A 236,578-nucleotide genomic window follows, 5' to 3' on the forward strand; every position below is an offset into this window, starting at 1 on the left:
ATGGAAACAGGGCTCAAGTTCATCTGCTATCTTACTTCCCATGGAAAGAACCACTTCAGAGCTCAAGCCCTTACAAGCTGGTCCAGTCTGAAAAGCTTAAAAGCCAGCACCGGGGAGGTTGCAACCAGCTGCCAGGGAGCACTATCTTACATGGAATAATGAAAACATACAAATGAAACCACTAACTCACTGAGCCTCTCAGAATGTGACAAGTGAAAGACAAAATTTTACGTCATGTAAACTTTGGGAAAAAAACAAAACAACACAAAGAACCAAAAGCCTCTGATTTCCCGTGACAGAGAACCTATTCATACAAAGTCAGGGCTGGGGTTGGACTCAGTGGTAAACATGTGTGCACAGCACGCACAAGACCACTGAGTCCCTAGTACTGAAGGAGTGAGGACCAATAATAATAATGATAAAATCGGTCATGTTTTACTAACTTAACATGACTTGCACTCAAAGGAAGAGGAGCATTTTGACTCACCTATAGCTTTCATTACTCCCTCATCTTACTTCCCATCTCCAGGTAAGAATGAAAGCCCTGAGGCACTTTGAGAAGCACAGCACTCGCCAGTGTCTGCCTCCATTCTCAAAGGTTCTGTCTGGACCCAACAGAACAAGGTGGTGCAGTTCGTGCTCTGAAGTTCAGCATGATGTCACTTTTGGCAACCCTCCTCATGATGAGGAATCCACATAGAAAGCAGGCCAGCTCAGCATGTGGAGCACATGCCATCAGCGCATATTCATACAAGCATGAAAAACACAAAAACTAAGGCTGGAGGTATAGCTCCATGGTAAATCATTGACCTGGAATGGCCAAAGCACTGGCTTCGGTCCCTAGCAACATCCCCAATAAGAGGAAGAAAGGCAGTTCAAGTAACAGCTTTATTGGCTACATTCAGTTAGCTTGAACAGTTATTGCTTTTAATCTTCAAAAATTATCCACTGTATCATTTCAATGAAGGAGCAGATCTGCTAAAATGATCACTGCCAGGAAAATGAAAAGTTCAGTGGTTGCAGTATTGGTGGGGTGGTGCAGGGCCAGGGAGGCAATGAACAAATAGCACAAAGGAGCTGTCTGAGGCATGACACTGCTAAAGGAAACACACAACAAATTCCAATCCACCATCACATGAAGAATGCTAACAGTGAAACTTAGTGTTAAATGCAGACTTTGGATGGGAACCAAGGACCAGTGTAAGTCATCGTCTATAACAAGTGTACTACTCTAGAGGACAGCACTGGCCATGGAGGGAGGCAACTCGTGTGAGAGGCACACAGTCTACTGGAAATCTCTGGAGCTTTCTTTCAATTTTGCTGTGAACTTAAGCCTGATATTTTAAAATGTTCATAGTGCAAAGGGTACAGTTCAGTGGAGGGGCACTTGCCTTGCATGAATGGAGTCCGAGGTCTACCAATCACTGCAAAAAAGAACGCATAGAAAATAAAAGAGAAGAAACAAAGCTATTCATTAAAGATAGTTACTAAACCCAGTACTGCAGAAGAAACGGAAAGTCAGTATACCGCTGGAGATAATTACAAGATCAAAGTAGCACAGACTAGATATCATCTCCTAAACTAAAGAATAGGAAAATACGGAGAACAACATAAGTTACAAACTTGGGTGGGAAAATAATGTATAAGTGACTTAAAATTTTATTTTTAGTCACAAAAATCACTTCTCAGTGATAAGGTCATGTAGTAATATGTTATTTACTAAGTCTAATGCATTTATTGACATATTAAAACTTTATTATATGTTATTACACAGACAGTAAACATAGTGCTTTAAAACTCTTTTCATGTATAGGATTTCAGAAGTAAAAATTAATAAATGGAGTATTTTGAAATAAAAATTTTCCTATACTTAATTTCTTAAATACTTCTGAATTCAGCAGTATTAAGAAAAAAACAAGAACAAATATAAATGCAGCAGTAAATATACTACACATTTGAATAGACCCATCAGATGGAGAACGCCAACAGTTTGCCCTAATGTTAACTGCCAACGTTAGATGATAACGTAACAAAGGACCACTGTAAGTCATCATCTGTAACAAGGGTACTCCTCTAGGGGCGGGCACTGGCCATGGAGGGAAGCAAAACACTTTGTGTGAGAGGGACATGATCAATCAAAGCCCTCTGGATCCTCCTTTCAACTTTGCTGTGAACCTAAGCCAGACATAAAAAACAAAGTTCTTAGTGAAAAGGGTGCAGCTCTGTGGTAGAGCACTTGCCTGACTTGAGTGGAGTCTCGGGTTGAGTGGCAACCACTGCAAAAAGGAAGACAATGAAACAGAAAAAAAAGAGAATAAACAAAGAAACAAAGAAAAAGGTATTATTTAAAGAAAGTTAATGAATCTACTAATACCATGATACAGAAATTTAGTATACAATTGGAGATAATTCAAAAACTCAGTAACAGTGTATAGATATCACCTCCTAAACCAGAGTAGGACATTATACAGAACAATACAAATTACATACTTTAGTGGGAAGATAATAATTGTTAAGTGACTTCAAATTTTATTTTTAGTCACAAAAATCACTTTTCAGTAATACAACCATGTAGTAATATTCTTTTACTAAGTCTAACACATTTACTTAAAAAATTAAAAGTTTACTCTAATGTTAGTACACACAAAGTAACCATACTAATTTAAAACTATTTTTCATGTATAGGATTTCAGAAGTAGAAATTAAAGAAGTGTAACATTTGGATTAAAAATTTCCTATAATCATCTCCTAAATTCTTCTGAATATGGAGTATTAACAAACAATTAAGAACAAACATAAATGCAACAGTAAATACCCTACACATTTGTTAGACCCATCAGATGGAGAACACTAACAGTGAACCCTAACATTAACCGCAGATTCAGATTTTAAGGATAAGGGTAGACTCATGGTAAGTCATCATCTATCACAAGTGTACTACTCTAGGGGAGAGCACTGGCCATGGAAGGAGGCAACTTATGTGTGAGAGGCACATGATCAACTGCAAATCTCTGGAGCTTCCTTTCAATTTTGCAGTGAACTTAAACCTGATATAAAAAAGCAAACTTCGTAGTGTAAAGGATACACCTCAGTGATAGCGCACTTGCCTGGCCTGAATGGAGCCACAAGAAAAGGTTGAGGCTCTGCAAAAGGGAAGACAAAAGAAAACAACACAGGAAAAAGCTGTTAATTAAATGTAGTTACCGAAACTACTACTACCATGTTACAGAAACTCAGTATATACCTGGAGATAATTACAAGATCAAAGTAGCACAGAATAGGTATCATCTCCTAATCCAAAGAATAGGAAAATATATAGAACAATATAAGTCACATACCTAGGCAAGAAAATAATTGATAGGTGACTTAACATTTTATTTTTATTTACAACAATCACTTCTTAGTGATACAATCATGTAGTAAAATGGTTTTACTAGGTCTAATGCATTTATTAAAATATTAAAACTTCACTATAATGTTAGTGCACAGATACTGGACATACTGATTTAAAATACTTTATCATGTACAAGATTACAAAATTGAAAATTAAATAAAAGGAATATTTTAAATCATAATTTCCTATACTTCATGTCTTAAATATTTATGAATTCTGGAATTTAACACAAAATTAAGAACAAATATAAATGCAACAGCAAATACACTACACATTTGAATAGACCCATCAGATGGAGAACACTAACAGTGAAACTAATATTAACTGCAGATTTGGATTATAATAATGGACCGGTTTAAGTCACTCTCCATAACAAGTGTTCTAGTCTAAGGGAGGGCACTGGCCATAGAGGGAGGCAACTTATGTGTGAGAGGTACATGATCAACTGCAAATCTCTGGATCTTCCTTTCAATTTTGCTGTGAACTTAAGCCTGAAATTTAAAAAAACAGTTTATAGTGCAAAGGGTACAACTCCATGGTACAGCACTTGCCGGATACGAATGGAATCTCAGGTTTTTTGGCAACCACTGCAAAAAAGAAAAGAATGGAACCGAAAAGAAAACAGAAGAGAAGAAACAAAGAAGAAAAGCTATTAATTAAAGACAGGTACTGAAACTATTACCATGTTATAGAAACTCAATGTACAATAGGAGGTAATTCCAAGATCAAAGTAGCACACTATTACTATCATCTCCTAAACCAAAGAGTGGAATATTATACAAAGCCATATAAATTAAATACTTAAGTGGGAAAATAATTCATAAGAGGGGCAACATTTTAAGTCAAACACATTTGTTTAAAATGTTAAAAGTTTAATCTTAATTCACACAAAGTAGCCATAGTGATTTAAAACATTTTCATGTACAGGAATTCAAGGAAAATTAAATGAATGAAGTATTTTAGGTTATAAATTTCCTATAATTCATTTCCTAAATTCTTCTAAATATGGAGTATTAACAAAAAATTAAACACAAATATAAATTGAACTGTAAATACACTTCACATTACAATAGAACCATGAGAAGGGGAACACAAACAGTGAATCCTAACACTGACTGCAGACTTCGCTTGGTAATGATGGGCCAGTGTAAGTCATTGTCTACACTAAGTGTACTACTTTAGAGGAGGGCACTGCCTGTGGAGGGAGGCAACTCATGTGTGAGAGGCACACAGTCTACTGGAAATCTCTGGATCTTCCTTTCAATTTTGCCGTGAACTTAATCCTGATGTTTATAAATGTTCATAGTGCAAAGGGTACAGTTCAGTGGAGGGGCACTTGCCTTGCGTGAGTGGAGTGCCAGGTCTACCAATCCCTGGAAAAGAGAACACATAAAAAATAAAAGAGAAGAAACACAGCTGTTAATTAAAGATAGTTACTGAACCCACTACTGCAGAAGATACAGAAACTCAGTATACCCCTGGAGATAATTACAAGATCAAAGTAGCACAGACTAGATATCATCTCCTAAACTGAAGAATAGGAAAATATGGAGAACAACGTAAGTTAAAATCTTGGGAGGGAAAATAATGTATAAGTGACTTAACATTTTATTTTTAGTCACAAAAAACTCTTCTCAGTGATACAATCATACAGTAATATGGTTTTTACTAAGTCTAATGCATTTATTAACATATTAAACCTTCACTATATGTTATTACACAGACACTAAACATAGTGATTTAAAACTCTTTTCATGTATAGGATTTCAGAAGTAAAAATTAATAAATGGAGTGTTTTGGAATAAAATTTTCCTACAGTTAATTTCTTAAATACTTCTGAATCCTGCGGTATTAAGAAAAAAACAAGAACAAATATAAATGCAGCAGTAAATATACTACACATTTGAGTAGACCCATCAGATCTAGAACACCAACAGTTTGCCCTAATGTTAACTGCCAACGTTAGATGATAACGTAACAAAGGACCACTGTAAGTCATCATCTGTAACAAGGGTACTCCTCTAGGGGCGGGCACTGGCCATGGAGGGAAGCAAAACACTTTGTGTGAGAGGGACATGATCAATCAAAGCCCTCTGGATCTTTCTTTCAACTTTGCTGTGAACCTAAGCCAGACATAAAAAACAAAGTTCTTAGTGAAAAGGGTGCAGCTCTGTGGTAGAGCACTTGCCTGACTTGAGTGGAGTCTCGGGTTGAGTGGCAACCACTGCAAAAAGGAAGACAATGAAACAGAAAAAAAAAAGAGAATAAACAAAGAAACAAAGAAAAAGGTATTATTTAAAGAAAGTTAATGAATCTACTAATACCATGATACAGAAATTTAGTATACAATTGGAGATAATTGAAAAACACAGTAACATTGTATAGATATCACCTCCTAAACCAGAGTAGGACATTATACAGAACAATACAAATTACATACTTTAGTGGGAAGATAATAATTTTTAAGTGACTTCAAATTTTATTTTTAGTCACAAAAATCACTTTTCAGTAATACAACCATGTAGTAATATTCTTTTACTAAGTCTAACACATTTACTTAAAAAATTAAAAGTTTACTCTAATGTTAGTACACACAAAGTAACCATACTAATTTAAAACTATTTTTCATGTATAGGATTTCAGAAGTAGAAATTAAAGAAGTGTAACATTTGGATTATAAATTTCCTATAATTCATCTCCTAAATACTTCTGAATATGGAGTATTAACAAAAAATTAAGAACTAACAAAAACGCAACAGTAAATACCCTACACATTTGAATAGACCCATCAGATGGAGAACACTAACAGTGAACCCTAACATTAACTGCAGATTCAGATTTTAAGGATAAGGGTAGACTCGTGGTAACTCATCGTCTATCACAAGTGTACTACTCTAGGGGAGAGCACTGGCCATGGAAGGAGGCAACTTATGTGTGAGAGACACATGATCAACTGCAAATCTCTGGAGCTTCCTTTCAATTTTGCAGTGAACTTAAACCTGATATAAAAAAGCAAACTTCTTAGTGTAAAGGATACACCTCAGTGATAGCGCACTTGCCTGGCCTGAATGGAGCCACAGGAAAAGGTTGAGGCTCTGCAAAAGGGAAGACAAAAGAAAACAACACAGGAAAAAGCTGTTAATTAAATGTAGTTACCGAAACTACTACTACCATGTTACAGAAACTCAGTATATACCTGGAGATAATTACAAGATCAAAGTAGCACAGAATAGGTATCATCTCCTAAACCAAAGAATAGGAAAATATATAGAACAATATAAGTCACATACTTAGGCAAGAAAATAATTGATAGGTGACTTAACATTTTATTTTTATTCACAACAATCACTTCTTAGTGATACAATCATGTAGTAAAATGGTTTTACTAGGTCTAATGCATTTATTAAAATATTAAAACTTCACTATAATGTTAGTGCACAGATACTAGACCGACTGATTTAAAACACCTTTTCATGTACAGGATTACAGAAGTTAAAATTCAATAAAAGGCATATTTTGAATTATAATTTCCTACACTTCATGTCTTAAATACTTATGAATTGTGGAATTTAACACAAAATTAAGAACAAATATAAATGCAACAGCAAATACACTACACATTTGAATAGATCCATCAGATGGAGAACACTAACAGTGAACCTTAGTGTTAATTGCAGACTTTGGATGGCAACGATGGACCAGGGTAAGTCATTATCAATAAGGAGTGTACTACTCGAAGGGAGCACACTGCCTGTGAAGGGAGGGAACCCATCTTTGAGAGGCACATGATCACCCGAAATGTCTGGATCTTCCTCTCAACTTTTCTTTGAACTTAATCCTAATTTAAAAAACAAAGTTCTTAGTGCAAAGGACACAGCTAAGTTGTAGAGAACTTGCCTGGCAAGGATGGAGTCCCAGGTAAGGTTATATCTGCAAAAATGAAAAGTAAAAACATTAAGAAAGAAAGAAAGAAAATAAGAAAGAAAGAAAGAAAGAAAGAAAGACAGAAAGAAAGAAAGATAGAAAGAAAGAAAGACAGAGAGAGAAAAAGAGAGAAAGAAAGACAAAAAACTATTAATTACAGGTAGTTACTGAATCCACTACTACCATGTTACAGAAACTCAGTATACAATTAGAGATGATTCCAAAATCAAACTAGCACAGTATAGGTAACGTCTCATAAATGAGTAGGAAAATATGGAGAACAATATAAGTTATAAACTTGGGTGAAAAAATAACTGAGAAGTGACTTAACACTTTTTTTAGTAACAAAAATCACTTCTGATACAACTGTGTAATAATACGCTTTCACAAAGATTAATGCATTTATTAATATATTAACACTTTGCTAAAATATTAGTACATAGAAAGTAGCCATACGAATTTGTAACTCTTTTTCATGTTTAGGATTTCAGAAGTAAAACTTAAATAAATGGAGTATTTCAGATAAAAATTTTCTATACTGCATTTCTTAAATACTTCTGAATTTTGCAGTATTAAAAAATTAAGAACAAACATAAGTTCAACACTAAATGCACTACACAGCTGAGTAGACCCATCAGATGGAGAACACTAACAGTGAAACTAATATTACCTGCAGATTTGGATTATAATAATGGACCGGTTTAAGTCACTGTCTATAACAAGTGTTCTAGTCTAAGAGATGGCACTGGCCATAGAGGGAGGCAACTTATGCGTGAGAGGTACATGATCAACTGCAAATCTCTGGATCTTCCTTTCAATTTTGCTGTGAACTTAAGCCTAAAATTAAAAAAAAAAACAGTTTATAGTGCAAAGGGTACAACTCCATGGTACAGCACTTGCCTGGTACGAATGGAATCTCGGGTTTTTTGGCAACCACTGCAAAAAAGAAAAGAATGGAACCGAAAAGAAAACAGAAGAGAAGAAACAAAGAAGAAAAGCTATTAATTAAAGACAGGTACTGAAACTATTACCATGTTATAGAAACTCAATGTACAATAGGAGGTAATTCCAAGATCAAAGTAGCACACTATTAGTATCAGAAAATATCCAGTATCCAGAAAATATCCAGGAATATTATACAAAGCCATATAAATTAAATACTTAAGTGGGAAAATAATTCATAAGAGTGACAACATTTTAATTTTAGTCACAAAAATCACTTTTCAGTAATACACTCTTGTAGTAATATTCTTTTACTAAGTCAAACATATTTATTCAAAATATTAGAAGTTTAATCGTAATTCACACAAAGTAGCCATAGTGATTTAAAACTTTTTCATGTATACGAATTCAAGCAAAATTAAATGAATGAAGTATTTTAGGTTATAAATTTCCTATAATTCATTTCCTAAATTCTTCTAAATATGGAATATTAACAAAAAATTAAACACAAATATAAATTGAACTGCAAATATACACTTCACCTTACAGTACACCCATGAGATGGGGAACACTAACAGTGAATCCTAACACTGACTGCCGACTTTGCTTGGTAATGATGGGCCAGTGTAAGTCATTGTCTACACCAAGTGTACTACTTTAGCGGAGGGCACTGGCCGTGGAGGGAGGCAACCCATGTGCAAGTGGCACGTGATCTAACAAAAATCTCTGGATCTTGCTTTCAATTTTGCTGCAAAATTAAACCTGATTTAAAAAAAAATCTTAGTGCAAAGGGTACAGCTCACTGATAGAGCACTTACCTGGCATGGATGGAGCCTCAATTTTAATTGCAACCACTGCAAAAAAGAAGACAAAAGAAAAGAAAAGCATACAGGAGAAAAGAAAGAAACATAGGTTAAAAGCTATTAAATGAAAATAGTTACTAAATCTACTAGTATCATGTTACAGAAGCTCAGTATACAAATTCACATAATTCCAAGATCAAAGCACCACAGTATAGGTACAATCTCCTAAAGCAAAGAACGGGAAAATATCCAGAAAAATATAAATTATACAACTAAGTGAAAATAATTGAGAAAAGTGACTTAACATATTAGTTCTAGTCAAAAATTCACTTTTTAGTGATATAACCATATTATAATTTTCTTTCACTAAGTCTAACACATTTACTTAAAAAATTAAAACTTTAATGTTAGTGTGTATAAATCAGCCATACTGATTTAGAACTCTTTTTCATGTATGGGATTTCTGAAGTAAAAATTAAATAAATGGAGTATTTAGATCATTAATTTCCTATACTGAATTTCTTAAATACTTCTGAATTCTGCAGTGTTAAGAAAAAAATGAAGAGTAAACATAGATGCAACAATAAATATGTTACACATTTCAAAACAGCCATCTGATAGAGAACACTAAAAGTGATACTTTGAATGGTAACGATGGACCCCTGTAAATCATAGTCTATAACAAGCATTCTAATGTAGTGGAGGCCTCTGGCCCCTGAGGAAAGCAACCCATGTGTGAGAGGCACATAATAAACCAGAAATTTTTGGATATCCTCTTAATTTTGCTGTGAACTAAAACCTGATATAAAAAACAAACTTCTTGGAGCAAAAGATACACCTGAGTGGAGGGGTACTTGCCTGGTGTTAAAAAAGTCTCAGATTCACTTGCAACCACTACAAATAAGAGAACAGAAGAGATAAAGAAAAGAAACAAAGAGAAAACACTATTAATTGAACATAGTTACTGAATCTACCATTACCATGTTACAGAAACTCGGTATACAATTGGAGATAATTCCAAGATCAAAGTAGCAGTGATAGATATTATCTCCTGAACTGAGGAGTAACAAATTATACAGATCCATATAAATGACATACTTAGGATGGAAAATAACTGATAAAAGTGACTTAGCATGCTATTTTTAGTCACAAAAATCACTTTTCAGTAATAAAATCATGGAGTAATATTCCTTTACTAAGTCTAATCCATTACTTAAAATATTAAAAGTTTACTCTAATGTTAGTGCACAGAAAGTAGCCACACTGGTTTAAAATTCTTTTTTGTGTTTAGAATTTTAGAAGTAAAAATTAAATAAATGGAATGTTTTAGATTAGGTCTTTCTTGTAATTCATTTCTTAAATAATTCTGAGTTCTGAATTATTAAAAAAATTAAGGAAATATAAATTTAATTGACACAGTGAATGTTTTAACTCCTCTGTGTTCAAAGTTTTTTCTTACTCTTTTCCTTTTTTGTTGTTTTTGTCTTTTGTTTTTTGTTCTTTGAGACAGGGTCTCACTATGTAGTGCAGGATTGCCTTCAACACAAGAAGGTACTCCTGCCTCAGCCTCGCCAGTGCTGGGGTTACAGGTTTGTGCCTTCACACTCATCCTTTTGTCTTTGAAAATCAAGACAGGGCCACCAAGTGTAATTCACTATGAGAAGTCTTACCTGCAGGGCTATTGTCAGAATTTGAAGATTCCTTTTTTTCACATTGAGAATTTTTTCTATGCAAAAAAAGTGATTTAAAATTGATATAAAACATATTAAATTACTAAGCGTATTTCAGACAATGTCAGATCTAATATGAAAACTTTACTCCAATACTTTAAATCTGTCATGTCTACAAAACTTTATTACACCTGTAATTAAGGAAGAAAAAACAGTAAGTAAAGTGAGGCAGGCATCAATCAAGAAAGGCAAGACAGCTCCAAGCATTAGCTGGATTAGCACAATTTAAGAGAAACTGTCTTGAAATCACAAGCTCCGGCTCGAAAACCAACAGCTGTTTCTTTTTGCATAAGTCATTTCCCTTAGACTCAAAGTCTTATAAACTGTAAGGACTTGGCTAATTTAGTTTACCAGAATCCCATGAAGGTTTGATGAGGTAACATAGAAACCTGCTCTCAGAAATAATAAAGTAAGGGGTGAGTAGTTCCTAAATGCTCACCTAATTTGGAATTCCAACTACAACCCAACGTGTGTATTTTCAGATTGTAGTATTCAAGTGCTGTAGTTACCAGAAAATAATGGGTCTTAATTTGGACTATGAGCTCTTCTCTTCTCTGTGGTTTGTAATTCATGGCATATCAACTTTTAAATAATTTATAACTAAGTCTATTTATAAATATCTCATTAAATTGGACAATACATTTGTCTTCTACTACTGAACTAGTTATGCCAATGGCAGAAAAGTAACAGATATCAAGACCTGGAATAAAACTTCAAGCAGAACACATAAACTGTATCAGACAAACATGACCGGACAGGGAAAATCAAATAAGAATTAATACAATTGTGATGGAGCTGTTTAATTCCCCATTGTCACAAAGACATAAACCAAGTAGACAAAAATCAGCAAACAAATATCAGAACTGAATAAAACCTGTGAACAAGTGGACTTGGTAAGTGTTTACAACATTCCACCGAACAACATTAGGATACATGTTCTTCTCAGCTGCAAATGGGACATTCTCTAGACCATATACTGGCCCACAGAATATGCTTAAGTAAGTACTAAGGAACTGAACTTATCCCAGGCATATTTCCTGATGACATCCCAGTGAAACTGGAAATTAACACCAAAAGAAACCGCAAAAATTCCATAAACACATGGAAATAAATAACATACTCTTGAACAACCAATGGGTCACAGATGAAATTAAAAAAGAAATTAAACAATGTCTACAATTAAATGAAAATGCAGATACAACTTCCTGAAACCTTTGGAATGCAATGAAAGTAGTCCTATGGGAAATTTGTAATAGTGAAGTCTCACACCAGAAAAACAGAAAGAGCAAAAACTGGGACTTCCAGGAGAACATAGCGGACAGATAACAGCAGCTATGGAGGCTGCTTCTAAGACTTGGCTCAGAAGTCAGGAATGGTGTGGAGTAAGGAGAAATAAACCAGTGGAGATATGCTCTACTGACCCAGGAACGAACTGGGCTGAGAGAAACCAACTTGGAATGCAGTCCTGGTGCTAGAACAGGAACAGAAAAGCCTCAGCCTGGAGGCTGGACCCCGCGCCATTGGAAGCCGCGATTTGGGTTTTCCACCATGCAGTGACTGCATCTGCATCGGCTCGGCAGGGAGAGAGATGTGCAGAAGTTCTGAGAACGGGAATTGGTGAACGGAGTTGAAAACAGGATGGACGGGAGCCATGCACTGACTTGTGGTGAGGTGAGTAAGAGAAACTGACACTCTACCACAGTTTGACTCCAGTGGAAAGCATTCTGGGACTGGGCAGATTTGCGGGAGCAGGGCGCTGTGGCGACTTCAGCCACATATGCCCCTCTCAGGCGGGATTGGTGAGAAGTGCCTAGCCTATGTGACGCTGCTGGCCGAGACCCAGTAGGCTAGCACAACCCAGATCCCAGAGCCTGAGGGTGGCCTGGAGGGGTGGGCCCCGTGTAGGCTGCCTGGTCTGCAACTTCCTGGTGTGCTGTGGCGGGTGGGAACACCTAGCCGGCGCAATTCGATCAGGTTGTGGCTGATAGGGGGGGAAGCTGGGCCTCCTATATAAGCTTGCATATATAAGGAACAAAGAATATGGGAAGAGGGAGCCCCTAATCCTGAGAAACAGGCAAGAGCGGACACCGCACCAATAGACATAAAGCGCCATCTAGAGAGCCTCATAGATCAGTTCAGGAATGAAGTTATTAATGACCTGAAGCTAGAAGTAAGCAGAATAGTTAGAGAAATGCTAAGCACCACCCAAGAAAAAACGGATGGTGGAATGCAAGAACAGAAAAAGAGGGGAGAATTGTTTGATGGAGAAAATAGAGAAAGCATAGAATACGTGAAGCAGGTTCAAAGGGACTACCAGGAAACTAAAAAGTCTATCGAAAACTGGCATAACAGCTTGAAAGAAACTAAGGACAGACTATCTGAACTGGAGGGCAGATTTGTAATATGGGAGAATGAAATGAAAAACTTCTTAAAAGTAACAAAGAAACAAACAGCAATAATACAAAGACTAGAAGATGATAAGATGATCCATAACTTAAGAATTAAGAACATAAAAGAAGAAGTAGGGACACAAACAAATGAACTACAAAAGCTACTCACAGAAATAATCCAGGAGAATTTTCCTAATTTAGCAAAAGGTAAAGATACTCAGATGTACAGGACCCCAGCCACCTACAACCCAAACAGAACAACACCCAGGCATATAATAATAAAAATTCCAGAAATTCAATACAAGAACAGAATATTAAAAACTGTCAGAGACAAGAAACAGACCACTTACAAGGGAACACCCATCAGAATTACAGCAGATTTCTCTGTATAAACCATCAAGTCACGAAGAGCGTGGGGGGAAATAATTGAAGCTTTGAAAGATAATAATCTTCAGCCAAGATTGAGATATCCTGCACAACTGTCCCTGGAAATTGATGGAAAAACAAGGTGCTTCCAGGATAAAGAGGAACTGGGGGAAATTGCAACCACCAATTCAACTCTACAGAGAATACTGCAAGATATTCTAAAAAAGAAAAATACAAAAAATCCAGAAGTAGCGGCAGAGAGGCCACAATGAATGGAGCAGAAAACAAAATGAAGAAGACAAACTGACAACTAATGACAGAAAAAGAACTCAACAGAAATGAGGCAGAGAAGATTGGATGATAGGAACAGCTATTTTGGAGAAAATGATGTCTTAATAGGTAATACTGATTTAGTATCATCTTGTTTTGAAGTCTCATCAAGCTTTTGTTCTTCTGTCTCCATTGGTCTAAACAGGTTGGATCTTGTTGGATTTTATTATGTACGATAGTATAAGTAAAAACTTTTAAAGACAAGGAGATTATACAGAAACCATTGTTCATTTTCTGTTAGTTGATTCTAAATACCCTGTAATGCTGTCATTCTCTTAAATGGTTTTACATTGTTTTGATATATTTAATGCTACAGTATACGAAGTTGTACTCAAGGATTTCAAGGAAAGAGACAATATGGTAACTACTTTTATGTCAGGATTATCTGGTGGTGAAACAATATTCTGCTTAAATGGTTATGTTTTGATCTGTGCTGTTTTGCTGTTATGCCCTCTTTTATCTCAATCTCCACTCCATTATTTACTTTTTAATTTTTATCCTTTTAATTAAGGAAAACATAAATAAAAATAGCAGGATATATTATAGTAACCCACTTTGACTTTCCATTATCTTGATTTAAAGCCCTGTATTACTCTCACCATCTTGTTTTTGACTGATGTCCCCCTATTGTGTTTTGCTGGATAGTACCAGGTTCGAAAGTTTAGGCAACAGCTGTGAAGATAGTGAGATTCATTATGACGCCCATTCTCGATGATTTTTATCTACTTTTGAAGACCTACAATGTCTCCAATGTTTTGGTTTTGTCGGTTTTATTCCTTACTGTTTTGTTCAATTTTATTATAACTGATGATATAGGCAATTCTATTAGAGATAGCGGGAGGCATTATGGTAACCATTGTTGATCACCTTGTATTATGTTTTTACATTATCTATTATGTCCACCCTTTTGATTTGACCGACTCTGCTCTGTTATGTCACATTTGGTTTCACTCTCTTCCAAAAAAGTAATGAGATCCATGGGAGCAATAAAACCCAAAATGTGTAATAGTCATTGTACAAAAGAGAGGAAAAGAAAGTGCTCTGAATAATATAACTGCATGTATATTTAAGTGTATAAGATAGAAAATGATATCACTGAGTTTTATTGGATCATTGAACAGAACTGTTTGCAGTATCATTGTTGGAATGTCCACTTTACAAGCTTTAATTTTGTCACTTGAACAATTATCTCTAAGATGACAATATGTAATCCATTAACTAGTGATGTCCTACTGTTTATTTTTTTTCTGTAAATCTGTATAACTTATACCCTTTCTCTTTTTTTTTCTCCTTAAATAAAATTTAAAAGAAAAAAAAAGAAAGAGCAAAAACTGTATGTTGCATCTCAAGTTTATAGGTAAAGAGGCGGAAGGCAAGACTAAAACCCATATAAAGGAGGAAGTTATAAAGATCAGAGCAGAAATTAATGCAACTGACACTAAGAAGATAATACGGAGAACTAATGAAGTGAAGAGTTAGTTCTTTTAAAGACCTGGAATGGACTAATATTCTTCCTCTACACAACAAAACTCTGAGTGTGATTCTAACAAAGATTGGCTGGTTCAATTTCTGTCTGTCTCCAACTGACATGGAAGGCAAAACCCTCTTGTGTGCAGGACATATTGCATCATGCTGGGGCTTAGTTTTCTTTACTATGAATTCAGAGAGTTTCATTTAATTGCTTCTGTATGAGACAAAAATCTGTAAATATTCTAGAGTCCTGATTCCAAGACAAAAATAGATTTTCAGTAGTAAACAATTTCAGAGGCCAAACAGAAGTTGCTGCCAATTTAAGGCTTAATTCGGGACCTTTTACAACTTATGTAATGGTGCTACTTGGTATAAAGAGACTTCTCGGTAAAGACCTGGTGACAAAGAAAAAACAAACATTGATCTCTTTTGGAAACATTATTTGGGTCTTTTCAGTACTTTACAATGATCCTTGCTCTTATTTTCTGGCAGAAGACTAATGAAGGTCTCAGAGCATGAGCCACCGTGAAGGTCTCCACCAATGTGTAGGATCCGTGTAGGATTCTGAGGAGGTGGGAAGAGTCATTTTGTTTACCATGCATGGGGCGAATCTACGAGGTTCAGCCACCAAAGTAAAGTGCTTCCAGTTCAGGGACAAAAACTGAGCAAAAAAGCACACATACTAAAAAAAAAAAAAAAAAAAAAAAAAAAAAAAAACAATAAAACAAGCTGCAATTTAAGTGTAAGTGTGTATTACCATGAAGGCTCAGGGATCTGGGTCAGTAATGACAACCTGGGACTAAAAGTTAATCACCACTACACTGAGAGATACTTAATAATAACACAAACCACAAAAGTACACTTGACTCATGAAAGAGGACTGAATTCTTCAGTCTTAAGCAATGTCTTGGATTTTTGGAAAATTCAGGGACGAGGGTGTAGGAGAGAGCTCCCACAGCAAAGTAACAAAGATTTTATGCTAAACTAGACATGTCAAGACCCAAGTGGTTAATTAGAAAAATCAAAACTGTGACACTACTTGTACACCATAGAGAACTGTACTAGCAATTACATGGGATCCCTATGGGTAATGATTCTCAAGTCCCAAGATAGGGTCTGGGGTTGTATTTCAGTGCTATGACAGATGCTTCACATCTGTGAAGCTCTCAATTCAGTCCCAACTTCTGTGCTTTATGAAAAGATGTCAAACTTCTCTAGTTAACGGATGGTCAAATGACCAGCAAAATCAGAGCACACACAGCAAACCTCAGGCTGAGTGCCCCACCCTCAGATAAAGCCAATGCCCCCTGTCCCAAAGCAGAGTTGGAGGACAACCCAGTAAGTAAGCATTGCATTCCGAGCTGACATAGATGCCTGCCTGACATCTAAAGAGGGTAAGGAGTACCCAGACCTGAACACACTATCCTCCAGCACTGGGTTCCCCTCAGCACAGGGCCACAAAGGTAAAAACCAACAGAACGACCTGTGCCAGGAAGTGACCAATGCCCAGAGAGAGTTTCAGTACAACACTGAACTGATAGCCTTCCTCAGAGAATAAGTGAGAACTTTGGGAGATAGGCTACACATGGTGAGAGCTAAATATGGATCTCCTGTGGTCACCTGGGAAGTATGGGCTGTGAACAGGAAGATCATGGGGCCCGTATTCTCTTCTGGAAGGCCAAGTTTGGTGGAAGTAATAGTTAGAGGGCCACTTCTAAAGAAGGCATATACTGTAGCTGTATGTTTGCACTGTACCACTTACATCCAGCAGAATTTAGTGGCCTGAACTACTACAGGGTAGTATAACTCACTTAAGTGATAGTCCTCCTTGTTTTGGTTAAGGGCTGTTCATGACTCGTGTCTAGGATTTGTGAATATTCACTTGCAATGTGATTCCATTGTTGTTGAATTTATTACAACAGCCAGTGTAACATATCAGAGTTACATTAGATTTCTCTCTATGCCACCAGGTACACACCTTGGGGTGGGGATGTCAAAAACAATACTGATTCACTCCCCCCAAAACAGGACGCCAGTCCATAAAATTTGTAAACTCAATCATGAAAAACAAACAGAGAAAGTGAAACATGAAAAGATAAGGCAACAAAATGCCTTCACAACCTCCCAATACCGCCCCACCCCCCTGCAACCAGTTTGGAGGGCCCTAGGGAGGAAATCATAAACCACACAGCAGACATTTCTGAAAGGGTATCCAGATAAAACACTTCCACAGGCAACTGGCAAATTTCACAACATACAACTAATCAAATATTGACCCTCCTGAAACAGATGATCAACAAGATTAAAGAAAATATAAGAAATAGCTTTTAGAACTATATAAAGAATTACAAAATATGAATATCTAGAATAGAAAACAATTGGAATTCAAAAAATATTTAATGTAAACACTGAAAATCTAGAAGACAGGCTGAGGTCAATGATCACTTACTGAGAGGTACCTTAGAGGTACAGAGGGATAAGAAAAATGGACCTGACATCTCCTAGAAAATTCAAAGAGCACTAATACAAGAAGAATGGTAATTAGTGGAAAATCAGAAGACAGCAGAATGGACATAGAAAGCCTGTTGAGGCAAGTAGCAGAAATCATACAAGCAGGTAAAGTATGATCACAGTAGCCTTGATCAGAAAAAACTACTCCTTGCCACATACTTAAAAATGACATGTAGCACAAGTACAAAATCTTAAAAGTTACTGATGCAAAGCAATGAATTGCCTATTAAGGAAAAGCCAGCAGAATTATAATGGATGTCTCAGCACAAAACTTAAAGATAAGGGCAGCATGGAAGTCAGTGTTTCAAGCTCTTAAGGAAAGCAACTTCCAACCTTGACTAAAATTATCTCTCAAAATTGATGAATAAGATACTTCCATAATAAATCCTAAAGATACTTATGTCCACCTAACAAATATTCCAAAAACTTTTCAAGTATATCTTAGGACAAAATGAAGCTAAAAATGTCAAAGATGTAATCAAACAAATACATCATGTAGGGTAACAAGTAGAATGAAAAGAAAACAACATGAAATTACTATACAGGAACAGATCAGTACTTACCAGTCATAACTGCCATGTAAATGGACTCATTAATCAAAAGGCCTGCGTTAGTAGAATGGACCAAGAAACATAATCCAAAAGTATGCTCTATGCAAGAAATACACATGCCTGTAAAGCCACACTGAGATAAGGAGATCACTGTGAGTTCAAGGCCTTCCTGAGCTATATAAACAAGTTCAAGGACAGCCTGTAATACATAGTGAGACCCTGCAGCAACAAACAAACAAAGATATTCATACAATAAAAATTCCATGGATTAAAAAATCAAAGTTTGCAAAACCATATTCAACACGAAGAGAACCCAAAACAAGCAGGAGGGGTAATCCTGTTTTCAAGGCAAAACTATTCAAAGGAGACATGCACACACAAAAAAAACAGAAAGAAAGAGAGAGAGAGAGAGAGAGAGAGAGAGAGAGAGAGAGAGAGAGAAAGAAAAGAAAGCAAAACAAATGTTACATTAATGTGTTTATTCAATAGAAAGAGATAATACTTATAAACATGCCAAGCAACAGTGACTAACCTTGACCCAAAAAACCTAATGAAAATTATATAATAAATATCAATACAATTTTAGTAAAAGATCTACACACACCATTATCAAAAATTCTTCAACTAAACAAAATTACATTAACAAAGAAATGTAAAAGTTGAACCAAACATTAAACAAATGGACTTACTATATATACAGTAATTTCCCTGACTTATTAATGAGTTCTATTCAGGGAGAATTTTGGAAGTCAGATTTCTCTGTAAGTCCAGCAAAATGGCTTCATTGGCACAGTGGACCACACACATTTCAATATATTGTTCCTTTTCTTCATAACTGTGGACATGGTTGCATGATTCATGTTATAAAAACCAGCCATGTGTACTATTTTTTTTTACCTCTATCTGTTGTGGTTGATACACTGTGTCAACTTGAGAACTTTACACCTTTTACGAGAGACTCAACAGGGATCCAGGATCCTTCTTTGTAAATTTTCTCATACTGTGAAAGAGGAGGACAGACATTTGGGGAGTGTTACACCTGCTCTGGATTGGGCTGTGTAGAGTATAAGGGTGGGAAAGAGGCTTTCTCTTCCTCCTTATTGCTCTGGATGCTTTTGCAAGCTGCTGCTGTCAATGTGTTGCCCTGGTGCCATGCCATCCTGCCCTGGAGCCACCTGATTATGGAAAGAAACTTCCACAAACTGTAAGCTAAAGAAATCTTTCCTTCCTTAATTTTCAGTGTTGGGTATTTTGTGTCAGCAAAGAAAGAAAAGTAACTAAGACACAATGCAATTAATTATTTTCACTTTTGTTTCCATGGTTATTGCTTTGCACTTCTTAGCAGCAACATCCATATCACTGCTGCTTTTCTGCTTGCTTCCAGACATCCCAGGTTCTGATGTAGCTCTGTAAAGCTGTACATACTGTAAGCACACAATAGCACAACTGTAGCAGTGTCTGGTAGACACACAAGCAACCTTTCTGATTTCTTTGCATCTACAATTTTTTGTAATGTGAGGTCCCATTTGCATCTCTGAAACTTTGCAACTTGAATGTTTGTCACTTGGAGATGTACTGTATACAGTGTTCCAAAAGACAACAGAAGATACATTCTTTAGTCTCATATAGTACTTTCTTGGAGACAGACCATATTCTGGTTAATAAAGCACAACTAAGTAAATGCAAAAGAATAAAAATTTTACTATGCATACTATCAGATTACAGTGCGATGCAAGTAGATATCAATAGCAAAAGAAACTACAGAAATTGTGCAAACAGATGGATATTAAAGACAATCACTGAGTCATAGAGAAAATTAAGGAAGAAATAAGACAGTTCCTAGAGTTAGTTGTGCACCAATATTTATGAGATACAATGAAACTAGTTCAATATAGGAAGTATAGAGAAGTGAATATTTTCATTTTTACAAAATAGGATGAGCTCAAAAACATAATGATGCATCGCAAGGTCACTGAAAAATAAGAACAATTCAAGCACACAGCTAGTAAAAATAAAAACACTATCAACCTCATTACAGAAATCAATGAATAGAAACTAGAGGGAAAAAAAGAACCACTGAATTGAAGAGCTTTTGAAAAAATAAACAAAGTAAATCAAACATAAGCCAATTTTATCGAAAGCCAAAACATATAAAATACTACAATTAGAAATAAAAAAGTGGAATCACAATAGACATTGTCAAACTTCAAGAAGTTATTAGCAACTATTTCATGAAAGTATATGCTAAGCCTTTGTTCAGAAAAGATGGAGAGATTCTTAGATATATATGGATTACCAAAAAAGAACAAAAAGATATGAAAATCCTGAATCTTCTAGCATCAGGCAAGGAAATTTGAGAACTTAAAAAAAAAAAAATACCAGCTAAGAAAGCCCAGAACCTGATGGGTTCACAATGAAACTCTATAACAACTTCTGTGAATATCTAACACAAAAAACTCTGCAGTAAAAATAAAAGTAGGACTTCAAAAGTCATTCTTGGAAGCTATCATTATCCTCATCACAAAACTAGAAAATAATACAACCACGAAAGGCAATTAGAGAACAATTTGTTTAATGAACATGGATGTAAAAATCCTTAATAAGATACTGGTAAACCAAAAGCAATAAATTATCAAAACCATCATGCACTGTACCAAACAGGTTTCAGGCCCCTGAATACAAAGAGGCTCAATAAACACAAATGATAATTCTAATTCCTCATCTACAAAGAAGCAAGACCCAAAACCACACGATCATCTAAACAGGCTGAGAAAACGGCTATGATAAAATGCAAAATGGCTGTGATAAAATGCAACACTCATTCTCAAAATCCTGAAGAAAATAAGTACCGAATGTTTTCATCTCAACATGATAAAAGTCATTTATGACCATCCTCGTGCTTACATCACATGCAACGGGGAAACACTAAAAGCCTTCTCTCTAAAAACAGGAACAAGACAAGGAGGCTTCTTATCACCATTCCTGATCAATATAGTCATTCAAGGCCTTTATTTGCACATGACATGACCCTCTGCTTACAAAATGCTAAACTGTCCATCACACAATTCTAGAACTGTTAGCCAAGGTTAATAAGATACAAGGATAAAACACACACACACACATACAGAGATGAAAATCAATAGCAATGTTTTACAATATTGAAGAACTCACTGAAAAAGCAATTAGGAAAACAGTATCATTCACGATTGCATCAAAAAAACTTAAATGGGTAGATGTTAACCTAAGAAAGCAAAGAGTTGTACAGTGGAAATTACACAAATCAGAAAAAGGCAACTAAAATATCAGAAAATGAAAAGATATTCCTCATTTCTGGATAGGCAAAACTGATACTGTCAAAATGGCCTGACTTTCAATATTGGTAAACAGACTTCATGCAACCCCAAGTTAAATACCAAAGTCAATTCTCACAGAGCTAAAGAAACATTATCCTAAAATTTGGTGGAATTAGAAGAGACTCAAAAGTGACAAAAGCAACGCAGGTGGCATCAGAATCATAATCCCAAGCTCAGAGCTACACTATAAAGTTACAGTGATGAAACCCACATGGTACTGACATAGAAACAGGCATGTGCATCAGTTGAAGAGAGCACAACAAACAGAGACAACTCAAAGCACACAGAGCCAGAGCGCTGTGTGATCTTTGACAAAGGAGTCAAAAACATACACCGGAGTAAAGATATTCTTTCAAGGGATGGTGCTGGGAAAATTGGATACCTACGTGCAACAGATTGAGTCTAGATCCACATATCTCACCATGTACTAAACTATAACCAAAATGGGCCAAAGAACTAAATGTTAAAACAGAAGCAATCTTCTGGAAGACAAAATAGGCAGTACTCAAAGACACAGGCATAGGCAAGGACTTTCTGAACAAAACCCTAATGGCACAAAATACAATATAGAGAATCAACAAATGGAGTCTCGTGAAATTAAAAAGATTCTCTATTGCAAAGGAAACAACCAACAGAAAGAGACAACCTTCAGAATACAAAAAAAAAAAAAAAAAAAAAAAAAAACCCTTATTAGTCACTCCACAGGCAGAGGACAAGCATCAAAGTATAGACCTAGTAAAGAAAGCTCAAAGAACAGAAAAATAAAATGAAATGATACTTGTTATAAGTACAAATGGCCAATAAAAACATGGAAAACTCATCATTGCTTCTGGAAATTACATAAATGCAAATTAAATATACACCAAGATAGCATTTTATCTTACAAAGATTTCCATGAAAAAAAGTCTAATGATAAATGCTGATGAGTTTTTCTACACCAGTGGTGCAAATGTAAACCAGTATGAACACTACAGCAAACAGTGTGGTGATTCCACAAAAAACTAAAAATAGAAATCCACTTGACACAGCTATGTCCCCTTGCAGAAATCTTCCAAAATAGTTAAAATCATACATACAGGGATATATAGATATCTATGTTTACAGCAGCACAATTTCTAACAGCTACATCTCTAAGATAGTGTGTACATCCATTAAGAGAATAATGTACAAGGAAAATGGCAACTATACACAATGGAATACTGCACTATGAAAAAGAAAGATAACCTTGAGGAACTCATAGATAAATGAATGCAACTTGAGGATATAAAGTTCTTTTAAATAAGTCTGACACAGAAATTCAAATATTTTCTGGTTTCTCTTATATGAGCATACTTTTCCAAATTGCATATTTTGCTTCTCCAAATATTTTTATATGCCAACTTGTTTATATTACTAGCTCATTTTCAATCACTGAAAAGAAACATTTACACTTTTTCCTTTTTCTATGAAGCATTTAGGTTTATGTTTTGTACTCTGAGGAAGTTCCATGAACATAGCAATACAGTGTTCTTCCTTATTGTTTTACTACAAAAGTTATTCTTCTCATTAAAAAGCAGACATCAGTCAAAATTACTCAATAATAGAGCATGACTTGTACTGCACAGTATTCCTTATGTTGCCCAATCCAAATAATTTTTCTATCTGATGGTTTGTGTTGATCTTTTTCATTATACACCAATCACTAAGGTAGTCTTTCAGCTACTGACTTATTTGACTTATTACCACTCCACAACACTACTGAACTCTTGTTTAAAAAAAGAACAACCATACCTTTCTGGCTCATTCACCACATACTTTGTTTCTGTCTTAAATTTTAACAATGCTGCTGCCGCGTCCATTCTGTTTTCCCTTAGAGCAAGCATAAGTGGTGTGAGGCCTTCCTGTGGAGAAGCAGAAACAATTTAAAACCCACACAACTGCCTGCTTCTCAGCTGAACTGAACAGCTTGTGAAGGACCCTGACTGTTAACCTGATATAGATAACAACACACAGCAGTCTCTTCCTTCTCACTCCCAGTGCTTCCACACGTGCTGCCCTGCCATACCCTCTGCAGTGCATGCTCTCTGCCCACAGTGGCTACAGAAACCCCAGGGTCACAACTCGCTCCAGTCACTGGTTCCAAGGGTCTTTCTTTTTTTTTTTTTTTTTTTTTTAATTTTTTATTTAAAGAAAAGGAAACAAAAGAATACATGGAGATTTTAAAAAAGGGTAGAAATGATACAAACTTACAGAAAAACGGTAAGAAATTGCTGGTTGATAAGTTACACATTGTCATCTTAGAAGTAGCTGTTCATGTTATGGAATTAAAGCATTTAGAATGACATTCATAAAGTGACACTACAAACCCTTCTGCTCTATGATCGAACAAGAGCTCAGTAACGTGGTTATCACTCCTACACATTTGTTTTACTTCTCAAAGAGGGTAAGATTAAACATATCAAAACAGAACATAGCAGTTTAAAAAACAATTTAAAGAAATACAGATTTCATAGGAAGCCCACTGGAGATCTTGATTGTCTATCTAACTGTCTCTAGTTTTTTACAAATAGTTGTCCCCTTCTTCATCCACCTTGTATACTTAGTGTATATTATAGAACAATCAAATCATTGAAGACTTTTTAGGTCCTCAAGTACCAAATTAGGGAAGACAATAGTAACTACCAACTCATCTCTCCTTCTCTTTGTGATAGCTGTCCCCATCTCTACATATGCTGAAATTGAACTCAAGAAACCAGTCCAATGTCATTCTAATCAGCAAACATTAGTATTGCTAGAATTTCTATCATAATGCTACTAAATTAGCCTCGAGTTTCCTAGTGTCTCTTCCTCAGAGTATCTGTTCATTACATCTTACATTATATAATCTGTTCCCATAAATAATTAAAAAGAAAAAAAGAACCCATGTGTGAATTTCTACATATATATCTATCCTCTCTGTGTTATAGGGAATACCAAGTCATAGCAAGCCAGCAAAACAATTTCCTAGAAAAACATGCAATGGATAAATTTCCATCACAACCTTTATCATGGTACTCAGAGTTATGTAACATCTCCCGCTTCAATCAAATGCACCTTCAGGGCAGGGGCTGTATCTTTTTTCTCAGTAGCTCCAACCATAATGCACAGTCAAAAATGATTGAAGGATTTGGATTAAATTAATGAGTTAAATCATCATCCCTAGGGCAGGAATTCTCAGCCTATCTTCCAAAGAATAATTTTCCATGACTTCTATGTCTCAACAGATTTGATAATCATGTTTGAGAAATTATAAAACTGCATTATTTCCTCAGTATTAAAATCTCTTTACCTTTGCTTTACTCATATTCAACACTACTTGTCTTCTGCCAAATATCAACACCTGAGGAATTAACAGTTTCAGGGAATTAACAGTTTCGGTACCATGCAAAGCAGTTAGGCAGGAAACTTGCTGAATTCTCCACCTGGTGACAGGATCCAACTACAATTCTTAACCATTCCAGCTTTTAAGGAGTACCCCCATTACATGGTCACTCAATTGTGAGATCAGCCCCAAGTGAACTTGGATCACTTCTTATTAAACCAGTTATGGCTCTTTATGTCCTATTATTAGATGAAAATATTATCTCAGCTGTTAGAAAGATGAGTACAAAACTTCACTTCTCATATATAACAGCAATCCTGGGATCCCCATGCATAACTATTGCTTTTAATAAGTTTTATTCTGGTTCCATTTCAATTACCAATGTTATACAAATCAAATGTAAAATATGGTTCATCAATAAAGATTCTAATACTGCTCAATTTGGATTTTAACATAATAAATAAATTATAACACTGCTCAGGATGGATTTTCTCATAATGAACAAATTCTAATACTGCATAATATGAAAATTTTCATACCACTAAATATGAAAATTGTATCACAATGAAACTCAGTAAGACACATATTTTTAAGGGGCAAGGCTGAAATGAAAGATACAAAATTCTTGGTAACAAGCATAAATTATTCAGTTGTGATTATAATTATTAATGTCTACAGGCATTCTGATAGGAACATGATTATTTATAGCATATGGGAACAATTTTAAACAATTTCTAAATTCCATTCCATTTCTAAATATTTATTCTTAAATCTAGATGACATTTTATTTTATTTTTTTTGTCTTTTTCCTTTTTTATCAGTACCAGGGATCAACCTCATGAGCACACACTTGCAAGGCAGGCGCTTATGCTGCTGAGATAAAACCCCAGCACTTAGATTACATTCTTATAAATGAATAAAAGATATTCTGAAATTCCAGAATCTTTATTAAAATATACCATCTTTTAAGAGCTGCAAACTCTCACAGAGGCACAATCAGTAGTGTGCACAGGGAAACACAGAGGTGGGTCTGTAAAAGGGCACTTGCATGGTCACACAGGCTCTGAAGACAGGACAGTCCCTTCTCTCTGAGCATCTTCAACTTCAAATTTGGAGCAGGGTTCTGAAACCTCCTTGTGAGTTCAATTGATGCAGGAAAACTGCATAGAGCTAAGAGCCACGTTTAAGTCACAGAGTTTTGCTTTTACCTTTGGTATGCATGGGCTGCCAAATGGTTGTGTACAAAGCAAGCATTTCTGTGTAAAACTCTTCCCTTAACATCATGTTTTACCAAAAAAGTGAGGTCCTACCATGAAATGAAAAGCATTATAACTATTTCAATAATTTTTCAACACTTATACTTATCCTCCATTTGTATGCAGGTCTCCCTGCTGTTAAACGGTTTCAAAAGGAGCGCTGAAAAGAAATTACCACAACAATTCCCAGCTGCATAGGGTGGTACAACCCTGTAAGCTTATCACTCTGTGAGGCTAGGAAGAGGGATCCAAGTTCATGTCTGATTTCTGCCTCTGAAACTTAGTGAAACACTGTCTCAAATTTAACAGGGGGTGAGCAGTGATGAATGGTGGGGATGCAGCTCAGTGAGAAGGTCCTAGGTGCAATCCTCCATTACCCCCCCAACACACACACACACTAAGAAATAAGCAATACGAATTTAAAAAGCATTCCCATCTCTGTTCTTACAATTTCATTGATTTCTGCCAGGGCTTTCTTAACTGAATACAGTGACATAGTCTGTCACATGCCTCAACTAAATACAGATTCAAGGTGGACATTGTTCAAATTCCTGAAAATCTACATTTGTCAGCTTTGTGCCACTAGTGATTATAATGAGAGCCAGTAATGATAACAAAGAGATGTGGAATTCATCAAGATTAAGCCTTAACCATTAGTGAATTAATACAGAGCTTACCAGTGGCACTGAATGACCACAGGGGGGAAGGAAAGTGGTGGATTCTGCACAACAATAGGTTACACTGATGATACTCCTTTTCACTTCCTATTGACAGTTGTAGAGAAAGACAAATGGAACTTGGCCTGATTTTGTTGGAAAGGAGAGATTAGAAGGAAGTGGTATTTAATCCAACTCATCTAGAGATTTCTTCAGTTTCTGAGAATTAGGAATTCACCATTAAACATGCCTGTCCATTAAATGCTTCTGAGCTACGTCAGAATCTTGAGGAAATGTTTTGAAATATCCATGTCAGGGCTTAAGACATTTACTGAACCCAAATCTCCAGGGCAGAGCCTCAACTGTTTCAAACCTTTCTCCTGACCACAGAAACGCACAAGTCTAGATGAGGACTAGAGAACCTAGAAGATGACATCAGTCTCATCTCTCATCTACACAGCCACTACTTTTTACTAGTTGAGAATTTAGACAAAAGGAGGGAAGGTGAGAGACAGGTACTCCATGGAAGCTCCATTTAATCCTCTTGGCTCAGGGCAGAACAGGGACTAGTACATTCAAAATACAACTGATCTCATCATACAAGCTCCTTAACTCCCAGCTCCCAGCAAGACATCATATGTTTGAAAGGACAATTCAGATTCTTATCTTAGTTGCGGTTTCTGACTGAAAAGGAGAGGATCTTTCTTAATTATTCTTTCATTTCCCTTGTTTCTTAATTAATTACCATTCATGCATGCCAAACTGGATTGCTGGAGTTCTCCTAAAATTTCAGGTTTACAATATATGATTCTCAATAAATGGGCGCAGCTTGAGACCATACTCATAAGTGAAATAAATCTATCTCGCATGTGTGAATACCGAATAGTTTCCCTAATGTAAGTAACGATTCAAATATATAAAAGTATGTGGTAATCATGATTTCCCCATTATGTGGCCTTGAAGCCTTATAAAGTTTTCACTTATTAACTTGGAAAGGCTTTATTCTGGGCTTCTTGATATGGAAATATTTGAAGCTATAGTATATGAAGTTATATTCAAATATTTCAAGGAAAAAGACAGACACTATGTTAACTGCAAGTAAGTCGGGTTATTTGGTGGTGAAGCACTAGGTTGCTGAAATTGTCATGCTTTGACCTGTATTGTTATGTTGTTATGTCCTCTTTTATCTCAATCTCTCCCTTATTCATTAAAAAGATTATTTAGTTATTTTTTATGGTTTTTTTAATTAAGGGGAAAAATTTTAAAAATTAGCAGGATATATTATAGTAACTTTTTTTGATTTCCTGTTAACTTGTTTTGAAGCCCTGTAATACTCCCACGATCTTGTTTTAACTGATTAGACTCTGTTCCATTCTGTATGATAGTATCAAGAGTATAGGCAACTACTTTGAAGGCAATAAGATTCACTAAGATGCCCATTCTGGTTTGACTATTATCTCCTTTGGAAGTGCTGTAATGTTTACAATGTTTAGGTTTTATTGGTCTTGTTCTCTACTGTTTTGTTCAACTTTATAATACCTAATGAGATAGACAATTCTTTTTAAGGAAGCAAGAGGCATTATGGTAACCATTGTTGATAACCTTGTACTCTGTTATTACATCATGTACTGTGTCTATCCTTGGTTTTGACTGACAGCTTTGTTTTCCCATATTTGACTTTATTCTCTTCCCAAAAAAACAGTAATAAGAACTAAGGAGTAATAAAACCCAAAATATATAATTTTGTTGTAAAAAAGAGAGGGAAAAAAAGTGCTCTACAGGATATAACTGCAAGTGTGTTTAGGGGTGTTAAATAGCTGACCATATTAATGTTTTTGGTTGGATCATTGAACACAACTGTGTGCAGTCTCTCTGTTTGAATGTTCACTTTGTATGCTTTGATACTCTGACTTGAGCAACTATCTCTAGGATGATAATGTGTAATCTATTAACTGGTGATTTCTTAGTGTTTTTTTTTTTTTTTTTTTTTTGTAGTTCTTTATTACTTGTACTCTTAAACTGCTTTGTTTTGTTTTGGTTTTTCTCTTTTTCCTTTTAAATAAAATTTAAAAAAAACAATTATATGGTTTTCTTTTCTACTAAGAATTTTTAAGAGGATGGAAATGTAGCTCAGCATCACACAGTGCCTGGCTGGTAGGTGCAAGATTCAGAGTTTGAGTGCCACTATTGAAAAAAGCATGTAAAAAGAAAAATAAAAAAAAAACAGAATAAAGAGTTTTTATTCTCAAGCTAGGTACAGCCAGTAATCACTGCACTATGGGAATATGAGGCAGGCATATCACATGTTCAATCTCAAATAAGACAACTTCATATCCTACCAAAAATAAAACATAGCACAGTTGAACAGGAGACACAGCTCTGTGTGAAGGGTCTGTGTTCAATTTCCAGTAATAAGTAGAAAAAAACAAATTTTATTCCTAAAATTGAAGAGCATCTTATCTATGCACATGAACCAGAAACTATATTCCTTCAGTAGCAACTAATCAACAACCAAACACTATTGGCTTGCATTATTTCTAATCATTTTTCCTTGTCATTTTTCCCATTTAAGTCAAGTCACCAAAAATGGATCATTTTTATGAACTGTCAACAGCAACAACATTTCCACTTATTCTAAAATACTGTTGTTCTACAACAGAAAAAAAAACCACCTGGTAGGACAAGCAGAAATCAAAGAACTGGAACACAACATGGCAAAGTCAAGCCAGTACATACCACTGATATGCATAAATGTAAACGGTCTCAATTCACATATCAAAAGAAATAGGTTGAAAGAATGGATCAAGAAACATGATCCCACAGTATGCTGTATACAAGAAACACATCTGACCACACTGAAATTAGAAATTAATGGCAGAATAATTGTGAAACCTGTATAATTACATGGAAATTAAATCACAACCCTTTGAAGAACCAGTGGGCCACAGATAAAGAAGAAATAAAGCAATAGCTACAAATCAATGAAATGCAGACACAACATACTGTAATCTATGGGACGCAATGAAAGCAGACTTAAGAAGGAAATATATATCAATAAATTGTTATATCAAAAAAAAAGAACGACAACAAATAAACAACCTAATGCTTCATCACAAGCTTCTAGAAAAAGAAGAGTAAGTTAAACCCAAAGCTCATACAAGAGAGGAAACTGTAAAGATTAGAGCAGAAATCAATGCAATGGAAATTTAAAAAACAGTACAAAGAATTAATGGAACAAAAAACTGGTTTTTTGAGAGACTAAACAAAATTGACAAGCTTCTAGCTAACCTTATTAAGAAAAAGCCTAAATTCAGGCAATAAAGACCAAAAAGGGGGAAATTACTACAGATCCCATGCAAATTCAAAACATCATGAATACCTACTTTGAAAATCTCTACTCACATAGCATGGGAAATACAGAGGAAATGGACAGATTTCCAGAACCATATGAACTATCAAAGCTCAACCAAGAAGATACAGCAAATTTAAATAATCCGGTATCAACTATTGCAATTAAAATTATAATTAAAAACTTACCAACAAAGAAAAGCCCACATCCTGTGGATTCATGGCTAAATTCTACAAAAAATTTAGAGAACTTCTCCTTAAACTGCTTAAACACTTCAATGAAAATGAAAAGGAAGCAATCCTCCCTAAATCATTCCTGGAGGCAAGTATAACTCTCATACCAAAACCAGAGAAAGACCCAACCAAAAAGGAGAACTATAGGCCAATCTCACTAATCAACAGTCATGCAAAGATTCCCAATAAAATACTGGCAAGAATAGAATGCAGCAAAGAATCAAGAGATTATACATAATGACCAAGTGGGGTTCACTCCAGGAAGGCAGGAATACTTTAACATATGCAAATCAATAAATGTAATACAATCCATCAACAGAGCCAAAAACAAAAACCGCATGGTCGTCTTCACAGATGCACAAAAAGCTTTTGATAAAGCCCAACACATGTTCATGATAAAAACCTTTCAGATACTCAGAACACATGGTGTCTACCTCAATCTTATGAAGCCAATCTATGACAAATCAATAGCCAACATTATACTAAATGGACAAAAGCTGAAAGCTTTTACTTTAAAATCAGAAACAAGACAAGGATGTCCACTTTCACCATTCCTATTCAAATACGTTCTGGAAACACCAGCCAGGGTAATCACACAAGAGAGAGAAATAAAATGAATAAATATAGGAAAGGAAGAAGTTAAATTATCACTATTTACAAGTGACATGATACTCTATGTAGAAGACCCAAAAATTTCCATTAGAAGACTGTTAGAAATAATAAAAAAATTGAGTAGTGTAACTGGATCCAAAGTCAAAACTCAAAAACAAATAGCATTCCTGTACTCAACCAAAAAAAACTCACCGAGAGAGAATTTATGGAAATATCACCTTTCACAATAGCATCTAAAATAATGAAATACTTAGGAACCAAGCTAACTAAGAATGTAAAAGACCTATTTGCTGAAAATTATGCTACACTACAGAGGGAGATTGAAGAGGATATTACAAAATGGAAGAGTATTCCTTGTTCTTGGCTAGGAAGACTCAATATTGTGAAAATGGCCATACTCCCAAAACTGTTCTACAGATTTCATGCAATTGCAATCAGAATACCATTAACGTGCCTCACAGAGCTAGAGAAGACACTCCTGAAATTCATTTGGAAACAGAAGAAACCTAGAATAGCAAAGGCAATTCTGAGAAACCAAGGTAAGGGAGGAAGCATCTCAATTCCTGACCTGAAACTCTATTACAAAGGCACAATGATAAAATGAGCAGGGTATTGGCAAAGAAATACACCTGGGGGAACAATGGAACAGATTAGAAGATGCAAGCACAACTACAAAAACAATCAACCACCTGATATTTGACAATGGGGCTAACCATGTTCACTCTTTAATAAATGGGGCTGGAAAAACTGGCTCTCTGCATGCTGAAGACTGAACATAGACCCATGCCTATCACCAAGCACAAAACTATAAGTCTAAATGAACCAAAGACCTAAACATTAATACAGAAACCTTAAATCTACTGGAAGACCAGGTAGGCAGAAGACTTGGAGACAGAGGTAGGCAGAGATTTCATGAACAAAATGTAAACTGCATGGGAAACACGTCAAAGAATCAACACCTGGGATCTCATATTATTCAAAAGTTTCTGCACTTCAAGAGAAATCACTAACAGAGTGAAAAGAAAACCCACAGAATGGGAAACAATTTTAGCCAACAACTCCTCAGACAAAGGACTTATATCCAGAACGTGTAAAGTATTGAAAAACATCAAGCCCAAATTCAGAGACCCTCTCCAAAAATGAACATCTGAGATGAACACACATTTCTCAGATGAAGATATACAAATGGCAAATAATTACAATGATGGTGAAAGAAATGTTCACCATCATTGGTCATTCGAGAAATGCAAATTTAAACATCATCGAGATTCTCACTCCGAAAAGAATAGCTGCAATCAAGAAATCAACTGATAACAAATGCTGGCGAGGCTGTCGGGGGGGGGGGGGGGCGGGGGGGGGGAGGAACAATGCTCCACGATTGCTGGCGGGGTAGACTGACACAGGCACTATGGAAATCAGTATGGAAAATTTGCAGAAGACTAGGATTGGAAGTTCCATTCGGTCCAGTGAGTTCCCTCATTGGTATTTTCCTAGAAAAATGGAAAATGTCATATACCTGTGAGATATGTGCAGCCATGTTCATAGCAGCACAATTTGTAATAGCTAAAACTTGAAAAAAACCAAGATGCCCATGAACTGCAGAGTGGATGAAAAAGATGTGATATTTTTATACAATAGAATATTACTCAGCTATAAAAAGGTTGCTGTTGAGGCTTTCATAGACAAATGGAGACAATTTGAGGCTCTTCTCACTAATGAAATAAATAAATAATCATATTTATAAATATCACAGTGTGTCTCTAGTGTGAAATGTAATAAGAAATGTAGGAGTAGTCAAACACAAAATGTGTAATTGCTGTTGTGAAAAAGAGAGGACAAAAAACTGATCTAAAGGCTACAACTGCACGTATGTGTGACAGTACATTTGATAACCCTATTAGTAAATTTTTCTTGGAGAGCTGAAAAGAACAGTTTGCAGTATTGCTGTTTGACCAGCCACTTTGTGTGCTTTACTTTTGTAACTTGAACTATATCTAAAAGAACAGTATGTGATTTATCAACTAGTGATTTCTTACTGTTAATTATTTTTGAAATTATGTGCTATTTCTACCATTTTCCTGTTGTTTCTTTTAAATAAAAAAACACTATTGCTCTGCTTAAGTTTTAAAATAAAACCAAATTCTGAGGTTAATTTTGCTATCTTGTGCTGTTTTACACTACTGCAAAAAAGAAAGAAAGAAACCTTTTGAAACAAAAATTTTACATTTTAAAATTCAGTGTGTTCACAAATACTGTAAGTGCATAAAAGAAACTCACATCCTCTAGCATTTCATTAAAACTATCAACATTGAAAGTGAAAACATTAACTATTAAGTTATTTCAAACAGTGTATTCATGAAACACTTGAGTTTCTACATGTGGAAAACTGACCAACCAATATGTCACTGTGAACAGGAAAGTATTTCAGAAACTTTGGAAAGAAAATTCAGTGCTCTATACCTTGTTTTTTGCCTCAGCATCGGCACCATGCGAAAGCAGTTTTGCTGTTAGTGAAGACCTTGGATGAAATACCGAAAGATGCAGAGCAGTGTCGCCCTTGGCATTGGCAATATTTAGATTTGCACCATGCTCCAAGAGAATCCTAGCACAGCCTTCCTCGTAGCATTTTACAGCCTGTGGGTATTGTAATAAAGGAGACACCATCAGCTCAAGAAACTCCAAACACACTTTCCACATGCCTGGCCAAGGAGTTATATTCAAATTACACTGACTGACTTTGATTTTCAGCATTTAAATACAATCCCTCCCATGCTGAAATTGTTGGCTGCTATTTACCTTAATCAGAGCGGTGTCATAGTCACTGTCACAGGCATTAATATCACACTTGCTCTTTACCAAGAGAGTCACCACTTCTGGATGGCCATAGGCACTGGCATAATGCAGAGCAGTCCTGGGACAGTCAAGAAGATTATTAGGAAATTACAGCGCTCCCTTTCAAAATGCAAAATTATTTATGGAATTATTATGAAAATTAAATATCTTTAACAAGAAGTATTTAATTGTCTTTGAAAACATAGAATGCTTCACAGCTCTTACTGCTCACCTGTGAATGGAAGTGCAAGTGGGTAACGCTTAGTGTGGGGGATGGAAGCTGCTGTCTTGCACATAACTAAACAAGGTCCCTGCACTGCGCTACCTCCCAGCCTAGTGCAACCCACTGGAATTAGTAAGAACAGGCCTCAGATTCAGCTCAATTGGAATTTAATTTCTACCCTAAGTTCTTACTTTCTAGCCATCCTTTGGCCCTTCTGTGCCTCGGGATTCTCACCTACTAAATGAGAACTGAAGTTCTCAGTTCTCTCAGAAGACACCACTGAGATGGTTAAATAAGAATCCACACAAAATATTTAGAACAACTTGTAGAACAAATAACAGCTCAATAATTGTCAGATACTATAATGTCTACTATTACTACTTAACAAAGACAATATTTCAATTAAGTAAAATAAAATAATTAAGATGGACATTCTTTGTGGGGTTAGGATTATTTCAATAAGCCTCCAGACACTTTTTCTCATATTTTAACACCTCTGTCATTGGAAAGGCACACAAAGCTCAGAAGACAAAAGCTCTTGTGTAACTATACCTGGCAGTGTGGAAGGTCCCCTCCTGACCTTTGGAGTATGGGGGCTTTTTACTGCGTAGGATCAAACACTGTGTATGCTACTGATGTGACTCTGTAACAAAAACCAGCCTGTAAAATGTTAAGGTATACCGACCAGACTGGAAAATCCTTGCATGTGCCCATATAAGGGTGATGAAAAGACAAAAATTGAATAAAAAGGGGCTAACATGCGATACTAGGCATGAATCTGCTGAGTTAGTCTGAGCAGCAATGAAGCTGCTTCCTGGGCAAAAGGCTTCAGTATCCTGCAGTGGCTTTAAAAAGTTTTCTTCATATGGCATCATCACATGATTCATAGTAAAATCTCTAAGTACAGATAATTTCTTTATATCTTTATTTTTGAAGAAGCAAAAAGTTGTCAGAAATACCAATACACACACAGAAAAAATGAAAACTATCTGTGCTTAACTAATGTTTGTGTTTTTCCCAAGAATTATTTTATTAATAGACAACTTTCACTAGAATTTTATATTTATTTATTGTAGAAATCAAGGATGAGAGAAAGGAAAGAAGGGCACACAGAACCATTATTGCCATTACTAATCATGAGATAGTACAAAATGAAAGGCACAAAAATGTAAAAATACAGAATATTCAACATTGTTTCTGGTGCCAATGAAACTCTGTTAAGAGTGAAAAAATTAATGAGAAACTCTTAAATATTATGAGTAGAATGACTTTCTAGATAATAAAAAAGAACAGAAAATTTCACCTCTCGTTCAAATGCCTAAAAATAACAAATTTTGCCACAACTTGTATACATTTTCTGACTAACACAAGACTGCAGCCTATTTGTGTGTAGGCAAAAGTAAACTGACTCTCGTCTCAGTGGATATATCAAAGTGCATCTTTCCCTGTTAAAAATACATTCATGTGATGCCAATTTCAGTGATTATATATCACTCCATCCTGCAATGCACTGCAACTGATACAATCTTTCTGTGGATCCATCACTATGTTAAGCAACAATGAAGAAAAGCACATTTAACGTGTCTGTATGTTCTGAAGGTATTCTAGAAAGGAACTGATGAGTGGACATACGCTTTCCTAAACTGTGGTACAGTACTTGAATCAAATTTCCTATTTGAAAAAGTCATAAGCCATCTCCAATTTTAAGCAGCAGGATAAACTGCTCTTCATCCTCACAAACTCTGTAGCTGAAAAATATTTCACTCCATTGTAAAATTAAATTCTCCTTATCAGGAACACTAAACATTTCTTTTTATGTTTACAGGTCATTTGTCAAACCAACCACCTAATTTAGAGTTTGATATAGCTCAGTGGTACAGTAGGATTTGACGCTCACAGTGTGTGCTATCTACCTTTAAAGTAAATTAGTATTCAATTTTTTGATGATTTTCAAACAATCACCTTGAAAGATAAAGATACAGTTTTCATCTGATGTATCTATGATGTATATTTCATCTGATATATGGTTTATGATATATCTGTCTCTATTTTATTTTAGTTTAGTTTAGTTTTTGGTACTAGAAATCTGACTCAGGACCTCACACTTTTCAGACAGGCACAGTGCCACTGACCTATATCCCAGGTCATTGTTGTAAATGTCTTACAAATATGTTGTATTTCATTTGGTCAATGTTTTCCTAATATAAAGGAACATTTAATTTTTCTTTTGAGAGTTAATCTTCATAATGCAGGTCAGGAAGGGGATGGCTGAGTGGTAGTGTGTTTCACATGCACCAGGACCTAGCAGCAACCCCCAACACAAAAAAACGAATGCTCATTGTGACGGTCACTTCTAGGAATATGCAAATGTGTTTGCTTTTGCTAATTTTCTCATTTTGTATGATCTAAAATTTTTATTTCTATGCCACTGGAAACTTTTGTGACATAAAATCTACATTTTTTGAAATGGTTTACATTTCATTCATGTATCATTCCAGTTTTTCAACTAAAATATGTGAGGATCAATTTCTAAATTCTGACAGATATTTGAATGTTTCCAGATTTTCTATTAAGTTACATTCATTTGTCTATCTTTTGGGCTGTTAGAAAATAATTAATTTGTGAAAATAACTTACCTTGATATCTACGAAGGTGGGTCTTCACTATATTTTCTTAGTGACCCCAATGGCAAAACAACAAAGGGAAACTCAAGTGTTGCACATTTTTTTCGTTGCATAAGCAGATACACAAAAAGCTCACATTTGGGGACTAATGGAACTTTCTAGCCAAGAACATAGAGCTGCCTTCCCAATTCAGTTTCCTTATAAAGGTCCTTAGTACAGAACATACATGCACAGATGGACACTGATAGTAAATGGACACTAGGTTTTTATAAGCTTAAGTTTCGGCCCTAAATTTGTAGATTATAAGAAACATGCCACAGTTCCCTTTTTTATAATATGTACAATTCTCTTAATGTGATACTAAGAACAAAACACTACACACACATCATACCAATGTTAAATAGCTTTTCAGTAGTCAATGAAGTGGCCTACAACAGGAAGTACAAGTCCATTATAAACCAGTGGGAGGTTTGTTTTTATGTTGCAGCTTATGAGCACTGCCTGAGGATCGACCCTCTGGCCAGCTTTGCTTCCCTGGGTGTTGGGAATCCCCCTGCACCCTCCTCACCCACTCCTCCCTCCTGAGCCTGAGACCCTCGCTCTCCTGCATCATCCCAGCCCCACTCGCCGCCCCTGGTCATGCAGCCCCATTACCTGCGTTCTCTGTCTCTGTCATGGACATGGCCTGCTGTGATGAGAAACTGCACCCGGTCCTTGTTGCCCTTACGGGCAGCCTTGTGAATCTTGGGCATTGGCTCACCAAAGATGCTTTGCAATGCAACCTTGCAGTTTTTCAGAAGGCCCACAGGCCTCGATGGTCCCGGGTCCCCACTGGACAAGTTCTTCTGGGCACAGTCTATAGAGAGTGCAAGCACCTCAGGGACCCTGGACCTCTCACTGCCTTTCAGTGAAAGCCAAGCAACCCCTCATTCAACCCCTAGGCTCTAATGGCCTCTGCACATGCACATCTCCACAGCTCTGGAGCAAGCAGCCTATCGTGCACAGGTGCTGAGCAAAAAGCCTAACTATCCCCATTAATGTGGACTCACCAGATTCTAGTAATGTTGCAAGTGATTGTTTATCATCAGATTTCAAATTCTCTGATTTCTCAGCAGTCTCATAACAGGAGGCCAAACACCAATCTGAATCAAAATAGAAAGTTTGATATTTTGGAATGTAATAGTACTACAACCATAACTAATGTACAAACCCATTCCTCAGAAGCAGTCTCCCGTGTTTCTCTGCTCCACAGTATAATAATGCCTCAGGCTTACTGTGCTACACAGCTTCTGTGCTTGCCACTCACTCAGCGGAGTTTCATTATCACCACCATTTCTCATTCTTCTGTTTTCACTTACTTGAAGTATTATGATTTACCCAGCAATCTCTTTTACATACATTAATTTCTAGGACAGTTGATTTAATTCTTTAGGGAAACAAATTTCATTTCACTGCTATGAGATGTCAAATGTGTAAATAATGAGCAAATTGCATAAAACAGAGTGTGAATTAGGAAGAAGCTGTTTCGAGGACAGTGGAACTAGGGAAGGGGGGGGGGCCAATGGAAAGAAAGAGAAAAAGGATCCATTTCTTAAAAGAAATGAATCAGACATACACATATCAATATCATATTGTTTTTCTAGAGGGAGAAACTCAAAATTGTAAATCAGCACTAAACTGTGCAAGGATACTGGAAAATATTCAAATAGGAAGGGGAACAGGGTGCTGCATGAGAGGGAGAGGAAATAAAGAAAAAGGAAAAGAACAGACAGTGCTGGGGATTTAGCTCAACAGCAAAAGTGCCTGCTCTGCAAATGTAAGGCCATGAGTTCAATCCCTGGTGCCCGCACTCCCCCAAAACAACGGACAGGAGAAAATAGAGACAAGGCTTTTGTAAATAAGCAGGTTAAGGTGATCACTTGAAGGGAGAGGGAGGGACTGGGGATAAAGCAATCAAGAAATATCTTATACAGTAGAAGCTTACTCTAATGAATGTTATCCTTATGGATATCTAAAATGCACCAGTATAATCAAATGGAAAAACAAAAATGAAAATTGTCTATTGTACTATAAACACACACAATATTGTTTCCAAGACTCAAAGACATGGATGTTAATCAATATATTACTTTAAATTCTGAAAACTACAATGACATACATACTTCCATGTGCCATTGCTGTTAGATAGAATTCACTTTATAAATTTTGATAACATCACAAATTCATAAGAAAAGTGCCGGCTCTCCGGGACCTTATTGTGCCCATGTACGAACTAGTTTAGTCCAGGTCACTCGTAGTGAACCTTTGGCACATGCTCCACAGTGGGCTCTTTGCTATCACTGAAAGCCCTAGAAGGCTCACTGTCTCCAACCAAGACACACATTAGTCCCAGCGAATGGCTGGAGACAAGAAAGGAAAGCACAATGACACAATGCCGTTTTTCTTTATAAACAAAATTGTCAGACTTATAAAATTAAAGACAACTGAAAGAAAACAGGAGATAGAGAGTTTAAATAGCAGTTCGCTGTGAAGAAGCTCTTTGTCATTTGGCGTTCATGGACAATACTTATTGTTGAAATGGTGGTTTAACAGTGAATTAGAATCCCTGAAGCTCAAGGTTCTAAGAGGACAAATAATTCCAAAGGTTAAGTGCAATTCCACACTCATTCCCTATCTTGATGGGGCCTAGCAGACTGAAGTTTTCAGAAATGTAACGTCTCATCTGTCATAGTTCCAATGATTCACGAATCACAGCTCTAATGGATATTGGCATATGTGACTGCATGCTGGTATCTTACAGCTTTTTGTTCTTGTTGTTTGTTTCTTTGTTTTAGTACTGGGGATCAAACTCATGAGCTGCATTAGCCAGGCCGACACTTCTGTTGCTGAGTTAAATCTCCCGCCCCACTATTCTCCATCTTTCAGATTTAGTCTCTACTAGAGTGTCAATAGATTCAACATACTTTAATAAGAAACCTCTGTAGATTATGTAAGATCTTTTACGACTCTAAAAGGAATTCCAGCTAAAGTTTGAGAATCTTTGTTGTGAAGAATTGTATCAAACAGTCACTAAGAATGATTACGTCTGCACACTTAATAATCAAACGTATGAGACACCATATATACACACTCACACAGTCTGCTTTCGAGAAAATCTATCTGCTTGCAATCATGAATATACCAAGGCTGAGATGAAATAAAGTGGACACACAGTGGGCATATTACTAAGGAGAGCTTTACTCTAGACAAACATCAGAATCACTGTAAGCATATTTGCTAGCGGTAGTGAACTAAATCATGGGTATCAGTGAGCCACTTGCCACTATCGCCTGAGTAACCGGGACTCTGGGATGCCCAGAGGAGCCAGCTCTCTGGGAAGCACCCACACACTTTGCAAAGATCGTGGAATTTTATAGTAAGTTTTGTGGATCCCTGTGAAGTATAAGGATCCAAGCTGAAAACATTGGATATTAAAACATACGTAAACAATTCATTAAATATTATTTTCTCTTGAGCTTATTAGCACCTTATTTGCAAATATGCACACCAATAATTACACCGGCAGTATTTATGGCAAAGCCTTGCCAACATTTGGAGACAAAATGGAGATGACTGCAGGCATATCAAACAATTTAGGGTACTGTACTTCATTACAGAGGAATCTGTATTGTGACATGTACCTGGTTGAGGTGGCAGTGCATCCTTCACTCTTACTGCTTTCTTCCCATCAGAATCTTTTGTTTCCACAGCAGGCTGAATGGGATTTAAAGTAAAGTGATTACTACACACTGCATACCTCCTAAAATAGGCAGTTCGTTCAAAATACAAATATACAGTCCTTACCTTCAAGGGAAGATGTGTGTCAGGTGATTCTAAAGAGGAAAAAGGGAAAATAAACTTTAGACAGCAATATGAGAAAACCAAGCATACATTCATGAAGACTTAGGACACAGCCGAATCTTCATGCTATGCTTGGGAAATGATTACCTCAGGTTTCAGCTCCTTTCCGACTGGTGAGAACAATATGACAGAAAAATTAGAACACAGGTCAAACATGATTTCCAATGTGCCACCATACTGCCAAAGATCATAACTAAAATAGGAAGTGAGCATATTCCAATCTGTACATGTGAACTGCTGCAAAACAGTGATCTTGGGATGTCATGATCCTGAGGGGCTGACTATCAAAGCTGACAGGAGAAGGGAACAGCATATAAACTGAACAAAGCACATCATCCATTGGTACACCGTTGCATACATGTAGGTGCTCTCGAGATGTCCACCACGGCAGAGCGCACAAATGGTGTGTTCCTAATATTGTTATTTTAAAAGGTGAGATTGTGCTCCGCTATCCATGGTGCCCTTCAATTTCTGGACATGAACGATCCCTCTGCCTCAAGTTTTCAAATAGCTTGAACTCAAAGGATATGCACAACACCTGGCAACATTTTCATGTATTTCTTTTAAATATCAGTACTCTGTACACAACCATTTTGTGTGAAAGTTGGGGACATGTCTAAGGAGAAGCTGCCCAGTAAATTCTCAGTGATTTCCACTGATCCAGTGAGAATCAATCCATACAAACTGAAAGAAATTGTAAGAAATCATTAATATGTGGTTTTGGAAGCATCTTTGGGGATATGTCCTGCACATAATGACAAACACATAATTCTTGTGAATTCAGAGCAATTAGCACTAAAAGAAAGAAGTTGCATCTGAGTAGCAATCTGTAGATCTCTCCCTAGTCTTTCTTTCCACCCAGAAGCTCTAAGTCTATTGACACTCTCTCTCAAATGTATGCTAAACACTCGCCTAAATAAAATTAGTCTTCCTTCTGATCTTCTTCATAATTTTTACCATGCTTTGGTAAGACAAAGACCATGACTGCCTTGTGGATAGACACTGTTTGGTTGGCAGCTGCATTGGAGGTGTACAACACAGAGCAGATTCTACCACCAAAAGATTTCTGAAAAAGCATAATTACTATAGTAGAAAACCACGCACAGGTGCTACAAGTTGAATTAACTCTGCTACTTTATTACTTCCCTTATGCTGTTTTCTGGTTGGCATGAATCATGCAACAAGGTGAGTACGACTGCCCAACAGAAACACAGCTCCAATACTCATCAGTATTTACCCATTGTGGTTGACTCACTAGATTCCAGGAAGAGGGATAGAATCTGCATCACTGAGGGTGTTGCAAGGGGACATATATCAACAAACTTCAAATTCTATGATCTCTCAAAAGTCTTATTAGTCTGATGCAAACTCAAGTGGGAATCTAAATATAAAGTTTGATTTATGAGGATACAACGATACTACGCAGATATCGATTGTACAAATCCATTCCTCAGAAGCAGTCTCCTGTGTTTCTCTGCCCCACAGTACAATAATGCCTCAGCCTTACTGTGCTCCATAGCATCTGTGCTGGCCACTCACTCAGCTGACTTTCATTCGCACCATCATCTCTCATTCTTCTGTTTTAACTTAATAGTATTATCCCGATTTACCTTTAATTTCCAGGACTATCGATTGTTAAGTCTTTAGGACTGTGAATTTTATTTCATTGTTATTAGATATCAAATGTGTAAATAAAGAGCAAATAGTGAAAAAGGTATTGTGAAGCAGGGCAAAATTGTTTAAAGGAGAGGGGAACTAAAGAAGGGGCAAAGCCAATGGAAAGAAAGGGGGGAAAGACTCCATTTCTTAAATAAAATGAATCTAACACACACATTTCAACATCGTACTGTTTTTCTAGTGAGAGAAACTGAAAAGTGTAAATGAGAACAAAACTGTACAAAGACACTGGAAAATATTCCAATAGGAATGGGAACAGGGTGGGAGGGTAAGAGGGAGAAGAAGTAAAGGAAAAGGAAAAGAAAAAAACAACAGAGAGAACAAAATAGAAAAAAAGCTTTTGTAAATAAACAGGGTAAGGGGAGACCTTTAAGGGAGAAGAGATTGGAGAAAAAAGAATCAAGAAGTATCATATAGAGGCAGAATCTCCCTCTAATGAAGGGGATCCTTATGGGTATCTAAAATGTACCAATACAATGAATTTGATGCAATAAATTTAAATTTTCTGTTTTACTATAAACACACACAACGTTCGCCATTGGTTAGAACAATATGACAGAAAAACTAGAATATACATCAACCATGATTTCCAATGTGACATTATACTTGCAAGGACCATAACTAAAACAGGAAGTGAGCTTTACATGCTGACTGCTGAGAAAAAGTAATCTTAGCAAGTCATGACCCTGAGAGGCTGAGTGTCAGAGCTGACAGGAGAGGGGAATAGCATATAAATCGAACATAGTACATCACCCATTTGTACACCATTGCACTCCAAGTATCTGTGGTTTTGCATTTCTCCTGCACTGCAACTGGTACATAAGTTTGGTCATCATCAAGAGGAATTTAAACTTTGTGTTCTCACAAAACAGTTAGCCATACATGTTCAGCATAATAATTAATAAACCCAGTCATGTTTTCTATGTCCTTGTGGGCCATGGCTATGCCTACATTTCTTGTATCCTCAAAACTAGTTTGGCCACATCTTGAAATTTGTTGAATCCCTCATGAATGGAACATAAACCATATCTGAGACATAATGCTACATCAGTTTTCAACATTGAAATAGTTATCAAAATGCAAAAAGCTGAATAGTCAGGGAATTGTTAGATACTAGGAAACTTTTACATTTAAAATCAGCACAATATTTACTAACAGGTAACAATTTTGGCCTTCAAGGAATGAACTGAACAATGTCTCTTGGTTCATTTTTAAAGGATTTGTGTGGAAAAGCTATTTTATCAAAACTTACTTATCTTAAAAGGAGTCAGTGCTTCTATGTGCAAGCTAATCTCACGTGAACAATGATCAATTTCACAGAAAGCTCTGATGCCTGATGACTAGGCGGGAAAGGAGGAAAGTACCTGCAGTGTAAGCCAAGGCTAGCACTCCTCCCTGCTCTGAATCATCCCTGAACAGCCACAGTCTACTCTGTCACTTGCAAACACATACTCGAAAGCTGTGGGGAGGGAGTCCTCTCAGTTTGCATCATTCATTCCAAAGTTACTGTCTAGCTTTGTTCTTTCCTATCCTCCTCCCCTAATAAGTCCCTGTTCCCTTCCAAACTGACCTAGTTCTATGGTCTTGAGTGTTTCCATTTACGGCTTTTTGCGGATTATTCCTACCACTACTTTCTTTAGTTGGCAGAAATGGCAGTAATATCTTAGAATTACAACTTCTATTTCTTCTCTGTTCATTGCTTTACTCTCTCCCCTGTGACTAGAACTATTTTCAGAAATACAAACAGGAAAACAGGCACGAAATGGTTCTCTCTTGACCTTGTTATGTCTTGAACTAGTTCTTATCCAATGACTCTCGTCCAGATTTCTCTACAGGGAACTTGATACTGGCCCATCTTCAGTGGTCTGAGGATGAGTGACATGAGCATCCCTGGAGACCTTCTTAGAAACACACCACCTTAGTCCTGCTGACTCAGATGTGTGGTGTAACATGTTCCCCCACAGGGGCTTCATTTCATAACTAAAGCTCCAGGCCACAAACCTAATCGCTTCCAAATCCACTTCCCTTCCCTTCCTTCCATTTTTGGAATCTAGCACCAACTTCCTCCTCATCCTGTCAACTAAATTGAAAATGCATAACAGGCCATCCCCGTTCTAATGGACTTTTAACTGAGACTATGGCTTTCCTGAACTCAATGACTAATCATTCCTTTCTTTCTAGTTTTTGACTGTCGCATTCTGGATGTACTACTTGCTGAAATAGCAACGTTTTTAAGTGGTAAACTTTTAAATGGAACTCTGCAACCAGCATTGCGGGAAGAAGTAAGAGCGTGAACCAAGGTACCAGTGAAACTACACGTACAGCGAACAATGCTCGTTTACTTTGATCTGTAGTAAATGAAGTAGAGCTCTGTGTAATTCACTACTTCAATCCTCAATACCTTTCCAATCGTGAGAAGACGGGGAAAGACGAAAACTTCTGCCCAACCTCTCTGCAAGTTTTGTTACTCGGTGCTCAATTGATATAATTCCTATAATTCTTCCTAATGGCTCTTCCTTTTTCTAAATGATTACGTCATTTTCCCACACCCATACTTTCTCTTGCCTTTGCCTACTCCCTGTATTGTGGCTCTCTCTTTTCCCTCACTCCCTCCTCTCCTCTTAATTTTCTAACATCCCTCAGACATTAGAATGCCTTGAAACGGAGCTAAGAAGGTAGCTCCTTCAGTGACTCTCAAATTTGCCTGTGGCTGATACGTCAGGGTACATGAAACTTATTGCTGTGTTACTTCTCTTTTTTCTTACTTTGTCATTAATAAGTAGTTTTGGGGGATTCAGAACTCAGCCATGCTCCACTGTGAAATAAACATGCTGTCAAATGACTTTCTTAAAATATCACACATTTATACATATTTCTTACCTTTTCTTTTTCTATTTCCTGCCTGTTTTCCTCCATCATCTGCTTTCCCAGAAAAAGGATCGACAGGCTTCTGTGGAAAATTCACAGAGATACTCTGAGAAAATTCATATAGCAGTAATGAGTTGCACAACCATTACCTACTCATTTCCCAAGAACTTATCTGATTTTTACCATCTTAAGGCAGGCAGGTTTAATAATGGGAATCACGTACTGAGGACCAAAATGTCTCCAATGAGAGCCTTATGAGAAGCCCAGCTTCGGTCTCCACATGGGTGCTGACTTTGTAAAGCAGGCATGGAAAGCCACAGGAGGGATTCAGAGACAAAATTCCAGCTGATAAACATATTTCATCCTAACGTCGGAGGAGACAAAGTGCTCTGCACTCTCCAATGAATGGAACATTGAAACACACAGATTTAAATGAAGAAGTTTTTATGAGAGTATGTTTGTGATATACAACAATTACATTTGTTTTGGGGAACTGCTACATTCGTTATCATTTCTTCATTGCCTTGGTTCCCTTTACACCCTAACATCACTTTCCCTTCCCTGAATAAACAAATTCTTATAAATATACTTGTTACCATTCACCACTAAGCATTTCTAATCACAAAAGCCACGTCACTGTTAAAATAATTGGCCAGCTAAGAAGCTTCAGAGAGCCATGCTGAGTACAAAGAACATCGCAGGCACTGCTCCACTTGTGTAAACAAGGGCTTAGAAGAAAAACAATTATGAGTAAAACTTTTACTGCTTGAAAAGATGTTTGAAACTTAAAATATACTAATAACTTCATGTTATATTCAAGTAAGAGCACACAAATATTGGACACTATATACAACTATTTCCCAATTAAGGGAGAACTTTTTAAAAGTATAAAAAGAGCTGCAGCATAAAACCTTTTTTAATTTATTAAGTGCCCAAAACTTGCTCATACTGATTTGCATGTTTTCTTTTCTGTCTGTCGCAAAACTGTAAATAACTGTGATGAAAGTTGATGCACTTCCTGCTTTCAGGTCACTGTAGGGTGCTACAATGATAGCCAGACATGGCTCATGGCTCCCTGCTCTCTGCCCACAGTGTCCTCGAGACTTGACTGGGCTGGCTCTTTCTCACTCTTAAATTAGCAGCACTTCACACTCATTCCCATCCTTACCTCAAACTCCCTTGGAATTCTCTAACCTATGCAGGCCTGGCAGTGCACACCTGTAATTCCAAACTTCTGGAGGTTTGAGACATCAGAAGCACTAGTTCAAGCCCAGTCTGGAGAATGTGGTGACTTAGAAAGACCCTTATCTCAAGTATTAAAAGGCCTGGCGAGCTAGTGCCAGGTGAAGGCCACAGGATGGATTCAAAGTAATGAAACAAACAGTGCTCTTGTTTGTCTGAATACTCTATCATGATAGCACAAGTCCTCATCTGATGTATTCAGTGTCCCACTACCTAGTGCACAGTGGGTACAGAATAACAGAGATTTATTCAAGTTCACATTTAAAGCCTCCTCAGGGAAACCTCAAGCACCAAGCTACTCTCTTCCTATATGCTGACTCCATCAACAGTTTACCAACAGTGTTACCATTTACAAAGTAGCAATCTATATGCCCCTCTCAACTTTCTTATTGTCTTCTTCACACTATTGTTTTGTTGTTCTCAGGTTTAGGAAAAAATCTTCAATATTTATTCAGGTACTGCAAACCAACTAGAACTTTGTATAATTTTCAAAGTATTTTTACAATTTTTATCACATTTGTCCATATATATAGCTAAAAAGCAGATCATGTGTTATCTTCATGGTATAATAAGTCACAAAATCCAAATACATTAAATGATTTTTCCAAAACCAGCAGTCACTAACTGACAAAACCAGAATACTAACTGGTTTTGTGCTTCCACCACTACCCTGGTACCACAATGCAGGAGCTGCTTGGACCGAACACATTAGGCCTTTTCCTAAGTGCTCACTCTAAAACAATTTGTCAATATTTACATCTTTATCACTACAAGCATGACTGCCATAGAGACACTCAATGCATCCACATTCAACTTTGGGTTCTGTTTTTTGAAATAATGTAAAATGGATCTGTGATTATAAAGCCCTGTATTTATATCTTGAGTCCTTTCTTCTTTTGAATTATGTCATGCAGATTGACACTAAGCAACCAAAATAGATTAACAATTGTGATTCTCACTCATTATTTTGTCAAGTTAAAACCTCTAAAAATTATATCCAAACATTTTGTCTGAATCTCAGCAGAATTTTCAGCCAGTGGCCAGAGGCTGAGCAGGGAAAATTCTTCAGTTTTTGTTCAACTTAATTCCAGAATCTAAGCCGATTGCTTATGAAATCTAGCTCCTAGTTTTTGACTGCACTGGCTTGCTTGAATGAATTTTACACAGGTAGCAAAGGTGTGCTTAGCACTCCATCCATTTATTCCTTCACCTGCAGTACAAGGGATTCAACACAAGGTATTTGTATTGAGCTAGGAACCCTGTGTTTTTAACTTTTTGAGACAGATTCTTATTAATCAGCTAAGCTGGTCACAAAATTAGGAACTGTGGTTGAAAACTAAGCAAATGATTTCTTACAGGTATATGAAGACATGAGAAAGTACAGACAAATTGTCCCATTTATATTAAAATCTCAACCAATACTTATTTCAAACATAATTACAAATGATAGGCAGTACCTCAGAATCCCAAGCCATCCGTACTCCTGGTGCAAACACCGTATCTATAAAATGTAGTCAGAGACACATTAGTGAGAATATTCACTGCTGTAAAATTTGCTTATAGATATAAATATATCTACATTCATGAAGATTTCAATGAGATATGAGTCAATGTTAAAAGAATTTCAGAAGTTTGAATCAGTTTCCAAAACCTGTTGGTAGAAGGAAATTAAGACAAGTAAAATTTTAAAAGAAATGAATATCATTTTTTAGATCTACACACATTTGAAAATAATAGCATATAATTAAAAACAACTTTCACAGTCACTAATTTACCAGTTTGATGAGTTTTCTTCTCCTCATCCACATTAGTCATATTGTTAACTGATATCTCATCCAGTGCTTTTACAACAAAAGGCTTACCCTTTTTCCACGCTGTAACTTTTGACATTTCTGCTTGTTTCTATTGAAGAAAAGAAAAAAACAGTATTACAAAGCAGGCAATTGCCCAGCCACCCACTCAGTGTAATGGAAACACAATGGAAACAATCACCGAAAAAATCTATCAAATCACACGGATTACTCTGCAAAAAGCTGAAAGCACATTCTGCTTGCATGGAAGCAGACGCAGATACATGAAAACAGTGAAATGCATTTCATTCATTCTACAAATGGGGTCCAAAGACAGGCTTCTAAAGCAAATACGATCAGTTCTATCTGGAAAGCTCAGGAAAAGCCATTTCTTGTGAACAGGTGAGAAAGCACCAAGGAAGGGTGTCAAGGGCATTCAAGAAAGGACACCAGAAACAAAAGGATGGGCATGAAACAATACAGCAAAAGAGGGCTGCCCAAGGGATGTGACACAGCTGGAATACAGTTCCTGGAAGGGCACAGACAGGTGAACAGGAGCATCACACTAATTTCAGGCTGGAATGGGAACTTCCCTTGTGAAATGCAAATCTGTACATTCTCTGATATTGTAAGATCGATGCCAGAGAATAATGGGAAGCACAGCATCAAAGAATATTGTTTTTAAATGATGAGTGAGAAAATGAGTCCAGAAATGAAAAATAGTTCTCAGAATGTAGGAAGTAAGTAAATTTGATAGTCACCAAAAGGGTAGCTGGGGCCAGGAATTCTCAGCTTCAGAGATCTGGTGCCATCCAATATCATCACAGAAAGACCACAGTCAAGGCCTGCAGGAAATACATCTAACTGGAGGCCTGGGATGGAGGAGACACATTTGGAGGAGGGGAGATGATGACCTCACTCAGGAAATGATATTGGCTCAAAAGGTAAGTAACTTTTTGTAGAATACAGAAAACGGAGGCAGTAATGCTAATCTATGCACAGTTCTGAAATTCATCAGATGAAATCATGAGGGGGGAATTACAGGAGATGCCATTTTTCAATTATATACATTAACATTTGTGTTGAAGCTATAAACAAACTTTAACTGATATATGCAAATACTAACTTCTGAGACAGTACGCAAATGTGAATTTTAAAATTTAATCATAAGATTTAATACTAAGATACCCATTGAAGATTTTGAAAAAGATTCCTGTTCAAAGAAAAATCTTCCAGGATTTAATGAAATCCAGGCCTGCTGATGTGCACCTGTGGTCTGTGCTTATAGGGCAGCTCAGGCGGGATGGTCCCTGAAGCCAGGAGTCAGAAATCCAACTGGTGAATATAACCAGGTCCATTCTCATAAAGGGAAACATATTGTAAATTGTAGAAGAGAAATGGTGATGATTTACAGAAAGTGGTATTTTTAAATGCTACTACAATGTGAGGGAGAAATGGAAGGCCTTATTTGAAAATTCCTATTCCCCCAATAAATGGTATATGCCAATACTTCTAGTTTTCTATTTATTGCCATATGCAATGACAGTTACAAATGGAAGAAAGGTTGTGGGCTATTTACCACTACCTGAGAACTGAAGCATTTCCGGTAGAGAGAAAGGAAACACAATAATTTCCACAATTTTGCATTCAGTGAAACTGCTAATCACGATTCTACAGAAAAATTACACTTTGAAAAGATGCACCTAATAAACATGGAGCTGACTAAAAGAAAAGCTTAAGAGATTTTAAGATGACATTCTAACCTATGTTCAAAGTTAAAGGATACTAGAATGTACTGTGTCTTTCATTCCTCTGATTTGTTTTCTTATTTGACATAACATTAAACATAAGTCACCTGAAAGTATATATCCTAAGCACAGTATACATTTTAGGGCAAACTGAATGCACTTATTTATTACATAAATTATGCACACATTACTTGAAAAATTCTACTAGGTAGAAATCCATTTATTGGCATTCAACTGGTATTAAAATGCTTCTTAATACCAAACACCTCACTGAAAGTCTTCAGAATTCACACAAAAATCTTTCTAATCTCCAGAATCTCATTGTACTGCGGAGTTTTAAATGAATTTTTGGAAGTACAAAAACTTGTGAAACTTGAAATGTCAGAATCAGATACAGAGACTACCACTGTATATTTTTAAAGCTATAAAGCTTACAATTACTTACATCATTACCACTTGCTTTTGTAGACCATCTAGTTCTACTACTGCTTATTATTTTGAAAACAGGTAGTCTTCTATAAGATAAAATGTTTTAAAAGTGGTATCCCCTTTATGGAGGAATCACATAGAAAACACAGTGCAGGAAGGTGTAGTATACATTCAATCCAGCACTGGAGGTGAGGCTAAACATCCCAAATTCCAGACCGGACTCAAAAACAAATTCAATTAACTAAAAAAAGAGGGCAAGGGATACAGCTTCCTGCACAGGCCCTGTGATCACCTTCCAGAAACAAAAAAACAAAACAATAACAATGAAGATCCTGTAATTCCGTAGTCATACATCCCTGATGAAACACATTTTAAATTTCTAAGTTGTCACAGTTTCCGGTATTATTCTAGTCTAACAACAGAACCAATAACAGAAGCAGAGGAGCTCTCATAAAAACTGATGATAGCAAAATAAAGATTACTTAAAGGAAAAATTGTTTTATACACGGTAAGTTGTTCAAATGAAGGCACCAAACTTCCCTGATTATTGTAGGACTAATAAGATCCATAAAAGATTTATATAGGTATGAGTGCTATGAAGGTCTTGGTAGTAAGATTTTCAAGCCATGGCAAGGTCCACTTATCCAAATGATCCTTGACCAAATTTTGTATTTCCGCCATCATGGCAAAGGTTTGACAGATACAATTTTCCTGTCACTGTGTTTTCTAACCCATTATTATTTTCAGTCTCAAATACTTCAAAATATGTACCAGTTATTTACCAAAGGGGTGGAAATTCTTTTTAACTAGGCATAGTTCTCCAAAGTGATCTTCCCTGATCAATGTTCCATATAAATTTATGGTAGCTACACCACTGTTAAATTTGAAGACTAAGGGCAATACAATGCAAAACTAAGAGGAAGAAAATTAACATTACGAAAGACACTTACCTTGTTATCCAGAAGAAAGTCAGTGTCATCTGATTTAGGCCAGAAATTAACAAGACTGTGTTTGCTGGAAGAGCTGGGGAGCAAAAACACACAATAGCAGTGGGTGAGTTTCATTCTTTAAAAACTGGTGAAAGCTTGGCTATCTGTGTATCAAATGATGGTTCGTGGTTGACACAATTAAAAGTTGACTTCCAGTTTTGAAATATTTTAGATGCTTCCTTCTGTCTTCACTTCTTCCAATCTCGGAAACACTCAGCATAGTCTCACTTTCACTCCCAAAGCATGACAGCCAAGAGACCAGCACAGTCTAAAAATCATTTCTCTTTACAAATTGCCTGCTCTGAAGGCTGAAGTGAAAAATGCAATAATAGCAAACAAAAGTTGTTACCTGGACTCAAACAAGCCTGGTAACCTCAAGGTGGAAAAATACACCGTCCCCTTTCCCTGCTCTGTCTCTGGTTCAATGACTAAGCTGGATGTGATGGTTCTAATCTAGTGTCCCCTTTCATTATCCTGTGTGTGGAAGGTGTTTGGACCATGGGAACCCTATCTTCAGCATGTCCTCATCCATCTGCAAGTTCAGTAGCTCACTGTGCTCTTAGGTGGGAGGTCTGCTCTGAGGAAGGCCACTGGGTTCTGACCTGCAAGGGTAAATTCTCACCCCTGGTTCTTCAGCCCTCTCACTGCTCCCTGCCTGTGTGTTAAGGAGCTTTCCTCCACCTTGTCTCCCTGCCAAGTGGTTTCTGCCTTGGAGCCTCTTACCTGAGTCAGAATGAATCTTTCCTCCTTTAAATTGTTAGGGTTGAGCATTTTGCCCCATTAATGCCAAAGTTACTGAAAGTCAGTAAGATGCCGAGTAAGTCAGGAATGGCAGTCTTTGTTTTCTGTATGGAAGCCCCTTACACTGAGACAACTCTGTTAGTATCATTTAGCATAAATCAACACAGAGTCCTCTGCAACTGTAAAATATTTGAAGGTTAAAAGTACAAAAATCAAAGAAAAATGTGGGTGGGTGTGTGTGGGTGTGTGTGTGTGTGTGTGTGTGTGTGTGTGTGTGTTGGTCAATTTCTTCCCTGGGAAATTAAACTATTAAAATGATAAAACCCAATTGTTTTTCTTGTATGCCTTTGCTTTTTTCACCTACACATAAAGTGGTGAAACTTTCACAGACACTCTGACATTCAAGTAGGAGCTGGCTGGAAAATCAACCCTGGTAGCTGCTCCTCTGTTATTATAAATCTAGTCTAATGTCGTTTTGTAAGTGCTCTTCCTTCTGGGTTTCTCATGGTGGGGCTCCACATCAGTGTTCACTTAAATCTTCAGCCTAAGAAGGCACAGATTCCTAAAAAAAAGGATGTGCTCAAATAACCAAGAGCAGCTGCTCCTGAAAAGAAGTATTTGTGTCACAATCACCTGCCCTCAGCAGAAGCAAGGTACCACCTATCAAGAGGACACATCTGCCTTGCAGGCCTACCTTACATAAGAGGTGGAAATGAGGGACACCTGTCCTGGGTAACAGGCCCATGAAGTTCAGCTGCTTCTGGTCCCCAGTGGAGTGAGAGGCCTAAGCCACCCTCCATGAACTGAGTAGGAAGAAGGGCATGGGATATTCCTTCATGCTCTAGAGACTTCCAGGTGGCTCAGATTACCCTAACTAATCTAATACCAATTTTTAAGTTTCGCTGTTCCTCCGACTGAACAAAAAAGCAAAAATCTCTTCAGAACTCCTTTGAATCCACACTTTTAATACATTTGTCAGGATAATTCTCAGTATTCTGGGGCTTCATTTTCTGTATTATCTTTATCAGACTTGTGACAAACCTCAATATTCTGATTTGTAAGACCTCAGTCTTGCCCCACCCAATGTTGTCCTTCCAACATGCCCTTCCCCTGTGAATTCCACTCTCATGATCTCCCACTGGACATGCTGGACTTCCTCCTCTCTTCTATTATGGAAACTCTCACAGAAGGAGACATGACAAAGAGTACCAGACACAGCAAATATAAAACCTGAATACAACCTCATTTTGTCATGAACTATATTCAGATAAGTCACTTTAATATCATTGTATGTCAAATTCTCTAGGATTCAACCATGTGGCTAGAATGTTAAACAGGTTGAGCACTAGAGGATATTTTTATTGGTCTCTTAGATTTCTTAGAACCTGAAAGTTTACTTGTTTTTGACTCTGTCTAAACAACAATAGGAAATACTAAGCAGCATAAGCACTTGCCTTGCAAGAATGCAGTCGTGAGATTTGATTTCTGGTACTAAAAAAAAACCACTAAGGCAGCAGAAATAAAAAAAAAAAATACCAAGTAGAAGAAAAATTTTTTTAAAAGTCAAGAAAATATTTTACTTAAGAGGAAAAAAATCATAGAACTAGGCAGTAGTAATAGCCTGAAAGGAAAACCAAACTGGGAAATTGGTGAATAGACACATGCATTAAAAATGTCATTGCAATAAACCCTCAACATAAATAATATAAGATGATTTACATAAAGATAGTCTTAACTACCACATCTCCCCTAAGTTCTATAGTGGTAAAAACAAGAAACTGGCTATCAATTCAATCATTATCTTTAGAATAAACTCACCAACTTCTCAGGAAAACTAAGCAGACTTGACATGTCCCTTATGGTGACTTTCTACATTGATCTTAAATGACCTGCATTTGGATCCCAGCACTGCAGAGGGCAATGGAAGGCATCTGGGAGCCAGGCAGGCTAACAGTCAACACATGGGTCAGTTACTTCTTAATTATGAGACCATGGACCATTTAAATAACCTCCATTCATAAAAGCAGCCAAATTAATAAAACTGGATTAAAACAGCACAGGTACTTTGTCTGGCCTGGAACAGAACACTAAAACAATTGGTTTCTTTTCTGCATTCACTAATTAGTCACTGTACGATATTTAAAAATCTATATATTCTTACCTGATTAGAGAGTCATCATCAGAAATATCACACACTATTCAAGAAAAAGGTAAAATACATTTTGAATTAACAAAAATATAAACTATTAAAAGTATAACTCTGATGTTTTGACACAAAATAGTCTTTTGGGCTACATCTGTAGCCCATTCTATAATCAGTATTAATTATGCTATTGATATGCAATGCATTAAGAAATCTCACTTCCTATTTTTAAGAAATGCAGGGAAGAAGAGAATTTATCTACATTTGATAGCTAAATGAGCAATAGTGCTGTGCACAATCACATCCTACCTGAAGGTATTATATTGACAGAAATGGTACCATTAGCAGTATCGCTGGCATAAGCTGACATGGCAAACAAAGAGCATGACTTTCCTAGAGTAGTGGCACTAGGAACGATCATAAAAGATACACTTATTTTCTTAAGACACAAGGCAGCTGCTGTAGCATTCAGTTGGAACTGTAGAGTTTGAAGAGGAAATACTTTAGCTCAAGGAAGCTGTAAAGGGCATTCTAATTTGCAGCATGGCAAAATATGGGAAGCACACCTGAAACAAGCACCATTGCAATGATTTCCAGCTCTCAGTGGAGAAGAGCTCAGGAGAAGTCTGTGCACTTACTCTTGCTATTCCTCTCCTAGGGAAGATGCTAAGGAGCTCCCTTAGTTCTCCCTGGTTTCTCTGACATATGTGTGATGCAAACAGGGCTCAAGTTCATCTGCTATCTTACTTCCCATGGAAAGAACCACTTCAGAGCTCAAGCCCTTACAAGCTGGTCCAGTCTGAAAAGCTTAAAAGCCAGCACCGGGGAGGTTGCAACCAGCTGCCAGGGAGCACTATCTTACATGGAATAATGAAAACATACAAATGAAACCACTAACTCACTGAGCCTCTCAGAATGTGACAAGTGAAAGACAAAATTTTACGTCATGTAAACTTTGGGAAAAAAACAAAACAACACAAAGAACCAAAAGCCTCTGATTTCCCGTGACAGAGAACCTATTCATACAAAGTCAGGGCTGGGGTTGGACTCAGTGGTAAACATGTGTGCACAGCACGCACAAGACCACTGAGTCCCTAGTACTGAAGGAGTGAGGACCAATAATAATAATGATAAAATCGGTCATGTTTTACTAACTTAACATGACTTGCACTCAAAGGAAGAGGAGCATTTTGACTCACCTATAGCTTTCATTACTCCCTCATCTTACTTCCCATCTCCAGGAAAGAATGAAAGCCCTGAGGCACTTTGAGAAGCACAGCACTCGCCAGTGTCTGCCTCCATTCTCAAAGGTTCTGTCTGGACCCAACAGAACAAGGTGGTGCAGTTCGTGCTCTGAAGTTCAGCATGATGTCACTTTTGGCAACCCTCCTCATGATGAGGAATCCACATAGAAAGCAGGCCAGCTCAGCATGTGGAGCACATGCCATCAGCGCATATTCATACAAGCATGAAAAACACAAAAACTAAGGCTGGAGGTATAGCTCCATGGTAAATCATTGACCTGGAATGGCCAAAGCACTGGCTTCGGTCCCTAGCAACATCCCCAATAAGAGGAAAAAAGGCAGTTCAAGTAACAGCTTTATTGGCTACATTCAGTTAGCTTGAACAGTTACTGCTTTTAATCTTCAAAAATTATCCACTGTATCATTTCAATGAAGGAGCAGATCTGCTAAAATGATCACTGCCAGGAAAATGAAAAGTTCAGTGGTTGCAGTATTGGTGGGGTGGTGCAGGGCCAGGGAGGCAATGAACAAATAGCACAAAGGAGCTGTCTGAGGCATGACACTGCTAAAGGAAACACACAACAAATTCCAATCCACCATCACATGAAGAATGCTAACAGTGAAACTTAGTGTTAAATGCAGACTTTGGATGGGAACCAAGGACCAGTGTAAGTCATCGTCTATAACAAGTGTACTACTCTAGAGGACAGCACTGGCCATGGAGGGAGGCAACTCGTGTGAGAGGCACACAGTCTACTGGAAATCTCTGGAGCTTTCTTTCAATTTTGCTGTGAACTTAAGCCTGATATTTTAAAATGTTCATAGTGCAAAGGGTACAGTTCAGTGGAGGGGCACTTGCCTTGCATGAATGGAGTCCGAGGTCTACCAATCACTGCAAAAAAGAACGCATAGAAAATAAAAGAGAAGAAACAAAGCTATTCATTAAAGATAGTTACTAAACCCAGTACTGCAGAAGATACGGAAAGTCAGTATACCCCTGGAGATAATTACAAGATCAAAGTAGCACAGACTAGATATCATCGCCTAAACTAAAGAATAGGAAAATACGGAGAACAACATAAGTTACAAACTTGGGTGGGAAAATAATGTATAAGTGACTTAAAATTTTATTTTTAGTCACAAAAATCACTTCTCAGTGACAAGGTCATGTAGTAATATGTTATTTACTAAGTCTAATGCATTTATTGACATATTAAAACTTTATTATATGTTATTACACAGACAGTAAACATAGTGCTTTAAAACTCTTTTCATGTATAGGATTTCAGAAGTAAAAATTAATAAATGGAGTATTTTGAAATAAAAATTTTCCTATACTTAATTTCTTAAATACTTCTGAATTCTGCAGTATTAAGAAAAAAACAAGAACAAATATAAATGCAGCAGTAAATATACTACACATTTGAGTAGACCCATCAGATCTAGAACACCAACAGTTTGCCCTAATGTTAACTGCCAACGTTAGATGACAATGTAACGATGGACCACTGTAAGTCATCATCTGTAACAAGGGTACTCCTCTAGGGGCGGGCACTGGCCATGGAGGGAAGCAAAACACTTTGTGTGAGAGGGACATGATCAATCAAAGCCCTCTGGATCCTCCTTTCAACTTTGCTGTGAACCTAAGCCAGACATAAAAAACAAAGTTCTTAGTGAAAAGGGTGCAGCTCTGTGGTAGAGCACTTGCCTGACTTGAGTGGAGTCTCGGGTTGAGTGGCAACCACTGCAAAAAGGAAGACAATGAAACAGAAAAAAAAGAGAATAAACAAAGAAACAAAGAAAAAGGTATTATTTAAAGAAAGTTAATGAATCTACTAATACCATGATACAGAAATTTAGTATACAATTGGAGATAATTCAAAAACTCAGTAACAGTGTATAGATATCACCTCCTAAACCAGAGTAGGACATTATACAGAACAATACAAATTACATACTTTAGTGGGAAGATAATAATTGTTAAGTGACTTCAAATTTTATTTTTAGTCACAAAAATCACTTTTCAGTAATACAACCATGTAGTAATATTCTTTTACTAAGTCTAACACATTTACTTAAAAAATTAAAAGTTTACTCTAATGTTAGTACACACAAAGTAACCATACTAATTTAAAACTATTTTTCATGTATAGGATTTCAGAAGTAGAAATTAAAGAAGTGTAACATTTGGATTAAAAATTTCCTATAATCATCTCCTAAATTCTTCTGAATATGGAGTATTAACAAACAATTAAGAACAAACATAAATGCAACAGTAAATACCCTACACATTTGTTAGACCCATCAGATGGAGAACACTAACAGTGAACCCTAACATTAACCGCAGATTCAGATTTTAAGGATAAGGGTAGACTCATGGTAAGTCATCATCTATCACAAGTGTACTACTCTAGGGGAGAGCACTGGCCATGGAAGGAGGCAACTTATGTGTGAGAGGCACATGATCAACTGCAAATCTCTGGAGCTTCCTTTCAATTTTGCAGTGAACTTAAACCTGATATAAAAAAGCAAACTTCGTAGTGTAAAGGATACACCTCAGTGATAGCGCACTTGCCTGGCCTGAATGGAGCCACAAGAAAAGGTTGAGGCTCTGCAAAAGGGAAGACAAAAGAAAACAACACAGGAAAAAGCTGTTAATTAAATGTAGTTACCGAAACTACTACTACCATGTTACAGAAACTCAGTATATACCTGGAGATAATTACAAGATCAAAGTAGCACAGAATAGGTATCATCTCCTAAACCAAAGAATAGGAAAATATATAGAACAATATAAGTCACATACCTAGGCAAGAAAATAATTGATAGGTGACTTAACATTTTATTTTTATTCACAACAATCACTTCTTAGTGATACAATCATGTAGTAAAATGGTTTTACTAGGTCTAATGCATTTATTAAAATATTAAAACTTCACTATAATGTTAGTGCACAGATACTAGACCTACTGATTTAAAATACTTTATCATGTACAAGATTACAAAATTGAAAATTAAATAAAAGGAATATTTTAAATCATAATTTCCTATACTTCATGTCTTAAATACTTATGAATTCTGGAATTTAACACAAAATTAAGAACAAATATAAATGCAACAGCAAATACACTACACATTTGAGTAGACCCATCAGATGGAGAACACTAACAGTGAAACTAATATTAACTGCAGATTTGGATTATAATAATGGACCGGTTTAAGTCACTCTCCATAACAAGTGTTCTAGTCTAAGGGAGGGCACTGGCCATAGAGGGAGGCAACTTATGTGTGAGAGGTACATGATCAACTGCAAATCTCTGGATCTTCCTTTCAATTTTGCTGTGAACTTAAGCCTGAAATTTAAAAAAACAGTTTATAGTGCAAAGGGTACAACTCCATGGTACAGCACTTGCCGGATACGAATGGAATCTCAGGTTTTTTGGCAACCACTGCAAAAAAGAAAAGAATGGAACTGAAAAGAAAACAGAAGAGAAGAAACAAAGAAGAAAAGCTATTAATTAAAGACAGGTACTGAAACTATTACCATGTTATAGAAACTCAATGTACAATAGGAGATAATTCCAAGATCAAAGTAGCACACTATTACTATCATCTCCTAAACCAAAGAGTGGAATATTATACAAAGCCATATAAATTAAATACTTAAGTGGGAAAATAATTCATAAGAGGGGCAACATTTTAAGTCAAACACATTTGTTTAAAATGTTAAAAGTTTAATCTTAATTCACACAAAGTAGCCATAGTGATTTAAAACATTTTCATGTACAGGAATTCAAGGAAAATTAAATGAATGAAGTATTTTAGGTTATAAATTTCCTATAATTCATTTCCTAAATTCTTCTAAATATGGAGTATTAACAAAAAATTAAACACAAATATAAATTGAACTGTAAATACACTTCACATTACAATAGAACCATGAGAAGGGGAACACAAACAGTGAATCCTAACACTGACTGCAGACTTCGCTTGGTAATGATGGGCCAGTGTAAGTCATTGTCTACACTAAGTGTACTACTTTAGAGGAGGGCACTGCCTGTGGAGGGAGGCAACTCATGTGTGAGAGGCACACAGTCTACTGGAAATCTCTGGATCTTCCTTTCAATTTTGCCGTGAACTTAATCCTGATGTTTATAAATGTTCAAAGTGCAAAGGGTACAGTTCAGTGGAGGGGCACTTGCCTTGCGTGAGTGGAGTGCCAGGTCTACCAATCCCTGGAAAAGAGAACACATAAAAAATAAAAGAGAAGAAACACAGCTGTTAATTAAAGATAGTTACTGAACCCACTACTGCAGAAGATACAGAAACTCAGTATACCCCTGGAGATAATTACAAGATCAAAGTAGCACAGACTAGATATCATCTCCTAAACTGAAGAATAGGAAAATATGGAGAACAACGTAAGTTAAAATCTTGGGGGGGAAAATAATGTATAAGTGACTTAACATTTTATTTTTAGTCACAAAAAACTCTTCTCAGTGATACAATCATACAGTAATATGGTTTTTACTAAGTCTAATGCATTTATTAACATATTAAACCTTCACTATATGTTATTACACAGACACTAAACATAGTGATTTAAAACTCTTTTCATGTATAGGATTTCAGAAGTAAAAATTAATAAATGGAGTGTTTTGGAATAAAATTTTCCTACAGTTAATTTCTTAAATACTTCTGAATCCTGCGGTATTAAGAAAAAAACAAGAACAAATATAAATGCAGCAGTAAATATACTACACATTTGAGTAGACCCATCAGATCTAGAACACCAACAGTTTGCCCTAATGTTAACTGCCAACGTTAGATGATAACGTAACAAAGGACCACTGTAAGTCATCATCTGTAACAAGGGTACTCCTCTAGGGGCGGGCACTGGCCATGGAGGGAAGCAAAACACTTTGTGTGAGAGGGACATGATCAATCAAAGCCCTCTGGATCCTCCTTTCAACTTTGCTGCGAACCTAAGCCAGACATAAAAAACAAAGTTCTTAGTGAAAAGGGTGCAGCTCTGTGGTAGAGCACTTGCCTGACTTGAGTGGAGTCTCGGGTTGAGTGGCAACCACTGCAAAAAGGAAGACAATGAAACAGAAAAAAAAAGAGAATAAACAAAGAAACAAAGAAAAAGGTATTATTTAAAGAAAGTTAATGAATCTACTAATACCATGATACAGAAATTTAGTATACAATTGGAGATAATTGAAAAACACAGTAACATTGTATAGATATCACCTCCTAAACCAGAGTAGGACATTATACAGAACAATACAAATTACATACTTTAGTGGGAAGATAATAATTGTTAAGTGACTTCAAATTTTATTTTTAGTCACAAAAATCACTTTTCAGTAATACAACCATGTAGTAATATTCTTTTACTAAGTCTAACACATTTACTTAAAAAATTAAAAGTTTACTCTAATGTTAGTACACACAAAGTAACCATACTAATTTAAAACTATTTTTCATGTATAGGATTTCAGAAGTAGAAATTAAAGAAGTGTAACATTTGGATTATAAATTTCCTATAATTCATCTCCTAAATACTTCTGAATATGGAGTATTAACAAAAAATTAAGAACTAACAAAAACGCAACAGTAAATACCCTACACATTTGAATAGACCCATCAGATGGAGAACACTAACAGTGAACCCTAACATTAACTGCAGATTCAGATTTTAAGGATAAGGGTAGACTCGTGGTAACTCATCGTCTATCACAAGTGTACTACTCTAGGGGAGAGCACTGGCCATGGAAGGAGGCAACTTATGTGTGAGAGACACATGATCAACTGCAAATCTCTGGAGCTTCCTTTCAATTTTGCAGTGAACTTAAACCTGATATAAAAAAGCAAACTTCTTAGTGTAAAGGATACACCTCAGTGATAGCGCACTTGCCTGGCCTGAATGGAGCCACAGGAAAAGGTTGAGGCTCTGCAAACGGGAAGACAAAAGAAAACAACACAGGAAAAAGCTGTTAATTAAATGTAGTTACCGAAACTACTACTACCATGTTACAGAAACTCAGTATATACCTGGAGATAATTACAAGATCAAAGTAGCACAGAATAGGTATCATCTCCTAAACCAAAGAATAGGAAAATATATAGAACAATATAAGTCACATACTTAGGCAAGAAAATAATTAATAGGTGACTTAACATTTTATTTTTATTCACAACAATCACTTCTTAGTGATACAATCATGTAGTAAAATGGTTTTACTAGGTCTAATGCATTTATTAAAATATTAAAACTTCACTATAATGTTAGTGCACAGATACTAGACCGACTGATTTAAAACACCTTTTCATGTACAGGATTACAGAAGTTAAAATTCAATAAAAGGCATATTTTGAATTATAATTTCCTACACTTCATGTCTTAAATACTTATGAATTGTGGAATTTAACACAAAATTAAGAACAAATATAAATGCAACAGCAAATACACTACACATTTGAATAGATCCATCAGATGGAGAACACTAACAGTGAACCTTAGTGTTAATTGCAGACTTTGGATGGCAACGATGGACCAGGGTAAGTCATTATCAATAAGGAGTGTACTACTCGAAGGGAGCACACTGCCTGTGAAGGGAGGGAACCCATCTTTGAGAGGCACATGATCACCCGAAATGTCTGGATCTTCCTCTCAACTTTTCTTTGAACTTAATCCTAATTTAAAAAACAAAGTTCTTAGTGCAAAGGACACAGCTAAGTTGTAGAGAACTTGCCTGGCAAGGATGGAGTCCCAGGTAAGGTTATATCTGCAAAAATGAAAAGTAAAAACATTAAGAAAGAAAGAAAGAAAATAAGAAAGAAAGAAAGAAAGACAGAAAGAAAGAAAGATAGAAAGAAAGAAAGACAGAGAGAGAAAAAGAGAGAAAGAAAGACAAAAAACTATTAATTACAGGTAGTTACTGAATCCACTACTACCATGTTACAGAAACTCAGTATACAATTAGAGATGATTCCAAAATCAAACTAGCACAGTATAGGTAACGTCTCATAAATGAGTAGGAAAATATGGAGAACAATATAAGTTATAAACTTGGGTGAAAAAATAACTGAGAAGTGACTTAACACTTTTTTTAGTAACAAAAATCACTTCTGATACAACTGTGTAATAATACGCTTTCACAAAGATTAATGCATTTATTAATATATTAACACTTTGCTAAAATATTAGTACATAGAAAGTAGCCATACGAATTTGTAACTCTTTTTCATGTTTAGGATTTCAGAAGTAAAACTTAAATAAATGGAGTATTTCAGATAAAAATTTTCTATACTGCATTTCTTAAATACTTCTGAATTTTGCAGTATTAAAAAATTAAGAACAAACATAAGTTCAACACTAAATGCACTACACAGCTGAGTAGACCCATCAGATGGAGAACACTAACAGTGAAACTAATATTACCTGCAGATTTGGATTATAATAATGGACCGGTTTAAGTCACTGTCTATAACAAGTGTTCTAGTCTAAGAGATGGCACTGGCCATAGAGGGAGGCAACTTATGCGTGAGAGGTACATGATCAACTGCAAATCTCTGGATCTTCCTTTCAATTTTGCTGTGAACTTAAGCCTAAAATTAAAAAAAAAAAACAGTTTATAGTGCAAAGGGTACAACTCCATGGTACAGCACTTGCCTGGTACGAATGGAATCTCGGGTTTTTTGGCAACCACTGCAAAAAAGAAAAGAATGGAACCGAAAAGAAAACAGAAGAGAAGAAACAAAGAAGAAAAGCTATTAATTAAAGACAGGTACTGAAACTATTACCATGTTATAGAAACTCAATGTACAATAGGAGGTAATTCCAAGATCAAAGTAGCACACTATTAGTATCAGAAAATATCCAGTATCCAGAAAATATCCAGGAATATTATACAAAGCCATATAAATTAAATACTTAAGTGGGAAAATAATTCATAAGAGTGACAACATTTTAATTTTAGTCACAAAAATCACTTTTCAGTAATACACTCTTGTAGTAATATTCTTTTACTAAGTCAAACATATTTATTCAAAATATTAGAAGTTTAATCGTAATTCACACAAAGTAGCCATAGTGATTTAAAACTTTTTCATGTATACGAATTCAAGCAAAATTAAATGAATGAAGTATTTTAGGTTATAAATTTCCTATAATTCATTTCCTAAATTCTTCTAAATATGGAATATTAACAAAAAATTAAACACAAATATAAATTGAACTGCAAATATACACTTCACCTTACAGTACACCCATGAGATGGGGAACACTAACAGTGAATCCTAACACTGACTGCCGACTTTGCTTGGTAATGATGGGCCAGTGTAAGTCATTGTCTACACCAAGTGTACTACTTTAGCGGAGGGCACTGGCCGTGGAGGGAGGCAACCCATGTGCAAGTGGCACGTGATCTAACAAAAATCTCTGGATCTTGCTTTCAATTTTGCTGCAAAATTAAACCTGATTTAAAAAAAAATCTTAGTGCAAAGGGTACAGCTCACTGATAGAGCACTTACCTGGCATGGATGGAGCCTCAATTTTAATTGCAACCACTGCAAAAAAGAAGACAAAAGAAAAGAAAAGCATACAGGAGAAAAGAAAGAAACATAGGTTAAAAGCTATTAAATGAAAATAGTTACTAAATCTACTAGTATCATGTTACAGAAGCTCAGTATACAAATTCACATAATTCCAAGATCAAAGCACCACAGTATAGGTACAATCTCCTAAAGCAAAGAACGGGAAAATATCCAGAAAAATATAAATTATACAACTAAGTGAAAATAATTGAGAAAAGTGACTTAACATATTAGTTCTAGTCAAAAATTCACTTTTTAGTGATATAACCATATTATAATTTTCTTTCACTAAGTCTAACACATTTACTTAAAAAATTAAAACTTTAATGTTAGTGTGTATAAATCAGCCATACTGATTTAGAACTCTTTTTCATGTATGGGATTTCTGAAGTAAAAATTAAATAAATGGAGTATTTAGATCATTAATTTCCTATACTGAATTTCTTAAATACTTCTGAATTCTGCAGTGTTAAGAAAAAAATGAAGAGTAAACATAGATGCAACAATAAATATGTTACACATTTCAAAACAGCCATCTGATAGAGAACACTAAAAGTGATACTTTGAATGGTAACGATGGACCCCTGTAAATCATAGTCTATAACAAGCATTCTAATGTAGTGGAGGCCTCTGGCCCCTGAGGAAAGCAACCCATGTGTGAGAGGCACATAATAAACCAGAAATTTTTGGATATCCTCTTAATTTTGCTGTGAACTAAAACCTGATATAAAAAACAAACTTCTTGGAGCAAAAGATACACCTGAGTGGAGGGGTACTTGCCTGGTGTTAAAAAAGTCTCAGATTCACTTGCAACCACTACAAATAAGAGAACAGAAGAGATAAAGAAAAGAAACAAAGAGAAAACACTATTAATTGAACATAGTTACTGAATCTACCATTACCATGTTACAGAAACTCGGTATACAATTGGAGATAATTCCAAGATCAAAGTAGCAGTGATAGATATTATCTCCTGAACTGAGGAGTAACAAATTATACAGATCCATATAAATGACATACTTAGGATGGAAAATAACTGATAAAAGTGACTTAGCATGCTATTTTTAGTCACAAAAATCACTTTTCAGTAATAAAATCATGGAGTAATATTCCTTTACTAAGTCTAATCCATTACTTAAAATATTAAAAGTTTACTCTAATGTTAGTGCACAGAAAGTAGCCACACTGGTTTAAAATTCTTTTTTGTGTTTAGAATTTTAGAAGTAAAAATTAAATAAATGGAATGTTTTAGATTAGGTCTTTCTTGTAATTCATTTCTTAAATAATTCTGAGTTCTGAATTATTAAAAAAATTAAGGAAATATAAATTTAATTGACACAGTGAATGTTTTAACTCCTCTGTGTTCAAAGTTTTTTCTTACTCTTTTCCTTTTTTGTTGTTTTTGTCTTTTGTTTTTTGTTCTTTGAGACAGGGTCTCACTATGTAGTGCAGGATTGCCTTCAACACAAGAAGGTACTCCTGCCTCAGCCTCGCCAGTGCTGGGGTTACAGGTTTGTGCCTTCACACTCATCCTTTTGTCTTTGAAAATCAAGACAGGGCCACCAAGTGTAATTCACTATGAGAAGTCTTACCTGCAGGGCTATTGTCAGAATTTGAAGATTCCTTTTTTTCACATTGAGAATTTTTTCTATGCAAAAAAAGTGATTTAAAATTGATATAAAACATATTAAATTACTAAGCGTATTTCAGACAATGTCAGATCTAATATGAAAACTTTACTCCAATACTTTAAATCTGTCATGTCTACAAAACTTTATTACACCTGTAATTAAGGAAGAAAAAACAGTAAGTAAAGTGAGGCAGGCATCAATCAAGAAAGGCAAGACAGCTCCAAGCATTAGCTGGATTAGCACAATTTAAGAGAAACTGTCTTGAAATCACAAGCTCCGGCTCGAAAACCAACAGCTGTTTCTTTTTGCATAAGTCATTTCCCTTAGACTCAAAGTCTTATAAACTGTAAGGACTTGGCTAATTTAGTTTACCAGAATCCCATGAAGGTTTGATGAGGTAACATAGAAACCTGCTCTCAGAAATAATAAAGTAAGGGGTGAGTAGTTCCTAAATGCTCACCTAATTTGGAATTCCAACTACAACCCAACGTGTGTATTTTCAGATTGTAGTATTCAAGTGCTGTAGTTACCAGAAAATAATGGGTCTTAATTTGGACTATGAGCTCTTCTCTTCTCTGTGGTTTGTAATTCATGGCATATCAACTTTTAAATAATTTATAACTAAGTCTATTTATAAATATCTCATTAAATTGGACAATACATTTGTCTTCTACTACTGAACTAGTTATGCCAATGGCAGAAAAGTAACAGATATCAAGACCTGGAATAAAACTTCAAGCAGAACACATAAACTGTATCAGACAAACATGACCGGACAGGGAAAATCAAATAAGAATTAATACAATTGTGATGGAGCTGTTTAATTCCCCATTGTCACAAAGACATAAACCAAGTAGACAAAAATCAGCAAACAAATATCAGAACTGAATAAAACCTGTGAACAAGTGGACTTGGTAAGTGTTTACAACATTCCACCGAACAACATTAGGATACATGTTCTTCTCAGCTGCAAATGGGACATTCTCTAGACCATATACTGGCCCACAGAATATGCTTAAGTAAGTACTAAGGAACTGAACTTATCCCAGGCATATTTCCTGATGACATCCCAGTGAAACTGGAAATTAACACCAAAAGAAACCGCAAAAATTCCATAAACACATGGAAATAAATAACATACTCTTGAACAACCAATGGGTCACAGATGAAATTAAAAAAGAAATTAAACAATGTCTACAATTAAATGAAAATGCAGATACAACTTCCTGAAACCTTTGGAATGCAATGAAAGTAGTCCTATGGGAAATTTGTAATAGTGAAGTCTCACACCAGAAAAACAGAAAGAGCAAAAACTGGGACTTCCAGGAGAACATAGCGGACAGATAACAGCAGCTATGGAGGCTGCTTCTAAGACTTGGCTCAGAAGTCAGGAATGGTGTGGAGTAAGGAGAAATAAACCAGTGGAGATATGCTCTACTGACCCAGGAACGAACTGGGCTGAGAGAAACCAACTTGGAATGCAGTCCTGGTGCTAGAACAGGAACAGAAAAGCCTCAGCCTGGAGGCTGGACCCCGCGCCATTGGAAGCCGCGATTTGGGTTTTCCACCATGCAGTGACTGCATCTGCATCGGCTCGGCAGGGAGAGAGATGTGCAGAAGTTCTGAGAACGGGAATTGGTGAACGGAGTTGAAAACAGGATGGACGGGAGCCATGCACTGACTTGTGGTGAGGTGAGTAAGAGAAACTGACACTCTACCACAGTTTGACTCCAGTGGAAAGCATTCTGGGACTGGGCAGATTTGTGGGAGCAGGGCGCTGTGGCGACTTCAGCCACATATGCCCCTCTCAGGCGGGATTGGTGAGAAGTGCCTAGCCTATGTGACGCTGCTGGCCGAGACCCAGTAGGCTAGCACAACCCAGATCCCAGAGCCTGAGGGTGGCCTGGAGGGGTGGGCCCCGTGTAGGCTGCCTGGTCTGCAACTTCCTGGTGTGCTGTGGCGGGTGGGAACACCTAGCCGGCGCAATTCGATCAGGTTGTGGCTGATAGGGGGGGAAGCTGGGCCTCCTATATAAGCTTGCATATATAAGGAACAAAGAATATGGGAAGAGGGAGCCCCTAATCCTGAGAAACAGGCAAGAGCGGACACCGCACCAATAGACATAAAGCGCCATCTAGAGAGCCTCATAGATCAGTTCAGGAATGAAGTTATTAATGACCTGAAGCTAGAAGTAAGCAGAATAGTTAGAGAAATGCTAAGCACCACCCAAGAAAAAACGGATGGTGGAATGCAAGAACAGAAAAAGAGGGGAGAATTGTTTGATGGAGAAAATAGAGAAAGCATAGAATACGTGAAGCAGGTTCAAAGGGACTACCAGGAAACTAAAAAGTCTATCGAAAACTGGCATAACAGCTTGAAAGAAACTAAGGACAGACTATCTGAACTGGAGGGCAGATTTGTAATATGGGAGAATGAAATGAAAAACTTCTTAAAAGTAACAAAGAAACAAACAGCAATAATACAAAGACTAGAAGATGATAAGATGATCCATAACTTAAGAATTAAGAACATAAAAGAAGAAGTAGGGACACAAACAAATGAACTACAAAAGCTACTCACAGAAATAATCCAGGAGAATTTTCCTAATTTAGCAAAAGGTAAAGATACTCAGATGTACAGGACCCCAGCCACCTACAACCCAAACAGAACAACACCCAGGCATATAATAATAAAAATTCCAGAAATTCAATACAAGAACAGAATATTAAAAACTGTCAGAGACAAGAAACAGACCACTTACAAGGGAACACCCATCAGAATTACAGCAGATTTCTCTGTATAAACCATCAAGTCACGAAGAGCGTGGGGGGAAATAATTGAAGCTTTGAAAGATAATAATCTTCAGCCAAGATTGAGATATCCTGCACAACTGTCCCTGGAAATTGATGGAAAAACAAGGTGCTTCCAGGATAAAGAGGAACTGGGGGAAATTGCAACCACCAATTCAACTCTACAGAGAATACTGCAAGATATTCTAAAAAAGAAAAATACAAAAAATCCAGAAGTAGCGGCAGAGAGGCCACAATGAATGGAGCAGAAAACAAAATGAAGAAGACAAACTGACAACTAATGACAGAAAAAGAACTCAACAGAAATGAGGCAGAGAAGATTGGATGATAGGAACAGCTATTTTGGAGAAAATGATGTCTTAATAGGTAATACTGATTTAGTATCATCTTGTTTTGAAGTCTCATCAAGCTTTTGTTCTTCTGTCTCCATTGGTCTAAACAGGTTGGATCTTGTTGGATTTTATTATGTACGATAGTATAAGTAAAAACTTTTAAAGACAAGGAGATTATACAGAAACCATTGTTCATTTTCTGTTAGTTGATTCTAAATACCCTGTAATGCTGTCATTCTCTTAAATGGTTTTACATTGTTTTGATATATTTAATGCTACAGTATACGAAGTTGTACTCAAGGATTTCAAGGAAAGAGACAATATGGTAACTACTTTTATGTCAGGATTATCTGGTGGTGAAACAATATTCTGCTTAAATGGTTATGTTTTGATCTGTGCTGTTTTGCTGTTATGCCCTCTTTTATCTCAATCTCCACTCCATTATTTACTTTTTAATTTTTATCCTTTTAATTAAGGAAAACATAAATAAAAATAGCAGGATATATTATAGTAACCCACTTTGACTTTCCATTATCTTGATTTAAAGCCCTGTATTACTCTCACCATCTTGTTTTTGACTGATGTCCCCCTATTGTGTTTTGCTGGATAGTACCAGGTTCGAAAGTTTAGGCAACAGCTGTGAAGATAGTGAGATTCATTATGACGCCCATTCTCGATGATTTTTATCTACTTTTGAAGACCTACAATGTCTCCAATGTTTTGGTTTTGTCGGTTTTATTCCTTACTGTTTTGTTCAATTTTATTATAACTGATGATATAGGCAATTCTATTAGAGATAGCGGGAGGCATTATGGTAACCATTGTTGATCACCTTGTATTATGTTTTTACATTATCTATTATGTCCACCCTTTTGATTTGACCGACTCTGCTCTGTTATGTCACATTTGGTTTCACTCTCTTCCAAAAAAGTAATGAGATCCATGGGAGCAATAAAACCCAAAATGTGTAATAGTCATTGTACAAAAGAGAGGAAAAGAAAGTGCTCTGAATAATATAACTGCATGTATATTTAAGTGTATAAGATAGAAAATGATATCACTGAGTTTTATTGGATCATTGAACAGAACTGTTTGCAGTATCATTGTTGGAATGTCCACTTTACAAGCTTTAATTTTGTCACTTGAACAATTATCTCTAAGATGACAATATGTAATCCATTAACTAGTGATGTCCTACTGTTTATTTTTTTTTCTGTAAATCTGTATAACTTATACCCTTTCTCTTTTTTTTTCTCCTTAAATAAAATTTAAAAGAAAAAAAAAGAAAGAGCAAAAACTGTATGTTGCATCTCAAGTTTATAGGTAAAGAGGCGGAAGGCAAGACTAAAACCCATATAAAGGAGGAAGTTATAAAGATCAGAGCAGAAATTAATGCAACTGACACTAAGAAGATAATACGGAGAACTAATGAAGTGAAGAGTTAGTTCTTTTAAAGACCTGGAATGGACTAATATTCTTCCTCTACACAACAAAACTCTGAGTGTGATTCTAACAAAGATTGGCTGGTTCAATTTCTGTCTGTCTCCAACTGACATGGAAGGCAAAACCCTCTTGTGTGCAGGACATATTGCATCATGCTGGGGCTTAGTTTTCTTTACTATGAATTCAGAGAGTTTCATTTAATTGCTTCTGTATGAGACAAAAATCTGTAAATATTCTAGAGTCCTGATTCCAAGACAAAAATAGATTTTCAGTAGTAAACAATTTCAGAGGCCAAACAGAAGTTGCTGCCAATTTAAGGCTTAATTCGGGACCTTTTACAACTTATGTAATGGTGCTACTTGGTATAAAGAGACTTCTCGGTAAAGACCTGGTGACAAAGAAAAAACAAACATTGATCTCTTTTGGAAACATTATTTGGGTCTTTTCAGTACTTTACAATGATCCTTGCTCTTATTTTCTGGCAGAAGACTAATGAAGGTCTCAGAGCATGAGCCACCGTGAAGGTCTCCACCAATGTGTAGGATCCGTGTAGGATTCTGAGGAGGTGGGAAGAGTCATTTTGTTTACCATGCATGGGGCGAATCTACGAGGTTCAGCCACCAAAGTAAAGTGCTTCCAGTTCAGGGACAAAAACTGAGCAAAAAAGCACACATACTAAAAAAAAAAAAAAAAAAAAAAAAAAAAAAAAAAAACAATAAAACAAGCTGCAATTTAAGTGTAAGTGTGTATTACCATGAAGGCTCAGGGATCTGGGTCAGTAATGACAACCTGGGACTAAAAGTTAATCACCACTACACTGAGAGATACTTAATAATAACACAAACCACAAAAGTACACTTGACTCATGAAAGAGGACTGAATTCATCAGTCTTAAGCAATGTCTTGGATTTTTGGAAAATTCAGGGACGAGGGTGTAGGAGAGAGCTCCCACAGCAAAGTAACAAAGATTTTATGCTAAACTAGACATGTCAAGACCCAAGTGGTTAATTAGAAAAATCAAAACTGTGACACTACTTGTACACCATAGAGAACTGTACTAGCAATTACATGGGATCCCTATGGGTAATGATTCTCAAGTCCCAAGATAGGGTCTGGGGTTGTATTTCAGTGCTATGACAGATGCTTCACATCTGTGAAGCTCTCAATTCAGTCCCAACTTCTGTGCTTTATGAAAAGATGTCAAACTTCTCTAGTTAACGGATGGTCAAATGACCAGCAAAATCAGAGCACACACAGCAAACCTCAGGCTGAGTGCCCCACCCTCAGATAAAGCCAATGCCCCCTGTCCCAAAGCAGAGTTGGAGGACAACCCAGTAAGTAAGCATTGCATTCCGAGCTGACATAGATGCCTGCCTGACATCTAAAGAGGGTAAGGAGTACCCAGACCTGAACACACTATCCTCCAGCACTGGGTTCCCCTCAGCACAGGGCCACAAAGGTAAAAACCAACAGAACGACCTGTGCCAGGAAGTGACCAATGCCCAGAGAGAGTTTCAGTACAACACTGAACTGATAGCCTTCCTCAGAGAATAAGTGAGAACTTTGGGAGATAGGCTACACATGGTGAGAGCTAAATATGGATCTCCTGTGGTCACCTGGGAAGTATGGGCTGTGAACAGGAAGATCATGGGGCCCGTATTCTCTTCTGGAAGGCCAAGTTTGGTGGAAGTAATAGTTAGAGGGCCACTTCTAAAGAAGGCATATACTGTAGCTGTATGTTTGCACTGTACCACTTACATCCAGCAGAATTTAGTGGCCTGAACTACTACAGGGTAGTATAACTCACTTAAGTGATAGTCCTCCTTGTTTTGGTTAAGGGCTGTTCATGACTCGTGTCTAGGATTTGTGAATATTCACTTGCAATGTGATTCCATTGTTGTTGAATTTATTACAACAGCCAGTGTAACATATCAGAGTTACATTAGATTTCTCTCTATGCCACCAGGTACACACCTTGGGGTGGGGATGTCAAAAACAATACTGATTCACTCCCCCCAAAACAGGACGCCAGTCCATAAAATTTGTAAACTCAATCATGAAAAACAAACAGAGAAAGTGAAACATGAAAAGATAAGGCAACAAAATGCCTTCACAACCTCCCAATACCGCCCCACCCCCCTGCAACCAGTTTGGAGGGCCCTAGGGAGGAAATCATAAACCACACAGCAGACATTTCTGAAAGGGTATCCAGATAAAACACTTCCACAGGCAACTGGCAAATTTCACAACATACAACTAATCAAATATTGACCCTCCTGAAACAGATGATCAACAAGATTAAAGAAAATATAAGAAATAGCTTTTAGAACTATATAAAGAATTACAAAATATGAATATCTAGAATAGAAAACAATTGGAATTCAAAAAATATTTAATGTAAACACTGAAAATCTAGAAGACAGGCTGAGGTCAATGATCACTTACTGAGAGGTACCTTAGAGGTACAGAGGGATAAGAAAAATGGACCTGACATCTCCTAGAAAATTCAAAGAGCACTAATACAAGAAGAATGGTAATTAGTGGAAAATCAGAAGACAGCAGAATGGACATAGAAAGCCTGTTGAGGCAAGTAGCAGAAATCATACAAGCAGGTAAAGTATGATCACAGTAGCCTTGATCAGAAAAAACTACTCCTTGCCACATACTTAAAAATGACATGTAGCACAAGTACAAAATCTTAAAAGTTACTGATGCAAAGCAATGAATTGCCTATTAAGGAAAAGCCAGCAGAATTATAATGGATGTCTCAGCACAAAACTTAAAGATAAGGGCAGCATGGAAGTCAGTGTTTCAAGCTCTTAAGGAAAGCAACTTCCAACCTTGACTAAAATTATCTCTCAAAATTGATGAATAAGATACTTCCATAATAAATCCTAAAGATACTTATGTCCACCTAACAAATATTCCAAAAACTTTTCAAGTATATCTTAGGACAAAATGAAGCTAAAAATGTCAAAGATGTAATCAAACAAATACATCATGTAGGGTAACAAGTAGAATGAAAAGAAAACAACATGAAATTACTATACAGGAACAGATCAGTACTTACCAGTCATAACTGCCATGTAAATGGACTCATTAATCAAAAGGCCTGCGTTAGTAGAATGGACCAAGAAACATAATCCAAAAGTATGCTCTATGCAAGAAATACACATGCCTGTAAAGCCACACTGAGATAAGGAGATCACTGTGAGTTCAAGGCCTTCCTGAGCTATATAAACAAGTTCAAGGACAGCCTGTAATACATAGTGAGACCCTGCAGCAACAAACAAACAAAGATATTCATACAATAAAAATTCCATGGATTAAAAAATCAAAGTTTGCAAAACCATATTCAACACGAAGAGAACCCAAAACAAGCAGGAGGGGTAATCCTGTTTTCAAGGCAAAACTATTCAAAGGAGACATGCACACACAAAAAAAACAGAAAGAAAGAGAGAGAGAGAGAGAGAGAGAGAGAGAGAGAGAGAGAGAGAAAGAAAGAAAAGAAAGCAAAACAAATGTTACATTAATGTGTTTATTCAATAGAAAGAGATAATACTTATAAACATGCCAAGCAACAGTGACTAACCTTGACCCAAAAAACCTAATGAAAATTATATAATAAATATCAATACAATTTTAGTAAAAGATCTACACACACCATTATCAAAAATTCTTCAACTAAACAAAATTACATTAACAAAGAAATGTAAAAGTTGAACCAAACATTAAACAAATGGACTTACTATATATACAGTAATTTCCCTGACTTATTAATGAGTTCTATTCAGGGAGAATTTTGGAAGTCAGATTTCTCTGTAAGTCCAGCAAAATGGCTTCATTGGCACAGTGGACCACACACATTTCAATATATTGTTCCTTTTCTTCATAACTGTGGACATGGTTGCATGATTCATGTTATAAAAACCAGCCATGTGTACTATTTTTTTTTACCTCTATCTGTTGTGGTTGATACACTGTGTCAACTTGAGAACTTTACACCTTTTACGAGAGACTCAACAGGGATCCAGGATCCTTCTTTGTAAATTTTCTCATACTGTGAAAGAGGAGGACAGACATTTGGGGAGTGTTACACCTGCTCTGGATTGGGCTGTGTAGAGTATAAGGGTGGGAAAGAGGCTTTCTCTTCCTCCTTATTGCTCTGGATGCTTTTGCAAGCTGCTGCTGTCAATGTGTTGCCCTGGTGCCATGCCATCCTGCCCTGGAGCCACCTGATTATGGAAAGAAACTTCCACAAACTGTAAGCTAAAGAAATCTTTCCTTCCTTAATTTTCAGTGTTGGGTATTTTGTGTCAGCAAAGAAAGAAAAGTAACTAAGACACAATGCAATTAATTATTTTCACTTTTGTTTCCATGGTTATTGCTTTGCACTTCTTAGCAGCAACATCCATATCACTGCTGCTTTTCTGCTTGCTTCCAGACATCCCAGGTTCTGATGTAGCTCTGTAAAGCTGTACATACTGTAAGCACACAATAGCACAACTGTAGCAGTGTCTGGTAGACACACAAGCAACCTTTCTGATTTCTTTGCATCTACAATTTTTTGTAATGTGAGGTCCCATTTGCATCTCTGAAACTTTGCAACTTGAATGTTTGTCACTTGGAGATGTACTGTATACAGTGTTCCAAAAGACAACAGAAGATACATTCTTTAGTCTCATATAGTACTTTCTTGGAGACAGACCATATTCTGGTTAATAAAGCACAACTAAGTAAATGCAAAAGAATAAAAATTTTACTATGCATACTATCAGATTACAGTGCGATGCAAGTAGATATCAATAGCAAAAGAAACTACAGAAATTGTGCAAACAGATGGATATTAAAGACAATCACTGAGTCATAGAGAAAATTAAGGAAGAAATAAGACAGTTCCTAGAGTTAGTTGTGCACCAATATTTATGAGATACAATGAAACTAGTTCAATATAGGAAGTATAGAGAAGTGAATATTTTCATTTTTACAAAATAGGATGAGCTCAAAAACATAATGATGCATCGCAAGGTCACTGAAAAATAAGAACAATTCAAGCACACAGCTAGTAAAAATAAAAACACTATCAACCTCATTACAGAAATCAATGAATAGAAACTAGAGGGAAAAAAAGAACCACTGAATTGAAGAGCTTTTGAAAAAATAAACAAAGTAAATCAAACATAAGCCAATTTTATCAAAAGCCAAAACATATAAAATACTACAATTAGAAATAAAAAAGTGGAATCACAATAGACATTGTCAAACTTCAAGAAGTTATTAGCAACTATTTCATGAAAGTATATGCTAAGCCTTTGTTCAGAAAAGATGGAGAGATTCTTAGATATATATGGATTACCAAAAAAGAACAAAAAGATATGAAAATCCTGAATCTTCTAGCATCAGGCAAGGAAATTTGAGAACTTAAAAAAAAAAAAATACCAGCTAAGAAAGCCCAGAACCTGATGGGTTCACAATGAAACTCTATAACAACTTCTGTGAATATCTAACACAAAAAACTCTGCAGTAAAAATAAAAGTAGGACTTCAAAAGTCATTCTTGGAAGCTATCATTATCCTCATCACAAAACTAGAAAATAATACAACCACGAAAGGCAATTAGAGAACAATTTGTTTAATGAACATGGATGTAAAAATCCTTAATAAGATACTGGTAAACCAAAAGCAATAAATTATCAAAACCATCATGCACTGTACCAAACAGGTTTCAGGCCCCTGAATACAAAGAGGCTCAATAAACACAAATGATAATTCTAATTCCTCATCTACAAAGAAGCAAGACCCAAAACCACACGATCATCTAAACAGGCTGAGAAAACGGCTATGATAAAATGCAAAATGGCTGTGATAAAATGCAACACTCATTCTCAAAATCCTGAAGAAAATAAGTACCGAATGTTTTCATCTCAACATGATAAAAGTCATTTATGACCATCCTCGTGCTTACATCACATGCAACGGGGAAACACTAAAAGCCTTCTCTCTAAAAACAGGAACAAGACAAGGAGGCTTCTTATCACCATTCCTGATCAATATAGTCATTCAAGGCCTTTATTTGCACATGACATGACCCTCTGCTTACAAAATGCTAAACTGTCCATCACACAATTCTAGAACTGTTAGCCAAGGTTAATAAGATACAAGGATAAAACACACACACACACATACAGAGATGAAAATCAATAGCAATGTTTTACAATATTGAAGAACTCACTGAAAAAGCAATTAGGAAAACAGTATCATTCACGATTGCATCAAAAAAACTTAAATGGGTAGATGTTAACCTAAGAAAGCAAAGAGTTGTACAGTGGAAATTACACAAATCAGAAAAAGGCAACTAAAATATCAGAAAATGAAAAGATATTCCTCATTTCTGGATAGGCAAAACTGATACTGTCAAAATGGCCTGACTTTCAATATTGGTAAACAGACTTCATGCAACCCCAAGTTAAATACCAAAGTCAATTCTCACAGAGCTAAAGAAACATTATCCTAAAATTTGGTGGAATTAGAAGAGACTCAAAAGTGACAAAAGCAACGCAGGTGGCATCAGAATCATAATCCCAAGCTCAGAGCTACACTATAAAGTTACAGTGATGAAACCCACATGGTACTGACATAGAAACAGGCATGTGCATCAGTTGAAGAGAGCACAACAAACAGAGACAACTCAAAGCACACAGAGCCAGAGCGCTGTGTGATCTTTGACAAAGGAGTCAAAAACATACACCGGAGTAAAGATATTCTTTCAAGGGATGGTGCTGGGAAAATTGGATACCTACGTGCAACAGATTGAGTCTAGATCCACATATCTCACCATGTACTAAACTATAACCAAAATGGGCCAAAGAACTAAATGTTAAAACAGAAGCAATCTTCTGGAAGACAAAATAGGCAGTACTCAAAGACACAGGCATAGGCAAGGACTTTCTGAACAAAACCCTAATGGCACAAAATACAATATAGAGAATCAACAAATGGAGTCTCGTGAAATTAAAAAGATTCTCTATTGCAAAGGAAACAACCAACAGAAAGAGACAACCTTCAGAATACAAAAAAAAAAAAAAAAAAAAAAAAAACCCTTATTAGTCACTCCACAGGCAGAGGACAAGCATCAAAGTATAGACCTAGTAAAGAAAGCTCAAAGAACAGAAAAATAAAATGAAATGATACTTGTTATAAGTACAAATGGCCAATAAAAACATGGAAAACTCATCATTGCTTCTGGAAATTACATAAATGCAAATTAAATATACACCAAGATAGCATTTTATCTTACAAAGATTTCCATGAAAAAAAGTCTAATGATAAATGCTGATGAGTTTTTCTACACCAGTGGTGCAAATGTAAACCAGTATGAACACTACAGCAAACAGTGTGGTGATTCCACAAAAAACTAAAAATAGAAATCCACTTGACACAGCTATGTCCCCTTGCAGAAATCTTCCAAAATAGTTAAAATCATACATACAGGGATATATAGATATCTATGTTTACAGCAGCACAATTTCTAACAGCTACATCTCTAAGATAGTGTGTACATCCATTAAGAGAATAATGTACAAGGAAAATGGCAACTATACACAATGGAATACTGCACTATGAAAAAGAAAGATAACCTTGAGGAACTCATAGATAAATGAATGCAACTTGAGGATATAAAGTTCTTTGAAATAAGTCTGAAACACAAGTTCAAATATTTTCTGGTTTCTCTTATATGAGCATACTTTTCCAAATTGCATATTTTGCTTCTCCAAATATTTTTATATGCCAACTTGTTTATATTACTAGCTCATTTTCAATCACTGAAAAGAAACATTTACACTTTTTCCTTTTTCTATGAAGCATTTAGGTTTATGTTTTGTACTCTGAGGAAGTTCCATGAACATAGCAATACAGTGTTCTTCCTTATTGTTTTACTACAAAAGTTATTCTTCTCATTAAAAAGCAGACATCAGTCAAAATTACTCAATAATAGAGCATGACTTGTACTGCACAGTATTCCTTATGTTGCCCAATCCAAATAATTTTTCTATCTGATGGTTTGTGTTGATCTTTTTCATTATACACCAATCACTAAGGTAGTCTTTCAGCTACTGACTTATTTGACTTATTACCACTCCACAACACTACTGAACTCTTGTTTAAAAAAAGAACAACCATACCTTTCTGGCTCATTCACCACATACTTTGTTTCTGTCTTAAATTTTAACAATGCTGCTGCCGCGTCCATTCTGTTTTCCCTTAGAGCAAGCATAAGTGGTGTGAGGCCTTCCTGTGGAGAAGCAGAAACAATTTAAAACCCACACAACTGCCTGCTTCTCAGCTGAACTGAACAGCTTGTGAAGGACCCTGACTGTTAACCTGATATAGATAACAACACACAGCAGTCTCTTCCTTCTCACTCCCAGTGCTTCCACACATGCTGCCCTGCCATACCCTCTGCAGTGCATGCTCTCTGCCCACAGTGGCTACAGAAACCCCAGGGTCACAACTCGCTCCAGTCACTGGTTCCAAGGGTCTTTCTTTTTTTTTTTTTTTTTTTTTTAATTTTTTATTTAAAGAAAAGGAAACAAAAGAATACATGGAGATTTTAAAAAAGGGTAGAAATGATACAAACTTACAGAAAAACGGTAAGAAATTGCTGGTTGATAAGTTACACATTGTCATCTTAGAAGTAGCTGTTCATGTTATGGAATTAAAGCATTTAGAATGACATTCATAAAGTGACACTACAAACCCTTCTGCTCTATGATCGAACAAGAGCTCAGTAACGTGGTTATCACTCCTACACATTTGTTTTACTTCTCAAAGAGGGTAAGATTAAACATATCAAAACAGAACATAGCAGTTTAAAAAACAATTTAAAGAAATACAGATTTCATAGGAAGCCCACTGGAGATCTTGATTGTCTATCTAACTGTCTCTAGTTTTTTACAAATAGTTGTCCCCTTCTTCATCCACCTTGTATACTTAGTGTATATTATAGAACAATCAAATCATTGAAGACTTTTTAGGTCCTCAAGTACCAAATTAGGGAAGACAATAGTAACTACCAACTCATCTCTCCTTCTCTTTGTGATAGCTGTCCCCATCTCTACATATGCTGAAATTGAACTCAAGAAACCAGTCCAATGTCATTCTAATCAGCAAACATTAGTATTGCTAGAATTTCTATCATAATGCTACTAAATTAGCCTCGAGTTTCCTAGTGTCTCTTCCTCAGAGTATCTGTTCATTACATCTTACATTATATAATCTGTTCCCATAAATAATTAAAAAGAAAAAAAGAACCCATGTGTGAATTTCTACATATATATCTATCCTCTCTGTGTTATAGGGAATACCAAGTCATAGCAAGCCAGCAAAACAATTTCCTAGAAAAACATGCAATGGATAAATTTCCATCACAACCTTTATCATGGTACTCAGAGTTATGTAACATCTCCCGCTTCAATCAAATGCACCTTCAGGGCAGGGGCTGTATCTTTTTTCTCAGTAGCTCCAACCATAATGCACAGTCAAAAATGATTGAAGGATTTGGATTAAATTAATGAGTTAAATCATCATCCCTAGGGCAGGAATTCTCAGCCTATCTTCCAAAGAATAATTTTCCATGACTTCTATGTCTCAACAGATTTGATAATCATGTTTGAGAAATTATAAAACTGCATTATTTCCTCAGTATTAAAATCTCTTTACCTTTGCTTTACTCATATTCAACACTACTTGTCTTCTGCCAAATATCAACACCTGAGGAATTAACAGTTTCATGGAATTAACAGTTTCGGTACCATGCAAAGCAGTTAGGCAGGAAACTTGCTGAATTCTCCACCTGGTGACAGGATCCAACTACAATTCTTAACCATTCCAGCTTTTAAGGAGTACCCCCATTACATGGTCACTCAATTGTGAGATCAGCCCCAAGTGAACTTGGATCACTTCTTATTAAACCAGTTATGGCTCTTTATGTCCTATTATTAGATGAAAATATTATCTCAGCTGTTAGAAAGATGAGTACAAAACTTCACTTCTCATATATAACAGCAATCCTGGGATCCCCATGCATAACTATTGCTTTTAATAAGTTTTATTCTGGTTCCATTTCAATTACCAATGTTATACAAATCAAATGTAAAATATGGTTCATCAATAAAGATTCTAATACTGCTCAATTTGGATTTTAACATAATAAATAAATTATAACACTGCTCAGGATGGATTTTCTCATAATGAACAAATTCTAATACTGCATAATATGAAAATTTTCATACCACTAAATATGAAAATTGTATCACAATGAAACTCAGTAAGACACATATTTTTAAGGGGCAAGGCTGAAATGAAAGATACAAAATTCTTGGTAACAAGCATAAATTATTCAGTTGTGATTATAATTATTAATGTCTACAGGCATTCTGATAGGAACATGATTATTTATAGCATATGGGAACAATTTTAAACAATTTCTAAATTCCATTCCATTTCTAAATATTTATTCTTAAATCTAGATGACATTTTATTTTATTTTTTTTGTCTTTTTCCTTTTTTATCAGTACCAGGGATCAACCTCATGAGCACACACTTGCAAGGCAGGCGCTTATGCTGCTGAGATAAAACCCCAGCACTTAGATTACATTCTTATAAATGAATAAAAGATATTCTGAAATTCCAGAATCTTTATTAAAATATACCATCTTTTAAGAGCTGCAAACTCTCACAGAGGCACAATCAGTAGTGTGCACAGGGAAACACAGAGGTGGGTCTGTAAAAGGGCACTTGCATGGTCACACAGGCTCTGAAGACAGGACAGTCCCTTCTCTCTGAGCATCTTCAACTTCAAATTTGGAGCAGGGTTCTGAAACCTCCTTGTGAGTTCAATTGATGCAGGAAAACTGCATAGAGCTAAGAGCCACGTTTAAGTCACAGAGTTTTGCTTTTACCTTTGGTATGCATGGGCTGCCAAATGGTTGTGTACAAAGCAAGCATTTCTGTGTAAAACTCTTCCCTTAACATCATGTTTTACCAAAAAAGTGAGGTCCTACCATGAAATGAAAAGCATTATAACTATTTCAATAATTTTTCAACACTTATACTTATCCTCCATTTGTATGCAGGTCTCCCTGCTGTTAAACGGTTTCAAAAGGAGCGCTGAAAAGAAATTACCACAACAATTCCCAGCTGCATAGGGTGGTACAACCCTGTAAGCTTATCACTCTGTGAGGCTAGGAAGAGGGATCCAAGTTCATGTCTGATTTCTGCCTCTGAAACTTAGTGAAACACTGTCTCAAATTTAACAGGGGGTGAGCAGTGATGAATGGTGGGGATGCAGCTCAGTGAGAAGGTCCTAGGTGCAATCCTCCATTACCCCCCCAACACACACACACACTAAGAAATAAGCAATACGAATTTAAAAAGCATTCCCATCTCTGTTCTTACAATTTCATTGATTTCTGCCAGGGCTTTCTTAACTGAATACAGTGACATAGTCTGTCACATGCCTCAACTAAATACAGATTCAAGGTGGACATTGTTCAAATTCCTGAAAATCTACATTTGTCAGCTTTGTGCCACTAGTGATTATAATGAGAGCCAGTAATGATAACAAAGAGATGTGGAATTCATCAAGATTAAGCCTTAACCATTAGTGAATTAATACAGAGCTTACCAGTGGCACTGAATGACCACAGGGGGGAAGGAAAGTGGTGGATTCTGCACAACAATAGGTTACACTGATGATACTCCTTTTCACTTCCTATTGACAGTTGTAGAGAAAGACAAATGGAACTTGGCCTGATTTTGTTGGAAAGGAGAGATTAGAAGGAAGTGGTATTTAATCCAACTCATCTAGAGATTTCTTCAGTTTCTGAGAATTAGGAATTCACCATTAAACATGCCTGTCCATTAAATGCTTCTGAGCTACGTCAGAATCTTGAGGAAATGTTTTGAAATATCCATGTCAGGGCTTAAGACATTTACTGAACCCAAATCTCCAGGGCAGAGCCTCAACTGTTTCAAACCTTTCTCCTGACCACAGAAACGCACAAGTCTAGATGAGGACTAGAGAACCTAGAAGATGACATCAGTCTCATCTCTCATCTACACAGCCACTACTTTTTACTAGTTGAGAATTTAGACAAAAGGAGGGAAGGTGAGAGACAGGTACTCCATGGAAGCTCCATTTAATCCTCTTGGCTCAGGGCAGAACAGGGACTAGTACATTCAAAATACAACTGATCTCATCATACAAGCTCCTTAACTCCCAGCTCCCAGCAAGACATCATATGTTTGAAAGGACAATTCAGATTCTTATCTTAGTTGCGGTTTCTGACTGAAAAGGAGAGGATCTTTCTTAATTATTCTTTCATTTCCCTTGTTTCTTAATTAATTACCATTCATGCATGCCAAACTGGATTGCTGGAGTTCTCCTAAAATTTCAGGTTTACAATATATGATTCTCAATAAATGGGCGCAGCTTGAGACCATACTCATAAGTGAAATAAATCTATCTCGCATGTGTGAATACCGAATAGTTTCCCTAATGTAAGTAACGATTCAAATATATAAAAGTATGTGGTAATCATGATTTCCCCATTATGTGGCCTTGAAGCCTTATAAAGTTTTCACTTATTAACTTGGAAAGGCTTTATTCTGGGCTTCTTGATATGGAAATATTTGAAGCTATAGTATATGAAGTTATATTCAAATATTTCAAGGAAAAAGACAGACACTATGTTAACTGCAAGTAAGTCGGGTTATTTGGTGGTGAAGCACTAGGTTGCTGAAATTGTCATGCTTTGACCTGTATTGTTATGTTGTTATGTCCTCTTTTATCTCAATCTCTCCCTTATTCATTAAAAAGATTATTTAGTTATTTTTTATGGTTTTTTTAATTAAGGGGAAAAATTTTAAAAATTAGCAGGATATATTATAGTAACTTTTTTTGATTTCCTGTTAACTTGTTTTGAAGCCCTGTAATACTCCCACGATCTTGTTTTAACTGATTAGACTCTGTTCCATTCTGTATGATAGTATCAAGAGTATAGGCAACTACTTTGAAGGCAATAAGATTCACTAAGATGCCCATTCTGGTTTGACTATTATCTCCTTTGGAAGTGCTGTAATGTTTACAATGTTTAGGTTTTATTGGTCTTGTTCTCTACTGTTTTGTTCAACTTTATAATACCTAATGAGATAGACAATTCTTTTTAAGGAAGCAAGAGGCATTATGGTAACCATTGTTGATAACCTTGTACTCTGTTATTACATCATGTACTGTGTCTATCCTTGGTTTTGACTGACAGCTTTGTTTTCCCATATTTGACTTTATTCTCTTCCCAAAAAAACAGTAATAAGAACTAAGGAGTAATAAAACCCAAAATATATAATTTTGTTGTAAAAAAGAGAGGGAAAAAAAGTGCTCTACAGGATATAACTGCAAGTGTGTTTAGGGGTGTTAAATAGCTGACCATATTAATGTTTTTGGTTGGATCATTGAACACAACTGTGTGCAGTCTCTCTGTTTGAATGTTCACTTTGTATGCTTTGATACTCTGACTTGAGCAACTATCTCTAGGATGATAATGTGTAATCTATTAACTGGTGATTTCTTAGTGTTTTTTTTTTTTTTTTTTTTGTAGTTCTTTATTACTTGTACTCTTAAACTGCTTTGTTTTGTTTTGGTTTTTCTCTTTTTCCTTTTAAATAAAATTTAAAAAAAACAATTATATGGTTTTCTTTTCTACTAAGAATTTTTAAGAGGATGGAAATGTAGCTCAGCATCACACAGTGCCTGGCTGGTAGGTGCAAGATTCAGAGTTTGAGTGCCACTATTGAAAAAAGCATGTAAAAAGAAAAATAAAAAAAAAACAGAATAAAGAGTTTTTATTCTCAAGCTAGGTACAGCCAGTAATCACTGCACTATGGGAATATGAGGCAGGCATATCACATGTTCAATCTCAAATAAGACAACTTCATATCCTACCAAAAATAAAACATAGCACAGTTGAACAGGAGACACAGCTCTGTGTGAAGGGTCTGTGTTCAATTTCCAGTAATAAGTAGAAAAAAACAAATTTTATTCCTAAAATTGAAGAGCATCTTATCTATGCACATGAACCAGAAACTATATTCCTTCAGTAGCAACTAATCAACAACCAAACACTATTGGCTTGCATTATTTCTAATCATTTTTCCTTGTCATTTTTCCCATTTAAGTCAAGTCACCAAAAATGGATCATTTTTATGAACTGTCAACAGCAACAACATTTCCACTTATTCTAAAATACTGTTGTTCTACAACAGAAAAAAAAACCACCTGGTAGGACAAGCAGAAATCAAAGAACTGGAACACAACATGGCAAAGTCAAGCCAGTACATACCACTGATATGCATAAATGTAAACGGTCTCAATTCACATATCAAAAGAAATAGGTTGAAAGAATGGATCAAGAAACATGATCCCACAGTATGCTGTATACAAGAAACACATCTGACCACACTGAAATTAGAAATTAATGGCAGAATAATTGTGAAACCTGTATAATTACATGGAAATTAAATCACAACCCTTTGAAGAACCAGTGGGCCACAGATAAAGAAGAAATAAAGCAATAGCTACAAATCAATGAAATGCAGACACAACATACTGTAATCTATGGGACGCAATGAAAGCAGACTTAAGAAGGAAATATATATCAATAAATTGTTATATCAAAAAAAAAGAACGACAACAAATAAACAACCTAATGCTTCATCACAAGCTTCTAGAAAAAGAAGAGTAAGTTAAACCCAAAGCTCATACAAGAGAGGAAACTGTAAAGATTAGAGCAGAAATCAATGCAATGGAAATTTAAAAAACAGTACAAAGAATTAATGGAACAAAAAACTGGTTTTTTGAGAGACTAAACAAAATTGACAAGCTTCTAGCTAACCTTATTAAGAAAAAGCCTAAATTCAGGCAATAAAGACCAAAAAGGGGGAAATTACTACAGATCCCATGCAAATTCAAAACATCATGAATACCTACTTTGAAAATCTCTACTCACATAGCATGGGAAATACAGAGGAAATGGACAGATTTCCAGAACCATATGAACTATCAAAGCTCAACCAAGAAGATACAGCAAATTTAAATAATCCGGTATCAACTATTGCAATTAAAATTATAATTAAAAACTTACCAACAAAGAAAAGCCCACATCCTGTGGATTCATGGCTAAATTCTACAAAAAATTTAGAGAACTTCTCCTTAAACTGCTTAAACACTTCAATGAAAATGAAAAGGAAGCAATCCTCCCTAAATCATTCCTGGAGGCAAGTATAACTCTCATACCAAAACCAGAGAAAGACCCAACCAAAAAGGAGAACTATAGGCCAATCTCACTAATCAACAGTCATGCAAAGATTCCCAATAAAATACTGGCAAGAATAGAATGCAGCAAAGAATCAAGAGATTATACATAATGACCAAGTGGGGTTCACTCCAGGAAGGCAGGAATACTTTAACATATGCAAATCAATAAATGTAATACAATCCATCAACAGAGCCAAAAACAAAAACCGCATGGTCGTCTTCACAGATGCACAAAAAGCTTTTGATAAAGCCCAACACATGTTCATGATAAAAACCTTTCAGATACTCAGAACACATGGTGTCTACCTCAATCTTATGAAGCCAATCTATGACAAATCAATAGCCAACATTATACTAAATGGACAAAAGCTGAAAGCTTTTACTTTAAAATCAGAAACAAGACAAGGATGTCCACTTTCACCATTCCTATTCAAATACGTTCTGGAAACACCAGCCAGGGTAATCACACAAGAGAGAGAAATAAAATGAATAAATATAGGAAAGGAAGAAGTTAAATTATCACTATTTACAAGTGACATGATACTCTATGTAGAAGACCCAAAAATTTCCATTAGAAGACTGTTAGAAATAATAAAAAAATTGAGTAGTGTAACTGGATCCAAAGTCAAAACTCAAAAACAAATAGCATTCCTGTACTCAACCAAAAAAAACTCACCGAGAGAGAATTTATGGAAATATCACCTTTCACAATAGCATCTAAAATAATGAAATACTTAGGAACCAAGCTAACTAAGAATGTAAAAGACCTATTTGCTGAAAATTATGCTACACTACAGAGGGAGATTGAAGAGGATATTACAAAATGGAAGAGTATTCCTTGTTCTTGGCTAGGAAGACTCAATATTGTGAAAATGGCCATACTCCCAAAACTGTTCTACAGATTTCATGCAATTGCAATCAGAATACCATTAACGTGCCTCACAGAGCTAGAGAAGACACTCCTGAAATTCATTTGGAAACAGAAGAAACCTAGAATAGCAAAGGCAATTCTGAGAAACCAAGGTAAGGGAGGAAGCATCTCAATTCCTGACCTGAAACTCTATTACAAAGGCACAATGATAAAATGAGCAGGGTATTGGCAAAGAAATACACCTGGGGGAACAATGGAACAGATTAGAAGATGCAAGCACAACTACAAAAACAATCAACCACCTGATATTTGACAATGGGGCTAACCATGTTCACTCTTTAATAAATGGGGCTGGAAAAACTGGCTCTCTGCATGCTGAAGACTGAACATAGACCCATGCCTATCACCAAGCACAAAACTATAAGTCTAAATGAACCAAAGACCTAAACATTAATACAGAAACCTTAAATCTACTGGAAGACCAGGTAGGCAGAAGACTTGGAGACAGAGGTAGGCAGAGATTTCATGAACAAAATGTAAACTGCATGGGAAACACGTCAAAGAATCAACACCTGGGATCTCATATTATTCAAAAGTTTCTGCACTTCAAGAGAAATCACTAACAGAGTGAAAAGAAAACCCACAGAATGGGAAACAATTTTAGCCAACAACTCCTCAGACAAAGGACTTATATCCAGAACGTGTAAAGTATTGAAAAACATCAAGCCCAAATTCAGAGACCCTCTCCAAAAATGAACATCTGAGATGAACACACATTTCTCAGATGAAGATATACAAATGGCAAATAATTACAATGATGGTGAAAGAAATGTTCACCATCATTGGTCATTCGAGAAATGCAAATTTAAACATCATCGAGATTCTCACTCCGAAAAGAATAGCTGCAATCAAGAAATCAACTGATAACAAATGCTGGCGAGGCTGTCGGGGGGGGGGGGGGCGGGGGGGGGGAGGAACAATGCTCCACGATTGCTGGCAGGGTAGACTGACACAGGCACTATGGAAATCAGTATGGAAAATTTGCAGAAGACTAGGATTGGAAGTTCCATTCGGTCCAGTGAGTTCCCTCATTGGTATTTTCCTAGAAAAATGGAAAATGTCATATACCTGTGAGATATGTGCAGCCATGTTCATAGCAGCACAATTTGTAATAGCTAAAACTTGAAAAAAACCAAGATGCCCATGAACTGCAGAGTGGATGAAAAAGATGTGATATTTTTATACAATAGAATATTACTCAGCTATAAAAAGGTTGCTGTTGAGGCTTTCATAGACAAATGGAGACAATTTGAGGCTCTTCTCACTAATGAAATAAATAAATAATCATATTTATAAATATCACAGTGTGTCTCTAGTGTGAAATGTAATAAGAAATGTAGGAGTAGTCAAACACAAAATGTGTAATTGCTGTTGTGAAAAAGAGAGGACAAAAAACTGATCTAAAGGCTACAACTGCACGTATGTGTGACAGTACATTTGATAACCCTATTAGTAAATTTTTCTTGGAGAGCTGAAAAGAACAGTTTGCAGTATTGCTGTTTGACCAGCCACTTTGTGTGCTTTACTTTTGTAACTTGAACTATATCTAAAAGAACAGTATGTGATTTATCAACTAGTGATTTCTTACTGTTAATTATTTTTGAAATTATGTGCTATTTCTACCATTTTCCTGTTGTTTCTTTTAAATAAAAAAACACTATTGCTCTGCTTAAGTTTTAAAATAAAACCAAATTCTGAGGTTAATTTTGCTATCTTGTGCTGTTTTACACTACTGCAAAAAAGAAAGAAAGAAACCTTTTGAAACAAAAATTTTACATTTTAAAATTCAGTGTGTTCACAAATACTGTAAGTGCATAAAAGAAACTCACATCCTCTAGCATTTCATTAAAACTATCAACATTGAAAGTGAAAACATTAACTATTAAGTTATTTCAAACAGTGTATTCATGAAACACTTGAGTTTCTACATGTGGAAAACTGACCAACCAATATGTCACTGTGAACAGGAAAGTATTTCAGAAACTTTGGAAAGAAAATTCAGTGCTCTATACCTTGTTTTTTGCCTCAGCATCGGCACCATGCGAAAGCAGTTTTGCTGTTAGTGAAGACCTTGGATGAAATACCGAAAGATGCAGAGCAGTGTCGCCCTTGGCATTGGCAATATTTAGATTTGCACCATGCTCCAAGAGAATCCTAGCACAGCCTTCCTCGTAGCATTTTACAGCCTGTGGGTATTGTAATAAAGGAGACACCATCAGCTCAAGAAACTCCAAACACACTTTCCACATGCCTGGCCAAGGAGTTATATTCAAATTACACTGACTGACTTTGATTTTCAGCATTTAAATACAATCCCTCCCATGCTGAAATTGTTGGCTGCTATTTACCTTAATCAGAGCGGTGTCATAGTCACTGTCACAGGCATTAATATCACACTTGCTCTTTACCAAGAGAGTCACCACTTCTGGATGGCCATAGGCACTGGCATAATGCAGAGCAGTCCTGGGACAGTCAAGAAGATTATTAGGAAATTACAGCGCTCCATTTCAAAATGCAAAATTATTTATGGAATTATTATGAAAATTAAATATCTTTAACAAGAAGTATTTAATTGTCTTTGAAAACATAGAATGCTTCACAGCTCTTACTGCTCACCTGTGAATGGAAGTGCAAGTGGGTAACGCTTAGTGTGGGGGATGGAAGCTGCTGTCTTGCACATAACTAAACAAGGTCCCTGCACTGCGCTACCTCCCAGCCTAGTGCAACCCACTGGAATTAGTAAGAACAGGCCTCAGATTCAGCTCAATTGGAATTTAATTTCTACCCTAAGTTCTTACTTTCTAGCCATCCTTTGGCCCTTCTGTGCCTCGGGATTCTCACCTACTAAATGAGAACTGAAGTTCTCAGTTCTCTCAGAAGACACCACTGAGATGGTTAAATAAGAATCCACACAAAATATTTAGAACAACTTGTAGAACAAATAACAGCTCAATAATTGTCAGATACTATAATGTCTACTATTACTACTTAACAAAGACAATATTTCAATTAAGTAAAATAAAATAATTAAGATGGACATTCTTTGTGGGGTTAGGATTATTTCAATAAGCCTCCAGACACTTTTTCTCATATTTTAACACCTCTGTCATTGGAAAGGCACACAAAGCTCAGAAGACAAAAGCTCTTGTGTAACTATACCTGGTAGTGTGGAAGGTCCCCTCCTGACCTTTGGAGTATGGGGGCTTTTTACTGCGTAGGATCAAACACTGTGTATGCTACTGATGTGACTCTGTAACAAAAACCAGCCTGTAAAATGTTAAGGTATACCGACCAGACTGGAAAATCCTTGCATGTGCCCATATAAGGGTGATGAAAAGACAAAAATTGAATAAAAAGGGGCTAACATGCGATACTAGGCATGAATCTGCTGAGTTAGTCTGAGCAGCAATGAAGCTGCTTCCTGGGCAAAAGGCTTCAGTATCCTGCAGTGGCTTTAAAAAGTTTTCTTCATATGGCATCATCACATGATTCATAGTAAAATCTCTAAGTACAGATAATTTCTTTATATCTTTATTTTTGAAGAAGCAAAAAGTTGTCAGAAATACCAATACACACACAGAAAAAATGAAAACTATCTGTGCTTAACTAATGTTTGTGTTTTTCCCAAGAATTATTTTATTAATAGACAACTTTCACTAGAATTTTATATTTATTTATTGTAGAAATCAAGGATGAGAGAAAGGAAAGAAGGGCACACAGAACCATTATTGCCATTACTAATCATGAGATAGTACAAAATGAAAGGCACAAAAATGTAAAAATACAGAATATTCAACATTGTTTCTGGTGCCAATGAAACTCTGTTAGAGTGAAAAAATTAATGAGAAACTCTTAAATATTATGAGTAGAATGACTTTCTAGATAATAAAAAAGAACAGAAAATTTCACCTCTCGTTCAAATGCCTAAAAATAACAAATTTTGCCACAACTTGTATACATTTTCTGACTAACACAAGACTGCAGCCTATTTGTGTGTAGGCAAAAGTAAACTGACTCTCGTCTCAGTGGATATATCAAAGTGCATCTTTCCCTGTTAAAAATACATTCATGTGATGCCAATTTCAGTGATTATATATCACTCCATCCTGCAATGCACTGCAACTGATACAATCTTTCTGTGGATCCATCACTATGTTAAGCAACAATGAAGAAAAGCACATTTAACGTGTCTGTATGTTCTGAAGGTATTCTAGAAAGGAACTGATGAGTGGACATACGCTTTCCTAAACTGTGGTACAGTACTTGAATCAAATTTCCTATTTGAAAAAGTCATAAGCCATCTCCAATTTTAAGCAGCAGGATAAACTGCTCTTCATCCTCACAAACTCTGTAGCTGAAAAATATTTCACTCCATTGTAAAATTAAATTCTCCTTATCAGGAACACTAAACATTTCTTTTTATGTTTACAGGTCATTTGTCAAACCAACCACCTAATTTAGAGTTTGATATAGCTCAGTGGTACAGTAGGATTTGACGCTCACAGTGTGTGCTATCTACCTTTAAAGTAAATTAGTATTCAATTTTTTGATGATTTTCAAACAATCACCTTGAAAGATAAAGATACAGTTTTCATCTGATGTATCTATGATGTATATTTCATCTGATATATGGTTTATGATATATCTGTCTCTATTTTATTTTAGTTTAGTTTAGTTTTTGGTACTAGAAATCTGACTCAGGACCTCACACTTTTCAGACAGGCACAGTGCCACTGACCTATATCCCAGGTCATTGTTGTAAATGTCTTACAAATATGTTGTATTTCATTTGGTCAATGTTTTCCTAATATAAAGGAACATTTAATTTTTCTTTTGAGAGTTAATCTTCATAATGCAGGTCAGGAAGGGGATGGCTGAGTGGTAGTGTGTTTCACATGCACCAGGACCTAGCAGCAACCCCCAACACAAAAAAACGAATGCTCATTGTGACGGTCACTTCTAGGAATATGCAAATGTGTTTGCTTTTGCTAATTTTCTCATTTTGTATGATCTAAAATTTTTATTTCTATGCCACTGGAAACTTTTGTGACATAAAATCTACATTTTTTGAAATGGTTTACATTTCATTCATGTATCATTCCAGTTTTTCAACTAAAATATGTGAGGATCAATTTCTAAATTCTGACAGATATTTGAATGTTTCCAGATTTTCTATTAAGTTACATTCATTTGTCTATCTTTTGGGCTGTTAGAAAATAATTAATTTGTGAAAATAACTTACCTTGATATCTACGAAGGTGGGTCTTCACTATATTTTCTTAGTGACCCCAATGGCAAAACAACAAAGGGAAACTCAAGTGTTGCACATTTTTTTCGTTGCATAAGCAGATACACAAAAAGCTCACATTTGGGGACTAATGGAACTTTCTAGCCAAGAACATAGAGCTGCCTTCCCAATTCAGTTTCCTTATAAAGGTCCTTAGTACAGAACATACATGCACAGATGGACACTGATAGTAAATGGACACTAGGTTTTTATAAGCTTAAGTTTCGGCCCTAAATTTGTAGATTATAAGAAACATGCCACAGTTCCCTTTTTTATAATATGTACAATTCTCTTAATGTGATACTAAGAACAAAACACTACACACACATCATACCAATGTTAAATAGCTTTTCAGTAGTCAATGAAGTGGCCTACAACAGGAAGTACAAGTCCATTATAAACCAGTGGGAGGTTTGTTTTTATGTTGCAGCTTATGAGCACTGCCTGAGGATCGACCCTCTGGCCAGCTTTGCTTCCCTGGGTGTTGGGAATCCCCCTGCACCCTCCTCACCCACTCCTCCCTCCTGAGCCTGAGACCCTCGCTCTCCTGCATCATCCCAGCCCCACTCGCCGCCCCTGGTCATGCAGCCCCATTACCTGCGTTCTCTGTCTCTGTCATGGACATGGCCTGCTGTGATGAGAAACTGCACCCGGTCCTTGTTGCCCTTACGGGCAGCCTTGTGAATCTTGGGCATTGGCTCACCAAAGATGCTTTGCAATGCAACCTTGCAGTTTTTCAGAAGGCCCACAGGCCTCGATGGTCCCGGGTCCCCACTGGACAAGTTCTTCTGGGCACAGTCTATAGAGAGTGCAAGCACCTCAGGGACCCTGGACCTCTCACTGCCTTTCAGTGAAAGCCAAGCAACCCCTCATTCAACCCCTAGGCTCTAATGGCCTCTGCACATGCACATCTCCACAGCTCTGGAGCAAGCAGCCTATCGTGCACAGGTGCTGAGCAAAAAGCCTAACTATCCCCATTAATGTGGACTCACCAGATTCTAGTAATGTTGCAAGTGATTGTTTATCATCAGATTTCAAATTCTCTGATTTCTCAGCAGTCTCATAACAGGAGGCCAAACACCAATCTGAATCAAAATAGAAAGTTTGATATTTTGGAATGTAATAGTACTACAACCATAACTAATGTACAAACCCATTCCTCAGAAGCAGTCTCCCGTGTTTCTCTGCTCCACAGTACAATAATGCCTCAGGCTTACTGTGCTACACAGCTTCTGTGCTTGCCACTCACTCAGCGGAGTTTCATTATCACCACCATTTCTCATTCTTCTGTTTTCACTTACTTGAAGTATTATGATTTACCCAGCAATCTCTTTTACATACATTAATTTCTAGGACAGTTGATTTAATTCTTTAGGGAAACAAATTTCATTTCACTGCTATGAGATGTCAAATGTGTAAATAATGAGCAAATTGCATAAAACAGAGTGTGAATTAGGAAGAAGCTGTTTCGAGGACAGTGGAACTAGGGAAGGGGGGGGGGCCAATGGAAAGAAAGAGAAAAAGGATCCATTTCTTAAAAGAAATGAATCAGACATACACATATCAATATCATATTGTTTTTCTAGAGGGAGAAACTCAAAATTGTAAATCAGCACTAAACTGTGCAAGGATACTGGAAAATATTCAAATAGGAAGGGGAACAGGGTGCTGCGTGAGAGGGAGAGGAAATAAAGAAAAAGGAAAAGAACAGACAGTGCTGGGGATTTAGCTCAACAGCAAAAGTGCCTGCTCTGCAAATGTAAGGCCATGAGTTCAATCCCTGGTGCCCGCACTCCCCCAAAACAACGGACAGGAGAAAATAGAGACAAGGCTTTTGTAAATAAGCAGGTTAAGGTGATCACTTGAAGGGAGAGGGAGGGACTGGGGATAAAGCAATCAAGAAATATCTTATACAGTAGAAGCTTACTCTAATGAATGTTATCCTTATGGATATCTAAAATGCACCAGTATAATCAAATGGAAAAACAAAAATGAAAATTGTCTATTGTACTATAAACACACACAATATTGTTTCCAAGACTCAAAGACATGGATGTTAATCAATATATTACTTTAAATTCTGAAAACTACAATGACATACATACTTCCATGTGCCATTGCTGTTACATAGAATTCACTTTATAAATTTTGATAACATCACAAATTCATAAGAAAAGTGCCGGCTCTCCGGGACCTTATTGTGCCCATGTACGAACTAGTTTAGTCCAGGTCACTCGTAGTGAACCTTTGGCACATGCTCCACAGTGGGCTCTTTGCTATCACTGAAAGCCTTAGAAGGCTCACTGTCTCCAACCAAGACACACATTAGTCCCAGCGAATGGCTGGAGACAAGAAAGGAAAGCACAATGACACAATGCCGTTTTTCTTTATAAACAAAATTGTCAGACTTATAAAATTAAAGACAACTGAAAGAAAACAGGAGATAGAGAGTTTAAATAGCAGTTCGCTGTGAAGAAGCTCTTTGTCATTTGGCGTTCATGGACAATACTTATTGTTGAAATGGTGGTTTAACAGTGAATTAGAATCCCTGAAGCTCAAGGTTCTAAGAGGACAAATAATTCCAAAGGTTAAGTGCAATTCCACACTCATTCCCTATCTTGATGGGGCCTAGCAGACTGAAGTTTTCAGAAATGTAACGTCTCATCTGTCATAGTTCCAATGATTCACGAATCACAGCTCTAATGGATATTGGCATATGTGACTGCATGCTGGTATCTTACAGCTTTTTGTTCTTGTTGTTTGTTTCTTTGTTTTAGTACTGGGGATCAAACTCATGAGCTGCATTAGCCAGGCCGACACTTCTGTTGCTGAGTTAAATCTCCCGCCCCACTATTCTCCATCTTTCAGATTTAGTCTCTACTAGAGTGTCAATAGATTCAACATACTTTAATAAGAAACCTCTGTAGATTATGTAAGATCTTTTACGACTCTAAAAGGAATTCCAGCTAAAGTTTGAGAATCTTTGTTGTGAAGAATTGTATCAAACAGTCACTAAGAATGATTACGTCTGCACACTTAATAATCAAACGTATGAGACACCATATATACACACTCACACAGTCTGCTTTCGAGAAAATCTATCTGCTTGCAATCATGAATATACCAAGGCTGAGATGAAATAAAGTGGACACACAGTGGGCATATTACTAAGGAGAGCTTTACTCTAGACAAACATCAGAATCACTGTAAGCATATTTGCTAGCGGTAGTGAACTAAATCATGGGTATCAGTGAGCCACTTGCCACTATCGCCTGAGTAACCGGGACTCTGGGATGCCCAGAGGAGCCAGCTCTCTGGGAAGCACCCACACACTTTGAAAAGATCGTGGAATTTTATAGTAAGTTTTGTGGATCCCTGTGAAGTATAAGGATCCAAGCTGAAAACATTGGATATTAAAACATACGTAAACAATTCATTAAATATTATTTTCTCTTGAGCTTATTAGCACCTTATTTGCAAATATGCACACCAATAATTACACCGGCAGTATTTATGGCAAAGCCTTGCCAACATTTGGAGACAAAATGGAGATGACTGCAGGCATATCAAACAATTTAGGGTACTGTACTTCATTACAGAGGAATCTGTATTGTGACATGTACCTGGTTGAGGTGGCAGTGCATCCTTCACTCTTACTGCTTTCTTCCCATCAGAATCTTTTGTTTCCACAGCAGGCTGAATGGGATTTAAAGTAAAGTGATTACTACACACTGCATACCTCCTAAAATAGGCAGTTCGTTCAAAATACAAATATACAGTCCTTACCTTCAAGGGAAGATGTGTGTCAGGTGATTCTAAAGAGGAAAAAGGGAAAATAAACTTTAGACAGCAATATGAGAAAACCAAGCATACATTCATGAAGACTTAGGACACAGCCGAATCTTCATGCTATGCTTGGGAAATGATTACCTCAGGTTTCAGCTCCTTTCCGACTGGTGAGAACAATATGACAGAAAAATTAGAACACAGGTCAAACATGATTTCCAATGTGCCACCATACTGCCAAAGATCATAACTAAAATAGGAAGTGAGCATATTCCAATCTGTACATGTGAACTGCTGCAAAACAGTGATCTTGGGATGTCATGATCCTGAGGGGCTGACTATCAAAGCTGACAGGAGAAGGGAACAGCATATAAACTGAACAAAGCACATCATCCATTGGTACACCGTTGCATACATGTAGGTGCTCTCGAGATGTCCACCACGGCAGAGCGCACAAATGGTGTGTTCCTATATTGTTATTTTAAAAGGTGAGATTGTGCTCCGCTATCCATGGTGCCCTTCAATTTCTGGACATGAACGATCCCTCTGCCTCAAGTTTTCAAATAGCTTGAACTCAAAGGATATGCACAACACCTGGCAACATTTTCATGTATTTCTTTTAAATATCAGTACTCTGTACACAACCATTTTGTGTGAAAGTTGGGGACATGTCTAAGGAGAAGCTGCCCAGTAAATTCTCAGTGATTTCCACTGATCCAGTGAGAATCAATCCATACAAACTGAAAGAAATTGTAAGAAATCATTAATATGTGGTTTTGGAAGCATCTTTGGGGATATGTCCTGCACATAATGACAAACACATAATTCTTGTGAATTCAGAGCAATTAGCACTAAAAGAAAGAAGTTGCATCTGAGTAGCAATCTGTAGATCTCTCCCTAGTCTTTCTTTCCACCCAGAAGCTCTAAGTCTATTGACACTCTCTCTCAAATGTATGCTAAACACTCGCCTAAATAAAATTAGTCTTCCTTCTGATCTTCTTCATAATTTTTACCATGCTTTGGTAAGACAAAGACCATGACTGCCTTGTGGATAGACACTGTTTGGTTGGCAGCTGCATTGGAGGTGTACAACACAGAGCAGATTCTACCACCAAAAGATTTCTGAAAAAGCATAATTACTATAGTAGAAAACCACGCACAGGTGCTACAAGTTGAATTAACTCTGCTACTTTATTACTTCCCTTATGCTGTTTTCTGGTTGGCATGAATCATGCAACAAGGTGAGTACGACTGCCCAACAGAAACACAGCTCCAATACTCATCAGTATTTACCCATTGTGGTTGACTCACTAGATTCCAGGAAGAGGGATAGAATCTGCATCACTGAGGGTGTTGCAAGGGGACATATATCAACAAACTTCAAATTCTATGATCTCTCAAAAGTCTTATTAGTCTGATGCAAACTCAAGTGGGAATCTAAATATAAAGTTTGATTTATGAGGATACAACGATACTACGCAGATATCGATTGTACAAATCCATTCCTCAGAAGCAGTCTCCTGTGTTTCTCTGCCCCACAGTACAATAATGCCTCAGCCTTACTGTGCTCCATAGCATCTGTGCTGGCCACTCACTCAGCTGACTTTCATTCGCACCATCATCTCTCATTCTTCTGTTTTAACTTAATAGTATTATCCCGATTTACCTTTAATTTCCAGGACTATCGATTGTTAAGTCTTTAGGACTGTGAATTTTATTTCATTGTTATTAGATATCAAATGTGTAAATAAAGAGCAAATAGTGAAAAAGGTATTGTGAAGCAGGGCAAAATTGTTTAAAGGAGAGGGGAACTAAAGAAGGGGCAAAGCCAATGGAAAGAAAGGGGGGAAAGACTGCATTTCTTAAATAAAATGAATCTAACACACACATTTCAACATCGTACTGTTTTTCTAGTGAGAGAAACTGAAAAGTGTAAATGAGAACAAAACTGTACAAAGACACTGGAAAATATTCCAATAGGAATGGGAACAGGGTGGGAGGGTAAGAGGGAGAAGAAGTAAAGGAAAAGGAAAAGAAAAAAACAACAGAGAGAACAAAATAGAAAAAAAGCTTTTGTAAATAAACAGGGTAAGGGGAGACCTTTAAGGGAGAAGAGATTGGAGAAAAAAGAATCAAGAAGTATCATATAGAGGCAGAATCTCCCTCTAATGAAGGGGATCCTTATGGGTATCTAAAATGTACCAATACAATGAATTTGATGCAATAAATTTAAATTTTCTGTTTTACTATAAACACACACAACGTTCGCCATTGGTTAGAACAATATGACAGAAAAACTAGAATATACATCAACCATGATTTCCAATGTGACATTATACTTGCAAGGACCATAACTAAAACAGGAAGTGAGCTTTACATGCTGACTGCTGAGAAAAAGTAATCTTAGCAAGTCATGACCCTGAGAGGCTGAGTGTCAGAGCTGACAGGAGAGGGGAATAGCATATAAATCGAACATAGTACATCACCCATTTGTACACCATTGCACTCCAAGTATCTGTGGTTTTGCATTTCTCCTGCACTGCAACTGGTACATAAGTTTGGTCATCATCAAGAGGAATTTAAACTTTGTGTTCTCACAAAACAGTTAGCCATACATGTTCAGCATAATAATTAATAAACCCAGTCATGTTTTCTATGTCCTTGTGGGCCATGGCTATGCCTACATTTCTTGTATCCTCAAAACTAGTTTGGCCACATCTTGAAATTTGTTGAATCCCTCATGAATGGAACATAAACCATATCTGAGACATAATGCTACATCAGTTTTCAACATTGAAATAGTTATCAAAATGCAAAAAGCTGAATAGTCAGGGAATTGTTAGATACTAGGAAACTTTTACATTTAAAATCAGCACAATATTTACTAACAGGTAACAATTTTGGCCTTCAAGGAATGAACTGAACAATGTCTCTTGGTTCATTTTTAAAGGATTTGTGTGGAAAAGCTATTTTATCAAAACTTACTTATCTTAAAAGGAGTCAGTGCTTCTATGTGCAAGCTAATCTCACGTGAACAATGATCAATTTCACAGAAAGCTCTGATGCCTGATGACTAGGCGGGAAAGGAGGAAACTACCTGCAGTGTAAGCCAAGGCTAGCACTCCTCCCTGCTCTGAATCATCCCTGAACAGCCACAGTCTACTCTGTCACTTGCAAACACATACTCGAAAGCTGTGGGGAGGGAGTCCTCTCAGTTTGCATCATTCATTCCAAAGTTACTGTCTAGCTTTGTTCTTCCCTATCCTCCTCCCCTAATAAGTCCCTGTTCCCTTCCAAACTGACCTAGTTCTATGGTCTTGAGTGTTTCCATTTACGGCTTTTTGCGGATTATTCCTACCACCACTTTCTTTAGTTGGCAGAAATGGCAGTAATATCTTAGAATTACAACTTCTATTTCTTCTCTGTTCATTGCTTTACTCTCTCCCCTGTGACTAGAACTATTTTCAGAAATACAAACAGGAAAACAGGCACGAAATGGTTCTCTCTTGACCTTGTTATGTCTTGAACTAGTTCTTATCCAATGACTCTCGTCCAGATTTCTCTACAGGGAACTTGATACTGGCCCATCTTCAGTGGTCTGAGGATGAGTGACATGAGCATCCCTGGAGACCTTCTTAGAAACACACCACCTTAGTCCTGCTGACTCAGATGTGTGGTGTAACATGTTCCCCCACAGGGGCTTCATTTCATAACTAAAGCTCCAGGCCACAAACCTAATCGCTTCCAAATCCACTTCCCTTCCCTTCCTTCCATTTTTGGAATCTAGCACCAACTTCCTCCTCATCCTGTCAACTAAATTGAAAATGCATAACAGGCCATCCCCGTTCTAATGGACTTTTAACTGAGACTATGGCTTTCCTGAACTCAATGACTAATCATTCCTTTCTTTCTAGTTTTTGACTGTCGCATTCTGGATGTACTACTTGCTGAAATAGCAACGTTTTTAAGTGGTAAACTTTTAAATGGAACTCTGCAACCAGCATTGCGGGAAGAAGTAAGAGCGTGAACCAAGGTACCAGTGAAACTACACGTACAGCGAACAATGCTCGTTTACTTTGATCTGTAGTAAATGAAGTAGAGCTCTGTGTAATTCACTACTTCAATCCTCAATACCTTTCCAATCGTGAGAAGACGGGGAAAGACGAAAACTTCTGCCCAACCTCTCTGCAAGTTTTGTTACTCGGTGCTCAATTGATATAATTCCTATAATTCTTCCTAATGGCTCTTCCTTTTTCTAAATGATTACGTCATTTTCCCACACCCATACTTTCTCTTGCCTTTGCCTACTCCCTGTATTGTGGCTCTCTCTTTTCCCTCACTCCCTCCTCTCCTCTTAATTTTCTAACATCCCTCAGACATTAGAATGCCTTGAAACGGAGCTAAGAAGGTAGCTCCTTCAGTGACTCTCAAATTTGCCTGTGGCTGATACGTCAGGGTACATGAAACTTATTGCTGTGTTACTTCTCTTTTTTCTTACTTTGTCATTAATAAGTAGTTTTGGGGGATTCAGAACTCAGCCATGCTCCACTGTGAAATAAACATGCTGTCAAATGACTTTCTTAAAATATCACACATTTATACATATTTCTTACCTTTTCTTTTTCTATTTCCTGCCTGTTTTCCTCCATCATCTGCTTTCCCAGAAAAAGGATCGACAGGCTTCTGTGGAAAATTCACAGAGATACTCTGAGAAAATTCATATAGCAGTAATGAGTTGCACAACCATTACCTACTCATTTCCCAAGAAGTTATCTGATTTTTACCATCTTAAGGCAGGCAGGTTTAATAATGGGAATCACGTACTGAGGACCAAAATGTCTCCAATGAGAGCCTTATGAGAAGCCCAGCTTCGGTCTCCACATGGGTGCTGACTTTGTAAAGCAGGCATGGAAAGCCACAGGAGGGATTCAGAGACAAAATTCCAGCTGATAAACATATTTCATCCTAACGTCGGAGGAGACAAAGTACTCTGCACTCTCCAATGAATGGAACATTGAAACACACAGATTTAAATGAAGAAGTTTTTATGAGAGTATGTTTGTGATATACAACAATTACATTTGTTTTGGGGAACTGCTACATTCGTTATCATTTCTTCATTGCCTTGGTTCCCTTTACACCCTAACATCACTTTCCCTTCCCTGAATAAACAAATTCTTATAAATATACTTGTTACCATTCACCACTAAGCATTTCTAATCACAAAAGCCACGTCACTGTTAAAATAATTGGCCAGCTAAGAAGCTTCAGAGAGCCATGCTGAGTACAAAGAACATCGCAGGCACTGCTCCACTTGTGTAAACAAGGGCTTAGAAGAAAAACAATTATGAGTAAAACTTTTACTGCTTGAAAAGATGTTTGAAACTTAAAATATACTAATAACTTCATGTTATATTCAAGTAAGAGCACACAAATATTGGACACTATATACAACTATTTCCCAATTAAGGGAGAACTTTTTAAAAGTATAAAAAGAGCTGCAGCATAAAACCTTTTTTAATTTATTAAGTGCCCAAAACTTGCTCATACTGATTTGCATGTTTTCTTTTCTGTCTGTCGCAAAACTGTAAATAACTGTGATGAAAGTTGATGCACTTCCTGCTTTCAGGTCACTGTAGGGTGCTACAATGATAGCCAGACATGGCTCATGGCTCCCTGCTCTCTGCCCACAGTGTCCTCGAGACTTGACTGGGCTGGCTCTTTCTCACTCTTAAATTAGCAGCACTTCACACTCATTCCCATCCTTACCTCAAACTCCCTTGGAATTCTCTAACCTATGCAGGCCTGGCAGTGCACACCTGTAATTCCAAACTTCTGGAGGTTTGAGACATCAGAAGCACTAGTTCAAGCCCAGTCTGGAGAATGTGGTGACTTAGAAAGACCCTTATCTCAAGTATTAAAAGGCCTGGCGAGCTAGTGCCAGGTGAAGGCCACAGGATGGATTCAAAGTAATGAAACAAACAGTGCTCTTGTTTGTCTGAATACTCTATCATGATAGCACAAGTCCTCATCTGATGTATTCAGTGTCCCACTACCTAGTGCACAGTGGGTACAGAATAACAGAGATTTATTCAAGTTCACATTTAAAGCCTCCTCAGGGAAACCTCAAGCACCAAGCTACTCTCTTCCTATATGCTGACTCCATCAACAGTTTACCAACAGTGTTACCATTTACAAAGTAGCAATCTATATGCCCCTCTCAACTTTCTTATTGTCTTCTTCACACTATTGTTTTGTTGTTCTCAGGTTTAGGAAAAAATCTTCAATATTTATTCAGGTACTGCAAACCAACTAGAACTTTGTATAATTTTCAAAGTATTTTTACAATTTTTATCACATTTGTCCATATATATAGCTAAAAAGCAGATCATGTGTTATCTTCATGGTATAATAAGTCACAAAATCCAAATACATTAAATGATTTTTCCAAAACCAGCAGTCACTAACTGACAAAACCAGAATACTAACTGGTTTTGTGCTTCCACCACTACCCTGGTACCACAATGCAGGAGCTGCTTGGACCGAACACATTAGGCCTTTTCCTAAGTGCTCACTCTAAAACAATTTGTCAATATTTACATCTTTATCACTACAAGCATGACTGCCATAGAGACACTCAATGCATCCACATTCAACTTTGGGTTCTGTTTTTTGAAATAATGTAAAATGGATCTGTGATTATAAAGCCCTGTATTTATATCTTGAGTCCTTTCTTCTTTTGAATTATGTCATGCAGATTGACACTAAGCAACCAAAATAGATTAACAATTGTGATTCTCACTCATTATTTTGTCAAGTTAAAACCTCTAAAAATTATATCCAAACATTTTGTCTGAATCTCAGCAGAATTTTCAGCCAGTGGCCAGAGGCTGAGCAGGGAAAATTCTTCAGTTTTTGTTCAACTTAATTCCAGAATCTAAGCCGATTGCTTATGAAATCTAGCTCCTAGTTTTTGACTGCACTGGCTTGCTTGAATGAATTTTACACAGGTAGCAAAGGTGTGCTTAGCACTCCATCCATTTATTCCTTCACCTGCAGTACAAGGGATTCAACACAAGGTATTTGTATTGAGCTAGGAACCCTGTGTTTTTAACTTTTTGAGACAGATTCTTATTAATCAGCTAAGCTGGTCACAAAATTAGGAACTGTGGTTGAAAACTAAGCAAATGATTTCTTACAGGTATATGAAGACATGAGAAAGTACAGACAAATTGTCCCATTTATATTAAAATCTCAACCAATACTTATTTCAAACATAATTACAAATGATAGGCAGTACCTCAGAATCCCAAGCCATCCGTACTCCTGGTGCAAACACCGTATCTATAAAATGTAGTCAGAGACACATTAGTGAGAATATTCACTGCTGTAAAATTTGCTTATAGATATAAATATATCTACATTCATGAAGATTTCAATGAGATATGAGTCAATGTTAAAAGAATTTCAGAAGTTTGAATCAGTTTCCAAAACCTGTTGGTAGAAGGAAATTAAGACAAGTAAAATTTTAAAAGAAATGAATATCATTTTTTAGATCTACACACATTTGAAAATAATAGCATATAATTAAAAACAACTTTCACAGTCACTAATTTACCAGTTTGATGAGTTTTCTTCTCCTCATCCACATTAGTCATATTGTTAACTGATATCTCATCCAGTGCTTTTACAACAAAAGGCTTACCCTTTTTCCACGCTGTAACTTTTGACATTTCTGCTTGTTTCTATTGAAGAAAAGAAAAAAACAGTATTACAAAGCAGGCAATTGCCCAGCCACCCACTCAGTGTAATGGAAACACAATGGAAACAATCACCGAAAAAATCTATCAAATCACACGGATTACTCTGCAAAAAGCTGAAAGCACATTCTGCTTGCATGGAAGCAGACGCAGATACATGAAAACAGTGAAATGCATTTCATTCATTCTACAAATGGGGTCCAAAGACAGGCTTCTAAAGCAAATACGATCAGTTCTATCTGGAAAGCTCAGGAAAAGCCATTTCTTGTGAACAGGTGAGAAAGCACCAAGGAAGGGTGTCAAGGGCATTCAAGAAAGGACACCAGAAACAAAAGGATGGGCATGAAACAATACAGCAAAAGAGGGCTGCCCAAGGGATGTGACACAGCTGGAATACAGTTCCTGGAAGGGCACAGACAGGTGAACAGGAGCATCACACTAATTTCAGGCTGGAATGGGAACTTCCCTTGTGAAATGCAAATCTGTACATTCTCTGATATTGTAAGATCGATGCCAGAGAATAATGGGAAGCACAGCATCAAAGAATATTGTTTTTAAATGATGAGTGAGAAAATGAGTCCAGAAATGAAAAATAGTTCTCAGAATGTAGGAAGTAAGTAAATTTGATAGTCACCAAAAGGGTAGCTGGGGCCAGGAATTCTCAGCTTCAGAGATCTGGTGCCATCCAATATCATCACAGAAAGACCACAGTCAAGGCCTGCAGGAAATACATCTAACTGGAGGCCTGGGATGGAGGAGACACATTTGGAGGAGGGGAGATGATGACCTCACTCAGGAAATGATATTGGCTCAAAAGGTAAGTAACTTTTTGTAGAATACAGAAAACGGAGGCAGTAATGCTAATCTATGCACAGTTCTGAAATTCATCAGATGAAATCATGAGGGGGGAATTACAGGAGATGCCATTTTTCAATTATATACATTAACATTTGTGTTGAAGCTATAAACAAACTTTAACTGATATATGCAAATACTAACTTCTGAGACAGTACGCAAATGTGAATTTTAAAATTTAATCATAAGATTTAATACTAAGATACCCATTGAAGATTTTGAAAAAGATTCCTGTTCAAAGAAAAATCTTCCAGGATTTAATGAAATCCAGGCCTGCTGATTTGCACCTGTGGTCTGTGCTTATAGGGCAGCTCAGGCGGGATGGTCCCTGAAGCCAGGAGTCAGAAATCCAACTGGTGAATATAACCAGGTCCATTCTCATAAAGGGAAACATATTGTAAATTGTAGAAGAGAAATGGTGATGATTTACAGAAAGTGGTATTTTTAAATGCTACTACAATGTGAGGGAGAAATGGAAGGCCTTATTTGAAAATTCCTATTCCCCCAATAAATGGTATATGCCAATACTTCTAGTTTTCTATTTATTGCCATATGCAATGACAGTTACAAATGGAAGAAAGGTTGTGGGCTATTTACCACTACCTGAGAACTGAAGCATTTCCGGTAGAGAGAAAGGAAACACAATAATTTCCACAATTTTGCATTCAGTGAAACTGCTAATCACGATTCTACAGAAAAATTACACTTTGAAAAGATGCACCTAATAAACATGGAGCTGACTAAAAGAAAAGCTTAAGAGATTTTAAGATGACATTCTAACCTATGTTCAAAGTTAAAGGATACTAGAATGTACTGTGTCTTTCATTCCTCTGATTTGTTTTCTTATTTGACATAACATTAAACATAAGTCACCTGAAAGTATATATCCTAAGCACAGTATACATTTTAGGGCAAACTGAATGCACTTATTTATTACATAAATTATGCACACATTACTTGAAAAATTCTACTAGGTAGAAATCCATTTATTGGCATTCAACTGGTATTAAAATGCTTCTTAATACCAAACACCTCACTGAAAGTCTTCAGAATTCACACAAAAATCTTTCTAATCTCCAGAATCTCATTGTACTGCGGAGTTTTAAATGAATTTTTGGAAGTACAAAAACTTGTGAAACTTGAAATGTCAGAATGTGATACAGAGAGTACCACTGTATATTTTTAAAGCTATAAAGCTTACAATTACCACTTGCTTTGTAGACCATCTAGTTCTACCACTGCTTATTATTTTGAAAACAGGTAGTCTTCTATAAGATAAAATGTTTTAAAAGTGGTATCCCCTTTATGGAGGAATCACATAGAAAACACAGTGCAGGAAGGTGTAGTATACATTCAATCCAGCACTGGAGGTGAGGCTAAACATCCCAAATTCCAGACCGGACTCAAAAACAAATTCAATTAACTAAAAAAAGAGGGCAAGGGATACAGCTTCCTGCACAGGCCCTGTGATCACCTTCCAGAAACAAAAAAACAAAACAATAACAATGAAGATCCTGTAATTCCGTAGTCATACATCCCTGATGAAACACATTTTAAATTTCTAAGTTGTCACAGTTTCCGGTATTATTCTAGTCTAACAACAGAACCAATAACAGAAGCAGAGGAGCTCTCATAAAAACTGATGATAGCAAAATAAAGATTACTTAAAGGAAAAATTGTTTTATACACGGTAAGTTGTTCAAATGAAGGCACCAAACTTCCCTGATTATTGTAGGACTAATAAGATCCATAAAAGATTTATATAGGTATGAGTGCTATGAAGGTCTTGGTAGTAAGATTTTCAAGCCATGGCAAGGTCCACTTATCCAAATGATCCTTGACCAAATTTTGTATTTCCGCCATCATGGCAAAGGTTTGACAGATACAATTTTCCTGTCACTGTGTTTTCTAACCCATTATTATTTTCAGTCTCAAATACTTCAAAATATGTACCAGTTATTTACCAAAGGGGTGGAAATTCTTTTTAACTAGGCATAGTTCTCCAAAGTGATCTTCCCTGATCAATGTTCCATATAAATTTATGGTAGCTACACCACTGTTAAATTTGAAGACTAAGGGCAATACAATGCAAAACTAAGAGGAAGAAAATTAACATTACGAAAGACACTTACCTTGTTATCCAGAAGAAAGTCAGTGTCATCTGATTTAGGCCAGAAATTAACAAGACTGTGTTTGCTGGAAGAGCTGGGGAGCAAAAACACACAATAGCAGTGGGTGAGTTTCATTCTTTAAAAACTGGTGAAAGCTTGGCTATCTGTGTATCAAATGATGGTTCGTGGTTGACACAATTAAAAGTTGACTTCCAGTTTTGAAATATTTTAGATGCTTCCTTCTGTCTTCACTTCTTCCAATCTCGGAAACACTCAGCATAGTCTCACTTTCACTCCCAAAGCATGACAGCCAAGAGACCAGCACAGTCTAAAAATCATTTCTCTTTACAAATTGCCTGCTCTGAAGGCTGAAGTGAAAAATGCAATAATAGCAAACAAAAGTTGTTACCTGGACTCAAACAAGCCTGGTAACCTCAAGGTGGAAAAATACACCGTCCCCTTTCCCTGCTCTGTCTCTGGTTCAATGACTAAGCTGGATGTGATGGTTCTAATCTAGTGTCCCCTTTCATTATCCTGTGTGTGGAAGGTGTTTGGACCATGGGAACCCTATCTTCAGCATGTCCTCATCCATCTGCAAGTTCAGTAGCTCACTGTGCTCTTAGGTGGGAGGTCTGCTCTGAGGAAGGCCACTGGGTTCTGACCTGCAAGGGTAAATTCTCACCCCTGGTTCTTCAGCCCTCTCACTGCTCCCTGCCTGTGTGTTAAGGAGCTTTCCTCCACCTTGTCTCCCTGCCAAGTGGTTTCTGCCTTGGAGCCTCTTACCTGAGTCAGAATGAATCTTTCCTCCTTTAAATTGTTAGGGTTGAGCATTTTGCCCCATTAATGCCAAAGTTACTGAAAGTCAGTAAGATGCCGAGTAAGTCAGGAATGGCAGTCTTTGTTTTCTGTATGGAAGCCCCTTACACTGAGACAACTCTGTTAGTATCATTTAGCATAAATCAACACAGAGTCCTCTGCAACTGTAAAATATTTGAAGGTTAAAAGTACAAAAATCAAAGAAAAATGTGGGTGGGTGTGTGTGGGTGTGTGTGTGTGTGTGTGTGTGTGTGTGTGTGTGTTGGTCAATTTCTTCCCTGGGAAATTAAACTATTAAAATGATAAAACCCAATTGTTTTTCTTGTATGCCTTTGCTTTTTTCACCTACACATAAAGTGGTGAAACTTTCACAGACACTCTGACATTCAAGTAGGAGCTGGCTGGAAAATCAACCCTGGTAGCTGCTCCTCTGTTATTATAAATCTAGTCTAATGTCGTTTTGTAAGTGCTCTTCCTTCTGGGTTTCTCATGGTGGGGCTCCACATCAGTGTTCACTTAAATCTTCAGCCTAAGAAGGCACAGATTCCTAAAAAAAAGGATGTGCTCAAATAACCAAGAGCAGCTGCTCCTGAAAAGAAGTATTTGTGTCACAATCACCTGCCCTCAGCAGAAGCAAGGTACCACCTATCAAGAGGACACATCTGCCTTGCAGGCCTACCTTACATAAGAGGTGGAAATGAGGGACACCTGTCCTGGGTAACAGGCCCATGAAGTTCAGCTGCTTCTGGTCCCCAGTGGAGTGAGAGGCCTAAGCCACCCTCCATGAACTGAGTAGGAAGGAGGGCATGGGATATTCCTTCATGCTCTAGAGACTTCCAGGTGGCTCAGATTACCCTAACTAATCTAATACCAATTTTTAAGTTTCGCTGTTCCTCCGACTGAACAAAAAAGCAAAAATCTCTTCAGAACTCCTTTGAATCCACACTTTTAATACATTTGTCAGGATAATTCTCAGTATTCTGGGGCTTCATTTTCTGTATTATCTTTATCAGACTTGTGACAAACCTCAATATTCTGATTTGTAAGACCTCAGTCTTGCCCCACCCAATGTTGTCCTTCCAACATGCCCTTCCCCTGTGAATTCCACTCTCATGATCTCCCACTGGACATGCTGGACTTCCTCCTCTCTTCTATTATGGAAACTCTCACAGAAGGAGACATGACAAAGAGTACCAGACACAGCAAATATAAAACCTGAATACAACCTCATTTTGTCATGAACTATATTCAGATAAGTCACTTTAATATCATTGTATGTCAAATTCTCTAGGATTCAACCATATGGCTAGAATGTTAAACAGGTTGAGCACTAGAGGATATTTTTATTGGTCTCTTAGATTTCTTAGAACCTGAAAGTTTACTTGTTTTTGACTCTGTCTAAACAACAATAAGAAATACTAAGCAGCATAAGCACTTGCCTTGCAAGAATGCAGTCGTGAGATTTGATTTCTGGTACTAAAAAAAAACCACTAAGGCAGCAGAAATAAAAAAAAAAATACCAAGTAGAAGAAAAATTTTTTTAAAAGTCAAGAAAATATTTTACTTAAGAGGAAAAAAATCATAGAACTAGGCAGTAGTAATAGCCTGAAAGGAAAACCAAACTGGGAAATTGGTGAATAGACACATGCATTAAAAATGTCATTGCAATAAACCCTCAACATAAATAATATAAGATGATTTACATAAAGATAGTCTTAACTACCACATCTCCCCTAAGTTCTATAGTGGTAAAAACAAGAAACTGGCTATCAATTCAATCATTATCTTTAGAATAAACTCACCAACTTCTCAGGAAAACTAAGCAGACTTGACATGTCCCTTATGGTGACTTTCTACATTGATCTTAAATGACCTGCATTTGGATCCCAGCACTGCAGAGGGCAATGGAAGGCATCTGGGAGCCAGGCAGGCTAACAGTCAACACATGGGTCAGTTACTTCTTAATTATGAGACCATGGACCATTTAAATAACCTCCATTCATAAAAGCAGCCAAATTAATAAAACTGGATTAAAACAGCACAGGTACTTTGTCTGGCCTGGAACAGAACACTAAAACAATTGGTTTCTTTTCTGCATTCACTAATTAGTCACTGTACGATATTTAAAAATCTATATATTCTTACCTGATTAGAGAGTCATCATCAGAAATATCACACACTATTCAAGAAAAAGGTAAAATACATTTTGAATTAACAAAAATATAAACTATTAAAAGTATAACTCTGATGTTTTGACACAAAATAGTCTTTTGGGCTACATCTGTAGCCCATTCTATAATCAGTATTAATTATGCTATTGATATGCAATGCATTAAGAAATCTCACTTCCTATTTTTAAGAAATGCAGGGAAGAAGAGAATTTATCTACATTTGATAGCTAAATGAGCAATAGTGCTGTGCACAATCACATCCTACCTGAAGGTATTATATTGACAGAAATGGTACCATTAGCAGTATCGCTGGCATAAGCTGACATGGCAAACAAAGAGCATGACTTTCCTAGAGTAGTGGCACTAGGAACGATCATAAAAGATACACTTATTTTCTTAAGACACAAGGCAGCTGCTGTAGCATTCAGTTGGAACTGTAGAGTTTGAAGAGGAAATACTTTAGCTCAAGGAAGCTGTAAAGGGCATTCTAATTTGCAGCATGGCAAAATATGGGAAGCACACCTGAAACAAGCACCATTGCAATGATTTCCAGCTCTCAGTGGAGAAGAGCTCAGGAGAAGTCTGTGCACTTACTCTTGCTATTCCTCTCCTAGGGAAGATGCTAAGGAGCTCCCTTAGTTCTCCCTGGTTTCTCTGTCATATGTGTGATGCAAACAGGGCTCAAGTTCATCTGCTATCTTACTTCCCATGGAAAGAACCACTTCAGAGCTCAAGCCCTTACAAGCTGGTCCAGTCTGAAAAGCTTAAAAGCCAGCACCGGGGAGGTTGCAACCAGCTGCCAGGGAGCACTATCTTACATGGAATAATGAAAACATACAAATGAAACCACTAACTCACTGAGCCTCTCAGAATGTGACAAGTGAAAGACAAAATTTTACGTCATGTAAACTTTGGGAAAAAAACAAAACAACACAAAGAACCAAAAGCCTCTGATTTCCCGTGACAGAGAACCTATTCATACAAAGTCAGGGCTGGGGTTGGACTCAGTGGTAAACATGTGTACACAGCACGCACAAGACCACTGAGTCCCTAGTACTGAAGGAGTGAGGACCAATAATAATAATGATAAAATCGGTCATGTTTTACTAACTTAACATGACTTGCACTCAAAGGAAGAGGAGCATTTTGACTCACCTATAGCTTTCATTACTCCCTCATCTTACTTCCCATCTCCAGGTAAGAATGAAAGCCCTGAGGCACTTTGAGAAGCACAGCACTCGCCAGTGTCTGCCTCCATTCTCAAAGGTTCTGTCTGGACCCAACAGAACAAGGTGGTGCAGTTCGTGCTCTGAAGTTCAGCATGATGTCACTTTTGGCAACCCTCCTCATGATGAGGAATCCACATAGAAAGCAGGCCAGCTCAGCATGTGGAGCACATGCCATCAGCGCATATTCATACAAGCATGAAAAACACAAAAACTAAGGCTGGAGGTATAGCTCCATGGTAAATCATTGACCTGGAATGGCCAAAGCACTGGCTTCGGTCCCTAGCAACATCCCCAATAAGAGGAAAAAAGGCAGTTCAAGTAACAGCTTTATTGGCTACATTCAGTTAGCTTGAACAGTTACTGCTTTTAATCTTCAAAAATTATCCACTGTATCATTTCAATGAAGGAGCAGATCTGCTAAAATGATCACTGCCAGGAAAATGAAAAGTTCAGTGGTTGCAGTATTGGTGGGGTGGTGCAGGGCCAGGGAGGCAATGAACAAATAGCACAAAGGAGCTGTCTGAGGCATGACACTGCTAAAGGAAACACACAACAAATTCCAATCCACCATCACATGAAGAATGCTAACAGTGAAACTTAGTGTTAAATGCAGACTTTGGATGGGAACCAAGGACCAGTGTAAGTCATCGTCTATAACAAGTGTACTACTCTAGAGGACAGCACTGGCCATGGAGGGAGGCAACTCGTGTGAGAGGCACACAGTCTACTGGAAATCTCTGGAGCTTTCTTTCAATTTTGCTGTGAACTTAAGCCTGATATTTTAAAATGTTCATAGTGCAAAGGGTACAGTTCAGTGGAGGGGCACTTGCCTTGCATGAATGGAGTCCGAGGTCTACCAATCACTGCAAAAAAGAACGCATAGAAAATAAAAGAGAAGAAACAAAGCTATTCATTAAAGATAGTTACTAAACCCAGTACTGCAGAAGATACGGAAAGTCAGTATACCCCTGGAGATAATTACAAGATCAAAGTAGCACAGACTAGATATCATCGCCTAAACTAAAGAATAGGAAAATACGGAGAACAACATAAGTTACAAACTTGGGTGGGAAAATAATGTATAAGTGACTTAAAATTTTATTTTTAGTCACAAAAATCACTTCTCAGTGACAAGGTCATGTAGTAATATGTTATTTACTAAGTCTAATGCATTTATTGACATATTAAAACTTTATTATATGTTATTACACAGACAGTAAACATAGTGCTTTAAAACTCTTTTCATGTATAGGATTTCAGAAGTAAAAATTAATAAATGGAGTATTTTGAAATAAAAATTTTCCTATACTTAATTTCTTAAATACTTCTGAATTCTGCAGTATTAAGAAAAAAACAAGAACAAATATAAATGCAGCAGTAAATATACTACACATCTGAATAGACCCATCAGATGGAGAACACCAACAGTTTGCCCTAATGTTAACTGCCAACGTTAGATGACAACGTAACGATGGACCACTGTAAGTCATCATCTGTAACAAGGGTACTCCTCTAGGGGCGGGCACTGGCCATGGAGGGAAGCAAAACACTTTGTGTGAGAGGGACATGATCAATCAAAGCCCTCTGGATCCTCCTTTCAACTTTGCTGTGAACCTAAGCCAGACATAAAAAACAAAGTTCTTAGTGAAAAGGGTGCAGCTCTGTGGTAGAGCACTTGCCTGACTTGAGTGGAGTCTCGGGTTGAGTGGCAACCACTGCAAAAAGGAAGACAATGAAACAGAAAAAAAAGAGAATAAACAAAGAAACAAAGAAAAAGGTATTATTTAAAGAAAGTTAATGAATCTACTAATACCATGATACAGAAATTTAGTATACAATTGGAGATAATTCAAAAACTCAGTAACAGTGTATAGATATCACCTCCTAAACCAGAGTAGGACATTATACAGAACAATACAAATTACATACTTTAGTGGGAAGATAATTGTTAAGTGACTTCAAATTTTATTTTTAGTCACAAAAATCACTTTTCAGTAATACAACCATGTAGTAATATTCTTTTACTAAGTCTAACACATTTACTTAAAAAATTAAAAGTTTACTCTAATGTTAGTACACACAAAGTAACCATACTAATTTAAAACTATTTTTCATGTATAGGATTTCAGAAGTAGAAATTAAAGAAGTGTAACATTTGGATTAAAAATTTCCTATAATCATCTCCTAAATTCTTCTGAATATGGAGTATTAACAAACAATTAAGAACAAACATAAATGCAACAGTAAATACCCTACACATTTGTTAGACCCATCAGATGGAGAACACTAACAGTGAACCCTAACATTAACCGCAGATTCAGATTTTAAGGATAAGGGTAGACTCATGGTAAGTCATCATCTATCACAAGTGTACTACTCTAGGGGAGAGCACTGGCCATGGAAGGAGGCAACTTATGTGTGAGAGGCACATGATCAACTGCAAATCTCTGGAGCTTCCTTTCAATTTTGCAGTGAACTTAAACCTGATATAAAAAAGCAAACTTCGTAGTGTAAAGGATACACCTCAGTGATAGCGCACTTGCCTGGCCTGAATGGAGCCACAAGAATAGGTTGAGGCTCTGCAAAAGGGAAGACAAAAGAAAACAACACAGGAAAAAGCTGTTAATTAAATGTAGTTACCGAAACTACTACTACCATGTTACAGAAACTCAGTATATACCTGGAGATAATTACAAGATCAAAGTAGTACAGAATAGGTATCATCTCCTAAACCAAAGAATAGGAAAATATATAGAACAATATAAGTCACATACTTAGGCAAGAAAATAATTGATAGGTGACTTAACATTTTATTTTTATTCACAACAATCACTTCTTAGTGATACAATCATGTAGTAAAATGGTTTTACTAGGTCTAATGCATTTATTAAAATATTAAAACTTCACTATAATGTTAGTGCACAGATACTAGACCTACTGATTTAAAATACTTTATCATGTACAAGATTACAAAATTGAAAATTAAATAAAAGGAATATTTTAAATCATAATTTCCTATACTTCATGTCTTAAATACTTATGAATTCTGGAATTTAACACAAAATTAAGAACAAATATAAATGCAACAGCAAATACACTACACATTTGAATAGACCCATCAGATGGAGAACACTAACAGTGAAACTAATATTAACTGCAGATTTGGATTATAATAATGGACCGGTTTAAGTCACTCTCCATAGCAAGTGTTCTAGTCTAAGGGAGGGCACTGGCCATAGAGGGAGGCAACTTATGTGTGAGAGGTACATGATCAACTGCAAATCTCTGGATCTTCCTTTCAATTTTGCTGTGAACTTAAGCCTGAAATTTAAAAAAACAGTTTATAGTGCAAAGGGTACAACTCCATGGTACAGCACTTGCCGGATACGAATGGAATCTCAGGTTTTTTGGCAACCACTGCAAAAAAGAAAAGAATGGAACCGAAAAGAAAACAGAAGAGAAGAAACAAAGAAGAAAAGCTATTAATTAAAGACAGGTACTGAAACTATTACCATGTTATAGAAACTCAATGTACAATAGGAGGTAATTCCAAGATCAAAGTAGCACACTATTACTATCATCTCCTAAACCAAAGAGTGGAATATTATACAAAGCCATATAAATTAAATACTTAAGTGGGAAAATAATTCATAAGAGGGGCAACATTTTAAGTCAAACACATTTGTTTAAAATGTTAAAAGTTTAATCTTAATTCACACAAAGTAGCCATAGTGATTTAAAACATTTTCATGTACAGGAATTCAAGGAAAATTAAATGAATGAAGTATTTTAGGTTATAAATTTCCTATAATTCATTTCCTAAATTCTTCTAAATATGGAGTATTAACAAAAAATTAAACACAAATATAAATTGAACTGTAAATACACTTCACATTACAATAGAACCATGAGAAGGGGAACACAAACAGTGAATCCTAACACTGACTGCAGACTTCGCTTGGTAATGATGGGCCAGTGTAAGTCATTGTCTACACTAAGTGTACTACTTTAGAGGAGGGCACTGCCTGTGGAGGGAGGCAACTCATGTGTGAGAGGCACACAGTCTACTGGAAATCTCTGGATCTTCCTTTCAATTTTGCCGTGAACTTAATCCTGATGTTTATAAATGTTCATAGTGCAAAGGGTACAGTTCAGTGGAGGGGCACTTGCCTTGCGTGAGTGGAGTGCCAGGTCTACCAATCCCTGGAAAAGAGAACACATAAAAAATAAAAGAGAAGAAACACAGCTGTTAATTAAAGATAGTTACTGAACCCACTACTGCAGAAGATACAGAAACTCAGTATACCCCTGGAGATAATTACAAGATCAAAGTAGCACAGACTAGATATCATCTCCTAAACTGAAGAATAGGAAAATATGGAGAACAACGTAAGTTAAAATCTTGGGGGGGAAAATAATGTATAAGTGACTTAACATTTTATTTTTAGTCACAAAAAACTCTTCTCAGTGATACAATCATACAGTAATATGGTTTTTACTAAGTCTAATGCATTTATTAACATATTAAACCTTCACTATATGTTATTACACAGACACTAAACATAGTGATTTAAAACTCTTTTCATGTATAGGATTTCAGAAGTAAAAATTAATAAATGGAGTGTTTTGGAATAAAATTTTCCTACAGTTAATTTCTTAAATACTTCTGAATTCTGCGGTATTAAGAAAAAAACAAGAACAAATATAAATGCAGCAGTAAATATACTACACATTTGAGTAGACCCATCAGATGGAGAACGCCAACAGTTTGCCCTAATGTTAACTGCCAACATTAGATGATAACGATGGACCACTGTAAGTCATCATCTGTAACAAGGGTACTCCTCTAGGGGCGGGCACTGGCCATGGAGGGAAGCAAAACACTTTGTGTGAGAGGGACATGATCAATCAAAGCCCTCTGGATCCTCCTTTCAACTTTGCTGTGAACCTAAGCCAGACATAAAAAACAAAGTTCTTAGTGAAAAGGGTGCAGCTCTGTGGTAGAGCACTTGCCTGACTTGAGTGGAGTCTCGGGTTGAGTGGCAACCACTGCAAAAAGGAAGACAATGAAACAGAAAAAAAAGAGAATAAACAAAGAAACAAAGAAAAAGGTATTATTTAAAGAAAGTTAATGAATCTACTAATACCATGATACAGAAATTTAGTATACAATTGGAGATAATTCAAAAACTCAGTAACAGTGTATAGATATCACCTCCTAAACCAGAGTAGGACATTATACAGAACAATACAAATTACATACTTTAGTGGGAAGATAATAATTGTTAAGTGACTTAAAATTTTATTTTTAGTCACAAAAATCACTTTTCAGTAATACAACCATGTAGTAATATTCTTTTACTAAGTCTAACACATTTACTTAAAAAATTAAAAGTTTACTCTAATGTTAGTACACACAAAGTAACCATACTAATTTAAAACTATTTTTCATGTATAGGATTTCAGAAGTAGAAATTAAAGAAGTGTAACATTTGGATTAAAAATTTCCTATAATCATCTCCTAAATTCTTCTGAATATGGAGTATTAACAAACAATTAAGAACAAACATAAATGCAACAGTAAATACCCTACACATTTGTTAGACCCATCAGATGGAGAACACTAACAGTGAACCCTAACATTAACCGCAGATTCAGATTTTAAGGATAAGGGTAGACTCATGGTAAGTCATCATCTATCACAAGTGTACTACTCTAGGGGAGAGCACTGGCCATGGAAGGAGGCAACTTATGTGTGAGAGGCACATGATCAACTGCAAATCTCTGGAGCTTCCTTTCAATTTTGCAGTGAACTTAAACCTGATATAAAAAAGCAAACTTCGTAGTGTAAAGGATACACCTCAGTGATAGCGCACTTGCCTGGCCTGAATGGAGCCACAAGAATAGGTTGAGGCTCTGCAAAAGGGAAGACAAAAGAAAACAACACAGGAAAAAGCTGTTAATTAAATGTAGTTACCGAAACTACTACTACCATGTTACAGAAACTCAGTATATACCTGGAGATAATTACAAGATCAAAGTAGTACAGAATAGGTATCATCTCCTAAACCAAAGAATAGGAAAATATATAGAACAATATAAGTCACATACTTAGGCAAGAAAATAATTGATAGGTGACTTAACATTTTATTTTTATTCACAACAATCACTTCTTAGTGATACAATCATGTAGTAAAATGGTTTTACTAGGTCTAATGCATTTATTAAAATATTAAAACTTCACTATAATGTTAGTGCACAGATACTAGACCTACTGATTTAAAATACTTTATCATGTACAAAATTACAAAATTGAAAATTAAATAAAAGGAATATTTTAAATCATAATTTCCTATACTTCATGTCTTAAATACTTATGAATTCTGGAATTTAACACAAAATTAAGAACAAATATAAATGCAACAGCAAATACACTACACATTTGAATAGACCCATCAGATGGAGAACACTAACAGTGAAACTAATATTAACTGCAGATTTGGATTATAATAATGGACCGGTTTAAGTCACTCTCCATAGCAAGTGTTCTAGTCTAAGGGAGGGCACTGGCCATAGAGGGAGGCAACTTATGTGTGAGAGGTACATGATCAACTGCAAATCTCTGGATCTTCCTTTCAATTTTGCTGTGAACTTAAGCCTGAAATTTAAAAAAACAGTTTATAGTGCAAAGGGTACAACTCCATGGTACAGCACTTGCCGGATACGAATGGAATCTCAGGTTTTTTGGCAACCACTGCAAAAAAGAAAAGAATGGAACCGAAAAGAAAACAGAAGAGAAGAAACAAAGAAGAAAAGCTATTAATTAAAGACAGGTACTGAAACTATTACCATGTTATAGAAACTCAATGTACAATAGGAGGTAATTCCAAGATCAAAGTAGCACACTATTACTATCATCTCCTAAACCAAAGAGTGGAATATTATACAAAGCCATATAAATTAAATACTTAAGTGGGAAAATAATTCATAAGAGGGGCAACATTTTAAGTCAAACACATTTGTTTAAAATGTTAAAAGTTTAATCTTAATTCACACAAAGTAGCCATAGTGATTTAAAACATTTTCATGTACAGGAATTCAAGGAAAATTAAATGAATGAAGTATTTTAGGTTATAAATTTCCTATAATTCATTTCCTAAATTCTTCTAAATATGGAGTATTAACAAAAAATTAAACACAAATATAAATTGAACTGTAAATACACTTCACATTACAATAGAACCATGAGAAGGGGAACACAAACAGTGAATCCTAACACTGACTGCAGACTTCGCTTGGTAATGATGGGCCAGTGTAAGTCATTGTCTACACTAAGTGTACTACTTTAGAGGAGGGCACTGCCTGTGGAGGGAGGCAACTCATGTGTGAGAGGCACACAGTCTACTGGAAATCTCTGGATCTTCCTTTCAATTTTGCCGTGAACTTAATCCTGATGTTTATAAATGTTCATAGTGCAAAGGGTACAGTTCAGTGGAGGGGCACTTGCCTTGCGTGAGTGGAGTGCCAGGTCTACCAATCCCTGGAAAAGAGAACACATAAAAAATAAAAGAGAAGAAACACAGCTGTTAATTAAAGATAGTTACTGAACCCACTACTGCAGAAGATACAGAAACTCAGTATACCCCTGGAGATAATTACAAGATCAAAGTAGCACAGACTAGATATCATCTCCTAAACTGAAGAATAGGAAAATATGGAGAACAACGTAAGTTAAAATCTTGGGGGGGAAAATAATGTATAAGTGACTTAACATTTTATTTTTAGTCACAAAAAACTCTTCTCAGTGATACAATCATACAGTAATATGGTTTTTACTAAGTCTAATGCATTTATTAACATATTAAACCTTCACTATATGTTATTACACAGACACTAAACATAGTGATTTAAAACTCTTTTCATGTATAGGATTTCAGAAGTAAAAATTAATAAATGGAGTGTTTTGGAATAAAATTTTCCTACAGTTAATTTCTTAAATACTTCTGAATCCTGAGGTATTAAGAAAAAAACAAGAACAAATATAAATGCAGCAGTAAATATACTACACATTTGAGTAGACCCATCAGATCTAGAACACCAACAGTTTGCCCTAATGTTAACTGCCAACGTTAGATGATAACGTAACAAAGGACCACTGTAAGTCATCATCTGTAACAAGGGTACTCCTCTAGGGGCGGGCACTGGCCATGGAGGGAAGCAAAACACTTTGTGTGAGAGGGACATGATCAATCAAAGCCCTCTGGATCCTCCTTTCAACTTTGCTGTGAACCTAAGCCAGACATAAAAAACAAAGTTCTTAGTGAAAAGGGTGCACCTCTGTGGTAGAGCACTTGCCTGACTTGAGTGGAGTCTCGGGTTGAGTGGCAACCACTGCAAAAAGGAAGACAATGAAACAGAAAAAAAAAGAGAATAAACAAAGAAACAAAGAAAAAGGTATTATTTAAAGAAAGTTAATGAATCTACTAATACCATGATACAGAAATTTAGTATACAATTGGAGATAATTCAAAAACACAGTAACAGTGTGTAGATATCACCTCCTAAACCAGAGTAGGACATTATACAGAACAATACAAATTACATACTTTAGTGGGAAGATAATAATTGTTAAGTGACTTAAAATTTTATTTTTAGTCACAAAAATCACTTTTCAGTAATACAACCATGTAGTAATATTCTTTTACTAAGTCTAACACATTTACTTAAAAAATTAAAAGTTTACTCTAATGTTAGTACACACAAAGTAACCATACTAATTTAAAACTATTTTTCATGTATAGGATTTCAGAAGTAGAAATTAAAGAAGTGTAACATTTGGATTAAAAATTTCCTATAATCATCTCCTAAATTCTTCTGAATATGGAGTATTAACAAACAATTAAGAACAAACATAAATGCAACAGTAAATACCCTACACATTTGTTAGACCCATCAGATGGAGAACACTAACAGTGAACCCTAACATTAACCGCAGATTCAGATTTTAAGGATAAGGGTAGACTCATGGTAAGTCATCATCTATCACAAGTGTACTACTCTAGGGGAGAGCACTGGCCATGGAAGGAGGCAACTTATGTGTGAGAGGCACATGATCAACTGCAAATCTCTGGAGCTTCCTTTCAATTTTGCAGTGAACTTAAACCTGATATAAAAAAGCAAACTTCGTAGTGTAAAGGATACACCTCAGTGATAGCGCACTTGCCTGGCCTGAATGGAGCCACAAGAATAGGTTGAGGCTCTGCAAAAGGGAAGACAAAAGAAAACAACACAGGAAAAAGCTGTTAATTAAATGTAGTTACCGAAACTACTACTACCATGTTACAGAAACTCAGTATATACCTGGAGATAATTACAAGATCAAAGTAGTACAGAATAGGTATCATCTCCTAAACCAAAGAATAGGAAAATATATAGAACAATATAAGTCACATACTTAGGCAAGAAAATAATTGATAGGTGACTTAACATTTTATTTTTATTCACAACAATCACTTCTTAGTGATACAATCATGTAGTAAAATGGTTTTACTAGGTCTAATGCATTTATTAAAATATTAAAACTTCACTATAATGTTAGTGCACAGATACTAGACCTACTGATTTAAAATACTTTATCATGTACAAGATTACAAAATTGAAAATTAAATAAAAGGAATATTTTAAATCATAATTTCCTATACTTCATGTCTTAAATACTTATGAATTCTGGAATTTAACACAAAATTAAGAACAAATATAAATGCAACAGCAAATACACTACACATTTGAATAGACCCATCAGATGGAGAACACTAACAGTGAAACTAATATTAACTGCAGATTTGGATTATAATAATGGACCGGTTTAAGTCACTCTCCATAACAAGTGTTCTAGTCTAAGGGAGGGCACTGGCCATAGAAGGAGGCAACTTATGTGTGAGAGGTACATGATCAACTGCAAATCTCTGGATCTTCCTTTCAATTTTGCTGTGAACTTAAGCCTGAAATTTAAAAAAACAGTTTATAGTGCAAAGGGTACAACTCCATGGTACAGCACTTGCCGGATACGAATGGAATCTCAGGTTTTTTGGCAACCACTGCAAAAAAGAAAAGAATGGAACCGAAAAGAAAACAGAAGAGAAGAAACAAAGAAGAAAAGCTATTAATTAAAGACAGGTACTGAAACTATTACCATGTTATAGAAACTCAATGTACAATAGGAGGTAATTCCAAGATCAAAGTAGCACACTATTACTATCATCTCCTAAACCAAAGAGTGGAATATTATACAAAGCCATATAAATTAAATACTTAAGTGGGAAAATAATTCATAAGAGGGGCAACATTTTAAGTCAAACACATTTGTTTAAAATGTTAAAAGTTTAATCTTAATTCACACAAAGTAGCCATAGTGATTTAAAACATTTTCATGTACAGGAATTCAAGGAAAATTAAATGAATGAAGTATTTTAGGTTATAAATTTCCTATAATTCATTTCCTAAATTCTTCTAAATATGGAGTATTAACAAAAAATTAAACACAAATATAAATTGAACTGTAAATACACTTCACATTACAATAGAACCATGAGAAGGGGAACACAAACAGTGAATCCTAACACTGACTGCAGACTTCGCTTGGTAATGATGGGCCAGTGTAAGTCATTGTCTACACTAAGTGTACTACTTTAGAGGAGGGCACTGCCTGTGGAGGGAGGCAACTCATGTGTGAGAGGCACACAGTCTACTGGAAATCTCTGGATCTTCCTTTCAATTTTGCCGTGAACTTAATCCTGATGTTTATAAATGTTCATAGTGCAAAGGGTACAGTTCAGTGGAGGGGCACTTGCCTTGCATGAGTGGAGTGCCAGGTCTACCAATCCCTGGAAAAGAGAACACATAAAAAATAAAAGAGAAGAAACACAGCTGTTAATTAAAGATAGTTACTGAACCCACTACTGCAGAAGATACAGAAACTCAGTATACCCCTGGAGATAATTACAAGATCAAAGTAGCACAGACTAGATATCATCTCCTAAACTGAAGAATAGGAAAATATGGAGAACAACGTAAGTTAAAATCTTGGGGGGGAAAATAATGTATAAGTGACTTAACATTTTATTTTTAGTCACAAAAAACTCTTCTCAGTGATACAATCATACAGTAATATGGTTTTTACTAAGTCTAATGCATTTATTAACATATTAAACCTTCACTATATGTTATTACACAGACACTAAACATAGTGATTTAAAACTCTTTTCATGTATAGGATTTCAGAAGTAAAAATTAATAAATGGAGTGTTTTGGAATAAAATTTTCCTACAGTTAATTTCTTAAATACTTCTGAATCCTGAGGTATTAAGAAAAAAACAAGAACAAATATAAATGCAGCAGTAAATATACTACACATTTGAGTAGACCCATCAGATCTAGAACACCAACAGTTTGCCCTAATGTTAACTGCCAACGTTAGATGATAACGTAACAAAGGACCACTGTAAGTCATCATCTGTAACAAGGGTACTCCTCTAGGGGCGGGCACTGGCCATGGAGGGAAGCAAAACACTTTGTGTGAGAGGGACATGATCAATCAAAGCCCTCTGGATCCTCCTTTCAACTTTGCTGTGAACCTAAGCCAGACATAAAAAACAAAGTTCTTAGTGAAAAGGGTGCACCTCTGTGGTAGAGCACTTGCCTGACTTGAGTGGAGTCTCGGGTTGAGTGGCAACCACTGCAAAAAGGAAGACAATGAAACAGAAAAAAAAAGAGAATAAACAAAGAAACAAAGAAAAAGGTATTATTTAAAGAAAGTTAATGAATCTACTAATACCATGATACAGAAATTTAGTATACAATTGGAGATAATTCAAAAACACAGTAACAGTGTGTAGATATCACCTCCTAAACCAGAGTAGGACATTATACAGAACAATACAAATTACATACTTTAGTGGGAAGATAATAATTGTTAAGTGACTTAAAATTTTATTTTTAGTCACAAAAATCACTTTTCAGTAATACAACCATGTAGTAATATTCTTTTACTAAGTCTAACACATTTACTTAAAAAATTAAAAGTTTACTCTAATGTTAGTACACACAAAGTAACCATACTAATTTAAAACTATTTTTCATGTATAGGATTTCAGAAGTAGAAATTAAAGAAGTGTAACATTTGGATTAAAAATTTCCTATAATCATCTCCTAAATTCTTCTGAATATGGAGTATTAACAAACAATTAAGAACAAACATAAATGCAACAGTAAATACCCTACACATTTGTTAGACCCATCAGATGGAGAACACTAACAGTGAACCCTAACATTAACCGCAGATTCAGATTTTAAGGATAAGGGTAGACTCATGGTAAGTCATCATCTATCACAAGTGTACTACTCTAGGGGAGAGCACTGGCCATGGAAGGAGGCAACTTATGTGTGAGAGGCACATGATCAACTGCAAATCTCTGGAGCTTCCTTTCAATTTTGCAGTGAACTTAAACCTGATATAAAAAAGCAAACTTCGTAGTGTAAAGGATACACCTCAGTGATAGCGCACTTGCCTGGCCTGAATGGAGCCACAAGAATAGGTTGAGGCTCTGCAAAAGGGAAGACAAAAGAAAACAACACAGGAAAAAGCTGTTAATTAAATGTAGTTACCGAAACTACTACTACCATGTTACAGAAACTCAGTATATACCTGGAGATAATTACAAGATCAAAGTAGCACAGAATAGGTATCATCTCCTAAACCAAACAATAGGAAAATATATAGAACAATATAAGTCACATACCTAGGCAAGAAAATAATTGATAGGTGACTTAACATTTTATTTTTATTCACAACAATCACTTCTTAGTGATACAATCATGTAGTAAAATGGTTTTACTAGGTCTAATGCATTTATTAAAATATTAAAACTTCACTATAATGTTAGTGCACAGATACTAGACCTACTGATTTAAAATACTTTATCATGTACAAGATTACAAAATTGAAAATTAAATAAAAGGAATATTTTAAATCATAATTTCCTATACTTCATGTCTTAAATACTTATGAATTCTGGAATTTAACACAAAATTAAGAACAAATATAAATGCAACAGCAAATACACTACACATTTGAATAGACCCATCAGATGGAGAACACTAACAGTGAAACTAATATTAACTGCAGATTTGGATTATAATAATGGACCGGTTTAAGTCACTCTCCATAACAAGTGTTCTAGTCTAAGGGAGGGCACTGGCCATAGAGGGAGGCAACTTATGTGTGAGAGGTACATGATCAACTGCAAATCTCTGGATCTTCCTTTCAATTTTGCTGTGAACTTAAGCCTGAAATTTAAAAAAACAGTTTATAGTGCAAAGGGTACAACTCCATGGTACAGCACTTGCCGGATACGAATGGAATCTCAGGTTTTTTGGCAACCACTGCAAAAAAGAAAAGAATGGAACCGAAAAGAAAACAGAAGAGAAGAAACAAAGAAGAAAAGCTATTAATTAAAGACAGGTACTGAAACTATTACCATGTTATAGAAACTCAATGTACAATAGGAGATAATTCCAAGATCAAAGTAGCACACTATTAGTATCAGAAAATATCCAGTATCCAGAAAATATCCAGGAATATTATACAAAGCCATATAAATTAAATACTTAAGTGGGAAAATAATTCATAAGAGTGACAACATTTTAATTTTAGTCACAAAAATCACTTTTCAGTAATACACTCTTGTAGTAATATTCTTTTACTAAGTCCAACATGTTTATTTAAAACATTAAATGTTTAATCTTAATTCATACAAGGTAGCCATAGTGATTTAAAACTTTTTCATGTATACAAATTCAAGGAAAATTAAATGAATGAAGTATTTTAGGTTATAAATTTCTTGTAATTCACTTTCTAAATTCTTCTAAATATGGAGTATTAACAAAAATTAAACACAAATATAAATTGAACTGTAAATACACTTCACATTACAATAGACCCATGAGATGGGGAACTCTAACAGTGAATCCTAACACTGACTGCCGACTTTGCTTGGTAATAATGGGCCAGTGTAAAGTCATTGTCTACACCAACTGTACTACTTTAGAGGAGGCCACTGGCTGTGGATGGAGGCAACTCATGTGCAAGAGGCATGTGATCAACCAAAAATCTCTGGATCTTGCTCTCAACTTTGCTGCAAAATTAATCCTGATTTTAAAAAAGTCTTAGTGCAAAGGGTACAGCTCACTGATAGAGCACTTACCTGGCATGGATGGAGCCTCCATTTTAATTGCAACCTCTGCAAAAAAAGAAGACAAAAGGAAAGAAAAGCATACAGGAGAAAAGAAAGAAACATAGGGTAAAAGCTATTAAATGAAAATAGTTACTAAATCTACTAGTATCATGTTACAGAAACTCAGTATACAAATTCACATAATTTCAAGATCAAAGCACCACAGTATAGGTATAATCTCTTAAGTGAAGAACAGGAAAATATCCAGAAAAATATAAACTGCACATCTAAGTGAAAATAATTGAGAAAAGTGACTTAATGTAATAGTTCTAGTCAAAAACTCACTTTTTAGTGATATAACCATATTATAATATTCTTTCACTAAGTCTAACAAATTTACTTAAATTAAAACTTTAGTGTTAGTGTGTATAAATTAGCCATACTGATTTAGAACTCTTTTTCGTGTATGGGATTTCTGAAGTAAAAATTAAATAAATGGAGTATTTTAGATTCTAAATTTCCTATACTTAATTTCTTAAATACTTCTGAATTCTGCAGTGTTAAGAAAAAATAAAGAATAAACATAGATGCAACAGTAAATATGCTACACATTTTAAAACAGCCATCTGATACAGAACACTAAAAGTGACACTTCGGATGGTAATGATGGACCCCTGTAAATCATAGTCTATAACAAGCATTCTAATGTAGTGGAGGCCTCTGGCCCCTGAGGAAAGCAACCCATGTGTGAGAGGCACATAATAAACCAGAAATTTTTGGATATCCTCTTAATTTTGCTGTGAACTAAAACCTGATATAAAAAACAAACTTCTTGGAGCAAAAGATACACCTGAGTGGAGGGGTACTTGCCTGGTGTTAAAGAAGTCTCAGATTCACTTGCAACCACTACAAATAAGAGAACAGAAGAGATAAAGAAAAGAAACAAAGAGAAAACACTATTAATTGAACATAGTTACTGAATCTACCATTACCATGTTACAGAAACTCGGTATACAATTGGAAATAATTCCAAGATCAAAGTAGCAGTGATAGATATTATCTCCTGAACTGAGGAGTAACAAATTATACAGATCCATATAAATGACATACTTAGGATGGAAAATAACGGATAAAAGTGACTTAGCATGCTATTTTTAGTCACAAAAATCACTTTTCAGTAATAAAATCATGGAGTAATATTCCTTTACTAAGTCTAATCCATTACTTAAAAATTAAAAGTTTACTCTAATGTTAGTGCACAGAAAGTAGCCACACTGGTTTAAAATTCTTTTTTGTGTTTAGAATTTTAGAAGTAAAAATTAAATAAATGGAATGTTTTAGATTAGGTCTTTCTTGTAATTCATTTCTTAAATAATTCTGAGTTCTGAATTATTAAAAAAATTAAGGAAATATAAATTTAATTGACACAGTGAATGTTTTAACTCCTCTGTGTTCAAAATTTTTTCTTACTCTTTTCCTTTTTTGTTGTTTTTGTCTTTTGTTTTTTGTTCTTTGAGACAGGGTCTCACTATGTAGTGCAGGATTGCCTTCAACACAAGAAGGTACTCCTGCCTCAGCCTCGCCAGTGCTGGGGTTACAGGTTTGTGCCTTCACACTCATCCTTTTGTCTTTGAAAATCAAGACAGGGCCACCAAGTGTAATTCACTATGAGAAGTCTTACCTGCAGGGCTATTGTCAGAATTTGAAGATTCCTTTTTTTCACATTGAGAATTTTTTCTATGCAAAAAAAGTGATTTAAAATTGATATAAAACATATTAAATTACTAAGCATATTTCAGACAATGTTAGATCTAATATGAAAACTTTACTCCAATACTTCAAATCTGTCGTGTCTACAAAACTTTATTACACCTGTAATTAAGGAAGAAAAAACAGTAAGTAAAGTGAGGCAGGCATCAATCAAGAAAGGCAAGACAGCTCCAAGCATTAGCTGGATTAGCACAATTTAAGAGAAACTGTCTTGAAATCACAAGCTCCGGCTTGAAAACCAACAGCTGTTTCTTTTTGCATAAGTCATTTCCCTTAGACTCAAAGTCTTATAAACTGTAAGGACTTGGCTAATTTAGTTTACCAGAATCCCATGAAGGTTTGATGAGGTAACATAGAAACCTGCTCTCAGAAATAATAAAGTAAGGGGTGAGTAGTTCCTAAATGCTCACCTAATTTGGAATTCCAACTACAACCCAACGTGTGTATTTTCAGATTGTAGTATTCAAGTGCTGTAGTTACCAGAAAATAATGGGTCTTAATTTGGACTATGAGCTCTTCTCTTCTCTGTGGCTTATAATTCATGGTATATCAACTTTTAAATAATTTATAACTAAGTCTATTTATAAATATCTCATTAAATTGGACAACATATTTGTCCTCTACTACTGAACTAGTTATGCCAATGGCAGAAAAGTAACAGATATCAGGACCTGGAATAAAACTTCAAGCAGAACACATAACTGTATCAGACAAACACGACCAGACAGGGAAAATCAAATAAGAATTAATACAATTGTGATGGAGCTGTTTAATTCCCCATTGTCACAAAGACATAAACCAAGTAGACAAAAATCAGCAAACAAATATCAGAACTGAATAAAACCTGTGAACAAGTGGACTTGGTAAGTGTTTACAACATTCCACCGAACAACATTAGGATACATGTTCTTCTCAGCTGCAAATGGGACATTCTCTAGACCATATACTGGCCCACAGAATATGCTTAAGTAAGTACTAAGGAACTGAACTTATCCCAGGCATATTTCCTGATGACATCCCAGTGAAACTGGAAATTAACACCAAAAGAAACCGCAAAAATTCCATAAACACATGGAAATAAATAACATACTCCTGAACAACCAATGGGTCACAGATGAAATTTAAAAAGAAATTAAACAATGTCTACAATTAAATGAAAATGCAGATACAACTTCCTGAAACCTTTGGAATGCAATGAAAGTAGTCCTATGGGAAATTTGTAATAGTGAAGTCTCACATCAGAAAAACAGAAGGAGCAACAACTTAATGTTGCATCTCAAGTTTCTAGGTAAAGAGGAGAAAGGGAAGACTAAAACCCATATAAAGGAGGAAGTTATAAAGATCAGTGTATAAGATAGACAGTGATATTACTGAGTTTTGTTGGATCATTGAACAGAACTGTTTGGTCTCACTGTTTGAATGTCCAATACATAAGCTTTAATTTTGTAATTTGAACAAATATTTCTAAGATGACAATATGTAATCCACTAACTAGTGATTTCCTACTGTTTATTTTTTTTCTGAAAAACGTGTACCCTTTTTCTGCTTTTTTTCTTTTTCCCCTTAAATAAAATTGAAAAAAAAAAAGATCAGTGCAGAAATTAATGCAACTGACACTAAGAAGATAATACAGAGAACTAATGAAGTTAAAAGTTAGTTCTTTTAATGACCTGGAATGGACTAATATTCTTCCTCTACACAACAAAACTCTGAGTGTGATTCTAATAAAGATCTTCTGGTTCAATTTCTGTCTGTCTCCAACTGAAATGAAAGGCAAAACACTCTTATATGTGGGACATATTGTGTCATGCTGGGGCTTAGTTCTCTTTAAATGCAACTAATCTACTATGAATTCAGAGAGTGTCATTTAATGGCTTCTGTATGAGACAAAATCTGTAAATATTCTAGAGTCTTGGTTCCAAAACAAAAGTAAATTTTCAGTACTAAACAGTTTCAGAAGCCAATCAGAAGTTGTTGCCAATTCAAGGCTTATTTCAGGACCTTTCAGAACTTATTTAAAGGTGCTACTCTGTATAAAGAGACTTCTGGGTAAAGATCTGGTAACAAAGAAAAAAGGAACTTTGATCTCTTTCTTAAACATTACTTGAGCCCTCCAAGACTTTACAATGATCCCAACTCTTATTTTCTGGCAGAAGACTAATGAAGGTCTCAAAGCATGAGCCACGGTGAAGGTCTCCACCAACATGCAGGATCCATGTAGGATTCTGAAGGAGTAGGTATAGTCATTTTGCTTCCTATGCTTGGGGCAAATCTATGAGGTTCAGCCACCAAAGTAAAGTGCTGCTAGTTCAGGGATAGAAACTGAATATAAAAGCACAAATACTAAATCAGTAAGTAAAATAGGCTGCAATTAAGTGTGTATTTCCATGAAGGCTCAGAGATCTGAATCAGTAATGACAACCTAGGACCAAAGCTTAATCACCACTACACTGAGAGATATTTAATAGCAACACAAATCACGAAAGCACATTTGACTTGTGAAAGAGAACTGAATTCCTCAGTTTTAAGCAATCTCTTGGATTTTTGGAAAATTCATGGAGGAGGGTTTAGGAGCTCCCACAGGAAAGTAACAAGATTTTCTGCTAACTTAGACATGTCAGGACCCAAGTGGTTAATTAGAAAAATCAAAAATGTGACACTACTTGTACACCATGGAGAATTGTATTAGCAATTACATGGGATCGCTAAGGATAATGATCCTCAATTCCCAAGAGTCTGGGGTGTATCTCAGTGCTATGACACATGCCTCACATGTGTGAAGCTCTCAGTTAAATCCCTGCTTTTGTGCTTTATGAACCTATGTTAAACTTCTTTAGCTAGTGGAAGATCAAACGACCAGCAAAACCAGAGCACAAATAGCAAACCTCAGTCTGAGAGCCCCACTCCCAGACAAAGCCAATGCCCCTGTCCCAAAGCAGAGTTTGATGATAACCCAGGAATTCAGCATTGTATCCCCAGCTGACATAGATGCCTGCCTGGGACCCACACTGGGTAAGGAGATCCCAGACCTGAGCACACCATCCCCCAGTCCTGGGTTCCCCACAGCACAGGGCCACAAAGGTGAAAACCAACAGATCCACCTGCACTAGGAAGAGAGTAATGCCCAGAAAGTTTCAGTCCAACACTGAACTGACAGTCTACCTCAGAGAACAGGCAAGATCCTTTGGAGACAGGATAGATAGGGTGAGAGCTAAATACAGATCTCCTGGGGTCAACTGGGAGGTATGGGTTTTAAACAGGAAGATCATGGAGGCAGCATTCTCTTGTGGGAGACCAGGTTTGGTGGAAGTAACAGTTAGAGGGCCACTTCTAAAGAGGGCATACATAGTGCATGTATGCACTATGCCACTTATATCCATCAAAACTTAGTGGCATGAACTACTACAGTAAGTATAACTCACTTAAAAGATAGTCTTCCTTGTTTTGGTGAAGGGCTGATCATGAGTGGTTTCTAGGATTTGTGAGTATCCACTTGAAATTTGATTCCGTTGTTGTTGTTGAATTTATTACAACAGCCAATGTAACACATCAGTGGCCGGGAATTATAATAGATTTCTCAGCACAAAACTTAAAGGCAAGGACAGCATGGAAGTCAGTGTTTCAAGCTCTAAAGGGAAACAACTTCTAACCTTGACTAAAATTATCTCTCAAAATTGATGAATAAGATACTTCCATAATAAAGAAATTCCTGACCGTTCCGCGCCATGCCGGGAGTGCACGCAGCGTGGATTCCTGACCACTCCGCACTATGCTGGGAGTGTGGGAAAGGTGGGCGGCATGGACCCTGGTGAGTACTGGGGGCCCCGCGGCTGCTGGGGTTGACCAGAGAATGTCTTGGAACTGGGCAGTGCCCGCCACCACAAGGACATCAATATCACAGAGTCTGGTGGCAGCCATCTTACAGTTGGGCAGAACCTACAGCTCGGTGGCATCACTGAGTCCCCCTGTAGGGAGGGCTGGTGGAAGGCATCTTGAAATTGGGCAGAGCCTGAGTACGTGTTGGCTTCAGTGTCATACAGAGAACTAGTGGGAGACATCTTGAATTTGGGCAGTTCTGCTGTTCTGATGCTCCTGTCACAGAGAGGTCTGGAAGAGAACAGCTGGGATTTGGGCAGGACCCTGTGCCATAGTGACATTAGTCAGCTGCTTCTGGTACAAAGAGAACCAGCAGGAGCTACTGGGGCTAAACCAAGCCTCTGCTTGGGGCTCAACAAGCAGATACAAAATAGTCACAACTCAGTGACATCCAGAAAGTACAGCCTAATTTATGGTGCAGAGGCTGGAGACTAGCCTGTACCACCCCTGCACCCCAGCCTACCCCAGATAACAGCAAATTGGGGAGGACAGCAAAAACTCAAGTCAGCACGCTTCTGAAAGGCCCTAAGCAATTCGGAGAGGGCCATAGAACCCCAGGACATTCTGAAAGAAACCAGAAACATGACAAGAGATAAAAATTTAAAAAAATCTCCAGCTGCCCAACATGAGAAAATAAGCCCAGGAGAAGTAAACACCGAAGAGAACAAGCACAGTAACCATCCATTGCTCGACACAGCATCAGCCGAAATTAAAAAGTACCTTCATGATCTCATAGAAGAATTTAAAGTGTACTCCTGATTCAAGTGAGACAAGATATAAAGAGATTAATTAAAGAAATGACAAGCCCCGCCCAAGAGAACACAGATGGAAGAACTGAGGAAATCAGAAAAGAAAGAGAAACTTCTGAAGAAGAATTTAAACATAACTTAGAATGCATGAAACAGATTCAAAGAGAATAATACCAGGAAACTAAAAACTCCATTGAACACTGGCAAAATACCTTGACAGAAACTAAAGACAGCCTTCTGAAACTTGAAGAGAGATTTATGGCATATGATTGTGAAAGAAAAAGCCTCTTAAAAATAACAAGGAACCAGAAAGAAGCAATTCAAAAACTAGAAGATGACAAAAAGATATATAACTTAAGAATAAAGAATGTGAGTGAGGAAGCAGGAGCAACCAATAATGAAATACAAAGAATATTCACAGATATATTAAAGCAAAATTTCCCATATTTAGCAAAAAGAAATGATATACAGATAAAAGAGGCATACAGAACACCAGCTACCTACAACCAAAACAGATCTACGCCTAGACATATAATAATAAAGATTCCAGAAATCCACCAAAAGAACAGAATATTAAAAGCAGCCAAAGAAAAGATGCAGATTACCTACAATGGGAAAACTATCAAAATAACAGCAGACCTATCAACACAAACTCTTAAGTCAAGAAGGGAGTGGAGAGAAATATTCCAAGTCCTGAAAGAAAATGATATGCAACCGAAGCTCATATACCCGTCAAAACTCTCTCTCAAAATTAATGGAGAAATAAGATATTTTCAAGACAAGGAGGAACTGTGGGAGTTCATGGCCACCAATCCAACCCTACAGAGGGTGCTGAAGGACATTACAGAGAAAGAGAGGAAGAGATACCAGGATTCCAGCAACAGTGGCAGAGAGGCCTCAATGAACAGGGCAGACAGTGGAATGAGGGAATAAGGTGGACAAATTATAGCAGAAAAGTGGAGTAGCAGACATGAGGCAGAGACGGTAAGCTATCGTCTTTAGTATAGACAGCTCTGAAACTCTATTTAAAAAAAGAAAAAGGCAGAGGTCATTGTTAATGGTGTATAAGGATTTAAAAGACATAGTAGTCTTATTGACATATTTAGTTTGAATTTAATATATACTGGTCTGTCCACTCATGTCAAATTTGAGGGCACAGACATCTTGACCCAAAAATAGCAGGTTATACCATGGTAACTATCCTTACTTTCCTATTAACTTAAACTGAAATCCTACAATACTTACATTGTCTTACTGTGACTGATCTTAATTGAATCTGAATCATAAGACTATGGGTTGGCCATGGCTGATTTTATTTGAAATTGGTATGCTTGTTAGTATCAACACTAAAAGTAGAGGCAACTACTCTGAGGATGACAAGATGTAAAGGATATCCATACTGGTATTAATTAGTAACAGCTCTCAAATCCTACAATGCTGTCAAAGTTAAGTTTTTATAAAAATAGGTGATACTATATTTAACTATAATAAGCCAGTGTGGTAGTCAAATCTATTGAAAATAACAAGAGAAAACATAGTAACTATGGAAGATCATCTATATTGTGGTCTTATATGTCTTATCCATTGCATGTTTTGCTGGGAAACTGTTTTGCTGTCTTGCTATGACTTGGTATTCCCTATAATACAGAGAGGATAGATATATATGTAGAAATTCACACATGGGTTTTTTTTCTTCTTTTTAATTATTTATGGGAACAGATTATATAATGCAAGATGTAATGAACAGATACTCTGAGGAAGAGACACTAAGAAACCCGAGGCTAATTTTGTAGCATTATGATAGAAATACTAGCAATACTATTGTTCACTGATTAGAATGACATTGGACTGGTTTCTTGAGTTCAATTTCAGCATATGTAGAGATGGGGACAGCTATCACAAAGAGAATGAGAGATGAGATGGTGGTTACTATTATCTTCCCTAATTTGGAACTTGAGGACCTAAAAAGCCTCCAATGATTTGATTATTTCTATAATATACAATAAGTATATAAGGTGGGTGAAGATGGGAACAACTATTTGTAAGAAACTAGAGACAATTAGATAGACAATGAAGATCTGCAGTGAGCTTGCTGTGAAATCTGTATTTCTTTAAATTGTTTTTTTAACTGCTTTGTTCTGTTTTGAGATGTTTAATCTTACCCTCTTTGAGATGTAAAACAAATGTGTAGGACTGACAACCATATTACTGAGCTCTTGTTCGATCATAGAGCAGAAGGGTTTGTAGGGTCACTTTATGAATGTCATTCTAAATACTTTAATTCTATAACATGAACAGCTATTTCTAAAATGACAATGTGTAACTTATCAACCAGCAATTTCTTACCATTTGTTTTTCTGTAAGTTTGTATTATTTCTACCCTCTTTTAATCTCCATGTATTCTTTTGTTTCCTTTTCATAAAAAAACAATATACAGGCAGAGGAGGGGCTGGGCGGATCTGGGGTGCCTGCATCGTCTTCTCCGTGTGTTTGGAGGACTGTGGATATCTCTGCGAGCAGGGAGGGATCGCAAGTTCCTGAGGCACCGCGGCCTGTGGTGAGTGCTCAGCACACTCTGCCCAAATCTCAGACTGTTCCGGACCCTCCAGGGTTCCGGGTGCAGTGAAGTGGAGTAGTGGGTTTGAGGCCTCTACATCTGCCTCCCCATCCCGGCTGCACTTGGAGAACTGCTGAGCTTCCGATGGGTGGGCGGGCCCACACTATCCCCCGAGCCCAGCCTGCCATGCCTAGCCATCAGTGTGCAGAGGAGGGGCTGGGCAGATCTGGGGCACCTGCATCAGCCTCTCCGTGTGTCTGGAGGACTGTGGATATCTCTGCAAGCAGGGAGGGATTGAAGGTTCCTGAGGCACCGTGGCCTGTGGTGAGTACCCTAACCCGGCTGCGATTGGAGAGCTGTGGAGCTTCCAAGGGGCAGGTGGGTGCACAGTGTCCCTGAGGCCCAGCTTGTCTGGAACTGCAGAGTTCTGAGCAGGCAGAGGAGGGCCATTGGTTCTGCAGGCCCAGTGGCTTGGGGTAGCGTGGTGCCAGAGTCTCAGTAGCTGCCAACATACAAGGGGATTTTCAACAGATCCTGAGGAAGCTTTCAAATAACACTTGAAACACAGAAATATAGGAAAATGACAAAATGAAAGACCAAATTACAACCTCAAACCTCCAGCCCATCTCAAGAAAACCTAGGAGCAATATATATAGAAGAAAATATATGCCATGCGCCTCAAATATTGGACACAATAGCTACTGAAATTAACAAGCAACTCCAGGAAGCTTTAAAGAAATTCAAACTCGAAATAATCTCCCAGATAAAAGAAGAAAAGATGAAAGAGATTCTAAATATATCTAAAGAAAACACAGATAAAAAATTGGAGGAACTAAACAAAAAGATAGAATCCCTAGACGAGCAATATAAGAAACAAACAGAATACATAATGCAGATGCACAGAGATATACAGGAAATAAAAAACTCCACTGCAAGTTGTAAAAACTGCCTTAATGAAAGTGAAGATAGAATTTCAGACCTTGAAGACAGGATTGCAGCTAGTGAACAGGAAAGGAAAGATCTTTTAAAAATAACAAGGAATCAGGAAACAACAATTCAACAACTGCAAGACGATGCAAAGAATAACATAAGAATGATAGGGATTAATGAAAAAGAAGGAGACAACATAAAGGATGTCAAGAGGATATTTAGAGAAGTAGTAGCTGAAAATTTCCCAAGCATGAGATCAGAAACTGACATCAGGATCAGTGAAGCATATAGAACTCCAAATAGTCATAACCAAAATAAAACTACACCCAGACATATAATAATCACCATCCCAGAAATCCAACAGAAGAATAGATTATTAAAAGCTGTCAGAGAGAAAAGACAGATCACTTATAAAGGAAAACCTATCAGAATCACAGCAGACTTCTCATCACAAACAATAAAGTCAAGAAGAGCATGGAGTGAAGTATTCCAGATCCTAAAGCAAAATGATTTCCAACCTAGACTGATATATGCTGCAAAACTATCATTCAGAATAGATGGTGAAATACGATACTTCCATGACAAAGAACAGCTGAAGAACTTCATGAACACCAAACCAACCCTGCAAAAAATATTGAAAGACAGTTTAGATACACAAAGGAAAAAACCACTAAGCAAAGCAAATAATTAAACAGAACAGAAAGATAAAGATGCAACAGCAGAGAGATAACATTCCTACAATAAACCAGCATTTGACAGTAATAACCATTAATGTAAATGGTCTCAATGCACCAATCAAAAGAAACAGACTAGCAGAATGGATCAAGAAACAAAATCCAACCATATGCTGTTTACAGGAAACCCATCTAACCCTGAAGGATACTCACAGACTGAAAGTCAAAGGATGGAAAACAATTCTTCATGCAGCAGGAATCCAAAAAGAGGCAGGAGTAGCCATTCTGTTTGCAGACAATGTGAACTTTAAACCAACAATGACATTAAAGGACAAAGAAGGTCACTACATACTCATAAGGGGAAAACTCCAAGAGGAAGAGATAACTATCTCAAATATATACGCACCAAACTCCAGAGCACCCAGTTATATAAAACAATTATTAACAGAAATGAAAACTCAAATTATCAGTAACACAATTGTAACAGGAGACCTTAATACGCCATTGACACCAAGGGACAGATCAACCAGACAGAAAATGAGCAAAGAAATAACAGAACTGAATCACACCTGTGAACAAATGGGTTTGATAGACATATACAGAATGTTCCACCCAACAACATCAGAATACACATTCTTCTCAGCAGTACATGGATCATTCTCTAAAATAGACCATATATTAGCTCACAGAACATATTTAAACAAATGCAAAAGAGTTGAAATCATCCCTTGCATGTTATCAGATCATAGCGCTCTAAAATTAGAAATTAATGATAAAAGATACTGCAAAAATCCCGCAAACACATGGAAACTGAATAACACACTCTTGAGTAATCAGGGGGTCACAGAAGAAATTAAAGAAGAAATTAAACAATACCTAAAAGAAAATGAAAATGCAGATACAACTTACCGGAATCTGTGGGATGCAATGAAAGCCGTCCTGAGAGGAAAATTTATTGCACTGAGTTCCCACATCAGGAAAACAGAACGAAGACAAATAAATAACTTGATGCTACACCTCAAACAGCTAGAAAAAGAAGAGCAAGTCAAGCCCAAAGCCAAAAGAAGAGAGGAAATTATAAAAATCAGAGCAGAAATCAATGCAATAGAGACTAAGAAAACAATCCAAAGAATAAACGAATCAAAGAGTTGGTTCTTTGAAAGAATAAATAAAATCGATAAGCCCCTAGCCAACCTTATTTTAAAAAGGAAGAAAAAGCTCAAATTCATGCAATAAGAAAAGAAAAAGGTGAAATCACTACAGACCCAATAGAAATACAAAAGATCAACACCTATTTCGAAACCTCTACTCTCAAAAGTTTGATAACACAGAAGAAATAGACAGATTCTTAGAAGCATATGAAGTACCAAAGCTAGATCAAGAGGAGGTAAAACTGTTGAATAACCCAATCTCTGTTAATGAAATGGAAAATGTAATTAAGTCCTTACCCACCAAGAAGAGCCCAGGCCCAGATGGATTCACTGCAGAATTCTACAAGAAATACAAAGAAGACCTAATGCCGACACTCCTCAAACTATTCAATGAAATTGAAAGGGAAGCAATCCTTCCTAAGTCATTCCTAGAAGCAAATATTACTCTAGTACCAAAACCTGAGAAAGACCCAACTAAAAAAGAGAACTATAGACCGATCTCCCTAATGAACACAGATGCAAAATCCTCAATAAAATATTGGCAAATAGGATTCAGCAAATCATCAAGAAGATTATACACCATGACCAAGTGGGATTCATCCCAGGAATGCAAGGATGGTTCAACATATGCAAATCAATAAATGTAATCCACCATATCAATAAAGCCAAAAATAAGAATCACATGATCATTTCTATAGATGCAGAAAAAGCCTTCAATAAGGTCCAACATTTATTCATGATAAGAACTTTACAGAAAATTGGAATAGATGGTCTTTACCTCAATATAATAAAGGCCATTTATGACAAACTAACAGCCAGCATCATACTAAGTGGCCAAAAATTGAAAGCCTTTACTTTAAAATCAGGCACAAGACAAAGATGTTCTTTATCACCACTCCTATTTAATATAGTACTGGAAGAGCAATTAGGCAAGAAAGAGAAATAAAAGGGGTAAAGATAAGAAAAGAAGAAGTTAAATTATCATTGTTTAGATGACATGATACTCTACATAGAAGACCCCCTAAACTCCATTGAAAGATTCTTAGATACAATAAATAAATTCAGTAATGTAGCTGGATACAAAATCAATACTCAGAAATCAATAGCATTCCTATACACGAACAACAAAATCACAGAGAGGGAAATAAGAGAAACTGGACTACTCACATTAGCAAGCAAAAATGAAATATTTAGGAATTACTCTTACGAAAGAAGTGAAAGACTTATACAGTGAAAATTATAATACACTGAAAAAGGAAATTGAAGATGATCTCAGAAAATGGAAAGACATCCCTTGCTCTTGGATAGGAAGAACAAGCATTGTGAAGATGGCCATTCTCCCAAAACTGTTATACAGATTCAATGCAATCCCAATAGAAATACCATCAACATACCTTATAGATCTAGAGAAATCACTCCTAAATTTCATCTGGAACCAGAAGAGACCTAGAATCACGAAAGCAATTCTAAGCAGCAAAGACAAAGCAGGAGGCATCACAATCCCTGACTTGAAGGTATACTACAAAGCAATGGTAGTAAAATCAACATGGTATTGGAATCAAAACAGAGCCGAAGATCAATGGAATAGATTAGAAGATACAACCACAACTACAAACACACTCAACCACCTTATCTTTGATAAAGGAGCCAAGCAGTTTCATTGGAAGAATGACAGTCTCTTTAATAAATGGTGCTGGAAAAACTGGCTCTCCATTTGCCGAAAACTAAAGCTAGACCCATGTCTATCACCATGTACTAAATTAAAATCTAAATAGGTCAAAGATCTGAATATTAAAACAGAAACACTAAATCTATTGGAAGACAAATTGGGTAGAAACCTTGGAGACATAGGAGTAGGTAAAGAATTCATGAACAGGACTCAAACCGCACGGGAAATACTTCCCAGAATCAATAACTGGGACCACTTCTTATTAAAAAGTTTCTGCATGTCAAAAGAAATCTCCAGCATAGTGAAAAGAAAACCCACAAACTGGGAAAAGATTTTAGTGAACTCTCTCTCAGACAAGGGACTCTTGTCTAAAACATATAAAGAATTAAAAAAACTCAGACCTCCAAAATTCAAAGATCCAATCCAAAAATGGGCATCCGAGATGAATACGCAATTCTCAGATGAAGAAATGTAAATGGCAAATAAATACATGAAAAAATATTCATCATCATTGGTCATTAGAGAAATGCAAATTAAAACCACACTGAGATACCATCTCACTCCTGAAAGAATGGCCAGGATCAAGAAAACCAACAACAACAAATGCTGGAGAGGCTGTGGGGAAAAACGAACTCTCCTGCACTGTTGGTGGGAGTGTAGACTGGTACAGCCTTTGTGGAGGTCTGTCTGGAGATTTCTCAAAAAGTTGGGATTGGAAGTCCCATTTGTTCCAGCTATTCCACTTCTAGGCATATTCCCAGAAGAACTGAAAGCAACATACCACAGTGATATATGTGCACCTTTTTTTATAGCAGCACAATTTGTAATCGCCAGATCTTGGAAACAACCCAAGTGTCCATCAACTGAGGAATGGATAAAAAAGTTGTGGTATTTCTATACAATGGAGTATTATTCAGCTATAAAGAAGGATCACATTGAGATATTTATCAATAAATGGGCGCAGCTTGAGACCATACTCATAAGTGAAATAAATCAATCTCGCATGTGTGAATACTGAATAGTTTCCCTAATGTAAGTAATGATTCAAATATATGAAAATATGTGGTTAATCATGATTCCCCATTATATGTCCTTGAGGCGTTATATAGTTTTCACTTATTAATTGGAATGGCTTTATTCTGGGCTTCTTGATATGGAAATATTTGAAGCTATAGTATATGAAGTTTTATACAAATATTTCAAGGAAAAAGACACTATGGTAACTACTATTAAGTCGGGTTATTTGGTGGTAAAGCACTAGGTTGCTGAAACAGTCATGCTTTGACCTCTATTGTTATATTGTTATGTCCTGTTTTATCTCAATCTCTCCCTTATTCTTTAAAAAAATTATTTAGTTGTTTCTTATGTTTGTTTTAATTAAGGGGAAAATTTATAAAAAATTAGCAGGATATATAATAGTAACTCTTTTTGATTTCCTATTAACTTGTTTTGAAGTCCTGTAATGATCTTGTTTTGACTGATTAGACTCTGTTCCATTCTGTATGATAGTATCAAGTTTGAGGGTATAGGCAACTACTTTGAAGGCAATAAGATTCACTAAGATGCCCATTCTGGTTTGACTATTATCTCCTTTGGAAGTCCTGTAATGTTTACAATGCCTAAGTTTTATTGGTCTTGTTCTCTACTGTTTTGTCCAACTTTATAATATCTAATGAGATAGACAATTCTTTTTAAGGAAACAAGAGACATCGTTGATAACCACTGTTGATAACCTTGTACTCTGTTTTACATCATGTGCTATGTCTATCCTTGGTTTTGACTGACAGCTTTGTTTTGCCAAATTTGACTTTATTCTCTCCCCCCCAAAAAAGTAATAAGAACTAAGGAGTAATAAAATCCAAAATGTGTAAATTTTGTTGTAAAAAAGAGAGGGGAAATTAAAGAGCTCTAACAGATATAACAGCAAGTGTGTTTAGGGGTGTTAAATAGCTGACTATATTAATGTTTTTGGATCATTGAACACAGCTGTTTGCAGTCTCTCTGTTTGAATGTCCACTTTGTATTCTTTGATACTGTGATTTGAGCAACTATTTCTAAGATGATAACATGTAATCTATTAACAGGTGATTTCTTACTTTTTTTGTTTTTTGTAGTTCTGTATTACATGTACCCTTACACTGCTTTGTTTTGTTTTCAGTTTTTCTCTTTTTCCTTTTAAATAGAATTTAAAAAAAAAAATACACCATGTAGGGTAACAATTAAGTAGAATGAAAAGGAAGCAACATGAAATTACTACAAGGACAAGAATAGATCAATACCTATCAGTCATAACTGTCATGTAACTAGACTAATCAATCAAAAGTCCTGGATTAGTAGTGTGGACTAAGAAATAAAATTCAAAAGTATGCTGTATGCAAGAAATACACGTGCCTGTAAAGCCACATTGAGACAGGAAGATCACTGTGAGTTCAAGACCTTCCTGAGCTACATAAACAAGTTTAAGGGCAGCCTGTGATACATAGTGAGACTCTGCAACAACAAATAAACAAACCAACAAACAAAGACATTCATACAACAATTCCATGGATTAAAACTCAAGGTGTGCAAAACCATATTCCATGCAAAACAAGCAGGACGGGTAATCCTATTTTCAAGGCAAAGCTACTCAAAGGAGACATGCACACACAAAAACAGAAAGAAAGAAGAAAAACAAATGTTACATTAGTTAATGTGTTTAGTCAATAGAAAGAGATAACACACCAAGCCACAGTGACTCAACTATGTAAAAAAAAACTAATGACAAAATGTAAATAAACATCAATACAATTTTTAGTTGGGAATCTCCATAAACCATTATCACAAACTCTTCAACTAAACAAAATTATATTGACAAAGAAGTGTCAAAGTTGAGCCCAAAGTAATAACAGAATATTAAAAGCTGTTAGAAAAGACATTTAAAGGAAAACCAACCAAAATCACAGGAAACTTTTCAACACAAACAATGGAGTAAAGAAGAGCGTGAGACGAAGTATTTCAGATCCTAAAGGAAATGGCTTCAAACCCAAACTGATGTACCTTGCCAAACTGTCCTTCAAAATGGATGGAGAAATAAGATCCTCCATGACAAAGAATAGCTGAAGAACATCATGATCACCAAATCAAGCCTGCAAAGAATACTGAAAGACATTATAGGAAAAAACCACTAAGCAAGGAAGACACTTAAACAGAATGGAAAGGTAAAGAGGCAACAGCAGAAAGATAATGTCAACAATAAACCAATATATAACAGTTAATTTACATTAATTTATATTAATGTAAATGGTCTCAACATACCAATTAAAAGAAACAGACTGGCAGAATGGATAAGGAAACAAATCCAACTGTATGCTGTCTACAAGAAACCCATCTAACCCAAAAGGAAATTCATAGACTGAAAGTCAATGATTGGAGAACAATATTTTATGCAACAGGTCCAAAAAAAATAGTGGAGGTAGTTATTCTGTTTGCAGACAATGTGAACTGCAAATCAAGAATGATGCAAAGATAAAGAAGGTCACTACATATTAGGGTAAAACTTCAAGAGGAAGAGATAACAATCTTAAATATATATGCACCAAATTCCAGAGCACCCTGCTATATAAACAAGTATTAACAAAAGTGAAAAATCAAATTAGCAGTAATACAATTATAATGGGAGACTTTAACACACCATTGACACCAAGGGACAGATCAACCAGACAGAAAATCAGCAATGAGATAACAGAACTGAATCAAAACTGGGAACAAATGGACTTCATAACCATATACACTGTGTTCCATCCAACAACATCATAATATACATTATTCTAAGCAGTACATGGTACACACTCTAAAAAAGACCATATAGTAGCCCACAGAAAATATTTAAGTAAATGTAAAAGAATTGAAATTATCCCACACATGTTATCGGATCTTAGAGCCTTGAAACTAGAAACTAATGATAAAAGAAACTCCAAAAACTCTACAAACATATGGAAATTGAATAATACACTCTTGAGCAATCAGTGGGTCACAGAGGAAATTAAAGAAGAAATTAAACAATACCTACAAGTAAATGAAAATACAAATGCAACTTACTAGAATCTGTGGGATGCAATGAAAGCCATCCTCAGAAGAAAATTTATTGCACTGAGTTCCCACATCAGAAAAACAGAATGAATACAAATAAATAACCTGATGTTACACCTCAAACATCTAGAAAAAGAAAAGCAAGTCAAGCCCAAAGCCAAAGGAGGGAGAAAATTATAAAATCAGAGCAGAAATCAATGCAATAGAGTAAGAAAACAATACAAAGAATAAATGAATGAAAGAGTTGGTCCTTTGAAAGAATAAATAAAACTGATAAGCCCTTAGCCAATCTTATTTTAAAAAGGAAACAAGCTGAAATTCATGCAACAAGGAGTGAAAAATGTGAAATCACTACAGACTCTGTAGAAATACAGAAGATCATCAACACCTATTTCAAAAACCTCTACTCTCATAGGTTCTATAACACAGAAGAAATGCACAGATTCCAAGAAACATATGAACTACCAAAGCTGGATCAAGAAGCTATAAATATGCTTAATAACCCAATTTCTATTAATGGAACTGAAAATATAATTAAGGCGTTACCTACAAAGAAGAGCCCAGGCCCAGATGGATTCATTTTGAAATTCTACAAGAAATACGGAGACGACTTAATGCCCATACTCCTCAAACTCTTCAATGAAATCAAAAGGGATGTAATTCTTCCTAAGTAGTTCCTGGAAGCAAATATTACTCTAGTACCAAAACCTGAGAAAGACCCAACTAAAACAGAGAACTACAGGTCAATCTCCCTAATGAATGTACATGCAAAAATTCTCAATAAAATATTGGCAAACAGGATGCAGCAAATCGTCAAGAAGAATAAACACCACAACCAATTGATCCAAGGCACGCAGGGATTGTTCAATGTACACAAATCAATAATTGTAATCCACCATATCAATAGATCCAAACCTAAGAATCACATGATGATTTATATAGATGCAAAAAGTGCTTTTGATAAAGTCCAACCCTCATTCATGATAAGAACCTTACAGAAAATTGGAATAGATGGTTTTTACTTCAATATGATAAAGGACATCTATGAAAAACCAACAGTCAACATCATACTACATGGCCAAAAACTGAAAGCCTTTCTGAAAATCAGGCACACAAGACAAGGATGACCCTTATAACTGCTCCTATTCAACTTAGTAATGGAAATAGTAGCCACAACAATTAGATAATAGAAAGAAATAAAAGGAGTAAGATAGGAAAAGAGGAAGTTAAATTATCATTATTTGCAGACGATATGATACTCTATACAGAAGACCCCCAAAACTCCATTGAAAGACTCCTAGATATAATAAATTGAGCAATGTAGCTATATACAAAGTCAATACTCAAAAATCAATAGCATTCCTATACACTAACAACAAAATCACTTAGAGAGAAATAAGAGAAGCCACGTCCTTCACACTAGCATCCAAAAAATGAAATACTTTGGAATTAATATCACAAAAGAAGTAAAACATCTATACAGGGAAAATTATAATATGCTGAAAAAAGAAATCAAAAAGGATCTAAGAAAATGGAAAGACATCTCTTTTTCATAGATAGGAGAATAAATATTGTGAAAGTCACCATTCTCCCAAAACTGTTATACAGATTCAGTGTAATCCCAATGAAAATACCATGAAAAAACCTCATAGATCTAAAGAAATCACTCCTAAAATTCATCTGGAACCAGAAGTGACCTAGAATAGCAAAAGCAATTCTAAACAGGAAAGGCAATTCTAAACAGCCAAGGCAAGGCAGGGGGCATCAAAATCCCTCACTTGAAGTTATAGTATAAAGCTACTGTAATAAAATCAACATGGTGCTAGAATAAAAACAGATCTGAAGATTAATGGAATAGATTAGAAAATACAACCACAGCTACCAACACACTCAACCACCTTACTTTAGATAAAGGGGCCAAATATGTTCACTGAAAGAACATCAGTCGCTTTAATACATGGTGCTGGAAAAAATTGGCTCTCCATGTGGCAAAAACTAAAACTAGAACCGTGCATATCACCACTTCCTAAACTAAAATCTAAATGGATCAGAGATCTGAATACTAAAACAGAAACACTAAATCTGTTGGAAGACAAATTGGTTAAAAATCTCCAAGACATAGGGGTAGGTAGAGAATTCATGAACAGGAATCAAACCTCACAGGAAATATTCCTAGAATGAATAATAATGAATATCATGTCTGATTTTAAAAGTTCCTGCATGTCAAAAGAAATCTCCAGCATAGTGAAAAGAAAACCCACAAACTTGGGGTTCTTAGTGAACTGTCCCTCAGGCAAAGGACTTCTGTCTAAAACATTTAAAGAATTTTTAAAAATCAGACGCCCAAAATTCAAACATCCAATCCAAAAATGGGCATCCAAGATGATTACACAGTTCTCAGATGAAGAAATAAAAATGGGAAATAAACACATGAAAAAATGTTTATCATCATTAGTCATTAAAGAAATGCAAATTAAAAACACACTGAGATTCCATCTCACTCCAGAAAGAATGGTCACGATCAAGAAAACTACCAACAACAAATGCTGGAGAGGCTGTGGGGAAAAAGGCACTCATCTGCACTGTTGATGGGAGTATAGATTGGGGCAACCACTGAGGAGGTCAGTCTGGAGATTTCTCAAAAGGCTGGAATTTTAACTCCCATTTGACCCAGCTGTACCACTTCTAAGCATATTCCCAGAACTAAAACATCATAACACAGTGATATGTGTGTACCCATGTGTATAGCAGCACAGTTTGTAATAGCCAGATCTTGGAAATAACCTAAGTGTCTGTCAACTAAGGAATGGATAAAAAAGATGTGGTATTTTTATACAATGGAATAGTACTCAGCTATAAAGAATGATCACATTGAGATATTTATAAATAAATGGATGCAACTTGAGACCATACTCATAAGTGAAATAAATCAAACTCACATCTATAAATCCTGTGTAGTCTCCCTAGAGTAAGAAATGGTAAGTGTATATAAGATTTTATAGTAGTCATGATTCCCCATTATATGGCTTTGAAGCCTTGTAATGTTTTCATTCATTAGTTGGTATGGTTTTATTCTGTTTTGTTAGATTTTATTATGTATGATGGGATGAACAGTTATTTTGAAGAAAACAAGACATTATGGTAGCCATTGCTGATGTAATATCTTGTTTTGAAGCCCTACGATGCTTTTGTTCTTCGGTTTCCATTGGTTCTATCATGTTGTGTTCTATTGCATTTTGATATGTGTGATAGTATAAACAAATTTTTATGGAAAATGAGATAATACAGTAGCCACTGTTCATTTTCTGTTATTTGGTTCTGAATGCCTTATAATACTTTCCTTCTCGTCAATAGTTTTAGACTATTTGGTTGTGCTTGATACTATTATATGTGAAAGTATGATTAACTATTTCAAAGTAAGAGACATTATGGTTGCTACTGCTAATATCCAGTTGTCTGCTACTGATCTGCTGTGTTGCTTACATTGTTCTGTTCTGATGTTCTTTGTACTGTACTGTTTTCTCTTAATCTCTTTAAAGTAATATAAAATAAATTTTAAGAAAACAATGAAGAGACAACCTTTAAAATGCAAGCCAAACATGCTCAGCCACTCCACAGGCAGAGGACAAGCATCAAGAGTACAGACCTACCCAAGAAAACTCACTCAATGAACTGGCAACTGAAATGAAATGATACTTCTTATAAGTACAAATGGCCAATAAAAGCATGGAACTCATCATTGCTTCTGAAAATCAGATAAATACAAATTAATACTAAACCCAGATAGCATTTTATCTTAGAAAGAATGGTTACCAAAAAAACCCTAATTATAAATGGTAATGAAAAAGGTGGAGAGATTTTTCTACACTGATAAAGGTAATGTAAACCGTTATGAACACTATGGTAATCGGAGTGGTGATTCCTAAAAAACTAAAAATACAAATCCACCTGAGCTATGACCCTTGTAGAAATCTTCCAAAATAATTAAAATCATGCTACACGAATACATAGGTACCTATGTTTACAGCAGCACAATTTGAACAGCCACATCTGTAAAATAGTGTATACATACATCAGCAGAAGAATGTATAAGGAAAATAGTATCCATACACAATGGAACACTGCACTGTGATAAAGACAGCTAACCTTGAGGAACTCATAGATAAATGAATGCAACTTGAGGATATAAAGTTCTTTGAAATAAGTCTGAAACACAAGTTCAAATATTTTCTGGTTTCTCTTATATGAGCATACTTCTCCAAATTGCATACTTTGCTTTTCCAAATATTTTATATGCCAATTTATTTCATTTATGTTACTAGCTCATTTTCAATCACTGAAAAGAAACATTTACACTTTTTCCTTTTTATATGAAGCATTTAGGCTTATGTTTTGTACTCTGAGGAAGTTCCATGAACATAGCAATACACAGTGTTTTTCCTTATTGTTTTACTACAAAAGTTATTCTTCTCATTAAAAAGCAGACATCAGTCAAAATTACTCAATAATAGCGCATGACTTGTACTGCACAGTATTCCTTATGTTGCCCAATCCAAATAATTTTTCTATCTGATGGTTTGTGTTGATCTTTTTCATTATACACCAGTCACTAAGGTAGTCTTTCAGCTACTGACTTATTTGACTTATTACCACTCCACAACACTGCTGAACTCTTGTTTAAAAAAAGAACAACCATACCTTTCCGGCTCATTCACCACATTCTTTGTTTCTGTCTTTTTTAACAATGCTGCTGCTTCCATTCTGTTTTCCCTTAGAGCAAGCATAAGTGGTGTGAGGCCTTCCTGTGGAGAAGCAGAAACAATTTAAAACCCACACAACTGCCTGCTTCTCAGCTGAACTGAACAGCTTGTGAAGGACCCTGACTGTTAACCTGATATAGATAACAACACACAGCAGTCTCTTCCTTCTCACTCCCAGTGCTTCCACACGTGCTGCCCTGCCATACCCTCTGCAGTGCATGCTCTCTGCCCACAGTGGCTACAGAAACCCCAGGGTCACAACTCGCTCCAGTCACTGGTTCCAAGGGTCTTTCCATCACAGCCTTTATCATGGTACTCAGAGTTATGTAACATCTCTCGCTTCAATCAAATGCACCTTGAGGGCAGGGGCTGTATCTTTTTTCTCAGTAACTTCAACCATAATGCACAGTCAAAAATGATTGAAGGATTTGGATTAAATTAATGAGTTAAATTATCATCCCTAGGCAGAAATTCTCAGCCTATCTTCCAAAGAATCATTTTCCATGACTTCTATGTCTCAACAGATTTGATAATCATCTGTTTGAGAAATTATAAAACTGTATTATTTCTTCAGTATTAAAATCTCTTTACCTTTGCTTTACTCGTATTCAACACTACTTGTCTTCTGCCAAATATCAACACCTGAGGAATTAACAGTTTCAGGGAATTAACAGGGACTTAACAGTTTGGGTACCATGCAAAGCAGTTAGGCAGGAAACTTGCTGAATTCTCCACCTGGTGACAGGATCCAACTATAATTCTTAACCATTCCAGCTTTCAAGGAGTACCCCCATTACATGGTCACTCAATTGTGAGATCAGCCCCAAGTGAACTTGGATCACTTCTTATTAAACCAGTTACGGCTTTCTGTCCTATTATTAGATGAAAATATTATCTCAGCTGTTAGAAAGATGAGTACAAAACTTCACTTCTCATATATAACAGCAATCCTGGGATCCCCATGCATAACTATTGCTTTTAATAAGTTTTATTCTGGTTCCATTTCAATTACCAATGTTATACAAATCAAATGTAAAATATGGTTCATCAATAAAGATTCTAATACTGCTCAATTTGGATTTTAACATAATAAATAAATTATAACACTGCTCAGGATGGATTTTCTCATAATGAATAAATTCTAATACTGCATAATATGAAAATTTTCATACCACTAAATATGAAAATTGTATCACAATGAAACTCAGTAAGACACATATTTTTAAGGGGCAAGACTGAAATGAAAGATACAAAATTCGTGGTAACAAGCATAAATTATTCAGTTGTGATTATAATTATTAATGTCTACAGGCATTCTGATAGGAACATGATTATTTATAGCATATGGGAACAATTTTAAACAATTTCTAAATTCCATTCCATTTCTAAATATTTATTCTTAAATATAGATTACATTTTTTTTTGTCTTTTTCCTTTTTTATCAGTACCAGGGATCAACCTCATGAGCACTCACTTGCAAGGCAGGCGCTTATGCCGCTGAGATAAAACCCCAGCACTTAGATTACATTCTTATAAATGAATAAAAGATATTCTGAAATTCCAGAATCTTTATTAAAATATACCATCTTTTAAGAGCTGCAAACTCTCACAGAGGCACAATCAGTAGTGTGCACAGGGAAACACAGAGGTGGGTCTGTAAAAGGGCACTTGCATGGTCACACAGGCTCTGAAGACAGGACAGTCCCTTCTCTCTGAGCATCTTCAACTTCAAATTTGGAGCAGGGTTCTGAAACCTCCTTGTGAGTTCAATTGATGAAGGAAAACTGCATAGAGCTAAGAGCCACGTTTAAGTCACAGAGTTTTGCTTTTACCTATGGTATGCATGGGCTGCCAAATGGTTGTGTACAAAGCAAGCATTTCTGTGTAAAATTCTTGCATTAACATCATGTTTTACCAAAAAAGTGAGGTCCTACCATGAAATAAAAAGCATTATAACTATTTCAATAATTTTTCAACACTTATACTTATCCTCCATTTGTATGCAGGTCTCCCTGCTGTTAAACAGTTTCAAAGGAGCGCTGAAAAGAAATTACCACAACAATTCCCAGCTGCATAGGGTGGTACAACCCCATAAGCTTATCACTCTGTGAGGCTAGGAAGAGGGATCCAAGTTCATGTCTGATTTCTGCCTCTGAAACTTAGTGAAACACTGTCTCAAATTTAACAGGGGGTGAGCAGTGATGAATGGTGGGGATGCAGCTCAGTGAGAAGGTCCTAGGTGCAATCCTCCATTACCCCCCCAACACACACACACACTAAGAAATAAGCAATACGAATTTAAAAAGCATTCCCATCTCTGTTCTTACAATTTCATTGATTTCTGCCAGGGCTTTCTTAACTGAATACAGTGACATAGTCTGTCACATGCCTCAATTAAATACAGATTCAAGGTGGACATTGTTCAAATTCCTGAAAATCTACATTTGTCAGCTTTGTGCCACTAGTGATTATAATGAGAGCCAGTAATGATAACAAAGAGATGTGGAATTCATCAAGATTAAGCCTTAACCATTAGTGAATTAATACAGAGCTTACCAGTGGCACTGAATGACCACAGGGGGGAAGGAAAGTGGTGGATTCTGCACAACAATAGGTTACACTGATGATACTCCTTTTCACTTCCCATTGACAGTTGTAGAGAAAGACAAAAGGAACTTGGCCTGATTTTGTTGGAAAGGAGAGATTAGAAGGAAGTGGTATTTAATCCAACTCATCTAGAGATTTCTTCAGTTTCTGAGAATTAGGAATTCACCATTAAACATGCCTGTCCATTAAATGCTTCTGAGCTACGTCAGAATCTTGAGGAAATATTTTGAAATATCCATGTCAGGGCTTAAGACATTTACTGAACCCAAATCTCCAGGGCAGAGCCTCAACTGTTTCAAACCTTTCTCCTGACCACAGAAACGCACAAGTCTAGATGAGGACTAGAGAACCTAGAAGATGACATCAGTCTCATCTCTCATCTACACAGCCACTACTTTTTACTAGTTGAGAATTTAGACAAAAGGAGGGAAGGTGAGAGACAGGTACTCCATGGAAGCTCCATTTAATCCTCTTGGCTCAGGGCAGAACAGGGACTAGTACATTCAAAATACAACTGATCTCATCATACAAGCTCCTTAACTCCCAGCTCCCAGCAAGACATCATATGTTTGAAAGGACAATTCAGATTCTTATCTTAGTTGCGGTTTCTGACTGAAAAGGAGAGGATCTTTCTTAATTATTCTTTCATTTCCCTTGTTTCTTAATTAATTACCATTCATGCATGCCAAACTGGATTGCTGGAGTTCTCCTAAAATTTCAGGTTTACAATATATGATTCTCAATAAATGGGCGCAGCTTGAGACCATACTCATAAGTGAAATAAATCTATCTCGCATGTGTGAATACCGAATAGTTTCCCTAATGTAAGTAACGATTCAAATATATAAAAGTATGTGGTAATCATGATTTCCCCATTATGTGGCCTTGAAGCCTTATAAAGTTTTCACTTATTAACTTGGAAAGGCTTTATTCTGGGCTTCTTGATATGGAAATATTTGAAGCTATAGTATATGAAGTTATATTCAAATATTTCAAGGAAAAAGACAGACACTATGTTAACTGCAAGTAAGTCGGGTTATTTGGTGGTGAAGCACTAGGTTGCTGAAATTGTCATGCTTTGACCTGTATTGTTATGTTGTTATGTCCTCTTTTATCTCAATCTCTCCCTTATTCATTAAAAAGATTATTTAGTTATTTTTTATGGTTTTTTTAATTAAGGGGAAAATTTTTAAAAATTAGCAGGATATATTATAGTAACTTTTTTTGATTTCCTGTTAACTTGTTTTGAAGCCCTGTAATACTCCCACGATCTTGTTTTAACTGATTAGACTCTGTTCCGTTCTGTATGATAGTATCAAGAGTATAGGCAACTACTTTGAAGGCAATAAGATTCACTAAGATGCCCATTCTGGTTTGACTATTATCTCCTTTGGAAGTGCTGTAATGTTTACAATGTTTAGGTTTTATTGGTCTTGTTCTCTACTGTTTTGTTCAACTTTATAATACCTAATGAGATAGACAATTCTTTTTAAGGAAGCAAGAGGCATTATGGTAACCATTGTTGATAACCTTGTACTCTGTTATTACATCATGTACTGTGTCTATCCTTGGTTTTGACTGACAGCTTTGTTTTCCCATATTTGACTTTATTCTCTTCCCAAAAAAACAGTAATAAGAACTAAGGAGTAATAAAACCCAAAATATATAATTTTGTTGTAAAAAAGAGAGGGAAAAAAAGTGCTCTACAGGATATAACTGCAAGTGTGTTTAGGGGTGTTAAATAGCTGACCATATTAATGTTTTTGGTTGGATCATTGAACACAACTGTTTGCAGTCTCTCTGTTTGAATGTTCACTTTGTATGCTTTGATACTCTGACTTGAGCAGATATCTCTAGGATGATAATGTGTAATCTATTAACTGGTGATTTCTTAGTGTTTTTTTTTTTTGTAGTTCTTTATTACTTGTACTCTTAAACTGCTTTGTTTTGTTTTGGTTTTTCTCTTTTTCCTTTTAAATAAAATTTAAAAAAAACAATTATATGGTTTTCTTTTCTACTAAGAATTTTTAAGAGGATGGAAATGTAGCTCAGCATCACACAGTGCCTGGCTGGTAGGTGCAAGATTCAGAGTTTGACTGCCACTATTGAAAAAAGCATGTAAAAAGAAAAATAAAAAAAAAAAAAACAGAATAAAGAGTTTTTATTCTCAAGCTAGGTACAGCCAGTAATCACTGCACTATGGGAATATGAGGCAGGCACATCGCATGTTCAATCTCAAATAAGACAACTTCATATCCTACCAAAAATAAAACATAGCACAGTTGAACAAGAGACACAGCTCTGTGTGAAGGGTCTGTGTTCAATTTCCAGTAATAAGTAGAAAAAAACAAATTTTATTCCTAAAATTGAAGAGCATCTTATCTATGCACATGAACCAGAAACTATATTCCTTCAGTAGCAACTAATCAACAACCAAACACTATTGGCTTGCATTATTTCTAATCATTTTTCCTTGTCATTTTTCCCATTTAAGTCAAGTCACCAAAAATGGATCATTTTTATGAACTGTCAACAGCAACAACATTTCCACTTATTCTAAAATACTGTTGTTCTACAACAGAAAAAAAAACCACCTGGTAGGACAAGCAGAAATCAAAGAACTGGAACACAACATGGCAAAGTCAAGCCAGTACATACCACTGATATGCATAAATGTAAACGGTCTCAATTCACATATCAAAAGAAATAGGTTGAAAGAATGGATCAAGAAACATGATCCCACAGTATGCTGTATACAAGAAACACATCTGACCACACTGAAATTAGAAATTAATGGCAGAATAATTGTGAAACCTGTATAATTACATGGAAATTAAATCACAACCCTTTGAAGAACCAGTGGGCCACAGATAAAGAAGAAATAAAGCAATAGCTACAAATCAATGAAATGCAGACACAACATACTGTAATCTATGGGACGCAATGAAAGCAGACTTAAGAAGGAAATATATATCAATAAATTGTTATATCAAAAAAAAAGAACGACAACAAATAAACAACCTAATGCTTCATCACAAGCTTCTAGAAAAAGAAGAGTAAGTTAAACCCAAAGCTCATACAAGAGAGGAAACTGTAAAGATTAGAGCAGAAATCAATGCAATGGAAATTTAAAAAACAGTACAAAGAATTAATGGAACAAAAAACTGGTTTTTTGAGAGACTAAACAAAATTGACAAGCTTCTAGCTAACCTTATTAAGAAAAAGCCTAAATTCAGGCAATAAAGACCAAAAAGGGGGAAATTACTACAGATCCCATGCAAATTCAAAACATCATGAATACCTACTTTGAAAATCTCTACTCACATAGCGTGGGAAATACAGAGGAAATGGACAGATTTCCAGAACCATATGAACTATCAAAGCTCAACCAAGAAGATACAGCAAATTTAAATAATCCGGTATCAACTATTGCAATTAAAATTATAATTAAAAACTTACCAACAAAGAAAAGCCCACATCCTGCGGATTCATGGCTAAATTCTACAAAAAATTTAGAGAACTTCTCCTTAAACTGCTTAAACACTTCAATGAAAATGAAAAGGAAGCAATCCTCCCTAAATCATTCCTGGAGGCAAGTATAACTCTCATACCAAAACCAGAGAAAGACCCAACCAAAAAGGAGAACTATAGGCCAATCTCACTAATCAACAGTCATGCAAAGATTCCCAATAAAATACTGGCAAGAATAGAATGCAGCAAAGAATCAAGAGATTATACATAATGACCAAGTGGGGTTCACTCCAGGAAGGCAGGAATACTTTAACATATGCAAATCAATAAATGTAATACAATCCATCAACAGAGCCAAAAACAAAAACCGCATGGTCGTCTTCACAGATGCACAAAAAGCTTTTGATAAAGCCCAACACATGTTCATGATAAAAACCTTTCAGATACTCAGAACACGTGGTGTCTACCTCAATCTTATGAAGCCAATCTATGACAAATCAATAGCCAACATTATACTAAATGGACAAAAGCTGAAAGCTTTTACTTTAAAATCAGAAACAAGACAAGGATGTCCACTTTCACCATTCCTATTCAAATACGTTCTGGAAACACCAGCCAGGGTAATCACACAAGAGAGAGAAATAAAATGAATAAATATAGGAAAGGAAGAAGTTAAATTATCACTATTTACAAGTGACATGATACTCTATGTAGAAGACCCAAAAATTTCCATTAGAAGACTGTTAGAAATAATTAAAAAATTGAGTAGTGTAACTGGATCCAAAGTCAAAACTCAAAAACAAATAGCATTCCTGTACTCAACCAAAAAAAACTCACCGAGAGAGAATTTATGGAAATATCACCTTTCACAATAGCATCTAAAATAATGAAATACTTAGGAACCAAGCTAACTAAGAATGTAAAAGACCTATTTGCTGAAAATTATGCTACACTACAGAGGGAGATTGAAGAGGATATTACAAAATGGAAGAGTATTCCTTGTTCTTGGCTAGGAAGACTCAATATTGTGAAAATGGCCATACTCCCAAAACTGTTCTACAGATTTCATGCAATTGCAATCAGAATACCATTAACGTGCCTCACAGAGCTAGAGAAGACACTCCTGAAATTCATTTGGAAACAAAAGAAACCTAGAATAGCAAAGGCAATTCTGAGAAACCAAGGTAAGGGAGGAAGCATCTCAATTCCTGACCTGAAACTCTATTACAAAGGCACAATGATAAAATGAGCAGGGTATTGGCAAAGAAATACACCTGGGGAACAATGGAACAGATTAGAAGATGCAAGCACAACTACAAAAACAATCAACCACCTGATATTTGACAATGGGGCTAACCATGTTCACTCTTTAATAAATGGGGCTGGAAAAACTGGCTCTCTGCATGCTGAAGACTGAACATAGACCCATGCCTATCACACCAAGCACAAAACTATAAGTCTAAATGAACCAAAGACCTAAACATTAATACAGAAACCTTAAATCTACTGGAAGACCAGGTAGGCAGAAGACTTGGAGACAGAGGTAGGCAGAGATTTCATGAACAAAATGTAAACTGCATGGGAAACACGTCAAAGAATCAACACCTGGGATCTCATATTATTCAAAAGTTTCTGCACTTCAAGAGAAATCACTAACAGAGTGAAAAGAAAACCCACAGAATGGGAAACAATTTTAGCCAACAACTCCTCAGACAAAGGACTTATATCCAGAACGTGTAAAGTATTGAAAAACATCAAGCCCAAATTCAGAGACCCTCTCCAAAAATGAACATCTGAGATGAACACACATTTCTCAGATGAAGATATACAAATGGCAAATAATTACAATGATGGTGAAAGAAATGTTCACCATCATTGGTCATTCGAGAAATGCAAATTTAAACATCATCAAGATTCTCACTCCGAAAAGAATAGCTGCAATCAAGAAATCAACTGATAACAAATGCTGGCGAGGCTGTCGGGGGTGGGGGGGAACAATGCTCCACGATTGCTGGCAGGGTAGACTGACACAGGCACTATGGAAATCAGTATGGAAAATTTGCAGAAGACTAGGATTGGAAGTTCCATTCGGTCCAGTGAGTTCCCTCATTGGTATTTTCCTAGAAAAATGGAAAATGTCATATACCTGTGAGATATGTGCAGCCATGTTCATAGCAGCACAATTTGTAATAGCTAAAACTTGAAAAAAACCAAGATGCCCATGAACTGCAGAGTGGATGAAAAAGATGTGATATTTTTATACAATAGAATATTACTCAGCTATAAAAAGGTTGCTGTTGAGGCTTTCATAGACAAATGGAGACAATTTGAGGCTCTTCTCACTAATGAAATAAATAATCATATTTATAAATATCACAGTGTGTCTCTAGTGTGAAATGTAATAAGAAATGTAGGAGTAGTCAAACACAAAATGTGTAATTGCTGTTGTGAAAAAGAGAGGACAAAAAACTGATCTAAAGGCTACAACTGCACGTATGTGTGACAGTAGATTTGATAACCCTATTAGTAAATTTTTCTTGGAGAGCTGAAAAGAACAGTTTGCAGTATTGCCGTTTGACCAGCCACTTTGTGTGCTTTACTTTTGTAACTTGAACTATATCTAAAAGAACAGTATGTGATTTATCAACTAGTGATTTCTTACTGTTAATTATTTTTGAAATTATGTGCTATTTCTACCATTTTCCTGTTGTTTCTTTTAAATAGAAAAACACTATTGCTCTGCTTAAGTTTTAAAATAAAACCAAATTCTGAGGTTAATTTTGCTATCTTGTGCTGTTTTACACTACTGCAAAAAAGAAAGAAAGAAACCTTTTGAAACAAAAATTTTACATTTTAAAATTCAGTGTGTTCACAAATACTGTAAGTGCATAAAAGAAACTCACATCCTCTAGCATTTCATTAAAACTATCAACATTGAAAGTGAAAACATTAACTATTAAGTTATTTCAAACAGTGTATTCATGAAACACTTGAGTTTCTACATGTGGAAAACTGACCAACCAATATGTCACTGTGAACAGGAAAGTATTTCAGAAACTTTGGAAAGAAAATTCAGTGCTCTATACCTTGTTTTTTGCCTCAGCATCGGCACCATGCGAAAGCAGTTTTGCTGTTAGTGAAGACTTTGGATGAAATACCGAAAGATGCAGAGCAGTGTCGCCCTTGGCATTGGCAATATTTAGATTTGCACCATGCTCCAAGAGAATACTAGCACAGCCTTCCTCGTAGCATTTTACAGCCTGTGGGTATTGTAATAAAGGAGACACCATCAGCTCAAGAAACTCCAAACACACTTTCCACATGCCTGGCCAAGGAGTTATATTCAAATTACACTGACTGACTTTGATTTTCAGCATTTAAATACAATCCCTCCCATGCTGAAATTGTTGGCTGCTATTTACCTTAATCAGAGCGGTGTCATAGTCACTGTCACAGGCATTAATATCACACTTGCTCTTTACCAAGAGAGTCACCACTTCTGGATGGCCATAGGCACTGGCATAATGCAGAGCAGTCCTGGGACAGTCAAGAAGATTATTAGGAAATTACAGCGCTCCATTTCAAAATGCAAAATTATTTATGGAATTATTATGAAAATTAAATATCTTTAACAAGAAGTATTTAATTGTCTTTGAAAACATAGAATGCTTCACAGCTCTTACTGCTCACCTGTGAATGGAAGTGCAAGTGGGTAACGCTTAGTGTGGGGGATGGAAGCTGCTGTCTTGCACATAACTAAACAAGGTCCCTGCACTGCGCTACCTCCCAGCCTAGTGCAACCCACTGGAATTAGTAAGAACAGGCCTCAGATTCAGCTCAATTGGAATTTAATTTCTACCCTAAGTTCTTACTTTCTAGCCATCCTTTGGCCCTTCTGTGCCTCGGGATTCTCACCTACTAAATGAGAACTGAAGTTCTCAGTTCTCTCAGAAGACACCACTGAGATGGTTAAATAAGAATCCACACAAAATATTTAGAACAACTTGTAGAACAAATAACAGCTCAATAATTGTCAGATACTATAATGTCTACTATTACTACTTAACAAAGACAATATTTCAATTAAGTAAAATAAAATAATTAAGATGGACATTCTTTGTGGGGTTAGGATTATTTCAATAAGCCTCCAGACACTTTTTCTCATATTTTAACACCTCTGTCATTGGAAAGGCACACAAAGCTCAGAAGACAAAAGCTCTTGTGTAACTATACCTGGTAGTGTGGAAGGTCCCCTCCTGACCTTTGGAGTATGGGGGCTTTTTACTGCGTAGGATCAAACACTGTGTATGCTACTGATGTGACTCTGTAACAAAAACCAGCCTGTAAAATGTTAAGGTATACCGACCAGACTGGAAAATCCTTGCATGTGCCCATATAAGGGTGATGAAAAGACAAAAATTGAATAAAAAGGGGCTAACATGCGATACTAGGCATGAATCTGCTGAGTTAGTCTGAGCAGCAATGAAGCTGCTTCCTGGGCAAAAGGCTTCAGTATCCTGCAGTGGCTTTAAAAAGTTTTCTTCATATGGCATCATCACATGATTCATAGTAAAATCTCTAAGTACAGACAATTTCTTTATATCTTTATTTTTGAAGAAGCAAAAAGTTGTCAGAAATACCAATACACACACAGAAAAAATGAAAACTATCTGTGCTTAACTAATGTTTGTGTTTTTCCCAAGAATTATTTTATTAATAGACAACTTTCACTAGAATTTTATATTTATTTATTGTAGAAATCAAGGATGAGAGAAAGGAAAGAAGGGCACACAGAACCATTATTGCCATTACTAATCATGAGATAGTACAAAATGAAAGGCACAAAAATGTAAAAATACAGAATATTCAACATTGTTTCTGGTGCCAATGAAACTCTGTTAGAGTGAAAAAATTAATGAGAAACTCTTAAATATTATGAGTAGAATGACTTTCTAGATAATAAAAAAGAACAGAAAATTTCACCTCTCGTTCAAATGCCTAAAAATAACAAATTTTGCCACAACTTGTATACATTTTCTGACTAACACAAGACTGCAGCCTATTTGTGTGTAGGCAAAAGTAAACTGACTCTCGTCTCAGTGGATATATCAAAGTGCATCTTTCCCTGTTAAAAATACATTCATGTGATGCCAATTTCAGTGATTATATATCACTCCATCCTGCAATGCACTGCAACTGATACAATCTTTCTGTGGATCCATCACTATGTTAAGCAACAATGAAGAAAAGCACATTTAACGTGTCTGTATGTTCTGAAGGTATTCTAGAAAGGAACTGATGAGTGGACATACGCTTTCCTAAACTGTGGTACAGTACTTGAATCAAATTTCCTATTTGAAAAGGTCATAAGCCATCTCCAATTTTAAGCAGCAGGATAAACTGCTCTTCATCCTCACAAACTCTGTAGCTGAAAAATATTTCACTCCATTGTAAAATTAAATTCTCCTTATCAGGAACACTAAACATTTCTTTTTATGTTTACAGGTCATTTGTCAAACCAACCACCTAATTTAGAGTTTGATATAGCTCAGTGGTACAGTAGGATTTGACGCTCACAGTGTGTGCTATCTACCTTTAAAGTAAATTAGTATTCAATTTTTTGATGATTTTCAAACAATCACCTTGAAAGATAAAGATACAGTTTTCATCTGATGTATCTATGATGTATATTTCATCTGATATATGGTTTATGATATATCTGTCTCTATTTTATTTTATTTTAGTTTAGTTTTTGGTACTAGAAATCTGACTCAGGACCTCACACTTTTCAGACAGGCACAGTGCCACTGACCTATATCCCAGGTCATTGTTGTAAATGTCTTACAAATATGTTGTATTTCATTTGGTCAATGTTTTCCTAATATAAAGGAACATTTAATTTTTCTTTTGAGAGTTAATCTTCATAATGCAGGTCAGGAAGGGGATGGCTGAGTGGTAGTGTGTTTCACATGCACCAGGACCTAGCAGCAACCCCCAACACAAAAAAAAAATGCTCATTGTGACGGTCACTTCTAGGAATATGCAAATGTGTTTGTTTTTGCTAATTTTCTCATTTTGTATGATCTAAAATTTTTATTTCTATGCCACTGGAAACTTTTGTGACATAAAATCTACATTTTTTGAAATGGTTTACATTTCATTCATGTATCATTCCAGTTTTTCAACTAAAATATGTGAGGATCAATTTCTAAATTCTGACAGATATTTGAATGTTTCCAGATTTTCTATTAAGTTACATTCATTTGTCTATCTTTTGGGCTGTTAGAAAATAATTAATTTGTGAAAATAACTTACCTTGATATCTACGAAGGTGGGTCTTCCACTATATTTTCTTAGTGACCCCAATGGCAAAACAACAAAGGGAAACTCAAGTGTTGCACATTTTTTTCATTGCATAAGCAGATACACAAAAAGCTCACATTTGGGGACTAATGGAACTTTCTAGCCAAGATGTTAGCCAAGGCAGAACATAGAGCTGCCTTCCCAATTCAGTTTCCTTATAAAGGTCCTTAGTACAGAACATACATGCACAGATGGACACTGATAGTAAATGGACACTAGGTTTTTAGAAGCTTAAGTTTCAGCCCTAAATTTGTAGATTACAAGAAACATGCCACAGTTCCCTTTTTTATAATATGTACAATTCTCTTAATGTGATACTAAGAACAAAACACTACACACACATCATACCAATGTTAAATAGCTTTTCAGTAGTCAATGAAGTGGCCTACAACAGGAAGTACAAGTCCATTATAAACCAGTGGGAGGTTTGTTTTTATGTTGCAGCTTATGAGCACTGCCTGAGGATTGACCCTCTGGCCAGCTTTGCTTCCCTGGGTGTTGGGAATCCCCCTGCACCCTCCTCACCCACTCCTCCCTCCTGAGCCTGAGACCCTCGCTCTCCTGCATCATCCCAGCCCCACTCGCCGCCCCTGGTCATGCAGCCCCATTACCTGCGTTCCCTGTCTCTGTCATGGACATGGCCTGCTGTGATGAGAAACTGCACCCGGTCCTTGTTGCCCTTACGGGCAGCCTTGTGAATCTTGGGCATTGGCTCACCAAAGATGCTTTGCAATGCAACCTTGCAGTTTTTCAGAAGGCCCACAGGCCTTGATGGTCCCGGGTCCCCACTGGACAAGTTCTTCTGGGCACAATCTATAGAGAGTGCAAGCACCTCAGGGACCCTGGACCTCTCACTGCCTTTCAGTGAAAGCCAAGCAACCCCTCATTCAACCCCTAGGCTCTAATGGCCTCTGCACATGCACATCTCCACAGCTCTGGAGCAAGCAGCCTATCGTGCACAGGTGCTGAGCAAAAAGCCTAACTATCCCCATTAATGTGAACTCACCAGATTCTGGTAATGTTGCAAGTGGTTGTTTATCATCAGATTTCAAATTCTCTGATTTCTCAGCAGTCTCATAACATGAGGCCAAACACCAATCTGAATCAAAATAGAAAGTTTGATATTTTGGAATGTAATAGTACTACAACCATAACTAATGTACAAACCCATTCCTCAGAAGCAGTCTCCCGTGTTTCTCTGCTCCACAGTACAATAATGCCTCAGGCTTACTGTGCTACACAGCTTCTGTGCTTGCCAATCACTCAGCGGAGTTTCATTATCACCACCATTTCTCATTCTTCTGTTTTCACTTACTTGAAGTATTATGATTTACCCAGCAATCTCTTTTACATACATTAATTTCTAGGACAGTTGATTTAATTCTTTAGGGAAACAAATTTCATTTCACTGCTATGAGATGTCAAATGTGTAAATAATGAGCAAATTGCATAAAACAGAGTGTGAATTAGGGAGAAACTGTTTCAAGGACAGTGGAACTAGGGAAGGGGCGGGCCAATGGAAAGAGAAAAAGGATCCATTTCTTAAAAGAAATGAATCAGACATACACGTATCAATATCATATTGTTTTTCTAGAGGGAGAAACTCAAAATTGTAAATCAGCACTAAACTGTGCAAGGATACTGGAAAATATTCAAATAGGAAGGGGAACAGGGTGCTGCGTGAGAGGGAGAGGAAATAAAGAAAAAGGAAAAGAACAGACAGTGCTGGGGATTTAGCTCAACAGCAAAAGTGCCTGCTCTGCAAATGTAAGGCCATGAGTTCAATCCCTGGTGCCCGCACTCCCCCAAAAAAACGGACAGGAGAAAATAGAGACAAGGCTTTTGTAAATAAGCAGGTTAAGGTGATCACTTGAAGGGAGAGGGAGGGACTGGGGATAAAGCAATCAAGAAATATCTTATACAGTAGAAGCTTACTCTAATGAATGTTATCCTTATGGATATCTAAAATGCACCAGTATAATCAAATGGAAAAACAAAAATGAAAATTGTCTATTGTACTATAAACACACACAATATTGTTTCCAAGACTCAAAGACATGGATGTTAATCAATATATTACTTTAAATTCTGAAAACTACAATGACATACATACTTCCATGTGCCATTGCTGTTACATAGAATTCACTTTATAAATTTTGATAACATCACAAATTCATAAGAAAAGTGCCGGCTCTCCGGGACCTTATTGTGCCCATGTACGAACTAGTTTAGTCCAGGTCACTCGTAGTGAACCTTTGGCACATGCTCCACAGTGGGCTCTTTGCTATCACTGAAAGCCCTAGAAGGCTCACTGTCTCCAACCAAGACACACATTAGTCCCAGCGAATGGCTGGAGACAAGAAAGGAAAGCACAATGACACAATGCCGTTTTTCTTTATAAACAAAATTGTCACACTTATAAAATTAAAGACAACTGAAAGAAAACAGGAGATAGAGAGTTTAAATGGCAGTTCGCTGTGAAGAAGCTCTTTGTCACTTGGCGTTCATGGACAATACTTATTGTTGAAATGGTGGTTTAACAGTGAATTAGAATCCCTGAAGCTCAAGGTTCTAAGAGGACAAATAATTCCAAAGGTTAAGTGCAATTCCACACTCATTCCCTATCTTGATGGGGCCTAGCAGACTGACTGGAGTTTTCAGAAATGTAACGTCTCATCTGTCATAGTTCCAATGATTCACGAATCACAGCTCTAATGGATATTGGCATATGTGACTGCATGCTGGTATCTTACAGCTTTTTGTTCTTGTTGTTTGTTTCTTTGTTTTAGTACTGGGGATCAAACTCACGAGCTGCATTAGCCAGGCCGACACTTCTGTTGCTGAGTTAAATCTCCCGCCCCACTATTCTCCATCTTTCAGATTTAGTCTCTACTAGAGTGTCAATAGATTCAACATACTTTAATAAGAAACCTCTGTAGATTATGTAAGATCTTTTACGACTCTAAAAGGAATTCCAGCTAAAGTTTGAGAATCTTTGTTGTGAAGAATTGTATCGAACAGTCACTAAGAATGATTACGTCTGCACACTTAATAATCAAATGTATGAGACACCATATATACACACTCACACAGTCTGCTTTCGAGAAAATCTATCTGCTTGCAATCATGAATATACCAAGGCTGAGATGAAATAAAGTGGACACACAGTGGGCATATTACTAAGGAGAGCTTTACTCTAGACAAACATCAGAATCACTGTAAGCATATTTGCTAGCGGTAGTGAACTAAATCATGGGTATCAGTGAGCCACTTGCCACTATCGCCTGAGTAACCGGGACTCTGGGATGCCCAGAGGAGCCAGCTCTCTGGGAAGCACCCACACACTTTGAAAAGATCGTGGAATTTTATAGTAAGTTTTGTGGATCCCTGTGAAGTATAAGGATCCAAGCTGAAAACATTGGATATTAAAACATACGTAAACAATTCATTAAATATTATTTTCTCTTGAGCTTATTAGCACCTTATTTGCAAATATGCACACCAATAATTACACCGGCAGTATTTATGGCAAAGCCTTGCCAACATTTGGAGACAAAATGGAGATGACTGCAGGCATATCAAACAATTTAGGGTACTGTACTTCATTACAGAGGAATCTGTATTGTGACATGTACCTGGTTGAGGTGGCAGTGCATCCTTCACTCTTACTGCTTTCTTCCCATCAGAATCTTTTGTTTCCACAGCAGGCTGAATGGGATTTAAAGTAAAGTGATTACTACACACTGCATACCTCCTAAAATAGGCAGTTCGTTCAAAATACAAATATACAGTCCTTACCTTCAAGGGAAGATGTGTGTCAGGTGATTCTAAAGAGGAAAAAGGGAAAATAAACTTTAGACAGCAATATGAGAAAACCAAGCATACATTCATGAAGACTTAGGACACAGCCGAATCTTCATGCTATGCTTGGGAAATGATTACCTCAGGTTTCAGCTCCTTTCCGACTGGTGAGAACAATATGACAGAAAAATTAGAACACAGGTCAAACATGATTTCCAATGTGCCACCATACTGCCAAAGATCATAACTAAAATAGGAAGTGAGCATATTCCAATCTGTACATGTGAACTGCTGCAAAACAGTGATCTTGGGATGTCATGATCCTGAGGGGCTGACTATCAAAGCTGACAGGAGAAGGGAACAGCATATAAACTGAACAAAGCACATCATCCATTGGTACACCGTTGCATACATGTAGGTGCTCTCGAGATGTCCACCACGGCAGAGTGCACAAATGGTGTGTTCCTAATATTGTTATTTTAAAAGGTGAGATTGTGCTCCGCTATCCATGGTGCCCTTCAATTTCTGGACATGAACGATCCCTCTGCCTCAAGTTTTCAAATAGCTTGAACTCAAAGGATATGCACAACACCTGGCAACATTTTCATGTATTTCTTTTAAATATCAGTACTCTGTACACAACCATTTTGTGTGAAAGTTGGGGACATGTCTAAGGAGAAGCTGCCCAGTAAATTCTCAGTGATTTCCACTGATCCAGTGAGAATCAATCCATACAAACTGAAAGAAATTGTAAGAAATCATTAATATGTGGTTTTGGAAGCATCTTTGGGGATATGTCCTGCACATAGTGACAAACACATAATTCTTGTGAATTCAGAGCAATTAGCACTAAAAGAAAGAAGTTGCATCTGAGTAGCAATCTGTAGATCTCTCCCTAGTCTTTCTTTCCACCCAGAAGCTCTAAGTCTATTGACACTCTCTCTCAAATGTATGCTAAACACTCGCCTAAATAAAATTAGTCTTCCTTCTGATCTTCTTCATAATTTTTACCATGCTTTGGTAAGACAAAGACCATGACTGCCTTGTGGATAGACACTGTTTGGTTGGCAGCTGCATTGGAGGTGTACAACACAGAGCAGATTCTACCACCAAAAGATTTCTGAAAAAGCATAATTACTATAGTAGAAAACCACGCACAGGTGCTACAAGTTGAATTAACTCTGCTACTTTATTACTTCCCTTATGCTGTTTTCTGGTTGGCATGAATCATGCAACAAGGTGAGTACGACTGCCCAACAGAAACACAGCTCCAATACTCATCAGTATTTACCCATTGTGGTTGACTCACTAGATTCCAGGAAGAGGGATAGAATCTGCATCACTGAGGGTGTTGCAAGGGGACATATATCAACAAACTTCAAATTCTATGATCTCTCAAAAGTCTTATTAGTCTGATGCAAACTCAAGTGGGAATCTAAATATAAAGTTTGATTTATGAGGATACAACGATACTACGCAGATATCGATTGTACAAATCCATTCCTCAGAAGCAGTCTCCTGTGTTTCTCTGCCCCACAGTACAATAATGCCTCAGCCTTACTGTGCTCCATAGCATCTGTGCTGGCCACTCACTCAGCTGACTTTCATTCGCACCATCATCTCTCATTCTTCTGTTTTAACTTAATAGTATTATCCCGATTTACCTTTAATTTCCAGGACTATCGATTGTTAAGTCTTTAGGACTGTGAATTTTATTTCATTGTTATTAGATATCAAATGTGTAAATAAAGAGCAAATAGTGAAAAAGGTATTGTGAAGCAGGGCAAAATTGTTTAAAGGAGAGGGGAACTAAAGAAGGGGCAAAGCCAATGGAAAGAAAGGGGGGAAAGACTGCATTTCTTAAATAAAATGAATCTAACACACACATTTCAACATCGTACTGTTTTTCTAGTGAAAGAAACTGAAAAGTGTAAATGAGAACAAAACTGTACAAAGACACTGGAAAATATTCCAATAGGAATGGGAACAGGGTGGGAGGGTAAGAGGGAGAAGAAGTAAAGGAAAAGGAAAAGAAAAAAACAACAGAGAGAACAAAATAGAAAAAAAGCTTTTGTAAATAAACAGGGTAAGGGGAGACCTTTAAGGGAGAAGAGATTGGAGAAAAAAGAATCAAGAAGTATCATATAGAGGCAGAATCTCCCTCTAATGAAGGGGATCCTTATGGGTATCTAAAATGTACCAATACAATGAATTTGATGCAATAAATTTAAATTTTCTGTTTTACTATAAACACACACAACGTTCGCCATTGGTTAGAACAATATGACAGAAAAACTAGAATATACATCAACCATGATTTCCAATGTGACATTATACTTGCAAGGACCATAACTAAAACAGGAAGTGAGCTTTACATGCTGACTGCTGAGAAAAAGTAATCTTAGCAAGTCATGACCCTGAGAGGCTGAGTGTCAGAGCTGACAGGAGAGGGGAATAGCATATAAATCGAACATAGTACATCACCCATTTGTACACCATTGCACTCCAAGTATCTGTGGTTTTGCATTTCTCCTGCACTGCAACTGGTACATAAGTTTGGTCATCATCAAGAGGAATTTAAACTTTGTATTCTCACAAAACAGTTAGCCATACATGTTCAGCATAATAATTAATAAACCCAGTCATGTTTTCTATGTCCTTGTGGGCCATGGCTATGCCTACATTTCTTGTATCCTCAAAACTAGTTTGGCCACATCTTGAAATTTGTTGAATCCCTCATGAATGGAACATAAACCATATCTGAGACATAATGCTACATCAGTTTTCAACATTGAAATAGTTATCAAAATGCAAAAAGCTGAATAGTCAGGGAATTGTTAGATACTAGGAAACTTTTACATTTAAAATCAGCACAATATTTACTAACAGGTAACAATTTTGGCCTTCAAGGAATGAACTGAACAATGTCTCTTGGTTCATTTTTAAAGGATTTGTGTGGAAAAGCTATTTTATCAAAACTTACTTATCTTAAAAGGAGTCAGTGCTTCTATGTGCAAGCTAATCTCACGTGAACAATGATCAATTTCACAGAAAGCTCTGATGCCTGATGACTAGGCGGGAAAGGAGGGAAGTACCTGCAGTGTAAGCCAAGGCTAGCACTCCTCCCTGCTCTGAATCATCCCTGAACAGCCACAGTCTACTCTGTCACTTGCAAACACATACTCGAAAGCTGTGGGGAGGCAGTCCTCTCAGTTTGCATCATTCATTCCAAAGTTACTGTCTAGCTTTGTTCTTCCCTATCCTCCTCCCCTAATAAGTCCCTGTTCCCTTCCAAACTGACCTAGTTCTATGGTCTTGAGTGTTTCCATTTACGGCTTTTTGCGGATTATTCCTACCACTACTTTCTTTAGTTGGCAGAAATGGCAGTAATATCTTAGAATTACAACTTCTATTTCTTCTCTGTTCATTGCTTTACTCTCTCCCCTGTGACTAGAACTATTTTCAGAAATACAAACAGGAAAACAGGCACGAAATGGTTCTCCCTTGACCTTGTTATGTCTTGAACTAGTTCTTATCCAATGACTCTCGTCCAGATTTCTCTACAGGGAACTTGATACTGGCCCATCTTCAGTGGTCTGAGGATGAGTGACATGAGCATCCCTGGAGACCTTCTTAGAAACACACCACCTTAGTCCTGCTGACTCAGATGTGTGGTGTAACATGTTCCCCCACAGGGGCTTCATTTCATAACTAAAGCTCCAGGCCACAAACCTAATCGCTTCCAAATCCACTTCCCTTCCCTTCCTTCCATTTTTGGAATCTAGCACCAACTTCCTCCTCATCCTGTCAACTAAATTGAAAATGCATAACAGGCCATCCCCGTTCTAATGGACTTTTAACTGAGACTATGGCTTTCCTGAACTCAATGACTAATCATTCCTTTCTTTCTAGTTTTTGACTGTCGCATTCTGGATGTACTACTTGCTGAAATAGCAACGTTTTTAAGTGGTAAACTTTTAAATGGAACTCTGCAACCAGCATCGCGGGAAGAAGTAAGAGCGTGAACCAAGGTACCAGTGAAACTACACGTACAGCGAACAATGCTCGTTTACTTTGATCTGTAGTAAATGAAGTAGAGCTCTGTGTAATTCACTACTTCAATCCTCAATACCTTTCCAATCGTGAGAAGACGGGGAAAGACGAAAACTTCTGCCCAACCTCTCTGCAAGTTTTGTTACTCGGTGCTCAATTGATATAATTCCTATAATTCTTCCTAATGGCTCTTCCTTTTTCTAAATGATTACGTCATTTTCCCACACCCATACTTTCTCTTGCCTTTGCCTACTCCCTGTATTGTGGCTCTCTCTTTTCCCTCACTCCCTCCTCTCCTCTTAATTTTCTAACATCCCTCAGACATTAGAATGCCTTGAAACGGAGCTAAGAAGGTAGCTCCTTCAGTGACTCTCAAATTTGCCTGTGGCTGATATGTCAGGGTACATGAAACTTATTGCTGTGTTACTTCTCTTTTTTCTTACTTTGTCATTAATAAGTAGTTTTGGGGGATTCAGAACTCAGCCATGCTCCACTGTGAAATAAACATGCTGTCAAATGACTTTCTTAAAATATCACACATTTATACATATTTCTTACCTTTTCTTTTTCTATTTCCTGCCTGTTTTCCTCCATCATCTGCTTTCCCAGAAAAAGGATCGACAGGCTTCTGTGGAAAATTCACAGAGATACTCTGAGAAAATTCATATAGCAGTAATGAGTTGCACAACCATTACCTACTCATTTCCCAAGAACTTATCTGAGTTTTACCATCTTAAGGCACGCAGGTTTAATAATGGGAATCACGTACTGAGGACCAAAATGTCTCCAATGAGAGCCTTATGAGAAGCCCAGCTTCGGTCTCCACATGGGTGCTGACTTTGTAAAGCAGGCATGGAAAGCCACAGGAGGGATTCAGAGACAAAATTCCAGCTGATAAACATATTTCATCCTAACGTCGGAGGAGACAAAGTGCTCTGCACTCTCCAACGAATGGAACATTGAAACACACAGATTTAAATGAAGAAGTTTTTATGAGAGTATGTTTGTGATATACAACAATTACATTTGTTTTGGGGAACTGCTACATTCGTTATCATTTCTTCATTGCCTTGGTTCCCTTTACACCCTAACATCACTTTCCCTTCCCTGAATAAACAAATTCTTATAAATATACTTGTTACCATTCACCACTAAGCATTTCTAATCACAAAAGCCACGTCACTGTTAAAATAATTGGCCAGCTAAGAAGCTTCAGAGAGCCACGCTGAGTACAAAGAACATCGCAGGCACTGCTCCACTTGTGTAAACAAGGGCTTAGAAGAAAAACAATTATGAGTAAAACTTTTACTGCTTGAAAAGATGTTTGAAACTTAAAATATACTAATAACTTCATGTTATATTCAAGTAAGAGCACACAAATATTGGACACTATATACAACTATTTCCCAATTAAGGGAGAACTTTTTAAAAGTATAAAAAGAGCTGCAGCATAAAACCTTTTTTAATTTATTAAGTGCCCAAAACTTGCTCATACTGATTTGCATGTTTTCTTTTCTGTCTGTTGCAAAACTGTAAATAACTGTGATGAAAGTTGATGCACTTCCTGCTTTCAGGTCACTGTAGGGTGCTACAATGATAGCCAGACATGGCTCATGGCTCCCTGCTCTCTGCCCACAGTGTCCTCGAGACTTTACTGGGTTGGCTCTTTCTCACTCTTAAATTAGCAGCACTTCACGCTCATTCCCATCCTTACCTCAAACTCCCTTGGAATTCTCTAACCTATGCAGGCCTGGCAGTGCACACCTGTAATTCCAAACTTCTGGAGGTTTGAGACATCAGAAGCACTAGTTCAAGCCCAGTCTGGAGAATGTGGTGACTTAGAAAGACCCTTATCTCAAGTATTAAAAGGCCTGGCGAGCTAGTGCCAGGTGAAGGCCACAGGATGGATTCAAAGTAATGAAACAAACAGTGCTCTTGTTTGTCTGAATACTCTATCATGATAGCACAAGTCCTCATCTGATGTATTTAGTGTCCCACTACCTAGTGCACAGTGGGTACAGAATAACAGAGATTTATTCAAGTTCACATTTAAAGCCTCCTCAGGGAAACCTCAAGCACCAAGCTACTCTCTTCCTATATGCTGATTCCATCAACAGTTTACCAACAGTGTTACCATTTACAAAGTAGCAATCTATATGCCCCTCTCAACTTTCTTATTGTCTTCTTCACACTATTGTTTTGTTGTTCTCAGGTTTAGGAAAAAATCTTCAATATTTATTTAGGTACTGCAAACCAACTAGAACTTTGTATAATTTTCAAAGTATTTTTACAATTTTTATCACATTTGTCCATATATATAGCTAAAAAGCAGATCATGTGTTATCTTCATGGTATAATAAGTCACAAAATCCAAATACATTAAATGATTTTTCCAAAACCAGCAGTCACTAACTGACAAAACCAGAATACTAACTGGTTTTGTGCTTCCACCACTACCCTGGTACCACAATGCAGGAGCTGCTTGGACCGAACACATTAGGCCTTTTCCTAAGTGCTCACTCTAAAACAATTTGTCAATATTTACATCTTTATCACTACAAGCATGACTGCCATAGAGACACTCAATGCATCCACATTCAACTTTGGGTTCTGTTTTTTGAAATAATGTAAAATGGATCTGTGATTATAAAGCCCTGTATTTATATCTTGAGTCCTTTCTTCTTTTGAATTATGTCATGCAGATTGACACTAAGCAACCAAAATAGATTAACAATTGTGATTCTCACTCATTATTTTGTCAAGTTAAAACCTCTAAAAATTATATCCAAACATTTTGTCTGAATCTCAGCAGAATTTTCAGCCATTGGCCAGAGGCTGAGCAGGGAAAATTCTTCAGTTTTTGTTCAACTTAATTCCAGAATCTAAGCCGATTGCTTATGAAATCTAGCTCCTAGTTTTTGACTGCACTGGCTTCCTTGAATGAATCTTACACAGGTAGCAAAGGTGTGCTTAGCACTCCATCCATTTATTCCTTCACCTGCAGTACAAGGGATTCAACACAAGGTATTTGTATTGAGCTAGGAACCCTGTGTTTTTAACTTTTTGAGACAGATTCTTATTAATCAGCTAAGCTGGTCACAAAATTAGGAACTGTGGTTGAAAACTAAGCAAATGATTTCTTACAGGTATATGAAGACATGAGAAAGTACAGACAAATTGTCCCATTTATATTAAAACCTCAACCAATACTTATTTCAAACATAATTACAAATGATAGGCAGTACCTCAGAATCCCAAGGCAATTCACCAGCTTTCTGTACTCCTGGTGCAAACACCGTATCTATAAAATGTAGTCAGAGACACATTAGTGAGAATATTCACTGCTGTAAAATTTGCTTATAGATACAAATATATCTACATTCATGAAGATTTCAATGAGATATGAGTCAATGTGAAAAGAATTTCAGAAGTTTGAATCAGTTTCCAAAACCTGTTGGTAGAAGGAAATTAAGACAAGTAAAATTTTAAAAGAAATGAATATCATTTTTTAGATCTACACACATTTGAAAATAATAGCATATAATCAAAAACAACTTTCACAGTCACTAATTTACCAGTTTGATGAGTTTTCTTCTCCTCATCCACATTAGTCACATTGTTAACTGATTTCTCATCCAGTGCTTTTACAACAAAAGGCTTACCCTTTTTCCGCGCTGTAACTTTTGACATTTCTGCTTGTTTCTATTGAAGAAAAGAAAAAAACAGTATTACAAAGCAGGCAATTGCCCAGCCACCCACTCAGTGTAATGGAAACACAATGGAAACAATCACCGAAAAAATCTATCAAATCACACGGATTACTCTGCAAAAAGCTGAAAGCACATTCTGCTTGCATGGAAGCAGACGCAGATACATGAAAACAGTGAAATGCATTTCATTCATTCTACAAATGGGGTCCAAAGACAGGCTTCTAAAGCAAATACGATCAGTTCTATCTGGAAAGCTCAGGAAAAGCCATTTCTTGTGAACAGGTGAGAAAGCACCAAGGAAGGGTGTCAAGGGCATTCAAGAAAGGACACCAGAAACAAAAGGATGGGGCATGAAACAATACACAAAAGAGGGCTGCCCAAGGGATGTGACACAGCTGGAATACAGTTCCTGGAAGGGCACAGACAGGTGAACAGGAGCATCACACTAATTTCAGGCTGGAATGGGAACTTCCCTTGTGAAATGCAAATCTGTACATTCTCTGATATTGTAAGATCGATGCCAGAGAATAATGGGAAGCACAGCATCAAAGAATATTGTTTTTAAATGATGAGTGAGAAAATGAGTCCAGAAATGAAAAATAGTTCTCAGAATGTAGGAAGTAAGCAAATTTGATAGTCACCAGAAGGGTAGCTGGGGCCAGGAATTCTCAGCTTCAGAGATCTGGTGCCATCCAATATCATCACAGAAAGACCACAGTCAAGGCCTGCAGGAAATACATCTAACTGGAGGCCTGGGATGGAGGAGACACATTTGGAGGAGGGGAGATGATGACCTCACTCAGGAAATGATATTGGCTCAAAAGGTAAGTAACTTTTTGTAGAATACAGAAAACGGAGGCAGTAATGCTAATCTATGCACAGTTCTGAAATTCATCAGATGAAATCATGAGGGGGGAATTACAGGAGATGCCATTTTTCAATTATATACATTAACATTTGTGTTGAAGCTATAAACAAACTTTAACTGATATATGCAAATACTAACTTCTGAGACAGTACGCAAATGTGAATTTTAAAATTTAATCATAAGATTTAATACCAAGATACCCATTGAAGATTTTGAAAAAAATTCCTGTTCAAAGAAAAATCTTCCAGGATTTAATGAAATCCAGGCCTGCTGATGTGCACCTGTGGTCTGTGCTTATAGGGCAGCTCAGGCGGGATGGTCCCTGAAGCCAGGAGTCAGAAATCCAACTGGTGAATATAACCAGGTCCATTCTCATAAAGGGAAACATATTATAAATTGTAGAAGAGAAATGGTGATGATTTACCGAAAGAGGTATTTTTAAATGCTACTACAACGTGAGGGAGAAATGTAAGGCCTTATTTGAAAATTCCTATTCCCCCAATAAATGGCATATGCCAATACTTCTAGTTTTCTACATGCAATGACAGTTACAAATGGAAGAAAAGTTGTGTGCTATTTACCACTACCTGAGAACTGAAGCATTTCCGGTAGAGAGAAAGGAAACACAATAATTTCCCAATTTTCCATTCAGAGAAATGACTGCTAATTAGGATTCTACAGAAAAATTACACTTTGAAAAGGTGCACCGAATAAACATGGAGCTGACTAAAACAAAAGCATAAGAAATTTTAAGATGACATTTTAACCTATGTTCAGAGTTAAAGGATACTAGAATGTACTGTGTCTTTCATACCTATTCATTCCTCAGATTTGTTTTCTTACTTGACATGACATTAAACATAAGTCACCTGAAAATATATATCTTAAGCACAGTATACATTTTATGGCATATTTTTAGAAACTGAATGCACTTATTTATTACATAAATTATGCACACATTACTTGAAAAATTCTACTAGGTAGAAATCCATTTATTGGCATTCAACTGGTATTAAAATGCTTCTTAATACCAAACACCTCACTGCAGGTCTTCAGAATTCACACAAAAATCTTTCTAATCTCCAGAATCTCATTGTACTGCGGAGTTTTAAATGAATTTTTGGAAGTACAAAAACTTGTGAAACTTGAAATGTCAGAATCAGATACAGAGACTACCACTGTATATTTTTAAAGCTATAAAGCTTACAATTACTTACATCATTACCACTTGCTTTTGTAGACCATCTAGTTCTACTACTGCTTATTATTTTGAAAACAGGTAGTCTTCTATAAGATAAAATGTTTTAAAAGTGGTATCCCCTTTATGGAGGAATCACATAGAAAACACAGTGCAGGAAGGTGTAGTATACATTCAATCCAGCACTGGAGGTGAGGCTAAACATCCCAAATTCCAGACCGGACTCAAAAACAAATTCAATTAACTAAAAAAAGAGGGCAAGGGATACAGCTTCCTGCACAGGCCCTGTGATCACCTTCCAGAAACAAAAAAACAAAACAATAACAATGAAGATCCTGTAATTCCGTAGTCATACATCCCTGATGAAACACATTTTAAATTTCTAAGTTGTCACAGTTTCCGGTATTATTCTAGTCTAACAACAGAACCAATAACAGAAACAGAAGAGCTCTCATAAAAACTGATGATAGCAAAATAAAGATTACTTAAAGGAAAAATTGTTTTATACACGGTAAGTTGTTCAAATGAAGGCACCAAACTTCCCTGATTATTGTAGGACTAATAAGATCCATAAAAGATTTATATAGGTATGAGTGCTATGAAGGTCTTGGTAGTAAGATTTTCAAGCCATGGCAAGATCCACTTATCCAAATGATCCTTGACCAAATTTTGTATTTCCGTCATCATGGCAAAGGTTTGACAGATACAATTTTCCTGTCACTGTGTGTTTTCTAACCCATTATTATTTTCAGTCTCAAATACTTCAAAATATGTACCAGTTATTTACCAAAGGGGTGGAAATTCTTTTTAACTAGGCATAGTTCTCCAAAGTGATCTTCCCTGATCAATGTTCCATATAAATTTATGGTAGCTACACCACTGTTAAATTTGAAGACTAAGTGCAATACAATGCAAAACTAAGAAAAACAAAATTAACTTTACAAAAGAGACTTACCTTGTTATCCAGAGGGAAAGCAGTGTCACCTGATGTAGCCTGGTAATTAACAGGACTGGGTTTGCTGCAAGAGCTGGGGAGCAAAAACACACAACAACAGTGGATCAATTTTGTCCTTAAAACCTGGTGAAAGCTTGGCTATCTGTATATCAAATGACAGTTGGAAGAGATCAAAAATGGCAGATAGATAACAGCTGACTACAGAGTCTCCCTGAGATACTCAATTTAAAATTCAACATAATAGAATGTGGGGAGTCCCAAACAGAGGGAGATGAATTCTCTCACCCTAAGAAGCAACTAAGATGAGAAGAACCAATCAAACATACAGTCCAGTGTTACTATTGGAACAGCTATAGGTTCAGTGCTCCCGGCAGTGCCCAACCACACGGCAGCTATTTGCTGAGCAGTCCCAGGTCCCACTGCATCAACTCACAGGAGGCGCAGTCACACTGTGGTTGAGGGTCGGCAAACCGAATGGCGAGCTAAGCTGGAAGGGAGCCTGCATTAACCTGTGGTGAGTGACAGGAGTGGAGCCATTCCACAGAAAAGGGGGCTCCAGTGGACAACATTCTGGGACCGGGCAGGACTGGCAAGTACAAAGGGCAGCAGTGACTTCAACCAGTTGTTCCCTTCCCCAACGGGATTAGTGGAGTGAGCTTGGCTTGGGTCACATGACCGGGCTGAGAACCAATAGGTTATCCAAAATCAATTAACTGTGGTGGCAGCGCACGGTAACGCAGTGAAGTCAGAAGTTTCACTGACCCAGCAGGGAGGTAGCACACAGTAATACAGTGGAGGACTCAGCAGCTTGACTGATTTGAGGGGAGGGGCCAGCATACCCTGCCCCTGTTTGCAACTCACTAGCACACTGCAGTGGATCACCTAGCCAGTGTGCTTCAGAAGGATTGTAACCAAGAAAGAAAGAAACTGGGGCCTCCTGGAAGAAACAAAAAAGATGGGAACACGAAGCAACAAGAAAACGCCTCCAGGGTTCCCAGGTCCCAACCCTGAGAACAATGACCCAGGACAGGTACATACAAAGAAGAATGAGGACAGCAAACATGCAATATCAGACACAGCACCAGTGGACATAAAGAGATGTCTCCGGGACCTCATAGATGAGTTGAAAAGTGAAATATTTAGCCAAGTAAAGCAAAATATAAGAAGATTAATAATAGAGAGGCTAAGCACCCCTCAAGCAGACACAGACAGAAGCAGGGAGGAACTCGAACAAAGGAGAGAAACACTTGATGAAGAATATAAAGCAAATATAGAATACATGAAGCAGATTCAAAGAGATTACCAGGAAATTAAAACCTCTATGGAAAGACGGCAAAACTGCTTGAAAGAAACTATGGATAGATTATCCAAACTGGAGGACAGGTTTGCAATGTGGGATTATGAAAGGGAAAACATTTTTAAAATAACAAAGAAACAACCAATAACAAATACAAGCCTAGAAGATGACAAGAGGATCAACAACTTGAGAATAAGGAATGTGAATGAAGAAGCAGGCCTACAAAGGAACTACAAAGGCTATTCACAGAAACAATTAAGGAAAACTTTCCAAACAAAGGAAAAGGATATTCAGATGTATGAGGCATACAGAACTCCAGCCACCTGCAACCAAAACAGAGCTACATCCAGGCATATAATAATCAAGATCCCAGAAATTCAATATAAGAACAGAATATTAAATCCTATTAGAGACAAGAAACAGATCACTTATAAAGGAAGGCCCATCAGAATAACGGCAGACTTCTCAACACAAACCATCAAGTCAAGAAGGCCTGGAGCGAAATATTACAACCCCTGAAAGAAAATAACCTTCAACCCAGATTGATATACCCTGCTAAACTCTCTCTAGAAATTAATGGAGAAACAAGATGCTTCCAAGACAAAGAGGAAATTGGGAAGTTCGCAACCACCAATCCAACTCTACAGAGAATATTGCAGGGCATTCTAGGGAGAGAGAGAAAAGCACTAGGGTTTCAGAAACACTGGCAGACAAGCTTCAAAGAATGGAGCAGAAACAGAATGAAGAAGATAAGCAGACAATTGATGGCAAAAAAGAGCATAACAGAAATGAGGCAGAGAAGGTTGGCTATAATCTCTAATATAGATGGCCTTGATACACTAAATTTTAAAAAAAGAACCATAGGTGGAGTAGATCAGGAGGCAGGGTCCACCGAGATGCTATTTATAGGAAATATAATTAACATGAAAAAAAGAGTACATAGACTGAAAATCAAGTATGAGGAAACAATGCTCTACGTGAAAGAGAACCAGAGAGTAATAGGGGCAACTAGATCAGTATTTGTGGATAGGCTGGAAAGACAGGCTTTAATAGGCAAAGGAATACAATTAGAGATCAAGTCCAGGGGACCGAAGGTTCGGAACCACTTAGGTAAATAGCAGGTTGCCCCCACCCCCAATTTAAAACCAAGGATCTTGGTCAGACCCAAAAATGCACAGTGTACCCTGGAGAAGTGAAAAAGGAGGGAGAGTCTTAAAGATGGCAGAAGATACTGTTAATAGTGTATCAGGATTTAAAACCCACATTACTCGCACCACTCTGCTTAAGATACATTTTATTCTTTTTATTTTTTTTGATAGATTTTATTCTGTCCCAGTTTGTCTACTTGCATTAGATTTGAGGGCACAGACAGCTATCCCAAAAACATCAGGATATAGCACAGTAATCATCTTTAATTTCCTATTATCTTAATCTGGAGCCCTGTATGACTTCCACTGTTTTATCATGACTCATCTTAGTTGTATCTGGTCTGTTTCATTGCTGTTTGGTATCAACACATTTTATTCAAAACTGATACGATTGATAGTATCAAGTCTGAGAGTATAGGCAACTACACTGAAGATGACAAGACTCTACAATACACATTCTGGTTTGATAACTGCCTGCTTTTGAAGTTTTATACTATATACAAAGTTGTGTCTTTATTAATACTGTTATGTACAGATACATTCAATTATACTATGTCTGATGACATAGCTAATTCTATTGAAGATAACAAGAGACAAAACAGGAACTATGGTAGAACTCCTTGTAAAACAGCCTTATATGTCTTTTTTGTTTCATGTGTTTATAGGAATATGTTTTGTTTTGTCTTGCTTTGTTTTGTTTCTCCCTCTAATACAGAAAGGATAGAAGTACATGTTAAGATTCATGCATGTGTAGAATCTATAAACAGTTTACGAGAACTGATCTTATGACACATGATGAAATGAACAAATACTTTGAAGAAAAAGAGTCACTCAAGTACCCAGTGCTGATCCTGGACTGTCATAATGTGACACTCAGCAATAGTACTAATCTTTGTTCAGAGTGATATTAGCCTGCTTGGGTTTGCTCAATCTCAAAATAATTGAAGATATGGATAACTACATGTATGTGTAAATGTATAGGATAACCATATTTCTAAGTTTTTGTTGGATAGCTGAACAGAACTGGTTACAGCCTCACTGTTTGAATCCCCACTTTATATGCTCCACTTTAGTATCTTGAACAACTATTTGTAAGAGGAAAATATGTAATCATCAACTAGTGATTTCTTACTGTATTTTTTCTTTGAAAGTATGTATTATTTCTACCTGTTTTGTTTTGTTTAGTCTTTCTTTACATAAAATTTTTAAAGAAGACACTACAGTACCCAGTGCTGATCCCAGAGTGTCATGATGTGAAATCCAGCAATACTATTATGCTTTGTTCAGAATGATTTAGCCTGCTTTACTTTGTTTAATCTCAGCCTAACTGAAGATATGGATAACTGCATGTATCTTTAAGTGTACAGGATTGATAACCATATTACTAACTTTTTGTTGGGTAGTTGAACAGAACTGTTTGCAATCTCGCTGTGTGAATTCCCATTTTATATGTTCCACTTTTGTTTTTTTTTTTTTTTTTTGGTTTTTTTTTTTTTTTTTTTTTTTTGTCTTTTTCGTTTTTATCGGTACCAGGGATCGAACTCACAACCGCCTGCTTGCAAGGCAGGTGCTTATGCCGCTGAGCTAAATCCCCAGCCCCTGTTCCACTTTTGTATCTTGAACAACTATTTGTAAAAGTACAGTATGTAAACATTAACTAGTGAGTTCTTACTTTGTTTTTCTCTGAATGTATGTATTATTTCTACCCATTTTCTGTTTTGTTTAGTCTTTCTTCAAATAAAATTTAAAAAAAGAATCACAGCAGACTTTTCAGCACAAAATCTCAAGTCAAGAAAAGCTTGGAATGAGGTATTTTAAGCCTGAAAGTAAACAACTTTCTATCCAGACTGATGTACCTAGCAAAACTTTCATTCAAAAATAATGGAGAAACAAGATACTTCAATGACAAAGCAAAACTGAAGAAATTGGTGTCCACCAAGTCAACCCTAGATGGAATGTTGAAGACATACTAGATAAGAGATTAAAATTAACACAATCCCCAGAATAACAACAGAAAGAAACCACTAGGTAGGACATGCAATTAAACAAGAGGGAAAAGCAGAAATCAAAAAATTGGAACATAACATGGCAAAGTCAAGCCAGTATATATCAGTGATATCCATAAATGTAAACAGCTTGAATTCACATATCAAAAGAAGTAGGTTGACAGAATGGATCAAGAAACATGACCCCACAATATGCTGTATACAAGAAACACATCTGACCTTAAAGGAAACTCATAGATTAAAAGTCAAAGGATGGAAAACAGTATTCCATGAAACAGGAAGTCAGAAAAAAGCAGGGGTAACAGTTCTATTTGCAGACCATGTGAACTTCAAACCTAAAAAGATTAAAAGAGATACAGAACATCACTACATACTCATTACTGGAAAATTTCAAGAGTAAGAACTAACAATTGAAAATATATATGCACCAAATTCAGGAGCATCCAACTATATAAGACAGATATTAATGGACATGAAAAACCAAATACCCAAGAACACAATTCTAAGAGGGGACTTTAATAGCCCATTGCCACAAAGAGATAGATCAACTAGACAAAAAGTCAGTAAAACCATAATAATACAAAACTCACACTAGCACCTGCACAGGGAGAGTTTAAGATCATTGCTCCCAGTGGTTAAGTGCCCACCCAGCTTCCAGCCACATTAGACTGTGCTCTGCAGGTTTCACAGACTGGCTAGGCCACACCGAGCGACATTCTTTAAATCCTGGGAACTGGGGCTGCCTGAGGTGAGTTCCAGCACAGCAGCACTGGCCTGGGGAGGGTTTAAGATCTTGTTCCCAGAAGTTAAGTGCCCACCCAGCTTTCATCCAAACTAGATTAGCCTTGGGAGGCTTCCCAGGCTGCATTGGACCACACCCAGCAACCTTATTCAATCAGGAGAGCTGAGGGCATGTGAAGTGATTTCCAGTGCATATGTGCTTGCCCAGGGAGACCTGTGGACCATCACCAGCAGTGGTTAGGAGCCCACCAGGCTTCTCAGAACACTGGAGTTAGCACGGGAGGTCCTGGGGGCCTGACTGGATGATGCTCAGCAACTTCCATTCAGACCCAAGAGCTGAGCATTGGAGGTGATTTCCAACACAGCCAAAAGAAGCTTTGGAACCTCACTTGAAACACGGAAATAGAGGATAATGACAAGACAAAACACCAAAATGCAATTTCAAACCTTTAGCCCATCCCAAGAAAGCTTAGGAGCCATGTATATACCAAGAAATATAAGCCATACACCTGAAATACCTGAAATAAAAAAGCAACTCCAGGAAGCCTTAAAAGAATTCAAATTACAAATAATCTCTCAGGTAAAAGAAGAAATGAAAAAAGAAATGAAAGAAATGCTGAACACATCTAAAGAAGACACAGTTAGAAAATTAAGGGAACAATGCAAAAACATAGAATCCCTAGAAGAACAATGTAAGAAACAAACAGAATACATGAAGATTCAAAGGGATAACGGGAAATCAAAAAATTCCATTGAAAGTTGTCAAAACTGCCTCAATAAAAGTGAAGATAGATTTTCAGACCTTGAACACAAGATTCCAGCTAGTGAATAGGAAAGGAGAGATCTTTTAAAAATAATAAGGAATCAGGAAATAACAATTCAACCACTGCAACATGATTCAAAGAAAAACAACATAAGATTCACAGGGATAAATGAAGAAGGGGTTACAACACAAATGATATCAAGAAGTAATAGCTGAAAATTTCCCAAACACGAGAATGAAAACTGACATATGCATTATTGAAGTATATTGAGCTCCAAATAGCCATAACTAAAATAAAACTACACCCAAACAAATAATAATCACCATCTGAGAAATCCAACATAATAGAATATTAAAAGGTGTTAGAGAGAAAGACAGATCACCTATAAAGGAAAACCAATCCAAATCACAAGAGACTTCTCAACACAAACAATGACGTCAAGAAGACCATGAAGTGAAGTATTTCAGATCCTAAAGGAAAACGACTTCCAATCTAAACTGATGCACCATGCAAAACTGTCCTTTCAAAATGGATGCAGAAATAAGACACTTCCATGACAAAGAAGAGATGAAGAACTTCATGACCACCAAACCAACCCTACAAAGAATAAAAAGACATTCTAGATACACATCCAAAAATCCTCGAAGCAAGGCAGACAAACAGAATGGAAAGGTAAAAATGTAACAGCAGAAAGATAACATGTCAACAATAAGCCAAAGTATAACACTTATACCCATTAATGTAAATGGTCTCAATTCACCAATTAAAAGCAAGAAACTGGCAGAATAGATCAAGAGATGATATTTAACCATATGCTGTCTACCAGAAATACATCTAACCCAAAAGGAAACTCATAGATGGAAACTCAAAGGGTGGAAAACAATACTTCATGCAACAAAACAAAAAAAAAGTGGGGGTAGCCATTCTGTTCACACACAGTGTGAACTGCAATGAAGAATGATACGAAGAGATAAAGAACTACATACTACATAAACTACATACTATTTAGGGGGAAACTTCAAGAGGAAGAGATAACAATCTTAAATATATATGCACCAAATTCCAGAGCACCCAGCTATACAAAGCAAGTATTAATAGAAATGAAAAATCAAATAAGCAACAACACAATTATAATTGGAGACCTTAACACACCATTGGCACTAAGGGACGGATCAACCAGACAGAAAATCAGCAAAGAAATAACAGGACTGAATTACACCTGCGAACACATGGACTTGATATACAGAGTGTTCCATCCAAAAACATCAGAATATACATTCTTCTCAGCAGCACATGGGACATTCTCTAAAATAGACCATATACTAGCCCAAAGAACATATTTAAGTAAATGCAAAACAAGGAAAATTATCCCATGCATGTTATCAGATCATAACACTATAAAATCAGAAACTAATGATAAAAGGCACTGCAAAAACTCCACGAACACATGGAAGTTGAATAATACACTCTTGAGCAATCAGTGGGTCACAGAGGAAAATAAGAAGAAATTAAACAATGCCTTCAAGCAAATGAAAATACAAATACAAGTTACCAGGATCTGTGGGATGCAATGAAAGTGGCCCTCAGAGAAAAATTTATTACACTGAGTTCCCACATCAGGAAAACAGAATGAACACAAATAAACAACCTGATGCTATACCTCAAATATCTAGAAAAAGAAGAGTAAGTCAAGCCCAAAGGCATAAGAAGGGAGGAAATTGTAAAAATCAGAGCACGAATTAACGCAATAGAGACTAAGAAAACATTACAAAGAATCAATGAGTGAAAGAGTTGGTTCTTTGAAAGAATAAATGAATAAAGAAAGAAAGAAAACAAATAAAAGTTAGAGCTCAAATTCATGCAATAAGGAATGAAAACGGTGAAATCACTATAGACTCTGTGGAAATACAGAAAATCATCGATACCTGTTTCAAAAACCTGTAGTCTCATAGGGTTCATAACACTGAAGAAGGGGACCGATTCCTAGAAACATATGACCTACAAAAGCTGGGTCTTTTGTGAAACTGCTGAATAACCCAATTTCTATTAGTGAAATTGAAAATATAATTAAGTTCTTACCTACAAACAAGAACCCAGGCCCACACGGATTCACTGTGGAATTCTACAAGAAATAAAAAAACTTCCCAATTTCTGGTTTTTTTTGTTTTTCTCCTTAAATACAATTTTAAAAAAGACTTAATGCTGACACTCCTCAAACTCTTCAATGAAATCAATAGGGAAGTATCTCTTCCCAAGTCATTTCTGGAAGGAAATATTAGACTAATACCAAAACCTGAGAAAGACCCAACTAAAAAGACAACTATGGACCAATCTCCCTAATGAACACAGATGCAAAAATTCTCAACAAAATATTGGCAAACAGGATGCAGCAAATCATCATGAAGATTATACGCCACACCAAGGGGAATCATACCAGCCATGCAGGAATGGTTCAACATACGTAAATCCATCAGTGTAATCCACCATATCAATAGAGCCAAAAGTAAGAATCACATGATCATTTCTATAGATGCAGAAAAAAGCTTTTGGTAAGGTCCAACATTCATTCATGATAAGAAACTTACAGAAAATGGGAGTAGATGGTCTTTACCTCAGTACGATAAAGGACATCTATGACAAACCCACAGACAGGATCATATTGAATGGCCAGAAACTCAAGGCCTTTACCTTAAAATCAAGCACAAGACAAGGATGCCATTATCACCACTCCTATTCAACATAGTACTGGAAACACTAGCCAGAGCAATTAGACAACAGAGAGAAATGAAGGGCTAAAGTTAAGAAAAGAAGAAGTTAAAATAGTATATGCAGATGACATGATACTCTACATAGAAGACCCCCAAAACTCCATTGAAAGACTCCTAGATATAATAAATAAATTCAGCAATGTAGCTGGATACAAAATCAATACTCAAACTCAATTGCATTCCTATATACTAAAAACAAAATCACTGAGAGAGAAATAAGAGAAGCCACACCCTTCACAGTAGCATCCAAAAGAACTACTTAGGAATTGATCTCACAAAACAAGTAAATGATCTATACAGGGAAAATTATAATACCCTGAAAAATAAATTGAAGAGGATCTCAGAAAATGGAAAGACATCCTTTATTCGGGGATATGAAGAATAAATATTTTCCAAATGGTCCTTCTCCCAAAACTGTTATACAGATTCACTGCAACCTCATGAAAATACCATCAACCGACTTCCAGATCTAGAGAAATGACTCCTAAAATTCATCTGGAACCAGAAGAGACCTAGAATAACAAAGGCAATTCTAATCAGCAAAGGCAAGGCAGGAAGCGTAACAATCTCTGGTTTGAAGTTATACTACAAAGCTATTATAATAAAATCAACATGGTCCTGGAATAAAAACAGATCTGAAGATCAATGGAATAGATTAGAAGATATAACCACAACTACAAACACACTCAACCACCTTATCTTTGATAAAGGGGCCAAATATATTCACTGAAAGAACAACAGTCTCTTTAATAAATGGTGCTAGAAAAATAGCTCTCCACATGCCAAAAACTAAAACTAGACCCATGCCTATTACCATGTACTAAACTAAGATATAATGGATCAAGGATCTGAATATTAAAGCAGAAACACTAAATCTGCTGGAAGATAAATTAGGTAAAAATCTTGAAGACATAGTGGTATGTAGAGAATTTATGAACAGGAGTCAAAATGCACAGAAAATACTTCCCAGAATCAATAACTGGGATCACGACATATTAAAAAGTTTCTGCATGTCAAAAGAAAATCACCAACGTAGTGAGTAGAAAACCGACAAGCTGGGAAAAAAAATCTTAGTGAACTGTCTCTCAGACAAAGGACTTCTCTTTAAAACATACAAAGAATTTTTAAAATCACAGCCCTGAAATTCAAACATGCAATCCAAAAATGGGCATCCAAGATGATTACACAGTTCTCAGATGAAGAGATAAAAATGGCAAATACATACACGAAAAAAATGTTCATCATCATTAGTCATTAAAGAAATGCAAATTAAATCAACACTGAGATTCCATCTCACTCCAGAAAGAATGGCCAAAATCAAGAAAACTACCAACAACAAATGCTAGAGAGGCTGTAGGAAAAAACAAACTCTTGTACACTGTTGGTAGGAGAATAGATTGGGGCAACCACTGTGAAGGTTAGTCTGGAGATTCCTCAAAACCTGGGATTGGAAGTCCCATTTGACCTAGCATATTTCCAGAAGAACTAAAAACATCATACCACAATGATATATGTGGACCCATGTTTATAGCAGCACAAATTGCAATAGCCAGATCTTGGAAACAACCTAAGTGTCCATCAACTGAGGAATGGATAAAAGGGTTGTGATAGTGTTATACAATGGAGTACTACTCAGCTATAAAGAATGATCACATTGGGATATTTATAAATAAGTGGATGCAACTTGAGGCCATACTCATAAGTGAAACAAATCAAACTCACATGTATGAATACTGTATAGTCTCCCTGGTGTAAGAAACGATAAGTGTACATAAAATTTTATGGTAATCATGATTGCCCATTACATTGCTTTGAAGTCTTATGATGTTTTCATTCATTAATTGGGATAGTTTTAATGATTTGCTTGATTTCATTATGTGTGATGATATGAACAGCTATTTTGAAGAAAAAAAGACATTTTGGCAGCCATTGCTGATTTAATTTGATCTTGCTTTGAAGTCCTACTATGCTTTTGTTCTTCTGTTTCCGTTGATTCTATCATGTTGTATCTTATTGGATTTTAATATGTGTGATAGTATACACAAATTTTTTATGGAAAAGGAGACAATATAGTAGCCATTATTTGTTTTCTGTTATTTGGTTCTGAGGACCCTATAATACTTTCATTCTCTTGTATGGTGTTATACTATTTTGTTATGTTTGATACTACTGTACGTTAATACACTCAACTATTTCAAAGAAAGAGACATTAAGGTAGCTACTATTAATATTGGGTTGTCTTGTGGTGAAGTACTGTGTTGCTTACATTGTTCTGTTCTGATGTTCTTTGTTCTGTCCTTTTTGGTCTTTATCTCTTTAAAATAAAAAATAAAAAAAGAAATAATAGAACTGAAATATACCTGTGAGCAACTGGACTTGGTAGATGTTTGCAGTGTTCCACCCAAGCATGTCAGAATACAGATTCTTCTCAGCTGTGCATGGGACAGTCTCCGGAATAGACCATATAGTATCCCATAAAATATTCTTAAAGTAACTTCAAAGGTACTGAAATTATCCCATGCCTACTATCTAACTGTAGCACACTGAAATCGCAAATTAATGGCAAAAAATTGCAAAACCTGCATAAATACATGGAAATTAAATAACAACTTTTTGAACAACCAGTGGGTTACAGATGAAATTACAGAAGAAATAAAGCAGTACCTACACATCAATGAAAATGCAGAAACAACATACTGTAATCTGTGGGATCAAATGAAAGCAGTCTAAAGAGAGAAATATATAGCAATAAATTGTCATATCAAGAAAACAGAACAAGCTCAAATAAACAATATAATCCTTCATCTCAAGCTTCTAGAAAAAAAAGAGCAAGTTAAACCCAAAACTCATAGGAGAGAAAATTCTAAAGATTAGAGCAGAAATCAATGCAATTGAAACAAAAAAATGCAAAGAATGAATCAAAAAGCTTGTGTTTTTGAGAGAATAAACAAAACGGACAAGCCTCTAGCTAACCTCATAAAGAAAAAGAAAGACAAACTCAAATTCATGCAATAAGGTCTGAGAAGGGGGAAATAACTACAGATTCCATGGAAATTGAAAACATCATGAATACCTACTTTACAGGTCTCTAGTCATATAGAGTGGAAAACACAGAGGAAATGGACAGATTTCTAGAAACATATGAACGACCAAACTCAACCAAGAAGATGTAGCATTTTAAAATAACCCAGTATCAGCTATTGAAATTGAAACTATAATTTAAAATTTACCAAAAAGAAAAGGCCAAGTTCTGAGGGATTCGTGGCAGAATTCTATAACAAATTTAGAGAAGATTTCATGCAAATACTCCTTAAATTCTTCAAAAAAAATGAAAAGGAAGCAATCCTCCCTAAATCATTCCTGGAGGCAAGTATAACTCTCATACCAAAACCAGAGAAAGACCCAACCAAAAAGGAGAACTATAGCCCAATCTCTCTAATGAATATTGATGCAAAGATTCTCAATAAAATACCGGCAAAGAGAATGCAGCAAATCATCAATAAGATTATACATCATGACCTAGTGGGATTCATTCTAGGAATGCAGGAATGGTTAACATATGCAAATCAATAAATGTAATACATCCCATCAACAGATCAGAAACAAAAACCACATGGTCATTTCAATAGATGCAGAACTTCTGATAAAGTCCAACACGTGTTCATGATTAAAAACCCTTCAAAAACTCAGACTACGCAGTGTCTGCATCAATCTTATAAAGGCCATCTATGACAAACCTATAGCCAACATTATACTAAATGGCAATACTATACTGAAAGCTTTCACTTTAAAATCAGGAATAAGACAAGGATGTCTACAATCACCACTTCTATTCAACATAGTTCTGGAAACACTAGCTAGGGTATTCAGACAAGAGAGAGAAATAAAATGAATAAAGATAGGAAAGGAAGAAGTTAAATTATCATTATTTGCAGATAACATGATACTCTATTTGGAAGACCCAAAAACACCATGAAAAGATTACTGGAAGTAATAAACAAATTCAACAGTGTAGCTGGATACAAAGTCAATGCTCAAAACTCAATAGCATTCCTGTACACAAACAAAAACTCACTGAGAGAGAAATTATGGAAAGATAGCCTTTCACAACTGCATCTAAAAAATGAAATATTTAGGAATCAACCTAACTAAGAATGTAAAAGACCTATATGCTGAAAATTATGCTATGCTAAAAAAGGAGATTAAAGAGGATATTAGAAAATCAAAGGAAATTCCTTATTCTTCGTTAGGAAGAACCAACATTATGAAAACGGCCATACACCCAAAACTGTTCTACACATTTCATGCAACCCCAATCAGAATACCAATAACATGCCTCACGGATCTAGAGAAAACACTCCTGAAACTCACGTGGAAAAAGAAGAAACCTACAATAGCAAAGGCAATTCTGAGCAAGCAAGGCAACGTAGGAGGCATCTCAATTCCTGGCCTGAAACTATACTACGAAGGCACAGTGATAAAATCAGCATGGTACTGGCAAAGAAATAGACCTGAGGATCAGTGGAACAGATTACAAGATGCAAGCACAACTACAAAGACAATCAACCACCTGATATTTGAAAATGGGGCTAAACATGTTCACTCTTTAATAAATGGGGCTGGAGAAATTGGCTCTCCACATGCTGAAGACTGAAGCTAGATCCATGCCTATCACTATGCACAAAATTAAAGTCTAAATGGACCAAAGACCTAAATATTAATACAGAAACCTTAAATCTACTGGAAGACCAGGTAGGCAGAAGACTTGGAGACATAGGGGTAGGCAGAGAATTCATGAACAAAATGCAAACTGCATGGGAAACACGTCAAAGAATCAACAACTGGGATCTCATGTTATTCAAAAGTTTCTGCACATCAAGAGAAATCACCAACAGAGTGAAAAGAAAACCCACAGAATGGGAAACAATTTTAGCCAACAACTCCTCAAAGGGCTTATATCCAGAACATGTAAAGAACGGAAAAACATCAAGCCCCCAAATTCAAAGACCCTCTCCAAAAATGGACATCTGAGATGAACACACATTTCTCAGATGAAGATACACAAATGGCAAATAATTACATAAAGAAATGTTCACCATCACTGGTCATTCGAGAAATGCAAATTTAAACAGCATCGAGATTTCATCTCACTCTGAAAAGAATAGTGGCCATCAAGAAATCAACTGATAACAAATGCTGGTGAGGCTGTTGGGAAAAAGGAACACTGCTCCACTGTTGGTGGGAGTGTAGAATGGTGCAACCACTATGGAAATCAGTATGGAGATTTCTCAGAAAACTAGGATTGGAAGTTCGATTCAATTCAGCTATTTCCTTCCTGAATATTTTCCCAGAAAACCTGAAAAGGTCATGCCAAAGTCATGTATGTGCACTCAAGTTCATACCAACACAATTTGTAATAGCTAAATCTTGGAAACAACCAAGATGCACATCAACTGCAGAGTGGATGAAAAAGATGTGGGTTTTTATACAATGTAACATTACTCAGCTATAAAACAGGATGATCTTGAGGCCTTCATAGGTAAATGGAGACAACTTGAGACTGTCCTCACTAGTGAAATAAATAAGAATCATATTTATAAATATGACATTGTCTCTCTAGTGTAAAAAGTAATAAGAAATGTAGGAGTAACATAACCCTAAATGTGTAATTGCTGTTGTGAAAAAGAGGAGAAAAAGTCCGAGGTAACGCGTCTGGCCGGCTGCGCCTCCGGGGGCCGGCGCCTCGGTGAGCTGCGCCGGAGCCCCGGGGAGGCGCGGCGGGCGGCATCCGCGTGGGGCCTGTGCTGCGGCCGTCCGGCCTGCTCCTGCTGGCTCCCGGCGCTGTTCTTGGACGAACGTTTCCGCGGCCCAGCGCGCCCGGGAGCTCTGTTCCAAGCGCTTCTCAAAGGTTGCTTCTCACAAGTTCAGGCGATCAGCGCTGTCATGTAGACGCCACCCCAACCCCGCCTCTGCCGTTTTTTGTGACAGCCAAGAAGAAAATGCACCCGCGTTTCCAGGGTTCGCATCCCACAGTCTGCCCCAGGGGTCGCTCTCTGAAAACCGCTGCAAGCGTCCCGCGCCGTCTCAGGATGAGCTTCACAGCCCGACCCGGGAAGTTGCTTCTATTTGAGTCCGGTGCTCTGTCTTGATACCGGAAGAGATTACAGACGTGGGGATAAGGGAAAGCAGCGACTGTTGAGGAAGCCATCATGGTGCCAAAGTGGCTCATCTAGTCATGAGCCTTGGCCCTGCAGGCTACAGGGGCTCCACGAGGACTTTTGGAAGTGAGCGTGAAAGAGGAGAAGAACCATGCCTGTGGTCAAGAATCTGACAGGTCAAGGAAGACCTTTGAAAGCAGGGAGATCTTCCGAAAACACTTCAGGGAGTTCTGCTATCAGGAGACCCCGGGACCCCGGGAGGCGCTGCACCGGCTCCGAGAGCTCTGCCACCAGTGGCTGCGGCCCGAGACCCACAGCAAGGAGCAGATCCTGGAGCTGCTGGTGCTGGAGCAGTTCCTGGCCATCCTGCCTGCAGAGCTGCAGGCCTGGGTGCACGCACAGCATCCAGAGAGCGGGGATGAGGTGGTGACTGTGCTGGAGGACTTGGAGAGGGAGCTGGACGAGCCAGGAGAGCAGGTCCCAAGTCCTACTTACGAGCAAGAAGAGGTCGTGAGGCAGAAGGCAACTCAAGGAACAGCCCAGGTATCCCCATGCAGCCAGTTCCCGTGCTCAGAAGAGCAGCTGCAGTGTCACATGCCAGAGGCGCGCCCAGTGCAGGAGAGCGGTAGCGAGGCTGGGACTCGGAATGTTGAGTTCGCACCAGTGGAGGAGGGCTCTAAAGAAATAAAATTTCCTGTGGAAGGACCTGGAACTCTCAGCAGTGGTACCACTCAGGTGCCTGAATGCGGAGATGCTTGTGGCCCAGAGGGCAGACTGGGCAGGAACCGGGTAAGCTCCTCAGTGGCGGAGAGGCCTCACGTCTGCAGGGAGTGTGGGAAAAGCTTCACACAGAACTCCATTCTCGTGGAGCACCAGAGGCGGCACACGGGTGAGAGGCCCTATGTGTGCGGTGTCTGCGGGCGCGCCTTCAGCCAGCGCTCCGGCCTCTTCCAGCACCAGAGGCTGCATACTGGGGAGAAGCACTACCAGTGCCGCGTGTGCGGCAAAGCCTTCAGCCAGAACGCCGGGCTGTTCCACCACCTCCGCGTCCACACTGGAGAGAAACCTTTCCAGTGCAGCCAGTGCAGGAAGAGTTTTAGCCGCCGCTCTGTCCTTGTGAAGCATCAGAGAATTCACACTGGAGAGAGACCTTATCAATGTGGAGAATGTGGCAAGAGCTTCTTTTACCACTGCAACCTTGTCCAGCATCAGAAAATCCACACTGGAGCTGAGCCCGTGGGCTCCTTGGAGCAGGCAGGGCAAAATCTCTGAGCCCAGACCCCAAGGCAAGGTCGCAAGGGCACGGTTCCTTGCTTGGCCCCTGAGAGAACAATCATAATTTCAGGTAGTGAGGCTGAATAGAAAAGTACAGGGAATACCAGGAGAAATTCCTTTAATTTTAGGCTAAAAGAAAGCGTAATTAAGTGCATCTGTCAAGGTCTCCATGTCAATGACAGCCACAGCTTTGCAATGGCAAATCTTAGTTCTTCATCATAATACATGCTTCGATCTACGTACATGTGCAAGAAGTTTCTGGATTCAGGAACACTACATCTTTCTAATTTTTTTTAAAAAAGTTTAAAAACATATGCAACCCGAGTTCAAAATTATATCAAAGGTAATTTACTGAGTATTACAAATTAATTTTAAAATCACAGTAAAATTTACGTGAGCTGACTTTTTTTCCATGTACATATGATTTGCATTTTAACCTACAGAAGGAGGCACATGGTGCCTCCCATGCAAATGTATAAAACCTCTCCTTGTTGATTTCTACTCAGCCTTCGGTCAGGAACGAGGACATGGAGCAGCCTCATTACTGGCAGCTCAGTGACTGCTCCCAGGCAGCAGTGATGGGAAGACAGATCTGCACAGCGACCAGGATACTTCACTAAAAATAGGCTATTTCAGATCGTTATTTTAAAAACTTTAGTTTCCTTGCATTTTTCCTGTAACATAATAAAAATGGTTAGTTTTTGCCTTTTGCTTTCTTTTTTCTTTTTCTTTTTTTTTTTTTTTTTAACCGGTACCAGGGATCGAACTCACGACCACGCACTTGCAAGGCAGGCGCTTGTGCTGCAGAGCTAAATCTCCAGCACCAGCTTTTTTCTTTCCTTTCTTTTTTGGCAGTGGTTATAGGGATGAACTCAGGGCCTGGTGCATGGTAGGCAGATATTGTACCACAAGGCAGTATCTCCAGCCACTGTTCAATCTTTTGTTTCAAAAGTCTCAGCTTTCCAAGAGTAGAGAGAAAAGTGTGGTCCATCGTGCATGTTGATTGCTTCTGTCTGCAGTGCTGGGGGTGAACCCAGTGCTAGATGAACTACTCTACCACAGAGCTACGTTGCTAGCCTCCTTAACATCCACATTTCTTGGAACTCTTTGTTGTTGATTACCAGCAAGGTCATACATACAAAATTAAAGTTTCTTTCCCTTGCCTTTAAAAAAAAAAAAAAAAAAAAGAAAAAGAAAAAGAAAAAGAGGAGAAAAGAAGATGCTCTAACGGATATAAATGCATGCATGGGTAAGTATGTAAGATTAATTACCATATTACTAAGTTTTGTTGGATCACTGAACACAATTGTTTGCAGTCTCACTGTTTGAATGTCTACTTTGTATGATTTACTTCTGTAATTTGAACAACTATTTCTAAGAGGACAATATGTGATTTATCAACTAGTGATTTCTTAATTTTTAATTTTAAATTATGTTTTAATCATTATTTCTTCCCTCCTTCAGTTTTGTTTTTTCTTGTTTTCTCTTTAAATAAAAAAATTTAAAAAGAAAAACCAGAACCTGACGGGCTCAAAATGAAATTCTTTAAGAACATCAGTGAACATCTAATAATAATACTCTGCAAACTCTGCAATAAAAATAAAGGTAGGACTTCAAAAATCATTCTGGGAAGCTATCATTATCCTCACCACCAAAGAAGAAAAGAATACAACCATAAAAGACAATTAAAGGACAATTTGTTTAATGAACATAGATGCAAAAATCTTTAAGACACTAGTAAACCAAATACAACAAATTATCAAAAAGATCATGCACCCTACCAAACAGGTTTCAGCCCCTGAATACAAAGATGGCTCAATAAACACAAACACAAAATTCCTCATCTTCATAGAATCAAGGCCCAAAGCCACATGATCATTTAAATAGGTTCAGAAAAAGCCTGTGATAAAATGCAACACTCATTCTTGATTAAAACCCTGAAGAAAGTAAGTTCAGAAGGTCTTCATCTCAACATGATAAAAGCCATTTATGACCAATCTACTGCTAATACACATGCCATGGGCAAACATTGAAAGCCTTCTCTCTAAAATCAGGAACAAGACAAAGAAGTTGTTTTTATCACCATTGCTGTTCAATGTGGTCATTCACGTAATAGCCTGAACAATTATTTAAGAGTAAGAAATAAAAGGGATACATGTAGGGAAGAACGGAGTCAGAAGACCTTTATGTGCAGATAACATGATCCTCTACTTCCAAGACACAAAACCCTCCATCACACAATTCTAGAACTGTTAACCAACATTATCAGGATACCAGGATACAACACACACACACACAGATAAAATCAATAGCATTGTTATACAATATTGAAGAACCCAATAGAGGTATATATTACAGTAACATTTTTGTTTTCTTATTAACCTGATATGATGCCCAGTATTGCTCTCCCCATCTTGTTCTGTCAGATTTTACTATATTCTATTTTGTTGATAGTATCAAGTTTGAGGGTATAGGCAACCAATTTCAAGGCAATAAGATTCACTAAGATGCCCATTATGGTTTGATTATTATCTTCTTTTGAAATCCTCTGAGGTCTCCAGTGTAGGTTTTATTAGTCTTGTTCTGTACTGTTTTGATCAATTCTATTATATCTGATGATATAGGCAACTTTTTAAAAACATAGCAGAGGCACAATGGTAAGCATTTTACATCACCTGATATTTTATTTTTACATCATGTACTATGCCCAACCTTTTGTTCTAACCGACTCTGCTTTGTTTAGCCACGTTAGGTTTTATTCTCTTCAAAAAAATAATAAGAATTGTGGGAGTAAAAAAACCCAAAAAGTGTAATTGTTATTAAAAAGAGAGGAAAGGAAGGTGGTCTAAGGGATATAGCTGCATGTATGTTTGAGTGTATAGGATGGAAATCCATATTACTGAACTTTTGTTCAATCATTGATCGGCACATTCTGCAAACTCATTCTATAAATGTTCACTGTACATGCTTTAATTTTATAATTTGGACAACTATTTCAAAGATGACAATATATAACCTATTAACTAGTGATATCTTACTGTATTTTATTCTTGAAATTCTGTATTATTTGTACCCTTTTACTGCTTTGTTTATTTTATTTCCTTTCTTTTTTCTCTTTAATTAAAAAAATTGAAGAACCCACTGAAAAAGCAATTAGAAAAATAATATCATTGATGACAACATTTAAAAAAACTTAAATAGATAGGTGTTAGCTTAAGAAAGCAAAGCATTGTATAGTGAAAATTACACCACTCAAAACTAGGCACCTGAAAATATCACAAAATGAAAAAATAGTCCTCATTTCTGGATAGACAGAATCGATACTGTCAAAATGGCCTGACTTTCAATATTGGTAAACATACTTGGTGCAACCCCAAGCTAAATACCAAAGTCAATTATCACAGAGCTAATGGAACAATCCTAAAATTGGGGGAAATTAGAAGAGACTCAGACTACCAAAAGCAATCCTGAGTAACAAAAGCAAAGCAGGTGGCATCATAATCCCAAGCTCAGAGCTACACTATAAAGTTACAGTGATGAAACCCACATGGTACTGACATAGAAACAGGCATGTGCATCAGTTGAAGAGAGCACAACAGAGACAACTCAAAGCACACAGAGCCAGAGCGCTGGGTGATCTTTGACAAAGGAGTCAAAAACATACCAGAGTAAAGATATTCTTTCAGGGATGGTGCTGGGAAAATTGGATACCTACGTGCAACAGATTGAGACTAGATCCACATATCTCACCATGTACTAAACTATAACCAAAATGGGCCAAAGAACTAAATGTTAAAACAGAAGCAATCTTCTGGAAGACAAAATGGGCAGTACTCAAAGACACAGGCATGCAAGGACTTTCTGAACAAAACCCTAATGGCACAAAATACAATATAGACAAGCAACAAATGGAGTCTCATGAAATTAAAAAGCTTCTCCATTGCAAAGGAAACAACCAACAGAATGAGGAGACAATCTTCAGATTGGAAAAAAAAAATACTTTCATTAGCCACTCCACAGGCAGAGGACAAGCATCAAAGTATAGACCTACCAAAGAAAACTCAAAAGAACAGACAAATGAAATGAAATGATACTTGTTAGAAGTACAAATGGCCAATAAAAACATGGAAAACTCATCATTGCTTCTGGAAATTACATAAATGCAAATTAAAAATACACAAAGATAGCATTTTATCTTAGAAAGATTTCCATGAAAAAAATCTAATGATAAATGGTGATGAGAATGAAGGATTTTTCTACAACGGTGGTGCGAATATAAACCAGTATGAACACTACAGGAAAGAGTGTGGTGTTTCCGCAAAAAACTGAAAATAGAAATCCACTTGAGACAGCTACGTCCCCTTGCAGAAATCTTCCAAAATAGTTAAAATCATACATACAGGGATATATATATATATCTATGTTTACAGCAGCACAATTTCTAACAGCTACATCTCTAAAATAGTGTGTACATCCATTAAGAGAATAATGTACAAGGAAAATGGCAATTATACACAATGGAATACTGCACTATGAAAAAGAAAGATAACCTTGAGGAACTCATAGATAAATGAATGCAACTTGAGGATATAAAGTTCTTTGAAATAAGTCTGAAACACAAGTTCAAATATTTTCTGGTTTCTCTTATATGAGCATACTTCTCCAAATTGCATATTTTGCTTCTCTAAATATTTTATGTGCCAACTTGTTTATATTACTAGCTCATTTTCAATCACTGAAAAGAAACATTTACACTTTTTCCTTTTTATATGAAGCATTTAGGCTTATGTTTTGTACTCTGAGGAAGTTCCATGAACATAGCAATACACAGTGTTTTTCCTTATTGTTTTACTACAAAAGTTATTCTTCTCATTAAAAAGCAGACATCAGTCAAAATTACTCAATAATAGCACATGACTTGTACTGCACAGTATTCCTTATGTTGCCCAATCCAAATAATTTTTCTATCTGATGGTTTGTGTTGATCTTTTTCATTATACACCAGTCACTAAGGTAGTCTTTCAGCTACTGACTTATTTGACTTATTACCACTCCACAACACTGCTGAACTCTTGTTTAAAAAAAGAACAACCATACCTTTCCGGCTCATTCACCACATTCTTTGTTTCTGTCTTTTTTAACAATGCTGCCGCTTCCATTCTGTTTTCCCTTAGAGCAAGCATAAGTGGTGTGAGGCCTTCCTGTGGAGAAGCAGAAACAATTTAAAACCCACACAACTGCCTGCTTCTCAGCTGAACTGAACAGCTTGTGAAGGACCCTGACTGTTAACCTGATATAGATAACAACACACAGCAGTCTCTTCCTTCTCACTCCCAGTGCTTCCACACGTGCTGCCCTGCCATACCCTCTGCAGTGCATGCTCTCTGCCCACAGTGGCTACAGAAACCCCAGGGTCACAACTCGCTCCAGTCACTGGTTCCAAGGGTCTTTCCATCACAGCCTTTATCATGGTACTCAGAGTTATGTAACATCTCCTGCTTCAATCAAATGCACCTTCAGGGCAGGGGCTGTATCTTTTTTCTCAGTAGCTCCAACCATAATGCACAGTCAAAAATGATTGAAGGATTTGGATTAAATTAATGAGTTAAATCATCATCCCTAGGGCAGGAATTCTCAGCCTATCTTCCAAAGAATAATTTTCCATGACTTCTATGTCTCAACAGATTTGATAATCATGTTTGAGAAATTATAAAACTGCATTATTTCCTCAGTATTAAAATCTCTTTACCTTTGCTTTACTCCTATTTAACATTACTTTTCTTCTGACAAATATCAACATGAGGAATTAACAGTTTCAGGGATACAGAGCTGAGAGCTTTCTAGTACTATGGAAATTTTTTCTGAGTTAGGCAAGAAACTTGTTGGATTCTCCACCTAGTGTAAGGATCCAAATACAATTCTTAACCATTCCAGCTTTCAAGGAGTCCCTGAGGACATGATCCAAGTGAACATGGATCCCTTATTACTACACAATCCATGGGGTTCTGTCCTATTACTAGATGAAAGTGGAAAAGATCAGTACAAAATTTCAATTGTCATTTATGCTGATAATGCTAAGATCCCCACGCAGCATAGCTATTGTTTTTAATAAGTTATATTCTGTTTCCATTTTAATTACTAATGTTATAGAAATCAGAGGTAAAATATAGTTCATCAATAAAGATTCTAATACTGCTTAATTTGCATTTTCCCATAATAAATAAATTCTAATACTGCTCAAGATGGATTTTCTCATAATGAACAAATTCTAACACTGCATAATATGAAAATTTTCTCAGAATTTTCTCAATATGAATTTTCTCAATATGAAAATTGTATCATAATGAAACTCACTAAGTCGCTTATATTTTTAAGGGATAAGGCTGAAAAAGAAGATACAAAATTCTTGGTAACATGCACAAACTATCCAGTTGTGATTATAATTAATAATACCTTCAGGCATTCTAATAGGAACATGGTTACTTATAGTATATGGGAAACCTTTTTTAAAGAATCTCTAAACTTCATTCCATTTTAAAATATTCATTCTAAAATCTAGATTACATCCTTATAAATGAATATAAGATATTCTGAAATTCCTGACTACATTAAAATATACCATCATTTAAGAACTGGAAACTCTCACAGAAGCACAGTAGTGGGCAGGAAGAAGTACAGAATTGAGCCAATAGCAAACTGGATAAGCCATGGGAGCTTCCTGTACAGGGGGCACACCCTCACAGTCACAGGGGCTCTGAAGACAGCACAGCCTCTTCTTTGTGAGCATCTCCAACTTCAAATTATGGAGATGTTTTCTGAAATTTCATTGTGAATTCAGTTGATGGAAGCAAATTGCATAGAGCTAAAAGGCACATTTAGTCCATAGTGTTCTGCTTATATCTTTGCTGTGCATGTGCTTCCAAATGGTTGTGTACAATGTAAAATTCTTCCCTTAACATCATGTTTTACCAAAAAGAGAGGTCCTGCTATGAAATAAAAAAGATTATACCTATTTTAATAATTTTTCCAGCACGCATACTTTTCCTCCATGTGTATGCAGTTCTCCCTGACTGTTAAGCAGGTAAAAAGGAGTGCCAAAAGGAAATTATCAAAACTATTCCCAGCGGGACAGGGGACAGGAACATCTGTAATCTTATCATTCTGGGAGGCTAAGAAGAGGGATCCAAGTTCAGATTTGATTTCTGTCTCTGCAACTTAGTGAGACACTGTCTCAAATTTTTAAAAGTGATGAGTGATGAGTGCTGGGGATGCAGCTCAATGGAAAAGTCCTAGGATCAATCATTAGTAACACACACACACACACACACAAAATAAAAATAAGCAATAAAAATGTATAAAACATTCCCACCTATGTTCTTACAATTTCAAGGATTTTCACCAGGGGGGTCACTTAATACATTGAAATAGTCTATCACATGCCTTCAACTAAATACAGGCTCAAGATGGATATTGTTCAAACTCCTGCAAATCACCATTTGTCAACACTGGGCCATTAATGATAATAAAGAGAGGCACTAATGATGATAAAGAGATGTGACATTCTTCAAGATTCAATCTCAACCATCAGAGAATTTCTACAGAGCTTCACAGTGGCAGTGAATGACTGCAGATGGGAGGGAAAGTGGTGGGATTCTGCAAAATAAGAGGTTTCACTGATGATACTCCTTTTCACTTCCCATGGACAGAGGTAGAGAAAGACAAATGAAAGTTGGCCTGATTTTATTGGAAAGGAGAGATTAGAAGGAAGTGGTATTTAATCCAACTCATCTAGAGATTTCTTCAGTTTCTGAGAATTAGGAATTCACCATTAAACATGCCTGTCCATTAAATGCTTCTGAGCTACGTCAGAATCTTGAGGAAATGTTTTGAAATATCCATGTCAGGGCTTAAGACATTTACTGAACCCAAATCTCCAGGACAGAGCCTCAACTGTTTCAAACCTTTCTCCTGACCACAGAAACGCACAAGTCTAGATGAGGACTAGAGAACCTAGAAGATGACATCAGTCTCATCTCTCATCTACACAGCCACTACTTTTTACTAGTTGAGAATTTAGACAAAAGGAGGGAAGGTGAGAGACAGGTACTCCATGGAAGCTCCATTTAATCCTCTTGGCACAGGGCAGAACAGGGACTAGTACATTCAAAATACAACTGATCTCATCATACAAGCTCCTTAACTCCCAGCTCCCAGCAAGACATCATATGTTTGAAAGGACAATTCAGATTCTTATCTTAGTTGCGGTTTCTGACTGAAAAGGAGAGGACTTCTCTTTATTATTCATTCATTTCCCTTGTTTCCCACTTAATCACCATGCATCCAGTGAAAAACTGGATTGATCCAGTTCTCCTAAAATTTCAGGTTTATATCATTCTCTTTACTATTTAAAAATTTTTAAGAGGACAGGAATATAGCTCAGCAGCACCATGCCTGCCTGGTAAGTGCAAGGTCCAGAGTTTGATTCCTAGTATTGAAAAAAAGAAAGAAAAAAGAAAAGAAAAAAATAAAGAATTTTTATTCCCAAATTGAGTACAACCAGATTATCTGCACTATGGAATGCTGAGGTAGGCAGATTGCAAGTTTAAATTCAAATTAGGCAACTAATTTGAAACTCTACCTCAAAGTAAAACATAACACAAAAGAGCAGGAGATGCAGCTCAGTATGAATATTCTGTGTTCAATTTCCAGTACTGAATAGAAAAAAAAGTATTTTTCCTAAAAATTGATCTTATCTATGCACATGAACCAGAAAAAATATTTTTTCAAAAACAGCCAACCAACAAAGCAAACTCTATGGGCCTGCATTATTTCTAATTATTTTTCCTTCTCATTTTTCCCATTTAAGTCAAATCAAAAATGGATCATTTTTATGAGCTGTCAACAGCAACAATATTACCACTTATTGTAAAATACTGTTGTTCTGTTTAAGTTTTAAAATAATACCTATTTCTGAGGCTAATTTTGCTGTCCTGTGTTGTTTTACACTAGTGCAAAAAAAAAAAAGAAAGAAAATATAACCATTTGGAAAAAATAACAGAAAAATGATTTACTTTTTAAATTTCAGTGTCTTCACAAATGCTTGCTGTAAGTGCATAATAGAAACTCACATCCTCTAGCATTTCATTAAAACTATCAACATTGAAAGTGAAAACATTAACTATTAAGTTATTTAAAACAGTGTATTTCCATCCATGAAACACTTGACCTTCTAAATATGGAGAACTGACCAACCAATATGTCACTGTGAACAGGAAAGTATTTCAGAAACTTTGGAAAGAAAATTCAGTGCTCTATACCTTGTTTTTTGCCTCAGCATCGGCACCATGCGAAAGCAGTTTTGCTGTTAGTGAAGACTTTGAACTGTAAACTGCATAATGCAGAGCAGTGTCGCCCTTGGTATTGGCAATATTTGGATTTGCACCATGTTCCAAGAGAATACTAACACAGTCTTCCTCGTAGCATTTTACAGCCTGTGGGTATTGTAACAGAGGAGACACCATCAACTCAAGAAACTCCAAACACACTTTCCACATGCCTGGCCAAGGAGTTATATTCAAATTACATCAACTGACTTTGATTTTCAGCATTTAAATACAATCCCTCCCATGCTGAAATTGTTGGCTGCTATTTACCTTAATCAGAGCGGTGTCATGGTCACTGTCCCAGGCATTAAGGTCAAACTTTTTCTGTATCAGGAGTCTCACCACTTCTGGATGGCCATAGGCACTGGCATAATGCAGAGCAGTCCTGGGACAGTCAGAAAGATTATTAGGAAATTACAGCACTCCATTTCAAAATTCATAATTATTCATGGAATTGTGAACATTAAATACCTTTCACAATAAGTATTTAATTATCTTTGAAAACATAGAATGCTTAGCATCTCTTATTACTCACCTGTGAATGGAAGAGCAAGTGGGTGATGCTGCGTTTGTGTGTGGTGCAGGGGGTGGAAGCTGCTGTCTTGCACATACTAAACAAGATCCCTGCACTGCGCTACCTCCCAGCCTAGTGCAACCCACTGGAATAGAAAGAGCAGGCCTTGGATTTAGCTCAATTGGAATTTAATTCCTACTCTAAGTTCTTACTTTCTAGCCATCCCTTAGCCTTTCTGTGCCTCGGGATTGTTACCTACAAAATGAGGACTGAAAGCAGTTCTCTCACAAGACACCACTGTGATGGTTAAGTAAGAATCCACACAAAATTTTTCGAATAACTTCTCAAACAAGTAACAGCTCAATAATTGTCTGATACTATAATGTCTCCTATTACTACTTAACAAAGGCAATATTTCAATTAAGTAAAATAAAATAATTCAAATGGACCTACCTTGTGGGGTTAGAATTATTTCAATAAGCCTCCAGACACTTTTTCTCATATTTTAACACCTCTGTCATTGGAAAGCCACATACAGCTCAGAAGACAACAGGTCTTGTGTAACTATAACTGGTGGTGTGGGAGGGCCCCTCCTGACCTTTGGAGTATGGGGGGCTTTTTTTTAACATCAGCCTCTGTGTATGCTACTGATATAACACTATAACATAAACCAGCCTATAGAATGTTAAGGTATACCGGCCAGACTGGAAAATCCTTGCATGTGCCCATATAAGGGAGATGAAAAGACAAAAATTGTATAAAAGGGGGCAACTATACCATGTTAATCATGAATCTGCTGAGTTAGTGTCAGCACCAATGAAGCTGCCTACTTGGGCAGCTGGAGTGCCCTGCCTCTCCATGTGAAAATCCCACAGCAGTGGCTTTTAAAAAGGTTTCTTCGTAAGGCATCATCACATGATTCATAGTAAAATCTATACATACAGATAATTTCTTTATTTCAGAAGAAGTAAAAAGTTATCAGAAATACCAATACACACACATAAAAATGAAAATTATCTGTGCTTAACTAATATTTCTGTTTTTCTCAAGGATTATTTTATTAATAATCAACTTTCACTAGAGTTTCATATCTATTATAGAAATCAAGGATAAGAGAAAGGAAAGAAGAGCACACAGTACCGTTGCCAATACTAATCATAACATGCAAAATGCAAGGCACAAAAATGTCAAAATATAGAATACTCAGCATTGTTTCTGGGCCAATGAAACTGTTAGAATGAAAAAATTTAATAAACTCCTAAATATTACAACTAGAATGAACTTCTCGATAATAAAAAAGAACAGAAAATGTCAAATGCCTGAAAATAACAAATTTTGCCACAATTTGTATACATTTTCTGTCTAAAACAAGACTGCAGCCTATCTGTGTGTATGCAAAATTAAACTGACTCTTTGCTCAGTGGATATATGAAAGTACATCTTTCCCTGTTAAGAATATATTGATGTGATGCCAATTTCAGTGATTATATATCACTCCATCCTATGAATGCACTGCAACTGATACAATCTCTTCTGTGAATCCATCACTATTTTAAGCAATACTGAAGAAATGCACATTAAATGCGTCTCTGTATGTCCTAAAGATATTCTAGAAGAGAGCTGATTGGTGGAGACATGCTTTCCTAAACTGTGGTATAGTACTTATATCAAATTTCCTATTTGAAAAAGTCATAAGCCATCTCCAGTTTTAAGCAGCAGAATAAACTTTTCTTCATTCTCACACTCTGTAACTGGAAAACATTTGATTCCTTTGTAAAATTAAATTCCCCTTATCAGGGACATTAAACATTTCTTTTTATGTTTACAGGTCACTTGTCAAACCAACCACATAATTTAGAGTTAAATATAGCTCAGCAGTACAGCCCAGGATATGAGGCTCACAGTGTTGCTATCTAGCATGGAAGTAAATTAGTATTCAATATTTTTCTTTGATGATTTTTAAAAAATTACCCTGTAAGTTTAAGATACATTTTTTTATCTGCTGTATGTATGTATGATTTTGTTTCATCTGATGTATGATGTATTTTATGATGTATCTATTTATCTCTCCTTTATTTTATTTTATTTTATTATTTTATTTTATTTTTTTGGCACTGCAAATCTAACTCCTGACCTCACATTTTCATGTGGGCACTGTGCCACTGAGTTAATATCCCAGGCCCTTGTTATAAATGTCTCACAAGTATGTTTTTCATTTTGTTAATGATTTTCCAATATAAATGAGAATTTAATTTTTCTTTTGGTAGTCAACCTTCAGAATGCAGGTGGGGAAGGGGATGGCTGAGTGGTAGTGTGTTTCGCATGCACCATGTTCTAGGAGCAACCCCCAACACAAAAAAATGAATGTTCATTGTTGGTGTCATTCTTAGGAAGGCTCAAATAGGCTATGTGTTTTCCTTTGCCACTTTTCTCATTTTGTATGATATAAAATTTTTAATCAATACACCACCAGAAACTTTTGTGACATAAAAATCCAGGTTTTTTGGAAACACTTTACAGGCATTTCATTCATGAGTCATTCCAATTTTTCAACTTCTAAAATCTGACAGATATTTGAATGTTTCCAGGTTTTCTACTAAGTTACATTCATTTATTTATCTTTTGGGCTGTTGGAAAACAATTAATTTGTGAAAATGACTTACCGTGATACCTACGAAGGTGGGCTTTCACTACATTTTCTTAGTGACCCCATAGCGAAAGAGGCTACGGACACTCAAGTCTTATGCGATTTTTTTATTTAGCTTCTATAAAGCTGATACACAGAAAGCTCACATTTTGAGACTAACAGAACTTTCTAGTCAAGAACATGCCGTCACCTTCCCATCTCAGTTTTCTTATAAGGTTCCTTAGTAAAGAACATACATGCACAGGTGTACACTGATAGTAAATGGACACTAGATTTTCATCAGGTTAAGTTTCCACCCTAAGTTTGTAGATTACAGGAAACATGTCATAGTTCCCTTTTTAAATAATATGTACAACAGTACATCTCTTAATGTGATACTAAGAATAAAACTCTATACACGTGTTACCATGTTTAAATAGCTTTTCTGCAGTCAATAATGTAGTCTACACAGGAAGTATAAGTCCACTAAAAACCAGTGAATGTTTGGTTTTTATTTTGCAGCTTATGGACACCACCTGAGGATCGACTCTCTGGCCAGCTTTGCCTCCCAGGGTGGTGGGAATCCCCCTGCCCCCGCTTCACCCACTTCTTCCTCTCCCGCATCATCCTGGCCCCACTCACAGCCCCTGGGCCTGCAGCCCCATTACCTTTGCTTGCTGTCTCTGTAAACCGTGTTCCATTTCTGGAGGAGACGCTCCACCTTGGCCTTGTCGCCCTTGCGGGCAGCCTTGTGGAGCTTGGGCACTGAGCTGCCAAAGATGCCTGGCATGGCAGCCCTGTGACTCCTCCGACCGTCCGGTTTCCGGTCCTCACCGGGCAGAATCTCAGGCCCCTTTGACCTCTCTGACTTTCAATGAACGCCAAGCAACCTCTTTTATCCAATGTCTAGGCTCTAATGGCCCTGTACATGCGCATTTGCACAAGTCCTGAGCAAGAATCGCAACCACCTCACCCGCTCCGCTTCTGAGTAAGAAGCCTAACCGCTTCTGCACGTGCACGGCCCGTGCACGGCCCCCGGGCAAGCAGCCTAACCGCTTCTGCACGTGCACGGGCCCCCGGGCAAGCAGCCTAACCGCTTCTGCACGTGCACGGGCCCCCGGGCAAGCAGCCTAACCGCTTCTGCACGTGCACGGGCCCCCGGCAAGCAGCCTAACCGCTTCTGCACGTGCACGGGCCCCCGGGCAAGCAGCCTAACCGCTTCTGCACGTGCACGGGCCCCCGGGCAAGCAGCCTAACCGCTTCTGCACGTGCACGGGCCCCCGGGCAAGCAGCCTAACCGCTTCTGCACGTGCACGGGCCCCCGGGCAAGCAGCCTAACCGCTTCTGCACGTGCACGGGCCCCCGGGCAAGCAGCCTAACCGCTTCTGCACGTGCACGGGCCCCCGGGCAAGCAGCCTAACCGCTTCTGCACGTGCACGGGCCCCCGGGCAAGCAGCCTAACCGCTTCTGCACGTGCACGGGCCCCCGGGCAAGCAGCCTAACCGCTTCTGCACGTGCACGGGCCCCCGGGCAAGCAGCCTAACCGCTTCTGCACGTGCACGGGCCCCCGGGCAAGCAGCCTAACCGCTTCTGCACGTGCACGGGCCCCCGGGCAAGCAGCCTAACCGCTTCTGCACGTGCACGGGCCCCCGGGCAAGCAGCCTAACCGCTTCTGCACGTGCACGGGCCCCCGGGCAAGCAGCCTAACCGCTTCTGCACGTGCACGGGCCCCCGGGCAAGCAGCCTAACCGCTTCTGCACGTGCACGGGCCCCCGGGCAAGCAGCCTAACCGCTTCTGCACGTGCACGGGCCCCCGGGCAAGCAGCCTAACCGCTTCTGCACGTGCACGGGCCCCCGGGCAAGCAGCCTAACCGCTTCTGCACGTGCACGGGCCCCCGGGCAAGCAGCCTAACCGCTTCTGCACGTGCACGGGCCCCCGGGCAAGCAGCCTAACCGCTTCTGCACGTGCACGGGCCCCCGGGCAAGCAGCCTAACCGCTTCTGCACGTGCACGGGCCCCCGGGCAAGCAGCCTAACCGCTTCTGCACGTGCACGGGCCCCCGGGCAAGCAGCCTAACCGCTTCTGCACGTGCACGGGCCCCCGGGCAAGCAGCCTAACCGCTTCTGCACGTGCACGGGCCCCCGGGCAAGCAGCCTAACCGCTTCTGCACGTGCACGGCCCCCGAGCAAGGAACCTAACCTTCTCTGCAATGCATGTCTCTGTAGGTTCTGCGCATGCTCACCAGGTCTTCCTAGTATGCTGGCCCATGGGTTTGTGCTAGCCTGGGGATGGCCAGGTAGTTAATCATCATACAGGTTTTGTTTTCAGATTTGGAGATGTTGGGGTGAAGATGTGGGCATTATGGAAAAGGTAGGGAGATGCTGGGTTTGAGCTGGGGTTATTTGTTGTGTGTTGTAATATTGGAGAATTTTTATTTGAACTTGAGATTTTAGGCTGGGATTTATGTGGGAGAAAGGAATAGTGAGGTTGAAAACTGTGCAGTAGACTGTCAGTAAGGCCGTGTGTCCTAGAAGGAGAATGAATAGGAGTAGTGGAAGAGGAAGTAAGACCGAAGGCTTTGTTTTAGGCAGTGTAAGGTGTTTGAATCTAAAATTTTAGTGAACAATAAAAGTTTTGGTGTTGTAGGGAGAGATTGAAGTATGACAGCAGCAGTATGAGGACCAGCAGTAAAAAATGCCAAGGAAGTAAAGAGAGTAACAGAACACTGGGCTATGAACGGGTGAGGTGGAGGTGTGTAGGTCTTATGATGAGGCACATGTGTAAAATCTATTAGTCTTTATTTGGAGTGTGTTCACAAAGTTGATAGGTTGGGAAAGCAGATAAATGTCTCTGAGGAGAGGTTTTGGCACAAAACAGCTGTGAGTGACCTGATGAATATTTTTAGAGAGGAATGAGTAGTGAGTAGACTTAGTAGTTTATATAGGGCTTGACTGTCTAGATGAAAGCAGTTATGTATGTTAGTGATGAGGTCTAAAACATTGATCTGGGAGGAAGAACTTGTGGGTTTGTGAATTAACTGTCACTGTATAGATGAATATTGAAGTGAAGTCAATGTGTTTGGGATAAGGGGGGAAAGACGAGAGACATATTGTTGTTGTGTAGTTAATTTAGCCTGTGTGTTCACACAGGTACTATCCTGACAGATAGACCTGATGATGTTTGGTGTCCCTTATAGTGAATGATTGTTACTTGTTTTGGAAGTTGTGTTGTCTCTAACAAATTAAGAATGAGAGGTGTATTAGTGATTAGGGGTCCCTTGTGATTACTTAGATCTCATATTTGTTACATAGTATGAGAGTAAAGTATGTTGAATGTATATTTGGAGTCAGTATAGATATTTATGATTTTGTCATTAGTGTGAGGTCCCATGTGAGGGCAATTAGTTTTCTTTTCTGGGAAGATGTTTTGAGTGGCAGTGAGCTTGCCTCTATGACTTGAAGCCTTTGATTATAGAATATTTTGTCCTCTTTTGAGGGTTTGTGTTGGCTGTATTGTCATCTATGAACTGTGTATCAGAAGCTGTAGGGAGATGAATACTGTTAATGTGAGGGAAGGGAGTAGGAGTCATCTGCAGGACCTCACTATAATTGTGTAAGGGGTCTCGTCAGAGGTGGGAAGTAAGGTGGCTTGGTTCAGGGAGATATTAACAGAGATGGTGATTGTAGGATCCTGTATAAGAATTAAGTCAACTTGTAGGTGAGACGTCATTAAGGCAGGAAATATCTTGTGTAAAATAAGGTCACTGGAGCAATGGGGTAGGTGGACAATAATTGACTGTTTTAAAGTGAACTCTTTGGCCCCTTGTCTTAGTGAGGCTGCTGAAGCAAGTGGAGAAAGGCAGGAGGTCAGCTTTGTATCATGTTGTCTGTTTTGAGAGATAGGCTACTGCTTGGAAAGAAGGGTGTGTGTGTGTGTGTGTGTGTGTGTGTGTGTGTGTGTGTGTGTACTAAAACTCCTACAGCATTATGATCTTGAGTGGTAGAAATCTTGGGTTGGCCTAAGGAGAATGAGAGCTTGGGCCTTTGAAACAGCCTCTTTTAATTTAGAAAATGAGAAATAGGAGTAGTGGATGTGAGGCTTCTGATAAAGAACCTGTGGATGCTTTTATAAAGGTTGGGCTAGTGTAGCAAAGTAAGGGATCCAGAGATAAAAGAAGTTTTTAAATCTAGAAAAGATAAAACTTGTTTTGAAGTTAGCACCTGGAGATCATGGAGATGGGCTCTGTGGTCTGAGGTTATAGGTGGGGATGAGAGTGAGACTCAGGTATTTAATCTTTGGTGAAGCTATTTGGGCTTTAGTAGGGAACACCCTATGTTTGAAACTTGAGAGATAGTTGAGAAAGGTAGCTGGATGTTATGTAGTTAGAGGATAGACTGGAGAATAGAGGAGAAGCTCATCTGTATATTGGAGAAGAAAGTCAGGTTTAAGATTGAGAGCCACAAAAAAAAAAAGGTTGAGAGCCACGAGATCAGCAGCAGGGGCTCAGCTGAAGTGTGGAGTGTCCATGAAGCCTTGAGGTAGGACTCTAAATAAGTTGTGTAGATTGCAGTGTCTGGATTTGTCCATGGAAAGGCAAAGAAATCTTGGCAATTGAGGTGTCAGGAAATAGTTAAAAATGTATCATTAAGGTATAATACAGAAAAGTGAAAGGTACACAAAGAAAAATGAGAGTATAGCGTAAGCATTTGGCACCACCAGATGAACTGACACTATCAATTGCATTTTTAGTATCTCCAGGATCTTGGACTCGTGATAGAAGCCATTGGATGTGAGGATAGGGACAATAGTGGAGTTGAAGGGTGAGTGAGTGACTTTTGGAGACCCATTAGATAATAAGCAGCAGATTATAGGTTTGAGCCCCTGTTGATGTTTAGGGGCTATTGGATATGGGGAAAGTGAGGGGTGTTTGAGGTGAATTACAAGTAATGTGTTGGCATGAATAGGATTGGAGATGTCTCAGACTGTAGGGTTGACAGTGGAGGAGGGAAGGGGAGAGGCTGATTCAGCAGCACATGACAGTTGGCTTGGGAGTCTGACCCCCATGGGCAGAGAGTATAAGAGAAACTGAGTTTTTGGAGCAGATTATCAAAAAGAGGTACAGGATAGTTTGGGATACTGAGAAGTTGTGTGTAATGGAAAAGTTTTGGAATCTGCAGGAAGTAGGTCCTGTCTGGGGAGATCATGTAAGCTGGCTGTCAATTCCCATAAGAGAGCCTGCAGAGCAGAAACACTGCCCTGAAAACTCAGGAAGAATACCATAGGTGGCCTCTGTCAACAAGAAAAGAGACAGTTTTACTTGAGACATCCAGTGAGACATGGGGCTCTTGGAGAGATAATTTGGTGGAGCCTGCAGGCCCCAAGCCTTGTCTATCCTCTTCAGTGGTGATGCTGGGCAGATCAGCTGGTGATGAGTCCAAGGCAGCAATGTCTTAGCCTGTGAGGGTAGGGAAGGTGATGACGTACTCGTTCTCACAGGGCAGTTGCACTTCCAGTGGCCCTCTTGGTTGTAGATGGGACAAGTTCCCATTCATGGCCACAGGTCAGGGCAGGCTTGTATCCAGTGTCCTTTATCTGCTGCACTTGAAGAATGGTGGAGAGGGGCTCAGGTTTTTAGTCATTTTTTCTACCTGTGTTTTATCTTGAGCCCTGAGTTCCACTGTAGCTGAAGCTACTGAGGCCAGAAATTGGCATTTGAGTTTAGCCTAAAATGCATCCTTTTTAAGGTCATCCTGTTTTTGTTGTTTTCTCCACTGTTGAAGGCATGGAAAGCCATACCTAAGAGGTATCTCTAGGGGGATTGAAGACCAAGGTCTGACTTTTTGAATTTAGTCTGAATGTTTGGTGCTGCTTGGCAAATAAAATAGAAGTTTAATCTTTTGTTGAGGGCAAAGAGTGGAAGCAAGAATAGCATCAAGATCCTTGTAGATAGGATTGAAGGATGAATTTGAGCTTTTTATGATATCATTGTACGGGTCAGCAGCAAAGGATGTTACATGCTGGAAGATATTTGAGAGACTGGAGAGGGAAAAAGGGACATGAATGTGGATTAAGCATTTGGTACCTCTCACTTTGTAAAGGGGAGAGGGTGAGGTGAGCATCATGTCAAAGATGGCTGGGGTGGGGATAATGAAGACAATGTGTAGGAAGGGTCATCAGATGGCAGTGAGTGCAAGCAGCTGCAAGACGGTGGTGAGAGAGGAGTGAGATCTGCTATGGTGTGGTGGTGGAGAAACTGATGACAGTGGAGTTGGGGAGGAGTGGTGAGGTGAGGAGAGGAGAAGATGGTAATGAAGGAGTAGTGAGGGAGGTAGGAGGCGGAGGAGAAGATGGTGGCACAGGCGAGCAAGGAGAGCTTTGTGGATATGGTGGGGGGATATGAGAGTAGAATGGATATGGTTTGTAGGGTCAGCACAATTGTCAGGTAAGGTTTTTGGCAGTGTGGAGCAGGATAAAAGTATTTGGTGGTCCAGCCTGGGAGGCTGAGGCAAGAGGATCATGAGTTTGAGACCAACCTTGGTGACTTAATGACTTAGTGAGAGCCTGTCTCAAAACAAAAAATAAAAAGAGCTCGGGATATAGTGTAGTGTGAAGGCTCTGGGTTCAATCCCCAGAACCAAAAATAGTAATAATATTAATACCCTAATATACATTAAAAAGATGAAAAATGAAGAATAAGAAATATTTCCAGCCCACACAGGAATTTTTTTCTTCAAATTCTGTATTACTTGTACCCTTTTACTGCTTTCTTTTTTATCTTTAAATAAATAAATAAATAAATAAAAGATGGTTCATAGGCAGGGAGCTCGAACTGGGAGTGACTCCCAGGAGCTAACGCACTCTGCCATCCAAGTCATGGGCACCATAATGATAGAGTATTCTGGTGCAATAGAGAAGCAAAAGTACAAAATGAACAGGTTTATTGAGTTGAGGACGTAGAAAGGAGCACACAACCCATGGCGGTTGGGCTGTCTCCTTCCACTGGACACAGAGAGGCAGAGGGTTAAATGACCTCTGATCAGGAGTGGCATATGGGGTAGATACTGGTGATGTGTGAGGAACCGATTGAAATTCTGTGTCTGTGTGTGTGTGTGTGTGTGTGTGTGTGTGTGTGTGTACACGTGCATGCAAACAGGAAGGAGAGTTGTAATTAGGGCTGAAGAAGCAGGAAATGATAAGCATTTCCACTTTGGCCTTCCACCAGAGTAGACCACCGCCATAACTGTACTGCAATTTATACTAGGGCAAGATCCTTTCAGGATCCACACAGCACGTGCTCAAGCAACATTTACTGAATGAATGAATGAAAGTGTTATGAAATGGAGAGGAACCAGAATTCCATGCCGGGTCCCTTTTGAGTTCTTTTTCTTCTGGACAATGCTGTCTTGTACAAAGCTGAGACTAGCCAAGGCTGGCCTTGAACTCAGGGAACCTCCTGTCTCAGTCTTCTGGGTGCTGGAATTTCAGGCATGTGCTACCACACCCGGCTAGGAATCTGAGCCTGACTCAGCCTCTGTCTCCACATCTGAAGAACACGAGTCCCTCCTTGCTCACCCAGTAACAATGATCACTGGCAATGTAGAGCCAGGGGTCATGGAACTTGGGGTGCACAGACCATAGATGGGAGCACCCCACTCCTGCTTCCTGGAAGGTACACCTTCCAGGTGGACCTGGACTGCTTCCTCCTCTGGGGTTCACCGGTTTTCCCAGCCTCTCTCAGCCCTGCCCTCCAAAGGTCTCATTTTATAGCCCTTTGAGGAATTCACATGACGCCACAATCTTCCCTAATCAAAAGCACCAGTTATAAAATTCGCCTTGACTCGCTGCTCTGTGGTTAAATATTGATGATAATTAGGAAATAGAGGCACAGGGTGGGCACTCGACAACGATGGTGACTTCAGATCCTGGAGGTCAGGCAGAGCTGCTCTGCCACCAAAGGCCACCCACTAAAGAGGTCAGTCACCTGCAGTGGCAGAGAGGGTGGCAGGCCGGGATGAGGTGCCAAGGGCAGAGCTACTACTCTGTGGGCTCAGCTGCACTTTCCTGGGGAGAGCTTGGGAACAAAGACCGTCATCTTGTGCTCCGGTGAGGACCAGGAAGAAGGCAACAGAAATCAGCAAAGAGAACAACAGAAATCAACACTGTATCCAAGAGCAGCTTGAGAAGGCCCAGAGTGCAGCATCAGGTGAGCAGTCCCCACCTGCCCCCGGGGATGGTGGCCTGCGCTGGGCTGGGCAGGGGCCACAGCCAGTAGCCATGTCTCAAATGCAGGGATCACCTGGAGAAGTTAGGGTGGCTGAACACCATCAGACCTGGCCTGGAGAGGATTCTGGAGCAGGGAAAGTACATTAATGGGAAAACTAATGAAATCTAAAAAAAGTGCAGAGATTAGTTTCATACTAAAAAGATGATAAAGTAATGTCCTCTAGAAGCAAACTGGCTAAGTGGTCAGACAAAAGCCCTCATTACCTGTGGTGTCTATCAGTTGGGAAGGGCTCGGGTTTGCAGCCACCCTGTGATTTTGTTTTGTAGTTGTTGATTGGCGCTTGTTATAACATTATTAGACATATTTAAAGTGCATATCCCACAGCTGGGGATCAAGCCAGGACCCCACGCATGGCAAGTCCTAGACCACTGAGCTATGCATCTCTGTACACTTTTCCAATTCTGTTCACAAAATGTCTAAAATTTGGGTTGTTGTCTCAAAAGGTACACAATATATGCACCTGTTGAAAATGCATACACATGGAGAAAATATTAATGCATGAAAATTGGATGGGCTGAGATGCAGTGGTAGAGCACTTGCCTAGAGTGTGTAAGGCCAGGGGTTTGAATCCCCAGCACCACGCTAATGGGAAAACAGCTGCTTGTATGCATGCCGTGTGGATCCACAAGAAACCTGTACAACACAGGAAGGGATATCAGGTGTGCCAGGGCTACGGGGCTTGGTACCTTGACTGCCTCTTTCTCCTCCCTAGATGCACAGGCTGACGGCATACACTGGGATGGGGCCCATGGCTGTTACTAATTAATCCAGGCATTAGGTTATACCTCAGAGAGCATTTCTATAATGTGTTACTAATTAATCCAGGAATCACAATTGGACAGACTATCACAGCTGCTTATGACAACAGACAGTCAGCCAGAGTAGGAACAAAGAACCCATCTCTTATGATATCCCATGATATCCTACAAATGAGGGAATACATAGGAGACACCAAGGCCTTGAAAGTCTAAAACAAAGGTCTTTCTTTCCCCCAGACTTCCATCTCCACTCTGACACGTGAATGCTTGTTCCAGTATAAAAACCCCACCCAGGTATATTCAGGCCAAAGTATGTTCCCTAAAATCCATCACTGTTTTTTGACTGGTGATAATCCAGCACTGGGGAGAGCTCTAATGTTGGTTTCTGTCTCCCATGGCTCCTTTTTCTCAGTTTAGGTTTAATGGTTTAGTAGTCCACTAAACCATGAGTATCCAAAGGCTGAGATTGCTGGGCCCTGGAATCTGGGATCGCCTCACTGCTGACCTTTCTAATTAGTGCCCTGTGAGTGTTTTCACTCTGGGTCAACTCCACACTCTTTTACTGGTTTACTTTTTTGCTGTGTTAGAAACTCAACCCAGAGTCTTATACTTGCTGGTCTGTTTTATTTCTTTTCTTTTGTTTTCTTTCTGCTTTTTTTCAATACTGGAGAGCGAGCCCAGGGCCTTCATATAGAGGTACATCCTCAACCCTTTTTAAATTTTTATTTATTTACTTGAGACAGGGTCTCACTAAGTTGCTCAGTTTGGGCTCAAACTTTGAATCTTCCTGCCCCAGCCTCCAAGAGGGCTAGAGATACAGGTGTGTACCAGCCTACCTGGTGTTGTTTTATTTCCTTACTTTTAGCAACAAACATCTCCTGTTTGCCTTCACCTCTTCTCCTACAGACAACTATCCTAATACATTCAATGTATGTCCTTTTAACAAGGTATTCTTAAACGGGGCTGTGGGTGCCAGAGCCTGAGGAAAGAGGGTCACCAGGTTCAGCCCCACCTGGGCAACTTAGTGACTTAGCAAGACCCTGTCTTGAAATAAAAAATTAAAAAATAAAGGGGCTGGGATGCAGCTGAGGGAAAAGGCTCTGGGTTCAATTCCTGGGTTCATGATCAATAATTAACCAAATCAATCGAAATGTCTTCTTGTAAAACACACACTGCTGTTTTGGTGCGCACGTTTTGACTTTTCACAGTAATAAGGTCTGCCCCTTAGGAAACTTTCTTTACTACATGTTCTCAGGAAAGGACTGCTGTGTCACAGAATGTGTACCCCTGGTTGGAACCATTTGCTCCTTAGGTGCCTGCCCCACCCCCACCCCCTTGATTGGTCCAAGCTACAGACACCCTATTGGTGACATCATCCAACTTTCACACTATGCCCACCTCTAAGAGATGCCAAGTGCCAGTTCCTTCTGGTTCCCTTTTCATTCTTCAGGTCATCAACGAGTTGGAGCGTTCCTTCATATGCTTACCCATCGAATGACTTGATTTGGCTGAAACCCAGGTGGGGTCTCCAGACCCCAGTCAAATGGCACATTTGCCACACCTCGGGCCTGAGCTGTACTGTACCCCCTACCCCACCCCACCCCCTGGTATGGGCAGTGGCCACTCACCGGGTCACCCAGTCATCTGATTGCACTGAGCAAGCTCCTACTGTGTGTTGTTCCAGCACTTGATGGTTACAACAGTGGGAAAAATACAAACATCATCTCCTTGAGGGGTGCTGTTCTGGTGGGACAGAAAATAAAGTAAATGATGAACATGCACAGAGCAGAGATGACATGCTGTAAGATCACACAGAGAAGAAACCAGTCAGAGTGCAGCAGGAGAAGTCATGGGAGGGCCCACTGAGAAGGGGACCTTCTAATAAAGACTCAGTCTTGCAGATGTGGGGAGAACATTCCCAGCAAAGGGAGGAGCCACTGCAAAGCCCAGAGGCTGCAGCCTGCCTCGTGGGGACCCTACAGTCCAATCAGCCTCTTTTTCTTAATTTAGCTGCTCACAGCTCCTGGATCCCGTCTGTCACCCCTGCTTCCCCGCCCTCCCTTCTTCCTCTTCCTTGCGCTGCACAGGATCAAACTGAAGACTGCAAAAGTCATCTCGGCCCCTAGCCCTCTCACCCTGTTATCCAGCTACAGCGCTGCCTCCCCCAAAGCAGACCGCATCTCCCTTCTCAAAAGTCCCCAGAGCCAGAGCTCAGAGCTCCTCTGCTCGGCAGGGTACAGCCCCTGCCGTGGGCTGGATCTGAACCCAGTCTTGGCTGATTCTTGGGGGGCTAGAGGGGTGCCAGTCCTGTCCTCAACAGCCTGCCCCGTGTGTCCCTCTTCAGCGGCTGCTTGGAATTACTCCATCCTTGCGCTGACAGCCGTGGTGGTCGCCTTCAGAGAGGACCACAAATTTGAGCCCAGCCTGAGCAACTTAGAGAGACATGTCTCAAAAAATAAAAATGGTTGGGCATAGCTCAGTGGGAAGGGCCAGAGTTCCACCACCACTACGGGGAATGAAAAAAGAAAAGCAGAGGGCAGCTTTGCCTCACTCCTCAGGCAGCCCTGCACCTTCCAGGAAAGCCAGAGCATCATGAGGAAAAACAACCGAGAGGATGGACGGCTGGAGGGTGGGCACCCACACGCGTGGCCAGTGAGGGGAGGCTGCAGCAGAGCTGTGAGTTCAGAGACAGAGTCGGTGTCCATCATAGGATGACCGCCCCTAGGCCAGGCCCAGTATGGTCGGGACAAGGAACACAGGCCTTCCAGCTGGACATGAGACAGAGAATACTAAGCATTTAACCTACGGCCTTTGCTGTGAGCTACATCAGTTTTATTTTAGTTCTTATTCTGAGATGAGGTCTTGCTAAGCTGCCCAAGACAGGAACTGGAATGTTTTGGGGTAGGGCCCACTCCTTCCTGTGACCACAGCCTGGCTGACCACAGCCTTGCTGTTCCCCGAGGTTTCCCTCCAACTTCTCCTGGCCCTGAGGCAGCTGAGACTGTGATGCCACATTCGATGGATGAGTAATCCTCCTGGACTCTCCCTGGAAGCCATGTCCTGTCCCCCTGCCATCCCTTTCAGGCCCCTTGCCCCTGCTTTCCTAGGCTCTGAAGCTCCAGTGACTGGTGTTAGCAGAAGAGGGGACCTTTGGTCTAGGACAGGCTGGGTGGGCAGTGGGAGAAGGGAGTCGTGGTTTCCCAAAGCAGGCCACAGTCAGGGCCCAGGAGAATGACATCTTGAGGCAAGGAAAGAGTGTGTGGCATTAAAGTGACTGCAGGGTCTGAGGAATCCCAGGGCCTGTGAGAGGGCGTTGGAATACCAGGCTTCAAATAGGCCTGTTTTCAGCAGGGAGACATAACCAACAGGTCCCTGTTCACTGCCAAAGGGGTGGTCTCAGAATGGTTTGGGAGCAACTGACTGAGAATATAAGGCTGGAGTGAGGCAGTGTCATTGGGTCCCCAGGGATGAGTCAGGACGCTTCCCCCTCTCTCTTGGGTCTTGTCCCAGTCTTCGTGACTCAGGACTCGCACTGGATGTTTTAGCTGCCCTGAAGTCAGCGTCCTTCCCCACACCCGCCCCATGAGTGTCTTGCAAGCTACAAGGTGGGAATGGTGTTAGAGCAGCGATGCCCGCGCCCTGAGAAGCTCACCAGGCTACAGCAGAGCAGGATAAAGGACAGAGTTCAGGGTGAAGCTCGTGACAAAGGCAGAGTTCCCGCACTGGGTGGCTTCCTCGGGCAGCAGCGGCAGGTGCAAACTGCCCGTGCACAGCCCTGGGGTGTGTCTCTGCGGCAGGGGGTTAGATGCTCTGCCCCTGCCTCTTGGATCCCCGTCACCTCCTCCCTCTGTTGCTCCTGTCACTGGGGAGCAGGGCCTGCACCCATCAAGGCCCACCCTGGGGTCTTCTGTCATCTCCTGGGCTGGGCCATTGTCCCTGGGAATGGTGGGTGGGGCAGCCCAGCAGCTTTGGCTTTGGCCTCCAGACTTCTTCCCTCTCAAGAGCCCATGTGCTCTTTCCCCTACTTCCATTCCATGGCATTCGGGCCAGAAGCTTCTAGAACCTTCCCAACCTCAGATGTTCCTTCCGGTCATCATAAGAAGTGGGCCAGGACCAGGCAGGAAGAGATGTTGCCCCTTCTCTTTGTGTCCCCAGCTCATGTGAAATGTCATCACCCCTGCTCTCCCTGGCTGTCCCCTGGGCAGGAAGACAGCTGTCCCTTTGAGTCCCAAAAGCTCTGCCTGCCGCAGGCTTCCTGAGTCACCTGTGTGGTCCCTTCAGCTGCCTTTCTCAGGCCAGGACCACCACAGGGGCTCATTCCTGCCTGAGGGGCCAGTGCTGTGATGGAGCAAGGAGGCTGGGATGGGGTACCTCCAGCCACAAGCAGGTCTATCCGGGGTTCCGCCTCCTTCCTCAGTGTGTCATCTACAACATATTGAGCCCTGGCCTGAAACAGGTACTGCGCTAAGCACTCAGTGCCACTCGTGTTTCTTAGTTCTGACAACTCCAAGAGGCTGATGTCACAATCCCATGATGCTGGTGTGAAAATGAGCTGGAGAAAGGTGAGGAGCTGCGGCCCCTCTGACTGGCCACCTTGCCTGCCCCTCCCTCCCTCCCACAGGCAGGTGACCAAGGCCGAGGGAGCAGCCCTGGCCGGCAGGTTCGGCTGCCTCTTCTTCGAGGTCTCCAATTCCATGAAGAACATTTAAGGAAGGGTTTTCAACACTGTTCAACATAAACTATAACAGAACTGTGTGGAATCTCCAGAACTAAAATTACTTAGAGACCTGGAAGTGCAGTGGATTAATCCCTGGGTTACACAGCGCAAATGACAACTGTGCTCTCTACAAAACCCACAGCTCTACGTCCCTGATCTTTTAGGCAGTGTCAGGCACCTGTGCTGCTGCAGTATGGACACAACACACCACTATGGCTTTCACTTAGTCCTTCTGTTTTATTCAAATGGCAACACTTAAGTTCCAAGATACAAATGGTACTTATACTCAGTTGTGTTTGATTTAGAAACATTAATTATGCTTTGTTAACAACTTCCAAAACCAACGTAAGTTGCCGTGACTAAAATGTCTTGCAGTCTGTCTCTGGAATTTTTCCTTTAGTATACTAAAAGTACTCCAATTTTCACTCTACAAAAAGGAAAATGATGCTGTCAGAGAAAGATAATGAATAAAGTTGTAACATGAAAAGGCTTCAAGAGGACAACATGAGCCATTACTAGGGACCATAAAGTCTGTATCTGTTCCAAGATTAAAAATGCAATTGTGGTTCTACTCCAGCTATAAATAGGTAATTTTCATCTCATTCATTATAACTAGCATAGTCCAACTTCTAACAGGATTTAGAATTTGTTAATAGTTTAAGATTTGCTTCCCAAGAAAAACTGGGTAAAACAAATCAAGACTTAGAAGCTGAAAAACTGGAAACATACTTAAAGATACTCTGACTTTAAAAATTTCAAATGAGTCTGGGGCTGGGGATTTAGCTCAGCGGCATAAGCGCCTGCCTTGCAAGCAGGCAGTCATGAGTTCGATCCCCAGTACCGATAAAAACAAAAAAGACAAAAAAAAAAAAATTTCAAATGAGTCTGAAATGAACAATACAGAAATTTGTATTATTATGGAACGAAAGGCAAAAATGCTTAAAATACCCAAATAGTTTAATATTTATGGAATCAAATGATAGGATGTTCACTTGATAAGTCAATCCCCCAATCTTTAATATTGCTATATAACAAGGATTAGTAAGTTATAAGTGAGTGGGAGCATATTCCCTTTGGCTGAGAGCAGCAGATTTTCTTTGTTCTATAAAGTCAAAGAATTAGATGTCTAGCACTGAACAACAAAACAAAAAACCAAGCTCTGTACTTTTACAAAGTGCCAAAAATCTTCAAAAGAACTTTATGGAACTTTCCCATGACATTTTAAACTATTTGGAAACAACGTGGTCCAATTTTTAAGATAAATAAAAGTCTAATACTTTAGGGAAATGAATGTGGGTAGAAAATAGGTACAGAATGGCATGCTAGGCCAGGTGTGGTGGTGCACACCTACAATCCCAGCACTCAAGAGCCTAGGCAACAACTTCAGTTTGAGGCCAACCTACGCTATAGTGAGCTCAAGGCCAGTATACTCTGCATAGTGAAACCCTGCCCCTGCCAAAAAGAATGGTATCCCAATGTTCAATTGAAAAGACTTTATTTTCCCATTTGTAGAGTAACGTTATTGTAAAATCCAGTTATTATAACACTTGCGTTGCTTATAAGAACTCCTAAGAATTTTGTTAAAGCATATTTTTTAAAAAACGGAACCAAAATAATGTACATTTTATCTCTAAACATCATGTCATTAAAGTCCACATAATGTCCTCTGTATAAATCAGTGTGATGTTACAACAGTATACATGATCTGATTCATATCCTAACGGCTTCTGACCATGTACAGATATTCCAGATCGACTCAATGCCTTTAATGTCAGACTGTAGAAGCAGTTATGATCCTAAACAAGAGCGGGAGGAGCTTTATATACAAGACAGGCATCGGAGTGCTTAGCTGTTTGCAGCGTCTGCTTGGCGAGGCCACCCTTCTTCCTCCACCCCAGAGTCATATTCCTCTTCAGAGGATTCTTTTGCTGGAGCCCTAAATAAGAGAAGCCAGTGTTCATTTTTTAAATAAAAATTGGAGGTTAACATATTTCTAGACTCAAAACAATAGAAAAATACTGAGAGCACATTTAACAATAAAAGTATTAGTGGTGAAATCTGGAAAACAAACCTCCCAACAGAGTTGCAGGCAGATTTCTCAGCATTTTCCCTAACAGATTTGTTAGGGCATGAACACAACTTACAGGCCAAACCCAGCCTACTATCTATTTTTGTAAATAAAGACCTCCTGGAATAAAGACATATTTGTTCATTTACACATTGTCCATAGCTGCTTTTTGCACTATACAGAAAGTTTTGAGTAGCTGCACTGGAGTAGCTGGCCCTAAAGTAATTAGCTCTTCTTGGTTTTTTTGGTATCAGGCATCAAACTCATGACCTTGTGCTTGCCAGGCAGGCGCTTAGGCCACTGAGCTAAATCCCAGGCCTAAGTAATTAGCTCTTTAGGAGAAAAGAGGCTGATTCCGGACAAGGTAAGCAAAGCAGTAGGTGTGCTGAACCTGTAGACTGGTATAAAACTATTGAGTAACTATGGAAACAACATTTTGTATTTATGAAAGACACTGAGAAAAACTCATGAGATTAATTTTAGTGTCTTAACTTTTACTACTTTTATGTCACTTTGGATACTTTTTCCTTAGAGGAAAAAAGCTGGAGACTAGTTCTGAAGATAAGTTTTCACAAATCATAAAATATTATTCTATGAACCAAATTAGATTTTTCCATAGAAAACTCATGCAATTTTTACTTCTTTTACAAATATAAGGGTTACCATGCAATTTTAAAAAACATTTATTTTACTATGCAATTTTTAGGAGCCTACTTAAACAACAACGATCTTAAATTTTAGATCTGTTCTGGGTGGAAAATACATTACCGAATGTATCCTGGTTCTTTTTTTCCTTCTACTACTTCTTTGTCAACCTCCACACATATAATATCAGAGTTAGGGACTTCGAACCTCGGTTCCAATAACAGCTTTTCCTAAAGAGATTTTAAAAAGTAATGAATTACATGGAAAAGAGATTTTAATATTTTTTTAAATAACAGAGGCTCTATCACTAAGTAACACTCACGCCTTTATTTTTTATTTTGAGACGAGCTTGCTAAGTTACACAGACTTGCCTAGATATCACTATCTTTCTGCCTCAGCCTCCTGAGTATTTGGGATTTTAGGTGTGCACTACTGCCCCAGGCACCAAATACTTTTGTCCTATGATTAGGTTTTTTCTTTTCTTTTTTTTGGTACAGGAGATTGAACTCATGACCTCACACTTGCCAGGCAGGCACTTATGCCACTGAGCTAAATCCCTAACCCTAATACTTCTATTCTATCGGCCAAGTAAATCCATTCACTCAAGGAATATAAATTCTCTATAACTGAAAATTGAAATAGATGAAAATTCTTCATAGTCTTTGTATTTCAACAGTTTCTAACTAAATTCAGCGAAGTTATTTTATAAACAAACTATCAGTTTGGATTCTACTTATTTCAGCCAATATGCATATACAAAAGCCTACACTGGTGATGCATACCTGTAATCCCAAAACTGAGAGACTGAGGCAGGAGTATACGGCCAGTTTTAGGACAATCTGGGCTACATAGCAAGGCCCTATCTTAAAAAAAAAAAAAGACTATAGGTTGAGACTCAGATGCTACTTAGTGGCACTTTTGAATTACTCTATGACTAAGCGACTGTTCAACTGCCATTCCTTAGTTTAACGAGTTATACTCTCTCTAAAGAAAAATGATTATATCGAATTTAACTTAAATGTCACCTATTATTACTCATTCTTCTAGTTTGCATGCTTATAAATATAGTTTACAGGGGCTGGGGATTTAGCTCAGCGGCATAAGCGCCTGCCTTGCAAGCAGGCAGTCATGAGTTCAATCCCCGGTACCGGTAAAAACGAAAAAGACAAAAAAATAAATAAATATAGTTTACATGTTTATACATTCTAGGCTCTCATGAGAGAGTATAATCTCATGTAGTTCCGATCAGAAGCCTACTGAGATGAACAAAATGACAGTAGTGAAATTCTTACAAGAGAACAAAAACATGGGGTTGCTTTAGGAGCCGGTAAATAGATAGTACTTCACTGTACAACCAGACTGGGAAATAGAGGACTTAAAGAGAGTGGGCAGTGGCAGGAAAATAAGCCTGTGTTCCTAAGATCTGCAGCAAAATTAAAAAGTGACTTTATATTATACTGAGAACAAGGATAAAATGCCATGGTATCTATAATCTACTTTCAAACAAATAAAAATGAGGATTTCTACAGGTTTAAGACAGGGCTCGGGCTCAGTCAGAATTCTATGTAGAACCCAAGCATGGCAGCACCCACTTACAACCCCAGCTATGGAAAAGGCTGAGAAAAGACTGCAACTTCAAGGCCACCCTGGGTAATTTACCAAGACTCATGTCAAAATAAAAATTTTAAAGGGTTCTGGGTGTATCTCTGTAGCAGAAGCTTGTCTAGCACATATGATGCCCTAAGTTCAACTCCTAGTACTGCAATAAATAAAAGCCCATGTAGAATCTCCTCAGATTCTTCCTGTGATTCTGATTTTCTGTCAGAAGGCACGAATGTCTTCTGATGCAAATACATTCTGGTTCCCTTTTCCCTTTTTAGGTAGTACTAGGGATTAAACCAAGGCATTGTACATGCCAGATACACACTCAGCTCAGAGCTAAATCTCTTCTGTGTCTGTGTTTTTTGGTACTAGGAAATGAACCCTTGTCCTCACAGGCACATAGCATATGCTTAGCCACTGAGCTGCACCCCAAACAAAAAGCATCTTTGTGAAACAAAACAAAATCCACTGTTCCTCTTCCTGCCCACCACACACATTCACCAAACACACACACACACACACACACACACACACACTGATTCTCTAAATAAATTTCCCAAAGAAAAACACAGCCCTTTAATATTGTCAAAACTGAGATCAAGAAATAATCCAGTAGTTTTCAGAAAAATGCCAACTTACCATAATGGACCGAAGGCCTCGGGCACCTGTTTTCCGTTCCAGCGCCAATCTAGCTATGGCTTTTAAAGCATCCTCAGTAACATTCAATTCACACTACAAATAGATTCAAAATACACGAGAACTTACCTAATCCTTGATATTTTCCTAACATAATCGTACAGCATTTAATACACTCCCACCAACTTGAACTACGAGTGGTTCCCACTTGACTCTCCTATCAGGCAGCTGGTACCAGCCACTGGTACTGTCCCTTGCCACCCAATGAGACAGTCACACACGGTACCACCAGTGGTTCAGAGCAGCCTGGTGGTGAAACATGGGAATTATGGCCTTACTGTTAACATGCTAATCTATTACCTATCTATCAGCCTTACTAATTGTCAGTCAATTATAAACTATAGAACTAGACAGAACCAGTGCCCTGACTTCACAGGTGTGCTCCAGGGGCTGAGTAAACTGATTTACTGAAGCTTAGAAACATGGGCAAAGTTGTTATCTTTTCCAGACTAAAACCATGGTGGCAAACAGATGACATACATGGCACAGTGAACATGCAGAACCCTCTTTTCTATGCTGCTACAAGCTGTAGGAGCTATTATTTCTAAACTAAAACCTAAGCACTTTGCAATAACTGCCCTTTTGTAAAAATGCAACCTCCAAAGTGCAAACGCCAGGAAGGGGGTAGCAAACTTTGCAAAGGCAAAGAAGCTCTAGAGACTGAGCTTTCCAACGGGCACCCCCAAACCCACCCCAAACACACACTCTGCGTACGCGGCCGCCCTCCGGCAACCACCCTGCACGGATAATCCGGCCAGCAGCTTATTTTGCATCCCTCCAACTCCATTACCTTCTCCCCCAGGTCCCCAGCAATGACCCCTTCCCGGGAGCGCGCGAGCGAGGCGCATCCCCGACCTGGGAACCGCGCGGGGACAGCCACGAACCCTGCAAGGCGTGACCCAGATTGCGCCGCCTCGCCTCGCCACTTTTCCCTCCCTTCCTCGATGCCACCATTTGGGCTTGAGCCCCGGCTCGGATGGGAACGCATGGAGTCCCCGCCGGCTCCAAACCGGACGGTCTCGGGCGCATCGCTTTCCGCCAGAGCCACGGCATTCTCCCCGGCAAAGCTGGGGAAGGATTAGGGCGGGTCTGTTCCCCCAGGTGCCCGCGGAGCCGGGCTGGCTACCCTGGAGCCCGAAAGGTTTTGCTTCGGGGGCAGCACGCGCCTTCGATCCTTACCTCCCAGGCCGCGCGCGGGGTCTCGGGGGCCGCGATCTGTGAGCTGCGCTGCGCGCGCCCTGCGCCCTCTGGACTCCAAAGCGGTCCCCGGAGCCCCCGCACAGACAGATGACTGTCACTGACTGCGCTTTGAAGCTTGGGGGATATTATTAACTGAAAACTCTGACGCACCCGGGAGGCGGGGAGAGAAGGGGGCTGTGGCGCAGGCCAGGGGGAGGGGGCGAGGCGGCGGCGAGCGGCTCCACCCCGCCCTCTCGATTTCCATAAAAATCAGGGGAGGCGCCAAGGCTTTGGCGCCAAAAGCCACTTGCTTTTCTTCTTAGCAGAGGCTGCGACGCTGGCGAGCCGGGTGAGCTCCTCCCGCCCTTTTGGAGCCCCGGGTTTGCAGCCGGTGCGCGCTGCTAACCAGTTGCGCGCCAAGCAGTGCACGCGGCAGCGCTCCCCGGCCCTGGCGACCGCTGGGCGCTGCAAGAATAAAACGCCGCACATCGCTCCAGGAGCGCTGGGGTTCGCGAGGAAAGGGACAGGGGAGAAGGGGTGCAGAGGGCGTGCTCATGAGGCCCAAACCCCCAGACGGGATCAGGGCTCGCCGGCCAGGGAAAGGGCGTCCCCGCTTGAACATGAAGACGTACGGGCCACACGGGTGGCGCCGGCCGCGGGTTTCGTCGGCCGAAGGCGACACCTCGCGGAGACGGAGCAGAAAGCGGAGCCGGAGTTGGGCGGCCACCTCGGACGCACGGCGGAGCCTCGTCCCGGAGCCCGCGCCGCCGCGGCTGTCCCAGCTCCCAGGGACCCGAAACTCCGGAAGCTGGTGTGGGCGGGGAGGCAACACCTGGACGCTGAGGTGTTGGGAGCCCTGCATGAAGGAAAGCCTCGTGCCTCAGTTTCCTCGATGGCAAAGGCGCTGCCTCGTTGGGCTGTCCTAAAGCATCACAGAGGCCCAGCACGCTATTAGGATAAAGGTCAGCTATCGTCATTCAGCACCAGAGCGGGGGAGGATCTTCAGGGAAATGTACACCCCCGCCCCTGCAGGCTTGCAATCGCGCCTCCCGCTAGGCCCGCCACCAAATCTTCACTTCCATCAGATTTTCTTGGCCGTCTTGAGGAATAATGAGGTGAAATAAAGATTATTTCCCCCCAGAGATTGATGTGATGGCGCATGCCTGTAATTTCACTATTCTGCGAGGTTGAGGCAAGAGGATCTCAACTTCAAACCCAACCTGGGCAGTTTAGACTCAGAATCAATGATATAGCTCGGCAGCACACAGCGAGCGCCTGCCTGGCAAGCACAAGGTCCTGGGTTCTATTCATAGTACAAAAAAAAAAAAAAAAGTAAATGAAATTTTAAAAGCTTGGAATGTTGCTCAGGGGGAAAGCCCTGGATTCAGTCTTCAATACCAGGGAGGAAAGGATTGCTCCAGCGCATCAGAATACCCAGAGGGGTGGGTCGGGGGATCGCCCTAGGGGCTGGCCAAGCGACCTGCCTGGGGCCAGCCCCAACAGACTTCCGAGCAGTGAGGCTTCACACTGGCAAATCTCAGCCTGGGTGCCCCAGCGCTTCGCTTGAACTGCAGATCGTGGGAGGGGGCTTCCCTTACCTACTAGGTAGGGCCCACCCACCTGTGAGTGAGCGTGGTTGCACACGCCTTTAAACCATGGCTGAGGCAGGAGGATCACAAATTCCAGCCCAACCTGGACAATTTATTATTCTTGTTTATTTTGTTGGTTTTCCTTTTTTCTTCGTTTGTTCATTCATTCATTCGTTTGTTTTTTGAGACAAGGTCTCACTTTGTGGTGCAGGCTTGCCTGGAACTCACAGTGTAGCCCAGGCAAAGCCCTCTGGCTCAGGAGGCTTCTGCCTTTCAAGCAGCTTGTCCTTGGTTAGGGGACAAAGGGCCACTTTCCCCTTCCAGGATGAGGGTGGGTCTGCCTCCTCTCTGCTCTTCCTGCAGCCCTAACTGCTGGAGTGAATGGGGAGGTCTCTGCTGATAAACCTCCACTGATACTCTTTGGTACCTGATTTGCAGGTAGAAAGATTGGCATCCAGGTCTGCTTACCAAGAAAGCTGTATACCACACACTGCAGTCTGTTTTATTCAACACTGTGGTTGAAACTAGGGCCTGCACATGAGTCACATCCCCAGCCCTTTTGGGGGCTTTTGTTTTTGTTTTTGTCTTTTTGAGACAACGTCTCCCTATGCAGTTCAGGTTGACCTTATGCTCACTTTGTAGCCCAGGTTGGTCTCGAATTTGCAATGATCGTTCTGCCTCAGCCTTCCAAGTGCTAGCCACAAGCTGGGATTACAGGCATGTACCACCATGTATTTTTTTTTTTTAATAGGGACAGAGTCTCTAGGTGGCTGAATTTCCCAGACTAAGCTAGAATTTGAGATCTTCCTGCCACAGCCTTCCAGAGTCTGACAGAACAAATCTAGGCAGCTTCAAAGCCAAGGTCCCATCCTGAGCCCCAAAGTGGATTCAGAGTGCAGGGCATGAAGACACAGCCTCCCAGATCCCCTTCGGACTAAGGATGAAGTGGAACCCTCAGTGGGGGCTAGCCGCAGGGTTAGTAACCCTTAAGCTTATAAATAAGGGGAGATGGCCCTAGGAGAAAATGTTTCAGTCTGCTAATTCCTGCTTTGCCAATGGAGGTCAAAAAGTAGCAAGAAGCCAGGCACGGTTCTAGCCTCACTGGGAGGCTGAGGCAGGAGGATTGCATACTGAAGAGCCACTGGGTAATGCAGTGAACCAGGGAGGCCCTGTTTCAAAATTTAGAAAACAGGGCATGACTGGGGCTTGGGCCCCTCATGAAGTCTGGAAAAAACAAAGCTGATGCCACAATGTCCGAGCACAGATCAGAAAGTGCATATCCAGACCTGGGGCCAGGGCGGCTCCTAGGAGTTTTGTGCCCACCTCAGGGGATGTGCACCTTGGCACCTCAGCACAGATCCACACCCCAGTCCTTTTGTATTTTTCATTTTGATACAGGCCCTCGCTAAGCCACCAAGTTGCTCAGGCTGGGCATTCACTTGCCACCCTCCTGCCTCAGCCTCCTGATTGCTGGGGTAACAGGTGTACACTACCGAACCCAGCTCAGTTTTCCTAGATAACTTCAAAGAGAGGCCTAATGATGCAGGCCCGTCATCCCAGCATTCAGGAGGCTGAGGCAAGAAAATCGCTTTGAGTTCCAGGTCAACCTGGGCCACACAGCTCTAAAGGCACAAGGACTGAAGGGGAAATTTGTACTTCATTCTGTGCTTATACTTAGGCAGCCACAGAGTAAAGAGAGCTGCCCAGGAGGGTTTTACTGTGTAGTGCAGGCTGCTCTTAAGCTCAATATGTAGCCCAGCTGGCCTGGAACTCATGGCGATCCTCCTGCCTCAGCCTCAAGAATGCTGGGATCACAGGTGTGAGCCACCATGCCTAGCTCGACCTTGATATTATCTTTTACCTTGATATTATCTTGATATTATCCTGTTTTGTTTTGTTTTGTTTTTGTCATTTGAAGCAGGGTCTCACTATGCAGTTCAGGCTGACCTTGAGCTCACTTTGTAACCCAGGCTGGTCTCAAATTCAAAATAATTCTCCTGCCTCAACCTCCCGAGTGCTGAGATTATAGGCATGTACCAGTATACCCAGCTCAATTTTGATATTTTCAACATCCTATGGGTTTGTTGCTACACAGTCCTGTGGTTATACAGCCCAAGAGCTTGTCTAGTGTACCCAAGCTGTGAATAATATAAAGCCATGAAAAATAATGAGCCAGCCATGTGGATGCAGGCTTGCAAATTATGAAGGACAGTACAAGTTGAGGCCAGTGCATCTGGCATTTCAGATACACTTGGGTCACCCGGTTAGACCCTGGTGTCACAGACAGTGGAACATGAGTTGTTCTCAGTGGTCACTGAAAGGGTTTTGGCCCAGACAGGACACTGTAGCCAGGAAAGCCTCAACCGGAAGCAGGAAGCCCCTATCTCCCCCCCCCCCCCGCGCCCCTAGGAATTTACCTGTGACGCCATCTTCCTGCCCCTGGAAATTTACCTATGGCGCCAAACCTAGGACCAATGGGCTACCTGTGCATCTCTAATGCCCTCCTTAGGTTCCACCCCAAACCAAGGCTACTTATGTGCCTCACTCCACGCTGCGGGAGAGGTCGCCCGGACTCCAGCAGTGGGGGGTGCTCTCTCTGCGTGTTCTCAGAATAAAGGCCTCTTTTGTTTTATACTTCTCATCTTTTGGAAATAATCCTATCAGTCACAATAGAATCAGATGGGAGTATGGCAGGATCTTGAAACTCATTTGTTTATGCATTTTTATTGATTTATTCTGTGAAGGTCCCACTGTGTAGCCCAGGCAGCTTGTAATTTGGTGAGGAGCCCAGGCTGTCCAGGACCTGAGGATCCTACTGCCTCAGCCTCCTAAGAGCCCGAATCACAGGTGTGCCTCATTCCACCTGCGAGGACTGCCAGTGAACTTCACCTTTGGATGGTGTCTAAACTGCTGCCATTTCCTAGAGTTAACCAGGGAAGCGGGGAGAACCTTTGGGGCCCTAGGTCACCTTCAGACTCTCCTCCCTCCCTGGGCTGGTTGGAATTTTTTGGGTCAGCACACAAAGGTTCCAGTGGCTGAGGCAGGACAGAACCATGGGCTTCTTCAGGGTTACCACAAAATCTGGGAGGAAAAAGAGAATCTGCCCGCGCTCCATGAGGGCCCGAGTTCCACTGTGACTGGGATGGAGGCCGGGGCTTCTGCCCAGCCATCTGTGCTGTCTGTTTCTTTTTCTAATTTTTATTTTGAGACCGGGTCTCACTATGTGGCCCAAACTGGCCTCAGATTTCTGGTGATCTTCCTGCCTCAGCTTCCCGGGGGCTGGAATTATAGGTACTCAAGGCCAGCCCAGACCACCTGGTAAGACTCTGCCTCAGGAAACAAAAACAAAAAAATAAACGGAAGGGTGAGCAGGTGTCCCTTCCCAAAGCAGTGCCCCCAGCTGGGCCCTGACCAAGCACCCTCAGACCTACAAAAGTGACTGTAAAGGAGACCAAGATCGTAAAATTGGAGACCAGTCAGCCAGTAGCACATATCTGTCCTCCCAGTAATCAGAGAGACTGAGGCAGGAGGATCACAAGTCTAGCCCAGCCTGAGAACTTAGTGACGGAGATCCTCTCTCAGAGTAAAACATAAGGAGACCACAGCAGCTTGGCCCTGCGTTCTTGAGGCCGAGAACTGTGTCTTTTGTCAGTGAGACTTGGCCTGTCCATCTGTTGTCTCTGCCTCAGTTTCCTGATCCCTAATGGGAATAACAAGCCCTCCTCGATTTCATTCTACAAGGGTACAACGGCGTCACAGCAGTAGGCTTCCATTCGGAAGTTAAGACGACAGGGTACTCTGCATTTCTTTCCCCAGTACCAGGGACTGAACCCAGCTCCTCACACTGAGCAGCAGCCCCAGATCTTTCTACTTGTAAATTTTGAGGCTTAATTTCACTAACTGGCCCAGGTAGAGCTACAGAGTGTGATGCTCCTGCCTCAGCCTCCTGAAGCAATCCCTTCCATACAGTCTTAGGTAAATCCTCGGGGTCCTCATGCACACACACACACACACACACACACACACACACACACACAGGTACGTGAATGCCGTTTTGTGGTACCCCCTCCCGGGTGGCACGGGCCCATGGGCATCACTAGCCAGGGCCACAGCAAGGCTGCTGCCTCCTCCCTCAACACCCGGGCTGCTCAAGTTTCCTGGTGAATGGCGTCAGATCCAAAAACTGTCACCGGCACAGATGGCATTGCTAGCACAAAGGAGAAAACCAATTAGAAGTGAAAACACAAACGCAGACTCGCGAATGCGAACAAATTGTTTCAGTGTGGGCGAGCAGCACACAGGAAGCCGGCTTTTTTCTCTATCTTCCCCAGCACTGGGGATTGAACCAGGGCTCTGCATGAGCGGCAGCCCCTGCCCTTTTTATTTTTTATGTTGAGTCAGGATCTCACTAAGCCACTGAGCTGCCCAGGCTGGGCTGGAACTTGCGATCTTCCTGCCTCAGCCTCCAGAGTGCTGGGATCACAGGGCTGTACCACCATGCTTAGCCAGGAAGGCTTCTTTTTGCTTCAGCAGTGCTCACCAAGTGCTGAAGAAACTACCCCATCCCTCTGCTGACCTTCTAAATCCAAGCTTTCAGACCTCACCTTGGTCATCAGAGGACACTGTTAACTGGGCCCCGTCACCCACATAGCAACAGAACATTGCTTTTCACCCAGAAGTGACCACTGGGCCATAAGTAGGCTTCAAGACACAGCCTAAATACTTGCATTCATTCAGTCCATCAACAAACCACTGTAGAGGACTATATATATCTAAGCATTACCTCTCCACCTCAGCACTAACAGATCCCCAGGCAAAGCCCACAGGCCAAGGCAGGGACAATCAGCTACCAAGAGTAGCAATGGAGTGGGATGGAGTTGGCACAGCCCATGGGGGAGGCAGGGCAGGGCAGGCACCCAGGCAGTGCCCCGATATCGCTGGCTGCTTTCAGTCTGTGTTGCAGGAGACTCAGGGTGCAGAGCAGGGCAAGAAGATGTGAAATGTTTGGGGCTTGGCCAGAATAGGAGGCCGAGTATAAGTAAGAGCCCCAAGAAGCTGTCTTGGTCACTTCCCTATGACACAACTCTGACACTGAAATGCAAAGGAAGAGAGAGAGAGAGAGAGAGAGAGAGAGAGAGAGAGAGAGAGAGTCATGAGGCTCACAGTTTCAGAGGGTTCAGTCCATGGCTGGCTGCTCCTAGGCAGTGACATCATTGCTGAAGCGTCCGGCAGAGGACAGCTGTTCACAGCATGGCAGCCATGAGGCAGAGAGACAAGGGAAGAACCAGGGACAAGAATGCACTCTTCCAGGTCACACTCCAGTGACCTCCTCCTTGGGCCCTGCTTCCAACAGCACAGTCAGCCCTGAACTCACCCATGACACCCATGATCTGCTGATGAGCCTGGAGCCCTGTCTTTGTGACTTTTCTCGTTGCTGAGACAAAATACTGGACACTCACAAGTTAAAGGAGTAAAGGTTTATTTCACCTCAGAGTTTGCAGAGTTTAACCCCATAGCTGGCTCCAAAGCCAGGCACTGTGGCAGATGGGCATATATGTGCAGTCCGTGGCAGGGTGGGTGGGAGGAAGCTAGCAGAAGCAAGCAGACCTCCCTTTCCCTTTCATCCCACCCAGCCTGCAAGCCTATTGGTTGGTGCCACCAACTCCCAGGGTGGGGCTTCCATTCTCCACGCCCCCATGAGGTGCTTAAACCCATGTAGTTATTGCTTGCCTTCAATCTACATTCACATTCTAGATCCAGCCACCTCCCAAAAACCTGCCTATGAGCACATGAGGCTTTGTGGGGACACCGAGACACAAGCTGTGATACTCCCACAGTCCTGTCACCTTTCACACACGTGGGGCCTAAACCATGACAGAGGCTCATGCTGATAAAGAGGAGCCAGGTGCTTTGCGCTAGGACAACAGAAAAGATACTCAAAAGTATCCCAAAAATCAGCAAGGCCACCACCCTCCCATCAGAGACAGAGTGGGCTCCTCTGAGATTTCAAGCAAAATCTGGGAGGCCGGGTGGTAAGTGGCAGTCATAGTCTCTGACCTAGGGCTCTCCCTTGAAAAGATTCTGTCCTGAAAATCCCTTGAAACAAATTTGCACATCTGTATCTCTGATGGGAGAGTGGTGGCCTGTGAAACCTGCCTGCCCTGGGCAGGTAATGCCAAGGTCCACCTGAGTGTGAGCTCTGTGGGGCCTCCTTGGACCATGGCTGCTGGGTCCTCCTGCAGAGGCAGCCACGCAGGCTTTCTGTCGACTGTGACGGAGCCTTCCAGTGGAATGTGCCTCGAGTCTCAAAGGAGACTGTGGACTGGGACCTGTGGCAAACGCCAGGGCAGTGGGGACTTTGGCCACTCTCAGACATGCAACCTGGGGACTAGAGGCAAAATTCGACAGTCTGAGTGTTGAATGCCCCCAAAGACCAAAGCACTGCAGGCCTGGTTCTTAGGGCTGTGGCATGGGGGTGAGCCGTGGGGTAGAACTAAAAGGAAATTTCTGCACCCCAGCCACTTTTTCATCCTGGGAAACCACAGCCCCAAACCACACAACTGACAAATGACCCAGCTAGAATTCCAACCCACAGGGCCCTGACTTTCAAGAGTGCTCTGCTCAGGTTCCTGGCACTGTCTTAAGGGCGGCATGGAATCTCATGAACATAAAGTTCATTTTTTAAAGCAATGCATATTTGTACATGCAATCTGACTTTAACATAAAATATTAGGACTCGGGGCTGGGGATTTAGCTCAGCAGCATAAATGCCTGTCTTGCAAGTGTGTGGTCATGAGTTCGATCCCCGGTACTGATAAAAAACAAAAAGACACACACAAAAAATATTAGGATTCACATGTACACCTCTGAGTGTGAGTGTGTATGTGTGGTCCTGGGGGTTGAACCCAGCGCCTCATGCTGGCTCTGTCGCTTGACCTCTTATGCTGTGGTCACTCAGTTATCCAGGCTGGACTGGAACTCACGATGCTCCTGCGTCGGCCCCAGAAGTGCACTCAGCCTGGGTGCTGGGCTGACAAGTGCTCACCATCACACTCTGATGGGGTTACACCGAAGTGTGGCCAAGCAGCTGGAGCTCCTGTGGGACCAGGTTCCCAAACACCTGCGAGGTTGTGGACTCCCAGCCCCACTGCAAACCTGAGCCAGCTACACCATTGCCCCGCGTCTCTTCCCATAGTGACCCCGGGCACCTGGCACTATGTCCAGTGCAGGAGTTCACTTTCTGAGCCTCAGGGATTCATTTCTCCAAAGAATCTCCAGAGTAGAGCCGGGCATGGAGGCACATGCCTGTAATCCCAGCACTTGAGAGACTGAGGCGGGAGAATCACAAGTTCCAGTCCAGCCTGGATGATTTAGCAAAGAGCCTGTCTCAAAATCAAAAGGGCCAGGGATGTAACTCAGTGCAAAGTCAAGCCACTACCACAGGGAAGGAGCAGGAAAGGAAAGAGAGACTAGGGAGACGCAGCCAGCTGTGGCAAGAGATCTGTCTCCATAGGAGGTTGGAATTAGCAAGAAATTCTGCTCCTCGGCCTGCACTCTGTGTTTTTGTTTATTATGCTGTGACTCATGGTGGCCCTGGCTGATGGGCCCTGTGCAGGCAAATCTGTTCATCAGGGCCTGGGCTCAGACACTGGCCTGGCTGGGCCCCGGGCCCCCAGTCACGGTGGATCCTGATTAATTTTGCCGGAGAGCCTGGGACAGATCCGCAGAGGGTGTAATGCACCTTGGATGGCGCCACAATGAGCGCCTCAAGTATTTGAGCAATGCGAGGAGCGATAGCCATCAGCAGAGCTCCTTTCTGTCCTTTTCCGTGATTCACCCAGAGAAGCAGGCACACAGAAGCCCCGACTGGCTGCAGGGCTTGGAGAAGGCGATTTCTCTTCTGTGCATCTCCCCGCGCTCCAGGGCGCAGGCAGGCAAGCCCCAGCCGGCCCAAGCGGCCGCAGGACCCGCAGGCAGTCCCAAGCAGAGAGCTGCCCCAGCCACCTCAGTGTCTCCAGCCAGTCTGGGCCCCAAGGAGGCTGCTGTGTTCCTGACCGCCTCCTTTAGTCTGGTCTTCAGGGCTCCTGAGAAGTGTAAAGTTGTTTTTGAGACAGAGTCTCACTGTGGAGTTCACGATGCCCTCTTATGCTGGTGATCCTCCTGCCTCAGCCTCCTGAGTGCCTGAACTACATACATGTACCAGCACTCCCTGTTTGAGAGCACATCTTTGGCTTGAGAAAACAGATAAAGGTTTATTTCAAGCAGAAAGGGGCAGCCTCCGGGCTTGGTGCTATATCCAGGTGTAAGGGTTACGGGTCCCTTTGGGTGAGGGGTTGGACTCAAGTCGTCTTGAGTCTCCTGCATCTCCAGGCCTGTTTTATCTTTTAAGTCTTCTATGTAGCCCAGATTGGCCTCGAATTCACGGGGACACTCTTGCCTCAGCCTCTTGAGTGTGTGCCCTCACACCCGGCTGAAAGTCTTCTGACAAAGCGCAAAGACTGAGACCTCAGACATGAGTGAAGAGGGCAGGGGCTCTGGCTATCACTGGCCCAGGCCCCTGCAGAGCCCATCCTAGCCCTCGGGAGGGAACCAGGGGCAGAGGAGGGCCCATGCTGGGAGTTGCCCCTTTCCAGACTATGCCATGGCCAGCAGGAGACACAGACGCAGAGCCCCTGAATTTTAAAACCGAAGTTCTAAGCTGGGCCTGGTGGCACATGCTTGTCACCCCGAGCTCTAGAACCCGAGGCAGGAGGGTCTCCAAGAGTTCTTGGCCAGCCCGAGCAGCAGGACTCTCTCTCAAGAACCAAGTAAACGAAAACTTCCCACCCAAGCTCACTCCACCTTCCCTTTCCAATTCCATGCTGAGCAGGAGGGCAGACAGGTCAGCTTCAGAGAAGCCTGGCCGCCTGCCCTTAGCCCTGGGACCACAGGGGTGGCTGTGGGAGGTGGGAGTCACCCAGGACTCCCTGGCCTGCCCATCACAGCTATGCTCATGCTAAATAAGATGTGCTGGGGCTGCAGACAGCACAGCTGTGAGCCTCATGCCCATGATTAGCCGCATCCGGCCCTGCCCTGGTTCCGGACCCTGTGCCCCTATCCAGCCCCAGCCCTCCCCAGGCCGCCCGCTCACTGTGGGCCCAGTGGAGACACAAGGCCCTGTGTGGAGGAGCCTTCCTCCCTCGAAGGCTCAGAGTCCAGTGCTGCCCTGGCTGAGATCATGTCTGCCACATCCCATGGCATCACCAGAGGGCAGCAACACTGGTGCAGGGGGTGAGGGGAGGACACTTCGGGGACAGTGCTCACTGGCCAGGCCTGGGAGCTTGTGGTTTGGTTTGGTTTGGGTTTGGTTTGGTTTGGTTTGGTTTGGTTTGGTTTGGTTAGGTTTGGTTTGGTTTGGTTTGATTTGGTTTGGTTTGTTTCAAACTAGGGTTTGAAGTCAGGGTCTTTGCACTGAGTGCCCGCCTCCTCTGGTTTTTTTGTTTTGTTTTGTTTTAATTTTGAGACAGGGTTTCACGATGGAGCCTAGGCTGGGCTTGAACTTGTGGCAATCATCTTGCTTCAGCTTCCGGAGTGCTGGAATCACGGGGGAATACCACCACACCTGGTTAATGTCTTGACCTGTGATTTTTTTTTTTTCTACTGCACAGTAATACAACAAAAAGCCCTCACCAGGTACAATTTCAATGTCAGAGCCTTTTGGGAACCCAAACCACATAGATGGTCCATCCCTTCAGGTAGCAGCAGAAACAGGAAATCCTGTGAATCCTGCCCAATCTACTTTTCTTGCTGAGCATGAGAAGTCTGATCACCAAGCAGAGGGTAGTGACTCACACCTGACATCCCAGCACTCAGGAGGCTGAGGCAGGAGGATTGCCTTGAATTTTGGGGCCAGCTCGGGCTACAGAGTGAGACCCTGTTCAACAAAAGACAAAAACAAGAAGAAAAGTTTCATGTTAGTCGGGTCTCAATCCTATTCGCCCTCCCGAAAAAGCCGACTGGCTCTGTCACCAGCGCCTGGACATCTCACTTCTCGGAGCCCTCAGAGCCCCACACGGCATCACCTGCTCCACGCACTACTCATCCTGGTGCTGGGGCCCGGAGCGCTCTCCCAGGGGCTGGTGTCTGCAGCCACTGTGTCATCCATCCATCGGGGTTTCAAACGGGAGGTGAGTCTGCCCCTGCTGTGCTGTCTACATTTTTTTTTTTTTTTGGTCTTTTTTTTTCGTTTTTATCGGTATCAGGGATCGAACTCACGACCGCCTGCTTGCAAGGCAGGCGCTTATGCTGCTGAGCTAAATCCCCAGCCCCTGTGCTGTCTACATTTACACATTTATTCTTTTGGTTTTTTGATACAACGTTTCACTATGTGAACTGCAGTCATCCTCCTGCCTCAGCCTCCCAAGTGCTGGAATCACAGGTGTGCATCACACGCTGGGCGTCAGTTTTGTCATATCTCAAGTCTTTTACTTCTCTCTTCCTTCTCCTAGTTGGGGACAGGCTCAGGGCCTTGAATACCGAGCCAGCCCCCACCCCACTCCTCTTCCTCTGGTGGATTCATTCTGCAGAGCCGCCCTGACGAAAGGGTTGAGGCAGAAAATGTTCTTGAGCTCTTTCAAACTGGGTTTTTTTTCCCTTAATTTACATTTGATTAACAATTTGGCTGGGCTTAGCTATCTATTTGGAAAATATTTTCCCTCTGAATTGAATTTCATATTTATTTATTTATTTTATGGGTGGAAACCAAGCCATGGGTGGAACTCAAGAGCTGCCCGGGGAGCTCCACCCCGCCACCCCCCACTTCTTTCTGTATTTTTTAATTTTGAAGCAGAGTCTCACTAAGTCACTACATTGTCCAGGCGGGGCTTGAATGTGTGGCTGTCCTGCCTCAGCCTTCCCAAGTGCCCGGCCACACCTGACTTTCCTGACTGTAAAGCCCTGGGTCCCTGTTTTTTGTGTTGTGTTTTGTTTTTTCCCAGGGTGAGGTAGGAGTGTTTCTATGATGTTTTCTTTTTATCTACCATTATTAAATATTACAACCCTAGATTCTTTCCATGCATTAACAGTGGGCATCCAGAGGACCTCTGTGTAATTTTCTTCTGTAATTTCTGTGAGCAATGGCTCTGGAATTCCTGAAATTCAGATAAGGATTTTTGGACTGCTTCAGGATCCTTTTTCAAACGGTTTTAACTTCTCTATCACAGTAGAGGTCTCTACAAAAATGTGGCGACCTCTGGCTAAGCCACGTGTCTGTGGGCTGAGATGCATCTGGGTGCAGTGGGGCACATCTGTCATCCCAGCATGCTGGGAAGCTGAGGTAGGAGGATGGAGGATCCTTGCTAAGTATCCCGTTTCAAAATAAAAATTGGAAGGGCTGGGAAGGTAACTCAGTGCAAAGGCTTGGGTTCAGCCCCAGTTCAGGGCTGGAGGGAAAATGAGGTTCTAAGTGCCTCTGTGTGAATATGTGGTATTCCAGCTGATGAGTATTTTTATTTTTTGTTTTTGAGACAGGGTCTCACTAGTTCAGGCTGCCTTGAGCCCATGCTGACTTTGAACTCAGAGACCCTCCTGCCTCGGCCTGCTGGAGCGCTAGGACTACCCGGTTAGAAAGCCAGGACTGCTGCGCTTCCCATGTGCGGGTCTGTCCATCAAGTGCATGCGTGGAAGTGTGTGTGTCCATCTGTCCGTATGCCTGTCTAGCCTACTCCATGGCCTCACCAGCTGTCCTGTCCTCCTGCCTCAGGGTCCAGCTAACACCTGGCTGACAGCTGCTCACCACTGCTGCCGGCTGTCAGGCCTGGGCATGGGAAACATGGCTTGGACAGGGATAGCCAGAAGCAGCCACGAGGAGCTGATGGACTGTGTGCTGAGGGCAGTGTCCAGGAGCCGAGGATGAGGCGGGGGGCTGAAGCCATCTGCCTGCTCAGAGCACTCAGGCTCCTGCTTCCACTGGTGTGGGATCAAATCCAGGGCTTCACACCAAGCTGCATCCACAGCCTTTTAAATTTTTTAACCCAGTCACTAAATAGCCCAGGCTGGGCTTGACCTGACCAACCTTCCCTGTCTCAGCCTCCCAGACTGCCAGGACAACAAGTGTGCACCAGCAG

At 38.3% G+C, this 236,578-nt stretch overlaps 4 protein-coding genes and 1 long non-coding RNA gene across 5 annotated transcripts; 2 read left to right on the plus strand and 3 right to left on the minus strand.

The window, feature by feature from the left end:
* Positions 1 to 6,986: 6,986 nt before the first annotated feature.
* On the minus strand, positions 6,987 to 54,786 carry LOC134477199 (ankyrin repeat domain-containing protein 17-like). The gene is made up of 18 exons (XM_063254230.1): positions 54,726 to 54,786; positions 54,435 to 54,468; positions 51,494 to 51,566; positions 48,439 to 48,478; positions 48,034 to 48,077; positions 45,347 to 45,416; positions 40,733 to 40,761; positions 40,570 to 40,642; positions 37,939 to 38,031; positions 37,544 to 37,745; positions 34,007 to 34,121; positions 33,671 to 33,844; positions 23,535 to 23,644; positions 10,734 to 10,789; positions 9,922 to 9,957; positions 9,079 to 9,114; positions 8,219 to 8,254; positions 6,987 to 7,324 (listed from the first exon to the last, which is right to left on the minus strand). The coding sequence occupies exons 1-18, from the start codon at positions 54,784 to 54,786 to the stop codon at positions 7,272 to 7,274; spliced, it is 1,335 nt and encodes a 444-aa protein (XP_063110300.1). The 3' UTR covers positions 6,987 to 7,271.
* Positions 54,787 to 62,234: 7,448 nt separating this feature from the next.
* LOC106025321 (ankyrin repeat domain-containing protein 17-like) lies at positions 62,235 to 109,892 on the minus strand. The gene is made up of 18 exons (XM_063254231.1): positions 109,832 to 109,892; positions 109,541 to 109,574; positions 106,601 to 106,673; positions 103,559 to 103,598; positions 103,154 to 103,197; positions 100,467 to 100,536; positions 95,854 to 95,882; positions 95,691 to 95,763; positions 93,060 to 93,152; positions 92,665 to 92,866; positions 89,129 to 89,243; positions 88,793 to 88,966; positions 78,660 to 78,769; positions 65,854 to 65,909; positions 65,042 to 65,077; positions 64,199 to 64,234; positions 63,339 to 63,374; positions 62,235 to 62,451 (listed from the first exon to the last, which is right to left on the minus strand). Exons 1-18 carry the CDS (start codon positions 109,890 to 109,892, stop codon positions 62,399 to 62,401), a joined length of 1,335 nt encoding a protein of 444 aa, XP_063110301.1. The 3' UTR covers positions 62,235 to 62,398.
* Positions 109,893 to 112,799: 2,907 nt separating this feature from the next.
* Positions 112,800 to 203,989, minus strand: LOC134477125 (ankyrin repeat domain-containing protein 27-like). The gene is made up of 19 exons (XM_063254145.1): positions 203,605 to 203,989; positions 200,067 to 200,181; positions 199,731 to 199,904; positions 195,511 to 195,614; positions 174,257 to 174,329; positions 171,188 to 171,227; positions 170,771 to 170,826; positions 168,084 to 168,153; positions 163,470 to 163,498; positions 163,307 to 163,379; positions 160,678 to 160,770; positions 160,283 to 160,484; positions 156,731 to 156,845; positions 156,395 to 156,568; positions 147,169 to 147,272; positions 126,708 to 126,763; positions 125,897 to 125,932; positions 125,057 to 125,092; positions 112,800 to 123,397 (listed from the first exon to the last, which is right to left on the minus strand). The coding sequence occupies exons 1-19, from the start codon at positions 203,724 to 203,726 to the stop codon at positions 123,279 to 123,281; spliced, it is 1,791 nt and encodes a 596-aa protein (XP_063110215.1). The 5' UTR covers positions 203,727 to 203,989; the 3' UTR covers positions 112,800 to 123,278.
* Positions 189,220 to 191,590, plus strand: LOC134477127 (zinc finger and SCAN domain-containing protein 23-like; the record flags this gene model as incomplete). Its single annotated transcript, XM_063254151.1, has 1 exon — positions 189,220 to 191,590. A coding segment is annotated over one exon (1,191 nt), but the record flags the coding sequence as incomplete, so codon positions are not given.
* A 6,087-nt stretch (positions 203,990 to 210,076) lies between the features above and the next one.
* LOC134477219 (uncharacterized) lies at positions 210,077 to 213,759 on the plus strand. Its single transcript, XR_010049110.1, has 2 exons — positions 210,077 to 211,139; positions 213,429 to 213,759. It is a non-coding gene; the product is annotated as an uncharacterized LOC134477219 (long non-coding RNA).
* The last annotated feature ends 22,819 nt before the right edge of the window (positions 213,760 to 236,578 follow it).

This window comes from Cavia porcellus, unplaced genomic scaffold (genome assembly GCF_034190915.1).
Source record: "Cavia porcellus strain 051 isolate PalLab524CR breed Dunkin Hartley unplaced genomic scaffold, mCavPor4.1 scaffold_8, whole genome shotgun sequence".
NCBI classification, from domain to species: domain Eukaryota; kingdom Metazoa; phylum Chordata; class Mammalia; order Rodentia; family Caviidae; genus Cavia; species Cavia porcellus.

Excerpts from the sequence above, each read along its gene's own strand:
- LOC134477199 (XM_063254230.1), bottom strand. The coding sequence starts at position 54,786 with ATGTCAGCTTATGCCAGCGATACTGCTAATGGTACCATTTCTGTCAAT. Across the intron at positions 40,643-40,732 it reads ACACACATCTTCCCTTGAAG|CCTGCTGTGGAAACAAAAGA; the intron begins GTAAGGACTGTA and ends AATCCCATTCAG. Across the intron at positions 8,255-9,078 it reads TGAGGCTCCATCCATGCCAG|TGGTTGCCAAAAAACCCGAG; the intron begins GTAAGTGCTCTA and ends TCTTTTTTGCAG.
- LOC106025321 (XM_063254231.1), bottom strand. The coding sequence starts at position 109,892 with ATGTCAGCTTATGCCAGCGATACTGCTAATGGTACCATTTCTGTCAAT. Across the intron at positions 106,674-109,540 it reads GATGATGACTCTCTAATCAG|CTCTTCCAGCAAACACAGTC; the intron begins GTAAGAATATAT and ends TTTGCTCCCCAG. Across the intron at positions 88,967-89,128 it reads ATGACACCGCTCTGATTAAG|GCTGTAAAATGCTACGAGGA; the intron begins GTAAATAGCAGC and ends CAATACCCACAG.
- LOC134477125 (XM_063254145.1), bottom strand. The coding sequence starts at position 203,726 with ATGCCAGGCATCTTTGGCAGCTCAGTGCCCAAGCTCCACAAGGCTGCC. Across the intron at positions 200,182-203,604 it reads TACAGAGACAGCAAGCAAAG|GACTGCTCTGCATTATGCCA; the intron begins GTAATGGGGCTG and ends TGACTGTCCCAG. Across the intron at positions 174,330-195,510 it reads GTGGTGAATGAGCCGGAAAG|CTCTTGCAGCAAACCCAGTC; the intron begins GTATGGTTGTTC and ends TTTGCTCCCCAG.